Below are 227,445 nucleotides of genomic sequence, written 5' to 3'. Positions count from 1 at the left end.
GGTCATATGTGACCTTGACGTATCAATTCACAACAAAGATTGGGAGCAGCAGTGGATAAGCATAGCTGAATTTGTTACTATTAACTAGTGATGAGCGAACGTGCTCTGATAAGGTGTTATCTGAGCATGCTCGTGTGCTAACCGAGTGTCTTCGGCATTCTCGAAAAATTTGTTTGAGTCTCCGTGGCTGCATGTCTCGTCGTGACTGTTCGACATCCACAAAACTTGCAGGGATTGCATAGCAACTAAGAAATCCCTGTATGTGTTGCAGCTGTTGAACAGCCATGAGACATGCAGCTACCGGGACTCTAACATATTTTTCAATCACACCGAAGACACTCGGTTAGCACACGAGCATGCCCAGATAACATCTTATCCAAGCAGGTTAGGTTATCATTACTTTTAACCTTAGCAATTCACATCAGTAAAAAAAAAAATAGCTAAACAGGACGGCACCACTTACAATTATCAAGTCATACTTGGCTCCTTTAGTTTTTTTCAGAAAGGTTTTTTGATGTCTCTGAGAATTCTCGGCATAAAATGGCACAGATATTAATGTAATAGGAAAATAGACCCACAAACTGTGACCGAATTTTCCCAATTTTCATTTCAGAATAAAAGGAATAAATTAGCAAATGTAATGAAAGACCCAATTTTTGGGACACATAAAAAATTGGTAGTGAAATTAAGTGTATTTCCCCTATGTGAGCAATATATCTGTATACAGATGGCACAGAAATGAATCCCTGCCCACAAATAATGCATTACCAAATACCATGCGACTGGTCACTAAGGGAGAATGTTCCCATCATGAAGTGGTTAATGAGCAAGTAATGTTGTCTTTTCCAGGAGACACAATTCTCTATTCTGCGCTCTACGGGAACTTTCTTCTGAGTGCTAATAGCCTGACATATGTCATTCCACTGGATCCCATACAATATCACATCAGCCAGCAGGGTTTGCGTAAAACAGTTTTAATGTACTTCTATGTAGATTACATTACACTGGTAATCTCTTTACTCTTTATATATTTTCAGACTAACTTCCCCTCCCCCACCCACCCCCAAAAAAAATCAAAAACCAGCAGCAGCAAAGAACACAATGTTCATACATAGTAAGGACATTATCACTTGGCACCGGCCTCTGATGGGTGCCGGCAGACACACGGCCGCATGAAGCAAGGCACTACCAGCAATGTCACGGTCACTGGAGCGAAAGCCCACATCTAGGAAACACATTGCCGCAGATCAGCACCATTCTAGCATATAGAACAATGTACTATTTAGTCCGCGGCTCCTTATTCTCCACTCCGATGACGGTAAAACAGGATTATTTATGCAGCTGTGCAAAGTCAATAGCAAATGTATTCAATTTTGGCTTTGGTACCCAAACCACCTTTTTGGCGCATGCTGTTTAGCCTTCCATTGTGCATGGTATATAGGAATAGACTCTCACAATTAATTTAGAAAAATGCGTCCGTTTAGTATAACATATAAACATTGCCCTCTTTGTAATCCTTCCTGTGCGGATGTGAGTCTTGGCTTCCAATCATGTGGAAGCTACGATGTGCTCGATCTGTGATGAAGCTTGGGGATTCTCATTGACAAGATGGAGTTGAGAGTTCATATATGTCGTCTTTATGGCAAGAATATTGAGCCTATTCCTGAAATGAAAGGGTTATTTGCCTCCAAAAAGTTATCCCCTATCCGAGCTCTGGGACTCCAAGTTGCCCCACCATCAGGACTATGGGTCCCCATCCTAAATGGAGCTGAGGTGCACAGAGGAGGCCGGTTCAGCGTACAGCCATCTCGACCAACTCGTCTATACACAAGAACGCCAAGCGCTCCTTAGTTCTCTATGAGACGGCTGCTGCCAATCATCTCTAGTCTCTTAGAGAAGTAAGGAATCGGCAGTCCACAATCAGAGAGCCTAAATACTTATGTCCCCCAACGTTCTCTGCTGGCGCCCCCTTACACAGTCTGTCTACCAGACCTGTCAATATCGGCAGGTTTGGCTGACATTCGCCTTTACAGAACCATTGTAGGACACAGTAGCCCAGCACTCAGTAGGGATAGCTTCTAAACATTTTTCATCTATGGATCTACCTATGACTGTTATTTTAATCCATTGACTTGTTATTTTCATAGTAGATTAGCTGTGCTGTTCTAACCTCATCTCCCTTTGTCCAAGCTTAGAAACACCCGGGAGCATCACTAGTGAAAGACTAGCTCCGATATTATGTGCTATATACTATTGTGCATTGTTATTACTTTACACTTTAAATCTAACGGAAATGGCAAGAATATAGTTCTAGAGCAAGCTGCAGCCAAAACATTTTTCAAAATAGAGAAAAAAATGTATAGCGCTCATTATCTATAGCTTATGTCCTCAGCTGTATGTAGTAAAATTACCCCTGATGATCCAAAACCCTTTTACGGGACAATATAGTCACCATCTAGGTTTGCAGGAATGTACCCGATAGTCCAACACTTGTGCTCGTTAAGTGGGGCGTCACCATTTTTTTCTGTAATTCTCTAATGTGTTAATTAATAGTCCATCAATATAGATCCTATGGCCCTCTCATCGGGAAGCTGGATAGTTCAGGACAATGCACGGTATATAGGTCCAAGAGTTTCCAGATTTCCTGGAGGTTAGTGTGCTTAAGTCCTCTTTTTCTGGATGCGGCATCATGTTGTCCAAGCTGTACGATACAACTTCAGAAATGGAGACAGCGCCCCTATATCCTGCCTCGTGACTCCCCATATCCACTAACTTTATTAAGTGACACAGGCTTCCGTACTGAAATCTGGGGTATGCTAAAGAATTTGGACATGTGTGTTGCCTATTATGTAATTTATCAGAATTTCGGCTTCAATTCATCATTGCTGTTTTTCCTCTTTCCTGCCGTAAATTGCTCCTTTTTTAGTGGCTTTTGTATATGCACTTTTTTCTTTAGATGTTTTACTTTTTAAGTACTTTTTCTTTTTTTTTCAAAGAAGCACTCCACCTCCAATTAAAACTTGTATCCTCTTAATATATTACAGTCATCATATAGCACTGTGTACTTACAATTGCTCATTTTGCCTTTCTGCCCAGCTAATTCTTCTATTTTCCATTAGGTCTATGACATCCCGTGATTAAAAACGAACTAGCTGAACCCTTCTAAGCTCTATGTAGGAACAGGAGGTAAATTTTTCCTGAATGGGCTCATACTCACTTGCGCGAGACTCGGATGAGTCTCGCACGGCAATACCCGGCACTGCACCTAGCACAGAGGAGCGGAGCATGCGGCTGCATGTATTCCTATGCGGCCGCACGCTCCGATCTGAGTGCCGGCAGCACTCATCGGAGTCTCGTGCAAGTGAGTATGAGCCCTATAAATCATAATCACTGCAAAAATCAGTGATTTCTGCAGAACAAGACACTTTCTGCTCCTACATAGAGCAGAAGAAAAAGAGAAGAATTAGCTGAGTAGAAAAGCAAAATGAGCAATTGTAAGTGCACAGTGCTATATAATATGATGAAACTTTGATTGCAGCAGATGTGACTTTTTAAAAGATTGTATGACTTTTTAGCTAAAAAGTAATTAAAAAACAAACAAACTCAAAACAAAAATAAAGAGCATTGATTGTGCACAAAATTCATGAACCGCAATGCACCATTTTAAAGAATTTGGAGCAAAATACATCAGTGAATACCACGAGACTAAAAAAGAAAAGGGCAATCAATGAGTCACAAGTGATGAATCGGGGACTTCATAGTTGCATTACATATAGAGTAACAATGTTTTTCCATTCACGTACAATTGGTTGGTGTTAAATTCGGGCTGATGGTGCTTGGCCCATGGGTGGTTTACCACCGCACTGATGGATCAGATGAGCTGTAACGCTCCTGAGCTCCCACTATGCAGCTTTTGTTAATGTCCATATCGATTTGTGAAAATAAACTTGTGACATGTACATTGTAACTCTGCAGCTACACTTCCCTTAAAGGAATTGTCCAGCTTGATAAAATGTGTAAAGGGGAAAAAAGAATGAATCATACTAATATACTTGAATTAGGAATAGTGATGAGCGAGCATGCTCGGATAAGGCGTTAAACGAGTGTCTTAGGCATGCTCGAATAACATGCTCATGTCGTGCGGCTGTTCGACAGCAGGGATTGCCTGTTTGTCTGCCTTTGCTTCAACACCATAAAGCGTTTCCTCCCCTTCCGGCGTTGGTGACATGTATGAAGGGGGCTGGCTGACTGGCGCATTTTGGTAGCTTAGTCAGCCCCTTTCTCTGCAGAGATAGGGAAGGGGGCTGGCTGACTATCGCATTTCGGCAGCTAAGTCAGCCCCTTTCTCTGCAGAGATAGGGAAGGGGGCTGGCTTAGCTATTGCAATGAGCTAGACAACCAATTCATTTCATATTCATCACTGGTCACAAGCCAAAATGTGAAAGCTTCCTTTCGTGTACAAGCTCTGCTGATCATGAAGGTGCCTGGATCCAGGAGTCGCTCTGATAACTTGAGATCGGGGAAGACCCAGGTCCATCAAGTTCACCCTCTCCCCGTAAGTTATACATTCTCTATTACTAGATTATTTCTAACCCACAATGCCATTTGTTTTGAGACAAGCATCCAGCCCTTTTGTAAAAGCTGTTCTAGTGTCTGCCATTACTACCTCTTGGGGTCGGGCATTCCACGGTCTAACTGCTCTAACTGTAAAGAACCCTTTCCCTTTTAACTGTCGGAATGTCCTTTGCTCCACCCGTAATGAGTGCCCCTGGTCCAACTCGTATATCGACCACAAATGTATTTATAAATCATTTTCTTATTTTCCCCCTTTACGCACATGGTTTTGTCTTCCTGTGTGTCTACACTGCTGGATATTTGGTGGAACTAGATGGACTAATATCTTTCTTTCAATCTAACAACTCTTAGCATATTATATTATTACTAGCAGGTACAGACCCCTGTAATTATAACTTTCCAATGTCAATTTACAGTATCAATTAGTAAATATTGTGATTATTAACTTTTTCTAATGCTTTGTTTTACTTCCTGCATCCTTAGGGGTATGGACGCTTGTGGCTCAGCTATTCATGTGGTCATAAATCAAGTTAGAGGAGTTCAGGAGAATTAAGATAAGGCCTTACAAATCCTGCCTTAAAATGAGCTCGCTGAGGGTTTCTCTGTTAACTCATACTGCAACCAGTGATGTTCTTTGATAAATAGATGGCTTTAGAATCTAAACGGTTCAAAATATTTAATGAAACCTACTTTAAAAAAAAATTTTTAAAAATTATTTCTTGCCAAAAATTGCATGCATACAAGCAAAACAAAATAGGTTGACATATCCTATAAACATTCTTTTAATCCACACCGGAGAGAAACTATTGCAAAGTTTAGTGGGGGTTTTTTCTGGGGGCATTATGGGGAGGAGTGAATTCTGCAAATATATCTTCCTTTTTGTTGTTCTTGTTGTGTTTTAACCCCTTCGTGACAGCCAATTTTGTGCTTAACCCCTTTACCCCCAAGGGTGGTTTGCACGTTAATGACCAGGCCAATTTTTACAATTCTGACCACTGTCCCTTTATGAGGTTATAACTCCGAAACGCTTCAACGGATCCTGGTGATTCTGACATTGTTTTCTCGTGACATATTGTACTTCATGATAGTGGTAAAATTTCTTTGATAGTACCTGCGTTTATTTGTGAAAAAAACGGAAATTTGGCGAAAATTTTGAAAATTTCGCAATTTTCAAACTTTGAATTTTTATGCAATTAAATCACAGAGATATGTCACACAAAATACTTAATAAGTAACATTTCCCACATGTCTCCTTTACATCAGCATAATTTTGGAACCAATTTTTTTTTTTGTTAGGGAGTTATAAGGGTTAAAAGTTGACCAGCAATTTCTCATTTTTACAACACCATTTTTTTTTAGGGACCACGTCTCATTTGAAGTCATTTTGAGGGGTCTATATGATAGAAAATGCCCAAGTGTGACACCATTCTAAAAACTGCACCCCTCAAGGTGCTCAAAACCACATTCAAGAAGTTTATTAACCCTTCAGGTGTTTAATAGGAATTTTTGGAATGTTTAAATAAAAATGAACATTTAACTTTTTTACACAAAAAATTTACTTCAGCTCCAATTTGTTTTATTTTACCAAGGGTAACAGGAGAAATTGGACCCAAAAAGTTGTTGTCCAATTTGTCCTGAGTACGCTGATACCCCATATGTGGCAGTAAACCACTGTTTGGGCGCATGGGAGAGCTCGGAAGGGAAGGAGCGCTATTTGACTTTTCAATGCAAACTTGACAGGAATTGAGATGGGACGCCATGTTGCGTTTGGAGAGCCACTGATGTGCCTAAACATTGAAACCCCCCACAAGTGACACCATTTTGGAAAGTAGACCCCCTAAGGAACTTATCTAGAGGTGTGGTGAGCACTTTGACCCACCAAGTGCTTCACAGAAGTTTATAATGCAGAACCGTAAAAATAAAAAATCATATTTTTTCACAAAAATTATATTTTTGCCCCCAATTTTTTATTTTTCCAAGGGTAAGAGAAGAAATTGGACCTCAAAAGTTGTTGTCCAATTTGTCCCGAGTACGCTGATACCCCATATGTGGCAGTAAACCACTGTTTGGGCGCATGGGAGAGCTCGGAAGGGAAGGAGCGCCGTTTGACTTTTCAATGCAAAATTGACAGGAATTGAGATGGGACGCCATGTTGCGTTTGGAGAGCCACTGATGTGCCTAAACATTGAAACCCCCCACAAGTGACACCATTTTGGAAAGTAGACCCCCTAAGGAACTTATCTGGATGTGTGGTGAGCACTTTGACCCACCAAGGGCTTCACAGAAGTTTATAATGCAGAGCCATAAAAATAAAACAAAATTTTTTTCCCACAAAAATTATTTTTTAGCCCCCAGTTTTGTATTTTCCCTAGGGTAAGAGGAGAAATTGGACCACAAAAGTTGTTGTCCAATTTGTCCTGAGTACGCTGATACCCCATATGTGGGGGGGAACCACCGTTTGGGCGCATGGGAGGGTTCGGAAGGGAAGGAGCGCCATTTGGAATGCAGACTTAGATGGAATGGTCTGCAGGCGTCACATTGCGTTTGCAGAGCCCCTAATGTACCTAAACAGTAGAAACCCCCCACAAGTGACACCATTTTGGAAAGTAGACCCCCTAAGGAACTCATCTTGATGTGTTGTGAGAGCTTTGAACCCCCAAGTATTTCACTACAGTTTATAACGCAGAGCCATGCAAATAAAAAATATTTTTTTTTCCACAAAAATTATATTTTAGCCCCCAGTTTTGTATTTTTCCAAGGTTAGCAGGAGAAATTGGACCCTAAATGTTGTTGTCCAATTTGTCCTGAGTACGCTGATACCCGATATGTGGGGGGGAACCACCGTTTGGGCGCATGGGAGGGCTCGGAAGGGAAGGAGCATCATTTGGAATGCAGACTTAGATGGATTGGTCTGCAGGCGTCACATTGCGTTTGCAGAGCCCCTAATGTACCTAAACAGTAGAAACCCCCCACAAGTGACCCCATATTGGAAACTAGACCCCTCAATGAACTTATCTAGATGTGTTGTGAGAACTTTGAACCCCCAAGTGTTTCACTACAGTTTATAACGCAGAGCCGTGAAAATAAAAAATCTTTTTGTTTTCCCACAAAAATTATTTTTTAGCCCCCAGTTTTGTATTTTCCCAAGGGTAACAGGAGAAATTGGTCCACAAAAGTTGTTGTCCAATTTGTCCTGAGTACGCTGATACCCCATATGTTGGGGTAAACCCCTGTTTGGGCACACAGGAGAGCTCGGAAGGGAAGGAGCACTGTTTTACTTTTTCAACGCAGAATTGGCTGGAATTGAGATCGGACGCCATGTCGTGTTTGGAGAGCCCCTGATGTGCCGAAACAGTGGAAACCCCCCAATTATAACTGAAACCCTAATCTAAACACACCCCTAACCCTAATTCCAACGGTAACCCTAACCACACCTCTAACCCTGACACACCCCTAACCCTAATCCCAACCCTATTCCCAACTGTAAATGTAATCTAAACCCTAACCCTAACTTTAGCCCCAACCCTAACTGTAGCCCCAACCCTAACCCTAACCCTAATCCTAGCCCTAACCCTAGCCCTAACCCTAACCCTAGCCCTAACCCTAGCCCTAACCCTAGCCCTAACCCTAGCCCTAACCCTAGCCCTAGCCCTAACCCTAGCCCTAACCCTAGCCCTAACCCTAGCCCTAACCCTAGCCCTAACCCTAACCCTAACCCTAGCCCTAACCCTAGCCCTAACCCTAGCCCTAGCCCTAACCCTAGCCCTAACCCTAGCCCTAATGGGAAAATGGAAATAAATACATTTTTTTTTATTTTTCCCTAACTAAGGGGGTGATGAAGGGGGGTTTGATTTACTTTTATAGCGAGTTTTTTAGCGGATTTTTATGATTGGCAGCCGTCACACACTGAAAGACCCTTTTTATTGCAAAAAATATTTTTTGCAATACCACATTTTGAGAGCTATAATTTTTCCATATTTTGGTCCACAGAGTCATGTGAGGTCTTGTTTTTTGCGGGACGAGTTGACGTTTTTATTGAAAACATTTTTGGGCACGTGACATTTTTTTATCGCTTTTTATTCCGATTTTTGTGAGGAAGAATGACCAAAAGCCAGCTATTCATGAATTTCTATTGGGGGAGGCGTTTATACCGTTCCGCGTTTGGTAAAATTGATAAATCAGTTTTATTCTTCGGGTCAGTACGATTACAGCGATACCTCATTTATATCATTTTTTTATGGTTTGGTGCTTTTATACGATAAAAACTATTTTACAGAAAAAATAATTATTTTTGCATCGCTTTATTCTCAGGACTATAACTTTTTTATTTTTTTGCTGATGATGCTGTATGGCGGCTCTTTTTTTGCGGGACAATATGACGCTTTCAGCGGTACCATGGTTATTTATATCTGTCCTTTTGATCGCGTGTTATTCCACTTTTTGTTCGGCGGTATGATAATAAAGCGTTGTTTTTTGCCTCGTTTTTTTTTTTTTTTTCTTACGGTGTTTACTGAAGGGGTTAACTAGTGGGCCAGTTTTATAGGTCGGGCCGTTACGGACGCGGCGATACTAAATATGTGTACTTTTATTGGTTTTTTTTTTTTATTTAGATGAAGAAATGTATTTATGGGAATAATATTTTTTTTTTTTTTCATTATTTTGGAATATTTTTTTTTATTTTTTTTACACATTTGGAAATTTTTTTTTTTACTTTTTTACTTTGTCCCAGGGGGGGACATCACAGATCAGTGATCTGACAGTTTGCACAGCACTCTGTCAGATCACTGATCTGATAGGAGTGCAGGCTGCTTCACAGTGCCTGCTCTGAGCAGGCTCTGTGAAGCCACCTCCCTCCCTGCAGGACCCGGATCCGCGGCCATCTTGGATCCGGGGCTCGAGCAGGGAGGGAGGTGAGGAGACCCTCGCAGCAACGCGATCACATCGCGTTGCTGCGGGGGGCTCAGGGAAGCCCGCAGGGAGCCCCCTCCCTGCGCGGTGCTTCCCTGTACCGCCGGCACATCGCGATCATCTTTGATCGCGGTGTGCCAGGGGTTAATGTGCCGGGGGCGGTCCGTGACCGCTCCTGGCACATAGTGCCGGATGTCAGCTGCGATAAGCAGCTGACACCCGGCCGCGATCGGCCGCGCTCCCCCCGTGAGCGCGGCCGATCGGCTATGACGTACTATCCCGTCCAGGGTCAGATAAGCCCAGGGCACCTCGACGGGATAGTACGTCTAAGGTCACAGAGGGGTTAATGACCAGGCCAATTTTTGCAATTCTGACCACTGTCACTTTATGAGGTTACAGCTCTGGAACGCTTCAACGGATCCCGGTGATTCTGAGATTGTTTTTTCGTGACATATTGTACTTCATGTAGTGGTAAAATGTTTCAAACTTAATTTTTATGCCCTTAAATCAGAGAGTGATGTCACACAAAATAGATAATAAATAACATTTCCCACATGTCTACTTTACATCAGCACAATTTTGGAAACATAATTTTTTTCGTTAGGACTTTATAAGGGTTAAAAGTTGACCAGTGATTTCTCATTTTTCCAACAAAATTTGCAAAACCATTTTTTTAGGGACCATCTCACATTTCAATATGACAAAGATTACCCAAAAGTGACACCATTCTAAAAACTGTACCCCTCAAGGGGTGTGCAAAGCCACATTCAAGAAGTTTATTAACCCTTCAGGTGTTTTGCGAGAACTAAAGCAATGTGGAAGGAAAGCCACTATTTGGGCACATTGCAGGGCTCGGGAGGGAGGGAGTACCGTTTGACTTTTTGAACGCAAAATTGGCTGGAATAAATGGTGGGCGCCATGTAGCGTTTGAAGGCCCTCTGAGGTACCTAAAAAATGGAAACCCCAATTCTAACTCCAACCCTAATCCCAGTCATAACCCTAACCTCAACGCCACCCTAACCCAATCGCCACAATCCTAACCCTAGCTCTAGCCCCAACCCTAACCCCAACCCAATCCTAATAGAAAACCTAACCAAGGTGGTGATAAAGGGACGTTTGATTTACTTGTTTTTTTATTTTGATCACTGTGATGGGGTCTAGCACAGTGATCAAAATTAACCAATAGGAAAAATCTATTGTTGCCGGGTGCCGGCCGGCAGATCTCGGTTGCACTGCGCATGCGCCCGCCATTTTCTTCCCGGAAGAAGGGGTCGAGGGACATCAGCGGGGCGATGCAGGAGGTGCCAGAGTTACCAAGGGGGGCTCAGGGGACCCCATTTCTCTCTCCTCTGATATGCTAGATCATATCAGAGAAGAGAGAAATAAATAGGAAACTGGACTTTTTCTCTATCGCCTCTCATTGGGGGACACAGGAACCATGGGTGTATGCTGCTGCCACTAGGAGGCTGACACTATGCAAATAAAAAAGTTAGCTCCTCCTCTGCAGTATACACCCTACCTACAGGAAGTAGGATATTCAGTTTAGCTTAGTGTCAGTAGGAGGTGGACACGGGTCTTTCATTAGACCCTTATCTACCTCAATGTGCATCGTTTCTTTTCAGGTTTCCGGAGGGATACAGGGTGAGCAGTCACACCTGTATTCCCATTATGCGGACTATGAGTACGGCGTGTACTGCCACCCCGTATCCTCATAGATCCCTCTCCAGGACCAAGAGCCTAGCACACAAGCGTGCTTAGAAGTCCGGTCCTGGCTCCGTCCCCCACCCACTCGCCCACCAGAGCCTGTCGGTTGGAGGAGACGAGGACGTCCATCTCCAGCTCCACGGACGTCTAATACTTTCCACGCTTTAAGGTTAGTACCGGACGGCGTGGGATTTTAGGTGAGTATTTTTTTCCCCTAATCAGCTCTCCCACGGCGCCTTACAGGCAGTGGATTCCTTCCTTTTCTGCGGCTGCATCTTTACTGTGCGGTGCGGCGCCTTACAGGCAGCCTCGCTGCTATTTCTGCGGCCGCACTTCTATTACTGCGGGCACTTTTTCTGGCAGAACAGTCCTATCGTTTGCCCTGATGTCCGGCAGCTTCCCCTCGGTGGCCGCACTTTTACAGGCAGTCACACTGCCTTGTCTGCGGCTGCATCCTTTCACCCTGCGGCGCGGCTACCTGGGGGGGCCGTACCCTTTAGGAGCTTGCTCGCGGCCCGCCGTTCTCTCCAGCGGCCGCCGCCTTCTAATATAGACCCCAGCGGCAGCGCTCCCCTTTTTATGCGGCGGCTGCCGTGCCTCTTAGCCGGGCAGTGCCCGCTCCGCTGGTTACCTCCAGCGGCCGCCGGTTTCTAATCTAGGCCCCGGCTTTTCCGGGGCCTGCTTCCGGCGCCGGCGGCAGCGCTCCCCTTTCTATTCGGCGGCTGCCGCGCCTCTTAGCTGGGCTGCGCCCGCTCCGCTGGTTACCTCCAGCGGCCGCCGGCTTCTAATCTAGGCCCCGGCTTTTCCGGGGCCTGCTTCCGGCGCCGGCGGCAGTGCTCCCCTTTCTATGCGGCGGCTGCCGCGCCTCTTAGCCGGGCTGCGCCCGCACCGCTGGTTACTTCCGGCGGTCGCCGGCTTATAATTTAGGCCCCGGCGTTTCCCGGGGCCTACCTCCGGTGCCGCGCTCCGCCCACTTCCGTTTTAATCGGGCGGGCTTTCTCCCGCCCGACAATCTGTCCGGCGCCATCTCAGCTGACTCCTCCCCTTCCTCTACGCCGCTGCTCGGCATCTGGATTTTAACTCATCGCGCTCCGCATCTCATGGTCCCTCTGGCGTCGCCAGGGGTCGTCGCATCCAGCGGTGCATCTGTCTGCAGGACCTGCTCCTCTACAGCCTGGAAGCTACAGGACATCTGTTGTGAGTACCTCTTCACATCAGACTGACACTTCCCTCTGCCTCCGTCCCCTAACCCTCTGGCACTATGTCTAATTCTAAGGCAGAACTCTCCTGTCCTCCTGCTTCTTCTGCTATTTTGGTACGTCACATTGTATGTACGCCCTACATATGCAGATTTCCCTCCCTCTGTCAGGACTGTGATGGCTCCGCGGTGCCTATTGCCCTGGACACCCCTGCTGTCCGAGAGAGTGAGTCCCCTATCCCAGGGTGGGTCTCCTCTCTGTCCCAATCCCTGCGTTCTCACCCAAGTGTCTCAGACCCTAGTGTCTGTGCTGGATAGGTTGCCCCTGACGTCTTCTGCTGTGGCCAGCAGATCACAGGAGGCTCTGTCCGAGTCTACTAAGATTGGCTGCACCTTCGGAAGATGTGTTGAAGCTGGATTCTAACCAAATCACTAGCAGGGATATGGTTCAGAACCTCATTGCTGCAGTTAACCAGGCCTGTTGCATCAAAGACTCCGCTACGGAACCCGCAGATCAGGCGGTTTCGTTTAGACGGTCCAAACCACCTTCCAAAGTTTTCGCTCCTCATTCTGAGTTTGAGGAGCTGGTGGCCAGAGAAAGAGAGAATCCGGCCAGATGCTTTCAAGGAGGACAGCGCCTCGGCGTGTTATATCCTTTTCCCCGGAGCACCGCTAACTGGACAGCTCCTCCGTGGGCCCGCCAGTCTCCAGACTACACAGTCCGGCCTTTTTCCTGGTGCAGCATTTTTGAAGGAATCTAATGGTAGACATTTAGAATCCTTTGCGATGTCAGCCTTCAAAGCGGCTGCGTCCACTCTTTGCCCGACCTTTGCCTCCTCATGGGTTTCAAGGTCTGTGGCCAAATGAGCAAAGCAACTCCGTCAGGGCACTCTGACTGGGCCAAACCAGATCAGCTAGCGGAGCTTAGCAACCGAATTTCTCATGCGAGCGAGTATTTGGTCTCTGCCTCCCTGGATGCCGCGTCTCGTGCAGCTCAGGCATCCGGCAATGTTGTGGCCATCCGCCGGACAGTTTGGCTTAAGGCCTGGCAAGCGGACCTGTTTTTTTTTTCTAAGAGGGCACTTACCACTTGCCCTTTCAGGGATCACGTCTTTTGGTTCCAGACCGGTCCGAATTATTAAGGACACAACCGGGGGGGACAAGTTCCCTTCTCCCCCAATCCAAACCTCGCCGACCTCTTCCTCTACAGCAGAGGTCGCAAGCGCGCCAGGATAGGAAGAAGTTTTCCTTTAGGTCCACTTCTTCCTGGCTCATATGCTAGGAAGATCCACCCGGTCTACACCTGGAAGATGTACATCGGCATGATTCTCACTGAAATCCCGGCGCATCTCCCAAGCTAGGCGGTTGCCTTCCTCTCTTCAAAGACGTTTGGCTGGCTTATGGCGATGGAGGATGCATGGGTCAGGGAAGCGATATCCTCGGGATACAAAATTGATTTCGCTTCTCAGCCCTGGGATCGTTTCTTTGAATCTCACCCTCCAAAGACCCGACTTGATTCCGGGTTTCCTTGAAGCCATCACCTCTCTCCTCAGCGCGGAGGTAATTGTTCCCGTTCCAGAAAGAGAAGGATTCACAGGCTTCTACTCGAACCAATCCCGGTTCTTAAGTTACTAAATAAAAGGGGTTTGTCTGCGACCTTCGGAATGGAATCCTTTCGTTCAGTAATCACTTCCATTTCGGCATAGGAATTTCTTACTCCATAGATGTTCCGGATGCCTAATTTCATGTCCCTATATCCCCAGGACATCACAGATTCCTGCGCTTTGCGGTACATCAGGAGCATTCCCAGTTGGTCGCCCTGCTTTTCGGTCTCGCAACCGCTCTGTGTCTTCACAAAGATCGCGGCGGCGCTGATAGCCATCTTGAGGCTCCGTCCTTTTCTTAGGCTCATGAGAGCCCGTCCATCGTCCTCCACACTCTAGCCCATTTCAGGTGTCTTGTCAACAGGAAGTAATCCTGTCTTGTTCCCTCCCAGCGCCTCGTCTTTCTGGGCTTGCTCTTTGACACTCGTCAGACCAAAGTCTTCCTCCCCGAAGATAAGAGATCCATCCTTCGTCGGGACGTACGCTTGCTCCAGGTCCTCGGCTTCTCTCCGTTCAATCGGCCATGAAGGTTCTGGGGAGGATGGTGGCTACATTGGAAGCGATTCCCTTCGCCCAATTTCACTCTCAACCTCTTCAGCAGGCCATTCGGTCACAGTGGGACAGGTCTGTCTTCTCTCTGGATCGTCCGATTCTACTCTCTTCCCGGGTCAAGCGGTCCCTCAACTGGTGGCTGACGTCACCTCTCATCCCCCAGGGCAGGTCCTTCCTTCGAATTCTCTGGCGGGTGGTGATGACGGACGCCAGCCTGCTCGGCTGGGGCGCGGTGTCTCGCCACCTGACTGTTCGGGGTCGTTGGTCGGCGCAGGAGTCTTCTCTACCGATTAACGTCCTCGAGATTCAGGCCATCCTTCTCTCCCTTCGTCCCTGGGCAAGGATTCTCAGGGGTCTTCCTATCCGAATCCAGCGGACAATGCCACGGCGGTGGCATATGTCAACCTTCTAGGGGAGACTCGGAGCTCCTTGGCCGAGGTATCCAAGTTCCTCCTCTGGGCAGAGGCAATGGTTCCGGTGATATCCGCGGTGCATATTCCCGGCGTGGACAATTGGGCCGCCGGCTTCCTCAGCCACGAGGGTCTCGCGGCAGGGGAATGGCCCTGGCATCCCTAGGTTTTCCATCAGATTTGTCTTCGATGGGGGACAGGTACAGGAATGTTCCTCGGTTCGTCTCCAGGTCTCGCGACCCCCCCTCGCAGGTGGCGTCGATGCTTTGGCCATTCATTGGTTGCAGTCTGTGCTGCCCTATCTATTCCCACTCCTGCCCTTACTTCCCAAGATGTTGGAAAAGTTCAAAGCGGAAGGGGTGCCGGTTTTTTTCTGATTACCCCGGACTGGCCCAGGAGAGCTTGGCTTGCGGAGATCGTCAATTTTCTCGCGGACGCTCCTTGGCGCCTTCCAGACAGGCCCGATCTGCTCTCTCAGGGTACGATTTGCCACCCGAATTCTCGGTCGCTCAGTTTAACGGCGTGGCTGTTCATACCGCAGTTCTAAGAACGTCCGGCCTTTCGGACCGGGTGATTCACACCATGATCCAGGCTAGGAAGCCTTCGCCTTCCAGGATTTACTATCGTACCTGGAAGGCTTATTTCCGTTGGTGCGAGTCCAACTGCATTTTACATAAGTCCCTTTCCTTGCCTTCCATTTTGGTTTTCCTTCGGGCTGGTCTGGATTCGGGCCTTGCTCTTAGTTCCCTGAAGGGCAGGTTTCTGCGCTCTCCATCCTTTCCAGAAGACTGTATCTTCTCGGCCACAGGTGAAGACCTTCCTTCAAGGAGTGGCCCATGCTGTCCCTCCGTTCAGGGCCCCTGTGGATTCATGGGATATAAATCTGGTACTGGACTTTCTGAGGGTTTCCCCCTTTGAGCCTCTCAGGGAGGTTCCCCTGTCCCTTCTATTTTAGAAGGTGGCCTTTCTTGTGGCCATCACTTCTATCCGCTGCGTTTCCGAGTTGGCGGCCCTCTCTCGCCGACCTCCTTCCTTGGCCATCCACCAGGACAAGGTGGTCCTCAGGTCTCCGCCTTCCTTCCTTACTAAGGTGGTTACCACCTTCCACCTCAACTAGGGCATCGTTCTACTTTCCTTTTGCCCAGCTCCGACTCATCCTCTGGAGCGAACGTTGACCATGCTGGACCTCGTCAGGGCAGTGAGGATCTACCTGGATAGAACGTCCGCTTTCCGGAAGACAGATTCTCTTTTCGTCATTCCTGATGGCACGCGCAGAGGCCTGTCAGCTTCCAAGGCGACTATTGCTCGCTGGTTCAGAAAGGCAATTTTGGAGACCTACCGGGTCAAGAACAGAGTGCCCCTCCGGGGATAAGGGCTCACCCGACCTGGGTAGTCTGTGCCTCCTGGGCGGTGCACCACAGGGCTTCCGCCCTACGGCTCTGCAAAGCGGCAACCTGGTCTTCCATCCACACGTTCACCAAATTTTACAAGGTCCATACCTACGCTTTGGCGGATGCCAGCCAAGGCAGAAGGATCCTGCAGGCGGCAGTGGTGAGTCCTCGGACCTGATGGAAGTATGTTTTTCCCACCCCAGGGACTGCTTTGGGACGTCCCATGGTTCCTGTGTCCCCCAATGAGAGGCGATAGAGAAAACAGGATTTTTAGTTGCTTACCGTAAAATCTGTTTCTCTGAGCCTTCATTGGGGGACACAGCTCCCTCCCAAGTTGAACAGCTCTGTTTATTGTGTTATACTGTTAACATTCGAGTTCTTTGAACACTCTTTGAGTGTTTGAAACTGTTAAACTGTAAATCGCTGCGGAATTTGTTGGCGCGTTATACATAAAGATTATTATTATTATATTCTTTTACATGTTGCTTCTCCTACTGCTTTCTCACTAACTGAATATCCTACTTCCTGTAGGTAGGGTGTATACTGCAGAGGAGGAGCTAACTTTTTTATTTGCATAGTGTCAGCCTCCTAGTGGCAGCAGCATACACCCATGGTTCCTGTGTCCCCCAATGAAGGCTCAGAGAAACAGATTTTACGGTAAGCAACCAAAAATCCTGTGTTTTTTGCAGTCACCATTATTCCGTGAATAACCGTAAAAACTGACGTGAATCATCTCTCATGTCTCAGCTACCCCCGGTAGCCGAGACCCCAGAGAATTTCCAACGCTGGGGGGCGCTATAACCTTATTTATCTGCGCCGTTAAAAAGTGGTGCTGAGGAATAAGTACCCTTAACTACTACCGGTAAAAGGCATATCAACAGTCGTTAAGGGGTTAAGAAAGCTTGAAGGAAGGCAAATGCAAACTAGTTTTACCTGAATTCAGTGACATTTCCTTGTGCAGTTGTTTTGAAGGAACAACGTAATGATTTATGTAAAAATCAAAGTCCTTTTCTAAATGAAAACTATTTGCAATCTGTAAGGCTTTTTTTTCTTTGCAATATCAGAAAAACTTCACCATATTCCAAGTTTGTAAACAGAGTATCCAGTTCTATTGAGTTTCACATTTCGATTAAAATACCTGAACTTCTCTTGAGTTTTGTCATACATCTTCTTAAAGGGGTATTCAGGACCAAGTTTTTTTTACTATGAGCCAAAAAGCTAGTTAGCGATTCTGTTGCTGCACGTCAACAAAGCAGCTCTTTTTCTTCTGCTCTGCTCAGAGGGCGCGACTGCTGACGTCATGCTGATGGAGAGCCACCTCCCCACAATTTTACAGTGAGGAGCCAGCTGTCAATCAGCATAACATAAACAATCCCGCCTTGTCAACAGAGCAGAGCAAAAGAGAATTTGTCGGTGTGTTGCCCGCAGAATCGCCGGCAGGAGCAGTCAGTGACTGTGCTAGACAGAACAGCCAGGTAGGTAGTTATTAACTACCTATTTGTTAGTCTTAGGCCCACAGTAACAAAAAAATAATAGTCCTCTTTCACCAGGTTTTTGCTAACCCATCTGAGAGCAGCATTATAAAGACCCTGATTCCAGTGATGTGTCCTTTACTGGGCTGCTTGCTCCAGTTTTATCTGCTGCAGATCTACCAGATCTCTGAATGCTGAGCTTTGTATAACTCCGCCCACATCACTGATTGGCAGCTGTGTACACGTGCATAGGCAGAAAGCTGCCAACCAATGATGGTGGTGGACTTATATTGAGATCATGAAGATGGAGGACTACATGACAGCAGGTTTGCTAGTCCTCTCATGATTTCCTGCTGATAAAACAGTGATTTTATTGAAAGTACACTGAGCAGCCCAATAAGTGGCACATCACTGGTATCAGGATCTTTGCATCTACATTATGCTGCTCTCTTGATTGTGTCAAAAACCTGGTGACAGGTTTCCCTTAAACCTATTTTAAAGCATACACCCCAATGCTACATCCCCCCACAGGGGTTTCCTAAATTATGACATAATTTTCAGCAATTAGAATGGCTTAAAGCAGTTCACTACTCACTTTCTAATGAATAACTTCACCGTGTGCAATAAATAAATAAATAGTACAAGTATTTAATAGGAGCAGAAGACATGGCCTGCAGCTAAAAAGCTTTATCAGACCATGACATTTCATAAAAGGTAAAATATGGCTCTTCATCTCGTTCACCTAACGCGCCAAGCTCCTGATGCCTTGTTGCAAGGTGGGTCTCAGGGAAATCTTGACTTTCTTGTAAATATAAAATACATTGTAAAGGCTATGACCCTGAGATTTTGGGGTTTGTTTTTTGGTTCAGGAAACTTGGGTCAAAAAGTGCAAATTACTCTTGCCTTGACGTGTCCAATGAAGGCACAACTAGAAACCTAATAATCATTCTTCTGTCTCATGCCTTGGAAGTAGGCTTCAACAAAACCATCAAATGTTATCCTTTTCTGCATATGATCTGTGGATGTACTACTTCCAAGAGGCAAAAATATCCGTATTCTCCATATTGGAGACTTGAAGTTATAGAGGTTTCATGGTGGCATCTGTGAGGGCTTCCTGCAGATGCTGCCGAAAGGTGGCATATTTCTTCTGCACCTGCTGGACTTTCTCCTTTTCTTCTTTGTTCAAAATCAGCAAGAAGTTTTGTAGCTCTGGAACTGTGAAGGCTTCCCACTGTGGAAAGATAGCAGAAAACTGTAGGTATTTTGTAGGTCCATGTTCTCGCCCTTTTCTTGACTAGCTTAAATTTGGGTTACCCATGTTGCCAAAACTTTCTGCTCCTATAATGATTCTACTTGGTCTGTTATATATTAATGATACATCTAGGGGTCAATTCATTAAGGTGATTACACCAGAATTCTAGCGTAAAACACCTTAATAAGGCTGGTTTCACATTTGCGTTTTTTGCCGCTGCGTTTTAGTGCAAAAAAAGCATGCGTTTTTTTCCCTATACTTAACATTAATAATCTTAATAATAATAATCTTTATTTTTATATAGCGCTAACATATTCCGCAGCGCTTTACAGTTTGCACACACATTATCATCGCTGTCCCTGATGGGGCTCACAATCTAAATTTCCTATCAGTATGTCTTTGGAAATGTGGGAGGGAACCGGAGTGCCCGGAGGAAACCCACGCAAACACGGAGAGAACATACAAACTCTTTGCAGATGTTGTCCTGGGTGGGATTAGAACCCAGGACTCCAGCGCTGCAAGGCTGCTGTGCTAACCACTGCGCCACCGTGCTGCGTTTTTTGCATGCGTTTTGTCGCCGCATGCGTCTTTTGTATGCATGCGTTGTGTTGCAGAAATGCAACATGTATTAATTTTTAGCGGCGTTTTTTTGCCGCAAAAAAAACATATTGCTGTCTATGTAAACGCATGCGTTTTTAAGCACATGCGTTTGGTTGCGTTAAAAACGCATGCGTTTTTAAAAAAAACAAAAAAAAAAACAAGAAAACACACTGATAATCCACCCCACACCATAAAATTGATAAAGGGATCCTACCCCAACCCTAACCCTACCCCTAACCCTAACGGATCCTAACCCTACCACTAACCATCCTAACCCTAAGGGTTAGGGGTAGGGTTAGGATCCGTTAGGGGTAGGGTTAGGATCCGTTAGGGTTAGGATCTGTTAGGGTTAGGATCCGTTAGGGGTAGGGTTAGGAGTAGGGTTAGGATCCCTAGGGTTACTAGGGATCCTAACCCTAAGGGATCTTAACCCTAAAGGTACTGTCACACTAGACGATATCGCTAGCGATCCGTGACGTTGCAGCGTCCTCGCTAGCGATATCGTCCAGTGTGACAGGCAGCAGCGATCAGGATCCTGCTGGGAGATCGCTGGTCGGGGAAGAAAGTCCAGAACTTTATTTCGTCGCTGGACTCCCCGTAGACATCGCTGAATCGGCGTGTGTGACACCGATTTAGCGATGTCTTCGCTGGTAACCAGGGTAAACATCGGGTAACTAAGCGCAGGGCCGCGCTTAGTAACCCGATGTTTACCCTGGTTACCATCCTAAAAGTAAAAAAACAAACACTACATACTTACCTACAGCCGTCTGTCCTCCAGCGCTGCGCTCTGCTCTCCTCCTGCACTGGCTGTGAGCGTCGGTCAGCCGGAATGCAGAGCGGTGACGTCACCGCTCTGCTTTCTGGCTGCCCGGCGCTCACAGCCAGACCAGAGAAGCAGAGCACCGAGGACAGACGGCTGTAGGTAAGTATGTAGCGTTTGTTTTTTTTTACTTTTTAGGATGGTAACCAGGGTAAACATCGGGTTACTAAGCGCGGCCCTGCGCTTAGTTACCCGATGTTTACCCTGGTTACCGGGGACCTCGGGATCGTTGGTCGCTGGAGAGCTGTCTGTGTGACAGCTCTCCAGCGACCAAACAGCGACGCTGCAGCGATCCGGATCGTTGTCGGTATCGCTGCAGCGTCGCTATGTGTGACGGGGCCTTTACCCTAGCTATTTCTGTTTAATGTTGGTTTTTCTTGTTGATTTTGATGATTGGCAGCTGTCACACACTTCTCATCATGCGTTTAAAAAATGCAAACGCATGAAAAAACGCATGTAAACGCGTCAAAACGCCGCGTTTGTAATAAAACATGCAAAAACGCATGCGTCTAAAGAACGCAATACATGCGTTTTTTTTCACCACATGTGTTTGCGTTTAAAACGCTGCGTTTTTAAACGCAAATGTGAAACCAGCCTTAGTAAGAATATTCTTGCTCAGTTCAGAAGTTGAGCAAAAATATTGCAACATTTGGCAGTTATACAGCAGTTTCGGCCAGCTACACCAGTATGGTCAGCATAGGAACATGGTGTGGGTACGCCAAAAGTACCACCACTTTAGAGGTGTAACTTTCTCCAAAATTTTCCATTACTTGGCTGGAGTACATTTCTGGCAGCAGCGCTTGCCGTCTAACAAATGCACTTAATTCAGTAAAGGGTGTTTGCTGCCTAATGAATTAGGCACATTATTCCTCAGCGAGCTCCTTCATTAAGAGTTGTGTGCGCAACGCCTATCTTAATGAATCGGCCTCGTAGGCTAGACCTGAGATCAGCAGACCAGGCAACGCTGATGACAGTTGTAGTCAGCACACTTATTAAATAATTTTTTTAAAATGCTGCGGGGTCCCCCTTATTTTTTCCTAACCAGCTGAGGCAAAGCAGACAGCTGGGGTCTGTTGATATTAAACTCACCCTGCAAGCAGTGACGTCAATAAGGTTAAAGCAGTTCATAGACTGGGTCACACAGAGCTTGCCGTGAGAATCGCTGCTTGTAACCTTAATTACATCATCACTCGTCACTGCAACCATGTTATGACGCTCAGCTCAGTGTGTTCCGGCTGACGTTTGGAGCGGTCACGTTACTGATGTCACCGCTCACCACACCATCTGGATGTAGCAGAGTTGGGGATCGTTGTGGGACCTCATCATTATGGATTAATGGGGGACAGGTGAGGATTACTTAGATTTTTTATTTTTAGGTTAATAAATGGGTAGAAGCGGGTAATGGAGAGTTATTTGTCGGAGAGTGAATGAGGGTCGGGGAGTGATTTGCACAATTAAATTACTTTTCTCTGTGTCTCTGTATTAATTTTGACTACTGGTGTTAGTAGTGGGGGAGTCTAATAGACACCTCTCCATTACTAAAACCTGGGCTTGATGTCAGCAGACATAAAACAGCTGACATCAACCCCAAAACTATTACCTCACTTGTCAACGCACCAGGGCAAGTGGGAAGAGCCGAGGCTAAGTGCCAAATTGGCGCATCTAATGCATGCAAAATTTCTAGGGTGACTGAAGGCTATTAGTCTGGGAGGGGGCCAATATTAATGGGCTGGGATGGGCCATGGATATCAGCCCGCAGCTGTCAGTTTAGCCTTTGCTGGATAGTAGAAATAGTTGGGACCCCTTGTCATTTTTGGGGGGATCCCCCTTTTTTCTAACCAGTAAATGCTTATCAGACAGCTGTGAGCTGTAATTAATAGCCTGGGAACCTTCTTGGCTATTGGCCCCTTCCCACAATAATAACAGCCACAGCTGTCTGCTTTCCCTCAGCTGGTTAGGAAAAATAAGGGGGTTCCCACACCATTTTTTTAATTTCATACTTGCGATACACAGACGGCAGTGCTGACTACAACTGTCATTAGCGTCAACTGATCTTGCTGATCGCAGGGAGACCAGGAGACGATGATGACAGTTGGATTCGGCATCCAGCGCCTTGGAAAAGCATTAAGTGTACTCCTTTTTCCCAGACGCCGGTACGTGTCACACGAATAGCATTGGTACTGTTTTTTTCTACTACTGATAATATTAGGATGTGTGAAAGTTGCCTTAAATGGAACCTGTCAGCAGAATTTTGCTATTGAAGCAGAAGCCATGCTGCTGCAGGTAATTAAATACTAAACGTCATCATGGACATGCATGAAAGCTGTCCATATGGTCATCTTTCATCAGTTAATCGTGACTTGTATGATAATCAGTTACCCTGAGTCATTGGAGTGTTGCATCAGCATGACAAGTTATTGAAACACACCCAGGACAGAGTGATTGACATCTCCCAGCATAAATATAAACACCTATTCATACTGTGAGGATATCGCTGTGTACTGGGTATGTTTGCAGGTAGGACGTCTGTCACTATGTATGTGTCATGGTGACAGCTATCACACTTTCTCAGACATGCTGAATTAATGCCTGAATGACTTAACCCCTTCACCCCCGGAACTGTTTTCGTCTTTCGGTCCCCTCCTTCCCAGAGCCATAACTTTTTTATTTTTCCGTCAATATGGCCATGTGAGGGCTTATTTTTTGCGGAACGAGTTGTACTTTTGAACGACATCATTGGTTTTACCATGCCGTGTAACAGAAAACGGGAAAAAAAATTCCAAGTGTGATGAAATTGCAAAAAAAGTGCAATATCACACTTGTTTTTTGTTTGGCTTTTTTGCTAGGTTCACCAAATGCTAAAACTGACCTGCCATTATGATTCTCCAGGTCATTGCGAGTTCATAGACACGTAACATGTCTAGGTTCTTTTTTATCTAAGTGGTGAAAAAAAATTCCAAAGTTTGCTAAAAAAAAAAATTGCGCGATTTTCTGATACACGTAGCGTCTCCAATTTTCGTGATCTGGGGTCAGGTGAGGGCTTATTTTTTGCGTGCCGAGCTGATGTTTTTAACGATACCATTTTGGTGCAGATATGTTCTTTTGATCGCCCGTTATTGCATTTTAATGCAATGTTGCGGCGACCAAAAAAATGTAATTTTGTCGTTTTGATTTTTTTTTCGCTACGCCAATTAGCGATCAGGTTAATCCTTTGTTTTTATTGATAGATCGGGCGATTCTGAACGAGGCGATACCAATTATGTGTATTTTTAATTTTTTTTTATTGTTTTATTTTGATTGGGGCGAAAGGGGGGTGATTTGAACTTTTATTTATTTTTTATTTTTTTTATATTTTTAAACACTTTTTTTTTTAATTTTGGCATGCTTCAATAGCCTCCATAGGAGGCTAGAAGCATGCACTACACGATCGGCTCTGCTACATAGAGGTGAAGTACAGATCACCTCTATGTAGCAGAAAGGCAGGTGTACTTTGAACGCCGACCACAGGGTGGCGATCAAAGCAAACGGCCATCAACAACCATAGAGGTCTCAAGGAGACCTCTGGTTGTTATGGCGATCCACCGCTGACCCCCGATCATGTGACGGGGGTCAGCGGTGCGAGCACCTCTGGCCGCGCGGCCGGGAGCACTAGTGAAATGCCGCTGTCAGCGCTTGACGGCGGCATTTAACTAGTTAATGGGCGCGAGCGGATCGCGATTCCGCTTGCGCTCATTGCGCGCACATATCAGCTGTACAAAACAGCTGACATGTCGCGGCTTTGAAGTGGGTTCACCGCCGGAGCCCACCTCAAAGCGGGGGATCTGCCAGCTGATGTACTATTCCGTCAGCTGGCAGAAAGGGGTTAAAGAGGTTGTCCACTACTTTATCACTGATTACTTATTCTTTGGATAGGTCATCAATGGTTGAATGGCTTGAGTCAGACACTTGGCACTCCCCATCTATCATGGAAATGCTCAATTGCGGAGCTGCTCTGTCTTCTGATAGTGGCCGCGGCAGGGTACTGAACATGTGCCTCCTATTCCAATCAATAGGAGGCAGATGTGCAGTTCCCTGCAATGGCCACTATCAGAAGACAGAGCAGCTCCGCAATTGAGCATTTCCGCCCCCCCCCCCCCCCATAGAGAACAGCTGATTGGGGGGAGGGTGGAACGTGCTGACAAATTCGCTTTAAGGGCTTTTTTTCACTTGCGAGGAACATGTCCGTGTCTCGCATGTGGAAACGAAGCTCTGGCGCCAGCACTGTGGAGCGGAGCGTGCGGCCGCATAGCAACACATTTAGCCGCACGCTCCGCTCCACAGTGCCGGCGCCAGAGCTTCGTTTCCACATGCGAGACATGGACGTGTTCCTCGCAAGTGAAAACAAGCCCTAAAGGTAATTACCACCTAATATATGAGAGCAGCATAATGTAAAGAGACAGTCACTGATTCCAGTGATGTCACTTACTGAGCTGCTTGCTGTAGTTTTGATAGATTCAATGTTTTATCAGCAGGACCTTATCACTCGAGGACTAGTGAACCCTGCTGCCATTTAGTCCTCCATATTTATGATATCTGTATAGTCATGTCTTCACAGCTTTCTGCCTATGCACAGTTTACATAAAAATTTGCCAATCAGCGATGTGGGGGGTTATACAGAGCGCTGCATTCAGAAACCTGGTAAATCTTCAGCAGATAACATTGTGATTTTTGCAAAACTGCAGCAAGCAGCCCTATAGGTGATACATCACTGGTATTAGGATCTCTACATCATTATGCTCTTAGAAGGAGTAGCAAAAAATTGGTGGTCAATTACCTTTAAGCTCGCAGTCACTAAAAGAGAGGTTTTTATAGAAAATACTCACTTGAACTTCTCCTGTTTCATTTTCCTTTAGTACAAAGCTGAGCTTTTCAGTTTCTGGCCCAGCTAAAAGCCGCAAGTATAGCGGATGTTCTGTTAACGCAAGCTTCTGAAAAAGAACTGGAGAATTGCAAGTGTTAATGACCAGAATGCATGTTCTACCACTAAACAACAAGAACAAATATAAGCTTCTGTGATATTTTATCAAAGTTGGGTGTTTTCATTTGATACTTCATTAAGAAATGCAAAATTTTAAGACTTCACTTAGACAGCCATACCAGGGTCACATTATCACCAAAAGACCGAAACTCCCACGGTTCAAGTAAACAGAAGTCTTACGGCCATGAACTACTCCCAAAAATACAGCCGCATTCCGGCCATCTAGAGGAGATCTGTTGCACAGCTAAGATACTGCTGCCTCCTTCCTGCGACATTTATATCCTCTTCTTGGTCTCCTACTAAGGCCGGAGTCATACTAGACCGTAATACGGCCGAGTGTAATGCGATAAAAAAATCCCATAGCACCCGGCTCAATGTTAATCAATGAGGCAGCTCTTATCCGTTGTTTTCTCGGCCGTATTCAGGATCCGAGTGAAATCGTAGCATGCTGCGATTGTCAGCGTATCTCGGCCGAGAATCGCCAAAGAAAGTCTATGGGGGCGAGAAAAAATCATATTACACACGGACCATCAGTGTGACTTGCGAAAAATACGCAGCGGTGTTCTATAGAAAAGCCGGCAATTCAGTGCAGTGTACAGTAAAATCACACTGACAGAATAGAATAGGTAGAATAAATGTGTACACATAGTATAGGTATATATATATATATATATATATATATATATATATATATATACACACATATATATATGAAAACAGCTGAAAAACTAAAAAAAAAGTGGACTTTATTGCCCAAACGGCGTGGCAACGTTTCGGATATAGTATCCTTTCTCAAGGACCTTTTCAGAATATTTTCCCAGGCTCGAGTTTATATGAGTTCATCCAGCAGAGGGCGCATCACCGCGACTCGAGGTAACTACAGTACATTCCCCTGCATTCCATTCATTCACCAAGTTTTACAGGCCGGGGCAGCTGCATTAGCAGAGCTCCTGGGTGTAAAATGATTTAACCCCTTCAGATGAATTTACAGCGTGGGACAAAACTGTAACGACGGAAGGTATGGAATATTGTTGTTTGTTTTTTTTTTTACTTTGTTTCAGGTGACAATGGCCTTCAGGTGGATTAAGAGTATAATAAAATATAAAAACACCATGTGTCTTTATTTCATCAAAATACTTTTTAATAATGTGAGTGTGTTTTATTAACCATTTCGTATAGCATTACAATAGCAAGGTGACATTAACCCTTCATTACCCCATATCCCCCCGCTACAGGGAAGTGGGAAGAGAGAGGCTAAGTGCCAGAATAGGCGCATCTTACAGATGTGCCTTTTCTGGGGTGGCTGGGGGCAGATGTTTTTAGCCGGTGGTGGGGGGGGGGCAATAACCATGGTCCCTCTCGAGGCTATTAATATCTGCCCTCAGTCACTGGCTTTCCCACGCTGGCGGAGAAAATTGTGCGGGAGCCCATGCCAATTTTTTCCGGGATTTAACCCTTTAATTTAATAGCTAGAGACCCCAAAGTTGACACAAAGACACTTCTTACATTACTAAAGAGGAATATGTAATAAAATAAGGGATATGAGATGGTTTACTGTATGTAATCCATGTCTCATATCCTGTCGGGTTTGTGAAGGAGATAGGAAAAGCCGGCAATTGAATTACCGGCTTTTCTGCCATCTAGCGCTGTATGAAATATAAATATATGTATATATATATATGTCTCACTGACATATATATATATTTAGACTGTATATATGTTTTTAATAATTTTTGAGGCCATGGATCCATTCTACGTCTGTTTTGCAAGCCGGCGAGAAAATCTCGCCATACGGATGCCATACGGATGTCACACGGATAATTTGATGCGAGAAAATCGCATCCTCGCCCTGCACACGGATCACTGTTTTGTAAACATTTGTGCGATTCTCATCCGTGTAAAATGAACTGTATTTTTATACGTTGTGTGTGTCCCCGGCCTAATAATCACACTTGCAAATGTATACGTTACTGCAAGAATGAAATCACTCTCGCCATTCGAGAATTTTTTTTTCCACAAAACCAAAGGTTATAAAGAGCCAATATGCGGTTTTAAATAAGAGAGGGAAGCTGCTCATTATATAGTATAGTACACTCAAAACCAGGGGTTGTCAATTAATTATCCCTAGGGGCCACATTAGTGACCATAACTGCTGCGGATGGCCGAACCATACGTAGAAATTCTATTCAATATTAACAATAATGTATTATTACTGCTATTTTACATTAATATTCATTTTATTTCTTATTATTGAGATCAAAACCATATCATTTACTGATTTTTTTTTTATAACATTTATAAAAAGCAGTAAATCATACCGCTCCTATGATTCAGCCCTTTTAATATAATCAACAGTTCCCCCAAAAACAGTATGATGTTCCCACATCTCCCACACATATTATCATGGTCCCACAGTTCCCCACACAGTATACCGGACCCCACAGCCATCTACACACACAGTATGATGGCTTCTACAGCCATGCACGCAGTATTACACCCCCACAGCCTCCAAAAAAGGGTGTGATACTAAACACAGTACGATGGCCCTGATCACAGTATGATCTCCTGATGATGATATGATCTCCTGATGAAAGTATGACAGCTTTCCAACACACTATGATGGCACACTATGATAGCCCCTAATTTTTTTTATCCCACACACTGAGAAAGATGACACCCATGCAGTATGATCCTCTACCCTATATACATAATGATGACCCTCACAACAGCCCCCAATACACAGCTATCACAGCCCTCCAATACAGAATGATTAACATCACAGCCCCCCTACACTGAATGATGACCCCTTTAATGTGATCCCCACAGTTATGATCACTCGCAACCCACCAACACATGATGTCACCAACAAAGTATGATCCCACCACAGTCCCCAAATGGAGAATAATGCACTCCAAAGTATGATTCTCACATGCCCCAAACACGTAATGATGGCCTCACATATACCACCCACAAGTGAATAACAAAAAAAACAACACTACTTCACCTCACCCCCAGCGTGCTGCTCCAGTCTTTGTTATACACACTGAGGCTCCACAGCAGGCGCGATCAAATGGTGTAATCATGCCTGTTACGCTAAGACAGTCGCACAGGTTGATTGGTGGAAGACTGATCTGAATGCTCCCGCCATCATTATATTCACCAGTATCTGCAACCCGAGAATCTAGATACTGGTAAAGTCGAGACGTTGGATAGAAATGTGGAGCACAGCTGCAACTGTAGTTTGAACAGGTCTACTGTAAACCAATATATGACTATTTTAATGTTAGTCTGATTTTAGGTGATTGCAGTACCAGTACCTCAAGTTCTATTGAACAAGATTTCAGTTGGAAGATGGCCTAAAGAAGATCTTGCGCTAAGTTTTCCCTCTAAATGGAGGCCCAACATGCCTCCTTCTCTAAAATACATCATGCCTAAATGAGTTCCAGGTAAGGTCTCATTCTGACATCAATATTTTTCACTCACACAAAAAAAAATGGTATAAGTGTCATTGGGTCAACAGTTTCATCAACATGTCATTAATAATTTTCACATTTGGATACATAAATTACAATTATATAAGATGCCTCTCCATTACTAACCCCATAGTCAGATTGTAAATAAACACACAGCCAGAATAAAGTCCTTTATCTGAAATAAAAATACACACAATTTTACTTTTTTATTTAAGAAACAAAATTATACTCACCTTACGCCCATTCCATTGTTGCCCTTGTCCCTTGTAAAAAAAAATAAAAATAATGAAGAACAATAATACTTACCTAATGTTCATTCCATTGAAGCCCTGGTCTCCTGAAAAAACAAAAATAAAAGACAACCATATCCCTCACCTATCTGATATACTGTCCCACGCCGTAATCCATGTCACGTGACAATGAGCTACTGCGAGCGGCATTGTTAGTGACTAGCAGTGACGTAATTGAGGTTACCACAGATCACTGAGGCTGCGAGCTGGGCTGATGAACTGCGGTGACCTCTGTGAAATCACCGCTAGCAAAGTGAGACTTTCTAGCGCTCATCACACTGAGGTCACCGCAGTTCATCGGCCCAGCTCACAGCAAAGTGACCTGTGGTAACCTCACCACTAGTCACTGACTCTCCACAGCAGCTCATTCTCCCATGACATGGCGTGGGACAGTATGTCGGACAGGTGAGGGATATGGTTGTTTTTTATTTTTGTTTTTTTTTACAAGAGAACAGGGCTTAGGTGAGTATTGCTGTTTTTTTATTTCTTTTTTTTTTTTTACAGAGGACCGTGGAATGGGCATAAGGTGAGTATAGCTTTGTTTTCAGTTTTAAATAAAAAAGTAAAATGGTGTGTATTTTTATTTCAAATAAAGGACTTTATTCTTGCTACGTGTTTATTTCCAATCTGACTATAGGGTTAGTAATGGATATGCATCTTTTAGACATCTCTCCATTACTAACTTGTGGGCTTGATGTCAGCGGACATAAAACAGCTGACATCAACCCCACAAATATTAACCCAGCACCACATGATGGGAAGGTGGGAAGAGCCAGCCAAAGCGCCAGAATTGGCACATCTAATAGATGCGCCTTTTCTGTGGCAGCTGAAAGCTGCTATTTTCAGGCTTGGGTTCAATATCCATGGCCCCTTACCACCGTGAAAATACCACCCCCAGCTATCTGCTTTAGCTTGGCTGGGTGTAAAAAAAAATGGGGGGGATCCCACACAATTTTTTTAAATTATTTGTTTAACCCCTTCATGACCCAGCCTATTTTGACCTTAAAGACCTTGCCGTTTTTTGCAATTCTGACCAGTGTCCCTTCATGAGGTAATAACTCAGGAACGCTTCAATGGATCATAGCGGTTCTGAGATTGTTTTTTCGTGACATATTGGGCTTCATGTTAGTGGTAAATTTAGGTCAATAAATTCTGTGTTTATTTGTGATAAAAACGGAAATTTGGCGAAAATTTTGAAAATTTCGCAATTTTCACATTTTTAATTTTTATTCTGTTAAACCAGAGAGTTATGTGACACAAAATAGTTAATAAATAACATTTCCCACACGTCTACTTTACATCAGCACAATTTTGGAAACAAAATTTTTTTTTGCTAGGAAGTTATAAGGGTTAAAATTTGACCAGCGATTTCTCATTTTTACAACGAAATTTACAAAACCATTTTTTTTAGGGACCACCTCACATTTGAAGTCAGTTTGAGGGGTCTATATGGCTGAAAATACCCAAAAGTGACACCATTCTAAAAACTGCACCCCTCAAGGTGCACAAAACCACATTCAAGAAGTTTATTAACCCTTCAGGTGCTTCACAGCAGCAGAAGCAACATGGAAGGAAAAAATGAACATTTAACTTTTTAGTCACAAAAATGATTTTTCAGCAACAATTTTTTTATTTTCCCAATGGTAAAAGGAGAAACTGAACCACGTAAGTTGTTGTCCAATTTGTCCTGAGTACGCTGATACCTCATATGTGGGGGTAAACCACTGTTTGGGCGCACGGCAGGGCTTGGAAGGGAAGGAGCGCCATTTGACTTTTTGAATGAAAAATTGGCTGCACTCTTTAGCGGACACCATGTCACATTTGGAGAGCCCCCGTGTGCCTAAAAATTGGAGCTCCCCCACAAGTGACCCTATTTTGGAAACTAGACGCCCCAAGGAACTTATCTAGATGCATAGTGAGCCCTTTAAACCCCCAGGTGCTTCACAAATTGATCCGTAAAAATGAAAAAGTACTTTTTTTTCACAAAAAAATTCTTTTAGCCTCAATTTTTTCATTTTCACATGGACAACAGGATAAAATGGATCCTAAAATTTGTTTGGCAATTTCTCCTGAGTACACCGATACTTCACATGTGGGGGTAAACCACTGTTTGGGCACATGGTAAGGCTCGGAAGGGAAGGAGCACCATTTGACTTTTTGAATGAAAAATTATCTCCATCGTTAGCGGACACCATGTCGCGTTTGGAGAGACCCTGTGTGCTTAAACATTGGAGCTCCCCCACAAGTGACCCCATTTTGGAAACTGGACCCCCCAAGGAACTTATCTAGATGCCTAGTGAGCACTTTAAACCCTCAGGTGCTTCACAAATTGATCCGTAAAAATGAAAAAGTACTTTTTTTTCACAAAAAATTTATTTTCGCCTCAATTTTTTCATTTTCACATGGGCAATAGGATAAAATGGATCCTAAAATTTGTTGAGCAATTTCTCCCGAGTACGCCGATACCTCATATGTGGGGGTAAACCACTGTTTGGGCACACGGCAGGGCTCGGAAGGGAAGGCGCGCCTTTTAACTTTTTGAATGGAAAATTAGCTCCAATTGTTAGCGGACACCATGTCGCATTTGGAGAGCCCCTGTGTGCCTATGCAATGGAGGTCCCCCACAAGTGACCCCATTTTGGAAACTAGACCCCCCAAGGAACTTATCTAGATGCATACTGAGCACTTTAAACCCCCAGGTGCTTCACAGAAGTTTATAATGCAGAGCCATGAAAATAAAAAATAATTTTTCTTTTCTCAAAAATGATTTTTTAGCCTGGAATTTCCTATTTTGCCAATGGTAATAGGAGAAATTGGACCACAAATGTTGTTGTCCAGTTTGTCCTGAGTATGCAGATACCCCATATGTGGGGGTAAACCACTGTTTGGGCGCACGGCAGGGCTCAGAAGGGAAGGCACGCCATTTGGCTTTTTAAATGAAAAATTATCTCCAATCATTAGCGGACACCATGTCGCGTTTGGAGAGCCCCTGTGTGCCTAAACATTGGAGATCCCCCACAAATTACCCCATTTTGGAAACTAGACCCCCAAAGGAACTAATCTAGATGTGTAGTGAGCACTTTGAACCCTCAAGTGCTTCACAGAAGTTTATAACGCAGAGCCATGAAAATAAAAAAAAAAATTATTTTCTCAAAAATGAATTTTAGCCCGCAATTTTTTATTTTCCCAAGGGTAACAGGAGAAATTTGACCCCAAAAGTTGTTGTCCAGTTTCTCCTGAGTACGCTGATACCCCATATGTGGGGGTAAACCACTGTTTAGGCACATGCTGGGGCTCGGAAGTGAAGTAGTGACGTTTTGAAATGCAGACTTTGATGGAATGCTCTGTGGGCGTCACGTTGCGTTTGCAGAGCCCCTGATGTGGCTAAACAGTAGAAACCCCCCACAAGTGACCCCATTTTGGAAACTAGACCCCGAAAGGAACTTATCTAGATGTGAGGTGAGCACTTTGAACCCCCAAGTGCTTCACAGAAGTTCATAACAGAGCAGTGAAAATAATAAATACGTTTTCTTTCCTCAAAAATAATTTTTTAGCCCAGAATTTTTTATTTTCCCAAGGGTTACAGGAGAAATTGGACCACAAAAGTTGTTGTCCAGTTTCTCCTGAGTACGCTGATACCCCATGTGTGGGGGTAAACCACTGTTTGGGCACACGTGGGGGCTCAGAAGGGAAGTAGTGACTTTTGAAATGCAGACTTTGATGGAATGGTCTGCGGGCGTCACGTTGCGTTTGCAGAGCCCCTGGTGTGCCTAAACAGTAGAAACCCCCCACAAGTGACCCCATTTTGGAAACTAGACCCCCAAAGGAACTTATCTAGATGTGTGGTGAGCACTTTCAACCCCCAAGTGCTTTACAGAAGTTTATAACGCAGAGCCGTGAAAATAATAAATACGTTTTCTTTCCTCAAAAATAATTTTTTAGCCCAGAATTTTTTATTTTCCCAAGGGTTACAGGAGAAATTGGACCACAAAAGTTGTTGTCCAGTTTCTCCTGAGTACGCTGATGCCCCATGTGTGGGGGTAAACCACTGTTTGGGCACACGTGGGGGCTCAGAAGGGAAGTAGTGACTTTTGAAATGCAGACTTTGATGGAATGGTCTGCGGGCGTCACGTTGCGTTTGCAGAGCCCCTGGTGTGCCTAAACAGTAGAAACCCCCCACAAGTGACCCCATTTTGGAAACTAGACCCCCCAAGGAACTTATCTAGATATGTGGTGAGCACTTTGAACCCCCAAGTGCTTCACAGACGTTTACAACGCAGAGCCGTGAAAATAAAAAATCATTTTTCTTTCCTCAAAAATGATGTTTTAGCAAGCAATTTTTTATTTTCTCAAGGGTAACAGGAGAAATTGGACCCCAGTAATTGTTGCGCAGTTTGTCCTGAGTATGCTGGTACCCCATATGTGGGGGTAAACCACTGTTTGGGCACACGTCGGGGTTCGGAAGTGAGGGAGCACCATTTGAATTTTTGAATACAAGATTGGCTGGAATCAATGGTGGCGCCATGTTGCGTTTGGAGACCCCCTGAAGTGCCTAAACAGTGGAAACCCCTCAATTCTACCTCCAACACACCCCTAACCCTTATCCCAACTGTAGCCGTAACCCTAATCACAACCCTAACCCCAACACACCCCTAACCCTAACCACAACCCTAATTCCAACCCAACTCTAAGGCTATGTGCCAACGTTGCGGATTCGTATGAGATTTTTCAGCATCATTTTTGAAAAATCCGCGGGTAAAAGGCACTGCGTTTTACCTGTGGATTTACCGTGGATTTCCAGTGTTTTTTGTGCGGATTTCACCTGTGGATTCCTATTGAGGAACAGGTGTAAAACGCTGCGGAATCCGCACAAAGAATTGGCATGCTGCGGAAAATTCAACGCAGCGTTCCCGCGCGGTATTTTCTGCACCATGGGCACAGCGGATTTGGTTTTCCATATGTTTACATGGTACTGTAAACCTGATGGAACACTGCTGCGGATCCGCAGCGGCCAATCCGCACCGTGTGCACATAGCCTAATTCTAAAGGTATGTGCACACGCTGCGGAAAACGCTGCGGATCCGCAGCAGTTTCCCATGAGTTTACAGTTCAATGTGAACCTACGGGAACCAAAAATCGCTGTACACATGCTGCGGAAAAACTGCACGGAAACGCAGCGGTTTACATTCCGCAGCATGTCACTTCTTTCTGCGGATTCCGCAGCGGTTTTACAACTGCTCCAATAGAAAATCGCAGTTGTAAAACCGCAGTGAAATGCGCAGAAAAACCGCGGTAAATCCACGATAAATCGGCAGCGGTTTAGCACTGTGGATTTTTCAAATCCGCTGCGGAAAAATCCGCATAGGACCAGAATACGTGTGCACATACCGAAACCCTAACCCTAGCCCTAACCCTAACCCTAACCCTAACCCTACCCCTAACCCTACCCCTAACCCTACCCCTAACCCTAGTTCTTACCCCAACCTTAGTGAAAAAAAAAAAATTCTTTATTTTTTTTATTGTCCCTATCTATGGGGGTGACAAAGGGGGGGGGGGGTCATTTACTATTTTTTTTATTTTGATCACTGAGATAGGTTATATCTCAGTGATCAAAATTCACTCTGGAACGAATCTGCCGGCCGGCAGATTCGGCGGGCGCACTGCACATGCGCCCGCCATTTTGGAAGATGGCGGCGCCCAGGAAAGAAGACGGACGGACCTCGGGCGGCCAGGTAAGTATAAGGGGGGGGAGATCAGGGCACGGGGGGGGGGGCGTCGGAGCACGGGGGGTGGATCGGAGCATGGGGGGGGTGGATCGGAACACGGGAGGGAGGATTGGAGCACGGGGAAGGATTGGAGCACGGGGTGAGGGATCGCTGTGCGGGGGGGGTGGATCGGAGCACGGGGGGGGTCGCTGTGTGCGGGGGGGGGATCGGAGTGCGGGGGGGTTTGATTGGAGCGCGGGGGGTGTGATTGGTGCACGGGGAAGCGGACAGGAGGACGGGGGAGCGGAGCACAGGACGGAGGGGAGCAGACCACAGATCGGGGGGCTGGGGGGGCGATCGGAGGGGTGGGGTGGGTGCACATAAGTGTTTCCAGCCATGGCCGATGATATTGCAGCATCGGCCATGGCTGGATTGTAATATTTCACCAGTTTTTTAGGTGAAATATTACAAATCGCTCTGATTGGCAGTTTCACTTTCAACAGCCAATCAGAGCGATCGTAGCCACGAGGGGGTGAAGCCACCTTCCCTGGGCTAAACTACCACTCCCCCTGTCCCTGCAGATCGGGTGAAATGGGAGTTAACCCTTTCACCCGGCCTGCAGGGACGCGATCTTTCCATGACGCATATGCTGCGTCATGGGTCGGAATGGCACCGACTTTCATGACGCAGCGTATGCGTCAAAGGTCGGGAAGGGGTTAAAGAATTTTAAAAAATGGCATGGGGACTCCCCTATTCTTGATAACCAGCCATGATAAAGCTGACAGCTGAGGGTTGCAGCCCGCAGCTGTCAGTTTTGCCATGCTAGTTATCAAAAATAGAGGGGAACCCAAGCCAAATTTATAGTGCAGGTACTGGCTGCTGAATACAACCATCAGCTGCTGCTTGCTCTCGCTGTTATTAGCTGAAGCAGGCATAGCCTGATGCGAGTCATACTCTCATTTGCTGATGCTTACGGTATTGGAGATACCCTTTTACCTCCAATCATAGCTGCTGGCTCACACTGTCATCAGACAGCGTGTGTCACATCACTCTGACCGTTGGTAATAATCTTGCCTCCAATCAGAGCTGCCGTTGTTTTTCACGCTGTCATGCCGATTGCAACGTGGGAAACACCCAACCTACGGGGTGCCAAACCTGTACAGTAAAACGGACTTCCTAGAGAAGTTCGTGTTCTGGGTCTGTGCCCAAACAGTAGGTGTTAGGTATGGGCCCCGAACTTTACTGTTCGGGTTTACCCATTTCTAATTACAATGCTTTTCCTATTTATTACCATGTTAAACACCCGGACCCGTAGATTTGTATTTACACTTTTCATCCATACTACTGGAAAAACATGGACACGTGAATAGCCCCATAGGCTATAATGGGTACATGTTTTATCCGTGACAAACATGGATAGAATATGTACATGCAACATGGATGTCTGAATGAGATCTAAATGGAAGTTCCACTTGTCTTCTTTGTAACCCATCACATGATGAGGAAGAGCCCAGTATACTTATTTTAACTGGGCAATGTGATTATCCAATCATTTTTATTTGACATTTAAAATATATAAAAAAAACGCTCCTACTAAAGATGAAATGGATATGGAAAAGTAGCATCCCGTTAAGTTAAAAAAAAAATCTTGCGTTTCTCCCTTCCGGAATCCATTTTGGATCAATAATTTTAAATGCAATAAGTGAAGAATTGCCAACCAGCTAAATGAATCACTTGTTCCTATGTGACGGTGGTGCCGGCCTCCTGATGTTTGATCCTGTTGCTTGTACACTACAGTGCACCCACTCACTTATTTCTCTCTTCTATATTTCGCCCACACAGGTACAATTACTGTTCCTCTTCCGTGTTGTTCCTTTCTCTCCATTGACTTACCAGCACACGTAACGTTATATGACTAATGTATTCCAGTGTCTCAGCTTTGGCTGCCAAAATGATTGATCAAAGTAATGTACAAATTTCAGCATAAAAGCTGGTCACATTTTGGAACGGAAATTACTTTAATCTCAAATTGAGTTTTCACCTTAATGGTTTTATGGACTACCCAAAGCCGAGATCTGGATGATTTGTTCCAACTGCTCTGCACTTCTGGGGTGGCTGGGAGTGGAATGAAATAGCAAACAATTGGTGGATATTACCACTATTAGGACTTTAGCTGATACAAATCCTCTCATCCCTTGGCATCACAGACTTGGCCCTTTCCTGGATCTCGTCATATCTAACAGACCGAACATTCAGTGTCTCCCTCCCCCACACCACCTCCTCACTTCGCCCCTTGTCAGTCGGTGTTCCTCAAGGCTCTGTTCTAGGACCCCTACTCTTCTCCATCTACACTTTCGGCCTGGGACAGCTCATAGAATCCCACGGTATGCAGTGCCATCTCTACGCTGACGACACGCAGATCTACCTCTCCGGACCTGACCTCTCCTCCTTGCTTACCAAAATCCCGCACTGTCTGTCTGCCATTTCAGCCTTCTTTTCTGCTCGCTTTCTACAACTGAACATGGACAAAACAGAATTCATCATCTTTTCCCCATCTCACTCTACCCCTCCACCAGACCTATCCATCAATGTCAATGGCTGCTCACTATCCCCAGTCCCACTCGCCCGGTGCCTCGGGGTGATCCTCGACTCTGCCCTCTCTTTCAAGCCACATATCCAAGCCCTTGCCTCCTCCTGTTGTCTCAACCTCAAAAATATTTCCCGGATCCGTGCTTTCCTTGACCGCAACACTGCAAAAACGCTAGTGCATGCCCTTATCATCTCCCGCCTCGACTACTGCAACCTCCTACTCTCTGGACTCCCCTCTAGCACTCTGGCACCACTCCAATCCATCCTACACTCTGCTGCCCGACTAATCCACCTGTCCCCCCGCTATTCCCCAGCCTCTCCCCTGTGTCAAGCCCTTCACTGGCTTCCTATCGCCCAGAGACTCCAGTTCAAAACCCTCACACTGACATACAAAGCCATCCACAACCTGTCTCCTCCATACATCTGTGACATGGTCTCCCAGTACCTACCTACACGCGACCTCCGATCCTCCCAAGACCTCCTTCTCTACTCCCCTCTCATCTCTTCTTCCCATAACCGCATCCAAGACTTCTCCCGTGCTTCCCCCATACTCTGGAACTCTCTACCCCAACACATCAGACTTGCGCCTACCATAGAAACCTTCAAAAAGAACCTGAAGACTCATCTCTTCCGACAAGCCTACAGCCTGCAGTGATCCTCAACCTACTGAACAGCCGCACAGCCAGCTCTTCCCTCTCCTAGTGTATCCTCACCCACCCCCTGCAGACTGTGAGCCCTCGCGGGCAGGGTCCTCCCTCCTTATGTACTCGTGTGCCTTGTTATCTGCTCATGTTTAATGTATTTGTCTATATTTGCCCCGTATTCACATGTAAAGCGCCATGGAATAAATGGCGCTATAAAAATGTATAATAATAATAATAAAAATACCCAACCTGGTTCCAAATCTGCAGCCCACCGAAGTTGTTGGCTCACAGCGTGTTGCAAGCTACAATTAAAAAAGTTCCACACTTGAGATTAAAAATAAGTCTTTTCATTTCATCATGTTAAAAACTTGCTTTAAAAATTTCTATATAACATCTATTAAATGTCAAAGCGTTTTGACATGCGGTAGTTAGTAATTCTTGTTCACAAGAACTATTGCAGGTGTTATATGGAAGATTTTAACATAATGAAATAAAAAGATGAACTGGGAATTTCCCAGCGGTGAGATTCCGCTAGTCAGTATCTTGCCCTAGACAAATCCCAGAAACCCATTAACTAATATAGGGCATCCTCTAAGCAGCCATGATGTGTTAGGCTTTAGTAGGGCAGTGGCACTGAAGCTAGCCAGGATTAGTAATGCCATCTAGCTTTGGTGCAGTGCTTGCAAGCTCAATACAAAAGTGCTTGTGCAGCCTAGCAGCTATGGCCGGTCCCCTTGGCAATGAGCAGTAAACAAAAACTGCAAATATGAGAACAGAGGGCGGGTTTAAGTAACTGTAAATTACTAAAGTGCTTACCATATTTTTTACAAACACTATCCAACAATACCCATCAATGAAGATTTGCTGCTTGTTCGTTTCATTTTGGTTTATTCTTTCTTTATCTTTGAAAGCTCTTTTACCTGAATACTAAAATGATTAAATTGGATTCTAATGACTAAATTGTCTATGTCCTATTAAAGGAGTTTTTACAATATATTTTATTTTATAGTGTCATAGAGAACAATTAAAATCCATAAAGACCTCTCCGGAGAGGTTATATATCACCCTCACGTTGAACATATGAGAGTAATTATATCTGGGGAAGTGAGAGAGAGCTGACACTTCAACCTCAATTGAAGTAGGGACCACTTGATGTGGTTATTACAGTAGGCATCTACTCTGGGAACTAGCCACCAACACTGAGATTCGTTTAAACAGAGACAGAAAAGTACACTTCCAAGGCAAGAACTTCCTCTGTTCAAAGCACTGGTCCACGGCCTTTTTGGAGCCAGTAGTCAGTGATGAATATTGGGGTTTGCATCGATCCTATATTTATGGGAGATATATTTTTGGCGTCATAGTGAAGGGAGAAACAACGCACTCACATCACCGTAAGGTCGTTCTATACCTTCCAACATAATATTGGTGTTATGGTTGATGCTATCCATGCCATCTTTCATCTCTATAGAAAGGTAAAATCTTGATAGGACAAATGATGACCGTATCTACCACCTGGAACCTCCAGGGCGAAGATATCCTGAAAGTTACGGATCTCATAAAATTATAACACTTGTAGCACATCCCACAACCAGCCCTCATATGAGCTCACCAACGAGATGTATGTGGGCATAACTATGATCTAATAAAATGCAGAATTTAGGTTTTTGAATTTTGTCAGTCCTGGAAGGTACAGCTTGCTGTGAGTTCTGTCCATTTTCCTAAGGAGTATCTCCCTCTGCTAAGCCCTGAGTATTTCTGTGACATCATGTTCAGTAATTTCTTTTGTTATCCTCTTTATTTCATGTAATTATATATACCGTATGGTTTTGCTCCAATTTTATGTCTTTGTATATGTTTTTTTAAAAACACAGCCTTTAGGAAGTAAATATATAAAATTGAATTGCTCTGTTCCTCTTGTTCTATAAACCACACCCCTGAAGCCATATGTTGCCTGTAATGGGTGTCCAGTCAATCTGTATAAATGACTGTTCCTGACAGCTAGGAGTTCCTTTTGTTATTGTGGAATTGGCAGTGATTGTTTCAGGGTCTATATTGAAAGTGGCTTGTTACCTACTTTGTTACATCACAACTTGTGTTTAAAATATTTTTGTAATTCGATTTGTGTGTGATGCATCAGCACTAAATATTCTAAGATGGTAAAGTGAGAAAAATATAGGCATAACTTAAATTTATGATCAAATAACTAAAAATTTGCATATGTATATGTAGTCACCCTGTTTGCAATGAAGCCCCTAAAAATTTCTGGTGCAAGCAATTACTTTCATAAATCACATGCTTAGTGAAAGTTTGTCCACCAATGTGCAATTTAGGTGTTACGTGGTCTTTCAATATATACACACCTTTTCTGAAAGGCCACAGAGGCTGCAACACCATTCAGCAAGAGGCACCACTAACCAAACACCATGAAGACCAAGGAGATCTCAAAACAAGTCAGCGACTAAGTTTTTGAGAAGTAAAAGTCAGGGTTGGGTTCTAAATATATCCAATTCTCTGATGGTCCCCCGGACCACCTCAAATCCAGTATCATCAAATGGAAAGAATGTGGTGCCACAACAAACCTGCCAGGAGAGTGCCGCCAACCAAATCTCTCAGCTCAGGCAAGGAGGGCATTAATTAGAGATCCAAAGGTAACCCTGAAGAAACTGCTGGTTTCCCAAGTACAGTCTGGAGTACATGTCCATATATCCACAATAAGCTGTACGGTCCATAGAGGTGGCCTTTATGGAAGAGTGGGCAGAAAAAAGCCTCAACTTACACACAAACTCATTTTTGAGTTTGCGAAAAGACGTGGGGGACTCCCCAATGTATGGAGGAAGTACTGTGGTCAAATGAGACCAAACTTGAACTTTTTGCCAACCAAGGTAAACTCTATGTCAGGCACCAAACCAACACAGCTCATCACCTCAAGAACACCATCACCAGAGTGAAACATGGTGGCAGCATTATTCTGTGGGGATGTTTTTTGTCATCAGGGACAGTCTGAGTTGAGTCAAAGATGGATGATGCGAAATACAGGGATATTCTTAAGCAAAACCCATTTCAGTCTATGAGTGATTTGAAACTGGGACGGAGGTTCACCTTCCAACAAGATAATGACCCAAAACATTCTGTTAAAGCAAAAAAAGTGGTTTATGGGGAGACGTGTTTTTGTGTGACCTAGTCAAAGCTCAGATCTTAATCCAATTGAGAATCTGTGGTCAGACTTGAAGATTGCTGTTCACCCAGAGGAAACCATCTAGAGGTACCGTCACACTCAGCAACTTTGCAACGAGAACGACAACGATCCGTAACGTTGCAGTGTCCTGGATAGCGATCTCGTTGTGTTTGACACGCAGCAGCGATCTGGATCCCGCTGTGCCATCGCTGGTCGGAGCTAGAAGTCCAGAACTTTATTTCGTCCTCAGGTCGGCGTGTATCATCATGTTTGACAGCAAAAGCAACGATTCCAGCAACGTTTTACATGGAGCTAACAACCAGCGAGAACGATAAGTGAGTCGCTGTTACATCACTGGATCGCTCCTGCATCGTTTTGAAGTTGCTGTGTTTGGCGTCTCTACAGCGACCTAAACAGCGACGCTCCAGCGATCGGCTAGTTGTCTATATCGCTACAGCGTCGCTGAGTGTGACGGTACCTTAACTTGAAGAAGCTATAGCAGTTTTGGAGTGCGCATAATAATGTCTTTTAACCACTTACATTTTGTATAGCAGGTTTTGCTTCTACAGTGAGGAAAATAAGTATTTGATACAATGCTGAGTTTGCAAGTTTTCCCACATACGAAGAATGGAAAGGTCTGTAATGTTGTCGTAGGTACACTTCAACTGTGAGAGACAGAAATTAAAAATAAAAACCAGAAAATCACATTGTATGGTTTTTAAATAGTTAAGTTGCATTGTATTGCACGAAATAAGTATTCGATCACCTACCATCCAGCAAGAATTCTGGTTCTCATAGACCTGTTAGTTTTTCTTTAAGAAGCCCTCCTACTCTGCACTCATTACATGTATTAATTGCACCTGTTTGAACTCATTACCAGTGTAAAAGTCACCTGTACACACACTCAATCAAACTCCAACATCTCCACCATGGCGAAGACCAAAGAGCTGTCTAAGGGCACCAGGGACAAAATTTAAGACCTGCTCAAGGCTGGCATGGGCTACAGGACAATAGGCAGTCAGCTTTTTGAGAAGGCAACAACAGTTGGCACAATTATTAGAAAATGGAAGAAACACAAGATGACTGTCAATGACTGGGGCTCCTTGCAGGATCTCGCCTCGCGGGGTAAGGATGATTCTGAGAAAGGTCAGGAATCAGCCCAGAACTACACAGGTCAATGACCAAGAAAGAGCTGGGATCACAGTCTAAAACATTAGTAACACACTACACCATCATGGATGAAAATCCTGTAGGACATGCAAGGCCCCCCTGCTCACACCAGCACATGTCCAAGCCCATTCAAAGTTGGCTAATGACCATCTGGATAATCCAGAGGAGGCATGGGAGAAGGTCATGTTGTCAGATGAGACCAAAATAGAACTTTTTGATATCAACTTCACTCACCATGTTTGATGGAAGAAGGATGAGTACAACCCCAAGAACACCATCCCAAACGTGAAACATGGTGGGTGAAACATCATACTTTGACGGTGCTTTTCTCCAAAGAGAACAGGATGACTGCATCATATTGAAAGAAGGATAGATGAGGTCATGTATCGTAAGATTTTGCCCAACAACCTCCTTCCCTCAGCATGACAAAGACCCAAAACACACAGCCAGGGCAACTAAGGAATGGCTCTGTAAGAAGCATTTCAAGGTCCTGGAGTGTCCTATTCAGTCTCCAGACTTGAACCCAATAGAAAATCTTTGAAGGGAGCTGAAACTCAATGTTGCCCAGTGACAGCCATGAAACCTTAAAGATCTGTATGGAGGACTGGGCCACAATCCCTGCTGCAGTGTGTGCAAACTTGGTCAAGAGCTACAGGAGACGTCTGACCTCTGTAATTGCAAATAAAGGTTTCTGTACCAAATATTAAGTTCTGTTTTTCTATTGTATCAAATACTTATTTCATGCAATAAAATGCAAATTAATTATGTAAAAATCATACAATGTGATTTTCTGGATTTTATTTTAACCCCTTACCGGCATCGGACGTACTATACCGTCCGATGCCGGCTCCCCTGCTTTGATGCAGGGCTCCGCGGTGAGCCCGCACCAAAGCCGGGACATGTCAGCTGTTTTGAACAGCTGACATGTGCCCGTAATAGGCGCGGGCAGAATCGCGATCTGCCCGCACCTATTAACTAGTTAAATGCCGCTGTCAAACGCAGACAGCGGCATTTAACTACCGCTTCCGGCCGGGCGGCCGGAAATGACGTCATCGCCGACCCCCGTCACATGTCCGGGGGTCGGCGATGCGTCTCCATTGTAGCCATAGAGGTCCTTGAGACCTCTATGGTTACTGATTGCCCGTCGCTGTGAGCGCCACCCTGTGGTCGGCGCTCACAGCACACGTGCAATTCTGCTACATAGCAGCGATCAGCAGATCGCTGCTATGTAGCAGAGCCGATCGTGCTGTCCCTGCTTCTAGCCTCCCATGGAGGCTATTGAAGCATGGCAAAAGTTAAAAAAAAAAGTTTAAAAAAATGTGAAAAAAATAAAAAAAACATAAAAGTTTAAATCACCCCCCTTTCGCCCCAATCAAAATAAATCAATAAAAAAAATATCAAATCTACGCATATTTGGTATCGCCGCGCTCAGAATTGCCCGATCTATCAAATAAAAAAAAGTATTAACCTGATCGCTAAACAGCGTAGCGGGAAAAAAACTCGAAACGCCAGAATTACGTTTTTTTGGTCGCCGCGACATTGCATTAAAATGCAATAACGGGCGATCAAAAGAACGTATCTGCACCGAAATGCTATCATTAAAAACGTCATCTCGGCACGCAAAAAATAAGCCCTCAACCGACCCCAGATCACGAAAAATGGAGACGCTACGAGTATCGGAAAATGGCGCAATTTTTTTTTTTTTTTTTTTTTAGCAAAGTTTGGAAATTTTTTTCACCACTTAGATAAAAAATAACCTAGTCATGTTAGGTGTCTATGAACTCGTAATGACCTGGAGAATCATAATGGCAGGTCATTTTTAGCATTTAGTGAACCTAGCAAAAAAGCCAAACAAAAAACCAATGTGGGATTGCACTTTTTTTGCAATTTCACCGCACTTGGAATTTTTTTCCCGTTTTCTAGTACACGACGTGCTAAAACCAATGATGTCGTTCAAAAGTACAACTCGTCCCGCAAAAAATAAGCCCTCACATGGCCAAATTGACGGAAAAATAAAAAAGTTATGGCTCTGGGAAGGAGGGGAGCGAAAAACGAACACGGAAAAACGAAAAATCCCCTGGTCATGAAGGGGTTGAGATTGTCTCTCACAGTTGAATTGTACCTACGATAAACATTACAGACCTCTCCATTTGTAGGTGAGAAAAGTTGCAAAACTGCAGTGTATCAAATACTTGTATTCCCCACTGTATATAGCAGAATGGTCAGGAAGAGGTCTGTTTTGCAGGCTGCTCACAGCCATGTATCTGGAGACAAAGCTTCTGTAATGGTGCATTTCGATGAGTAGATAATCGCTGAATGAGATTTCGCCGGACATATGAGGATGCCGCAATACCAGACAAACGAGCAAAACACTTTTTCTTTGGGTGATTGAATTGTTTGTGCTGGCAAAAAAAATCATTGTTATCAGCAGCAGATTACTCCATGTAAACAATGGGACAGAAATGTCATATTAGCGATAGTTTTGTCCCCATCGTTATTCATCATCAGCCTGTGTAATCAAGTGCTAAATGATTTGAAAACAGTCTTTCAGCGCTCAATGAACAGCCATTAGTCTTCTGAATCCAGTAGGGGAGCCAGTGCTTGTGAATCATATTACAGTCTTTTCTGCAAGATATGGGAGCTGAGGAGACAGAGCAGACTGTGGAATGGACCAGGGACATCCATGCTGCTATTTAGAAGAAGAATCCGCTATTCAGTTAATATGGGATAACATTTATTGTGCACACCTCTGCACTGCACTAGTTTTTCTATATAATTGGAGGTACACTTTAATTTGTTATAACCATTTCTAATCTGTAATGCTGATTGGATTTTTTCTGAAATAATATCTTTAGCTATCATAAGAAAAACCCCATTGAAGACTGGTCACATACAGCTGACACCTGCACCCGATCGTCACGGCGCTCAGCGTGAGGCCGCGCGATCGGTGCGCCATACTAGTACTGCTGTTTGCGGGAATGCACCTCCCGCAGAGCATAACTAGTAGGGCGCATGTCGCGAAGGGGTTAAAGACTGATAAGTTATACCATTATTAATTAATCGAGTAAAAAGGGACAAACAACATACAGTAACATACACCATACAAAAGTGCAGACTACGTCCACCCTATAGATGATCCCTGACCTGTAGCCCATCTACCTGCGGAGGTTGGCACCCTATAAAGAATATACGTGAATGGTGCTCCCGCTCAACTATGGCTGACCCTTTCATGAAACCCGACCCGATCCCTGTGTGGGGTCGGCAATGCGGTACGCGACTTTCGCGCCAAAGTCGCGTTTCGTATGACGCGCTTGGCGCGATTTTTTTTCAGTCAATGAAGGAGCATGGGCAGAGTGATGACATAGGTCTTAGGGGCGTGGACGCCTATCGTCATCTTGTCGCTTGTGCGCTGTAGCGATTTGAAATGTGTAACACCAGCTTCTCTGTTCAGGGACGAGAGAGAGAGAGAGAGAGAGACTGACTCAAAGTCCTTTGCTTTCAAGTACCATTTATACTTTGATGACACGACACTCCTATCTACCTCTCTGGCCCAGACATCACCTCTCTGCTCTAGAATCTTGGAGTGTCTATCAGCCATATTCTCTTTCATCTCCTCTCACTTCCTAAAGCTCAACGTAGACAAAACTGAACTCATCATCTTTCCTCCATCTCTCCTATCTTCCCTACCTGATCTATCTATCACAATAAAGGACATCAAACTTTCCCCTGTACCCTACGTCTGGTGCTTCGGAGTGATCTTCAACTCTACCTCATCCTTCAAACCACACATCCAAGCTCTCGCCACCCCGTGCCTCCTCAAACTCAAAAATATTTCCAGAATCTGTTATTTCTTCAATCCTCAATCTACTACAATTATAGTGCATGCCCTGATCATCTCTTGTCTCGACTACTACAATATCCTCTTCAGTGGCCTTCCTGCTAGCACTTTCGCACCTCTCCAGTCTGTCCTTCACTCTACTGCCTGACTAATCCACCTCTCTCCTCACTTCTCCACTTCTCCCCTCTGCAAATTCTTTAATTGGTTCCCATTTCCCCAATGTATCCCATTCAAGCTACTAACACTGGCCTACAAAGCCATCTATAATCTGTCTCCTCCATAGATCTCTGAACTAATCTAACACTATGTAATCTCCGGTCCTCCCATGACCTCCTTCTCTCCGCCAGACTTGTACGTTCCTCACCCAATCACCTGCAAGGCTATTCCTGATTACCCTCCATCCTCTGGAATCCTGTAGTGCCCCAACACATCCGATTGTCCCCCACATTCGGAACATTCAAGCGGAACTTGAAAACCCATAATTTCAGAACAGCTTACAGCCTGCAATGACCCCGCTGCCCCCACACCAATACTACACCTCTTACCTCACCAACACCAGAGCTGATGAAACCCCAAACCTACTGTCTCCTTCTCAATTACCCTGTAGAATGTTAGCCTGCAAGGGCAGGGTCCTCTCCACTATGCATGTGTCTGACATTGTTAGTTTATTCATTATCAGTTCTATTTGTGCTTTGTATGTAACCCCTTCTCATGTACAACACCAGGAAGTCAATAGTGCACTAAAAATAAATATAATAATAATATGCAAACTTGAGAACACTGGAAGATGCAGTAAAGTCAACCTTATATTTATGATTATACTGTAATGGATCAATGTTCAGTCAAGTTCATGTATTCAGACATTGACTCAACTAATGATATTTCAGCTGTCTTGGAGTTGAAATTACATAATGATGATGAGATCAAAACACATTTTATAAGGATAAAAAATGCATTGTCAGTGTATAATATTACACTTTGTTCTGCATTGTTGTACCTGCATTGGATCATCTAACCAGTCGATTCTTGTAAGCAAAATGATGGAACCTTCTCTAATACAAAGAAATGGGATCACTCAGGCACTGCTTGAATCCATCATTTGGTGGATCTGTATAGCATCATCATGGCTTTTAATATATGACATCAAATTATCAAAATAAGAAAAAAGCAACACATCCGCACCGCTGTAATTCGTTAGACCCTCACAAGACTCCTTCACTGCACTGTGCTGCCGTAGATAGCCTCACATATAGCATCACATGCCGGGGTGCTCCTCTGGTAACAGTCCATATAAAATTCCACAAAAAATAAGAAGAAAAAGAAGAGAAAAGAGCGCACTCACCGGTAGTGAAACGTCAGGTTTATTCGGACATATACATAGAAAACGCAGGGAGGGAGGGTAGTGAATGCACCCGGACGACGGCCGTTTCGTGCTCAATACACTTCAACTGGTCCTGTGGCGTGAGGAAGTGGGGTGGATCTTATACACAGAACATCTCAGATCCCTCCCCCTCTTCCCTCACAGAGTCACGGTCGAGTGGCTACAATCACCAAACATATGTGAAATACTAATGAATAATAACAAACCACGATGAATCAATAAAAACACTAAAATATTACAAACCCCAGAGCACACATTGCAAACCTGGTATAACAAGAAGGATATAACTATATATTTACAAAAAAACAGACATATCGATTTTGTAATTGAAGCCTATTGGTCCCACTGCATCCGCACGTAGGATCCATCTGGCTTCATTTCTCAGCAAAATGCGATCAAGATTCCCCCCTTGGGGTGGTAAGGAAACCTTTTCTAAACCCGCAAAGCGGAGAACTTGTGCATTACCTGCATGTTGTTCTCTCACGTGTTTAATTAAACGGGGTACACCTTTACCTGTACGTATAGAGGAAAAATGTTCTCTGACCCGGATGAACAAAGGACGAATTGTCTTGCCTATGTAAAAAAATCTGCACGGACAAAACAATACGTAAACCACATGGGTTGTCCTGCAAGATATAAAATGACGTACCTGGTGAGAGATAGAACCAACTTGTAAGAAACTACCTGTAAGATGAAAACTGCAAAAATTGCAGTGACCGCACTTAAAGTTGCCTTTCGGTACCCCTGATTGTAACCAATTGTTGCGAGGTGAAACAATCCTATTCTGAACCAAACAGTCTCTCAGGTTTTTACTACGTTGACAAGCAAATAACGGACCCCTTTCTACTATCTCCTTCAAATCGGGGTCCTGGCTTAGAATCTGCCAATTTTTTCTAACCGCAGCTCTAATTTGGGTATCCATTGGACCATATTTAAAAGAAAAAACGAATTTTTTCTCCTTTCTCTTTATTACCGTTCTGTCAGGGACTATATTTGTGGCTTTTGTTAATGCCGCATTTAGAATGGAATGAGGATACCCCCTCTCTTCGAATCTCTTATATAAGTCTTGTGATTGCTTCGTAAAGCCAGCAGGACTACTATTAATTCTTTTGACCCTCAAAAACTGACTATAGGGTAATGCACGTTTGGTGTAATGAGGGTGAGCACTATCAAAATGCAAGAGGGAGTTGGATGCAGATGGTTTGCGGAATACCTCTGTCTGTATTCCCTGTGGAGTAATTTTCAAACCTACATCTAAAAAAACTAATTCACTACCCCCAAAATTAAAGGTGAATTTCATGTTCATGGTATTGGACTGGTCAAGGTACTGGACAAAACGAGCAAACTCCAGTTGATCCCCGTCCCATACCATGAACATGTCATCGACAAACCTAGCATAAAATTTAATGTGCTTCAAAAAAGGGTTATTCGAAGAGTAGATGTAACGATCCTCAAATACAGCCAGGAAAAGGTTAGCCAGGGTACATGCGACAGGGGTACCCATGGCTGTAACTTCTGTCTGTCTGTACCAAGCGTCATCAAACTTGAACGTATTATTTGACAGAATAAAAGAGAGTCCCTCACAAATGAATGAGATAGTACTGGTATCTGTAGGGGTATGACTTAGAACTTCTCTAATAGCTTCTGTTCCTAGGTCCTGTGGAATCCTAGTGTACAGGCTTTCTATATCTATAGAAGCCAAGGCGAAGCTCTCCTGCCAATCAAATCCCTTAATAGATCTTAAAAAGTCCTTTGTGTCTCTGACATATGAAGGAACATCTCGCAACAGGGGGCGTAAAAGCCAGTCTATGTATGCCGACAAGGGTTCCGTGACCGAGCCTACACCGGACACGATGGGGCGACCCGGTGGTTCCAACAGGGATTTATGAATTTTTGGTATGTGATACCAATGGGGTTTCTGATGGAACCACCGGGTCGCCCTTCATATGTCAGAGACACAAAGGACTTTTTAAGATCTATTAAGGGATTTGATTGGCAGGAGAGCTTCGCACACAGGACCTAGGAACAGAAGCTATTAGAGAAGTTCTAAGTCATACCCCTACAGATACCAGTACTATCTCATTCATTTGTGAGGGACTCTCTTTTATTCTGTCAAATAATACGTTCAAGTTTGATGACGCTTGGTACAGACAGACAGAAGGTACAGCCATGGGTACCCCTGTCGAATGTACCCTGGCTAACCTTTTCCTTGCTGTATTTGAGGATCGTTACATCTACTCTTCGAATAACCCTTTTTTGAAGCACATTAAATTTTATGCTAGGTTTGTCGATGACATGTTCATGGTATGGGACGGGGATCAACTGGAGTTTGCTCGTTTTGTCCAGTACCTTGACCAGTCCAATACCATGAACATGAAATTCACCTTTAATTTTGGGGGTAGTGAATTAGTTTTTTTAGATGTAGGTTTGAAAATTACTCCACAGGGAATACAGACAGAGGTATTCCGCAAACTATCTGCATCCAACTCCCTCTTGCATTTTGATAGTGCTCACCCTCATTACACCAAACGTGCATTACCCTATAGTCAGTTTTTGAGGGTCAAAAGAATTAATAGTAGCCCTGCTGGCTTTACGAAGCAATCACAAGACTTATATAAGAGATTCTAAGAGAGGGGGTATCCTCATTCCATTCTAAATGCGGCATTAACAAAAGCCACAAATATAGTCCCTGACAGAACGGTAATAAAGAGAAAGGAGAAAAAATTTGTTTTTTCTTTTAAATATGGTCCAATGGATACCCAAATTAGAGCTGCGGTTAGAAAAAATTGGCAGATTCTAAGCCAGGACCCCGATTTGAAGGAGATAGTAGAAAGGGGTCCGTTATTTGCTTGTCGACGTAGTAAAAACCTGAGAGACTGTTTGGTTCAGAATAAGATTGTTTCACCTCGCAACAATTGGTTACAATCACGGGGACCGAAAGGCAACTTTAAGTGCGGTCACTGCAATTTTTGCAGTTTTCATCTTACAGGTAGTTTCTTACAAGTTGGTTCTATCTCTCACCAGGTACGTCATTTTATATCTTGCAGGACAACCCATGTGGTTTACGTATTGTTTTGTCCGTGCAGATTTTTTTACATAGGCAAGACAATTCGTCCTTTGTTCATCCGGGTCAGAGAACATTTTTCCTCTATACGTACAGGTAAAGGTGTACCCCGTTTAATTAAACACGTGAGAGAACAACATGCAGGTAATGCACAAGTTCTCCGCTTTGCGGGTTTAGAAAAGGTTTCCTTACCACCCCAAGGGGGGAATCTTGATCGCATTTTGCTGAGAAATGAAGCCAGATGGATCCTACGTGCGGATGCAGTGGGACCAATAGGCTTCAATGACAAAATCGATATGTCTGTTTTTTTGTAAATATATAGTTATATCCTTCTTGTTATACCAGGTTTGCAATGTGTGCTCTGGGGTTTGTAATATTTTAGTGTTTTTATTGATTCATCGTGGTTTGTTATTATTCATTAGTATTTCACATATGTTTGGTGATTGTAGCCACTCGACCGTGACTCTGTGAGGGAAGAGGGGGAGGGATCTGAGATGTTCTGTGTATAAGATCCACCCCACTTCCTCACGCCACAGGACCAGTTGAAGTGTATTGAGCACGAAACGGCCGTCGTCCGGGTGCATTCACTACCCTCCCTCCCTGCGTTTTCTATGTATATGTCCGAATAAACCTGACGTTTCACTACCGGTGAGTGTGCTCTTTTCTCATCTTTTTCTTCTTATTTTTTGTGGAAAATTATCAAAATATTGCATACTGAGAGTGAAGACCTACAAACGTGAATACGATTTCACAAACTTTTTTTGCATTTCCAAGTCTACATTGCCTTATAGAAAAAAGTTTCATAAGAGAGTTCCAATGGTCTGAAGACAAAAATGACCAAAAGAGACAATTAAGTGGTCACTTATGCTACCGGTACACCTCCATGCAGGAAGTGTATATTCTAAGGAATCAGCTGCCTATTCTAAAGGGGCTTATGAGATGGTCAACAAATAATACTAGAATTTTGTTCCTGTATATCTACAGGAAATTCTGCATCATGACAGTATGAAATTCCAAAATGCATTGTGTTTGACTTGAAATGCATCTCCTTGAAAACAGCCACTGTCTTGATCACTGGCTCAGGCTCCTAGAAGTATTCACTGGCCATAAAATCCAATGCAGGTAAATGTAGAGTTACATGGTGACCATTCAAATGAATGTCCAACCATGTCAAATGTGGTGGGATTTGGAGCACCAAAACAGGTGTTGCTTTTACTGCCCCCCTTCATAAAAGGGAGGCCCTGAGCCCCATTATTTGTGGTATGAGACAAGAAATGATCCAACTTACCTTGTCCATCCTTTTGCATTTGCTTGAACAGTGCAAATCTGAGAGGATCGTCCACCACCTGAAACTTCTGTAGAAGACCCCTGATGACTTCACTGGCTGTTGTCAAACTGCTAATGTGAAGTTGTTTCACAGCATCCAGAGGCAGGTAGAAGGAAGTCTTTTTTTCTGCTGGACTACTTGATGACACAGGTGTCATGGTGATAATGGATGGAGATTCAAGTGTGTCCATTACAGTGACCGGACGTTGAAGCTTCAGATGTACCTTGATGAATCCAGTGTAAGTGCCATCCTCTGTCTGACCGAGCAAGAAAATGCAACACGGGTTATGACTTAGCAAGCCCAAAACCGGACAATACTTTTTATAGATAACATGAAGATAAACAAAATAAACATGAGGTCACAGCGGACAGTTATATTTTACAACTTAAGTTTTACCAAAAGTACATATTTCTAGGGGTCGTCCAGGCTTGAAACAGAAGTCTGGGGTCACTCTTTGTGACTGCAGACTGCTGAATCGTGACAGCGTGTGGTGCGCATGCTGTCATGATTCCCTGTTATTGAAGACACGCACCAACTAGACAAGTCTGGATTCTCTCAATTCATTTCATTAGAGAGAAGCTGAACACATCTGGTCGGCACATAACCGGGAAAATGTAAATCGCAAACTTGCAGTTAAGTGACCGCCCCGCGCTCAATATTGCACTTTGTTGTGATTCAGCAGTCTGCAGTCACATACAGCGACAGTAGACTTTTGTCCCAAAACTGAACAAACCCTTTATTGGTAAAATAGTTGGTAAAACTGATATGAAAAATAACTTAAGATATTAGTGAACAGTGGAATTAACTGTAGCAACCAATGTTAGACTGCTGCTTCCAAGTCAATTAAGATCATGACGTGCATCATTAGAATTATTCTCATAGTTTTACTTGACACAATACAGCTTGGAAGGGTTTAGAAGGAGAAGAAGGTAATACATTGAGGGGAATTTAGTTTCAAGAATAATTATCAAAATATGTGTGATCTACTAACTATGTATGAATGTATCAAAAGTGAAAACAGATCTGGTAATAATGTATTTATACCGAGGTATGGACTGTAATAAGGGGACATCCACTACTTCTATAGGAAAGAAAGGGTCCACATCAGCATAGACAGGGATTGTTTAGTGTAAGAGCAGTGACACTATGAAACTCTCTGCCACAGGAAGGCGTCAATGTTAATTTATTGAAGGAGGCCTGAAAAGAAATTATTACAATTTGGAGCCAGTTGGGAATTTTTCCCCCAGAAGATGAAGACAATGGCTTTTATCTCATGATGGTATCATTTTTCCTTTGAATAAAAAATTGCGAGCAAATAGATTGAATTACATAATAATAATAATTTAATTTCCATAGCGCCAACATATTCCGCAGCACTTTTACATTTTAGAGGGGACTTATACATACAATACAGGGTCAATGAAGGCGGTCTCAAGGGAGCGCTGAGGAAGCAGCCAAGAGGGAAGAAAGGGGGGGTGTCGAGCACCACCGCAGCTCCAGCCGAACACCTCCAGGGGAGGACAGAAGCAGATACCAGAAAAAAACTCGGTGACAGGAGTGCTGAAGAAGACTCAAACACCAGGTGACGTTTAACCACAACGCGTTTCGACGGAAACACAGTCTTCCTCAGGTGGGAGTTTATTGATAGAAAACAGGAAGGCAGTATTTAAATGATAAACAGCCAATCACAGAGCTGTTGACAGATTACAAATTTAAAAGACACATAACAAAGCGGACACAAGTAAAATTAATCGCAGATAATGCGGATAGAACAAACAAAACATTAAGATGATAAAAATATTTATAAAAATATTCATACATTTTTATAAGAAGGCATATATGTGTAAAAATAAAAATATAAAATTATAAACCAACACCCAAACAAACCAAAGGGCAAGTTATTCAATGATTGCTGTTCTTATCTGGCTACTTTCTCAATCATTAGGTTCAATCCCTCAGGGGTTAGTGTGCCCAGTTTAAAAATCCAAAAACGCTCTCTACTCACAAGGCTACTAAAGCGATCCGCCACAGTATTAGGTATGTGGTCAATAATGGCTAATTTTAACGTTTTTAAATTCTTATGGTGCACCGTTAGGAAATGTTTAGTGAAGCTATGTAAAAGGAAGCCGTTAAGGATGTTTTGGCGATGTTTATTACGCCTAGCGTGCATTGTTTGTATGGTTCGGGCTACATATTGCAGACCGCACCCACATTCTAGCAGATAATCCACATAAGTAGATTGACAATCTACATAAAAATTAATTTTATAAGAAGTGCCTGTGACATTGGATTTAAAATTGGTTACCCCATTTGAAATGGAGGTGCAGCAAAGACATTTCGGGGTTCTACATGAAAAACAACTTGGACTAAAGGATACTGGAAGAGAGGAAGAGGGACCTGGCTTTAAGGTAATATTACTAGGTGCAATAAGATACGTGTCCGATTCCTGCGGAATATCGTTCTGGGATGTAAGGGAATATATCTAGATAAAACTGGGTCTCCTTTGAGGATAAACCAGTATTTGGAAAGGAGCCTTTTGTTCACTCCATAAGACTGGTTATAGGTGGTAATCAAACTCCATCTACCAAATGTCACCTCATGTGAGGGTGAGGCTGCGTTCTCATTAATTCTGTTGATGAAATCCATTTGGGTAAGGGTTTTGGCCTTCAAAAATGTATCACAAACCAATTTCTTCTTTCTGCTGGAACCTCTGATCCAAGATCTTGGCCCCTTTAAAAAAATCAAAGTCCTGTGTGCAGTTCTTACGTATTCGCCAATACTGCCCATATGGAACGTTCTGGATCCACCTGGGAAGATGGCCGCTGTTAGGCCGGTTTCACACGTCAGTGGCTCCGGTACGTGAGGTGACAGTTTCCTCACGTACCGGAGACACTGACTCACGTAGACACATTAAAATCAATGTGTCTCTGCACAAGTCAGCGTGTTTTCTCGGACTGGGTGTCCATTTGGAAAACACGGAGACATGTCAGTGTTCCAGTGTAAATAGCTATATACGTCCACTTCCTTGAAGTGTGTCGTGGTAGGAAAAATGACCAAACTCATCAACGAGTACCATGAGATTCAAGAATTGGATGGACGTATTGAAATGTTGGCCGTGAAGCTTAAACCCCAGGGATTTTTATTAAGATCACAAATAAAATGAAGTGCCTCCCCCTCCGTGCCGGTCCAAATGATGAAGAGATCTTCAATAAAGTGTTGATAAAACGCTAATTTGCCAAGGGCCAGCAGGGATTGCACGATGAAGACAGACTAGATCTCTCCCATGAATAAATTAGCATAACTGGGGGCGAATCTCATGGCCTGTCATTCTGCCCTGATTCTCCATTAAATGTGTTCAACCTGTACCTTGATTTAAATGATTTTATACTGAGGCTCATGGTGCAGCGACATTTTTTGATTGAGAATGGTAAAGCTGTTGCGTACCCTACAGCAACTTCCTCTCCCGCTGAACCCGACTCTTTTTTTACATGTTGCTCCTAAGAACACTTATAGCCGATTTTACCCCGTTCACCACAAAGGGTCACACATAGAAACGTTTCAACAACTCATATTTAAGGAAATTAGATCTTTACCTTTCACTAAAAAATTGAGTACAAATTTGAGTAGTGGTAAAATAGCAGCCATCAAATCTTTACGGGAAAATACGGGGATTATAATAAAAAATGCTGATAAAGGGGGTGGGGTGGTTATAATGAATAGGGGATCGTATATTTGGGAAGCGCTCAGACTCCTAGGTGATTCTGAGTTTTACTCTAGATTGGAACAGGATAGCTCCATTAATATATTCACCGAATATACTGTGCTGATTAAGGTAGCCCATTCTTCAGGTATTTTGAACAAAAAAGAGTACAATTTTCTTAATATTTCAGGTTACAGAACCCCATTTTTTTATTTTTTACCAAAAATTCATAAAGATCCACTTAACCCCCCTGGTCGCCCTATCATTTCCGGTATTGGTTCAATCACTAGCAACCTCTCTCACTATGTAGATCTTTTTCTCCAGAAATATGTTATGAGTTTGGACTCGTATCTCAAGGACTCATCTCACCTTATAGATTCCCTTCTTAAGTTCCCGCTCACCCCCAATTGTTTTTTAATTACAATGGACGTTCATGCCCTCTATACAAACATCCCCCATGATAGGGGTATGGAGGCAGTACATCAATTTCTTGTAGGTGACCCCTTATTGCATTTTCTCCAAAAGGATTTCATATTAACTGCTATTCGATTTCTACTTTATAATAATGTATTTTCCTTCTAACACGTCTTTTATCGCCAGGTCAGGGGCTGCGCGATAGGGACGAGATTCGCCTCCAGTTATGCTAATTTATTCATGGGGACGTTCGAGTCCGTCTTCATCGCACAGTCCCTTGGCAAATTAGCATTTTATCAACGCTTTATTGATGATCTCTTCATCATTTGGACCGGCACGGAGGGGGAGGCACTTCATTTTATTTGTGATCTTAATAAAAATCCCTGGGGTTTAAGCTTCACGGCCAACATTTCCAATATGTCCATCCAATTCTTGGATCTCATGGTACTCGTTGATGAGTTTGGTCGTTTTTCTACCACGATACACTTCAAGTAAGTGGACGTGAATAGCTATTTAAACTTTAACAGCGGCCATCTTCCCAGGTGGATCCAAAGCGTTCCATATGGGCAGTATTGGCGAATATGTAAAAACTGCACACAGGACTCAGATTTTTTTAAAGGGGCCAAGATCTTGGATCAGAGGTTCCAGCAGAAAGGATATCCTAAGAAATTGGTTCGTGATGCATTTTTAAAGGCCAAAACCCTTTCCCAAATGGATTGTATCAACAGAATTAATGAGAATGCAGCCTCACCCTCCCATGAGGTGGCATTTGGTAGATGGAGTTTGATTACCACCTATAACCAGTCTTATGGAGTGATCAAAAGGCTCCTTTCCAAATACTGGTTTATCCTCAAAGGAGACCCGGTTTTATCAAGATATATTCCCTCACATCCCAGAACGATATTCCGCAGGAATCGTACATTGCGGAATCTTATTGCACCTAGTAATATTACCTTAAAGCGAGGTCCCTCTTCCTCTCTTCCAGTATCCCTTAGTCCGGGGTATTTTTCATGTAGAACCCCGAAATGTCTTTGCTGCACCTCCATTTCAAATGGGGTAACCAATTTTAAATCCAATGTCCCAGGCACTTCTTATAAAATTAATTTTTATGTAGATTGTCAGTCTACTTATGTAGTTTATCTGCTAGAATGTGGGTGCGGTCTGCAATATGTAGCCCGAACCATACAAACAATGCACGCTAGGCGTAATAAACATCGCCAAAACATCCGTAACGGTTTCCTTTTACATAGCCTCACAAAACATTTCCTAACGGTGCACCATAAGGATTTAAAACCGTTAAAATTAACCATTATTGACCACATACCTGATACTGTGGCGGATTGCTTTAGTAGCCTTGTGAATAGAGAGCGTTTTTGGATTTTTAAACTGGGCACACTAACCCCTGAGGGATTGAACCTAATGATTGAGAAAGTAGCCAGATAAGAACAGCAATCATTGAATAACTTGCCCTTTGGTTTGTTTGGGTGTTGGTTTATAATTTTATATTTTTATTTTTACACATATATGCCTTCTTATAAAAATTTATGAATATTTTTATAAATATTTTTATCATCTTAATGTTTTGTTTGTTCTAACCGCATTATCTGCGATTAATTTTACTTGTGTCCGCTTTGTTATGTGTCTTTTAAATTTGTAATCTGTCAACAGCGCTGTGATTGGCTGTTTATCATTTAAATACTGCCTTCCTGTTTTCTATCAATAAACTCCCACCTGAGGAAGACGGTGTTTCCGTCAAAACGCGTTGTGGTTAAACTTCACCTGGTGTTTGAGTCTCCTTCAGCGCTCCTGTCACCGAGTTTTTTTTTCTGGTATCTTATACATAAAATAGACATTACAGCATAACAATAACCACATAGATCAACAAATACCAAGAGGAATGAGGGCCCTGACTGTAAGATTACAAACTATGAGGAAAAGGGGAGACACGAAAGGTGGATGGTAACAATTGCTTTAGTTGTTCGGGGCAGCCAAAGTGTAATAAATCGGGTGTTCATGTAAAGCTGCATGAATCGGTTATCAGCCTAAGTATGTAACAGTTCAGACACAGAGGGCTATTAAATGCATAAAGCATATGAGAGCATGCACATATGTCTGTTTTCAATCATCCCCTGTTTCATATACTAATGTGGTACATACAGTGTCGGGCTGGAGCACCTTGGGCCCACCAGAGAAAATCATTCTTGGGGCCCACTGTGTAGCTACATATAAATAATTACAAGACCACCAATCATGTGGTAAAACACGTTAATATCAGTGTATAATACAAGGTAGTACAAGTCTTAATTATGTAGCAGGGGTTGAATCATAGAGGGGTAGCCCCCTCATAGAATATGATGTCGCCCCCTCATAGAATATGATGTAGCCTCCCTCATAGAATATAATGTAGCCCCCCTCATAAAATAATATAGCCCCCCTAATAAAATGTAATGCAGCCCCCTCTCATAGTATATAATTCAGCACCCCACAAAATATAATGCAACCCTCTCAGGTATAACGCAGTCCCCACCATAGAATATAATGTAGCACCCTCGTAGGGTATAATGCAGCCCCCCTCATATAGTATAATGCAGCTCACCACAGAATAAAATTCAGCCCCCCAATAGAGTATACTGTAGCCCCCTCATATAGTATGATGTAGCCCCCAGAATATAATGTAGTCCTCTGAGAGAATAATGCAGCCCCACCACAGAATATAATGCAGCCCCCCATAGAGTATACCGTAGCCCCCTCATATAGTAATATGTAGCCCCAGAATATAATGTAGTCCCCTGAGAGAATAATGCAGCCCCACCACAGAATATAATGCAGCCCCCAAAGAGTATACTGTAGCCCTCTCATATAGTATGATGTAGCCCCCAGAATATAATGTAGTCCCCTGAGACCCCCATAGAATATAATGTAGCCCCCTCATAAAGTATAATGCTGTCCCTCTCCACGCCCACCATTGTCTTCATCACCACCTCCATCATTGCCTTCTCCCCCACCACCCCTATCATTCTCCCCACCACCCCATCACTGCCCATTCAACCACCTCCATCATTGCCTCCTCCCCACCACTGTCATTGTCCATTTCATCAGCTCCATCATCACCTCCATCATTGCCTCCCCACCACCATCATTGCCCATTTCATCACCTCCATCATTGCCTCCCCCACCACCATCATTACCCATCACCTCCATCATTGCCTAATCATCTCTATCATTGCCTTCCCCACCATCATTGTCTATCATCTACATCATTGCCTCCCCCACCATCATTGCCTATCACCTCCATCATTGCCTGCCCCCACCATCATTGCCTATCACCACCATCATTGCCTCCCCACCATCATTGCCTATCACCTCCATAATTGCCTCCCCCCCATCATTACCCATCACCTCCATCATTACCTCCCCCACCATCATTGCCTATAACTTCCATCATTGCCTCCCCTCACCATCATTGCCCATCACCTCCATCATTTCCTCCCCCACCACCATAATTGCCCATCACCTCGATCATTGTCTCCCCCACCGTCATCATTGCACATCACCTGCATCATTGCCTCCACCCACTGATATCATTGTCCTTCCCCACCACCCCTCTCATACACAAAGCACCGCATCACACTCATACACAAAGTACCGCACCACATTCACACGTGCAGGCACACAGACACACAGCACAGCTCACCTCCCCACAGCAGCAGCAGCACATCCCGGAAGCCTCTTCCTCGCCGGCAGCTTTCTGTCTTAGACAGCGCACTGGATGATGACATCATCCAGCTGGGCTGTCTCAGAAAGGAAGCAAGACACCGGGATGTGCCGCGCTGTGTGCCTGTGTGTGTATGTGGTGCAGTGCTTTGTGTGTGTGCGTGTGTGTGTGTGGTTGGGCTTTACATGCGGGCAGTGTTAGCTGCAGCCAGCGGCTAATGCTGCACACTATTAAGGAGAAATGGTATTCATGCCTCTCCACGCCCTTAGGGGCGTGGGAAGCCTGAATATTAATTTTGTTTTAGCAGCAGGGACAGGATCCCGTCTCCAGCTGCTGCTACGCTGGCACAGGGTGGGCCCCCTTGACTCAGGGACCCCATAGCCACTGGCTGGGGGCCCCTGGAGCAGTGGGGGCCCTTGAAGCAGTGTGGGCCCTAGGCAGCTGCTGGCCAGTCTGCCGGCAGGTGTCAGTGCCTGGGCCTACCGGAGAATCCTCCGGTTCTCCGGTGGGCCAGTCCGAGCCTGGGTACATAATATTTATGATGGTGTAGGTCTTCTGTGTAGGAAGAGGAAGCGTTGAAGGATGCATCAGTATTGTGGACAGTTGGGTTGGTGGTAACATAGTAACATAGTAACATAGTTAGTAAGGCCGAAAAAAGACATTTGTCCATCCAGTTCAGCCTATATTCCATCATAATAAATCCCCAGATCTACGTCCTTCTACAGAACCTAATTGTATGATACAATATTGTTCTGCTCCAGGAAGACATCCAGGCCTCTCTTGAACCCCTCGACTGAGTTCGCCATCACCACCTCCTCAGGCAAGCAATTCCAGATTCTCACTGCCCTAACAGTAAAGAATCCTCTTCTATGTTGGTGGAAAAACCTTCTCTCCTCCAGACGCAAAGAATGCCCCCTTATAGTAACATAGTTAGTAGTTGGTAGAGTCTTTACATCCCTGGGTCCAACATTTCCCGGCCATTATCGTGTCCTACAAACTACAGTTTGCATTTGTGGTTGGATAACATTATACTGAATATCTGCAAGTCAATGATCATTTACCGACCATTTGCCTGACCCATGTGATATTGGTCCCATCATTATCTGGAGTATGAAGGAAAGTTACTTTTTCACATTATTGCCAAATGTTTAATATTAAAAAGCTTATTGTAGAAAACATCCGATTAGTGTAGATCACATCAAACTTTGTATTCATTGATGTCTTTAATGACCATTAATATTTTAGTGTAAAGCAACTTACCATCTTCATAATTAAGCCATTCTGAATCATCATATTAAAGGTTTCTATTCTCTGCCTTAACTCTTGGATACTGGGCTTTTTTTCTTCTTTCGGTTCATCTTGAACCTGTGGGTATCAAAAAAATCATTAATACAGAAAATAGAATGGAGCTGTGACTTTAGAATTTAGAAAGCATGAACTGTTAAGCCCAGTGATTGGCTACAGAGGTCATGTTTTCTCTAGTCATGATATCACCACTGCAGCCTGTATTCACTAAAACAGATATCTGATAGGTTTTCTTTAAAACTCGGGTCTTACCATACATTAACTGATAGCTCTGTTTTAGGGAAGAGTCAGAAGGCCGTATAACTCTGATACGGATACAGTCTTTAAATTAGGCAATCCACTTTGGAGGACCAGGTGTCATGAGGGTGTCATGTCCCCCTGGAAGACCTGAAGTTAGATGATCACATTGGGTAATGAATCGAATGGTCTTCTTTAGAGATGGTGTGATGTGTGTTCCATATTAAATGGATTTAGTTTCCTCTGGTGCTGAAGAAGTTAACCACCCTTTCTATGCTGGTCAGAAACATGGTCACTACCTCTTCCTATAAAAACTGGTCAGACCTTCTTGTCCCTGCCAGTGAAAAATTAGTCTTCCTTTGCTCTGTACGAAAGCTAAGTGGTTGGAGTAGAGTTATTGTAGTAGTGTTCTGTGGTTTGCTGTAGTACGTGTGTGTTTATCTCCTGTTCCCTGTTCCCATTTAGTTTACTTCTCCCTGTCCCAATTACCCTCCCTTTTGTTGGTTAATGCTTTTGTATGTTGAAGGTTTTCTGTTATCCTGGTTTTGTCTTTGTGTCTTGTTTACCTTACATTTCTGTCCAATGCCTCATGGGGTGAGGGAGGGGAAATATTAGGGTTTAACAGAAGCATAGTAAGGTCAGAGACTCAGGTGTCTCTACCTTCAAGAGTACTCCTGGGACAGGGATAGTTAGGGTCCCAGTTCCAGAGACAGTTTGAGGCCTCCCTTCCTTTCCAAGGACCATTACAACGTGAGACCAGGGAGAGTTTTGGTGTTTACCCTTTCAACCCTATACAGATATTTTGGTTTTGTAGAAAATGCCCCAGAATTGCGTCCACAGTGTTGCTGCTGGCCACTGTAGTGAATAGCAGTGGGATGGTTAGCAAGTTAGGCCAAAACCAGAGAGACAGAACCAATGACCGTATCAACAGAAACAAAGCCAACGACAGAATCAGTAGGCAAATGAAAGGTTAAACAATCCTAAATCAAACCTATGTGACCATTCAAGGGTTAAACAACAAGATAAAGGTTGAAATCAGTTATCAGGATGTTAATCAAGTATTTCACCAGGAATGGTATAAACACAACAACTAGCATTGGACATATGACTATTGGATATTTAAATATGATCAAATTTGCAGAAAATGATCTGAAACTGGCTGGGTAGCAGTCTCTCTGCCCAACAGAAGGCAATGGAGTGAGCGTTTAGGTAGCAACAGTGCCTCCAGAATGTGATGTACTAGTAATGAGCATTGCTGGGGAACGTGCACACCCACCACCGGCACAACACATTCTGGGTAGAACTCTCTCCAAAACTGGGAGATGACAAGCTGGGAAGTGAACATACCGCCCAGAGCGTTGGCACCGAACAGCGGAGGCCGCTGATGCCGGAACATAGAAAAGTGAATGTCAAGCTATGCTGATATCTGAGAACTAGTGAAGACTGCATTGTGCTGGACACACAAACCCCACAACTAACAAGTATCACTGCGGAGGACAAGCCTACAGTTACGAGCAAAATAATAGCAGTGCGTCTAAAATAACTGAGCAAAAGATGGATCCTCATAATAGCATTTATTTCCATACACACAAAGGCACTGGGAGCATTGCACATGCAATTCCAAATGAAAACATGAGCAAAATATCAATTTTTAAACTGAAAATAAAGAAAAATAGGCTGCTCAAAAAAACTGGAATATGTACAGTATAAACGAAAATGTGTATCCAGACTTAGCTTTTCTGTTAACTACTGAACTAATATTTAATTGTATAACCTTTATTTCTGATAGCTGCTTTGCATCTGTGTGGCATGGAGTCAACTAACAGATATTCCAGCCCAAGATGACTGGACTACATTCCACAGTTCTTTTGCATTCTTAGGTTTTGTATTAAATACAGCATTTGTCCGCTTTCTGATGTATTAGAGGTTGTTGTCCTGCTGAAACTCACATTTCAAGGGCATTTCTTCTTCAGCATAAGGCAACATGACCTTTTCCAGTATTTCAATATATTCAAGCTGGTCCATGGCACCTGGTATATGATAAATGGGTCCGACTCAAAAGTACATAGGAACATACCCAAACCATTAGTCTTGCACCTCCATTTTTTACAGTCTTCACAGTGTATTGTGGCTTGAATTCAGTGTTTGTGGGTCGTCAAACAAAATGTCTGTGGCCTGTAGACCCAATAAGATCAATCTTGCTGTCAAATGTCTATAGAATGTTGCACCACTTCTCTATGGACTGTCAATGTGTTCTTTGGCAAACTGTATCCTTTTCAACTCATGTCTTTTCTTCAGCATTTGCAGTTTACGAGCGTTTCTTGGAAATAGTTTAGCTTGATGTAGGCATCTTCTGATGGTTGCAAGACTCAAGGTAACTGAAAATCTTCTTTGATCTCTCTGGAGCTGATCATTGGCTGCTCGTTTTCCATTCTTCTTATCCTTTGATCCATGCGCATGGTAGTATTTATTTTCCTACCACGTTTAGGGCTTTGATTGCCTTTTTAAAGCACTGGAAATCTTTTTAGCTAGGCATTAGTGATGAGCAATCGTGCTCGGAAAACGTCTTACCCGAGCATACTCAGATGTTATCCGGGTATCTTGGGCGTGCTCGTATATTATGTTCGAGTCCCTGCAGCTGCATGATTCTTAGCTGTTACAGTCTCAACACATGTGGGAATTACCTGTTTGTCATGTGGTGAGGCTGTCTAATAGCCGCAAATCATGCAGCTGCAGGGACACGAACATAATATACGAGCACGCCCAATTATTTTCTGCACTTCTTTATATGTTTGCCCTCCTCTCCAATCAACTTCTTGATAAAACTTTCTTTCTGCAATGTCTAGAACGTCCCATTTTACTCACTGAGTAAGGGCTAAAACCAGCAGGTACAACATTTGTTGGACTCCTTCTTTAAAAAAGGGCTATAAGTGACACTTGTTTCTCCACAGAATGACCTCACTAATTGAACTCCTCACTGCTCTTAAGTTGAACACCCACCTTTCATTAGGCGAGAGCAGCATGCCTGTCATGACTGTTGATTCTTTTGGTTGTCCATTACTCGCCTACATCTAGTGATTAACCCCTCTGTGACCTTAGACGTACTATCCCGTCGAGGTGCCCTGGGCTTATCTGACCCTGGACGGGATAGTACGTCATAGCCGATCGGCCGCGCTCACGGGGGGAGCGCGGCCGATCGCGGCCGGGTGTCAGCTGCTTATCGCAGCTGACATCCGGCACTATGTGCCAGGAGCGGTCACGGACCGCCCCCGGCACATTAACCCCTGGCACACCGCGATCAAAGATGATCGCGATGTGCCGGCGGTGCAGGGAAGCACCGCGCAGGGAGGGGGCTCCCTGCGGGCTTCCCTGAGCCCCCCGCAGCAACGCGATGTGATCGCGTTGCTGCGAGGGTCTCCTCACCTCCCTCCCTGCTCGAGCCCCGGATCCAAGATGGCCGCGGATCCGGGTCCTGCAGGGAGGGAGGTGGCTTCACAGAGCCTGCTCAGAGCAGGCACTGTGAAGCAGCCTGCACTCCTATCAGATCAGTGATCTGACAGAGTGCTGTGCAAACTGTCAGATCACTGATCTGTGATGTCCCCCCCTGGGACAAAGTAAAAAAGTAAAAAAAAAATTTTCCAAATGTGTAAAAAAAATAAAAAAAAATATTCCAAAATAATGAAAAAAAAAAAAAAATATTATTCCCATAAATACATTTCTTCATCTAAATAAAAAAAAAAACCCAATAAAAGTACACATATTTAGTATCGCCGCGTCCGTAACGGCCCGACCTATAAAACTGGCCCACTAGTTAACCCCTTCAGTAAACACCGTAAGAAAAAAAAAAAAAAAAACGAGGCAAAAAACAACGCTTTATTATCATACCGCCGAACAAAAAGTGGAATAACACGCGATCAAAAGGACAGATATAAATAACCATGGTACCGCTGAAAGCGTCATATTGTCCCGCAAAAAAAGAGCCGCCATACAGCATCATCAGCAAAAAAATAAAAAAGTTATAGTCCTGAGAATAAAGCGATGCAAAAATAATTATTTTTTCTGTAAAATAGTTTTTATCGTATAAAAGCACCAAACCATAAAAAAATGATATAAATGAGGTATCGCTGTAATCGTACTGACCCGAAGAATAAAACTGATTTATCAATTTTACCAAACGCGGAACGGTATAAACGCCTCCCCCAATAGAAATTCATGAATAGCTGGCTTTTGGTCATTCTTCCTCACAAAAATCGGAATAAAAAGCGATAAAAAAATGTCACGTGCCCAAAAATGTTTTCAATAAAAACGTCAACTCGTCCCGCAAAAAACAAGACCTCACATGACTCTGTGGACCAAAATATGGAAAAATTATAGCTCTCAAAATGTGGTATTGCAAAAAATATTTTTTGCAATAAAAAGGGTCTTTCAGTGTGTGACGGCTGCCAATCATAAAAATCCGCTAAAAAACTCGCTATAAAAGTAAATCAAACCCCCCTTCATCACCCCCTTAGTTAGGGAAAAATAAAAAAAAATGTATTTATTTCCATTTTCCCATTAGGGCTAGGGTTAGGGCTAGGGTTAGGGCTAGGGCTAGGGTTAGGGCTAGGGTTAGGGCTAGGGTTAGGGCTAGGGCTAGGGTTAGGGCTAGGGTTAGGGCTAGGGTTAGGGCTAGGGTTAGGGCTAGGGTTAGGGCTAGGGTTAGGGCTAGGGCTAGGGTTAGGGCTAGGGTTAGGGCTAGGGTTAGGGCTAGGGTTAGGGCTAGGGTTAGGGCTAGGGTTAGGGTTAGGGTTAGGGCTAGGGTTAGGGTTAGGGCTAGGATTAGGGTTAGGGTTAGGGTTGGGGCTAAAGTTAGGGTTAGGGTTTAGATTACATTTACAGTTGGGAATAGGGTTGGGATTAGGGTTAGGGGTGTGTCAGGGTTAGAGGTGTGGTTAGGGTTACCGTTGGAATTAGGGTTAGGGGTGTGTTTAGATTAGGGTTTCAGTTATAATTGGGGGGTTTCCACTGTTTCGGCACATCAGGGGCTCTCCAAACACGACATGGCGTCCGATCTCAATTCCAGCCAATTCTGCGTTGAAAAAGTAAAACAGTGCTCCTTCCCTTCCGAGCTCTCCTGTGTGCCCAAACAGGGGTTTACCCCAACATATGGGGTATCAGCGTACTCAGGACAAATTGGACAACAACTTTTGTGGACCAATTTCTCCTGTTACCCTTGGGAAAATACAAAACTGGGGGCTAAAAAATAATTTTTGTGGGAAAACAAAAAGATTTTTTATTTTCACGGCTCTGCGTTATAAACTGTAGTGAAACACTTGGGGGTTCAAAGTTCTCACAACACATCTAGATAAGTTCATTGAGGGGTCTAGTTTCCAATATGGGGTCACTTGTGGGGGGTTTCTACTGTTTAGGTACATTAGGGGCTCTGCAAACGCAATGTGACGCCTGCAGACCATTCCATCTAAGTCTGCATTCCAAATGATGCTCCTTCCCTTCCGAGCCCTCCCATGCGCCCAAACGGTGGTTCCCCCCCACATATCGGGTATCAGCGTACTCAGGACAAATTGGACAACAACATTTAGGGTCCAATTTCTCCTGCTAACCTTGGAAAAATACAAAACTGGGGGCTAAAATATAATTTTTGTGGGAAAAAAAATATTTTTTATTTGCATGGCTCTGCGTTATAAACTGTAGTGAAATACTTGGGGGTTCAAAGCTCTCACAACACATCAAGATGAGTTCCTTAGGGGGTCTACTTTCCAAAATGGTGTCACTTGTGGGGGGTTTCTACTGTTTAGGTACATTAGGGGCTCTGCAAACGCAATGTGACGCCTGCAGACCATTCCATCTAAGTCTGCATTCCAAATGGCGCTCCTTCCCTTCCGAACCCTCCCATGCGCCCAAACGGTGGTTCCCCCCCACATATGGGGTATCAGCGTACTCAGGACAAATTGGACAACAACTTTTGTGGTCCAATTTCTCCTGTTACCCTAGGGAAAATACAAAACTGGGGGCTAAAAAATAATTTTTGTGGGAAAAAAATTTTGTTTTATTTTTATGGCTCTGCATTATAAACTTCTGTGAAGCCCTTGGTGGGTCAAAGTGCTCACCACACATCCAGATAAGTTCCTTAGGGGGTCTACTTTCCAAAATGGTGTCACTTGTGGGGGTTTTCAATGTTTAGGCACATCAGTGGCTCTCCAAACGCAACATGGCGTCCCATCTCAATTCCTGTCAATTTTGCATTGAAAAGTCAAACGGCGCTCCTTCCCTTCCGAGCTCTCCCATGCGCCCAAACAGTGGTTTACTGCCACATATGGGGTATCAGCGTACTCGGGACAAATTGGACAACAACTTTTGAGGTCCAATTTCTTCTCTTACCCTTGGAAAAATAAAAAATTGGGGGCAAAAATATAATTTTTGTGAAAAAATATGATTTTTTATTTTTACGGTTCTGCATTATAAACTTCTGTGAAGCACTTGGTGGGTCAAAGTGCTCACCACACCTCTAGATAAGTTCCTTAGGGGGTCTACTTTCCAAAATGGTGTCACTTGTGGGGGGTTTCAATGTTTAGGCACATCAGTGGCTCTCCAAACGCAACATGGCGTCCCATCTCAATTCCTGTCAATTTTGCATTGAAAAGTCAAATAGCGCTCCTTCCCTTCCGAGCTCTCCCATGCGCCCAAACAGTGGTTTACTGCCACATATGGGGTATCAGCGTACTCAGGACAAATTGGACAACAACTTTTTGGGTCCAATTTCTCCTGTTACCCTTGGTAAAATAAAACAAATTGGAGCTGAAGTAAATTTTTTGTGTAAAAAAGTTAAATGTTCATTTTTATTTAAACATTCCAAAAATTCCTATTAAACACCTGAAGGGTTAATAAACTTCTTGAATGTGGTTTTGAGCACCTTGAGGGGTGCAGTTTTTAGAATGGTGTCACACTTGGGCATTTTCTATCATATAGACCCCTCAAAATGACTTCAAATGAGACGTGGTCCCTAAAAAAAAATGGTGTTGTAAAAATGAGAAATTGCTGGTCAACTTTTAACCCTTATAACTCCCTAACAAAAAAAAAAATTGGTTCCAAAATTATGCTGATGTAAAGGAGACATGTGGGAAATGTTACTTATTAAGTATTTTGTGTGAAATATCTCTGTGATTTAATTGCATAAAAATTCAAAGTTTGAAAATTGCGAAATTTTCAAAATTTTCGCCAAATTTCCGTTTTTTTCACAAATAAACGCAGGTACTATCAAAGAAATTTTACCACTATCATGAAGTACAATATGTCACGAGAAAACAATGTCAGAATCACCAGGATCCGTTGAAGCGTTTCGGAGTTATAACCTCATAAAGGGACAGTGGTCAGAATTGTAAAAATTGGCCTGGTCATTAACGTGCAAACCACCCTTGGGGGTAAAGGGGTTAATTTTTTCCCATGTTGTATGATCTTTAATGCCAAAAACAGTAATTAAACACATTAGTGATGTTAGCCTGATGTTATTTTGCCCATACCTGTACATGAGAAATGCCCGATATTGGGAGCAGGCTGCATTTCATGGGGTCTTAAAGTGAATAAAGTAATGAAGACTGTAGACTTACGGCAACCATTGTATTTAAGGAACACCATTAGCATTTATAAAAAGAAAACATTTTGTCCTCATTAAAGGGATCCATGGCCTTTAAGTTTTTATCTAAATGGTCCAATATTACTTGAATGATGGCACAGAGCGGCCACATGGGAATCAGATGTCTTTGCAGCGACGCAGCCCATTATCCTACATCTCCTATGACTTGTGCTCCATCTTTGCTAAAAATCATTTGATCAAAGCGATGCTGCATTTATACTCTTCCCTAATAAGCTGCATTTTGTACAATATTTCCCACCATTAGTGGATATTACCTATATTTTAGATATCGAGAGACTGCATTGACAGTGGAAATGACCTCATACCGTTCTGTAGTCTGTCGTGAATCAATTCCAATGAAAAGCAGAAGCAATTTAACAAACGTGTCGCTGCTGCTTCCTGTGAGCAGACAGGATGCTAATGATCAGCCCGAACCACAGCCCCCAACAACCATCCAAAAAAGTAGGCGACACGCAAGGATAGTAAAGCCACCAACATGAGTATGATATCACAATGACAAGCAGATAACTAATACATTGTTGTTATTACTAGCTAGCTACTAGACTATGTTGCTGCATAGAATCACACAGTTCTTGCACAGCGAGTGCTAAAAGGGATCGTACATTTGGGGAAAATTCTTGTACATACACCCTTTATTTAGGGCTAAAAAACCTTTTTTGCTATTGGGTTTCATTACAAACTTTGCACCATTTTGCTTTTACAGGCTCTTTTCTTTCCCTGCACATTCCACTATCATGTAGTCTGTAGTCATTAAATTAGCTGAGAGCAGGTCTGAAAAAGACAGATAAAAGAGTGACAAGCTTTCCTTTCAGAACATTAGAATGAGCTCACTGACTAAGGCCGGAGTCACACTACAGCGAGATACGGCCGAGTCTCGCAGGTTACAACCAAGCTCTGGCACCGGCACTCCGGAGCGGAGCGTGCGGCTCCATGTATTGCTATGCGGCCGCACGCTCCGCTCTGGAGTGCCGGTGCCAGAGCTTGGTTGTAACTTGCGAGACTCGGCCGTATCTCGCTGTGTGTGATCCCGGCCTAATTCTCAGTTAACTCATTCTGCAGCCGGCATTAGGGCTATAGAAAGCAAACGGTGCAAAATTCGTAGTTACTCCAATTGCAAAAAAATTTTTTTTGCTCTAAATATGTACATTTAGGTAATATAAAGACGTGGCTTGATGAGTTTGGCATGAAGGAACTTAAGTAGCTGCACACAGATCTTTGGACCCTGCTGAGGACACTGAAACTCATCCCTGTTACTTCCTGTAGAGATGATGTAAGACTTTCTTATTAATTGTCTCTGCCCCTGCTTGCAGCAGGTTGGAGTGTACACAGTCTCTGACTTTCTGCCTTTTCCTGTGCTTTAGGCCATCTTCAAGCACCACGATTAACTGCACCCACGTCCCACGCACAAAACTATAGTGGGGCAAAGAGCCAATGGTTCCCTGCTCCACCATTTATAGTAAAATGCCAGATTATTAATACTGCGTAGGTCATTATTATCATCTAGATGGTGGCCCGATTCTAACGCATTGGCTATTATAGAATATGCATGTCCACATAGTATATTGCCCAGTCACGTAGTATATTGCCCAGTCACGTAGTATATTGCCCAGCCACATAGTATATTGCCCAACGACGTAGTATATTGCCCAGTAATGTAGTATATTGCCCAACTACGTAATATATTGGCCAGACACCTAGTATATTGCCTAGCTATGTAGTATATTGCCCAGTCACGTAGTATATTGCCCAGTCACGTAGTATATTGCCCAGTCACGTAGTATATTGCCCAGCCACGTAGTATATTGCCCAGCAACGTAATATATTGCCCAGCCATGTAGTATATTGCACAGCCACGTAGTATGTACTATATTAGTCAGCTACGTAGTATATTGCCCAGTCACGTAGTATGTAGTATATTGATCAGCCACGTAGTATATTGCCCAGTAATGTAGTATATTGGCCAGTGACATAAAATAAAAAATAAACATATACTCACCTTAGTCCTGGCTCCTGTGTACGGTGCACGCAGCAGCTTCCGGTGCCAGGGTTGGTATGACTATGAGCGCAGAGCCTGTGTAACGTCACGTTCACATGACCGTGACGTCATGGCAGGTCCTTCTCGTGCAGGCGCGCAGGACCTGTGATGAAGTTGTGGTCACATGACCGTGACGTCATGGCAGGTCCTTCTAGCGCAGGCGCACAGGACCTGTGATGAAGTCGCGGTCACATGACCGTGACGTCATGGCAGGTCCTTCTCGCGCAGGCACGCAGGACCTCTGATGACGTCGCGGTCACATGACCATCATGTCATGGCAGGTCCCTCTGCCATAGCATCCTTAGCACCGGAACCTGCCGGCGGACAGCACGCACGTCTGAGGGTGAGAATAACGTGTTTTTTTTTATTATTTGTAACATTAAATCGTTAGTAAAAACTTGGTCACACAGGGTTAATAGCTGCGAAACCGAAGTGCGTTACACCGCGCTCCGGTAACGCTGGCATTAACCCTGTGTGAGGGCTGACTGGATGACTGGAGGGGAGTATGGAGCGGGCACTGACTGCGGGGAGGAAAGAGCGGCCATATTGCCGCCGGATTGTGGCTGTCGCTGAATGGTCGTGGCAATGGTCGTGGGCGTTTTGCTACGACCAATCAGCGACTTGGATTCCATGTCAGACAGAGGCCGCGACCAATGAATATCTGTGACAGAAAGACAGACGGAAGTGACCCTTAGACAATTATATAGTAGATTAGGTTTCATGGATGGGAGTTTAGTGTAAAAGTGGGGAAGAGGTAGAGTTATGCTGTAAAATCGTGGCGCCAAAAATATATGTGTGCTGAATACTGCAGATACAAAGACAAAGGTTCTCCTGAAATGTGCCTTAAGAAAGGCAGATGCAAATATGAGTATGCGTTTTCTGTATTTCTCTCCAATGTACGAGTAAGGTGACGTTCACACAATGAGTTTTTGGTGAGTTTTTAATGTTGCAGATTTTCTGCCCCTTTTGGGTAAATTAGGTTACCGTACTTGTGCTTTTTTTGTTGTGTTTTTTTACGTAACGTTTTTACGCTGCAGCCTTTTTCTGTTTTTGGCATGTCATGATTTTAGTAAAGCTGCTTTGTTTTTTATACTTCCTGGTATTTGGCACTGACAAAACTTTACTGATACATTAATGTGCAGATTACAATACGCAGCATCAAAAACTCTATCATGGGAACTTAGGCTAACTCCTCCAGCACTTTATCATATATGCTGCAGCACTTTATATGGCACTGATGCTGTAAATCCGGAGTTCTAATTGGACATTCCTCACATTTTGTTGTTTCCTGTGACATTTGGACATTTGGCTATTTATATAATATACATTTTTTGGCACAATGTACATCTTTATAGTATCCCTCTGACCTTGCTGATGGCGCCATTTCTTTTAATTGTGGCAGTCTAAAGATTTACTTATTTTGGAAATTCCATAATGATTATATACTGTATATACAGGTGCTTTTCACAAAATTAGAATGTACTCAGAAGGTTATTTTATTTCAGTTCTTCAATACAAAAAGTGAAACTCATATATTATATAGAGTCATTACAAACAGAGTGATCTATTTCAAGTGTTTATTTCTGTTAATGTTAATGATTGTGGCTTACAGCCAATGAAAACCCAAACATCATTATCTCAGTTAATTGGAATAATTAACAAAAAACACCTGCAAAGGCTTCCTAAGCGTTTAAAAAGGTCCCTTAGTCTGCTTCAGTAGGCTCCACAATCATGGGGAAGACTGCTGACTTGACAGATGTCCAGAAGGCAGTCATTGACAAGTAGGGTAAGCCACAAAAGGTCATTGCTAAAGAAACTGGCTAGTCACAGAGTGCTGTTTCCAAGCATATTAATGGAAAGTTGAGTGGAAGGAAAAAGTGTGGTAGAAAAAGGTGCACAAGCAACTGGGATATCCATAGCCTCGAAAGGATTGTTAAAAAAAGGCCGTTTAAAAATTTGGGGGAGATTCACAAGAAGTCGACTGCTGCTGGAGTCATTGCTTCAAGAGCCTCCACACACAGACGTATCCAGGGCATTCGCTACAATTGTCTCATTCTTTGTGTCAAGCCACTCATGACCAATAGACAATGCTAGAAGCATCTAACCTGGGCCAAGGAGAAAAAGAACTGGACTGTTGTTCAGTGGTCCAAGGTGTTGTTTTCAGATGAAAGTAAATTTTGCATTTCATTTGGAAATCAAGGTCCCAGAGTATGGAGAAAGAGTAGAGAGGCACACAATCCAAGCTCCTTGAGGTTTAGTGTGAAGTTCCCACAATCAGTGATGGTTTGGGGGGCCATGTCATCTGCTGGTGTAGGTCCACTATGTTTTATCAAGACCAAAATCAGCGCAGCCATCTACCAGGACATTTTAGAGCACTTCCTGCTTCCCTCAAGCTGTTTGGAGATGGACATTTCATTATCCTGCAGGACTTGGCACCTGTCCACACTGCCAAAAGTACCAATATCTGGTTAAAAACAACAGTATCACTGTGCTTGATTGGCCAGCAAACTCGCCTAACTTTAACCCCATAGAGAATCTATGAGGTATTGTCAAGAGGAAGATGAGAAACACCAGACCCAACAATGCAGATGAGCTGAAGGCTGCTATCAAAGCAACCTGGGCTTCCATAACACCTCAGCAGTGCCAAAGGCTGATCGCCTCTATGCTACGCCGCATTGATGCAGTAATTGATGCAAAAGGAGTAAGGCTAAAACATGAAATATGAAAAATGAATTGCATAACTGCACTAGAAATATGAAAAATTGAGAATGCTTAGAGTATAAATTGGTTAATTCATGTGTATTCCTCTATAGAGATATAGACTTTGGTCTAAAGGTACCTTCACACTAAGCGACGCTGCAGCGATACCGACAACGATGTCGATCGCTGCAGCGTCGCTGTTTGGTCGCTGGAGAGCTGTCACACAGACAGCTCTCCAGCGACCAACGATCCGAAGCCCCGGGGTAACCAGGTTAAACATCGGGTTACTAAGTGCAGGGCCGCGCTTAGTAACCCGATGTTTACCCTGGTTACCAGCGAAGACATCGCTGAATCGGTGTCACACACGCCGATTCAGCGATGTCAGCGGGAGAGCCAGCAACCAAATAAAGTTCTGGCCTTCTAGCCCCAACCAACGACATCACAGCAGGATCCTGATCGCTGCTGCGTGTCAAACTGAACCATATCGCTAGCCAGGATGCTGCAACGTCACAGATCGCTAGCGATATCGTTTAGCGTGAAGGTACCTTAAGAGAAAATTCACATTAGGTTCCCATAGAGATTTAGACTTTAGTCTAAAGGTACCTTCACACTAAGCGACGCTGCAGCGATACCGACAACGATGTCGATCGCTGCAGCGTCGCTGTTTGGTCGCTGGAGAGCTGTCACACAGACAGCTCTCCAGCGACCACCGATCCGAAGCCCCGGGGTAACCAGGGTAAACATCGGGTTACTAAGTGCAGGGCCGCGCTTAGTAACCCGATGTTTACCCTGGTTACCAGCGAAGACATCGCTGAATCGGTGTCACACACGCCGATTCAGCGATGTCAGCGGGAGAGCCAGCAACTAAATAAAGTTCTGGCCTTCTAGCCCCAACCAACGACATCACAGCAGGATTCTGATCGCTGCTGCGTGTCAAACTGAACCATATCGCTAGCCAGGATGCTGCAATGTCACAGATCGCTAGCGATATCGTTTAGCGTGAAGGTACCTTAAGAGAAAATTCACATTAGGTTCCCATAGAGATTTAGACTTTAGTCTAAAGGTACCTTCACACTAAGCGACGCTGCAGCGATACCGACAACGATGTCGATCGCTGCAGCGTCGCTGTTTGGTCGCTGGAGAGCTGTCACACAGACAGCTCTCCAGCGACCAACGATCCGAAGCCCCGGGGTAACCAGGGTAAACATCGGGTTACTAAGTGCAGGGCCGCACTTAGTAACCCGATGTTTACCCTGGTTACCATCCTAAAAGTTAAAAAAACAAACACTTCATACTTACCTTCCGCTGTCTGTCCCCGGCACTCTGCTTCTCTGTACTGGCTGTGAGCACAGCGGCCGGAAAGCAGAGCGGTGACGTCACCGCTCTGCTTTCCGGCCGCTGTGCTCACAGTGAGTGCAGGAAAGCACAGCGCCGGAGGACAGACAGCGGAAGGTAAGTATGAAGCGTTTGTTTTTTTTACTTTTAGGATGGTAACCAGGGTAAACATCGGGTTACTAAGCGCAGCCCTGCGCTTAGTAACCCGATGTTTACCCTGGTTACCAGCGAAGACATCGCTGAATCGGTGTCACACACGCTGATTCAGCGATGTCAGCGGGAGAGCCAGCGACCAAATAAAGTTCTGGCCTTCTAGCCCCGACCAACGACATCACAGCAGGATTCTGATCGCTGCTGCGTGTCAAACTGAACGATATCGCTAGCCAGGACGCTGCAACGTCACAGATCGCTAGCGATATCGTTTAGTGTGAAGGTACCTTAAGAGAGGATTGGCATTAGGTCCTGGCAACGAGAATCACCTTATCGTGGCTGCCGGGTACACTTGAATTGGTCAATTTATACGCTAAGCATTCTCAATTTTTCATATTTCTAGTGCAGTTATGCAATTCACTTTTCATATTTCATGCTTTAGCATTACAGTGTGCTGCTTTTTGTTTGAAACTAACTCAATATCTGCTCTGTATTCGTCATATGAATGCAATATGCTGCCTAGAATACTATTAGTAAATATGGTATAATACATTATTCTACTATTCGCATTTTGCACTTTTGTGTTTGCTATAAAGATGAATGCTGGCAGATAGGAGGTCTAAGTCCAAAGTTTTCTAATATTGGTCTTCTTTTGCCTCATTTAAGTCAATGGCTGTGTTGTAGACACGTGTGAATCACATTTTGGGGGGATTCAGATAGAAACTCTACGGAATAGCAGGGAGACACAATCTCCCTGCACTGCCGCCAGTGACGGCAGGCCACGTATAGGGGCCTGTGAGCTGTGGGGACCGGATGTCAGCGCCGGGCCCACCCGTCATCACAAGTTCAACTTTTTCAACATTCTGGATGCCGATACAGTTGAATGTAATGATGAGAGAGGGAGCGTCAGCTGACGCTTCCTCTACCATCATTCCTCCTTGGCATCTGACGTCTCAATGCAGCTGGCGCGATGACATCAATACATGGCACCCGCTGCTCTGAGAGGTGCGGTACTTCAGAGGAAAGCTCCCTGCAGAGATCGAAGCAGCAATGGAACAAGGAGGAGAGTTGAGGGTTTTTTTTTGTTTATTTTGTTTCACACTTTGGTCAGCCATTGACTTGCTCAGGCATTGTTCAATCTTACACCTTGGTCAGCCACAGGCGTTGTTCAATCTCACATCTTTGTTGGCCAATGTTTACTTTCTACGCATCACTAATTTAATTATAGTGTATAAATCCAAACTGCCATCTTTATGTGACCAAGACAATAAACCTGGGAAAATCACAAAAATAAAATGGGTTTCATGTACTGCTGTATTTGCTTTTTTCAATAAAAGCAATGCAAAACCTGATGCCTGCACTTTTGCAGCATTTTGTCGGTGTTTTTTTCATCACACATTGCTTTAAATGGGTGAGAAAGGCTGGAAAAATGTTGAAAGTAGTGACATGCTCTATGTCCAAAAAACCATGCAAAGCACAAAATACTGATGACATTTTTACTTTTGACATTTACCGGTAGCTGCTGCATTTCCCAACCTAGGCTTATACTCGAGTCATTACGTTTTCCCAGTTTTTTGTGGCAAAATTAGAGGGGTCGGCTTATACTCGGGTCAGCTTATACTCGAGCATATACGGTATTTTAAAAGCCACCAGGGACCGTGTCACATGAGAGATTAGTATCTGCTGTCACTTTCCCTTTAAATATTATTGTCTGTTCTGCTTTAATACTTCCTTCTTATTAAAAAGAATCTCCAGAAAATAAGCTGTCACTTCTGAAATCCTTAGTAATCAGCTGAGAAGCCTAGCAGCAGATATTTTGTTTCCCTGCAGCGCCTCCGAAGGAAAAATCAAGCATTACACATTTATCATCTAAGTCCATACTGTCAGTGTAATTTTAGTCTGCTAGGCACGGAGAAAAAGGGGCTCATAGAAAAATTCAAAATGGATCATTCTGCTGATGCTGATGGGCTTTCCCTTGTTCTTCCTTCATTTTATTTTAACTTTTCAGGCCTAGAAAAGTAAATTTCCTGTTGCACAGGCACAATAGAAATAAAAATAATGATGGTCAGAACAGCATACTCATTGTAGTCCTAGTAGATTTACCTGCATATTTGGGCTATGATCACATATTGTGTTTTTGCAGTTTTTTTATTTGTTACTTTTTAATGCAAATTGAAAGCTGCTTTTTAAAGTACCAGGTATGAGAGTGCAGAAATCTCATACACAATTGTTTTTTTTCCTGACAGAATCAGAAAAAGTCTGCGCTTTTGAAAACTGCAGCATGTCACTTCTTTCAGCGTTTTTGCAGCATTTTCTCACCGTAGAAAGCAATGAGAAAATGCAAAAACCCTGCAAAAATGTAACCGTGCACTTTTGCTGTTTTTTTTGTTGATTAAAACTACTGTAACTTTATTAAAATGTACTATAGACAAATGAGAAATATAATCCCCACCAAAAAAAAGCTGCAAGAACACAGCATAATCTGATTTTTGTAAGCGGCTTCTTTACTACTAAGAGAACAGATTTTACCTCCAGAAAAAAAACACAACAAAAACACAATGTGTGAACATAGCCTTATCTAGCTTTGTGCAGACTGACTTGGTATTTATCTATTCTAAGCAGGTGTTCTGGTATAAAAAGTAATCTAACTAATGATTGTGATAGGAGAGATGTATTAAAACTAAAGGAAAAGTGGAGAAGATAGTTAAAGTAACCAATCGGAGCACCTGGGAGATAAGAACTGTAATCTTATTGGCTGTTATAGGATTTCATAAAACTATATGTCTTGCTATAAATTAGTCCGAAACACTACATGTGTAATGGATGCAAATGATATCATCTGTCATTACGTATGAAGTGCCCGCTAGGGCCGTGGAGAGTCCCTCTCTGGCCTGGTGTGGTGAGGTCTAGTATTGGGTGCTAGGGTTTGGGTACTGGGTAGTGCCCCCTCCTTACCCGAGAGCGGAGTACCACACCTCTGGCTGAGGTGTAGTACCTCTGTGGCGACTGGACCTTCAGGGGCGCCACACATAGGTGTGATGTGCCTCACTCTGAATTATTGTCATCATTATTAGGATATACATGTCACAATGTTACCCATGACCGTCCATAACACATTTTAAAGAATCTCATTATTTTCCATAAATTATTTAAATGATTTTAAAGAAAGGTCCACAGACATCAGTGTGGCTAAGAGGGCATTTTACTAATCACATCATACAATCAGCCAAAATTAGTGGGTGCAGGGGGGGTTCCAGTCTCAGGGGGTCCCAACAGATGCATGAAATTATCAATACTATTAAAGACCCTTGATAGTTGGGGGTTCGGTTGGAAATTTTGCATTGAGGCCCATAAGGTTCAAGTTCCGCCATTGCATACAATATATCGCTAAGTGGGCCTTACACAACAAACTTCCTTCTGTAGAAATGACATGGATCCAAGTGTCAGGGTCCACTCTCACCCTTTTCTTCTGGATGGGCATAAATGACATACACAGCAGCCACAAACAAGAGCAGTTCTCATTCTACACAAGCCACATGGACAGACATCACACTCACACCATGATGTATCATCCATTACCTTCACAGTTTTCCTTGATAGATTCTCTCTAGCAGTAAAGAAATAGTCTTCGATGTCCTCCTCCAGGCTACAGTACCCACTGCTCATACTTCCACTGACTGTCATTGGCACCTCAGAAGAACCAGCTACAAGGGGTTTGCAGATGTTGTGTTCACCATATCCCCCTTGTGTATAGTATTCGAGCCTTTTGCCCTTGGCACCCACAGTAGAGCGGTGAGGCTAGCACAGGTATCACACCGCTCCGGCCATTCTTGTGGTACCTACACGGCTGGCTGACACTGCAGCTGCTGCTAGGCTATCAGTCGGTAGAGACACAGCTCTGTAGTCCTCAGCCTCCCCTTCCTCTCCCCTCCCTCCTCCTCTAATGCAGTTTTTATTTCTGTTAAACCACTTCCCTTACGTCCCTTCTATCTACTGCGATTTCTAGGTGCTCTGATATTAGGTATATGGTGACACGGCCTCAGGCCTGATGAAGGTCCTCGTGTGTCACATTACCAGAATTCTACAATCCTCTCAAGCGGGATTTTTTCTTATCAGGGGGATTTAACGTACAAATCCAGCATCTGTTTTTCAGTTTACTCAGGAATTCCCTTAAACTTTCAGAGGGGATTTTGTATATACGTAATTAAAGAATTTCTCAGTGGTGTACGCCATGCATCGCAGGTTTTCGGCATCTGTACTAAAAATGTTATCATATTTTTATGCAAAAATATAGAATTGCTGTATAACAGGTTCTTTAAAATTTCATGTTGGGGCACAAAAGTAGGTATACAGTTGAATCAATGAAAATCCACAAGATTTTCTGGGTGTATGTATGTTTGTGTATATATATATATATATATATATATATATATATATATATATATATGTATGTATGTATATATACACACACAAACATACATACATACACTTACACAACTTACACACAATAAAAGTAGTTTCTCCCAAACCTTTGAACTTTTGGGTTAAGGAATAAGGTTTTTTCAGAGGAAGCAGCAGACAATGGTCAAAATTCAGAGACCTTGTAAGCATTTACAGACATTGAGACAATGATGTAGACTGGATTTTATGTCGTACTGTGTGGCACCGTGTACTAGATGGGTTTTGAGCAATGTTGTAATGTTGATAGAAGACATTGCCAGCATTTATGGAATGAAGTGGTGTTAAAAAAAAATGTAAATGTAATAAACAATGTAATAAAATGCAAATGACCTTCTTTTATTGTGTCAGTGTATTATCTCGCTCATATATTCTGTTGTGATCAACTTCATTCATTCGCCTTTTGGGCAACTCTGTATTTAGACAGAAATTAATTCAAGAGGATCCATCATTTCCCCAGCCATGTCTCATTGCTTTCGGTAAATACTTGTATTCCCCATACAAGAACAATTTGTGAGAATCGTTTCATATAACGTGAATAGCACTGTCAGCAGTGATCGGACAATGTCAATGAATATATGGACAAACTGGGACCATCCAATTATCAATTTTGACTGAATTTTCAGTAGGTCTTGCACATGGAAGAGATCGAAGAAGAGATGGTCCGGAAATAGTTCATGGAGGTCATGGGAAATACAAGTATTTAGTTGAATTGACATGTCAGGTGAGAATAGAGGTTCTCTTAACCAGCTACTTACTAGAACAGTCAACCACTTCCTTATAATGCTCATAATGGGAAGTGGCAGCCTGAAGCCTTAAAGGGAACCTGTCACCATGAAAATGCATTCCAATCTGCCAGCACCATGGTTAGAGCAAGAGGAGCTGAGTATATTAATATCTAGGTTTGTGAGAAAAGATTCAGGACAATGGTTCATTCAGACGTCAGTTTCTCATACGAGTTTTACCCATGTTTTTCACAGACATAATTGGTACATATCATAGTCTATAGAACTGTTCACATATCCATATATTTTTGCACCTCAAGTCATGGAAATGTCTGATTTTGATCCAAGTGTCGGCTCAAACGTGCCAACGTATGTCTATGGGTCTGTGAAAAAACAGGACATTACTCGGATGCCATCAGTGTGATGACTGTTTTTCATGGACTGTTTGATATGAGAAGCTTGAATAACTTCTTTCTGTTCATTTTTTCACCCAAGAAAAACTGATGAAACTTTGATGGTAAAAACGGATATAATGACCAAACTCTGATGACACTGACAAAAAGTACTGATGGAACTTGGCTGGGTATTTTATGTATGATAAACATCACTGATGTCTGAATGAACCTTAACCTGTGTTGTGTTTTCATCATTTAAACCTCTGCTCTTTATGGGATTTTTGGTCCAGGAGCAATTCTATCAATGCACACTTATACAAGAAAGTTGTCAATCACTGATAGGACCACCCACAGGACCTAAAATCCCCAAAACAGCAGAGGTTTGAATATTTAAAACTCAGGTTATACTGAATCTTTACTTACAAAATTAAATATCAATCTTCTCACTTCCCCCTGTTCTATAACATAAGGCCTGTAGGTTTTTCTCCATTTTCATGGTGACAGGTTTCTTTAAAGGGACTTTGTCAGCACAGAATTACTTTTTCGAAACTTTTTTGGTGCTTCATGGCGGGGCGAAACATTTAGATACACTTTCCCACCTGCTTGTTTTCCATCTATTTCCGCTCTTCTCTAGTTCTATGAAGCCAGAGCTGTCACTCAAAAAAGGAGTGGGTGGAGATAGGTTGAATTACATGGGAAGGTGTATATAAATGATTGACCCCGCCATGAAGCAATGAGCAGACTTAGTTTGAACAGTCATTCTGTGCTGACAGAATCCCTTTAAACCTTAGATTATGACGGTGCCTAATGCGAAACCTTGAGACTTTTAACTCCAGTTTTACAATATTTTATTCTGTAGATTTTATGTCAGAATCTCTTTGGGTTTTACATCAGACATTGTAGCTATTTTTTCTGGTGCTACCTTAGGTTCAAAATTCAAGCCTATTCGAACATTGTCAAATTTAGCTTTTAGGGGGTGAGACCAGGATAGCACCATAAAAATGAGCTTCAAAGGGGTTGTCCACTACTTGGACAATCCCTACTCATTCCCCATATTTGGCTCTGATAAAATGAAAACACTTATACTCACCTTCTGTGCAGGTGCCCTTCCAGTGGTGTTAGCCATCACATTCCCCAGCTGTCGCCATTTTGTCATGACATGTGAGCCCTTCGGCCAATCAGCGCTGGTGTCATTGTCTCCTCCTTTGGACGTATAAGTAACCAAAGGAAGTGGAAGCTGTGGCTGGCGGCTGGAACGGTGCCAGCATGGCTGGTGAGTATAAGTGTTTTTATTATATCGGGACCAATCATGATGAATGAGAAGGGGTTGTTTTATGGAATGCAACAAGTGTTCTAACTTGTACAGTATGTTTTGGGAAAGACTATTGGAAAGACATCCAGGACAAGAAGGCATTAATTGGGGTAGTTATAAATTATATTGGCCATTGTCATACACCTTACATCGCAAGGCCCTCATGGTGTGCACAGATGTTCCAGGACCTCATGGAAAGAAATAGCCTCACTAACCTCAAGATCAGCCAATGTGATGCAATCAAAGTAAATGAACCATAAAAACATGTGTCATGTTTTCCATCTAGTCAGTGAATTATAATTTATTCTTTGCGTTCTCATTGAGTTGTACTATTTCCTTAGGCTTTTTGCTGCCCTACATAAACATACATAAACCATGTTCTCATACGAGAAGTAAACTTTTCTGCACCTTTCCTAACTTCCTCTTGCAAAAACCAGCAGCAATGTTTCTACGTCGTACATCCGGAGAGGTTGCTAGCAATAAGGGTGACAACATTCTCACCCACAGAAGTGTGTTTCTTAAAGGTTAAAACGCTGCCTGTAGAGTATAATAGTCCATACAGGGGTGCCTAACATACAGTGAACTCAGAGCTAGTGTGCACCTTATTGCTTTCATTAGCTGAGGACCACATAGTCTTCTTCTAGAGACTCACTGCATTTAATCAAGGAACTTCTGCAATCCACTAGATTGCATACAATTTTCCTTTGAAATTCATCTGTAACTCGATAGTTATAATCCATCATCAGGGCTACAAAGAGTCTTTAGAAAAGGCCATTAATATTAGCAGAGTGGCCGTTAGACTCTGCGACTCCCGCCAATCAGTTTTTGAAGGAACCACAGTGTACCCTTATATTGGTTACTTGGTTCCATTTTGGTTCCTGGTATAACAATTGTATTGACTGAGTTACTCTTAGTTGTAATTCTAAGCTCAGTACAAAGCTATGCCCATTAAGTAAGGATGGGTCACTGTGCTAAGAATTGGCCATCAGTTTTTAAGAACCATATAAATTATATAACCATATAACCTTATTATAACCATATAATTATATAAAATATAAAAATTATATAAAAAAATAAAGATTATTATTATTATTAACCATAAAACCCCATTAAATAACATATTATCATTATATAGTAATATGTCACGGTTAATTGAAAAAAAAATATTATGTGGATATCCCTAAAAAGAAATTCAATAATATAATGTCAAGCCACAGTAGAATTCCATTAAAAGTCATGATGAGGGGTGGGTTAACATAGGGGGCCAGTAAGGGGAAGACCGGAAGTCACAATGTTTATTTTTGGATTGCTTAAAAAAAAAAAAAAAAACAAGAATAAAAAAAACATCAGATCAGCCTTAGATTTTGACCCCCTGAGTAAGGGGGAAGGAGGCACAAATGCTTTAAAAGTTGTCTTTGTATGAAGAACTGAATGCTGAGTCCAAGCCTCTGATGACATGGTGGGTAGTGGGATATACGTAAGGAGCCTCCACTTTCAGGAAAGAGTCTCCAATTTACCAGATACATATTGGATTATAGCCTATTTAGACGAGCCACTAAGCCAATAACTGAGAAACCAGAGTTTTTTAGGAATACTTATTCCTGACTGTCGTCCCATCTAAACAGGCTGGTAATCGCTTGATAAATAAGTAAAATGCTCTTCATTGGGTGCAATTAAATTGGCATAAGAGAAATAAAAGAAGAAGCTGTGGCCAATGTACTGACTGATACTTGGTAACCTAACGTGAATTTAGAAATGTGTGCACAGATAGGACATCTGGACACAGGAAATGCAGGAGGCAGAGAGGAAATTGGGCCAGGACCAAACATGGCCGTCTTCTCCCCGCACCGCTCCAGATGATTGACAGGTCTCTTGTAAGGAGGTTGCTTTCCCTGCACCTTACCTGGAACCACTTAGACAGCTGGGTTGTTGGGGGGAAGACTTTCTGCCCTGGACAGAAGGGACCATGTGACTTCTGGGGGCTGAGAGGATGAGAGAGGGGTGTGGTCAGAAAAGAGCGGGAGAGCAGAGCGTGCGGGACAGAGGGGACAGCGCGCCAGAGAGAGAGCAGGCTGCAGCGTCGCACTCCCCGAAAGAGAGTGCTCCCCGTGAGGGCACTGAGGTTGAGATACCAGCCTACGGCTGGATGTGAGAATGTGGTCTTGGAAGCCTCCGTAATCAGAGAAGACGTATCAACTTACAGTGACCAGAGCGCGCAGCCCCGGTGACCGCACCCACAAGCCAGGACCCCTGAGTGTGACAAAGTAAACTGCTCAGTGTGTGTGTAGAATTGCTGCTGCAGAGAGACTGCCAGCCTAATATACAGAGACTCGCAGCAGAGTGGCTGTGTTACTTCCTGCTTCCAGCTTCACTGGGAGAAAAGACTGCAAAGACTTAACCCCGGAGTCTCCAGTTCTCAGGAGACAGAGGAGAGACTTCAGGATCTTCAAGCGCTGCTGGTGACTGTACCCACGTTTGAATAAGGACCTTCCAGTCAGGACCGCTCTGGACTGATAAATTACAAGAACATTCATTAACCGCTTCAATTCCGCTTAACTGTTTACTGTTTGCTTTATCTCTATTAACCCCCTGTTTACTCCCTGCGAGGAGAATCTTACTCCTGTTAATAAATTCCCTTCAACAGTTGGTCTGTCTGTTCCGTGGTGACATACTCAACCCTGCACTCTATTACACTCTTCCATGTGTGTAAATAAGGAAAGACTTGTCAATCACCTGCAGTGACACGGGAAAAGGCAGACAAGTCAGGTCTCTTTATAGTCTCAGGCTTGATCTTCAAACTACGCAGTGACACGGGAAAAGGCAGACAAGTCAGGTCTCTTTATAGTCTCAGGCTTGCTCTTCAAACTACCCTATCTCAGAGACACCAAGACGTTGCAGAGAAAAATTAACCTGATTGCAAATATACAGCCCGGATCTGATAAATGCTGCCCATGATTTGGGCAGCATGAATCAGGTGACAGGTTCCCTCTAAGGAATTGCCTTTTTTCTGTGGTTGTTCTGCAGGTCACATAAAACACAGCCAAAGCGATTCTTATATTAACAATATAATAATCAATTTCCATTTATTCCCTGATCTATTATTTAAATTGGCTTTAAAGGTAAAGCAAATCTATGCAATCTACGTTTTCCTGTCACTTGGCCAGGAAATTGTGAGAATGTTGTTTCCAATCTTTACAACAGATGGACTACTTTTCCATTTTACTAGAAGTATGATAGACTGATCATAGGTTGTGCTGTAATCAGCTATAATATATCTAGGAGGAATCAAACATTAAGAGTCCAATTCATTAAGACTGGTGTGCACAGTGCTTCAGTCTAAAAGAGATTGTCCACTACTTCTACATCGATGCCCTATCGATAGGATAGGGTATCAAGGTCCGATCGGCTGGGGTCCGGCATACGGCACCCCCGACGATCAGCTGTCATCAGTAGCGGCTCCCGGCCGGAAGTACTTGTGGAGGTGGCCATCTACTTGTAGTGGTGCTGCGGGGTACTACACATCCACCTCCTACTCAATAGGAGGCGGACGTGCAGCAACAAGCCCCGGCCACTTTTCTCCTCATCTGAGAGAATCGGATCACTCCCTGGTCAAACTATGACCAGAGTATGATTTACATAATTGACGCAATTCCCTCAGATGAGAAGCTATATGCTGGTATGACTCTAGCCTAACTGGGAGACATTGGCATCTTATGGGTACATCTTATGTTTGGGAAGGGATTTAAAGTAATGTGTCAGCAAAACAAAAAATTGTGCAGATCACAGAAGCCTGGTGATTTGACTTTTGTGTTTTGAACACTGCAGCAGGGACAGTAATAGTGAGCATAGGCTGGGCAGCCTAATATTGTACTGCCAGTCTACTGGCCTGTTCTGGAAGAAGTCACGGCCGCAACCCCGGTCTCAGCGCTCTGAGCAGGGCTGTAACAGTAACTTATTCCAACAGAACAGGTTGGTAGCCTGGCATTAGCAGTACAATATCAGGTTGCCCACCGCTGCCCTGGACCTTCTGTCACCTCCGCTGCTCGGACCTCCTGACATCGCTCGCTGTTGAACACAGTGAGATATTGTAGATCAGAGCATAACACTTGGCTACAATAAAATGGCACATGGCTTCCCCCACAGATGTGAACTGGGCAACACTGGGGGCACCACTCACAACTGATGTGGCCACCGTATAGAGTGTGAACACCCACTGCAGTCTCATACGGTTGCTGTATTTGCAGTGTGTGTCGTGCTCAGACTATTACACACCAGCAAATAAAAATGGCACCACACAATGGCTTCAGGAAAAAAAATTGTTAAAACAACATATTTTAGTTTGTTTTAAAAATAAATGATTATAGAAAAAAAGAGCAACATATTCCCTTTAAAGAGGATATGAAAATTGACATCAAAATGAAATTTTTTCACCTGGCGTTCTGATTCAGGCAGTAGGAATCTTCTGTTTTGTTCCCTTTAAAGCAAAGTTCTATCTTTGGAACCTCTTAAAATAACACGTCAGGGAAGACATATATGGCATTTTCTTGGGCAACACCTTTATGGGAAACATAACTGTGCGTTTCTTTATTTTATCAGTTGGGTTTAAAATGCTGATAAGAAGTATAGGAACCATCATTATAAAACTTTTACAGCTTTCACCCCCAATAAAACCTGTCATCCTTCACATATGGCAGACCCTCTAATGCGGCTGCTTTCCATTTTTACAAGCTTTGAGTGTTGACTGCAGGGTCTTGAGGAGGATGCATTCAGGCCAGGACAAGCCGGGTGAGTGATTGTGATGGATGAGACGAGTACACGGCCTGAATGCTTAGCTTTGGGGTCATTAATAACGTGGAATATTGTGTCAAAATGAAGATAAAATGCAGCTGCTTTCATTCACTGCCCAGGAGCCTCTAAAGTGTATTTTCTAAGGCAACATTTTATTTAATTATCTAAGATTTTCTTTCTGCATTTCTCTAATCAAATATAAAGGTAAACCCATCTAAATGCTAATTAGATTTTCCTTCCAGCTTATTCCCATTTTTCTCTATTTTTAGGAAGAATGAATTAGAGAATACCAATGACCAGGCTTACTAAGTATCACCTATTAGCTTCATCATTGACCATGGTGAGAGTATTCATGTTTTCAGGATTACAATAATATAGGTGGGATTAATGCAGAAAAGGTGCAGAAACTCAATACAAGCTCATGTGCTGGTTTGCAAGGAAACAGGGACTTGCAGTTTGTGTCCCCTCCATACGATTTCAGTGATTCTTAGACTGAGTTCACATGCTGTGGCCTCACTGTGATTGAGCTGGACTCTTGATGTGGGCAAAAACTGAATTAATCTGCATATCAGTGTAAGGGTGGTGGACTGTGCCGTCGCGTTCCTACCAGATGGCTCTGTAAACTGTGGCCTCTGTTCCTCTGTTCACACAGGATGCATTTTAGTTAGCACTGGGCAGCCCGCCTCATCTAAGAGTATGGGGGTCATTAATAGGCTGTGAGCCAGACGCTCTGCATCTCCTGTGTGTGAATATTGCCGTATACAGACTTTATATTTTTGGGCACTGGTGTACCAAACGGCCAATCCCTCATTGTAGGCTGGCTGTCTCATCGGTATTACTGCACCTGTGTAGCCATCTTTAATTGGGTCCACTGCGCCCTGTTAGTGCATTTGTTTTGAGGCCTGGGCAGGTAAGTGTCTCTGTCTTTTTCTTAGTGTTTTTTACCATATAGATATGTAGATAGTTGGCTATAGGGTAAGAAAGAGTTAATGTTTTGGACTAACCTGTAGTGGGAGGGGTTGCTGCAAGGAAAAGGGACTGCTAATAAGGAAAGATAGGGTTTGGAGTGTGAAGTGAGCAGTTCGGCAATTAAAGGATGAGCCTGAGTGATCCTAAGGAAAAGTGACTGACAAGACAGAATGGCCTTCCGGAGAGGAGTCCTCAGGAAGGACATATAGCCACTAGTCCTAGAGCTTGTAACGCTTCTAACGGGCCCTAGCAGGATTGAAAGAAGGAGACTAATGAAGGGTCCCGAGCAGTAGGTTCAATAACTTTTTAATAACCAAATTTAATTATAGGGGCCATATGAACTGTTTAATTCATTTTCCTTGTCATTAACCATTGCACTACACCAGGTTCCAAATTATTATGCAAATTTGATTTAAGTGTGATAAAGATTTTATTGTTTTGTTTTTCAAATAAACTTGTGGATGGTATTGTGTTTCAGAGCTCAATGGATCACTGAAATCAATCTTAAACACATGTGAGAAATTAGTTTTCCAGGTGATTCTAATTAAAGTAAAACTACTTAAAAATGATGTTCCACATTATTAAGCAGGCCACAGGTTTCAAGTAATATGGGAAATAAAAAAGATCTCTCTGCTGCTGAAAAGCGTTAAGTATTGCAATGCCTTGGACAAGGTATGAAAACATTAGATATTTCTCGAAAAATTAAGAGTGATCATCATACTGTGAAGAGATTTGTGACTGAAACAGAGCGCAGAAAGAGTTTATGCAGATACAGGCATAATGAGGAAGGTTTCTGCCAGACAAATTTATTGGATTAAGAGAGCAGCTGCCAAAATACCATAACAAAGCAGCAAACAGTTATTTGAAGCTGCTGGTGCCTCTGGAGTCCCTCAAACCTCAAGGTGTAGGATCCTTCAAAGGCTTGCTGTGGTGCATAAACCTACTATTCAACCACCCCAAAACAGTGTTCACTAGCAGAAACGGTTGCAGTGGGCCCAGACATACATGAAGACTAATTTTCAAACACTCTTGTTTACTGATGAGTGTCGAGCAACCCTGGATGGTCCAGATGGATGGAGAAGTGGATGGTTGGTGGATGGCCACCATGTCCCAACAAGGCTGCGACGTCAGCAAGGAGGTGGAGGAGTCATGTTTTGGGGCGGAATCGTGAGGGAAACAGCCGGTAGGGCCCTTTAAGGTTCCTGAAGGTGTGAAATGACCTCTGCAACATATATAGAGTTTCTGACTGACAACTTTCTTCCATAGTATAAAAAGCAGAAATGTACCTTCAGGAGCAAAATCATCTTCATGCATGACAATGCACCATCTCATGCTGCAAAGAACACCTCTGAGTCATTGGCTGCTATGGGCATAAAAGGAGATAAACTCATGGTGTGGCCACCATCTTCCCCTGACCTTAACCCTATAGAGAACCTTTGGAGTATCATCAAGCAAAAGATCTATGAGGGTGGGAGGCAGTTCACATCAAAACAGCAGCTCTGGGAGGCTATTCTGACTTTATGCAAAGAAATACAAGCAGAAACTCTCCAAAAACTCACAAGTTCAATGGATGCAAGAATTGTGACGGTGATATCACAGAAGGGTTGGTTCCTATGTTAACATGTAACTTGGTCTGTTAGGATGTTTTGGAGTTAAATAGCTTTTTTGTTCAGTGAATGTGACCTCCTAATGCTGCAAATTCCACAAATAAGCATTTTCAGTTCTTTAAAACATATCAAATGTTTAGAAATTCTACTGTGCCTAATAATTTGGAACAATGCATTTTGAGTTTTTATTCATTTTGGAGATTATACTGATATCATTGGGAGGTTTCTTCAATAAAATTCAATGTATAATCTGACGGGTGATGACTTTTATTAGACTGACTGTCATTTGCATTGACCATTTAGGAAAATCCGAGAAAAATATCATTTGCATAATAATTTGTAACATGGTGTAGTTCATATCATTTTTGCAGTCTAACCAAACTTAAGTTTTTCTACTAGTCTCAGAACAAATCATCTGTGCTGTCCTATTTGCAGATGTACAGTAAATGACCCATGAACATACTGTAGGTCAGTATTTGCTATTTATTCCAGATCAAGAAACAAGTACACCTAGCAATATAGTATGTAAATGTATGTGACTGTAACAACTGAATTTAGAGTTCTTTAAGGGGTCATAAAGAAAAATTCACATTGAACATATGGGATTAATTATAACTGGAGGAATGAGAAAGAGCTGACACTTCAACCTCCATTGAAGTGGGGTCTTCTGCTGTGACAGGTAATTATTAAAAGGAATCTGATGAGAACCAGCCAAAAAGGATAGGATTTGTATACTTCCTTGGTTCAAAGGAGTTATCTCAGACTTTCTAGAGCCGGTGGTCAGTGATGAATATTGGGATTTGTATCAATCTAATATTTATTAGAGATATATTTTTAGCATCTTTGTAAAGGGACAAACTATAAAGCATTCTCTCACATCCCTGTAAGGCCATTCTAACATTTTCAAATTAAAATTGTTCAGATGGATGATACTATCCATGCCATGTTTCTTGTGTATAGAAAGGTAAAATTGTGATCGGAAATACGACAACAATATCTCCCGCCTGGCACCTACAAGGGCAAAGAATTTATGAATGTTGGGAATCTCATAAACTTGTAACAGATCTAGGACATCATATGACCAGACCCCATATGACCTAACAAAGGAGAGGTATGTGGGTGTAACCTTAATTTAATAAAAATCAGAGTTTGGGTTTTGTTCATTTGTCAGTCTTACTATGGTTCTGTCCATTTTCCTAAGGAGTATCTGCTAAGTTCTGAGACATTTTCATGACACAGGTGACGCAGGTGTAGTAATTTTCTTTTGTTGTATCTTCTACGTTATGTGATTGTATATACATCATTATTTTGTACCCATTTTATAGCATCTTTGTATATTTTTTTATAAACACTGCCTACCTTTCCTGATTAAGTATATAAAATCTAATATCTCTGTTCCTCTTGCTCTGTAAACCGCACCCCTGAAGCCATATGCTTGTAAGGGTGTCAAATCGGCCTGTATAAATACATGGGGACAACGTGTTAATGATCTTAAAGCAGCTAGGACCACAGTCACCAACAAAACCATTGGTAACACATTATGCCATAAAGCAGGGCCGGAGTGGGACTAAAATTCAGCCCTGGCATTTGAAGTTACACAGGCCCATATGTCACATGGTGACTGTATAATATCTTTGTACACTTGTAGGTTACAAGAAGTGAGGGGAGTGTAACACGACTATATAATATATAATTACAGCTGTATCCAGCATTACAGCTCAGTCCTATTTATTGCTTTTAGTTGTAGTACCAAGAAAAGCCGCTACTTTACCTACATAACAGGATCTCGTAGATAATGAATGGATGAGACGACCAAAGCCTATGGAACCTCATTCTGATGCTCCATAAACGTCGCCTACTGCCACTTTTGGTTCTGCTGTGCAGCACGAGACATGGTGACTCTGAAGAGCGGTGACATCAGTAACTCAGTAACGTCACCGCTCTTGAGATATTCCGAGTCTTGCACTGAGCTCAGCGACTGTGAAGAGCATTATTGTTACTACCGTCACTACTCTTCAGAGTCGTTGGATCTCACCAGGTCTGGGCTAGTACTGGGGGTGTCTGATTGACACCTCTCCATTACTTACACCAGGGATTGATAGCAGCTGACATGACGCAGCTGACATCAACCCTAAAATAATTACACATACCAGAATTAAATGCTTTGGCGGCAGGGAAAAGCAGTAGAGTTAGCGCTATTCCCAGGCGCCGGGTGCTAACTACAACTGTCATTATCCTTGCCTGGTCTCCCTGCGAAGCATTTCTGCTGTATTTACATGCGCTAATCTCAGGCCGCTAAACGAGTGTGATCAACAATACTGAAGTCGTCTGCTTGTTTCCTGGCCTCTTTACACCAACTGAGAAAGAATGAAGGGAACAGAACAATCACAATTAGATCAATCTGTCCCCATACAGTATCATGTTATCAGCAGCACATCTACAGTTTACACCGGCGATGTGCTGCTGAGAACAAGGATTTCTGTTTCCACATAAACAATGCAATCACTCGATGAATAGGTAGCATTTTGCTTGTTTAGTATAATACACCCCATAGTCCTCCATATATTATAATGTGCACCTCAGTCCTCCATATAGTATAACACACTCCTCAGTCCTCCATATAGTATAATATACTCCTCATAGTCCTCCATATAGTATAATACACTCCTCAGTCCTCCATATAGTATAATACACTCCTCATAGTCCTCCATATAGTATAATACACTCCTCAGTCCTCCACATAGTATAATACACTCCCCATAGTCCTCCATATAGTATAATACACTCCCCATAGTCCTCCATATATTAAAATACACTGCAATTCCTCCATATAGTATAATACACTCCTTAGTCCTCCATATAGTATAATGTACTGCCACAGTCCTCCATATAGTATAATACACTCCTCAGTCCTCCAGATAGTATAATACATTCCTTAGTGCTATATATAGTATATTGCCCCGCCATTGTCATCCATGTAGTACAATTCACTTCCCATAGTATAATGCACCCCATAGTTCTTCATATAGTATAATGTATTCCCCATAGTCCTCGATACAGTATAATGCAGCCCACATATAGTATAATGATGCCACCCCAGAGTATAATGCAGCCACTACACAGAATATATTGTAGCCCGAGTATAATGTAACCCCCTAGAGAATATAATGCAGCCCCCTCATATAGTATAATGCAGCTCCCCATAGAATATAATGTAGCCCCTCCATAGAATATAATACAGCAACCCATAGAATGTAATACAGCCCACCTCCCCATAGAATATAATACAGCCCCCATAGAATATAATGTAGCCCCCCATAGAATGTAATATAGCCCTCCCCCATAGAATGTAATGAAGCCCTCCCCCATAGAATGTAGTAGAGCCCACCCCATAGAATGTAATGCAGCCAGCCCCCATTGAATGTAATGCAGCACAGCCCCCATAGAATGTAATGCAGCCAGCCCCCATAAAATGTAATGCAGCCAGCCCCCATAGAATGTAATGCAGCAGAGCCCCCATAGAATGTAATGCAGCACAGCCTCCATAGAATGTAATGCAGCACAGCCCCCATAGAATGTAATGCAGCACTGCCCCCATAAAATGTAATGAAGTACAGCCCCCATAGAATGTAATGCAGCCCAGCCCCCAAAGAATGTAATGCAGCCCAGCCTCCACAGAATGTAATGCAGCCAGCCCCTCATAGAGTGTAATGCAGCACAGCCCCCATAGAATGTAATGCAGCCAGCCCCCATACAATGTAATGCAGCACAGCCCCCATAGAATGTAATGCAGCAGAGCCCCCATAAAATGTAATCCAGCACAGCCTCCATAGAATGTAATGCAGCCAGCCCCCATAGAATGTAATACAGCACAGCCCCCATAGACTGTAATGCAGCACAGCCCCCATAGAATGTAATGCAGCACTGCCCCCATAATATGTAATGCAGCACAGCCCCCATAGAATGTAATGCAGCCCAGCCCCCAAAGAATGTAATGCAGCACAGTCCCCACAGAATGTAATGCAGCCAGCCCCTCACAGAATGTAATGCAGCACAGCCCCCATAGAATGTAATGCAGCACAGCCCCCATACAATGTAATGCAGCACAGCCCCCATAGAATGTAAAGCAGCCAACCCCCATAGAATGTAATGCAGCCAGCCCCCATAGAATGTAATGCAGCACACTCCCCATAGAATGTAATGCAGCCAGCCCACATAGAATGTAATAAATCCCCCTCATAGATTGTAATTCAGTCCCCCAATAGCCCCACTCCTCCATCATTGCATTCAACTGTACCGGTGTCATAGACGCCGCCGCCAGTATAGTTGAATGCGGCGGCGCTGGCCGGGGGTGAGTCGGCAGCAGGATGGAGTTGGCGGCGGAGGGGGCAGTCGGCACTGTTGAGCGGCCCACAACTGCCACTGGACCTTCTGGCATTTGCCAAAAATGCCTGATGGCTAGTCCGACCCTGCCGTAAAGGTATACTGCAATATCGGGTATCGGCCGATATTTGCTGTATCAGAGTTCCGATACTGAGTTCCGATACTTTTACAATATCGAATACCGGAATCAGAAGTTCCCATAATGCAATGAGCCAGTTTTATTCTATTCAGTCAATGAGGATCCTAAGAAGTGTGGGCACATCCTGTTAGGCATGTTAGCCATGTTAACTAATGGCATGGCTGTGATTGGCTGCTCAAATGATGTCATGATGGAGTGAGTATGGTCGATGTGTGGGCGGAGACTGCGTGTCTGAGTGTGCAGGCGGGGTCTGTGCGTGACCGTCGGGGGTCTGTGCGGGCCTCCCGGGGGTCTGTACAGGCCTCTCGGGGGTCTGTACAGGCCTCTCGGGGGTCTGTACGGGACTCTCGGGGGTCTGTGCGGGCCTGCCGGGGGTCTCTATGGGCCTCTTGGGGGTCTGTGCGGGCCTGCCGGGGGTCTTTGTGTATGTGTGCAGGCATTGTCCGATGGGACTACAAGTCCCATCGGGCTATGCCTGCTACAATGACAGAATGTAAAAAAAAACAAAAACACAAATACAACATACTACAAACATACAACATACATACTACATACATACTACATACAACATGCTACATACATACTACATACATACAACATACTATATACATACAACATACATACTACATACAACATACTACATACATACTACATACATACAATATACTATATATTACATACATACTACATACATACATACATACAACATACTACATACATGCTACATACATATATACTACATACATACAACATACTGTACATACAACATACTACATACATACAACATACCATATACTACATACTACATACATACTACATACATACAACACACATACATACTACATACATACTACATACAATACATTCATACATTACATACAGTACAGACCAAAAGTTTGGACACACCTTCTCATTTAAAGATTTTTTCTGTATTTTCATGACTATGAAAATTGTACATTCACTCTGAAGGCATCAAAAGTATGAATTAACACATGTGGAAATATATACTTAACAAAAAGGTGTGAAACAACTGAAAATATGTCTTATATTCTAGGCTCTTCAAAGTAGCCACCTTTTGCGTTGATGACTGCTTTGCACACTCTTGGCATTCTCTTGATGAGCTTCAAGAGGTAGTCGCTGGGAATGGTCTTCCAACAATCTTGAAGGAGTTCCTAGAGATGCTTAGCACTTGTTGGCCCTTTTGTCTTCACTCTGCGGTCCAACTCACCCCAAACAATCTCGATTGGGTTCAGGTCTGGTGACTGTGGAAGCCAGGTCATCTGGCGTAGCATCCCATCACTCTCCTTCTTGGTCAAATAGCCCTTACACAGCCTGGAGGTGTGTTTGGGGTCATTGTCCTGTTGAAAAATAAATGATGGTCCAACTAAACGTAAACCAGATGGAATAGCATGCCGCTGCAAGATGCTGTGGTAGCCATGCTGGTTCAGTATGCCTTCAATTTTGAATAAATCCCCAAGAGTATCACCAGCAAAGCACCTCCACACCATCACACCTCCTCCTCCATGCTTCACGGTGGGAACCAGGCATGTAGAGTCCATCCGTTCACCTTTTCTCCGTCGCACAAAGACACGGTGGTTGGAACCAAAGATCTCAAATTTGTACTCATCAGACCAAAGCACAGATTTCCACTGGTCTAATGTCCATTCCTTGGGTTCTTTAGCCCAAACAAGTCTCTTCTGCTTGTTGCCTGTCCTTAGCGGTGGTTTCCTAGCAGCTATTTTACCATGAAGGCCTGCTGCACAAAGTCTCCTCTTAACAGTTGTTGTAGAGATGTGCCTGCTGCTAGAACTCTGTGTGGCATTGACCTGGTCTCTAATCTGAGCTGTTATTAACCTGCGATTTCTGAGGCTGGTAACTCGGATAAACTTATCCTCAGAAGCAGAGGTGACTCTTGGTTTTCCTTTCTTGGGGCTGTCCTCATGTGAGCCAGTTTCTTTGCAGCGCTTGATGGTTTTTACCACTAAATTTGGGGACACTTTCAAAGTTATCCCAATTTTTCGCACTGACTGACCTTCATTTCTTAAAGTAATGATGGCCACTAGGGTTGAGCGAAACGGATCGAACAAATTGAAAAATCGCCGACTTTCGGCAAAGTCGGGTTTCATGAAACCCGACCCGATCCTAGTGTGGGATCGGCCATGAGGTCGGCGATCTGCGCGCAAAAGTCGCGTTTCGTATGACGCTTTCAGCGCCATTTTTCAGCCAATGAAGGAGGACGCAGAGTGTGGGCAGCGTGATGACATAGGTCTCTGTCCCCACCATCTTAGAGAAGGGTATGACAGTGATTGGCTTGCTTTCTGCGGCGTCACAGGGGCTATAAAGGGGCGTGCACGCCGGCCGCCATCTTACTTCTGCCGATCTTTCAGAAGAAGGGATATAGTTAGGGAGGGAAGATTAGCCCCCAAACTGCTTGTGCTGTAGCGATTTCTGCTGTCCAACACCACCATTTTTTTGCAGGGACAGTGGAGGCTATATTTTTGTGCATCATCTCTGTAGCTTATTAGGCTGCCTTATAAGGCTCCCTGATAGCTGCATTGCTGTTTCCACGCTGCTGTGCAAACCAACTGCTTCTTTAACCCCTTCCCGACCCATGACGCCACGTAGGCGTCATGAAAGTCGGTGCCAATTCGACCCATGACGCCTATGTGGCGTCATGGAAAGATCGCATCCCTGCAGATCGGGTGAAAGGGTTAACTCCCATTTCACCCGATCTGCAGGGACAGAGGGAGTGGTAGTTTAGCCCAGGGGAGGTGGCTTCACCCCCTCGTGGCTACGATCGCTCTGATTGGCTGTTGAAAGTGAAACTGCCAATCAGAGCGATTTGTAATATTTCACCTATTATAACGGGTGAAATATTACAATCCAGCCATGGCCGATGCTGAAATATCATCGGCCATGGCTGGAAATACTAATGTGCCCCCACCCCACCCCACCGATCGCCCCCCCAGCCCCCCGATCTGGCCGGTACACTGCTCCGGCTCCCCTCCGTCCAGTGCTCCGCTCCCCCCCGTGCTCTTGTCCGCTCCCCCCATGCTCCAATCCCCCCCCCCGTGCTCCAATCACCCCCCTGCACTCCGATCCACCCCCCGTGCTCCGTTCCACCCCCCCGTGCTCCGTTCCAGCCCCCCCGTGCTCCGTTACACGCCCCCCGTGCTCCGTTCCACGCCTGCCGCGCTCCGATTCCCCCCCCCATGCTCCGATCCCCCCCCGTGCTCCCACCCACCCCATCATACTTACCGATCCTGCCGGGCTCCGTCCGTCTTCTCCCTGGGCGCCGCCATCTTCCAAAATGGCGGGCGCATGCGCAGTGCGCCCGCCGAATCTGCCAGCCGGCAGATTCGTTCCAAAGTGCATTTTGATCACTGAGATAGATTATATCTCAGTGATCAAAATAAAAAAAATAATAAATGACCCCCCCCCCCCTTTGTCACCCTCATAGGTAGGGACAATAAAAAAAAATAATATTTTTATTTTTCCACTAATGTTAGAATAGGGTTAGGGTTAGGGGTAGGGGTAGGGTTAGGGTTAGGGGTAGGGGTAGGGTTGGGGGTAGGGTTAGGGGTAGGGTTAGGGGTAGGGTTAGGGTTTCGGTATGTGCACACGTATTCTGGTCCTCTGCGGATTTTTCCGCTGCGGATTTGATAAATCCGCAGTGCTAAACCGCTGCGGATTTATGGCGGATTTACCGCGTTTTTTTTCTGTGCATTTCACTGCGGTTTTACAATTGCGATTTTCTATTGGAGCAGTTGTAAAACCGCTGCGGAATCCGCATAAAGAAGTGACATGCTGCGGAATGTAAACCGCTGCGTTTCCGTGCAGTTTTTCCGCAGCATGTGTACAGCGATTTTTGTTTCCCGTAGGTTTACATTGAACTGTAAACTCATGGGAAACTGCTGCGGATCCGCAGCGTTTTCCGCAGCGTGTGCACATACCTTTAGAATTAGGCTATGTGCACATGGTGCGGATTTGGCTGCGGATTCGCAGCAGTGTTCCATCAGGTTTACAGTACCATGTAAACATATGAAAAACCAAATCCGCTGTGCCCATGGTGCGGAAAATACCGCGCGGAAACGCTGCATTGTATTTTCCGCAGCATGTCAATTCTTTGTGCGGATTCCGCAGCGTTTTACACCTGTTCCTCAATAGGAATCCGCAGGTGAAATCCGCACAAAAAACACTGGAAATCCGCGGAAAATCCGCAGGTAAAACGCAGTGCCTTTTACCCGTGGATTTTTCAAAAATGATGCTGAAAAATCTCACACGAATCCGCAACGTGGGCACATGGCCTTAGGGTTAGGGTTGGAATTAGGGTTGTGGTTAGGGGTGTGATTAGGGTTATGGCTACAGTTGGGATTAGGGTTAGGGGTGTGTTGGGGTTAGGGTTGTGATTAGGGTTATGGCTACAGTTGGGATTAGGGTTAGGGGTGTGGGGGGGTTAGTGTTGGAGTTAGAATTGAGGGGTTTCCACTGTTTAGGCACATCAGGGGTCTCCAAACGCAACATGGCGCCACCATTGATTCCAGCCAATCTCGTATTCAAAAAGTCAAATGGTGCTCCCTCAATTCCGAGCCCCGATGTGTGCCCAAACAGTGGTTTACCCCCACATATGGGGTACCAGCATACTCAGGATAAACTGCGCAACAATTACTGGGGTCCAGTTTCTCCTGTTACCCTTGTGAAAATAAAGAAATGCTTGCTAAAACATCATTTTTGAGGAAAGAAAAATGATTTTTTATTTTCACGGCTCTGCGTTGTAAACGTCTGAGAAGCACTTGGGGGTCTAGTTTCTAAAATGGGGTCACTGGTGGGGGTTTTCTACTGTTTAGGCACACCAGGGGCTCTGCAAACGCAATGTGACGCCAGCAGACCATTCCATCAAAGTCTGCATTTCAAAAGTTACTACTTCCCTTCTGAGCCCCGACGTGTGCCCAAACAGTGGTTTACCCCCACACATGGGGTATCAGTGTACTCAGGAGAAACTGGACAACAACTTTTGGGGTCCAATTTCTCCTGTAACCCTTGGTAAAAAAAAAAATTCTGGGCTATATAATTATTTTTGAGGAAAGAAAACGTATTTATTATTTTCACGGCTCTGCATTATAAACTTCTATGAAGCACTTGGGGGTTCAAAGTGCTCACCACACATCTAGATAAGTTCCTTTCGGGGTCTAGTTTCCAAAATGGGGTCACTTGTGGGGGGTTTCTACTGTTAAGCCACATCAGGGGCTCTGCAAACGCAACGTGACGCCCTCAGAGCATTCCATCAAAGTCTGCATTTCAAAACGTCACTACTTCACTTCCGAGCCCTGGCATGTGCCCAAACAGTGGTTTACCCCCACATATGGGGTATCAGCGTACTCAGGAGAAACAGGACAACAACTTTTGGGGTCAAATTTCTCCTGTTACCCTTTGGAAAATAAAAAATTGCAGGCTAAAATATCATTTTTGAGAAAATATATATTTTTTTTTTTCATGGCTCTGCGTTATAAACTTCTGTGAAGCACTTGGGGGTTCAAAGTCCTCACCACACATCTAGATTAGTTCCTTTGGGGGTCTAGTTTCCAAAATGGGGTCATTTCTGGGGGATCTCCAATGTTTAGGCACACAGGGGCTCTCCAAACGTGACATGGTGTCCGCTAATGATTGGAGCTAATTTTCCATTTAAAAAGCCAAATGGCGTGCCATCCCTTCCGAGCCCTGCCGTGCGCCCAAACAGTGGTTTACCCCCACATATGGGGTATCAGCGTACTCAGGACAAACTGGACAACAATATTTGGGGTCCAATTTCTCCTATTATCCTTGGCAAAATAGGAAATTCCAGGCTAAAAAATCATTTTTGAGGAAAGAAAAATTATTTTTTATTTTCATGGCTCTGCGTTATAAACTTCTGTGAAGCACCTGGGGGTTTAAAGTGCTCAATATGCATCTAGATAAGTTCCTTGGGGGGTCTAGTTTCCAAAATGGGGTCACTTGTGGGGGAGCTCCAATGCATAGGCACACAGGGGCTCTCCAAACGCGACATGGTGTCCGCTAACAATTGGAGCTAATTTTCCATTCAAAAAGTCAAATGGCGCGCCTTCCCTTCCGAGCCCTGCCGTGTGCCCAAACAGTGGTTTACCCCCACATATGAGGTATCGGCGTACTCGGGAGAAATTGCCCAACAAATTTTATGATCCATTTTATCCTACTGCCCATGTGAAAATGAAAAAATTGAGGCGAAAAGAATTTTTTTGTGAAAAAAAAGTACTTTTTCATTTTTACAGATCAATTTGTGAAGCACCTGAGGGTTTAAAGTGCTCAGTCACTAGGCATCTAAATAAGTTCCTTGGGGGGTCTAGTTTCCAAAATGGGGTCACTTGTGGGGGAGCGCCAATGTTTAGGCACCCAGGAGCTCTCCAAACGCGACATGGTGTCCGCTAACGATGGAAATAATTTTTCATTCAAAAAGTCAAATGGCGCTCCTTCCCTTCCGAGCCTTACCATGTGCCCAAACAGTGGTTTACCCCCACATGTGAGGTATCGGTGTACTCAGGAGAAATTGCCCAACACATTTTAGGATCCATTTTATCCTGTTGCCCATGTGAAAATGAAAAAATTGAGGCTAAAAGAATTTTTTTGTGAAAAAAAGTACTTTTTCATTTTTACGGATCAATTTGTGAAGCACCTGGGGGTTCAAAGTGCTCACTATGCATCTAGATAAGTTCCTTGGGGCGTCTAGTTTCCAAAATGGGGTCACTTGTGGGGGAGCTCCAATTTTTAGGCACACGGGGGCTCTCCAAACGTGACATGGTGTCCGCTAAAGAGTGGAGCCAATTTTTGATTCAAAAAGTCAAATGGCGCTCCTTCCCTTCCAAGCCCTGCCGTGCGCCCAAACAGTGGTTTACCCCCACATATGAGGTATCAGTGTACTCAGGACAAATTGGACAACAACTTTCGTGGTTCAGTTTCTCCTTTTACCATTGGGAAAATAAAAAAATTGTTGCTAAAAGATAATTTTTGTGACTAAAAAGTTAAATGTTCATTTTTTCCTTCCATGTTGCTTCTGCTGCTGTGAAGCACCTGAAGGGTTAATAAACTTCTTGAATGTGGTTTTGAGTACCTTGAGCGGTGCAGTTTTTAGAATGGTGTCACTTTTGGGTATTTTCAGCCATATAGACCCCTCAAACTGACTTCAAATGTGAGGTGGTCCCTAAAAAAAATGGTTTTGTAAATTTCGTTGTAAAAATGACAAATCGCTGGTCAAATTTTAACCCTTATAACTTCCTAACAAAAAAAATTTTGTTTCCAAAATTGTACTGATGTAAAGTAAACATGTGGGAAATGTTATTTATTAACTATTTTGTGTCACATATCTCTCTGGTTTAACAGAATAAAAATTCAAAATGTGAAAATTGCGAAATTTTCAAAATTTTCGCCAAATTTCCGTTTTTATCACAAATAAACACAGAATTTATTGACCTAAATTTACCACTAACATGAAGCCCAATATGTCACGAAAATACAGTCTCAGAACCGCTAGGATCCGTTGAAGCGTTCCTGAGTTATTACCTCATAAAGGGACACTGGTCAGAATTGCAAAAAACGGCAAGGTCTTTAAGGTCAAAATAGGCTGGGTCATGAAGGGGTTAAAAGCAAAAGTCCTGTTGCTCCTTTCTGCACAGTTCTCTTGTTTATTTGTCCACACTTTTGTGTGCAGCAGTCCTTTTTATTGCTGCCATACTTTTCCTGAGATCATTGTAGGGAGATTGAAATTGTACTACAGTCCTTGTATTTTTTCATATATCTTCCAGCCACTTTCTGCTACTTACATTGTGTTGTTTTATGCACAGGTCCTGAGTTTTGGTTTAGTCTCCCCCAAAAAAAGTGAGATTCAAATTCTCACAAAGTGGATATACTTCAGTCCTGTTAGTTTGTTGTATGTCAGCCTGTCACTTTCTGCCAATTACATTGTGTTGTTTTATGCACTGGGCCTGAGTTTTGGTTCAGTCTCCCCCCCAAAAAAAGTGAGATTCAAATTCTCACAAAGTGGATATACTTCAGTCCTGTTTGTTGTATATCAGCCAGCCACTTTCTGCCACTTACATTGTGTTGTTTTATGCACAGGGCCTGAGTTTTGGTTCAGTTCAGTTAATGAAGGTCATTGCCCTTTGATTTCTGGGCATCTAAAATAGACACCTGGCCTGAATTGGCAGAATATGCATTACAGGAGCTCGCTTGCCCTGCTGCTAGTGTGCTATCAGAAAGAGTCTTCAGTGCTGCTGGTTCAATACTGACCAAAAAAAGGACATGTCTGGCTACCCAGAATGTTGATGATCTAACCTTCATTAAAATGAACCAATCATGGGTTTCAAATTATTTTGCCCCACCTTCCCCTGCTGAAACGTAGCTTGCCTGAAAAATGTCTTGCTTTTGGCCTCCTCTTACTGACTTCTCCAATTCCTCCATTTGCAGCTGCTGAATGTCCACCATAGGCCATTTTTTTACCTCCCCAAATGGGCTGACTCTCCCCACAGGGCCGTGGTCACCACTTGGCGCACGCACCCATGCGAGTGCCGTTTGCCTGGACAGGTGGGTGCACCCACTCTTGGGTGACGGCACTGGCACAGGGTCCCTCATAGTACAATGAAGTGTCTCTGACGGTGGTGGTGCACAACCAACGTCAGACACATCATCGTAATATGAGGGGCTCTGTGCCAGTACCGCTGCCCACGAGAGAGTGTTCCCCCCCAGCTCGAACAGTGCTCTACTACTTGCAATACTTACCTCTCCCTGCTCCACCACTGTGTAGTCTGTGCTGTTAAATCCTTCAATGGTACTGCCAATACAAATTTGTTGAAATGATAGATGATAGTTAAAATATACAGGGGCCCTGGCCTCCATTTTGACCAGTTAATACTTTGCGCCTACTACCACTGTCTGCTACTCAGCAGAGGAGCCCACCCCTGTACCTAGCTATGCCACCTGTTTATTTATGGACAAATTTTTGGCAGACATTTAGCTCACTTTATTATTTGAGCCTACTAACTGTGTCTACCACTCATTACAGTTTTCCTCCACTGAACAAAGCAATGCCGCCTTTTTAGTCCTGTTATCAATTTTGAACTGCATTTAGCCTACTTTATTATTTGGGCCTACTAACTGTGTCTGCCACTCATTACAGTTTTCCTCCACTGAACAAAGCAATGCTGCCTGTGTAGTCCTGTTACCAATTTTGAACTGCATTTAGCCTACTTTATTATTTGGGCCTACTAACTGTGTCTGCCACTCATTACAGTTTTCCTCCACTGAACAAGCAATGCTGCCTGGTTAGTCCTGTTACCAATTTTGAACTGCATTTAGCCTACTTTATTATTTGGGCCTACTAACTGTGTCTGCCACTCTTTACAGTTTTCCTCCACTGAACAAAGCAATGCTGCCTGTTTAGTCCTGTTACCAATTTTGAACTGCATTTAGCCTACTTTATTATTTGGGCCTACTAACTGTGTCTGCCACTCATTACAGTTTTCCTCCACTGAACAAGCAATGCCGCCTGGTTAGTCCTGTTACCAATTTTGAACTGCATTTAGCCTACTTTATTATTTGGGCCTATATCTGTGTTTCCTCTTCATCCTACCCATTGCCCAGCCACTACTAGATGAGTCTGCTGGTACACTGACCCAGACCACTACATTCCCCTGGCACTCTACACAGCCAGAATCTGACCCTGCTGAAAGTCAGGTTCCCCTTCCCGCATATTATACCACCTTACACAGGGACAAAGAGGAAGGTACAGATGAAAGTGCAGGTTCCTTCATCAGGTGGGGAAGGGGGCATACTCATTGGCGAAGTCACTGGCACAGCGCCCCTCATAGTACGCAAAAGTGTCTCTGCCAGTGAGAGGCGCCACCCGCCATCAAACACACCGCCGTACTATGAGGGGCCCTGTGCCAGTGCCAATGAGTGGGCCCCCCCTGCTTGATCAGGATCCCAGCAATTGCAAAGTTGAAATACTTACGTCTCCCTGCTCCACCGCCGTGACGTGTTCCGCGTTTCCTGGGCCCACGAAAATCTTGAGCCAGCCCTACCCCCCCTCCCCACAACTTTAGCAAAATGACCCCTAGTTTTCAATGCCTAACTATTATTATAAAGTAAATTAAGATTGACAAGCTTAAGTAATAAGAATTTATGTTTTTGGCATTAAAATGGGCACTGTAGGTGTTTTCCTGTCCTCCACTCACTGCTGACTTTGATTCCCCATTGACTTGCATTGGGTTTCGTGTTACAGTCGGCCCCCGACTTTTCGCAATAATCGGCCGATTTCACCTGACCCGACTTTTGACAATTGCAAGGTGACATTAAGCCGGGTAAATAATGGAGAGGCGTCAATAAGAGTAGCGAATAATAAGAGAGTAGTGAAAGGGTTAAAAACAAAATAAAGACACAGCCAGAAAAAAGTATTTTATTATTCTTAATTTACTTCAGCACCTGCAAAAAACGTAAAATAATAAACTGTATACTCCCTGTCTGACGCAGTCCAATTAATAACGAGTGCCCCACGATGATCTCCCCTATAGAACAATAACATCGGGTGATGTCACTGCTCTATAGGACCTTCAGTGACACACTGATGTTGTGAATTCTGTGGCTGAGTTCACTTCTGTGGTCACAAGTGGTATTGCAGTCTCTGGGCTTCCTCCCTCAGGTGTTTTGGTGAGCTCGTTGGCTGCCTTGCTATTTAGCTCCACCTGAGTCTGTCTTCCTTGCTCCTTGTCAATGTTCCAGTGTTGGATCTGAGCTACTGCATCTTTCCTTGGGCCTGCTGCTCTGCTAGATAAGTGCTTCTAGTTTGTTTTCTGTTTTTTCTGTCCAGCTTGTTATTATCTTTTGCTGGAAGCTCTGAGAAGCAAAGGGGTGCACCGCCGTGCTGTTAGTTCGGCACGGTGGGTCTTTTTTGCCCCTTTGCGTGGTTTTCGTTTTAGGGTTTTTTGTAGACTGCATAGTTCTCTTTGCTATCCTCGCTCTGTCTAGAATATCGGGCCTCACTTTGCTGAATCTATTTCATTCCTACGTTTGTCTTTTCATCTTGCTAACAGTCATTATATGTGGGGGCTGCCTATTCCTTTGGGGTATTTCTCTGAGGTAAGTCAGGCTTGTATTTCTATCTTCAGGCTAGTCAGCTCCTCAGGCAGTGCCGAGTTGCATAGGTAGTTGATAGGCGCAATCCACTGCTGCTTCCAGTTGTGTGAGGACAGTTCAGGTACTGCAGTCTACAGAGATTCCACGTCTCAGAGCTCGTCCTATTGTTTTGGGTTTTTGCCAGATCTCTGTATGTGCGCTGATTACTGCACGCTGTGTAGCCTGATTGCCAGCCATAACAGTACAAGGAGCCAATTCAATGATTTCCAATAGAGGGAAAAAAGAAATCCTGACATCATTTTTTTTTCTTAGCTCTGTCTTCAGTCTTTTTTTTCCCCTAGACATTAGAGTGCTTCAGGACACAGCTGTGGACATGGATATTCAGGCTCTGTGCTCCTCAATGGATAATCTCGTTGTAAATGTACAAAAGATTCAAGATACTATTGATCAGAAATCGATGCTAGAACCAAGAATTCCGATTCCTGATTTGTTTTTTGGTGACAGAACTAAGTTCCTGAGCTTCAGAAATAATTGTAAGCTATTTTTGGCCTTGAAACCTCATTCTTCTGGTAATCCTATTCAACAGGTTTTGATTATTATTTCTTTTTTGCGCGGCGACCCACAGGACTGGGCGTTTTCTCTTGCACCAGGAGATTCTGCATTGAGTAATATTGATGCATTTTTCCAGGCGCTGGGATTGCTTTACGATGAGCCTAATTCAGTGGATCAAGCTGAGAAAAATCTGCTGGCTTTATGCCAGGGTCAGGATGATGTAGAAGTATATTGTCAGAAATTTAGAAAATGGTCAGTACTCACTCTGTGGAATGAATCTGCACTAGCGGCTTTGTTCAGAAAGGGTCTCTCTGAAGCTCTTAAGGATGTAATGGTGGGATTTCCTATGCCTGCTGGTTTGAATGAGTCTATGTCCTTGGCCATTCAGATCGGTCGTCGCTTGCGCGAGCGTAAATCTGTGCACCATCTGGCGGTATTGTCTGAGAGTAAGCCTGAGCCTATGCAGTGCAACAGGACTATGACTAAAGTAGAACGGCACGAACACAGACGTCTGAACAGACTGTGTTTCTATTGTGGTGATTCTACTCATGCTATTTCTAATTGTCCTAAACGCACTAGGCGGTTCGATAGCTCTGCCGTTATTGGTACTGTACAGTCCAAATTCCTTTTGTCCATTACCTTAATGTGCTCTTTGTCATCATATTCTGTCATGGCGTTTGTGGATTCAGGCGCTGCCCTGAATCTGATGGATTTGGATTATGCTAAACGTTGTGGATTTTTCTTGGAGCCTTTGCGGTGTCCTATTCCGTTGAGAGGAATTGATGCTACACCTCTGGCCAAGAATAAGCCTCAGTACTGGGCCCAGCTGACCATGTGCATGGCTCCTGCACATCAGGAAGTTATTCGCTTTTTGGTACTGCATAATTTGCATGATGTGGTCGTGTTGGGGTTGCCATGGCTACAAACCCATAATCCAGTATTGGATTGGAACTCTATGTCGGTAACCAGCTGGGGTTGTCAGGGAGTACATGGTGATGTTCCATTTTTGTCTATTTCGTCATCCATTCCTTCTGACATCCCAGAGTTCTTGTCGGACTTTCAGGATGTATTTGAAGAGTCCAAGTCTGATGCCCTTCCTCCGCATAGGAATTGTGATTGTGCTATCGATTTGATTCCTGGTAGTAAATTCCCTAAGGGTCGTTTATTTAATTTGTCCGTACCTGAACACACCGCTATGCGCAGTTATGTGAAGGAGTCCCTGGAGAAGGGACATATTCGCCCATCGTCGTCACCATTGGGAGCAGGGTTCTTTTTTGTAGCCAAGAAGGATGGTTCGCTAAGACCGTGTATTGATTACCGCCTTCTTAATAAGATCACTGTTAAGTTTCAGTATCCCTTGCCATTGATTTCTGACTTGTTTGCTCGGATTAAGGGGGCTAGTTGGTTTACTAAGATTGATCTTCGTGGTGCGTATAATCTGGTGAGAATCAGGCAGGGAGATGAATGGAAAACGGCATTTAATACGCCCGAGGGTCATTTTGAGTATCTGGTGATGCCGTTCGGACTTGCCAATGCTCCATCTGTTTTTCAGTCTTTTATGCATGACATTTTTCGTGAGTATCTGGATAAATTCTTGATTGTTTACTTGGATGACATTTTGATCTTCTCAGATGATTGGGAGTCTCATGTAAAGCAAGTCAGAATGGTTTTCCAGGTACTGCGTGCTAATTCCTTGTTCGTGAAGGGATCAAAGTGTCTCTTCGGTGTGCAGAAAGTTTCATTTTTGGGGTTCATCTTTTCCCCTTCTACTATCGAGATGGATCCGGTTAAGGTTCAGGCCATTCAGGATTGGACTCAGCCGACATCTCTAAAAAGTTTGCAGAAATTCCTGGGCTTTGCTAATTTTTATCGTCGCTTCATCTGTAATTTTTCTAGCATTGCCAGACCATTGACCGATTTGACCAAGAAGGGTGCTGATTTGGTTAATTGGTCTTCTGCTGCCGTGGAAGCTTTTCAGGAGTTGAAGCGTCGTTTTTGCTGTGCCCCTGTGTTGTGTCAACCTGATGTTTCTCTTCCGTTCCAGGTCGAGGTTGATGCTTCTGAGATTGGTGCAGGGGCGGTTTTGTCACAGAGAGGTTCTGGTTGCTCAGTGTTCAAACCATGTGCTTTCTTTTCCAGGAAATTTTCTGCTGCTGAGCGTAATTATGATGTGGGCAACCGAGAGTTGCTGGCCATGAAGTGGGCATTCGAGGAGTGGCGTCATTGGCTTGAGGGTGCTAAGCATCGCGTGGTGGTTTTGACTGATCATAAGAACCTTACTTATCTTGAGTCTGCCAAGCGCTTGAATCCTAGACAGGCCCGTTGGTCGTTATTTTTTGCTCGTTTTGATTTTGTGATTTCATACCTTCCGGGCTCTAAAAATGTGAAGGCGGATGCTCTGTCTAGGAGTTTTGTGCCCGACTCTCCGGGGTTATCTGAGCCGGCGAGTATCCTCAAGGAAGGAGTCATTGTGTCTGCCATCTCCCCTGATTTGCGGAGAGTGTTGCAGAAATTTCAGGCTAATAAACCTGATCGTTGTCCGGCCGAGAAACTGTTCGTCCCTGATAGGTGGACTAGTAAAGTTATCTCTGAACTTCATTGTTCGGTGCTGGCCGGTCATCCAGGAATCTTTGGTACTAGGGAGTTGGTTGCTAGATCCTTCTGGTGGCCATCTCTGTCGCGGGATGTGCGTGCTTTTGTGCAGTCCTGTGGAATTTGTGCTAGGGCTAAGCCCTGCTGTTCACGTGCCAGTGGGTTGCTTTTGCCCTTGCCGGTCCCGAAGAGGCCTTGGACACATATTTCGATGGATTTCATTTCTGACCTTCCCGTTTCTCAAAAGATGTCTGTCATTTGGGTGGTCTGTGATCGCTTTTCTAAAATGGTCCATCTGGTGCCCTTGGTTAAATTGCCTTCCTCCTCTGATTTGGTGCCTTTGTTCTTCCAGCATGTGGTTCGTTTACATGGCATTCCTGAGAATATTGTTTCTGACAGAGGTTCCCAGTTTGTCTCAAGGTTCTGGCGAGCCTTTTGTGGTAGGATGGGCATTGACCTATCTTTTTCCTCGGCCTTCCATCCTCAGACTAATGGCCAGACCGAACGAACCAATCAGACCTTGGAAACATATCTGAGATGTTTTGTTTCCGCTGACCAGGATGATTGGGTGTCATTTTTGCCGTTGGCTGAGTTCGCCCTTAATAATCGGGCCAGCTCGGCTACCTTGGTCTCTCCATTTTTCTGCAATTCTGGGTTCCATCCTCGTTTCTCTTCAGGACAGGTTGAGTCTTCGGACTGTCCTGGTGTGGATTATGTGGTGGACAGGTTGCAGCAGATCTGGACTCAGGTAGTGGACAATTTGACCTTGTCCCAGGAGAAGGCTCAGCTTTTCGCTAATCGCAGACGCCGTGTGGGACCCCGACTTCGTGTTGGGGATCTGGTTTGGTTATCTTCTCGTCATATACCTATGAAGGTTTCCTCTCCTAAATTTAAACCTCGTTTTATTGGTCCGTATAGGATTTCTGAGATTCTCAATCCGGTGTCTTTTCGTCTGACCCTCCCAGACTCCTTTTCCATACATAATGTATTCCATAGGTCGTTGTTGAGGAGATACGTGGCACCTATGGTTCCATCTGTGGAGCCTCCTGCCCCTGTTTTGGTGGAGGGGGAATTGGAGTATATTGTGGAGAAGATTTTGGATTCTCGTGTCTCTAGACGGAAACTCCAGTATCTGGTCAAATGGAAGGGTTATGCTCAGGAAGATAATTCCTGGGTTTTTGCCTCTGATGTCCATGCCCCAGATCTTGTTCGTGCCTTTCATGTGGCTCATCCTGGTCGGCCTGGGGGTTCTGGTGAGGGTTCGGTGACCCCTCCTCAAGGGGGGGGTACTGTTGTGAATTCTGTGGCTGAGTTCACTTCTGTGGTCACAAGTGGTATTGCAGTCTCTGGGCTTCCTCCCTCAGGTGTTTTGGTGAGCTCGTTGGCTGCCTTGCTATTTAGCTCCACCTGAGTCTGTCTTCCTTGCTCCTTGTCAATGTTCCAGTGTTGGATCTGAGCTACTGCATCTTTCCTTGGGCCTGCTGCTCTGCTAGATAAGTGCTTCTAGTTTGTTTTCTGTTTTTTCTGTCCAGCTTGTTATTATCTTTTGCTGGAAGCTCTGAGAAGCAAAGGGGTGCACCGCCGTGCTGTTAGTTCGGCACGGTGGGTCTTTTTTGCCCCTTTGCGTGGTTTTCGTTTTAGGGTTTTTTGTAGACTGCATAGTTCTCTTTGCTATCCTCGCTCTGTCTAGAATATCGGGCCTCACTTTGCTGAATCTATTTCATTCCTACGTTTGTCTTTTCATCTTGCTAACAGTCATTATATGTGGGGGCTGCCTATTCCTTTGGGGTATTTCTCTGAGGTAAGTCAGGCTTGTATTTCTATCTTCAGGCTAGTCAGCTCCTCAGGCAGTGCCGAGTTGCATAGGTAGTTGATAGGCGCAATCCACTGCTGCTTCCAGTTGTGTGAGGACAGTTCAGGTACTGCAGTCTACAGAGATTCCACGTCTCAGAGCTCGTCCTATTGTTTTGGGTTTTTGCCAGATCTCTGTATGTGCGCTGATTACTGCACGCTGTGTAGCCTGATTGCCAGCCATAACACACTGACAGGAGATAATGGCTCCTGCAGTGCATCACTGAGAGGTTACTCTAGTTCACTGGTCTCACTTTATGGCAAAAGCTGCGTGGGAACTTTCTCACACAGCAATGCCAAAAGTGAGACTAGGGACTATTTTTTACAGTGGCGGAGGAATACAGTGCGGAAGGATACCTTCTTCCCGTCATTGCATTCCTGGAGCCCCTAGAGAGCGGTCGCATCAGCTGATGCTGCTGTTCTCCACGGGAGATCGTCGTGGGACACTCGTGGATTTCTGCGGATCAGGGAGTATATTGTTTGTTTGTTATTTTCATATTTTTTACAGATGACACTGGCTTCGGGGAACAAAGTGACAAGTGATGGTGAGTATGTACTCCATGTTATATGTACTGTATGTCTATATGTATGTATTATATGTAATGTATGAATGTATTGTATGTAGTATGTATGTATGTAGTATGTATGTAGTATGTATGTTGTATGTATATAGTATGTATGTATGTAGTATGTTGTATGCATGTAGTATGTTGTATGTATGTAGTATGTATGTTGTATGTATGTAGTATGTTGTATGTATGTAATATGTATGTTGTATGTATGTAGTATGTTGTATGTTGTATGCATGTGGTATGTTGCATGTATGTTGTATGTATGTATTATGTTGTATGTATGTAGTATGTATGTACTATGTTGTATGTATGTATGTAGTATGTATGTAGTATATAGTATGTTGTATGTATGTAGTATGTATGTAGTATGTATGTAGCATGTTGTATATATGTTGTATGTATGTGGTATGTTGCATGTATGTTGTATGTATGTAGTATGTTGGATGTATGTGATATGTTGGATGTATGTTGTATGCATGTAGTATGTTGTATGTATATTGTATGTATGTAGTATTTATGTAGTATGTTGTGTGTATGTATGTAGTATTTATGTAGCATATAGTATATTGTATGTATGTAGTATGTTGTATGTATGTAGTATGTTGTATGTAATATGTATGTTTGTGTTTTTTTTTTAATTTACATTCAACACATTAGCCGGATGATGGGACTACTACTGTCCCATCATTGGCTAATGTGTCAATTATTGTCATTGTAGCAGGCATAGCCCGATGGGACTTGCAGTCCCATCGGACGATGCCTGCACACAGACACAAAGACCCCCGAGAGGCCTGCACAGACCCCCGACAGCCCGCACAGACCCCCGAGAGGCCCGCACAGACCCACGAGAGGCTCGCACAGACCCACGGAAGGTCCGTACAGACTCCCGAGAGGCCCGTACAGACTCCCGGCAGGCCGGCACAGAACCCCCGAGAGGCCCATACAGGCCCCGGCAGGCCCGCACACATCCCTGGCAGCCCGCACAGACCCCCGAGAGGTCCGTACAGACTCCTGGCAGGCCTGCACAGACCCCCGAGAGGCCCGTACAGGCCCCAGCAGGCCCGCACAGACCCCTGAGAGGCCCGTACGGACCCCCAGCAGGCCCGCACAGACCCCCGGCAGGCCTGCAAAGACCCCCGAGAGGACCGTACAGGCCAGGGCAGGCCCGCACAGACCCCCAAAAGGCCTGTACAAACCCCCGAGAGGCCCGTAGAGACCCCGCACGCACACACAGACATGCACAGTCTCCGCCCACGCACCGCCTACACTCTTCCCCCCTCCCGAACTAGATGTGCAAGGAAAGAAAGGGTTTATTTTCATTCCGATATTTGTGTCCCATTGACTTGCATTGGTTTCCGGTATCGGAATCAGCGATACCCGATATTTTTTGGGTATCGGTCTGATCTGATATTTCCCGATATCGGAAGGTATCGCTCAACACTAGTCGTGGATGGGTCTTCCATTAAAACAATGACCTAAAACAAGGCAACAAAGGAGTGGCTCAAAAAGAAGCGCATTAAGGTCATGGTGTGGCCTAGCCAGTCTCCAGACCTTAATCCCATACAAAACTTATGGAGGGAGTTGAAGCTCCGAGTTGCCAAGCGACAGCCTCAGAATCTTAATGATTTAGAAATGATCTGCAAAGAAGAGTGGACCAAAATTCCTCCTGACATGTGCACAAACCTCATTGTCAACTACAAAAACGTCTGACTGCTGTGGTTGCCAACATGGGTTTGCCAAAGATATCAAGTACTTATTTCTCACTGCAAAATGCAAATAACTTTATATCATTAATACAATGGGATTTTCTGCATTTTATTTTTGATATTCTATCACTTAATGTTAAAATTAACCTACCCTTAAAATTATAGACTGTTCATGTCTTTGTCAGTGAGAAAACTTACAAAATCAGCAATGGATCAAATACTTATTTCCTCCACTGTATGCACATATATTCCAAGCATTGGAATCGGAGGTGTGTATACCATATGCTCACTGTGAGTTCTCAACTAACTGGCCTAGTAGTGGAAAGTTAACAGCCGCAATCTCGTCCATTACTCATTAGTCAATTGCGTAATTATCCTGATGATTGGAGGCAGCTGTGGGTCTACATGTTTTTTCCAGTGTTATCCTGCACTGCAGGTTATATTGATGCTTTTCTTTAGGAGGTGGTGCATGGTATGGGGATAATCTCTATTCCGTGTTGCTTGATTCTTTGTCCTACAATGCTCTGTCCCCTTTTTCACTGCACTAGCAAAAGGACAGTTTCACACGTCCTGATATTTCCGGTACCGGAAAAAACGTTACCGGAGATGACAGTGTCCGTTTGTCTGTGTATCCGTGTGTGTAATACTTCCTGCACACGTGTGGCAACCGTGTGCGGCTTCTCACAGTGATCTGCTGTGAACTCACTGAGCATGAACTGCGGTGAGTCGGTGACTTCATCACTTACTTTTTCCCATGGTGCTGAGGTCAATGCAGCACAGCCCTACTGGGAATGCAGCTTCACTGACCGGCAGTAACCTCGATGATGTCACCGCTGGTCAATGATGCTGCTCATTCCCCAGTGTTACGGAACTGTAACACAGAACTAGAATGGAAGGGGGGAAAACTGACCCTGCACTGAGACTAGGCTGATACCCTACGATGGAGTGGGCGACCCATTCCTTGTGAATAGACCAACCGACGATCCTAGGTTAAACTCAAGCGAAGACCTATAGATAGGGGCAGGGCCGGACTGGCCATCAGGCATTTCTGGCAAATGCCAGAAGGGCCGGTGGCAGTTGTGAGCCACTCGCCAGCGCCAACTCCCCCCATCGCTGCCGAATACACCCCCCCGCCGCCAACTCACCCCCTCACCAGCGTCGCCACATTCAACTATACCGGCGGTGGCGTCTATGACGCCGGTACAGTTGAATGCAATGATGGAGGAGAGAGCGTCTGCTGTCGCTCCCAGTCCCATCATTCCCTGCTCTGCCTCTGACACTGCGGGTGCGCGATGATGTCATAGCATTGCGCACCTGCTGTTTGTCAGGCGGGCAGACTGCAGCTGCTAAGACCGGAGCTGGGAGCAGCGCGGGCACAAGGAGAGGTGAAGGGAGTGTTTTTTTTTTTTTTTAAATATATCAAGGAGTGATAACTGGATTTGGGGGTTATTGGGGGGCTGTATTACATTCTATGGGGGGATTTATTACATTATATGTGGGCTGGCTGCATTACATTCTATGGGGGCTGTGTTGCATTACATTCTATGGGGGCTGGCTGCAGTACATTCTATGGGGCTGGCTGCATTACATTCTATGGGGGCTGTGCTGCATTACATTCTATGGGGCTGGTTACATTACATTCAATGGGGGCTGGCTGCATTACATTCTATGGGGCTGACTGCATTACATTCTATGGGGGCTGGATGCATTACATTCTATGGGGGCTGTGCTGCATTACATTCTATGGGGGGCTGGCTGGCTGCATTACATTCTATGGGGGCGGTGCTGCAATACATTTTATGGGGCTGCGCTGCATTACATTCTATGGGGGCTGTGCTGTATTACATTCTATGGGGGCTGTGCTGCATTACATTCTATGGGGGCTGTGCTGTATTATATTCTATGGGGGCTGTGCTGCATTACATTCTATGGGGGGCTGGCTGCATTACATTCTATGGGGCTGTGCTGCATTACATTCTATGGGGGGCAGGCTGCATTACATTCTTTGGGGGCTGTGCTGCATTACATTCTATGGGGCTGGCTGCATTACATTCTAAGGGGGCTGTGCTGCATTACATTCTATGAGGACTGGCTGCATTACATTCTATGGGGGCTGTGCTGAATTACATTCTATGGGGGCTGTGCTGCATTACATTCTATGAGGGGCTGGCTACATTACATTCTATGGGGGGCTGGCTGCATTACATGCTATGGGGGGCTGGCTGCATTACATTCTATGAGGGCTGTGCTGCATTACATGCTATGGGGGCTGTGCTGCATTACATTCTATTTGGGTTGTGCTGCATTACATTCTATGGAGGCTGTGCTGCATTACATTCTATGGGGGCTCTGCTGCATTACATTCTAATGGGGCTGGCTGCATTACATTCTATGGGGGCTGGCTGCATTACATTCTATGGGAGCTGGCTGCATTACATTCCATGGGGGCTGTGCTGCATTACATTCTATGGGGGGGCTCTACTACATTCTATGGGGAGGGCTGTATTACATTCTATGGGGGAGCGCTGTATTACATTCTTTGGGGGGGCTGTATTACATTCTATAGGGTGCTGTATTATATTCTATGGAGGGGCTACATTATATTCTATGGGGGGCTGCATTATGCTCTATGAGGGGGCTACCATATATTATATATGCAGGGGCTGCATTATACTATATGAGGGGGCTGCATTATATTCTCTAGGGGGTTACATTATACTTGGGGCTACAATATATTCTGTGGGGTGGCTGCATTATACTCTGAGGTGGCATCATTATACTATATGTGGGCTGCATTATACTGTATCAAGGACTATGGGGAATACATTATACTATATGAAGAACTATGGGGTGCATTATACTATGGGAAGTGAATTGTACTACATGGATGACAATGGCGGGGCATTATACTATATGGCGCACTAAGGAATGTATTATACTATTTGGAGGACTGAGAAGTGTATTATACTATATGGAGGACTGTGGCAGTACATTATACTATATGGAGGACTGAGGAGTGTATTATACTATATGGAGGACTATGGGGAGTGTATTATACCATATGGAGGACTGAGGAGTGTATTATACTATGTGGAGGACTGAGGAGTGTACAGTTATATGAAAAAGATTGGGCACCCCTATTAATCTTAAGCTTAATGTTTTTTAAAATTGGGTTTTTTGCAACAGCTATTTCAGTTTCATATATCTAATAACTGTTGGACACAGTAATGTTTCTGCCTTGAAATGAGGTTTATTGTACTAACAGAAAATGTGCAATCTGCATTCAAATAAAATTTGACAGGTGCATAAGTATGGGCACCCTTATCATTTTCTTGTTTTAAATACTCATAACAAAGCAAAAAAAGTGGAACTTAAAACATAACTTTTAATACTATAAAGTTAGTTAAAAATAGTCACCCAAGTGAACACATAAGACAAAGGGCCACGTCTCAACCATATATAATGGATATCAGAGACTGATGAGCCCTAGACAGGGGTAAAAAAGTTACCGACTGTAATTTCGGAACCCATATTTCTGAGGCAGGGTTCATGAAAGCTGTGTCAAAGCATCTAAGAGACAACAGCAATCCCCATACACTCAGATACGTATATCAACAATGGACAGTTAACAACAAGTACTACATAAAGTGCTAACTGTAACTTTAAGAAAAATAACAGGAACAGTCTGACCAATTCCATCAGGTGGGCACAGGAGCACCGGGTGTTTCTTAATCAGATGTACATCCGGAACAGAAGGAGATGACAATCCCTATGTCAATCCCTATGGGGCTACCGGTAAGCTATCCCCAAAGCTCCTCAGGGGACCTGCCCAGGCAGGACAGCATAGAGGGTGGCAGGACTTTTTGTCCCTCTTCTACTAGTACATAGCATTATCTCCTTATACAAGCAGGTCCCCTGATGACTTGAGCTTGGAAGAAACGCGTCGGGACGACAAGAGAGGGAGAGTGCAGGGCATATGTATACAGGGTTAGCTGTGGACTGCCCTTGTAAGGGCAGGAGCTTTGGGGATAGCTTACCGGTAGCCCCATAGGGATTGACATAGGGATTGTCATCTCCTTCTGTTCCGGATGTACATCTGATTAAGAAACACCCGGTGCTCCTGTGCCCACCTGATGGAATTGGTCAGACCGTTCCTGTTATTTTTCTTAAAGTTACAGTTAGCACTTTATGTAGTACTTGTTGTTAACTGTCCATTGTTGATATACGTATCTGAGTGTATGGGGATTGCTGTTGTCTCTTAGATGCTTTGACACAGCTTTCATGAACCCTGCCTCAGAAATATAGGTTCCGAAATTACGGTCGGTAACTTTTTTACCCTGTCGAGGGCTCATCAGTCTCTGATATCCATTATATATGGTTGATACGTGGCCCCTGTGTCTTATGTGTTCACTTGGGTGACTATTTTTAACTAACTTTATAGTATTAAAAGTTATGTTTTAACTTCCACTTTTTTTGCTTTGTTATGATTTATTATTAGTGGGATCATCTGTATGATTCACACTTAAATACAGATTCTTGATTTGTTAGGCTATGTGCACACGTCAGGTTATTTTCCTGACAAAATCCGGAGTTTTCTGGGAGAAATTTGCGTTTTTTTCCGCGCGGATTTTTCGCGGTTTTTGCGCGTTTTTTGCGCGGATTTTGCGCGGAATTTTTGCGGATTTTTTGCGTTTTTTTTTTTTTTCCTGAATGTCCTTTTATCAGGGAATCCGCAAAAAATCCGCAAAAAGAATGAGCATGTTCATTTTTTTTGCGGATTGCGTTTTTTTTGCGGAAAAAAACGCATCCATCTGCACAAAAATTCCGGAATGCATTCTAAATGATAGGATGCATATTTTTAGCGTTTTTGATGCGGAATTATAGCGTTTTTATGGCGAAATTCCGCAAAAAAAACGCTAAAAATCCGGACGTGTGCACATACCCTTACTGTTTTAAATACTCCTAATGATTTTTAGGGTTGATGTCAGCTGCTATCAATCCCTGGTGTAAGTAATGGAGAGGTGTCTATCAGACACCCCCACTACTAGCCAAGACCTGGTGAGATCCAGCGACTCTGAAGAGCGGTGACGGTAGTAACAATACCGCTCTTCACAGTCACTGAGCTCAGCGCAAGACCCAGAATATCTGAAGAGCGGTGACGTTACTGAGTTACTGATGTCACCGCTCTTCAGAGTCACCGGGTCTCGTGCTGCGCAGCGGAACCAAAAGTGGCTGTAGGCGACGTTTATGGAGCATCAGAATGAGGTTCCATAGCCTTTGGTCTTCTCATCCCTTCATTATCTACGAGATCCAGTTATGTAGGTAAAGTAGCAGCTTTTCTTTGTACTGCAGCTAAAAGCAATAAATAGGACTGAGCTCTAATGCTGGATACAGCTGTAATTATATATTATATAGTCGTGTTACACTCCCCTCACTTCTTGTAACCTACAAGTGTACAAAGATATTATACAGTCACCATATGGCAAGTGGGTCTGTGTAACTTCAAATGCCAGGGCTGAATTTTAGTCCCAGTCCGGCCCTGGATAGGGGGAAGGAGGTCCCTGAAAGATCTAAGGACTGGGTATAAAAACAGGTCACCTCCTAATAGAAAACACAGACGGTTGCAGAAACCAACTGAAAGCAGAAACTAAGGATAGCAGAACCAGACATCCCAGAACTGCACAATATCAAACACAGAAAGCTGTCTAAGCACCTAGCCAGAACTCTACCGGATTAACTCTGTTGTCCAGCAAGGAATGAGAGGCAGGTGCTGGGTAATAATGGGTGACACAATCACCTGACCTAAGACAACCCAGCACCAGGGGAAAAAGACCAGCAGCCAGAAAACCACAACAAGATGGTGGATGGTCAAAAACAAAACAGATTTGAACACCCAGTGGTTCTCAACCTAGACGATCGCATCTTGGCACCATCCAGATTGAAAAATATTTATCCCCCAGACATGGATTACGTCGTGGGACAGAACAACGGAGAGGTGTGGGATATTGTTATTTTTTATTTTAGTTTTATTACAGGAGGCTAGGGATTCAGCAGAATTAGGCGTTAGGTGAGTATAACTGTGCTTGTTAATTTTTAAATAAAAAAATGGAAAACTGTATTTTGTTTTATTTCTTATAAAAGACTTTATTCTGGCTGTGTCTTTATTTACCATATAACTATAGGATTAGAAATGGAAAGGTGCCTTATAGACACCTATCATTTACTAAGCCATGGGCTTGATGTCACCAGACAGTACAAAGGTGACACCAACCCCACAAATTTAAACCCCACTTGCCACCGCTACAGGGCAAAGTGCCAGAATTAGTGCATCTAATAGATGTGCCTTTTCTGGGCAGCTGTGGGCTGCTATTTTTAGGCAGAACCCCTATATATGACCCCATTTTACAAACCACACCTCAATAAATTCATCTAGGGATGCACTGAGCATATTGACACCACATGTGCCTTACAGAATGTTATACCATTGGGCAGGAAGGAAAGAAAAAAATGAATACATTTTTACCAATAAAATATTGTATTAGCCCTAAGTTTTTAATTTTTCAGGCACTCAGAAAGGAAGAAGCACCATATTGTATTGCTGATTTGGCTGTTGTGGTTTGCAGGTGCCATGACCCAGTGGATAAGCCCCTGAGGTCCCAGAACAGCAGAACTCAATGAATTCATCTAGGGGTGCAGTGATCATACTGACACCACATGTGTCACTGAATTTTATACCATTGGGCAGTAAAGAAAAAAACCTTTTTTGCCACAAATTTTATTTTAGCCTCAGATTTTAATTTTTCTGAATGGGAAATGAGTAATACTGGCAGCAAAATGTGTAACATAATTTCTGCTGAACATGGCAATACCCCATATGTTGCTATACAGGACTGTTTAGCCAAAGACTGGCGAGACTCATGAGGGAAGGAACACTATTTGACTCTTGGAGAGCAAATTACTGCACAATAGTTAGTGGACTCCATATACAGAATCCCCCTCAAGTTAACCCATTCTGGAAAATACACCCCTCTGGGAATTTATCTACAGGTGCAGTGACGATATTAAGTCCATGTGTGTTTTCCAGAAACAAGCAGCAGTGGATGTTGCTGAGTGAAAATTACAAATCTGCCATTGTAGTGCCCATATTTCCCAGTATGTTGTAGTTCCTACACATTTTAGTGCCCATACTTTGTGCTCAGTTCTTGCTTCTGGAAACATGGACCCCATAAATTAGGCAGGCTCTCATCGCTACAGAAATGCCAAACATTTGGTTGCTAAATGTGGTTTAAGCACACAGGGGCTCAGAAGCAAGAGCGGCATTTGGATGAAGGAGCGCAGAATTAGCATAATTTCTTTTGGGGGGCGAGGAGCCATAGCACTTTTTCCAAAGCATTTGTGCTACCAGTAATGTGGAAGCCACCAATATTTCATAGAATCATAGAATGATAGAGTTGAAAGGGACCTCCGGGGTCATCTTGCCCAACCCCCTGCTCAATGTAGGGTTCTCTAAACCATCTCAGACAGATGTCTGTCCAGCATCTGTTTGACGACTTCCATTAATTGAGAACTCACCACCTCTCGTGGCAGCCTGTTTCATTCATTGATCACTCTCACTGTCAAAAAGTTTTTCTAATATTTAATCTGTATCTTATCCCTTTCAGTTTCATTCCATTGCTTCTCATGTTTCCATGTGCAAATGAGAATAAGGATGATCCCTCTACACTGTGACATCCCTTCAGATATTTGTAGACAGCTATTAAGTCTTTTAGCCTTCTTTTTTGCAAGCTAAACATTCCCAGATCCTTTAACCATTTAACTTGCTCCAGTTTTTCAATGTCTTTTTTTAAATGTGGTGCCCAGAACTGGACACAGTATTGCAGATGAGCCCTGACCAAGGAGTAGTAGATGTTTATAATTACTTCACGTGATCTAGACTCTATATGCTTCTTTTGATACATCCCAGAACTGTTTGCCTTTTTTGCTGCTGCATCACATGGTTGACTCATATGCAGTCTGTGATCCATTAGTATACCTTTTTTCACACGTGCTGTTGATGAGTTCCATTCCTCCCATTCTGTAGATGTAATTTTCATTTTTCTTGCCGAGATGTAGAATCTTGCATTTCTCCCTGTTAAATACCATTATATTATTCATTGCTTATTGTTCAAGCTTATCTAAATCCTTCTGAATCCTTTGTCTTCTCTACTGTTAGCTATCCTTCCTAGCTTTGCATCCTCTGCAAATTGTATTAGTTTACCTTCAGTTCCCTTATCTAGATCATTTATAAAAATGATGAACAACACTGGGGCTAGGACAGAGACATGTGGTACCTCACTTGAAACATTCTTCCAACTGTATGTGCAACCATTTATCACCATTCTGAGTACAATCACTGAGCCAATTATGAATCCACTTAACCGTAGCTTTGTCAATCCTATGTATTTTTTTCAATAAGGCTAGTATGAGATAAATAAAGCATTTAATAAAGTATTTAATTGTTATACTTTGCTTGTATAGCGCTATCATATTCTGCAGCGCTTTACATTTTGCATACATTATCATCACTGGCATGACTTGTTTGCTACAAACCCATGCTGGCTCTGGTTAGTTAGTGTATTCTTATCTAAGTACTTACATACATGCTGTTTAATAATTTGTTCAAAGATTTTTCCTGTTATAGAAGTAAGGATCACTGGCCTGGAATTTCCTGGCTCCATCTTCTTTCCTTTTTGAAGATATGAACAATGTTTGCTCTTCTCCAATTTTCTGGGACTTCTCCTTTTCTCCAGGATTTTTCAAAGATTCTGGCTAGTGGTTCTGAAATTTCCTCTGCAAACTCTTTCAGTATGCCAATTGGCACTGTCCAGTCCGATGGGAGTCACAGGGCTGAGCTCAGGGTCTTTCTCCCTGCAATCGTCGGCTCTCCCTTTTGATGGACATGGATGAACTTTCCTACATCATCCAAACAGCGCTGCAATTTCAAGTCTATGCAGCTGAAGCACCGATCTGCACAAATACGCTTTGTTCTGCCCCCCTGAGGGTGCCAGTGACCCGGAAGTGAAGCTGGCACATGAACATTACAGGACTTTTGTCTGCCCTTAGGCATGGGAGGATTATAATGTTTTTTTATGGATCTGTGGTGCAGTGGGTGGTTTATACACATATTGCTAGAGTGATGTGTAAAAGGGCTTAACATTGGTGCTTTTATTTATATGGAGAAAACCTGATGACAGGCTTCCTTTAAGTCTTCATTTTGAATCAACCCATTGCAATCTGGGGGTCCAGGAAAATCACTTATAGTACAACCACTGGTGGTCACACACAGAAGAGGGCCTCTGTGCAAGAACAATTTATGGGCCGTTTGCGGTCCAATAGCTGATCATAATGCACAATTCCTTCTGCTCTAGAGGTGAAAGTGGGCCCCTTGACCTCTAGGGCCCCTGTGCAGCTGCACAGTTGCACAGTTTACACCAATTATGCATCCACCCCTGAGCACAATAATTTTGCCTATGAGACAGTCAATGATGGAAAAAAACAAACCACTGACCAAATACTGATGAAAATGACCTTCAAAACATGGCTGGAAATTGGTCAGTTTTTGCTTGCGAGAAAAGTCAATGTCGCTTGAATAAGGTCTAACCTGTCAGGTAAGTACAAGGAGTGAGCTGTATTGTTAAACCATAGATTGATACAACTCTAGAAAGGACTGTGCAGCAATCGCTTTTGTCACAACTGCCTTTCCATCAGGCCTCACCACCAATATATAAGTCAGTCTAAGGGCAGAGTCGCTGCCTGGTCTGGAGAAGGGTCTTCCAACCTCAATTTACAGCCTCGTATGTGTCTAAGAAGCTGTAAATTCAGGTTGGAAACCCATTGTCAGTCTAGGAATTGCTGTCCATATGTCCAAGCAGTATGGTTTTGTGAACCCAACCTAATTGAGATCCACTTTTTGTTAGCAGCTTTCCACTCTTACAAAGGCCTCGTTTAGATGTCAGTGATTTTTCTTGTATGCAAAAAAACAAACAAAACACAATGCTAAAAACAGTACACAGATTGAATAACAATGTGTGCTATCAGTGGTTTTCACAGAACCACAGACTTTTATAGGTAATTTTGATCCATGACTTGGATCAAATTCAGACATGTCTTCATGATTTTTTTGCAGGTATGTGGTCTGCAAAAAACAGATACCTGAACGGCTCCATAGATTATAATAGTTATGTGTTCTAAAAATGGACATCTAAATTAAAGAGTTATTCCATTCTCCAAGATCCTATTCCAATATGTAGTAAGTGTAAAAAAAACTCAGCAAATACCTACAATTAGAAATGTAGTATAGTTCTACTGATTTGCTATATTGCTTACCCTTGTAGGCCATTGCACTAGCTTATGCATACGACCACTCACATAGTGACAGTTAGTTAGCTGTTAGTGGCTGTAACCATGGATACCTAAGCAACTGCAATGCCATACATGGGGTCAGCGACACTGTGAATAAGAAGAACTATACTACATTTCTAATTGGAGGTATTTGCTAATATTTTTGTTACACCTACAATACATTGGGATAGAGTGACTAAATACTTTTAACAGTAGATCTGACAACCCCTTTAACCATCAGTAGCAACTGAGTTCAGGAAAGTTCATTATAGCTTTCGCTCCATTGTGCACTCCCATTCCCTTTCTGTATTCTAAAGGAATCCCAAGATACTAGTAATGTCTTTAAGAGACCAAGTAGGCTCTCTCAGATGTCTTCTGCCCCATTAGTGACGTCCTTTTCTCTGAATGACCTACATGTGCACAGTGAAAATGAGGGACTTGCTCATCAATTAGTCAGTGTTTTGTCGATGTACTCCTAGCAGAAGGAAATAACAAGGGTAATTATAAAAAATAACCCTGTGATATTAGATATGTCAATAAAAATTTCTGCGAGTGATGGGTTTATAAAAATGGCAACAAATCTCCCTGTGTGAATGGTTTAGAAATTCAGGATATGCTACTCACAACATCTCTTATGTAACGTATTTCATAAAATGTAATAAATGTCCCCAGCCCCCTTAGGAACCAGATTCTGAAACATTTATGAGATACTGAGTTATGAAGTTACAAATCGCTCTATTGCTTCCTATAGCGCATTTACACATGGCAGTAGGGAAGCTGCAGAAAGTCACATTGCTGGCACACTGGAAATAAACACAGTAAGTCTGTGTGCACACTGGGCGTTTTTGGTGCATTTTCGCAGCAGTTTTTACGTGTGGAAATGTGTGAATAACTCTAGGGAATCCGTATGCAAGCTAATTCACTGACGATTCTGAAGTTTTATGCACATGATCAGTAATTTCCTTTAAGTATCTGCAGTGCGTTTTTTCTGCAGCATGTCAATTCTTTGTGGCGATTTTCAGCGTTTTTCACCCATTGACTTCAATTCAGTCAATCAAATCCACAGCAAAAAGGCAGGTATGAAAATGTTTTCGGATTTCCTGAAGATTTGCTGAGTTTTTATGGTTTTCCTATAATGTTTCCCACACTGTCATCTGTGTGTCAGCGTGGGAAACACCGGCATGGCGGTTCTGATTGGTGATAACGTTACTGCCGGTAACCATTACCACCGACAGAGCGCTGCAGGGTCACTCTGTCAGATGTCAGCAGGACTGCGCAGAGATACTGTGACCTGTGGTAGAAAGCTTACCGCAGGTCATCAGGCGTCGGCTGATGAGAGACTACTACTTCCATCAGGCTGCGTCTGCTGTCAGTTATAACAGTAGCATGGCAGCTCAGCGCTACATACTGCAGGAGTGATTACACGATTCTATCAGTGTGTAGCGAGCTGTCCTTGAGAGCAGTCACATCAGTGGACAGGTGAGGAATATTATTGTTTATTATTATACAGTGCCTTGCGAAAGTATTCGGATCCCTGAAACTTTTCAACCTTTTCCCACATATCATGCTTCAAACATAAAGATACCAAATGTAAATGTAATAATATTCCTCACCTGTCCGCTGAGAAGATACAGGATACATTTAAAGGAGATGTTTGCTTCAGTGGATTGGGCGATGTCGTAAGTTTATTTTAATTTAGATTCAATATAGGAGTCTGCGTAATTAATTCAATTAAAGGACTTTATTCTGTGTGTGTGCTTTTTATATCCATATGAGGTTTGAAATTGGGGTGTCTTACAGATGCCCCTCCATTGCTAACCTCTGGGCTTGATGTCACCAGACAATACAAAGGTCACATCAACCCCCCAACTATCACCCCACTTGCCACCACACCAGGGCAAGTGGGAAGATCGAGGCTAAGCAAAGCGCCAGATATGCGCCTTTTCTGGGGCGAATGAGAGCTGATGTTTTGCAGGGCCCCAGAGTCCTGGTTCGTTGCAGTAATGTTGTTCTTCGACCAGGGGGAGTGATGTTACGTCTGAAGGCAATGAAGGAGATCTGCTGTCCAGGTATCACAGCCACACACACACTTCACACGCCAGTCCACCAGGGGGAGCTAAGGGTTCTATCTATTAGGCCACACCTCACATTAGGGTAAAACTGGGGGGTTGGTGAGGAAGTTAGTCAGTCAGAATGAGAACGAGAAGTCTGAGGAGAGTTCCTGGCTGGGGACCGACGAGGAAAGGTCTCCCGGTCGAGCTGGCTAGGGTGATCTCTAGTCAGATCCAGACTGAAGTCTGAGGAGGGAGAAGGACACGGAGCTGCTCTCCAACCCATGCAGCACCATCCTAAGAAAGGACATGAAAGGAATTGTGCTGTAGTGAGTGAGAAAAGAAGTCATAGCAACAGGAGTGAAACATCAGTGAGAGACCAGCTAGGAGCAAGCTGCCTTCATCTGAAGCACAGATCCGGTGGCCAGAATACCGAGGGAGTAAAGAGCTCTATGCCGTTACTTCAGAGACTGGCAGGACAGTTAATTCCAAGTTGGCTGTCCGACCTTTACACCTGAGAAGACACGGTGGCAACTTGTGGGGGTCGGGGCATCTCTAGGGTCCCTATAAACAAGCCTCAGGCCATCAGTCATATGGGTTTTGCCCTATCCGTACCATCTGGGGAACAGAGAGGAGTAACAACAGTGAGGACCTTATGGTAGCTTATGCAAGTAGGGACCTACTGAGTTACTGTGCGCTAGGGGAAGGCTATTGAATTCCTCCTGGATAAGGGGACTCTGGATATTGCCTTCAGACCGGCCGGACTCTGCCTACCCTGTGGTCTCTACCCTGGACTGTGGATGCTGAAGCCTTCAGTAAAGGTAAAGAGACTGCACCCCAGTGTCCTCGTTATTCACTGCGCCTTGCACCATCCACCATCTACACTCTGGGAAGGCCTGGGGACATACTTCACCTGTGGGAAGGTATACCATCTAGCTGCCATAACATCACCCCAGTGGACCCCTAAGCAGCGTCGGTCACCCTGACCGAATACCACAGGTGGCGTCACAAATACTATCCCTTTAAAGACCTTCCCCCCATTTCACCAACGGACCTCCCGAGGGCCACGGACCGAGTCAGCCACCGTGACATGCCTACTGAGAACAGAAGAGGGCCCGGTACCGAGTACCCCACGGCCCTACGGGGGCGATCCATTTTTAGTCTGGGAGGGTGCCAATATCTATGCCCCATTCCTAGGCTATTAATATCAGCCTGCAGCTGTCTGCCTCGCCTTTGCTGGTTAGATTTTATAGGGGGACCCTATGTCAATTTTTTTCTGGGGTCCCCCTGTAGACTAGCAGTAAAGGCTAAGCAAACAGCTGTGAGCTGATATTAATAGCTTGGGACGATTTAGGGTATGTTCCCATGGTCAGTAAACGCTGCGAGTTGGATGCTGCATACATTCGCAGCGTCCAACCAGCAGCGGCCAGATGTTACAGCATAGTGGATGGGATTTCAAGAAATCCCATGCCCACTATGTGTGCACGGTTGCCTCCGGCTTCCCTGTGGAGACGGACATGCGACACATCTTTCCAGACCGCAGCATGTCAATTTATGTAGCAGAAATGCTCAGTCTCCCCTGCATAAATTACCCATACACTTTCATTAGATGATGTGGTAAAACTACATCATCTTCATAGTTACATGCGTATTAAGTGCGGGAACACAGCTTACTACGCATGTGCACTAATTTAAATAATGGTGTACCTTGTGACACAGCCGGAAGTACACCTACACTGCAGTTCGCGAGAATTGCAGTGCACGTGACCGCTGGGGACCGAGTTATCTCCGGTGATCATCTTCAAGCTCCGCTGTGTTCTGGATGTTCTGTGTTCTGGATGTGTTCTGGATGCCACTGTTCAGCCAAAGGCATCCAGATGTAGCAGAGCTGGACTCGTCGTGGAATAGTATGTATAGCCTCTCAATGGACAGGTAATGATATTGTTGTTTTTTTATTTTAATTCTCTTCCAGGAGACGAGGGAGTCGGTGGAATAGGTGATGCAGTAAGTATGGTTTAATTAATATCTAATAAAGGAGTCTGTGTCATTATTTCAATTAAAAGACTTTATTCTGGCTGTGTCATTATTTACCAGATAATTATAGGATTAGTAATGGATAGGTGTCTTAGGCTACGTTCACATTTGCGGCTTTGGACTCAGCGGCGTCGCCGCAAAACAACGCACGCGTCATGTTTCCCTATCTTTAATATTGGGGACACATGTGCGTTCGTTTTCATGCGTTTCGGTGCGTTTTGCGACGCATGCGTCCTTTCGACGCACCTGGCAGTGCGTTGCAAACGCAACATGTTGCATTTTTTCTGCGTCCAAAATTTTTAAAAACGCTTGCGTCGCACTTGCATTGTATTTGCGTCGTTGAAATTTCAAATCCTCCATTGAAGTGTATTGGCAACGCAGAAGACGCAAGTACTTGCGTTGTTGTGCGTTGTAGGACGCATGCGTTCTTTACTTTAAAAATAGAGAAACTGAAAAGACCCTATATATTAAAAAAGGGTTGAACGCATGCGTCAAAAATGCATGCGTTCTACTTGCGTCTTTCGTGCGTCGTGCGTTGCGTCCACGACGCTGCGTCCAAAGCCGCAAATGTGAACGTAGCCTTATAGACGCCTCTCCATTACTAAGCCGTGGGTTTGACGTCACCTGACAACACAAACGGGACATTAACCCCACAAATATGAACCCTACTTGCCACTGCTACAGGGCAAGTGGGAGGAGCCGGGTAAAGTGCCACAATTGGCGCATCTTTGGATATGCCAATTGTGGGGTTGCTGTGGGCTGCTATTTTTAGGCTGGTGAAGGCCAAAATCCATGGGCCTCACCAGCCTGAAAATACCAGGCCGCAGCTGTCTGCTTTTTCCTTGGCTGGTTAAAAAAATAGGGAGACCTCACGCTATTTTTTTTTGGAGGGGATCCCACTATTTTTGCTAACCATTCAAGGTAAGCAGACTGCTGTGCCCTGGTATTATCAGGCTGTAAGGTTCATGGATATTGTATCCTTACAAGCCTGAAATACTAGTCCCAGTAGTCTGCTTTACTCTGGCTGGTTAACAAATATAGGGGGACCCAACGCTATCTTTTTTTAAATTATTATTTATTTATTAAAAAAGGAGGGAACTTCTCTCTGTGCTTTCCTCCTTTTCCTGTGCCATGTACTTTCGGCTGTGTCACAAGGTACACCATTATTTAAATTAGTATGCATGCGTAGTAAGTAGTGATGAGCGAGTATACTCGTTGCTCGGGTTTTCCCGAGCACGCTCGGGTGAGCTCCGAGTATTTGTTAGTGCTCGGAGATTCAGTTTTTGTTGATGCAGCTGCATGATTTAAGGCTTCTAGCAAGCCTGAGTATGAGTACATGTGGGGGTTGTCTGGTTGCTAGAGAATCCCCACATGTATTCAGCCTGTCTAGCAGCCATAAATCATGCAGCAGCGTCAACAAAAACTAAATCTCCGAACACTAACAAATACTCGGAGACCACCCGAGCATGCTCGGGAAAACCCGAGTGTACTCGCTCATCACTAGTAGTAAGCTACATAAATTGACATGCTGCGGTCTGGAAAGACACGCTGCATGTCCTTCTCTGCAGGAAAGCCAGAGGCATCCGTGCACGCATAGTGGGCATGGGATTTCTTGAAATCCCATTTACTATGCTTAACAGCTAGCTGCTGCAGGCTGGATGCTGCGAATGTACGCCGCGTGCAACCCACAGCGTTTACTGACCATGTGCATATACCCCCAATATATCTACAAACAGAAAATCACTTTTTATCCTTCCCGGAAGCCAACTCTCAATTAGCTTTATTTCAAGAGACAAAAAAAAGCATGCAATGAAAAACGCATCAAAAATGCATGCGGAAAAATGCATAAAAAACTCCTGCGGAAAAACGCTTAAAAAATGCTGGCGACCTGCCAGTGACCTTAGATGCAGATTTAGAGCAGAGTTCACCTGCGTCAAATCGTGAGGAAATACTGAGCCAATCCTGATCGTGTGCACATAATCTTATGGCTATTAGCTCCTTCCTAGAATATTAACATCAGTCCTCAGCCTTCGGCTTTCCCTCTGCTGACGCCCACGCATTTTTTTTTTCAATTTCTTGTAAAAATTAACAGGTATTGCTGTGCACACTGATTTCTGCCAGTTGTTGTTGGTTCCAGCCTATGTAGGTTCATTCTGTTAATGCTCATACATAGGCTGGTGTGTGTGTGTGTTGTGTTTATTTAACTCTATACTTAATAGTTTAGTAATGAGGATGTCTGGCTGACAGCTGTTGACACCAAGCCCTAATCCCATTACTCTCATGCCACTGCATCAGAATGAAAAAGAAGGGGTGGAACCAAGAAATGACATCACTAAATTTGTTTTAAAATATATTTATTTAGCTAAAAAAAATCATTCATTATTGTACAAAAATGCAAATTTTTGCCGCAGCGGTTTTGCTGCCAAGAGATGCAGAAACTTGCAGAAATTTCTGCAAGCAAATACTCAAGTGTGCACTTACCCTTAGGGTAGGTGCATGCGGCATCTTTTTCAGTTGGAGTTGCCCGCAGCTGTTAACCTCTTAAATCCCGCTGTGAAGCTCTTAGGCTATGTGCCCATGTTACGTTTTTTAAGCGACGTAAACGCTTAAAAAAAGCTAACAGTATGCATCCCATTAATTTTAATTGCATTCCGCAATTGCTGTGCCCATGTTGAGTATTTTTCTGCAGCGGAATCGCATTGTGGTAAAATATGCAGCATGTTCATTAATTTTGCGGAATCGCGGAGTTCCTCTGCAATACAGTGGTATAGGAAAACGCATCAAAATCCGCATACGTTTTCACCGGCAAGGGTGCGCGGCTTTGATGAAGAAAATCCTGCTTCTATTCTGCAACGTGGGCACATAGCCTTACAGTAGCATTTAAAACTTGCTGGCATGGGGGCGCGTTGTTCCATGCTCCCATCGGAGCACTCATGATGACATGATCGCGGGGCACCAACAGATTATCATGACAACCGGCGGGTCTGCTGATGACCCTGTGACTGTCATTAGGATCCTCCTGTGAGGAGCAGCATGGTGGCTCAGTGGCCATATATATCAAAACTGAAAACACTCCAGGACTCAGAAAATGGTGAAAGAATCAAAAACTTTTTCTGACAAATTTCCATTTTTTTCACCACTTAGGCTGGGTTCACATTGCGTTCAGTGACACCGTTAAACGGACTACGTTACACCGCGGCAGGGGCGGATTATCAGAGGGTCAATATGGGCAGTAGCCCAGGGCCCAGTGGTCTGGGGGGGCCCTGGGCTGCCGCACAGATTGACCCTCCACTAATCGTCTGTGAATCTGCCCACCGCCGGGCCGGCATGTATGTGCCCCCGGATCCGGTGGGCAGAGAGAGGGGGCCCGCATTGGGCCCCTTCTCCTCTGCTCACCGGGCCCCTTCCGGCGCTGCGGCGGTTTCCTATTGACGTGCGGGCACGCGCCCGCACATCAATAGTTAACAACAACAGCCGCCAGCCAATTGGAGGCTGACAGCTGATGTCGGCCGCAGCGCACACGTCGCTGGCGTCTGACGTCATTGTCAGTCGCCGGCGAGTGTGCGCTGCTGGAAGGAGCTCGCCGCCTGGAGCGCGGACAAGTGAGGAGACTTTTATTTTTGTTTTTTTGATAAGCTAACGGACACACTGGAGGGCAATGCTGGAGGACACACTGGGGCAATGCTGGAGAACACACTGGGGAGCAATGCTGGAGGACACACTGGGGCAATGCTGGAGGACACACTGGGGGCAATACTGGAGACACTGGGGCACATTGCTGGAGGACACACTGGGGGCAATACTGGAGACACTGGGGCACATTGCTGGAGGACACACTGGGGGCAATACTGGAGACACTGGGGCAGATTGCTGGAGGACACACTGGGGGCAATACTGGAGACACTGGGGCAGATTGCTGGAGGACACACTGGGGGCAATACTGGAGACACTGGGGCAGATTGCTGGAGGACACACTGGGGGCAATACTGGAGACACTGGGGCAGATTGCTGGAGGACACACTGGGGGCAATACTGGAGACACTGGGGCAGATTGCTGGAGGACACACTGGGGGCAATACTGGAGACACTGGGGCAGATTGCTGGACACACTGTCTGGGGGCAATGCTGGACACTGGGGCAGATTGCTGGACATTCTGGGGCAGATTGCTGGACACACTGGGGGTAATATGCTGGACACACTGGGGCAGATTGCTGGACACACTGGGGGCAGGACTGGAGGCATGGGCAGAATGTAGACACGTGGCATGATTGGAGACACGGGGCAGAATGAAAGACATGGGGCAGGATTGGATCATGGGGCAGGATGGATACGATGGAGACAGATGGGGCAGGATGGGGAGATCATATGGTGTAGAATGGATACTCATGAGGGCAGGATGGGAGAACATATGGCTGGAGCCAGGAATGAGACACACGGGGCCAGGGTGGGGAATATTATTACCATAGGGGCTAATTAAGGGATATTATTACTGCAGTGATGTATTTATTTTATTTTTTTGAGTATACTGCTTTAAATGGGGGGGCGGTCCTGTTACTGTGCAGAGTGACACTGTCGCCTTTTTTTCTTCGTGTTGTAATGTAGAAGTTGTGAAAAATTAAGTAATGTGTTCTGCAAGCGGAGCTCGAGATAACTGTGTTATTTCCTGCAGAAACGAGTCCTGGCTGGAAAAAATGATGGCGGTCTTTGCTGGATGAAAGATGAAGGACTTCACCTAGAGACGTCACTGGTGAGTCAGTGTTACCTATACACTGACACTATACACTGTATACTATATACAGAGCTCCTGTGTACTATGTCACCAGTGATCACTGTATTCCATATACATTATATACAGAGCTCCTGTGTATAATACCACCAGTGATCTCTGTATTACCTCTACACAGACACTGCATACTAAGTACAGATCTCCTGTGAATACTGGCACTTATAGTGATAGTATTGTGTTTGTTTGTTTTTTGTTTTTGTTTTTATTACTGATCAGTATTGTAGTATTCAGTCACTATGTGGTGGTAATATGTGGTCTGGAAATGGTGTTGTGGTATTTGTCCCTTGTATGTGCTATTTGGTCACCAAGTGGTAATATGTGGTCTTGACATGGTGCGGTGGTATTTGTTCCTTGTATGTGATATTATTCGATCACTGTGGTTGTAATTTGTGGTCTGGTCATGGTGCGGTGGTATTTGTTCCTTGTATGTGATATTATTGGTCAAAATATACCTAAATTGTATTGCAGATTTTAACAAATATTTAATAGGTTACAGTAGAGTAGGGCCCGGCCATTTTTCTGGAATAATCTGGCTCGGGTATGTCACATGACCCCCGTCACATGACCCCCGGGCCCCGTCACATGACCCGGGGGGCCCACAGTGTCTGAACAGCTCGGGGCCCTGGCTACCCTTAATCCCCCCCTGCACCGCGGCATAACGCGGTGTAACGTAGTCCGTTAACGCCGCCATTGAATGCAATGTCAGACGCATTGCTAGCGCACGCCCACAATGGGCGTGCGCTAGCGATGTGCCGTCATTTGAGTGATGGACCCGAGACGCGGGCTGCAGCGTTTCCGGGTCCGTCACTGCTAGCGCAGATGGAGCTAGCAGACGCTCCATCTGCGCTAGCGCTGGGCAAAGTCGGCACTTGCGTTAGCGCAGTCCGTTTAACGTATGCGTTGAACGGACTGCACTAACGCAATGTGAACCTAGCCAGGCTAGCCTTATATAGAAAAAACTATAAATGTTTGGTATCTCCATACTCGTTATGACCTGGAGAATTATATAGGCAGGTCAGTGTTACGATATGGTGAATATGATAAATAAATAAAAAATTGTGAAATTATGACGCAGATCAAAACGGACATATGGTCTGCAAAAAGAAGGCACATGTGAACATAGATTATAATAGGTACGAGTTCTCTCCATGAAAAACACAGAACACATAGGTGAGAAACTGATGTCTGAATGAGGCCCTGATGTTGTAATGTACAAACATCAGATGTAGATGTTTTTTTAAAAATAAAGTTTAAAAGTAAAATGGGGCTAAAAAAACATAGCAAACTCAAAACATATTCTTCCCTCTACCTGAACAAATTTAGCAGTGAAAGGGTTAATGTACAAAAAAAAAGGATGGCTTTTGGTAACTTCTGGATGACAAACAGAAGAGGCAACAGAAAAAATATACATTACTACCTAATTATGTAACTCTTTACAACTGAAAACTAGAAGTGTCAAACTAATGAATAAGAGTCTGTGCTAATTACTTCTTATAATTACTGGCACCACTTGGCATTTGAAGATACATTACTAATCTGTAAAGTCAGTGCAAATACTGCAATGCTGGAAAAAGAAGAAAAAATAGAAACTCCAGCACTTATTAAAGGGAATCTATCACCAGCCTTTTGCTACAGTATAATGTAGGGGCAGAGACCCTGATTTTAAGCAATGTGTCACTTACTGGGCTGGTTGTAGTTTTGATAAAATCACAGTTTTATCTGCTGCAGATCTATCTGTTCTGTGAATGCTTAGCTCTGTATAACCCCGCCCATACCACTGATTGGTAGCTCTCTGTGTACACTCTGCATAGGCAGAAAGTTGCCAAGCAGTGGTAGGGGCGGGGTTATAAAGAGCTCATGAAATATTAAGAACTACATGGCAGCAGGTTTACTTGTCCTCTAGTGATAATCTCCTGCTGATAAAACAGTAAGCAGCCAAAAAAGTGACGCATCCCTGGAATCAGGGGTTCTACCAAAAACAAATCTTATATAAATGTATGGAAATCATATAATAAATATATTAAAGTCATTGATCATCAAATTATTAATAAACACTTCCAAAACCTGAAAGTGCTTGAAATATATCACATAACTTCCAACCATAATAGAATACAGTCATCCCTGGGGGAGTGAGAGGATTGCTGCGTTCATATATGGCTGATGGGGGCATAAGTACCATAAAGGAAGAAGAGAGGGTTCAATTCTGGGTGGCACCTGTGAACTTGTGGAGGGCTCACTTTTCCAGGGGAAATGCACTTTGGCAGACAAGGGTTGGTGAATTGTCCCAAGGGTCATGAAAAGGATGTGGAAGAGGAAAAAAGCATCAGGTGTGACTATTTTGATGTTCGCTGCTATGTGCTCTTTTTTATACCGTACTGACTTATTAGGGGTTAAAGGGAATCTGTCAACATGTTGTTGATATGTAATCTGAGAGCAGCATGATTTAGAAAGAGATACCCTGATTCTGGTGATGTATCACTTACAGTAGTTTACTGAGTGCAACAGTTGTGATAGAATCATAGTTTTCTCTACTGCAGAGCTTGGAATGCTGAGCTCTGTATAACCCCGCCCACACCATTGATTGGCAGCTTTCTGTGTACACTGTATATAAAAAGAAAGCTGCCAATCAGTGGTGGTGGCATGGCCGGACCAAGAGACACAAGACACCTAGTCCTCTAGTGATAATCTCCTGATGATAAAACAATTCATTTAATTGAAGCAGTAAGCACATCCCAGTAAGTGACCCCAGTGGCGTATCTAGGGGGGGGGAGCAGCCGGGGCTTGTGACCCGGGCACAGCCGGCAGGGGGGTGCAGTCGGGCCGCCTAATTTGGCAGTCCGCAATGTCTCCCCCAGCGGCTGCATTCTGCCGCCCCCCGGATTGAGAGTCGGCTGTTCTCTGTGCCGACTGTCAAGCTGACAGCCGACACAGAGAAGCTACAGTGCGCCGGCTCCCAACATGTGCGGTTGCACCGGAGTCTGGCGGAGATGGAGGGGGGGTTCCTGCAGGGTGGTTGCGACGTGCAGGGAGAAATCCTTGCAGCTCCACTGCCTACAAGAGAAAATAGCAGCGGAGCTGCAGCGATCTGTCTTCCTGCCCACGCTTCCTCTCACGCAGGCAGCGCTGCTGGATGACGTCATCATTCAGCGGCCGGCTGTGTCAGAGGAAGGCGTGTGTGTGTGTGTGTGTATGGGGAGTAGAGGCAAGGGCAATGATGGGGCTGACGGGGAGAGGGCAATAATTGGGATGGAGGGGGAGGAGGAAATGATGGATGTGATGGAATGGGCAATGATGGAGGTGGCAATGATGGGGGTGGGGGAGGAAATGATGGAGGTGGTGGAATGGGCAATGATGGGGGTGGGGAGGCAATAATGGAGGTGGAAATTGGAATGGGCAATGATGGTGGTGGGGGAGAATGCAATGATGGTGGGGGAGGAGGAAATCATGGAGGTGGTGGATAGGGCAATAATGAGGGGGGAAAAATGATGGAGGTGGTAGAATGGACAAGGATGGTGGTGGTGGAAAGCACACTGATGATATTGGAGGGGGAGAAAATGATGGAGGTGGTGGAATGGGCAAGTATGGTGATGGCGGCGGAAAGGACAATGATGATGGTGGTGGAAAGGGCAATGATGGGGATGGTGGGGGAAGAGAAAATTATGGATGTGGTTGAAAAGGCAAAGGAGGAAATGATGGAGGTGGTGGATTGGGCAATGATGGGAGTGCTGGGGAAGGAGGAAATGATGGAGGTTGTGGAATGGGAAATTATGGGGTGGTGGGGAAGAAAGCAATGTTAGTGGCGGTAGAGAAGGCAAAGATGGAGTTGGTGATGAAAGCAATGATGGGGTGGGGTAGAGGAAAATAATGGACATATATGAGGAAGCAGTACAGGAGAATGGGGGCATGTATGAGGAAACAGTACAGGGGAATTGGGGGCAAGTATGAGGAAACAGTACTGGGGAATAGGGGGCATGTATGAGGAAACAGTATGGGGGATGGATGCAGACAGTATGAGGAAACAGTACTGGGGAATGGGGGGCATATCTGAGTAAACAGTATGGGGAATGGGTGCAGACAGTATGAGGATCGAATAGGGGAATGTATGTGGACACAGTATGAGTAGCGATGTGAAAAATGTATGTGGACAGAGTACGGGGAGTGAGGGTGATGGGATATGAGCAGGCACAGTATGGGGAGTCAGGTGAGCAGGCAGTGTAGAAAGTGAGGGGGTAAATATATGAGGAGACAGTATGGTGAACAGGGGGATGTAAGAGGAGACAGTATGAGGATGGAGGGGAATAGTGTGAGGAGACAGTATGGGGGGAGAAAAGTGATTGGGCACATAATAGAAACTGAGTAGTGGGGGCATAGCATAGAGGGACAATGTAAGTGCACAGCCAGGAAGGGACAGTATACCAAGGAGGGGGAGTGTGATGAGAGAGTGCAGTATAAATACTTGGCCCTATAGGGGGACACAATGTGAGAGGACAGTGTGAAGAGGGGGCCGGTATGGAAAGGAGAGGTCAGTGTGAAGAGCATGTACCATAAGAGGGACAATGTTGGGTCATATTTTGTGCAGACAATATAGTGAGGGGCAATTTTTTATTCAGGAGCATTTTATTGACACTTATATCTTTAAGGGTATCGTGTGGAGACAGGAGTGGATTAAGGGTAGCCAGGGCCCCGGGCTGTTCACACACTGTGGGCCCCCCCGGTCATGTGACGGGGGTCATGTGACGGGGGGTCATGTGACGGGGGTCATAAGACAGGGGTCATGAGACGGGGGTCATGAGACGGGGGTCATGATATACCCGAACCAGATTATTCCAGAAAAATGGCCGGGCCCTACTCTACTGTAACCTATTAAATATTTGTTAAAATCTGCAATACAATTTAGGTATATCTTGACCAATAATATCACATACAAGGAACAAATACAACCGCACCGTAACCAGACCACAAATTACAACCACAGTGATCGAATAATATCACATACAAGGAACAAATACCACCGCACCATGTCAAGACCACATATTACCACTTGGTGACCAAATAGCACATACAAGGGACAAATACCACAACACCATTTCCAGACCACATATTACCACCACATAGTGACTGAGTACCACAATACTGATCAGTAATAAAAAAACAAAAAACACAATACTATCACCATAAGTGCCAGTATTCACAGGAGATCTGTACTTAGTATGCAGTGTCTGTGTAGAGGTAATACAGTGATTACTGGTGACATTGTACATAGGATCTCTGTATATAGTATACAGTGTATAGTGTCAGTGTATAGGCAACACTGACTCACCAGTGACGTCTCTAGGTGAAGTCCTTCATCTTTCATCCAGCACAGACCGACATCATTTCTTCCAGCCAGGACTCGTTTCTGCAGGAAATAACACAGTTATCTCGAGCTCCACTTGCAGAACACATTACTTAATTTTTCACAACTTCTACATTACACCACATGAAGATAAAAAGGCGATATAGTGTCACTCTGCACAATAACAGGACCGCCCCCCCCATTTAAAACAGTATACTCAAAAAATAAAATAAATACATCACTGCAGTAATAATATCCCTTAATTAGCCCCTATGGTAATAATACTCCCCACCCTGGCTCCGTTTATCTCATTCCTGGCTCCAGCCATATGTTCTCCCATCCTGCACTCATGAGTATCCATTCTACACCATATGATCTCCCCATCCTGCCCCATCTGTCTCCATCGTATCCATCCTGCCCCATGATCCAATCCTGCCCCATGTCTCCAATCATGCCCCGTGTCTACATTCTGCCCATGCCTCCAGTCCTGCCCCCAGTGTGTCCAGCATATTACCCCCAGTGTGTCCAGCATATTACCCCCAGTGTGTCCAGCAATCTGCCCCAGTATGTCCAGCATATTGCCCCCAGACAGTGTGTCCAGCAATCTGCCCCAGTGTGTCCAGCATATTACCACCAGTGTGTCCAGCAATCTGGCCCAGTGTCTCCAGCATTGCCCCAGTGTGTCCAGCAATCTGCCCCAGTGTATCCAGCATTGCCCCAGTGTGTCCAGCAATCATCTGCCCCAGTGTCTCCAGCAATCTGCCCCAGTGTCTCCAGCAATCTGCCCCAGTGTCTCCAGCAATCTGCCCCAGTGTCTCCAGCAATCTGCCCCCAGTGTCTCCAGCAATCTGCCCCCAGTGTGTCCTCCAGCAATCTGCCCCAGTGTGTCCTCCAGCAATCTGCCCCCAGTGTGTCCTCCAGCAATCTGCCCCACTGTCTCCAGCAATCTGCCCCACTGTCTCCAGCAATCTGCCCCACTGTCTCCAGCATTGCCCCCAGTGTGTCCTCCAGCATTGCCCCCCAGTGTGTCCTACAGCAATCTGCCCCACTGTCTCCAGCATTGCCCCACTGTCTCCAGCATTGCCCCCAGTGTGTCCTCCAATCTGCCCCAGTGTCTCCAGCATTGCCCCCCAGTGTGTCCTCCAATCTGCCCCACTGTCTCCAGCATTGCCCCCAGTGTGTCCTCCAATCTGCCCCAGTGTCTCCAGCATTGCCCCCCCCAGTGTGTCCTCCAATCTGCCTCACTGTCTCCAGCAATCTGCCCCACTGTCTCCAGCAATCTGCCCCACTGTCTCCAGCAATCTGCCCCACTGTCTCCAGCATTGCCCCCCAGTGTGTCCTCCAGCAATCTGCCCCACTGTCTCCAGCATTGCCCCACTGTCTCCAGCATTGCCCCACTGTCTCCAACATTGCCCCCAGTGTGTCCTCCAATCTGCCCCAGTGTCTCCAGCATTGCCCCCAGTGTGTCCTCCAATCTGCCCCACTGTCTCAAGCATTGCCCCCAGTGTGTCCTCCAATCTGCCCCAGTGTCTCCAGCATTGCCCCCCCCTAGTGTGTCCTCCAATCTGCCTCACTGTCTCCAGCATTCTGCCCCACTGTCTCCAGCAATCTGCCCCACTGTCTCCAGCAATCTGCCCCACTGTCTCCAGCAATCTGCCCCACTGTGTCCTCCAGCATTACCCCCAGTGTCCTCCAATCTGCCTCACTGTCTCCAGCATTGCCCCCAGTGTGTCCTCCAATCTGCCCCAGTGTCTCCAGCATTACCCCCCAGTGTGTCCTCCAATCTGCCCCACTGTCTCCAGCATTGCCCCCAGTGTGTCCTCCAATCTGCCCCAGTGTCTCCAGCATTGCCCCCCAGTGTGTCCACCGATAACTGATCCAAAAAAAAAACAAAAAAAAACAAGCAGTCTCCTCACCTGTCCGCGCTCCAGGCGGCGAGCTCCCTGCAGCAGCGCACACTCGCCGGCGACTGACAATGACGTGTGCGCGCTGCGGCCGACATCAGCTGCCAGCCTCCAATTGGCTGGCGGCTGTTGTTAACTATTGACGTGCGGGCGCGCGCCCGCACATCAATAGGAAACCGCCGCAGCACCGGAAGGGGCCCGGTGAGCAGATGAGAAGGGGCCCAATGCGGGCCCCCTCTCTCTGCCCACCGGGTCCGGGGGCACACAAACGCCGCGGCGGGCAGTCACCTATGATTATCAGAGGGTCAATCTGCGGTAGCCCAGGGCCCCCCCAGACTACTGGGCCCTGGGCTACCGCCCATATTGACCCTCTGATAATCCGCCCCTGTGTGGAGATTTTCTGCAAAAGAGCGGAGAAGATGGAAGTCTGCAGCGACGAGCTGTGGATAAAAAAAACTCATCATGGGGTCTGGAGAAGATGAAGAAAAGAAGGAGAACGACTCCAGAGACAACGTCATCTATCAGGTACCTGGATGTAAATGTTATTTGTGATACTAACTAACTCATGTTTTTATTTATGTTAGGAGCATTAAAGCAGGGGTCCCCTACTCCGGTCCTCAAGGCCCACCAACATGTCATGTTTTCAGGATTTCCTAGTCTTGCCCAGGTAATAATTGCATCACCTGTGCAATGCAAAGGAAATCCTGAAAACATGACCTGTTGGTGGGCCTTGAGGACTGGAGTTGGGGACCCCTGCATTAAAGGGAATGTCCAGGTTTGTGATGAGTCTGCAGTCATTCTTTGTGACTTCAGACTTCTGACTTCTCAGAGTGCGCACTGCACGCTGTCAGGAATCTGTCATGCTGGTGATTTACATACATGCGGTCACGTGCTGACTAGATATGTGTGGCCTCACTCAATGAAAATGATCTGAGTGAGGCCGGGCACGTCTAGTCGGAATGTGGTCAGAAATATACAAATCACATGCTTGTGCTGACATGACCGTCAACCGGCAAGGGAGAATCCCCAAAGTGTGCAGTGCATTAGTTGTGAGAATTCAGAAGCTGTGATGTCAGGATTCAGCTCTGCAGGTTCCAGTAGTCGTCACATGGACACTTCACTCATATGCGATTTTCATACTTATGGTCCTGTGACGATGAGCTTCTCTCAGTTTTTCACTGAATATTGAGAGCATTAAGCAGAGAGGCTCGTCGGTACATGACTGTGTGCAAATCGCATATGTCCTGGGGGGTGCCAAAATGAATTCTTGCCCCGGGTGCCAGAAACCCTAGATACGCCTCTGAGTGACCCATCATTGTAATCAGGGTCTCTACATTATGCTGCTTTCATATTACATAACAAAAACCTGGTGACAGATTCCCTTTAAAGGGATAATATTACTTTGATATTATATATATCATGATACTGCCTGATTTGGGGGAGCTAGCAGAATCTGCCTGAATTATTAATCCTAGGTTACAAAAGGAAGTACGGTATGTTCACAATGAGACTTTTTGATGAGTTTTTGGAGTGGATATTGAACAGGTACTCCAAGTTTTTGAGAAATATTACATTTTAAGGAAGATTTGGAGAGTTTATTCTCAGTTTCTGCTCTTGAAACTTCACAAAAATCTCAGCGTGCACTTAGCCTCAGTTGTTCATTAGATCATTAGTCTCTGCATCATGCCTAATACATCAATAGGCATCATAGGGTAAGTGATTATTTTGTGAATTTGCCTTCTGCTATGGGTTGAATATATTCTTGAATGATATGTGTCTATATGCATTGCCTAGAAAAAAAGGCCTTTAGTAACCCTGTGATAGCCATAACCTCCTGTTCCTGCCCACGTTCAGCCACCCACGTACGAAATTTCTCGTTCAAAGGTGTATTAATATGACAATAGCCATGGCAACTGGTACATTGCATTAATCAAGATCCTTCTGTTTCTCTAACCTAAACATCTGTGTAACTGACTGCGGAAAGATAAAGAACACACTTTGCTAAATTACTGTTGTGTTATCCGCTGTCCCTTATCACCCAACTAATAAGACATATTTCACTTCGGCTAAAATCGCCATACTCCTGTAAATGGGTATATGGCATGTTATAGTCCTATTACAGGGAAATGATTTTTACAGTAGTCGCCCATACAATAAAAGGCAATATACTGTACATCAGACGCAGACTGAAATCCACTATATAATCTACATAACGTTGTGCCCTTGTAAAGACATGCTGGATAATCTTCATTTTCAAATGTCTTTTTTTTTTTTTTTGAAAGAGGCAGAAATAGACTCCTCATGACGTAGTTCGCTATAACCATCATAAAATATTATAGCATGATATGCTGGATGAAGTCTGATATCTTGGACCCCTTCAATCTGAAGAATAAGGGGCGTTTGGCGTTTCTCTTGAACAGCAATGCTTCCGGCTATCAGCTGTGACAGGAATTGCAGCACAGCCCCCTACAACGTGGCCCCTTCATTTAATGGATTGATGGGCACTCAAGAGTCAGACCCCGACTAATCAGTATATCCTAGTGATATGCAATCACTTACTGTTGTGGGGAGACCTTTTTAATTGGGAGAATAGTTATTTGTAGCTTAATTTTTTAGATAAGTCTGTACTTGTGACTAGTGATGAGCGAATGTGCTCAGGTAAGGTGTTATGCGAGCATGCGTGTGTGCTAAGCGAGTGTCTTCTGCGTGCTCCAATAATATGTTCGAGTCCCTACGGCTGTTTGACAGCCGCTACACATTCATGGATCGCCTAACAAACAGACAATACCTGCATGTGTTGCGACTGTCAAACAGCCGCAGAGACTCGGACATATTTTTCGAGCACGCAGAAGACACTTGCTTAGCACACACGCATGCTCGGATACCACCTTACCTGAGCACATTCACTCATCACTACGTGTGACCTCATGTGAAATGTGACAGTCGCAACAAATCAGGCTCGTGAGAATATACCTAAAGATGTTCAGACATTGCTTTCACACTTTTAAACGTAATATGTGAGTGAATTTATTACATATACAGAGCACTGATCCGACGCATACAAGATTGCTTTGCTTCCAGTCATGGAAACAGATGGTGTTGCTAGGAGAAGATGCTAGAAAACTGGTCTTTGTGGTGTATACTTAATCTGTGCACTGTTGAGACTAGTAATAAAGAGAAACACTATATTCTGCCTTTCTGCACCTGAATAATAAATCTTTCATAGATTCTTCTAAAAATAATACCTGAAAAGCGAAGCCGAAAATAGCCCCTGTATCTGGTAACAGTGATAAAACATGGAGTAGTAATGTTACCTTCTGCAGATGGAGGATGAATGTATTCTCTGGAGATTCTGGGTCAGTTCCATCGTTTTGCTCTAGATGTATGAGGCTTTGACATTCCCAGTGACGAGATAATTTATAATCTGTGTATAAGGATAAGTGCATGTCATCAATCAGAATTTACAGACTTGCAGTATCTCAGTGTGCGGACGCATCTTTATATACAGTTGTGCTCAAAAGTTTACATACCCCGGCAGAATTTCTGCTTTCTTGGCCTTTTTTCAGAGAATATGAATGATAACACCAAAACTTTTTCTCCACTCATGGTTAGTGGTTGAGTGAAGCTATTTATTGTCAAACTACTGTGCTTTCTTTTTTTAAATCATAATAACAACACAAAACATCCAAATGACCCTAATCAAAAGTTCATATACCCTGGTGATTTTGGCCTGATAACATGCACAGAAGTTGACACAAATGGGTTTAAATGGCTACTAATGGTAACATCCTCACCTGGCTGTGACCTGTTTGCTTGTAATCAGTATGTGCATAAAAGGTGAGAGAGTTTCTGGGATCCAGACAGACTCTTGCATCTTTCATCCAGCCATTGATATTTCTGGATTGTGAGTCATGGGGAAAGCAAAATAATTCTCAACGGATCTACAGGAAAAGGTAATTAAACTGTGTAAAACAGGAAAGGGATACAAAAAGATATCCATGGAATTGATAATGCCAGTCATCAGCGTTCAAACTGTGATTAACAAATGGAAAATCAGGGGCTCTGTAAAAACAAAACCACGGTCAGGTAGACCAATAAAAATGTAATCCACAACTGCCAGGAAAATTGGAAATTGGTCGGGATGCAAAGAAAAACTCACAAATAACATCAGCTGAAATACAGGACTCTCTGAAAACTAGCGGTGTGGCTGTTTCAAGATGCACAATAAGTAGGCACTTGAAGAAAAATAGGCTGCATGGTTGAGTCAACAGAAGAAAGCCATTACTGCACAAATGCCACAAAGTATCTCACATACAATACACAAAACAGCAAAGAGACAAGCCTCAAAACTTCTGGAACAAGGTAATTTGGAGTGATGAGATCAAGATTGAACTTTTTGGCCACAACCATAAACGTTACATTTGGGGAGAGGTCAACAAGGCCTATGAAAGGAACACCATTCCTACTGTAAAGCACGGTGATGGATCGCTGATGTTGTGGGGATGTGTGACCTACAAAGGCACGGGAAACTTGGTCAAAGTTGAAGGAAAGATGAATGCGGCACATTTTCAGCAAATACTGGAGGTAAATTTGCATTCATTTGCCCAGAAGCTGCACATGGGACGTACTTGAACGTTCCAACATGACAACAATCCAAAGCACAAGGCCAAGTCGACATGTCATTGGCTACAGCAGAAAAAAAGTGAAGGTTCAGGAGTGGTCATCTCAGTCACCTGACCTCAATATTATTGAGCCACTCTGGGGAGATCTCAAGCACGCAGTTCATGCTAGACAGCCCAGGAATTTACAGGAACTGAAGGCTTTTTGCCAAGAAGAGTGGGCAGCTTTACCATCTGAGAAAATAAAGAACCTCATCCACAACTACCACAAAAGACTTCAAGCTGTCATGGATGTTAGAGGGGGCAATACACGGTATTAAGAAATGAGGTATGTGAACTTTTATTCAGGGTCATTTGGATGTTTTGGGTTGTCATTAAGATTTAAAAAGAGAAAACACAGTAGTTTGATAATAAATGACTTCACCCAACCATGAGTGGAGAAAAAGTTTTGGTGGTGTTATTCATATTCTCTGAAAAAAGGCCAAGAAAGCAAAAATTCTGTTGGGGTATGTAAACTTTTGAGAACAACTGTACATGACACTTATTCAGAAAAACAGTAGATTGTCTAGGTTTAATGGCTATTAACACCTAGAGGATGCCAAAGTACTTTTTACTTATGCCAAAAATCACTTTAAGGCCGGGGTCACAGTTGCGAGTGCAATGCGAGAAACTCGCGCAAGTCTCTCGCCTCAATACTCGGGACCGGAGCGATCAGCTGCATAGAAATACATGCAGCCGCATGCTCCAGTCGTGAGTGCCGGATATTGAGGCGAGAGACTCCCATGAGTTTCTTGCATTGCACTTGTAAGTGTGACCCCAGCCTCAATTTGAAAATTTGCTGTATGTTTCAGGCTGCAAACTTCATCTGTGCTTGTTGGAGAACCAAGACATGTGGTTCTTGGCTGTTTGGCAGAAGGTCTCCGTGACCAGTACATCTATATGCACCTCAAATGTACCTGATACTAGTAGATTTCCAGCATGGGCCAATGCTATATTTTAAATAACTGCACAAACTGTAAGACATCTTGGCAATGTTCCTTTAGATTCCTTGTGGCACATTAAAATACATTTGTATTAAAGTGTTGTCCCGTCTTGTTTTTGGTTTTGATATTAACTTGCATGTGAATTCTCCTTGTCCACCTCCAAGAATTTGCCTTCTGCGCTTTCCTCCTAACCTGACAAAGGACCCAGTGTGCGTTTGAAACGTGTTGTTATATATCATGGATTAATGTTTTACGAAAAAATATCTTTTTTAAATAAATATTGGAATTTTATGAAGCTGGATTTTTCTATTTTTGCTTATTGTACAAGTGATCCCTTGGATACCATACTTCTGACACCTAGAGCTGGTTTTTCCTCTTTCTTGTTTTCCTCCTTCTAACCTAGACTGATACAGCCTATGTGATTTACCCCTCACCCTGCAGACTACTCTTCAAAACTCTTAACACAACCTGTTTGACTTTCCCTCCCTGAAGACTTGATTCCTTACCCTCTCTCCACTATCTTATCCACTGGTACAACCTTCTTTTACCACCTGCTCCAAAGACATACTGATAGGGAATTTAGATTGTGAGCCCCATCGGGGACAGGGATGATAATAATGTGTGCAAACTGTACAGCGCTGTGGAATATGTTAGTGCTATATAAAAACAAAGATTATTATTATTACTAGATGATGGCCCGATTCTAACACATCGGGTATTCTAGAATATGCATGTCCACGTAGTATATTGCCCAGCGACGTATTATATTGCCCAGTGACGTAGTATATTGCCCAGCCTCGTAGTATATTGCCCAGCCACGTAGTATATTGCCCAGCCACGTATTATATTGCCCAGCCTCGTAGTATATTGCCCAGCCACGTAGTATATTGCCCAGTCACGTAGTATATTACCCAGCCACGTAGTATATTGCCCAGCCACGTAGTATATTGCCCAGTCACGTAGTATATTGCCCAGTCACGTAGTATATTGCCCAGCCTCGTAGTATATTGCCCAGTCACGTAGTATATTGCCCAGCCTCGTAGTATATTGCCCAGCCTCGTAGTATATTGCCCAGTCACGTAGTATATTGCCCAGTCACGTAGTATATTGCCCAGCCACGTAGTATATTGCCCAGTCACGTAGTATATTGCCCAGTCACGTAGTATATTGCCCAGCCTCGTAGTATATTGCCCAGTCACGTAGTATATTGCCCAGCCTCGTAGTATATTGCCCAGCCACGTAGTATATTGCCCAGTCACGTAGTATATTGCCCAGTCACGTAGTATATTGCCCAGCCACGTAGTATATTGCCCAGTCACGTAGTATATTGCCCAGCCTCGTAGTATATTGCCCAGCCTCGTAGTATATTGCCCAGTCACGTAGTATATTGCCCAGCCTCGTAGTATATTGCCCAGCCACGTAGTATATTGCCCAGTCACGTAGTATATTGCCCAGCCACGTAGTATATTGCCCAGCCACGTAGTATATTGCCCAGCCACGTAGTATATTGCCCAGCCACGTAGTATATTGCCCAGTCACGTAGTATATTGCCCAGCCACGTAGTATATTGCCCAGCCACGTAGTATATTGCCCAGCCACGTAGTATATTGCCCAGTCACGTAGTATATTGCCCAGTCACGTAGTATATTGCCCAGTCACGTAGTATATTGCCCAGCCTCGTAGTATATTGCCCAGCCTCGTAGTATATTGCCCAGTCACGTAGTATATTGCCCAGCCTCGTAGTATATTGCCCAGCCACGTAGTATATTGCCCAGTCACGTAGTATATTGCCCAGTCACGTAGTATATTGCCCAGTCACGTAGTATATTGCCCAGCCTCGTAGTATATTGCCCAGCCTCGTAGTATATTGCCCAGTCACGTAGTATATTGCCCAGCCTCGTAGTATATTGCCCAGTCACGTAGTATATTGCCCAGCCACGTAGTATATTGCCCAGCCACGTAGTATATTGCCCAGTCACGTAGTATATTGCCCAGCCACGTAGTATATTGCCCAGCCACGTAGTATATTGCCCAGCCACGTAGTATATTGCCCAGTCACGTAGTATATTGCACAGTGACGGAGTATACAGCACAGAGCCACGTAGTATACAGGCATAAAATAAAAAATAAACCAATACTCACCCTCCTTAAGAAAAAGAAAAAAAATGCGGCAACACTCACCAGTCCTAGAGTGGTCTGAGTCCTTTATTGAAACATGTAAAACATCTTCACGGCTCGGGGGTGTGTAGATGAAAAGGAGGTGTGCAGGCAGGGGCTGACTGGCAAATTTTAGCCTGGGGGGCAAGCACACAGCAGCGGCCCGTGAGTAGCGGCCCATCCTTAAAGGGATTGTCGGATCTTAAGCTACATGTCTACAGTCACTATGTGTGAATCCTCATATCGCGCGCACTGTGGGCTGTGAGGATTCTCCGGTGCCTGCGCCGGGGACAGGTGGTCTTGTGACTGCAAGCATGCAAGATTATATATATATACATATATATACAGGTCCTTCTCAAAAAATTAGCATATAGTGTTAAATTTCATTATTTACCATAATGTAATGATTACAATTAAACTTTCATATATTATAGATTCATTATCCACCAACTGAAATTTGTCAGGTCTTTTATTGTTTTAATACTGATGATTTTGGCATACAACTCCTGATAACCCAAAAAACCTGTCTCAATAAATTAGCATATCAAGAAAAGGTTCTCTAAACGACCTATTACCCTAATCTTCTGAATCAACTAATTAACTCTAAACACATGCAAAAGATACCTGAGGCTTTTATAAACTCCCTGCCTGGTTCATTACTCAAAACCCCCATCATGGGTAAGACTAGCGACCTGACAGATGTCAAGAAGGCCATCATTGACACCCTCAAGCAAGAGGGTAAGACCCAGAAAGAAATTTCTCAACAAATAGGTTGTTCCCAGAGTGCTGTATCAAGGCACCTCAATGGTAAGTCTGTTGGAAGGAAACAATGTGGCAGAAAACGCAGTACAACGAGAAGAGGAGACCGGACCCTGAGGAAGATTGTGGAGAAGGACCGATTCCAGACCTTGGGGAACCTGAGGAAGCAGTGGACTGAGTCTGGTGTGGAAACATCCAGAGCCACCGTGCACAGGCGTGTGCAGGAAATGGGCTACAGGTGCCGCATTCCCCAGGTTAAGCCACTTTTGAGCTACAGAGAAGCAGCACTGGACTGTTGCTAAGTGGTCCCAAGTACTTTTTTCTGATGAAAGCAAATTTTGCATGTCATTCGGAAATCAAGGTGCCAGAGTCTGGAGGAAGACTGGGGAGAAGGAAATGCCAAAATGCCTGAAGTCCAGTGTCAAGTACCCACAGTCAGTGATGGTGTGGGGTGCCATGTCAGTTGCTGGTGTTGGTCCACTGTGTTTCATCAAGGGCAGGGTCAATGCAGCTAGCTATCAGGAGATTTTGGAGCACTTCATGCTTCCATCGGCTGAAATGCTTTATGGAGATGAAGATTTCATTTTTCAGCACGACCTGGCACCTGCTCACAGTGCCAAAACCACTGGTAAATGGTTTACTGACCATGGTATTACTGTGCTCAATTGGCCTGCCAACTCTCCTGACCTGAACCCCATAGAGAATCTGTGGGATATTGTGAAGAGAAAGTTGAGAGACGCAAGACCCAACACTCTGGATGAGCTTAAGGCCGCTATTGAAGCATCCTGGGCCTCCATAACATCTCAGCAGTGTCACAGGCTGATTGCCTCCATGCCACGCCGCATTGAAGCAGTCATTTCTGCCAAAGGATTCCCGACCAAGTATTGAGTGCATAACTGAACATTATTATTTGTTGGTTTTTTTGTTTGTTATTAAAAAACACTTTTATTTGATTGGATGGGTGAAATATGCTAATTTATTGAGACAGGTTTTTTGGGTTATCAGGAGTTGTATGCCAAAATCATCAGTATTAAAACAATAAAAGACCTGACAAATTTCAGTTGGTGGATAATGAATCTATAATATATGAAAGTTTAATTGTAATCATTACATTATGGTAAATAATGAAATTTAACACTATATGCTAATTTTTTGAGAAGGACCTGTACATATATATATATATATATATATATATATATATATATATATATTATGACACGCACAGGCACACAGTCCCACTATATAATCACTCACACACACACGGCTGGAAAGGGACAAAAAAGCACCCCTGCCACAAAAAACCCCACCAGTCCACATACTCAAACATTCCCCACCCCCAATCAGTGAATTTTGTTATACTTTGTCCTGCCCATCAACACTCCTCTTAAAGGCGTTATTTGAAGAGCTACATGTGAATGGCGCCGAAGTGCGCATGATCGACCACAGGTCCATTTACATGGTGCTCTTTAGAGCTCCAGCTCTCGGGATCATGGGGGTCTCAGCAGTTGGACCCCGGCGATTCTAAGTTCTCGGCATAGGAGATTACTTTGGATAATCCATTTAAATGGATTTTCCAATATTTTTTTTAATTTTCCCATAAAAAAACTGAAAATAATAAACCAGTATTGACCTTCCCAAAGACCAATGTCACCTCTCTGACAACAGAACAGGAGAAATGGTACCGTGCAGTGTATATATACAGGACAGGAGGAGTGGTACTGTGCAGTGTATATATACAGGACAGGAGGAGCGGTACTGTGCAGTGTATATATACAGCACAGGAGGAGTGGTACTGTGCAGTGTATATATACAGGACAGGAGGAGTGGTACTGTGCAGTGTATATATACAGGACAGGAGGAGTGGTACTGTGCAGTGTATATATACAGGACAGGAGGAGCGGTACTGTGCAGTGTATATATACAGCACAGGAGGAGTGGTACTGTGCAGTGTATATGTACAGGACAGGAGGAGCGGTACTGTGCAGTGTATATATACAGGACAGGAGGAGCGGTACTGTGCAGTGTATATATACAGGACAGGAGGAGCGGTACTGTGCAGTGTATATATACAGGACAGGATGAGTGGTACTGTGCAGTGTATATATACAGGACAGGATGAGTGGTACTGTGCAGTGTATATATACAGGACAGGAGGAGTGGTACTGTGCAGTGTATATATACAGGACAGGATGAGTGGTACTGTGCAGTGTATATATACAGGACAAGAGGAGTGGTACTGTGCAGTGTATATATACAGGACAGGAGGAGTGGTACTGTGCAGTGTATATATACAGGACAGGAGGAGTGGTACTGTGCAGTGTATATATACAGGACAGGAGGAGTGGTACTGTGCAGTGTATATATACAGGACAGGAGGAGTAGTATGTGCAGTGTATATATACAGGACAGGAGGAGCGGTACTGTGCAGTGTATATATACAGGACAGGAGGAGCGGTACTGTGCAGTGTATATATACAGGACAGGAGGAGCGGTACTGTGCAGTGTATATATACAGGACAGGAGGAGCGGTACTGTGCAGTGTATATATACAGGACAGGAGGAGCGGTACTGTGCAGTGTATATATACAGGACAGGAGGAGCGGTACTGTGCAGTGTATATATACAGGACAGGAGGAGTGGTACTGTGCAGTGTATATATACAGGACAGGAGGAGTGGTACTGTGCAGTGTATATATACAGGACAGGAGGAGCGGTACTGTGCAGTGTATATATACAGGACAGGAGGAGCAGTACTGTGCAGTGTATATATACAGGACAGGAGGAGCGGTACTGTGCAGTGTATATATACAGGACAGGAGGAGCGGTACTGTGCAGTGTATATATACAGGACAGGAGGAGCGGTACTGTGCAGTGTATATATACAGGACAGGAGGAGCGGTACTGTGCAGTGTATATATACAGGACAGGAGGAGCGGTACTGTGCAGTGTATATATACAGGACAGGAGGAGCGGTACTGTGCAGTGTATATATACAGGACAGGAGGAGCGGTACTGTGCAGTGTATATATACAGGACAGGAGGAGTGGTACTGTGCAGTGTATATATGCAGAATAAGGCCACGGTCACATGTTCAGTATTTGGTCAGTATTTTACATCAGTATTTGTAGCCAAAACCAGGAGTGGGCGATAAATACAGAAGTGGTGCATATGCTTCTATTAGACTTTTCCTCTAATTGTTCCACTCCTGGTTTTGGCTACAAATACTGATGTAAAATACTGACCAAATACTGATCATGCAAACGTGGGCTTAATACAGGTACTCATTAGGGTGGAATAACAGTAGAATATGGCATCAGATGTGAGAAGAAAATCATACCACTTTTGTGGAAGAAAATGGAACAGATTTTTTTTTATACTCTTTATTAGCCCATGTGGCAACATTTCACTTCCATATCAGAGAAATGTTCAGTTATGGATCCGAAATGCTGACACATGGACTAATAAAGAGTCTGCTAGTTTTCTCACAATTAATCGGAATGATAGCTAGATATATAGATACACACATACATAATAAGAATAGATACTGAGAATTACACCATTTATGCAGGACAGTAGAAGTATACACAGCTCCACAATATACCGTATATACTTGAGTATAAGCCGACCCGAGTATAAGCAGAGGCACCTAATTTGGCCACAAAAAACTGGGAAAACTTATTGACTCGAGTATAAGCCGGGTATACATTGTCCCCACATCCCCATGGCTCCCCTGTCCCTGTATCCATGGCTCCTTATCCCCGTCCTTGAATGCATGGATCCTTATCCCCGTCCTTGTATGCATGGCTTCTTATCCCCGTCCCTGTATGCATGGCTCCTTATACCTGTTCTTGTATGCATGGTTCTTATTAAAAAAAAACACATCCTACTTACCTTCCCTGCATGCCCTCGCAGCATCTCGTTCTGGTGCCAGCAGCTCCTATGGCTTGGCGATCACGTGTCCCCCGCTCATTAAGGTAATGAATATTTACCCACACCTATGGGAGTGGAGTGGGGTGAATACTCATTACCTTAATGAGTGGAGGACACGTGATCGCTGGCCCTGGAACGAGATTCAGCGAGGGCGCGCAGGGAAGGTAAGTAGGATGTGTGCTGGAAGCTGGCGGCTGTGTGCACTGTAAGAGAAATGAATAGTCACTGCCAGCGCAGTGAATATTCATTTCGCTTTAGCAGCGGCACACGCTTTAGCCTCAGCCACCGGCTCCTGCCTCTGTGACCCGCTGCTCCCTCTCCGTCTTTCTGTGACAATGACTCGTGTATAAGCCGAGGGGGGCGTTTTCAGCACAAAAAAAATATGCTGAAAGTCTCGGCTTTATACACTAGTATATACAGCATACTACAATCTATTATATACACAGCTGCATATTATATACCGTGTTAAGGAATATAGAGCGGTGTATATATTATATAGTGTAGAGATGTGGCAGCAGTGTATATATAGTGTGAATTCCACAATACATACATAGCGCCACATTATATAAACTTCTCTACACCATATAAACATCTCTACACTATATAAACATGTCATATATATATATATATATATATATGTATATATATATATATAACTAGATGGTGGCCCGATTCTAACGCATCGGGTATTCTAGAACACGCATGTCCACGTAGTATATTGCCCAACCACGTAGTATATTGCCCAGCTACGTAGTATATTGCCCAGTCACGTAGTATATTGCCCAGCTACGTAGTATATTGCCCAGCCACGTAGTATATTGCCCAGCTACGTAGTATATTGCCCAGCTACGTAGTATATTGCCCAGCTACGTAGTATATTGCCCAACTACGTAGTATATTGCCCAGCCACGTAGTATATTGTCCAGCCACGTAGTATATTGCCCAGTCACGTAGTATATTGCCCAGCCTCGTAGTATATTGTCCAGTGACGTAGTATATTGTCCAGCCACGTAGTATATTGTCCAGCCACATAGTATATTGTCCAGCCACATAGTATATTGCCCAGCCACATAGTATATTGCCCAGCCACATAGTATATTGGCAAGTCACGTAGTATATTGCCCAGCCACGTAGTATATTGCCCAGCCACGTAGTATATAGCAGAGCCACGTAGTATATTGCCCAACCACATAGTATATAGCAGAGCCACGTAGTATATTGCCCAGTCACGTAGTATATTGCCCAGCACAGAGCCACGTAGTATAGAGACTTAAAAAAAAACAAAAAAACATATACAGTACTCACCTTCCGAAGGCCCGTTGGAAGTCCTGCTATACTTACCATCCACCGCCTTTCTCGCTCCTCTCCACGCTCCCGGGACCGCTCAGCTTCCGCTCCCAGGGCTGGTGCGAGCAGGACCTATGATGACGTCGCGGCAGGTCCTTGTCGCACACCAGTGCTGGGACGGGAGCGGAAGCTGCCGCTTGCAATGGAGCGATCCCGGGAGCGTGGCGAGGAGCGATAAAGGCGGCGGAGGGTGAGTATAGCAGGTTGTTTTTTTAATTATTATTTTTAACATTATCTATTTTTACTATTGATGCTGCATAGGCAGCATCAATAGTAAATAGTTGGGGACACACAGGGCTAATAGCAGCGGTAACGGAGTACGTTACACCGCGGGCCGTTACCGCTGCCATTAACCCTGTGTGAGCGGTGAGTGGAGGGGATTATGGAGCGGGAGCCGGGCAGTGAGTGCAGGGGAGGAGGGGAGGGACTAATCGGACTGTGGCCGTCGCTAATTGGTCGCGGCAGCCATGACAGGCAGCTGCCGAGACCAATCAGCGAATGAATAACCGTGAAAGAAGGACAGACAGACGGAAATACCCCTTAGACAATTATGTATATAGATATATTACATATCTATGTGTGCGCAGCGTCCAATCTGCAGCAAATACGCCACGTGTGCACACAGCCTAATACACTACAGCGGCTCTCAGGTATTTAATTACACTCCATGCGGACATCACATATTGGATCTTTCTTTGGATGAGAGACAATGATGAATTCATTGTCCCAGGAGCAGATGGCCACTAACAGCACTCTACAGCAGTCTGGATAGGAGATGTATGGACGTGGTGATGGGCAGTCCGGCTCTTTTTGGTGATCTGGCTCACTCGGCTCTGCTCACCAAAAAGGCTTCATCACTGATTCACTCTCCCTGTGCTGAGTGACCCAGCACCAGCTAATATCTGCGGTCCCTTTAAGAAAGGATGTATAGCAAGTCAAGCACTGTAAACACTGCTCTAAGTTTCCTCTTCAACTCCTCCCAGCCCCCAGTCAGGTGGGAAGAGAAATCTAAGAAAACACCAGGAGAAAAAAAACAAAACAGCTCAGCTCCCAGTGGTGAGCCAGCTGCCGTCCTTCATATCATCTGGATCCTTCACAAAGGACACATCACTACTTCATTTACCTGCAGGGTGCAGGCACTGGGCAGCAGCCTGGGAATGTGGTAGACACTGGAGTGGACTGTGGGACGGGACCACTATATAGACTAGATCATCATTCAGCCTGCCTGTGTAAAAATGGCTGTGGCCTGTGGCTGCATGTCTTCCTGCTCAGCCTCAGGGGTCAGACAGGGTTCAGAGGCGTGCTTACGTAGCACGCTGTACACAACACGTCTCTCTGAACCCTGCGTGAACCCTGGCCTGCTCGCACATCCAATCCCAGCGGCGTGCCGGGTGCCATAGCAACGGGGTCTCAGCTTGCTCACTGTGTGAAGTGTCCAGACACAGCTGTGTGTGGCTGCAAGCAGATAGTCTTGAATAAACAGTTAACAATACATGCTGCACAGAGGAAGAGCGGCCCTGTCTGTTGATAATTAACGGCCCGGGGGGCAAATGCCTCTTTGCCACCTGGCCCAGTCCGCGCCTGTGTGCAGGGGTAGACGACGGCCGTTTTGCGCTAACGGCAGCGCTTCCACGGGTCAAGTTTGACACCTCCTTTTCATCTACACACCCCCGAGCCGTGAAGATGTTTTACATGTTTCAATAAAGAACTCAGACCACTCTAGGACTGGCGAGTGTTGTCGCATTTTTTTTCTTTTTCTTTATGCTGGTTTCATCTCATTTTTCATGCGAGCTCCTCCGTTACACTATCAGGTTATCCATTGCTCAGGTTATCCATTGCACCGCACATGGGCTACGGCCGGCTCCAGATCTACTTTTTTCTTTGTTGGTTCATATACTCACCCTCCGTTGAAGTCCTGGCCCTGTGTGCGGTGCACGCGGCAGCTTCCGGTCCCAGGGTTGGTATGGGTGCAGGAACTGTGATGACGTCGCAGTCACATGACCGTGACGTCATGGGAGGTCTTTCTCGCTGGACCTGTGATGACGTCGCGGTCAAATGACCGTGACGTCATGGCAGGTCCTTGTCTCATACCATCCTTGCCACCGGAACCTGCCGCTTGCATGAAGCAGTCACCGGAGCGTCGCGAGGAGCTGGAAAGGCACCGGAATGTGAGTATATGATGATTTTTTATTTTTTTTAGTATTTTTAACATTAGATCTTTTTACTATTGAGGCTGCATGGGCAGCATCAATAGTAAGAAAGTTGGTCACACAGGGTTAATAGCAGCGTTAATGGAGTGCGTTACACCGCGACATAACGCAGTCCATTAGCGCTGCCATTAACCCTGTGTGAGCGCTGACTGGAGGGGAGTAAGGAGCAGGCACTGACTGCGGGGAGGAAGGAGCGGCCATGTTGCCGCCGGACTGCGCCCGTCGCTGATTGGTCGTGGAAATGGCGACTTGTATTCCATGACAGACAGAGGCTGCGACCAATGAATATCCATGACAGACAGACAGAAGGACAGACAGAAAGACGGAAGTGACCCTTAGACAATTATATAGTAGATTACCTGCTGTTTTCTCTAAAACTCAGAGAAAGGCAGGAGTGTGGACAGAGAACCTATATAGCAGGAGCAATGTTCTGTAAATGACAGGAAAACCAGTTATGTGAAGGTGATGCAGAGTTTACAGCATCAAATTCTAGTAAATTTTAGATTAGGATTATTTATAAATGTGCTTAAAGCTCATCTATCAACTTGATATGCTCTTCTAGGGCAGTACATTACAGCTGCAGGTCTGTATTCCTAGCAGGGGTAGGCTGAGCTTACTTGGTTGGCATAGGATTATATGCCTCCCAGGCTGGTTCCCCATTAGCTGGTTAGGACTGCCCGAGCGTCTACTGTTTCAGTGACTATGGGTTGGTACTGTGTCTGTAAATGAGTGGGTGTGCCATCTTGGCCCTGTCACAATATTGCAGACATGGCCAAGCAGTACGCTATGTGTGGCAATGTCTTCTGAATGACATCATGCAGCACGTTTGGTGCTGCCTCTGCCCGCCAGCATGTGGGCCGGACAGGAGATGAGGTGCACAGTAGACTATAGGAGCTTTGTGGCTGATTTTAGGACCATTATACTCTGCATAGACAGGTTATTGGGCCATCATACTATGCGTAGGGGCTATGGAGTATTATACAGGGGGCTGCGGAACCATCATAATATGTATAGGAAGCTATGAGGCAATCATACTGTGTATAGGTGATGTGGGGCGATCATACAGTGTATATGGGGGTTATGGTCCATTACACTGCATATACAGGGACAATGGGGCAATCAGACTGTCTATAGCGGGCTATGGGGCCATAATACTGTGTATAGGGGGCAATGGAAGTTGAACCATCATGATGTGTATGGGTTACTAGTGGGCCATCATACTATATATAAGCGGCTGTGGGACCATCAAATTGTCTGCAGGGGGCTGTGGGGTCTTAATACTGTGTATAGAAGGGCTGTGGGGTCTTAATACTGTGTATAGGAGGGCTGTGGGGCCATCATCCTGCATACAGCGGGCTGTGGGTCCATCATAAGCATATATGAAGGGTGCAGGGTTATAGTTCTGCATATAGAGTGCTATGGAGCCTTCATACTTTGTATAAGGTGTATAAGGGGCTTTGGGGCTATCATGCTGCATCATACTGTGTGAGGGGTGCTGTGGGGCCTTCATGCGCAAGCATAATACTTTTCTGGGGTCATAATGTGCTTGTGGGGATTGCTATGGGGGCAATTCACTATGAGCGTGTCATTCTGTGCATGTAGTCCATTATGAAGTGACAATGACAGGGGTATCGTAGTAAGTGAAAGCACTAAAGGGCTTCAATACAGCACAATCTTGTGCCACAATATGCGTCTCTCCTTGTTTATAAAAGGTGGGAGTTATGCCTTTTTTGTGACAAGGCACATGTGGAGCGCCCCCATGGGGCCATGGGGTACTCGGTACCGGGTCCCTCAGTTCACAGGGGGATGTCACGGTGGCTGACCCGGTCCGTGGCCCTGGGACATCCGTGTAAAAGGGAAAGATCTTTAAAGGGAATGTTCGTGACGCCACCTGTGGTATTCGGTCAGGGTGACCGACACTGTTTTAAGTGGTCCGCTGGGGTGATGTTATGGCAGCTAGATTTTATACCTTCCCACAGGTGAAGTATATCCCCAGGGCTTCCCGGTGTGTAGATGGTGGATGGTGGGAGGCGCAGAGAAGAATGAGGACACAAGATTGCAGTCTCTTTACCTTTACTGAAGACTTCGGCATCCACAGTCTAGGGCACCAGATCACAGGGCAGGCAGAGTCCGGCCAGTTTGGAGGCAAGCCCAGAATCCCCTTGTCCAGGTGGAAATCAGTAGCCTTCCCTTGCGCTGCAGTGTTGTAGTTCCTTACTGCCTAAGGCTTTACATAAGGTTCTCACAGATGTAATGTCTTTCTCTCTCCTTCCCCATATGCGATAGGACAAACCTGTATGACTGGTGGCTTGAGGCTGTTTATAGGGACTTTAGCACACCCCGGCCTCCATGAGTTGCCACCGTGCCTCCTTGGTGTAAGTGCGGACAGGTAACTTACAATTAGCTGTCCTGCCAGTCTCTGGAGTAAAGCATAAAGGTCCTTACTCCCTTGGTGTTCCGGTTACCGGGCTTTTGCGCCTCAGAAGGAGGCAGCCTGTGCAGGGTCGGTCCCCTCCTGGTATCCTCTCCTTTGCTACGACTTCCTTCACGCTCGCTGCAATACAATTCTGCCTTCTGTGTGTCTCTTTCTGGGAGCTGCAGCTCTGAGGGCATGCACAGCTCCGTGTCCTTTCTCCGTTCACTGACAGGATCCCACCCCTGTCAGGGACCAACTAACTGAGCTGAGCTCAGCCAGCAACTAAGTAACTTTCCCTGCAGGCGACCAATTTTACCTATGTGGGGAGTGGCCTAATAAATAGGAGCAGGAGCTCCCCCTGGTGGCCTGGAGTGTGAAATGTGTTGCATGTTTGTGATACCTGGATGCAGTTATCCTTTTTTGCCTCCAAACGTAGCATCACTCTCCCCAAGAGGAAAGCAATACCACTGCAACGACCAGGACCCTGCGGCACCGCACATGCACTGTGACACAGTCATATATACAGTGGCATGTAAACATTTGGGCAGAACTGAAATACTCTTGACTGGCTACACAAAGCATTTACAAGCAATGATACTTTCAAAAGGGGGTGATACTAGGTGCTAACCATGCATGGTGCCCAAACTTTTGCATTGGCCTACTTTTCCTTTTTGTAATTTTAAAAATGTGAAAGTGAAAATATTGTTTTTTTTGGTGGTGTCAGAGTCCACCTTTAGAAATATATTGTATACATTACATAAATATATGCAGTATGCATAAATATATTTAGTTAGAAAATTGGTGATGTGTTCAATTCTTATTTCACCAGCTGTACATACAGTGGTGACCAAAAGCTTAGTACGGTATTTTTTTTAACGTGTGATTACTTCTGTCTGGTTGTTGTGATGCCAAGGCTAAGTACAGCATAGTCCTTGCAGATACTGTGCTGTGTGCACAGATCCAACAGTCCAGCAGTTTTTGTCCTTCCGCGTCTTTTATAAGAAAAGCAAGATGTTGAATAAGTTTGTTTATCCAGTGCCTCTGTAAGGTGCAGACATCCTACCACTGCCAGCACGGTGATTAGGAGAACCGTCTGCTGGTGGAAAGATCTTTTTGCAGTGACTGGCATGCATCCAGGTGGGCTGTCCCTCAAGTTTCCCTGAGGTGAATGTGGTCAGCTGGACTTTAGAATGGGCCGTCAAACCGTGGATCTAGGCTCCTTCTCACGTGTCTGTGTATGACCACCAATCACCTGGATTCAGCTGATATACGTCTGTGTATGACCACCAGTCACCTAGTGATGAATTGAGAGTACATGAAGTTGTCTTCATGCAAGACGTTTATTTTAACCAGAATACTTTAGAATACAGGTATCGTCATTTCATTAAAGAAAACTCACTGCCAAAAGTTTTGCGTATACTATTTATTGATCACAACACAGAGGGTAATTAATTGCTTACCATGTCATAACTGCTTTAATTACTGCACCACACCGACGGGGCATTGAAGTCACTTGGGTATTCAAGACATCCTGAGGGCTCTTGCTTTATTCCATTTGCAAATCTGCAATCAATTCATCTTTATTGCTATGAATATGGACCCTAACTTGTCGCCCTAAATCATCCCAATGGTGCTCTATAGTGTTTGATTGTCTTGGCCGTTGCAACAGGCGAACATTTTTATTTGCTTAACCAATTTTTAACTATATTTGATGCATGCTTAGGATCATTTTCTTGCTGGAATTTCCAGCACTGCCAACTTTTGGTTTTACCATGTGGCAACATTACGTTCTCCAGTATATATTTGTACATGATAGCATCCATATTTCTATCAATTCTGTACAGAGGGCCAATGGCAGATCAGGAAAAGCTGCCCCAAACCATGACATTGCCACCACCATGTTTCACTGTAGGTGTTTGGTGCCTTACATTTTCCAGATAGGCAGTATATATAGTGCTTGCCATCACTATCAAACAAATTGAACTTGGATTTATCTGACCACAACACCTTTGATCAATCTGTCTCTTTCCATTTTCTGTGTTCTTTGGCAAACTCAAGTCAGACCTTCCATTTCTTTGCAGGTATGAAATTCTTGACTGGAACTCGTGCATTTAACCCTGCTGCTCGCAGCCGTCCCCCCACAGTTTGGCGACTCACTTTGACCACATTTTCTTCACTCATTTTGTGCAAAATCTGTACAGCACATTTATGGACATTAGATACTGACTTTTTCTTAATAATGTGATCAACTTTGGAGGAAGTTTTCTGTGATCGTTCACTTCTAGGTTTGTCAGTTGTTCCCTAACCTTCTCTTTCTTTCTTTATTATACATGACACTTGACTCAGAGCAGTTGAATTCCATAGCTCCCTCTTTTTGGCCTTTGCCTGACTGCACTCTCAGAATAATAAGCTTCCTAACATCTGGTGATTAATTTGGCTTTATTTTTGCCAAGTTTTAACCAAAACACACACACAAAAAAATAGGCAAAATTTGACTATTTATGACAAAATGTGCCAAACATTTGGCCCAGTAAATGTTGAAAACTAATACAGGGATAGAAGAATGACAAACACAATTTTCATCCTTATAGCTGACAACCATTTGCTTCTGTTTTACTAAAATCACCAGGAAAATGGCATCACAACAACTTGATTGAAGTTCTCACACTTTATACAGTTCTCACACTGTATATACAGCTGGTGACATAAGTATTGAACTCATCACCAATCTTCAAACTAAATATATTTCTATTATAAATATATTTCTAAAGGTGTTATTGAGATGAAACTGTCGCCAGATGTGGATTACAACCCATCTAATATGCACAGGCAGAGAAATCAAACCATAGATGTTCAAAACGTAAGTTACGTGTAATAATGAGAAATGACACAGGGAAAACATATTGAACACACTTACTAAAATTTAATTTAATACTTCATAGAAAAGTGTGATATTGTTGGTGATGACAGCTTCCCCTCCGGTATTGGGAAACTAGTTGCATGCATTGCTCAGGTGTGATTTTAGCCCATTCTTCCATACAAAAGCTCCTAAATACATGAACTTTCTGTGGGCTCCTTCTATGAACTCTGAGCTCTTGTTCGTTCCATACATTTTCTATTGGATTAAGGTCAGGTGATTGGCTCAGCCATTCTAGAAGCTTTAATTTCTCTCTCTGAAACCAATTGAGTTTCCTTTGTTACATCTTTGGGATCATTGTCTTGCTGAAATGTCCACCCTTGTTTCATCTTCTTCATCCTGGCAGATGGCAGCAGATTTTTTTCAAAGATGCATGGGTGCATTTGGAGCACCCCCAGACACAGGGCCGCGGAGTACTCGGTTGTTATGATCTGGTGGCCTTGGAGCAGCATGAGACGTACTCTGGAGAAGGTGGTCCCTGTACTGACCGCAAACCCTGAACCTAGCAGCGCAACTAAAAGTAGCCGTGGGGGGTACCTAACGCTCCCTAGACCCCTCGACACAGCCTAAGATCTAACTACCCCTAAAGACAGAAACAGGAAACCTATCTTGCCTCAGAGAAAATCCCCAAAGGATAGATAGCCCCCCACAAATATTGACTGTGAGAGGAGAGGGAAATAACATATGTAGATGTGAAATCAGATTTTAGCATAGGAGGCCATACTAGCTAAAAAGAAAGAATAGAACAGAATACTATGCGGTCAGTATAAAAACACTAGACATGGGGGGTATATCTGCATCTCCAGAGAAATAGCTAGGCTGCAAAAAATCCTTCACAGACCAAGCTGGACAAGACAAAAACATGAAAATGCACAGAACTATAAGGTCCACTGCAGGTGGACAGCAAAAACAAAGCCAGGACTTATCTTTGTAGAAAAACACAGCAAACTGGAGAGACCAGCAGGGAAGTGAATCCTTCAAAAACAATGGACAACTGGCACTGACTAAAGGATCCAGCAAAGCCATATACCCCAGTCAGTTTTGCAATCAGTAGATACACCTGTCCACTCCTGCGGTCCAGGCACAACTGCACTACCCTCTACAACTACCGGAGGGAGCCCAAAAGCTGAATTCACAACAGTACCCCCCCTTGAGGAGGGGTCACCGAACCCTCACCAGAGCCCCCAGGCCGATCAGGATGAGCCCGATGAAAGGCATGAACCAAATCAACGGCATGGACATCAGAGGCAGAAACCCAATAATTATCCTAATGGCCATAACCCTTCCACTTGACAAGGTACTGAAGCTTCCGCCTTGAAAAACGGGAATCCAAAATCTTCTCAACAACATATTCCAACTCCCCATCGACCAATACAGGGGCCGGAGGATCAACAGAGGGAACAACGGGCTCCACATATTTCCGCAACAAAGATCTATAGAAGACATTATGAATAGCAAAAGAGGCCGGAAGCGCCAGGCGAAAGGACACCGGATTAATAATCTCAGAAATCCTATAAGGACCAATAAATCGAGGCTTAAACTTAGAGGAAGAAACCTTCATAGGAACATGACGGGAAGATAACCAAACCAGATCACCAACCCGAAGCCGGGAACCAACACACCGACGACGGTTAGCAAAACGCTGAGCCTCCTCCTGAGACAGCACTAAATTGTCCACCACACAAGCCCAAATCTGCTGCAACCTGTCGACCACAGAATCCACACCAGGAAGGTCAGAAGGCTCAACCTGCCCAGAAGAAAAACGAGGATGAAAACCAAAATTACAAAAAAAGGCGAAACCAAAGTAGCCGAACTAGCCCGATTATTAAGGGCAAACTCGGCCAATGGCAAAAAAGCAACCCAATCATCCTGATCAGCAGACACAAAGCATCTCAAATAGGTCTCCAAGGTCTGATTAGTTCGCTCAGTCTGGCCATTTGTCTGAGGATGAAATGCAGAGGAAAAAGACAAATCAATGCCCAGCTTGGCACAAAAGGCCCGCCAAAACCTGGAAACAAACTGGGAACCTCTGTCGGACACAATCAGGGGCGGATTATCAGAGGGTCAATATGGGCGGTAGCCCAGGGCCCAGTGGTCTGGGGGGGCCCTGGGCTACCGCACAGATTGACCTTCCGCTAATCATCTGGGAATGCCCGCCGGCATGTATGTGACCCCGGACCCGGTGGGCAGAGAGAGGGGGCCCGCATCGGGCCCCTTCTCATCTGCTCACGGGCCCCTTCCGGCGCTGCGGCGGTTTCCTATTGACGTGCGGGCTTGCGCCCGCACGTCAATAGTTAACAACAACCGCCGCCAGCCAATTGGAGGCTGGCAGCTGAAGTCGGCCGCAGCGCACGCGTCGCCGGCGTCTGACGCCATTGTCATTTGCCGGCGAGTGTGCGCTGCTGAAGGGAGCTCGCCGCCTGGAGCGCGGACAGGTGAGGAGACTGACAGTTTTTTTGTTTTTTTTTGATCAGTTAACGGTGGACACACTGGGGGGCAATGCTGGAGGACACACTGGGGCAATGCTGGAGGACACTGGGGCAATGCTGGAGGACACACTGGGGGCAATGCTGGAGACAGTGGGGCAATGCTGGAGACAGTGGGGCAATGCTGGAGACAGTGGGACAATGCTGGAGACAGAGGGGCAATGCTGGAGACACTGGGGCAGATTGCTGGAGTACACACTGGGGGCAATGCTGGAGACAGTGGGGCAGATTGCTGGAGACAGGGGGGCAGATTGCTGGAGACAGTGGGGCAGATTGCTGGAGACAGTGGGGCAGATTGCTGGAGACAGTGGGGCAATGCTGGAGACAGTGGGGCAATGCTGGAGACAGTGGGGCAATGCTGGAGACACTTGGGCAGATTGCTGGAGGAAACACTGGGGCAGATTGCTGGAGACACTGGGGCAGATTGCTGGAGACAGTGGGGCAATGCTGGAGACACTGGGGCAGATTGCTGGAGGACACACTGGGGGCAATGCTGGAGGACACACTGAGGGCAATGCTGGAGACACTGGGGCAGATTGGAGGACACACTGGGGGCAATGCTGGAGACAGTGGGGCAGATTGCTGGAGACAGTGGGGCAGATTGCTGGAGACAGTGGGGCAGATTGCTGGAGACACTGGGCCAGATTGCTGGACACACTGGTGATAATATGCTGGACACACTGGGGCAGATGATTGCTGGAGACACTGGGGCAGATTACTGGACACACTGGGGGTAATATGCTGGACACACTGAGGGTAATATGCTGGACACACTGGGGGTAATATGCTGGACACACTGGGGCAGATTGCTGGACACACTGGGGGCAGGACTTGAGGCATGGGCAGAATGTAGATACGGGGCATGATTGGAGACACGGGGTAGAATGAAAGACATGGCGCAGGATTGGATCATGGGGCAGGATGGATACGATGGAGACTGATGGGGCAGGATGGGGAGATCATATGGTGTAGAATGGATACTCATGAGGGCAGGATGGGAGAACATATGGCTGGAGCCAGGAATGAGACACACGGGGCCAGGATGGGGAATATTATTACCATAGGGGCTAATTAAGGGATATTATTACTGCAGTGATATATTTATTTTATTTTTTGAGTATACTGTTTTAAATGGGGGGGGGTCCTGTGATATATTTATTTTATTTCTTGAGTATACTGTTTTAAATGGGGGGGGGGGGTCCTGTTACTGTGTAGAGTGATACTATGTCGCCTTTTTTGTTCATGTGGTGTAATGTAGAAGTTGGAAAAAATTAAGTAATGTGTTCTGCAAGCGGAGCTCGAGATAACTATTATTTCCTGCAGAAACGAGTCCTGGCTGGAAGAAATGATGGCGGTCTGTGCTGGATGAAAAATGAAGGACTTCACCTAGAGACGTCTGTTATGACCTGGTGGTCAGGACAATAATGGACCTGGTGGTTAAGAGCACACGGAATGACCTGATAGTTACTGATAATAAAGGACGAGCTCTGGGACGTGGGAACTCTGCTGACCGCAATCCCTGATCCTATCACACACACTAGAAATAGCCGTGGATTGCTCCTAACGCTCCCTATGCAACTCGGCACAGCCTAAGGAACTAGCTAGTCCTGAAGATAGAAAAATAAAGCCTACGTTGCCTCAGAGAAATTCCCCAAAGGAAAAGGCAGCCCCCCACATATAATGACTGTGAGTAAAGATGAAAATACAAACACAGAGATGAAATAGATTTAGCAAAGTGAGGCCCGACTTACTGAACAGACTGAGGATAGGAAAGGTTGCTTTGCGGTCAGTACAAAAACCTACAAAAAGACCACGCAGAGGGCGCAAAAAGACCCTCCGCACCGACTCACGGTGCGGAGGTGCTCCCTCTGCGTCCCAGAGCTTCCAGCAAGCAAGACAACAATAAAAATAGCAAGCTGGACAGAAAAATAGCAAACCAAAGAAAATACAAGCAGGAACTTAGCTTCTGCTGGGAAGACAGGTCACAAGAACGATCCAGAACGAACTAGATCAATACTGGAACATTGACAGGTGGCATGGAGCAATGATCTAAGTGGAGTGAAATAGAGCAGCCAGCTAACGAATTAACCTCGTCACCTGTGGAAGGAAAAACAGAAACACCCACCAGAGGAAGTCCATGGACAGAACCAGCCGAAGTACCATTCATGACCACAGGAGGGAGCCCGACAACAGAATTCACAACAGTACCCCCCCCCCCCTTGAGGAGGGGTCACCGAACCCTCACCAGAGCCCCCAGGCCGACCAGGATGAGCCAAATGAAAGGCACGAACCAGATCGGCAGCATGAACATCAGAGGCAAAAACCCAGGAATTATCTTCCTGACCATAACCCTTCCACTTGACCAGGTACTGGAGTTTCCGTCTCGAAATACGAGAATCCAAAATCTTCTCCACCATATACTCCAACTCCCCCTCAACCAACACCGGGGCAGGAGGATCAACGGATGGAACCACAGGCACCACGTATCTCCGCAATAACGACCTATGGAACACATTATGGATGGCAAAAGAAGCAGGAAGGGCCAAACGAAATGACACAGGATTGATAACCTCAGAAATCTTATACGGACCAATGAAACGAGGCTTAAACTTAGGAGAGGAAACCTTCATAGGAACATAACGAGACGACAACCAAACCAAATCCCCAACACGAAGTCGGGGACCCACACAGCACCGGCGGTTAGCGAAACGTTGAGCCTTCTCCTGGGACAATGTCAAATTGTCCACCACATGAGTCCAAATCTGCTGCAACCTATCCACCACAGTATCTACACCAGGACAGTCCGAAGACTCAACCTGCCCTGAAGAGAAACGAGGATGGAAACCAGAATTGCAGAAAAACGGTGAAACCAAAGTAGCCGAGCTGGCCCGATTATTAAGGGCGAACTCAGCCAACGGCAAAAAGGACACCCAATCATCCTGATCAGCAGAAACAAAGCATCTCAGATATGTTTCCAAAGTTTGATTAGTTCGTTCAGTTTGGCCATTTGTCTGAGGATGAAAAGCCGAGGAAAAAGACAAATCAATGCCCATCCTAGCACAAAAGGATCACCAAAACCTCGAAACAAACTGGGAACCTCTGTCAGAAACGATGTTCTTCGGGATACCATGTAAACGAACCACATGCTGGAAAAATAATGGCACCAAATCAGAGGAGGAAGGCAATTTAGACAAAGGTACCAAATGGACCATCTTAGAAAAGCGATCACAAACCACCCAAATGACCGACATCTTTTGAGAGACGGGGAGATCCGAAATAAAATCCATAGAAATATGCGTCCAGGGCCTCTTCGGGACCGGCAAGGGCAAAAGCAACCCACTGGCACGAGAACAGCAGGGCTTAGCCCGAGCACAAGTCCCACAGGACTGCACAAAAGAACGCACATCCCGTGACAAAGACGGCCACCAAAAGGATCTAGCCACCAAATCTCTGGTACCAAACATTCCAGGATGCCCAGCCAACACTGAACAATGAATCTCAGAGATAACTCTACTAGTCCATCTATCAGGGACAAACAGTTTCTCCGCTGGGCAACGGTCAGGTCTATCAGCCTGAAATTTTTGCAGCACCCGCCGCAAATCAGGGGAGATGGCAGACAAAATTACCCCCTCTTTGAGAATACCCGCCGGCTCAGGAACACCCGGAGAGTCAGGCACAAAACTCCTTGACAGGGCATCAGCCTTCACATTCTTAGAGCCCGGAAGGTACGAAACCACAAAATCAAAACGGGAGAAAAATAACGACCATCGAGCCTGTCTCGGATTCAACCGTTTGGCAGACTCAAGATAAGTCAAATTCTTGTGATCTGTCAAGACCACCACGCGATGCTTGGCTCCTTCAAGCCAATGACGCCACTCCTCGAATGCCCACTTCATGGCCAACAACTCTCGATTACCAACATCATAATTACGCTCAGCAGGCGAAAACTTTCTAGAAAAGAAAGCACATGGCTTCATCACCGAGCCATCAGAACTTCTTTGCGACTAAACAGCCCCTGCTCCAATCTCAGAAGCATCAACCTCAACCTGAAACGGGAGCGAAACATCTGGCTGGCACAACACAGGGGCAGAAGAAAAACGACGCTTCAACTTCTGAAAAGCCTCTACAGCTGCAGAAGACCAATTGACCACATCAGCACCCTTCTTGGTCAAATCAGTCAACGGTTTAGCAACACTAGAAAAATTAGCGATGAAGCGCCGATAAAAATTAGCAAAGCCCAGGAACTTTTGCAGGCTCTTCACAGATGTCGGCTGAGTCCAATCGTAAATGGCCTGGACTTTAAAAGGGTCCATCTCAATAGTATAAGGGGAAAAAATGAACCCCAAAAATGAAACCTTCTGAACTCCAAAGAGACACTTTGACCCCTTCACAAACAAGGAATTCGCACGAAGAACCTGGAACACCATTCTGACCTGCTTCACATGAGACTCCCAATCATCCGAAAAGACCAAAATATCATCCAAATACACAATCAGGAATTTATCCAGGTACTCTCGGAAGATGTCATGCATAAAGGACTGAAATACTGATGGAGCATTGGAAAGCCCGAATGGCATAACCAGGTACTCAAAATGGCCCTCGGGAGTATTAAATGCTGTTTTCCATTCATCGCCTTGTTTAATACGCACAAGATTATATGCCCCTCGCAGATCTATCTTGGTGAACCAACTAGCTCCTTTAATACGAGCAAACAAATCAGACAGCAACGGCAAAGGATACTGAAATTTGACTGTAATTTTATTAAGAAGGCGGTAATCAATACAAGGTCTCAAAGAACCATCCTTCTTGGCCACAAAAAAGAACCCTGCTCCTAATGGTGACGACGACGGGCGAATATGGCCTTTCTCCAAGGATTCCTTTATATAACTCCGCATAGCGGCGTTTTCTGGCACAGATAAATGGAACAATCGGCCCTTAGGAAACTTACTACCAGGAATCAAATTAATTGCACAATCGCAATCCCTATGAGGAGGTAGGGCACTGGCTTTGGGCTCATCAAATACATCCCGATAATCCGACAAAAACTCTGGAACTTCAGAAGGAGTGGAAGACGAAATAGACAAAAATGGAACATCACCATGTACCCCCTGGCAACCCCAGCTGGACACAGACATAGATTTCCAGTCCAATACTGGATTATGAACCTGTAGCCATGGCAACCCCAAAACGACCACATCATGCAGATTATGCAACACCAGAAAGCGGATATCCTCCTGATGTGCAGGAGCCATGCACATGGTCAATTGGGTCCAGTACTGAGGCTTATTCTTGGCCAAAGGCGTAGCATCAATTCCTCTCAATGGAATAGGATACTGCAAGGGCTCCAAGAAAAAAACACAGCGCCTAGCATACTCCAAGTCCATCAAATTCAGGGCAGCGCCTGAATCCACAAATGCCATAACAGAATAGGATGACAAAGAGCAAATCAGAGTAACGGACAATAGAAATTTAGACTGTACCGTACTAATGGTGGCAGACCTAGCGAACCGCTTAGTGCGCTTAGGACAATCGGAGATAACATGAGTGGAATCACCACAGTAAAAACATAGCCCATTCCGACGTCTGTGTTCTTGCCGTTCAGCTCTGGTCAAAGTCACATTGCATAGGCTCAGGCCCATGCTCAGATAGTACCGCCAAATGGTGCACAGCTTTACGCTCACGCAAGCGTCGATCGATCTGAATGGCCAAAGACATAGACTCATTCAGACCAGCAGGCATGGGAAATCCCACCATGACATCCTTAAGGGCTTCAGAGAGACCCTTTCTGAAGATTGCTGCCAGGGCACATTCATTCCACTGAGTGAGCACAGACCACTTTCTAAACTTCTGACAATATATCTCCGCTTCATCCTGACCCTGACACAGAGCCAGCAAGATTTTCTCTGCCTGATCCACTGAATTAGGTTCGTCATAAAGCAATCCAAGCGCCAGGAAAAACACATCAACATCACGCAATGCCGGATCTCCTGGCGCATGGGAAAATGCCCAGTCTTGAGGGTCACCACGTAACAAAGAAATAATGATCTTTACTTGTTGAACAGGGTCACCTGAGGAGCGAGGTTTCAAGGCAAGAAACAATTTACAATTATTTTTTAAATTCAAGAACTTAGATCTATCACCAAAAAACAAATCAGGAATTGGAATCCTAGGCTCTGACATCGGATTCTGAACCACAAAATCTTGAATGTTTTGTACCCTTGTAGTGAGATTATCCATCCAAGAGGACAGACCTTGAATGTCCATGTTTACACCTGTGTCCTGAACCACCCAGAGGTAAAGGGGAAAAGAGAGACAAAACACACTGCAAAGAAAAAAAAATGGTCTCAGAACTTCTCTTATCCCTCTATTGAGATGCATTAGTACTTTGGGCCACCTGTACTGTTATGACCTGGTGGTCAGGACAATAATGGACCTGGTGGTTAAGAGCACACGGAATGACCTGATAGTTACTGATAATAAAGGACGAGCTCTGGGACGTGGGAACTCTGCTGACCGCAATCCCTAATCCTATCACACACACTAGAAATAGTCGTGGATTGCTCCTAACGCTCCCTATGCAACTCGGCACAGCCTAAGGAACTAGCTAGCCCTGAAGATAGAAAAATAAAGCCTACCTTGCCTCAGAGAAATTCCCCAAAGAAAAAGGCAGCCCCCCACATATAATGACTGTGAGTAAAGATGAAAATACAAACACAGAGATGAAATAGATTTAGCAAAGTGAGGCCCGACTTACTGAACAGACTGAGGATAGGAAAGGTTGCTTTGCAGTCAGCACAAAAACCTACAAAAAGACCACGCAGAGGGCGCAAAAAGACCCTCCGCACCGACTCACGGTGCGGAGGCGCTCCCTCTGCGTCCCAGAGCTTCCAGCAAGCAAGACAACAATAAAAATAGCAAGCTGGACAGAAAAATAGCAAACCAAAGAAAATACAAGCAGGAACTTAGCTTCTGCTGGGAAGACAGGTCACAAGAACGATCCAGGAGTGAACTAGACCAATACTGGAACATTGACAGGTGGCATGGAGCAATGATCTAAGTGGAGTTAAATAGAGCAGCCAGCTAACGAATTAACCTCGTCATCTGTGGAAGGAAACTCAGAAACACCCACCAGAGGAAGTCCATGGACAGAACCAGCCGAAGTACCATTCATGACCACAGGAGGGAGCCCGACAACAGAATTCACAACAGACGTCACTGGTAAGTCAGTGTTACCTATACACTGACTATATACAGGGTCAGACTGGGGCACCGGGACACCGGACAATCCTCCGGTGGGCCCCGCCCCCAGCTCCTGCCTCCTTCATTTGTGCCTGCCCGGCCCCTGCATCATGCTCATAGTGTAAACCCAGCCAGCACCGCATTGTATAGACGGCACCGCAGCAGCTGGCAGACTGCACAGGTGATGGGAAGTGCAGGAGCAGCTCCTTCACATCACCTGCTGCCGCTGCCATTCCTCTGCCAGGAGAGCTGTGTGTGCAGAGTGCCGACCCTCAATACAGCCAGCAGTCAGAGGAACAGCTGACTGTGAGGCTGAGAGCAGACAGCACACAGCTCACCCGCAGTCACCTGTTTCCTGTGCTCCACGGCTCTGCTCCTCTTCAAAAATGCCCTGGGCAGCAGTGTAAACGCTGATTGGCTGCATTTCAGCCAATCAGCGTTAGTTTTCTTTGTGTGAGCTCACAGCACAGCTCAGGCAAGGAGCTGTGCTGTGATTGGTCAGAAGTCCTACCCAAGCATGCAGCATACAGCATGGCAGTGGAGCAGAGGGAGTCTGATGGCTGCAGTCAGTGTGACTGTAAGTAATAACTACATGATGCCGGCACCCTGAGTAGATCTCCGGCCACAGAGGCAGTTAGGGGAGGGGGCCCCATGCATCCTATAGGTGACACAGGGGAGGGGGCCCACAGTGATATTCTAATTTTCTTGTGGGCCCCCTCCCCTACCTCTATTTTAGGATATGTTCACACGTATTCTGGGTCCACTGCGGATTTTTCTGCGGCGGATTTGATAAATCCGCAGTGGAAAACCGCTGCGGATTCACCGCGGTTTTTCTGCATTTTCCACTACGGTTTTACAACTGCGGTTTTCCGTAAGGGCAGTTGTAAAACCGCTGCGGAAAACGCAGAAAGAAGTAACATGCTGCGGAATGTAAACCGCTGCGTTTCTACGCGTTTTTTTCCACAGCATGGGCACAGCGTTTTCTGTTTCCTATAGGTTTACATGGTACTGTAAACGCATGGGAAACTGCTGTGGATCCGCAGCTGCGGAAATACTGCGGATCCGCAGCAAAATCTGCATCGTCTTACTGTGGCTTCCCTTTCACTCTCTGAGCAGGCCCACAGGAAAATAGAGGTGAAACAGTGGGGGAGGAGGATATTGGGTGACACAGTGGGGGAGGGGGCCCATAGGAAATTAGAGGTGAAACAGTGGGGGAGGGGGCCCATATGATACTGGGTGACACAGTGGTGAAGGGGGTCCTCAGGTGATTAACACCCTTACGGCATCTGCCTTACATGTATGGCGCGTGTTAAATGCCAGTGTCAATCTCTGACTGCAGCATATAACACATGCCAGCATGCGTGCGTATCATTCTCTCACCCATTGGTGCCCATGAGGTGATCGTGGGTCGCCGATGGGTTTTAATGACAGCCAGGGGTCTTCTTTCTGTGGCCGAGCTTTAAAGGAGACCATAATTTCTTCTATATACAGGGATGCTGTGGCATCACTGTATATAATAGCACGTGATCGGATGATCGCATCTTCATGTCCTCGAAGGCTATGTGCACACGTTGCGGATTAGGCTTAGGAATATATGGTACGTATTCAGCCTCTCCTGGCAGAAAACGCACCTGCGGATTTGTCGCATTTTTTTGTGCAATTCCGCAGCGTTTTTTGTGCGTTTTTGCTGCGGTTTTCTTTCGGATTTGCTGCGTTTTTTACCCCTGCGGTTTTCTATAATGGAATGGGTACAAAAACGCTGCAGTTTCACAAAAAAGAGGTGACATGCTACTTCTTTTAAACCGCAGCGTTTCCGCAGCGGATTTTCCACAAAGTGTGCACAGCATTTTTTTTCTCATTGATTTACATTGTACTGTAAATCAATTGCGGATCTGCAGCGTTTCTGCACCGCAAAAAATGCTGCGGATCCGCAGAGAATCTGCAACGTGTGCACATAGCCTAAGGGGGCTAACTGTACCAGTGAAAGGTAAAAGGAAAATAAAAAAAATCCTAAAAGTTCAAATCACCCTTTTTATCCCATTGAAAATAAATATATTTTAAAAATAAAAAACAAAAAATATTTGGTATTGCTGGGTTCAGAAAAGTCCGATCGATAAAACTATAAAAAAACAATTAACTTGATCAGAAAACACCGTAAAAAGAAACAAATACCAAATGTCCTTTTTTCTGTTCACCACAATTCCACAAAAAAAGCTATAACAAATGATGAAAACATTACATCTATCCCAAAATCATACTAACAAAAACAATGTCTCTCCCCCAACAGAAAACTTCCCTGTGTGTAATAAAATACGCAGCAGTCGCCGTCTTCTGCTGCTGTGTCGTTGCTTGTTTCTTCATTGCAGTGGAATATGGCCACCGGTAAGTATTTTACTACACATACTGGACCTACATTACTGCTCTCCTGTGTAATGTAGTATATAGAGGATCCGTCAGCTCTCCTGTGTGGTGTAGCATATAGAGGATCCGTCAGCTCTCCTGTGTGGTGTAGTATATAGAGGATCTGTCAGCTCTCCCGTGTGGTGTAGCATATAGAGAATCTGTCAGCTCTCCTGTGTGGTGTAGTATATAGAGGATCTGTCAGCTCTCCTGTGTGGTGTAGTATATAGAGGATCTGTCAGCTCTCCTGTGTGGTGTAGCATATAGAGGATCTGTCAGCTCTCCTGTGTGGTGTAGTATATAGAGGATCTGTCAGCTCTCCTGTGTGGTGTAGTATATAGAGGATCTGTCAGCTCTCCTGTGTGGTGTAGTATATAGAGGATATCAGCTCTCCTGTGTGGTGTAGTATATAGAGGATGTGTCAGCTCTCCCGTGTGGTGTAATATATAGAGGATCTGTCAGCTCTCCTGTGTGGTGTAGTGTATAGAGGATCTGTCAGCTCTCCTGTGTGGTGTAGTATATAGAGGATCTGTCAGCTCTCCTGTGTGGTGTAGTATATAGAGGATCTGTCAGCTCTCCTGTGTGGTGTAGTATATAGAGGATCTGTTAGCTCTCCTGTGTGGTGTAGTATATAGTGGATCTGTCAGCTTTCCTGTGTGGTGTAGTATATAGAGGATCTGTCAGCTCTCCTGTGTGGTGTAGTATATAGAGGATCTGTCAGCTTTCCTGTGTGGTGTAGTATATAGAGGATCTGTCAGCTCTCCTGTGTGGTGTAGTATATAGAGGATCCGTCAGCTCTCCTGTGTGGTGTAGTATATAGAGGATCTGTCAGCTCTCCTGTGTGGTGTAGTATATAGAGGATCTGTCAGCTCTCCCGTGTGGTGTAGTATATAGAGGATCTGTCAGCTCTCCTGTGTGGTGTAGTATATAGAGGATCTGTCAGCTCTCCTGTGTGGTGTAGTATATAGAGGATCTGTCAGCTCTCCCGTGTGGTGTAGTATATAGAGGATCTGTCAGCTCTCCCGTGTGGTGTAGTATATAGAAGATCTGTCAGCTCTCCCGTGTGGTGTAGTATATAGAGGATCTGTCAGTTCTCCTGTGTGGTGTAGTATATAGAGGATCTGTCAGCTCTCGTGTGTGGTGTAGTATATAGAGGATTTGTCCTGTGTGGTGTAGTATATAGAGGATCTGTCAGCTCTTCTATGTGGTGTAGTATATAGAGGATCTGTCAGCTCTCCCGTGTGGTGTAGTATACAGAGGATCTGTCAGCTCTCCCGTGTGGTGTAGTATATAGAGAATCTGTCAGCTCTCCCGTGTGGTGTAGTATATAGAGGATCTGTCAGCTCTCCCGTGTGGTGTAGTATATAGAGGATCTGTCAGCTCTCCTGTGTGGTGTAGTATATAGAGTATCTGTCAGCTCTCCTGTGTGGTGTAGTATATAGAGGATCTGTCAGCTCTCTGCTGTGTGGTGTAGTATATAGAGGATCTGTCAGCTCTCCCGTGTGGTGTAGTATATAGAGGATCTGTCAGCTCTCTCGTGTGGTGTAGTATATAGAGGATCTGTCAGCTCTCCCGTGTGGTGTAGTATATAGAGGATCTGTCAGCTCTCCTGTGTGGAGTAGTATATAGAGGATCTGTCAGCTCTCCTGTGTGGTGTAGTATATAGAGAATCTGTCAGCTCTCCTGTGTGGTGTAGTATATAGAGGATCTGTCAGCTCTCCTGTGTGGTGTAGTATATAGAGGATCTGTCAGCTCTCCTGTGTGGTGTAGTATATAGAGGATCTGTCAGCTCTCCTGTGTGGTGTAGTATATAGAGGATCTGTCAGCTCTCTTGTGTGGTGTAGTATATAGAGGATCTGTCAGCTCTCCTGTGTGGTGTAGTATATAGAGGATCTGTCAGCTCTCCTGTGTGGTGTAGTATATAGAGGATCTGTCAGCTCTCCTGTGTGGTGTAGTATATAGAGAATCTGTCAGCTCTCCTGTGTGGTGTAGTATATAGAGGATCTGTCAGCTCTCCTGTGTGGTGTAGTATATAGAGGATCTGTCAGCTCTCCTGTGTGGTGTAGTATATAGAGGATCTGTCAGCTCTCCTGTGTGGTGTAGTATATAGAGGATCTGTCAGCTCTCCTGTGTGGTGTAGTATATAGAGGATCTGTCAGCTCTCCTGTGTGGTGTAGTATATAGAGGATCTGTCAGCTCTCCTGTGTGGTGTAGTATATAGAGGATCTGTCAGCTGTTCTGTGTGGTGTAGTATATAGAGGATCTGTCAGCTCTCCTGTGTGGTGTAGTATATAGAGGATCTGTCAGCTCTCCCGTGTGGTGTAGTATATAGAGGATCTGTCAGCTCTCCCGTGTGGTGTAGTATATAGAGGATCTGTCAGCTCTCCCGTGTGGTGTAGTATATAGAGGATCTGTCAGCTCTCCTGTGTGGTGTAGTATATAGAGGATGTGTCAGCTCTCCCGTGTGGTGTAGTATATAGAGGATCTGTCAGCTCTCCCGTGTGGTGTAGTATATAGAGGATCTGTCAGCTCTCCCGTGTGGTGTAGTATATAGAGGATCTGTCAGCTCTCCCGTGTGGTGTAGTATATAGAGAATCTGTCAGCTCTCCTGTGTGGTGTAGTATATAGAGGATCTGTCAGCTCTCCTGTGTGGTGTAGTATATAGAGGATCTGTCAGCTCTCCTGTGTGGTGTAGTATATAGAGGATCTATCAGCTCTCTTGTGTGGTGTAGTATATAGAGGATCTGTCAGCTCTCCTGTGTGGTGTAGTATATAGAGGATCTGTTAGCTCTCCTGTGTGGTGTAGTATATAGAGGATCTGTCAGCTCTCCTGTGTGGTGTAGTATATAGAGGATCTGTCAGCTCTCCGGTGTGGTGTAGTATATAGAGGATCTGTCAGCTCTCCCGTGTGGTGTAGTATATAGAGGATCTGTCAGCTCTCCCGTGTGGTGTAGTATATAGAGGATCTGTCAGCTCTCCCGTGTGGTGTAGTATATAGAGGATCTGTCAGCTCTCCCGTGTGGTGTAGTATATAGAGGATGTGTCAGCTCTCCCGTGTGGTGTAGTATATAGAGGATCTGTCAGCTCTCCCGTGTGGTGTAGTATATAGAAGATGTGTCAGCTCTCCCGTGTGGTGTAGTATATAGAGGATCTGTCAGCTCTCCTGTGTGGTGTAGTGTATAGAGGATCTGTCAGCTCTCCTGTGTGGTGTGTATACAGAAGATCTGTCAGCTCTCCTGTGTAGTGTAGTATATAGAGGATCTGTCAGCTCTCCTGTGTGGTGTAGTATATAGAGGATCTGTCAGCTCTCGTGTGTGGTGTAGTATATAGAGGATCTGTCAGCTCTCCTGTGTGGTGTAATATATAGAGGATCTGTCAGCTCTCCTGTGTGGTGTAGTATATAGAGGATCTGTCAGCTCTCCTGTGTGGTGTAGTATATAGAGGATCTGTTAGCTCTCCTGTGTGGTGTAGTATATAGAGGATCTGTCAGCTCTCCTGTGTGGTGTAGTATATAGAGGATCTGTCAGCTCTCCCGTGTGGTGTAGTATATAGAGGATCTGTCAGCTCTCCCGTGTGGTGTAGTATATAGAGGATCTGTCAGCTCTCCCGTGTGGTGTAGTATATAGAGGATGTGTCAGCTCTCCTGTGTGGTGTAGTATATAGAGGATCTGTCAGCTCTCCCGTGTGGTGTAGTATATAGAGGATGTATCAGCTCTCCTGTGTGGTGTAGTATATAGAGGATCTGTCAGCTCTCCCGTGTGGTGTAGTATATAGAGGATGTGTCAGCTCTCCCGTGTGGTGTAGTATATAGAGGATCTGTCAGCTCTCCCGTGTGGTGTAGTATATAGAGGATGTGTCAGCTCTCCTGTGTGGTGTAGTATATAGAGGATCTGTCAGCTCTCCCGTGTGGTGTAATATATAGAGGATCTGTCAGCTCTCCTGTGTGGTGTAGTATATAGAGGATCTGTCAGCTCTCCCGTGTGGTGTAGTATATAGAGGATCTGTCAGCTCTCGTGTGTGGTGTGGTACATAGGATCTATCCTGGGTGGTATTTTTAAACTGCGTGGTGGGCCCCAAGAATGATTTTTCTCTGGTGGGCCCAAGGTACTCCAGTCCGACGCTGACAATATACACTGTATACTATATACAGAGGTCCTGTGTACAATGTCACCAGTGATCACTGTATTAGGCTACGTTCACATTAGCGTTGCGCCGCCGTGCGTCGGCGACGCAACGCGCGACGCACGCTAAAACGCGCGCAAACGCGCGCAAAAACGCGCGCGTTTTGCGACGCGTGCGTCGTTTTCGGACGCACAGAAAATGCTACATGTAGCGTTTTCTTGCGTCCGACGCTAGCGTCGGAAACGACGCACGTGGCGAAAAACGCCACCAAAACGACGCACGCGTCCCCTATGTTAAACATAGGGGCGCGTCGCCGCTGCGTCGCCGGCGCAACAGCGACGCACATTGGCGGAACGCCAATGTGAACGTAGCCTTACCTATACATTATATAAAGAGCTCCTGTGTACAATGTCACCAGTGATCACTGTATTACCTCTACACAGACACTGCATACTAAGTACAGATCTCCTGTGAATACTGGCACTTATGGCGATAGTATTGTGTTTTTTGTTTTTTTTATTACTGATCAGTATTGTAGTATTCAGTCACTATGTGGTGTAATATGTAGTCTGGAAATGGTGTTGTGGTATTTGTCCCTTGTATGTGCTATTTGGTCACCAAGTGGTAATATGTGGTCTGGTCATGGTGCGGTGGTATTTGTTCCTTGTATGTGATATTATTCGATCACTGTGGTTGTAATTTGTGGTCTGGTCATGGTGTAGTGGTATTTGTTCCTTGTATGTGATATTATTGGTCAAGATATACCTAAATTGTATTGCAGATTTTAACAAATATTTAAAGGGAACCTGTCACCCCGGTTTTTCAGTACGAGATAAAAATACTGTTAAATTGGGCCTGAGCTGTGTGTTACTATAGTGTATTTTGTGTACCCTGATTCTACCCCTAAGCTGCCGTAATAACTTACCAAAGTCGCCGTTTTCGCCAGTCAATCAGGCTGGTCAGGTCAGATGGGCGTGGCGACATCGCTGTATCTTCCCCCCGATCTTGCATATATTTCCGTTGGTGGCGTAGTGGTTTGCGCATGCCCATCTTCTGAATCCCCTGGGCAGGAGAAGAAAAAACGTGTGATCGGCGCTATTTCCCTGGTGATCTGTGGGGGCGGCCATCTTCCTGAGGCCGCGCGTGCGCATATGGAGTCCTCTGCTGCCCGGGGCTTCAGGAAAATGGCCACGGGATGCCGCGCGTGCGCAGATGGAGATCGCAGTGGCCATTTTCCTGAAGTTGAGATGCGAACTCAGCTTCAGGAAAATGGCCGCCGCGATCTCGATCTGCGCACGCGCGGCATCCCGCGGCCATTTTCCTGAAGCCCCGGGCAGCATAGGACTCCATATGCGCACGCGCGGCCTCAGGAAGATCGCCGCCCCCACAGATCACCAGGGAAATAGCGCCGATCGCGCATTTTTTCTTCTCCTGCCCAGTGGATTCAGAAGATGGGCATGCGCAAACCACTACGCCACCAACGGAAATATATGGAAGATCTGGGGAAGATACAGCGATGTCGCCACGCCCATCTGACCTGACCAGCCTGATTGACAGGCGAAAACGGCGACTTTGGTAAGTTATTTCGGACCACATGCTGAAAAAACAACGGAACCAAATCAGAAGAAGAAGGCAATTTAGGCAAAGGCACCAAATGAACCATCTTAGAAAATCGGTCACAGACAACCCAGATAACCGACATTCTTTGGGAAACAGGAAGATCGGAAATAAAAACCATAGAAATATGCGTCCAAGGTCTCTCAGGGACCGGCAATGGCAAAAGCAACCCACTAGCGCGGGAACAGCAAGGCTTAGCCCGCGCACAAATCCCACAGGACTGCACAAAAGAACGCACATCCCGTGACAAAGAAGGCCACCAAAAGGACCTACCAACCAAATCTCTGGTACCAAAAATCCCAGGATGGCCAGCCAACACAGAACAATGAACTTCAGAAATCACTTTACTAGTCCATCTATCAGGAACAAACAGTTTCCCCACAGGACAACGGTCAGGCTTATCAGCCTGAAATTCCAGAAGAACCCGTCGCAAATCAGGGGAGATGGCAGAAAGAATCACCCCTTCCTTCAAAATGCCGACCGGCTCAAGAACCCCAGGGGAATCAGGAAAAAAACTCCTAGAGAGGGCATCCGCCTTAACATTCTTAGTACCAGGAATGTACGATACCACAAAATCAAAACGGGAGAAAAACAGGGACCATCGAGCCTGTCTAGGATTCAGCCGTTTGGCAGACTCGAGGTAAATCAGATTCTTATGATCGGTCAGGACCACAATACGGTGCTTGGCCCCCTCAAGCCAATGTCGCCACTCCTCAAATGCCCACTTCATAGCCAACAACTCCCGATTGCCGACATCATAATTGCGTTCCGCAGGCGAAAACTTCCGAGAAAAGAAGGCACACGGTTTCATCAAGGAACCATCAGAATTCCTCTGAGACAAAACGGCCCCTGCCCCAATCTCAGACGCGTCAACCTCAACCTGAAATGGAAGAGAAACATCTGGCTGACGCAACACAGGGGCAGAAGTAAATCGGCGTTTAAGCTCCTGAAAGGCAGAAACAGCGGCGGAGGACCAATTCGTCACATCAGCGCCTTTCTTGGTCAAATCGGTTAGAGGTTTAACCACACTGGAGAAGTTGGCAATGAAACGACGCTAAAAATTAGCAAAGCCCAAGAATTTCTGAAGGCTCTTCACAGATGTGGGCTGAATCCAATCATGAATGGCCTGAACCTTAACCGGATCCATTTCTATAGATGAGGGAGAAAAAATTAAACCCAAAAAAGAAACCTTCTGCATTCCAAAGAGGCACTTTGACCCCTTCACAAACAAAGCATTATTACGGAGGATCTGAAATACCATCCTGACCTGTTTCACATGAGACTCCCAATCATTGGAAAAAATCAAAATATCATCCAAATATACAACCATGAATTTATCAAGATAACTCCGAAAGATATCATGCATGAAGGATTGGAACACAGATGGGGCATTAGAGAGTCCGAATGGCATCACAAGGTATTCAAAATGGCCTTCGGGCGTATTAAATGCAGTTTTCCATTCGTCACCCTGCTTGATACGAATAAGATTATATGCCTCTTGAAGGTCAATCTTAGTAAACCAGCTACCCCCTTAATCCTAGCAAACAAATCAGTAAGCAAAGGTAAGGGGTATTGAAATTTAACCGTGATCTTATTTAAGAGGCGATAATCAATACAGGGTCTCAAGGAGCCATCCTTCTTGGCAACAAAAAAGAACCCCGCTCCCAACGGTGAAGAAGATGGCCGAATATGCCCTTTCTCCAAAGACTCCTTAATATAGCTCCGCATGGCGGTATGTTCAGGCACAGACAGGTTGAAAAGTCAGCCCTTAGGGAACTTACAACCTGGAATCAAATCAATAGCACAATCACAGTCCCTATGCGGTGGAAGGGAACTGGATTTGGGCTCATCGAATACATCCTGGAAGTCAGACAAAAACTCAGGAACTTCAGAAGAGGAGGAAGAGGAGATTGACATCAAAGGAACCTGATCATAAACCCCCTGACAACCCCAACTAGTCACAGACATGGATTTCCAATCTAACACCGGATTATGTAGCTGCAACCATGGAAAACCCAGCACAATATCATCATGCAAATTATGCAACACCAGAAAACGACAATCTTCCTGATGGGCTGGCGCCATGCGCATGGTCAGCTGTGTCCAAAACTGAGGTTTATTTTTAGCCAACGGTGTAGCATCAATGCCCCTCAAAGGAATAGGGTTCTGCAAAGGCTGCAAGGGAAAACCACAACGTCTGGCAAATTCTAAGTCCATTAAGTTCAGAGCGGCGCCTGAATCCACAAATGCCATGACAGAAAATGATGATAATGAGCAGATCAAGGTCACAGATAACAGAAATTTAGGTTATATAGTACTGATGGCAACAGAACTAGCGATTCTCTTAGTACGCTTAGGGCAATCAGAAATAACATGAGCAGAATCGCCGCAGTAAAAACACAACCTATTCTGACGCCTGAATGTTTGACGTTCAGCTCTAGACAAAATCCTATCACACTGCATAGGCTCAGGGCTCCGCTCAGAGGACAACGCCACAGTGTGCACAATTCTGCGCTCACGCAAGCGCCGATCAATCTGAATGGCCAGAAACATAGAATCACTCAGACCAGCAGGCGTGGGGAACCCCACCATAACATCTTTAACGGATTCAGAAAGACCCTTTCTGAAAATTGCCGCCAAGGCATCCTCATTCCATTTAGTCAGTACAGACCATTTTCTAAATTTCTGGCAATACAATTCTGCCGCTTCAAGATTTTCTCAGCCTGATCCACAGAATTAGGCTCATCATACAACAACCCCAATGCCTGAAAGAACGAATCAACATTAAGCAAAGCAGGATTGCCAGATTCCAGGGAAAATGCCCAATCCTGTGGGTCACCACGCAGCAGAGATATGATGATTTTAACCTGCTGAATAGGATCACCAGAAGACCAGGGTCTTAATGCAAAAAACAGTTTACAGTTATTTTTGAAACTCAAAAATTTGGATCTGTCACCAAAGAATAAATCAGGAGTGGGAATCTTAGGCTCTAAGGCAGGAGTCTGAACAATGAAATCTGAAATACCCTGTACCCTAGCAGCAAGCTGATCCACCCGAGAAACTAACTCCTGAACATTCATGTTAATACTAGACTCCGTAGCCACCCAGAGGTAAAGAGGGAGGAACAGACCAAACAGGCTAAGGGAAAAAAAATGGCTCAAAATCTTTCCACCCTTCTTCTGAGATGCAATTAACTTATTGTTGGCCAGTTGTACTGTTATGATCTGGTGGCCTTGGAGCAGCATGAGACGTACTCTGGAGAAGGTGGTCCCTGTACTGACCGCAAACCCTGAACCTAGCAGCGCAACTAAAAGTAGCCGTGGGGGGTACCTAACGCTCCCTAGACCCCTCGACACAGCCTAAGATCTAACTACCCCTAAAGACAGAAACAGGAAACCTATCTTGCCTCAGAGAAAATCCCCAAAGGATAGATAGCCCCCCACAAATATTGACTGTGAGAGGAGAGGGAAATAACATACGTAGATATGAAATCAGATTTTAGCATAGGAGGCCATACTAGCTAATAAGAAAGAATAGAACAGAATACTATGCGGTCAGTATAAAAACACTAGAAAATATCCACCGCAGAAAATACGGATCACCACATCTGACTAAAGACATGGGGGGTATATCTGCATCTCCAGAGAAATAGCTAGGCTGCATAAAATCCTTCACAGACCAAGCTGGACAAGACAAAAACATGAAAATGCACAGAACTATAAGATCCACTGCAGGTGGACAGCAAAAACAAAGCCAGGACTTATCTTTGTAGAAAAACACAGCAAACTGGAAAGACCAGCAGGGAAGTGAATCCTTCAAAAACAATGGACAACTGGCACTGACTAAAGGATCCAGCAAAGCTATATACCCCAGTCAGTTTTGCAATCAGTAGATACACCTGTCCACTCCTGCGGTCCAGGCACAACTGCACTACCCTCTACAACCACCGGAGGGAGCCCAAAAGCTGAATTCACAACACTCGGTACCGGTACTGGTCCTCTATGTCTCGGTGCTGGGGTTGTCACGGTGGCTGGACCCGGTCCGTGACCCTGCTAAGGGGCGTCCAATAAAAGGGGTGATGTAAGTTTGTCAAGGGTTCGTGACGCCACCTGTGGTATTCGGTCAGGGTGACCGATGCTGCTTAGGGGTCCGCTGGGGTGATGGAATGGCAGCTAGATGGTATACCTTCCCACAGCTGAAGTATATCCCCAGGGCTTCCCAGTAGTGTAGGTGGCGATGGTGTGAGGTGCAGTTAAAAATGAGGACACAGGGTTGCAGTCTCTTTACCTTTTTACTGAAGACTTCGGGATCCGCAATCCAGAGCACTGCTAACAAGGCTGGCTGAGTCCAGCCGGTCCGAAGGCACATCCAGAGTTCCCTTTGCAGGTGTAAATCAGTGCCTACCAAATAGCGCCTGTGTGTTGTAGTCCTTCCCTGCTGAGCATTCGGGATAGTCCTCACAACTTTCGTATCTGTTCTTTCTCTTTCTCTCCGTCCCCCAAGTTATTGTCTGGATAGGACGCACCTGTTTGACGGGAAGGCTCGGAGCTATTCTGGATCCCTAGAGACACCCCTCTCCAACTTTGCCCCCTATGTCTGCTTAGGTGATGTAAGGTAGATAGCCAACCTAAAATCAACTGTCCTGCCGCTGTTTGAAGTAATGCTTGGAGTCTGTTACTTCCTCGGCGTTTCGGCCATCGGCTACGCGCCTCAGTAGGATGTTGCCGTTCTCGGGGCACGACTCCTACTGGATATCTCCTTGTGCTGCGATTTCGTTTCTCCCTTCTCCACAATATCCTTCACTTCGTGTCCTTCCTTAGGATGCCACCGCAAGGTAGTGCAGGCACGGCAAGGTACGTTCTGTCCTTTCTGCTAGGTACCTGCCAGGAACCCACCCCTGACAGGTCCTCCCTGGAGCTCTCCCAGGCTGCGTTCTCCTCTAACTTCCTATCCAACCCCCAGTTTTACCAGTGTGAGGAGTGGCCTAATACATAGTGCCTTTTGCTCCCCCTGGTGGCTGGAGTGTGAAGTGTAGTGTGTGACTGTGATACCTGGTCAGGTGAACTCCTTTAGTGCAATCAGACATAACATCACTCCCCTTAGTGGCAGAGCGACATTACTGCAACGACCAGGACTCTGGGGCGCTGCACATTTCTCCACTCATCCTTCCTTCAGTTATATAAAATTTGCCATTGCTGTATGCTGAAAAGCAGCCTCATACCATGAAATTCCCACATCCTAACTTGACTGCTGGTATGTTGTTTTTAGAGTGATAAGCAGTGCCTTTTGGTCTCCAGAATGTGTATTACAGCATCCAAGCAGTTCAATTTTGGTCTCAACTGACCAGACTATATTCTCCCAATATTTCACAGACTTGTCTAAATGTTCTTGAGTAAGCGTTAAATGCACTTTAACATGTGTCACACTGGTGGATCGTGGACCCACTGCACCACAAGCTGGGCTTAACCTCGGGGGCCGTTAGTAAATGGCTACCTGTTTTCACTTGAACCCCTGAGGGTCAAGTAAGGCTTGAGATGTAGGTTGCTTCCAGGTACCACTAAAAGGCAGTCCCCAGTACTGCGGCATCTGATGTCAATGGTCAGGATAGCAGTCACAAACTCTGAGTCACTTGCAGAAGAGACTTCGGATAACTAGTAGAACAGATAGCGAAGCTTATTCAGACAGGACATGATCGAGCTTGGACAGAACAGGATGTTCAGTTGGAACGGACTCTGGGTTTAGGCAAGACAGGTTTTGGAACACTGGTAGAGGCTATATGTGCAGGCTCAGACAAGATAGGTTCAGAACTTAGGATCAGGTTCTGGCAGGACTGGTTTAGGAATGGGTTCAGGTTTAGACAGGACAGGCTTAGGAATAGGTATGGTTCAGACTTGGCAGGTTCAGGGACAGGGACCTGACAACAGACTAGTGGGTATATACACTAACTAGAACTTATGTTGCGTAGGCACCTCACTACAGGGGAGGGTGACTTAAATATTTAATGCCTCCCAGCTATTGGCTGGGGGAATCTCCAGAAGTGTGCCTGCTGCCCCATTAATAAGTGGGAAGCTGCAGGAGAATGTGATGCGGCCGTGGCGGTGAGCATGCTGGGAGGAGTGAAAGGGACCATGCAGAGTCCATGGACCTTGCTCCAGCGAACACCAGGTAGCCGCTTAGCTACACCCCTTCCTAGGCAGGTCCAGCCCTGTGGCACAGTGGGTCCACAAACCCAGATGCACTACCTATGGGCATGACAGTTTGCTCAGGGCATGGATTCCATTGATCCCAAAATCCCCTGACCTCAGACATGTACCAAGAACTCCCCTGTCAGTGTGATCAGTAAGAAAATTTTTTGTCATAGTTGAGGACTGTAAATACCCGGATGGATTCTCTAATTAAGGCCGCTTCTTCCGCTTCAGCTCAAGGTGCCACAGCTACAGGCAAGCCTACTCTGCCTGTGACCTATACCCTAGGAGCTAATCTCCGCTTATCGGCTCCTCCACAATTCAGCGGAAATCCCAAGCAGTGCTTAGATTCTTGAACCAGTGCACCCAGCATTCTGAACTTTTGACCCATCAGTTCTGACTGATCGTGTTAAAGTGGGATTCCTGATGTTCCACCTTGCAGGACAAGCCCTAGAATAGATTAACCCCTTGTGGTAGAGAGGGTATCCTGTGACCATGGACCTACAAGCCTTCCTGGTGTCCTTCCGTAAGGTCTTTGACAAACCTTGTAGTGCTTTATCTACTGCATCTCCCTGCTCAGACTGTGCCAGAGAGAATTATCCGTCAGCCAGTATGCCATCCAATATCTCACCTTGTCTTCCGCTCTTGGATGGAATGACGAAGCTTTGGTAGCCACTTTCTGGAAGGGATTATCTAGAAGAATCAAGGATGAGTTGGCTAGATGTGATATCCCAGCCTCTCTAGATGAACTAATCCCTCTGGCAATCCGGATAAACCTCAGGTTTCAAGAACGGACCAAAGAGGTAACACGCGAAAGGAAACTATCACGTCTGACTCTGTCTTTCCAAAGACTGCTCATTCCTCAGCCTCCAGAAACAGTCATCCTTATGGAACCCATGCAGGTCAATCCTGTTTTGCTGGCAGAGTGGCAACAAGAAAGTAGTTTTGCAAAGGGAGTGTGCTTCAGCTGCTGTAGCGCGGAGCTCTTTAATTGTGACTATCCTAAGAGGTCTAAACTCCTAAATCAGGGGCCTTTGGGTGAATCTTTCCTAAGTGAGAGAGGAGACTCTCCATCAATAACTTTGAACATTTCTGTGTCCTATAGCGGAATTCAGTTCAACAAAAAAGCCTTTCTTGACTCCAGTTCGGCAGGAAATTTTGTACAACAGGCCATGGTGCAACGGTATCAAATTCCCGCTCAAAGCATTCAGAATTTGCTGAGAGTGTCATCTGATGAAGGGAAGGACCTACCTATAGTCTTTCAAGTCGTCACAGAACCTGATGAGCTCCATATAGGAGCACTCCATTCAGAGAAAACTGCTTTCTATATGCTGGCTTTTTCACCCCCTTCTCTTAGGTCTTCCATGGAGGAGCTCTCATGAGCCTGTGTTAGATTGGAATTCCGGTGACGTGCTTCGATGTGGGGAATCGAGTCACATGGGGTGTTTGGTTTCTGTGCTTCCAGCTGAGTTGCCAGTGTTGCCATCCTCTCCAAGAGGCAATGGTTCTAATGGCCTGTTTCCTGAAAATCTTCTGCCCAACGAATGTATCTTGAGTGAGACCAATGTGAAAATCGACCATAGGAAGGTATCTTCTAGTTCCAAGTGGTCTCAGGATGACAATGTAATGGCGGAAGCATCTTCCGAGTCTCTAATGTCCACAGACCAAGAGGTGGAGTCCCAATCCATCTTTGTTTATTCCAAGGAGACAGCTATTTCTGCCTAACTAAAAGAGAGACTATGCAAGTTATGGTCCCTGTTTCCAAATCCGCTCAGAGTATGTCCAACCGGTGAGAGGCATCATGGACATGAAGAAGTTGGGAGATATAGTCTTTCTTCTAGTGGCTTGGAGAGATCGTGGAGATCGAGAGAGGTTGTAGGAGTTCAGAAAGAAGAATCTAGCTCCACTTTCTCTGCAAGAACTCCTTAGGGACCTGAAGTAGAGGGGGCGTAAAGGGGGGCTACTGTAACATTTGCTAGCACCTCCGCATGGTTCTCCTCCTCCCAACATGTGGGGACATCAGGTTATTCAACGCCACGGCAGCAACAGCGTCTAAGTCAGCTTCCTCCTCCCCTGTGTGTTCTTGCGATGCGCCTAGTAAAATCGCATGGTAAAATGCCCCCTACTAACAGCTGGGAGGCATTTAGTAATCACCTGCAAGGTGTCTCCCAGCCAATAGCTGGAAGGCATTTTGTATAAAAGGCACCCTCTCAAATAGGGAGGTGTCTGACCAACCCCTATAGTTTCCTCTTAGTGGTGTTGGTGTGTACAACTACATGTTGCCAGGGCACCTGTGCTTAGTCTGTGTAAGTTATTCCTGTATCTCGTATTCCAGAAAACCTAGTATAGTTTGTCCTTGTTCCTGTGGTCACTTCAGCGGTATCCTAATCCTGAAACCGCATCTGCGGTACCTATAGCTGGTCTCCTGATCCTGGTGTGACCAGTCCTGTGTCTGTTGTCCCTGGTCCTAGTGCCTCCAGCTCCAGAACTGTTTCTTGATACAGGTGCTTCTCACAAAATAAGAATATCATCAAAAAGTTAATTTATTTCAGTTCTTCAATACAAAAAGTGAAACTCATATATTATATAGAGTCATTACAAACAGAGTGATCTATTTCAAGTGTTTATACCTGTTAATGTTGATGATTATGGCTTATAGCCAACAAAAACCCAAAAGTCATTCTCTCAGTAAATTAGAATACTTTATAACACCAGCTTGAAAAATTATTTTAAAGTCCCAAATGTTGGCCTACTGGAATGTATGTTCAGTAAATGCACTCAATACTTGGTCAGGGCTCCTTTTGCATCAATTACTGCATCAATGTGGTGTGGCATGGAGGCGATCAGCCTGTGGCACTGCTGAGGTGTTATGGAAGCCCAGGTTGCTTTGATAGCAGCCTTCAGCTCGTCTGCATTGTTGGGTCTGGTGTTCCTCTTGACAATACAAGGTCAGGCGAGTTTGTTGGCCAATCAAGCACAGTGATACTGTTGTTTTTAAACCAGGTATTGGTACTTTTGGCTGTATGGACAGGTGCCAAGTCCTGCTGGAGAATGACATTTCCATCTCCAAAAAGCTTGTCGGCAGAGGGAAGCATGAAGTGCTCTAAAATTTCCTGGTAGATGGCTGCTCTGACTTTGGTCTTAATAAAACACAGTGGACCTTCACCAGCAGATGACATGGCTCCCCAAACCATCACTGATTGTGGAAACTTCACACTAGACCTCAAGCAGCTTGGATTGTGGCCTCTCCACTCTTCCTCCAGACTCTAGGACCTTGATTTCCAAATGAAATGCAAAATTTACTTTCATCTAAAAACTACACCTTGAACCACTGAGCAACAGTCCAGTTCTTTTTCTCCTTGGTCCAGGTAAGATGCTTCTGGCGTTGTCTATTGGTCATGAGTGGCTTGACACAAGGAATGCGACACTTGTAGCCCATGTCCTGGATATGACTGTGTGTGGTGGCTCTTGAAGCAATGATTCCAGCAGCAGTCCACTCCTTGTGAATATTCCCCAAATTTTTGAATGACCCTTTCTTAACAATCTTTTCAAGGCTGCGGTTATGCCGGTTGCTTGTGCACCTTTTTCTACCACAATTTTTCCTTCCACTCAACTTTTCATTAATATGCTTGGATACAGCACCCTTGAAGAGTCAGCTTCTTTAGCAATGACCTTTTGTGGCTTACCCTACTTGTGGAGTGTGTCAATTACTGCCTTCTGGACATAATCCATTACCATTGTCCAGAGCCATTAACCTTTTCAGATCCATACTCATAGCTATGCACACCTGACTACATCCAGTCCAAAGAGAAAGGCAGAGAGGCAGGAGGAGAAGACTAAATTTAGATTGCAATGTATGAGCTCTTGCAGAGAGTTGTTCTTCTTAATAGCTCCTTACCCAAGTGCAGGGGCTGGTATGTACTAGGCACATAAACTACACCAATAAGAAGTCATTTAACTATTAAGAGTCCAATGATATTAGCTGAAAACGCTCCTTATTAAAGAGGAACCCAAGAAGAAAACTAGGTAAAAAAGGGTTATAAAATTAAAACACTGACAATATATTTCTCGTATTACTGGGTTTAGTGATTCTTTTGACTTCTTACTACCAATTAAGGGGGTCACAGCCCTGAGACCTGACATGGCTCGCTTTTGAAAGCAGCTAATTTTATGAAGCCATTGGGAGAAATAAACTAGTAATTACAACCTACATGCTTCTGTGAAATGAAAATAAAAGGCACTAATTAGTACTTAATTACCAACATTTCCATGCTTACGTAAGTAAAGTCTCCTTTTTTCCCATTTTCCTTTTTAGCAGAAGGAAAAAATGGAAGCAGGAAACATTTTAAAGGGACGCTGTGCTAAAACCATATTAGATCTCTTAAAGGGGTTATCAGAAGTTGAGAACCTTGTCTATTATCCCTTTTGGAATATACAGATAGTGTGTGAGGGCCTGGGGGGCCCTTTAATAACCTCTATTTTAAGACTGACTGGAGAGCTGCTTCTGTATGAGCCATTTCCATTCAGCAGACTCAAGTCGTGCATGTATGATTTTTCCAGCAGCAACCATAGCTGGTAGCAGGGCCTGCCTGTTAATAGCTTCCACCAGCAGGATCAGCTTTTTGCAGGGCATGACAAGCATGGGACCTTTGTGAGAGGAGTTGTGTATGATATCTTTGACAAAGCATGTTCTTTAAAGTGGATCTGTTTCTCAATCCAAGCTGCAAAAATTATTGAATATTCTTCTTAGACCTGATACAGCAGATGTACTTACTATGAAAATCCATGTCAAAATGGCTGCTTAATCCTAATATTAAATATTAAAATGCTTCTTTTAATAATAGGCAGAGAAAATTTTCACAGAAGAATAAACAACCATTCAAATATAGATATTCATAGTATGTATACCAGCCTCATGAGTTCTAAAACTTTTATATGCTAATGTATAGGTTTATATTGGGAAAACACCTTAAAAAATGATTTTCATATTTGTTTTCACGACTTATTCAAATTTGCCACTGGACATAAATAGAGATCTGTTGATTTCTCTAGGGATAGTTGTTCCTCTCGCAGAAGCTCTTTTGTCAGTGTATCTATGCTCTGCTTTGCGATGGCTGCTGGGGTCCTGAATATGGCTTTTAGATCAGCTAGAGGCACTGGCTAAGTTTCACAATAGAAGGCAATAACGTTTTAAACACTTCATATACCAAAGCAATTATGTAACCAATTATCCTATAGTCACTTAGAGGACCAAGAAATAATAAAATAAAAAGCCCATTCCAAAAAAAGAAAAAAATCAAGAACTCAACAGACCCCATTAAAAGACAGCAGGGTATGTCAGTCGTTTCCTGTGTCCTTCATGTGACAAATCCAGCACTGTGTTGAGTTTTCCTTTTGGAACAGAACGTTATGGCGCCATTGTCCAATCATACATTGTCAGACTGCAGAGACAAGTCCACGCCACCCGCACGAGACACTGGACTTAGGCTAGGTTCACATTGCGTTAGGGCAATCCGTTAAGCGCACAGCGCTAGCGGATTGCGCTAATGCAATGTTTCTTTAGGGTCAGCGTTCGCCGTTCACGCTAGGGCAGATCCCCAATCTGCGCTAGTGAGGAACGGACCTCGGACCGAGGTCCGTCACAAAAGAACGGCACATCGCTAACGCGTGCCAAAAATGGCATGCGCTAGCGATGTGCTACAAAGAAAAATCACATTGCTGTCAATGGGTACGCTAACGGACCCGTTGCACGGTGTTAATTGCGACATTTTCGCCGTGCAACGCAGTCCGTTAGCGTTAACCCATTAACGCAATGTGAACCTAGCCTTAGGTTTCTCACCTTACACATCATAGAGATGTTACTCATGAGGTAATCCTCACCGTGGCAAAATCCCTGTAGATAGCCAAGAATAATCAGCTGAGACAAGGCCAGCAAATTGCTATATCATGTCCACTATACCATGTGAAACATAACTCTCTTTCCCCTTTCAATGTCTTAAATTATAGAAATGTTCCCCAACTTTCTAGATGCTGTAGTATTAATCACAGCATTGGGCTTTCCATCCCTTTCTCTGCTGCTGGAACATCTCCACTGAAGACACATCCTCCTGTGGTACAACATGACCATTCCTTTAGCTAAAATAAAGCATGGCTTGTCTCCCGAAGTCCTGTCTAGGTCAATATGGTGGCTGTGCATCATATGCAAAACACACGTTACTCCTGGCCTGATTAAATTAGCGCTGACTCTGTTGCCACATCTCGGGTGTTTTTCACAAAGATGCAGTGGACACTCAGGGACTGATTCATCATTTGTGGGGTTTTTGTCACTATATTTTATCTTGTGGGATTTGTGAATGTTTTTTGGGAGAAAGTCATCGAAATGACACACACGGCTTATTATGTCCCACGACTTGGGAATCATACAGTATTGTATTGATTCCACAGGATTGCTATGCAATAAGGTTTGCCCTTTAGTAGCATGACCTCCTTTTTTCTCGGTCTGCCTCCCTAACTCTGATGCCAGTAAAGCCTCCCTTCTTCTTGCTCATTCTCTGTAAGTCTGCCATCTTAGAACCTCATATCATACAGCTCTGGTTCAGAATAGTCTTTTTTTACCTAGTGCAGCTGTTACAGCTACTACTACTGTAATTCAGCATAACTACAAGAATTCAGCTGGAAAATATACCTTCTGGAATCTTCCTACGTGCTTCCTGCAGTTGAATCAAACTATCTGATGAAATCTGTTTGTGTGAGTAATGGTACATAGAGACATCCATAGAATGATGTCTCAAGCGCCCTATACTCAGCCTAATTATGGAGTCAGAATACAGCACATGAATTTTACACAAAGTTCAAAAAATATTTTGTTTTTCCTAACCATTTTTGTGACTTTTTAAAGCACAAAGTAAAAAAAAAAAAATTTTGTGCATAAAATCATTGCACAGGGGGAGTTGAAGTACATTTGTGAGAAATTTTGTAGCTTTTGAAAAGTTGCAAATGATATACCAGGCAAAAACATCTGGAAATCCTCAACCCCATCTACAGGGGTAAACTAAAAAAGAGAGAGGCAAGCACATACAGTTAGGTCCATATATATTTGGACAGAGACAACATTTTTCTAATTTTGGTTATAGATATTACCACAATGAATTTTAGACAAAACAATTCAGATACAGTTGAAGTTCAGTCTTTCAGCTTTCATTTGAGGGTATCCACATTAAAATTGGATGAAGGGTTTAGGAGTTTCAGCTCCTTAACATGTGCCACCCTGTTTTTAAAGGGACCAAAAGTAATTGGACAGATTCAATAATTTTAACTAAAATGTTCATTTTTAGTACTTGGTTGAAAACCCTTTGTTGGCAATGACTGCCTGAAGTCTTGAACTCATGGACATCACCAGACGCTGTGTTTCCTCCTTTTTGATGCTCTGCCAGGCCTTCACTGCGGTGGTTTTCAGTTGCTCTTTGTTTGTGGGCCTTTCTGTCTGAAGTTTAGTCTTTAACAAGTGAAATGCATGCTCAATTGGGTTGAGATCAGGTGACTGACTTGGCCATTCAAGAATATTCCACTTCTTTGCTTTAACAAACTCCTGGGTTGCTTTGGCTTTACGTTTTGGGTCATTGTCCATCTGTAGTATGAAATGACGACCAATCCGTTTTGCTGCATTTGGCTGGATCTGAGCACGCAGTATGGCTCTGAATACCTCAGAACTCATTCAGCTGCTTCTGTCCTGTGTCACATCATCAATAAACACTAGTGACCCAGTGCCACTGGCAGCCAGGCATGCCCAAGCCATCACACTGCCAACGCTGTGTTTTACAGATGAAGTGGTATGTTTTGGATCAAGAGCTGTACCACGCCTTCGCCATACTTTTCTCTTTCCATCATTCTGGTAGAGGTTGATCTTGGTTTCATCTGTCCAAAGAATGTTCTTCCAGAACTGTGCTGGCATTTTTAGATGTTTTTTAGCATAGTCCAGTCTAGCCTTTCTATTCTTGATGCTTATGAGTGGCTTGCACCATGCAGTGAACCCTCTGTATTTACTTTCATGCAGTCTTCTCTTTATGGTAGATTTGGATATTGATACGCCGACCTCCTGGAGAGTGTTGGTCACTTGGTTGGCTGTTGTGAAGGGGTTTCTCTTCGCCATGGAGAATATTCTGCGATCATCCACCACTGTTGTCTTCCGTGGGCGCCCAGGTCTTTTTGCATTAATGAGTTCACCAGTGCTTTCTTTCTTTCTCAGGATGTACCAAACTGTAGATTTTGCCACTCCTAATATTGTAGCAATTTCTCGGATGTTTTTTTTTCTGTTTTTGCAGCTTAAGGATGGCTTGTTTCACCTGTATGGAGAGCTCCTTTGACCGCATGTTTACTTCACAGCAAAACCTTCCAAATGCAAGCACCACACCTCAAATCAACTCCAGGCCTTTTATCTGCTTAATTGAGAATGATATAATGAAGGGATTGCCCACACCTGTCCATGAAATAGCCTTGGAGTCAATTGTCCAATTACTTATGGTCCCTTTAAAAACAGGGTGGCACATGTTAATTAAGGAGCTGAAAATCCTAAACCCTTCATCCAATTTTAATGTGGATACCCTCAAATGAAAGCCAAGAGTCTGAACTTCAACTGCATCTAAATTGTTTTGTTTAAAACTCATTGTGGTAATGTCTGTAACTGAAATTAGAAAAATGTTGTCTTTGTCCAAATATATATGGACCTAACTGTATAAAATAGATGTGAAAAAAGACGCTATTGGAAAGATACAATTGATGCAAACAAAAAAGTGTATTGTGCGCAGAGACTGGATTACAAACTTTTCTTCTCACTATGCTCTGTGGAGACACTGAACAAGCATGCTGTGCATTGGGATTTGAGCTAAGCAACCTGTAGAATTGTGACTGCAGCTCTATTTGTACATGGACATATGACTACTTGTCGCTACGGGTGAGGGGATCCGTGGAGGTTCGGGTTCTGGTATCCGACCCAAACTTTATTCCAAAGTTCTGTTTCGGTACCAGAACTGTATCCAAACTTGAAGCAGAACCTAAACCCCTTTGAAAGCAATTGCGACCCGAATATTTTGATATGGAAAATTCACTCTTTCCTCAAAGACTGCCCCCAGAATTCCGAACATTGCAACAGATGTTCAGAAGAAGACCATGCTCTGCATTTAGCAGTGGACACTAACTGTCCGGTACGAACCACGCTCATCTCTACTTGTAGCCAGTCCCTGACCAGAGTGGTGATGCATCGCCCACAGTGATGTCATCACCGCAATGAGTGATTGGCCATCTGTCTGAGAATTTATGTGATAGATAAGAGGATTGTAGAATTCCTACAGAAAATTTTTGCGGCATATTACAAGAAAAACATAACTCTTTACTGGAGCAATAACTCCTTAGCCTACTGAGCTTCCGAGGAGTTAATTCCTGTGTGAGAAGAATCTATTACTGCCTCAATATCTGGCATAGCTCACCCTATATAAATGTTTCCATCTATATGGCTGGCATGTTGCCATAGTAACATTGGGCATAAAAGCCTTTCCAGGAGCACCCAAGATTTCCTGCTGCAATGATGGCAGTGTTGCTAAGTTGCTATGGCAACACTGGATCATCGTTACTAATGAGATCTTAATGTTTAAATGTGCTATTAATACCGTACAAATTCTGTACTAAAAATATTAATATAACGAGACAATGAGATTATGCAGAATGTTATGAAGATCACAGAAAAGATTATTAAGATAGCATAGGAAAAAATATCGGATCTGTATCTTTAAATGGACACCGTCTGATTCATCGATCTTCAGCTCTGTCTTCTTACTAGTTTCTCCATCTGTAACTGAGCTCACACGGGATCCTGTGACCTTTCTTCTGGTGTTACACCAGTCATTGATTATCCCAGCTCCTGGAAGGAGAGTTACTAATGTGTGGCTCCTTCTATAAACCTAACACTGCAGTGGAAGCTGTGTATAACATGATACTACCACCACCCGATAGTCATCGTATGCCATGGTGCCGCCAACGTGCGTATTTCTGCTGTGATGTGGCACTACGAGCAAAGGCGAATATATTTAGGGCACCCCATGCATCTGTTATAGAGCCCATGAGAGCGTGGAGCCATCTCTCTAGGCTAGTCATCGACCTGTGACCCTCCAGAAATAGAGGTCCACGCAGATTGTTCTTGTGAGATTAAACTGAAAAAAGTTTAACTATAGTGAAGAATGTAAAGAAATAACAAGTAACATTGAAGGAATTTTCCTCTTTTAGCAATCATCTGCCTCCAGTCTCCGGTGTAAGAAAGCAAACTGTGTTTTGGTTACGTTCCCTGGGTTCAGTGATGTGCCTCTGCTACTGCCCCAGTCTCTTTTGTTTGGCTGCAGTGGTGATAGCATGTCAACAGCACTTGTATCTACATCTGAAAAGCTGCTGAGCTCAGTGATTAGATGCAGCTCTCATGTCACAGCCCCAGATGAAGCAATAAATGTGAAACCCTCTTTGGGGGAGAATAGCAGCCTGCCTGAACTTTAGGGCTCTCTCTTCTAACATTAATGTTTTGTTTCTCTTAATGTTTGGTATATTTGCACTGTATACTGTATTGGGGATACTTCATTACTTTTTTGGGGACTTATTTTACAGGCATCAAGATACTTACATTTACACTATATCCTCCACATTCTCTCTTTTTTCTCTTCTGGATATTCTCTGAAACAACCTATTTTGTATCTTGTGTATGTTCATTATCAAAATTTCTTTATGATCTTTCAAAAAATGACTAATAAAAGTATGATTTTATTATTATGAATCTTGAATAGAGTGGAGCGAATTTGTTTGGGTTCCCTCTTATTCGGCAAGCTATAGCGCTTACCGAATACACTGCAGAGGGAACCCGGCTTCCGGGATCGCGCCGGCTGATCAGCTGATCGGCGCCGCAGCTGCATATGTCGCGGCTGTGTCACTGTCACATGACATGCATGGAGAGCCTGTTTGGCCGGTGATCCAGCCCGGTTCACTTTGCAGCTTATTCGGTAAGCGCTATAGCTTGCCGAATAAGAGGCAACCAGAACAAATTTGCTCAACTCAATTAGAAAAGGGACAACTCCAGTAATAAGAGAGCCAAAAAAGTTTACTTGCAGATTAAAGTTTGGGGCTGAATTATGGATTCATTGGTATATTCACCTATCTACAACTGACTGTACATCAAACAAAATCTATTTTTATAAAGAAAACTTCATTCGTTTTCATTGGCATCACTTACAGGTTTTCTTCAAGACCGCATCACGTGTTTTCAACACTACCATAAATACTGACATACATATCTAGGCTGGCAGCTCTTTTTATAACATTGACTGCCATTTTATGTTTTAGGCTCAATGTCAACTTGTAGAAAAGTAACATATGAATAAATGTTTTTTGTCAGTGCTCTAAATAGCATCTATCCCATTACACCAGTCCCTAACCTACGAAGACTCAATATCTAATTCTGTATATCAGGAATGCATAGGTTAGGACCAAAATCCTAAAAAGATAATTACCCTAAAGTAGCCTTTTTAGAATATCAATTTACAAGCTATTGAACCCGTTCTACGTCGGAGTGGCGAGCATTTTTATTGGTACATTTATACAGTGTCTTCAATAAAATTGGCTCGGAGATCGCGGTATGCGAACGCGCTGACTCTGGCTACATTTTATTGAAGCAATGTACTAGAATGTCAAGAAAACAGTGTGCATGAGCAAGCCATAGGAATAATGGCGTTGGCCGGCACATACGCACTGCTATGTTGAAATTGTAGAATTCTTTGATTAAAAAGGGACAGAGTCATCACATGTGCATACCATGCTGTCCAGTGCCATTTTTTAAGACACTATGTCTGCGAATTTGCACAGTGTCTTCAATAAAATGGCGCCGTAGTGCGGCTTACGCTGACTCCGGAGCCACATTGTACAGTCATCAAAGCAGTGCACACACACCAGTCATAGGGATAGGGATAATGACTATGGCCAGCATGTGTGGACTGCTATGTTGACGTTGCAGTATAATTCTTCAATAAAATGATGACGGAGTCAACGTGTGCACATCCAGCATAAATTTGCATATGAGTCGCCCCAGGGCAGTGGGGTACTCGGTACCGGGTCCGGTTGACTATTAAAGGCGATGTCACGGTGGCTGTGACCCGGTCTGTGGCCCTGGGCCTCAACGTTAAAGGGGAAAATGTTCAAAGTTTGTTGTGACGCCACCTGTGGAGTTCGGTCAATAGTAGGACCAATGCTGCATTAAAGGGGTCCACTGGAGGATGTTGAGGCAGCACGGGTGTTACACTTCCCACAGGTGAAGCGGGGTCCCCAGGGGTCCTATAGTGTGTGGCAGAGATGATGGTATGTTGATGAATAAATGGAGGAGACAGTTGTAAGTCTTTACCTGGTTTACTGCAGGTTGCTGGCCACAGTCTGGGATACCAGGCAAGGGTGATGGTGGTCCAGTCGGTTCAGAGGCAATAGAGGGTTCCCTTCTCCAGTAGAGGTCTGTGAGCCTCTCCAACTTGCGCCATTAAAGGTGAGGTCTCTGCTGCCTGAAGCTTCCTACAGGGTCCTCCAGTTTCCCCCTGTCCTGGGACAGGCACCTGCACGACGGGCAGCTTGAGCCTTTTTACAGGGACTCTAACATGCCCCGGGCTCCTCAGGTGCTGCTGCGTCTCAGGCGTGGTGCGGGCAGGTAATGTGTAGTGTCTTGCCCTCCGGTTCTGCTCTGTGTTGTAGAGTCCCAGAGTCCCACAAAAGCATTGGGCTCCCGGTTCCCGGCTACTGCGCTTCAGCTCTGAGGGTGCCCTGCCACAGTTCCCCTCTGAGCTCTGTTCCTCTCCTGTGCTCCTTCCCTTCCGGCTGCTCCACATTCAACCCCTCAGGTCTTCCTCCTTCCAGAGGCTACAGCTCCCTAGCTTCTACTCCAGGTCAGGACACAAAGCCTAGGGAAGCTCCCCTGAATCCGGGTGCTGATCTCCCCCTTCTGGCCTGGATTCAGAATGTGTTGCATGTGTGTGCCTTACCTGGTGAAGAGAACTGCATTGCCTCTGAGCATGATATTACCCTCCCCGAAGGAAAAGCAACATCACTGCAGCAACCGGCCACCTGGGATGCTGCACATACAGTGTCTTCAATAAAATGGCACCGAAGTGTGGCATGCGCATGCGCTCACTCAGATGCCGCACTGCGCAGGTGCCGCCCATCCCAGCTTCAGACAGAAGGATGCATACACCGTTATATATAAGATATTGCGTATAATATCGCACTTGGGCTTTCCTTCACCTTGGGCAAAGATTCAGATCACTTTTTAAGCCCTGTATCTAAATCCAGTGGCCAAGACAGAATACCTAACTGGTACCCCCTCCTAAAACTCAATACCTGAGGCCTCTTCCCAGTTGTGTGTTAGGAGGTTCAAATAGACTTGCACCTCTTCCATTCCACACAGTAATCTACCTGTACGAACATACTTCATATATAATAATATCTTTTTAAACTTTTTATGCAAATGAAAACTCTTTGGAAACTTTCTCATCTGGCATGTGGACATCACGGACATAACTAGGACAATATAGACAAGTACGTTTCATAGCTCCATCCATACATAAACATACCTCTCACGATCAGTAGCTCATGGCTGGGTGTTGGGAGAAGCTGGAAACCTTCCGACCATGATTTTGACTTTGGGAAGTGCCGGAAAAGGCTGCGGATTTTCTTTGTCACAACTCCAAAACATGCTGCAGTTGTCTCCGTCCTCCGCCGTGCCATTCCCGTTTTCAGTCTCGCTCATTGAGGTCAGACTCCATAGGAATACTGAGAACGGCAAATGATCTCTCTCTGCACGTCACCATTATGATGCTCTAATGGAAGAATCAATTGACAATCCACAAAAGGAAACAGCGAGACAATTATAAGGAAGTATTTTCCAAAGAAAGTAGAAGGCGACTATCAAGGCAGAAAACACAGATCTTTCATCTAGAAATAAAAGTGCTGCTTTCCATCATGCTACAGAGGAACAGTTTTCAATGAAGGAGTTTTGTTACTCCGTGTCGCCATAGCGGATAGGTAAATAGGAATGAAATTCAGGGTGACAACGGCTTCTGGGCTGCACTGGCATATAGACAGATTTCTCCGCCAAGACTCGCATCCGTCTGTCGTCTGTGTACCAGCTCTTGGAGAAAAAAACTTTCTATTCCTGTAAGATAAGATATAAAGCTGGAGGGCTGTAACCTAAAACCCTGCAGTGTTACACAGGGACCAATGTGCAGACTCTGCTCTCCTCTTTCCTGCTGTCAAATATCTTTAGTCTTTCAATCAGTCCAACCCTGTAACCCTTACCGGTATGACGAGCCCGTCAGTCAAATCCAGTGCCACCCACGGCACCAGGGCAAGTGTTCCAGAAGGACTTGAGCAATATTGAAAGATCTTCATATCTAAATGTTCTTGCTGGATTTCTTAGAAAAAGATATAAATAAAATAGACTGGCGCTTAAATTATACATAATGACTCTGTGTGTTGCTTTTCAGAAGCTTTTAACAGAACCTTTATATAGGAGTCTTTATTAACTTACATCAGTGGAGTGGGAGGATTGGCACCTGTGTATAGTAGTCAGCAGCTTGGAAATATTAACCTTCACATTTAGCACCTAATTCTCTGTTATGTATTTCTGAATTCTGAAAATAAATTCATGAAATTCGGATTAGGAGAAGAAATAAATTCACTGCTAAAAATTTTTTTAAAGTGGACTTAAGTGGAGCGCCCGCCAGGGCCGTGGGGTACTCGGGCCGGGTCGGACAGTTCTTAAGGGGAATGTGTCACAGCAGCAGTGACCCAGTCCATGGCCCTGGGTGTCCAATAAAAGTGAAATAAAGGGGAAATAAAGTTTATAGGGGATAGTTCGTGACGCCACCTGTGGTATTCGGCAAGGGATAGCTGACGCTGCTTAAAGAGACCGCTGGGGCTGATGGTGATGCAGCAGAGTTGGTACAGCTCTCCACAGGTAGAGCTAAGTCCCAGGGCACTTATGATGTGAAAGATAGTAGTGATGATTGTAGTGCAGAGTAGATGGTGTAGTAAATATCTCTGAGGACATAGCAGGGTGCAGTCTTCACACTTTTACTTATGGTTTGTGGTGCAGTCCATGGCACTGATTACAGATGATAATGGAGATCCAAGCAGCCTGAAAGCAATTTGGGATCCACCTAACCAGGTGAGTTCAGAGTAGGCCTCCCTATTGCGCTGTATTTTGAGGTCCTTGCTGCCTAAAGCTGTGCTCAGTCCTCTGCTCCTTCTTGTTCCTTAGTCTTTGTCTGTATGGCAGGCAGCTTGAGCCTATTGCAGGTGTCACTCCTTCGTGGTGGCTCCAGGCTCTCATTTGCTGCTGTGCCTTCAGATGTTGTGACGGGCCAGGAGACCTGCAGTCCCCTGCCCTCTGGATTTAGTTGCCGGGACTTCGGTACCTGCACAACCACAGACTCCGGCGTCCAGTCTCGAGCCTATGGCTGCCCGACACCAAATTAACATTTCACTCCTCAGGGGTACAGCAACGAGGAATGGATCATTCACTGTGACACTCACTGCCGACTTCTCCGCCAGACAGCTCTACCTGTTGTCTCTGCATCAGTGCTTTGATCTCCTTTTGTAGGACTCTCTGCTGACTGGAACTGGCGGTCTCAGCTACCTGTTGCAACAAAACAATAATTTCTCCAAGACAATGTTCTATTACATTGGTGCCTAAAGTAATCATAGGACGGCATTTTCGTTTGTCAATATCAATTATAATCAAACCTTGTGACTGCAATTCTACTCGGCCAATCTTAATGGTGACCTCTTTATACCCTACATGTGGCAAAGGCTGACCATTGCTGGCGACTATTGTCAGCTCATTATCTGGGCCGCGGGTAATATCAGAGTCAGCCCAGTACCGTTTGTAAAGAATATATGGCATAGTCGTCACCTGGCAGCCGGTGTCCAGTAAAGTGTTCATCAGGATGCCATCAATCACGACGGGTAGGACCGGCCATCCGTCCACGTACTTGTCTCACCAGCTTTGTGGTACTGGTCATCTTATTCCTGGGGGTTGGCCCTCTGCCCAAGGGGTCGCTCGTTTAAATTGCAGAATCTTGCGATGTGCCCCACCTTGTTGCAGCGGCGACAGATTTGTCATCCGTCCTCGTCGTAGCGATCGCTGTCTGTCCCTCTTGTCGGTGGAATCCTTCTCGGCCGTCGCCACGGGACATCATCTGGACAGGAGGCCAGATGAATCTTCATTGGGGCCTCTTGCATGGACTGCATCGTTTTAGTTAATGGAGCCACACTTTTGGTCAGCTCTTGGACCTGGAAACGTAGGTCTGTAGAAGAATCTTTATCTTGGGATGGCGTGTCTGCCCCCACGGGGGTCCGGGGAAAGGATGCTGTCTCCTGCTGATATGTAATTGCTGGGCGCCTAGGGGTCACTGTGTCGCTAAGATTTGGTTCACGCAGCACCCGGATGGCCCTATCCTTAAAGTGTGCAAAGTCCAGTTCAGGATTTTGTAGGGCTATTATGCACAGCTGTGTCATTTGATTGTTAGACAGGAGTGCTTCTATAAACTGCTCAGTAAGCAACCTATCTTCATCTTGCACGCTGTCAGGATCAACCTACTTTACAGCCCGTAGCGCTTCCTGAAGGTTAAGAGCATAGTCCCGTATACTGTCCTGTACCCTTTGTTTGCACCCAAAGAATCTTATTTTTATTTCTGCTGCAGTGCGGGTGTCAAAGGTGTCCTTCAGCCTGGCCAAGATTTGTTTGACAGTCCCTTTTACCAGTGCCCGGCCATGACTTTACTTCCCTCTGGGCCGCACCAGTCAACTGGCCAGTGAGAATGCTGACTTTTTGACTCTCAGACAGGGGGTACACTTTAAACAAACTACATAGTCTCTCCTTGAAATCACTCAAGGTGTGTGTGACTCCCCTGAGTACTGCGGTAACCAGGCTGCTCCCGGTCTGTACGGCATCGATAGCGGCATTATGGGAGCTGCGGCTGCCGCTGGATCCAGATGGTTTATGGGGGCTGTGGCCGCTGCTGGATCTGGTTGTACCATGGGGGCTGCAGTCACCGCTGGATCTGGTCGCATCACGGAAGCTGCGTCTGCTGCCGCCGCTGGGTCTGGCTGCATCATGGGGGCTGCCGCTGAATCTGGCTGCAGCATGGGGGCTGCGGCCATGGCCGAATCTCCACTCGGATTGGACATTTTCTCCCCCCAGTGAACCTCAACCAGGCCATGCGCGTGTTACCATTGAAAGCAGTTGCTCCGCAGGTGGTCTCAATGGTGCTCCTTCCGGTCTTTCCAGACGGGGCTTCCTGATTTTTGCCGCTGATCACCGAGCGCGGCCCGTGCTTTATCCTTCGTGTGTCTTCTTTTTGGATCCACCCATGATGACACGCCCCTTTCTTCCAGCGCGCTGTGCGGCACAGTGATGGCAGGAGTTTCACAGTTCACTTAAGTCACTGGCACACAATACCCAGCTATGGAATGTGTCATGGCAGCAATGAGCCGGTCCATTGCCCTGGGCATCCAATAAAAGGGAAATAAAAGGGAAATAAAGTTTATGGGGGATCGTTCGTGATGCCACCTGTGGTATTCGGCAAGTGATAGCCGATGCTGCTTAAAGAGACCGCTGGGGCTGATGGTGATGCAGCAAAGTTGGTACAGCTCTCCACAGGCAGGCTTCACACTTTCACTCACGGTTTGTGGTGTAGTCCATGGCATAAATTACAGATAGAAATGGAGATCCAGGCAGCCTGGAAGCAATTTGGGATCCACCTAACCAGTTGAGTTCAGAGTAGGCCTCCCTATTGCGCTGCATTTTGAGGTCCTTGCTGCTTAAAGCTGTGCTCAGTCCTCTGCTCCTTCTTGTTCCCCGAAACAGCTGTCTGTGGATGGATACCATGCTTGGCATAGGTGGCTTTCCTTCATAGGATGCTGCCCTTCCCGTGGTTGTTCCTTCCCGGGGAAAGGCCTGGCTATTCACTGCTTGCGTCGAGAAACACGTGATGGTGTCTCCGCAGCTTCTTTACATGCATCTGCATATTTCCCATAAGGGATGGGGGCAGTGTTCTGGAATCACTGCGTTGAGAAACACGTGATGGTGTCTCCGCGGTGTTGGATGTTTTGGTCTCCCCGAGGCCAATCATCTGTGCCTTTATAGCCTTTTTACTAGGCACTGCTCCTAATAGCCAGATTCCTACTCCACACTGATGAGGGGCAAAAACCCCGAAACAGCTGTCTGTGGATGGATACCATGCTTGGCATAGGTGGCTTTCCTTCATAGGATGCTGCCCTTCCCGTGGTTGTTCCTTCCCGGGGAAAGGCCTGGCTATTCACTGCTTGCGTCGAGAAACACGTGATGGTGTCTCCGCAGCTTCTTTACATGCATCTGCATATTTCCCATAAGGGATGGGGGCAGTGTTCTGGAATCACTGCGTTGAGAAACACGTGATGGTGTCTCCGCGGTGTTGGATGTTTTGGTCTCCCCGAGGCCAATCATCTGTGCCTTTATAGCCTTTTTACTAGGCACTGCTCCTAATAGCCAGATTCCTACTCCACACTGATGAGGGGCAAAAACTCGAAACAGCTGTCTGTGGATGGATACCATGCTTGGCATAGGTGGCTTTCCTTCATAGGATGCTGCCCTTCCCGTGGTTGTTCCTTCCCGAGGAAAGGCCTGGCTATTCACTGCTTGCGTCGAGAAACACGTGATGGTGTCTCCGCAGCTTCTTTACATGCATCTGCATATTTCCCATAAGGGATGGGGGCAGTGTTCTGGAATCACTGCGTTGAGAAACACGTGATGGTGTCTCCGCGGTGTTGGATGTTTTGGTCTCCCCGAGGCCAATCATCTGTGCCTTTTTTAGCCTTTTTACTAGGCACTGCTCCTAATAGCCAGATTCCTACTCCACACTGATGAGGGGCAAACACCCCGAAACAGCTGTCTGGAGTGAGGTTTTCTGGAGCAATCCAGACCCTTTTGCAGAGAATTCTGTTTTTTTCTGTGGTCGTTTGTACCGACAGCTTTGAAGATGAGTTATGTGAAGAACACCATCCGAGTGACGTTGGAGCCATCTATCCGGGCAAGGAACAGCGTGGTCTTTATTGTACGTGACCTTATTGAGGAAAAGGCTGGAGGAAAGCGGGAGAACATCTATAGCATCAATGAGTTCCCTAATCAAGGTAACTACGATGTTACTTTTATGTCGGAGCATTATTGCCTGAATGTCTATGAGTGGTTTCGGAATCATGCCGGAGATCCCTGTTTGAAGGGAGTCAAATGTGAACCACTGTTTGGTCTTCAGGAAAGGCAGGTGACTATCACTGTCTATAACCCCTTTACTGAACCTGCATTGTTGGAGAGCTTCCTCTCACAGTATTGTGACTTTGTTTCAAAGGGAGAGAAGCAAGTGAACTGTTTAGGAATCTTCAATTGTCGATACAAATATCGTGTAAGGTTCAGAAGAGATCCTGGCAGTGTGGGTGGGTTCAGACACCCTCCGGCGAACTTCTCTGTGGCAGGGCATAGGGGTTTCCTCACGTACCCTGGGCAGCCTCTGTTTTGCAGGAGATGTTTCTCTTTTGGACATGTCCAGGCAGACTGCCAGAAGGGGCAGTGTTGCCGAAACTGCAAGAAGGAGGGGCATATGGCTGGTGATTGCCCGATGGCTAAGACCTGTGACGTGTGTGGTAGTAGTGACCACATGTATAAGGATTGTCCGTGGAGGGCGCCTAGACGCTCAGAGAGTGAATGGAGAGAGGAGGAGGAGAGAAGGAGGAGGTTGGCGACTATCAGGAAGGAAACTGAAAGAATGGAGAGAGAGGAAAGGAGGGAGAGGGAGAAGGAAAGACGCTCTGTGACTCCAGATGACATTGTGCTAGCACCCCGTGGTGCTATGAGTGATGCACAGAAGGAAGATAAGGAGTTTTGGATGGCGGCAAAAAAAGTAGAGAAGGGGTTTAATAAGGAAGATCAGGAAGAAGATGAGGAAGAAGATGATGACTCTACTGTGCCTGAAATGTTTTCTCTTGAGGAAGCAATGGATGCAACGGAGGAAGACGTGCGTATTTCTGAAGCTGAGAGCCCTGTGCACCCCTCAGATCCTCAGAATATTAGAGGGCTTTCTTCAGATCAGGACAGGGGTGCGAATAAGTGTCAGAGGGAGGAGGATGGGGAAAGTGATGAGGCATGCAGTAGTATGCCTAAGAGGAAAATTGGGCCAGCTAAAAAAAAATGGAGTGAGCACGAAGGGGTTAGTGGTTCAGAGACTTGCTGTTCAGTCCAAATGGTAGAGGAGGACAATGGTGATACTGGGTAAAATGAAAGCTCAGTGGATCTGTTGTTTTTTTTTTCTCTCTCCTTTCTGTGAGTCTTGACCTTTGTCAAGGGCTTTTTGTGTAATGTGTGTAGTTTTGTGGTAATTTTTGCATTGTTTTTTGTTTTTATAGTATGGGTTTTTCTATAGTTTCTCAAAATGTGAGAGTTTTTAAGAAAGCGAGGAGGAGAGCAGCAATTTTGGATTTTTTAGCTATGCAGAGTGCATCTATTTTTTGTTTGCAAGAATGTGGGATTGTGGATGGTGTGAAAGGGGATGAGTGGTCTTATGGTGCGTCTGTGTGGTCTGGTAGTGCAAATAATAGAAATGATGGTGTGGGTATTTTAGTTAAGGGGCAGGAGGTTGTTTTGAATAATTATTTGGTGGTGGAGGTGGGGAGGTGTATCTTAGCAAATTTTGAATATAAAAATGCTAAGTTTTGTGTTACCAATATTTATGCGCCAGTAGAAAAAAATGAGCGTAAGTTATTATTTGAAAAAGTGAAGCTTTTTGTTCCAGGAAGAGTGCCTGTGGTGATTGTGGGTGATATGAATTGTGATGTGGGGGGAGTGAATGTGGATGTGTCTGGAAAAGTTTTGCTGGAGTTAGTTACTGACTTTGATTTGAGTGATATGCAGCGTGTGTGTAAGGTTAACCCTTTGTTAGATACCTTTTTTTCTGATAGTGGAAGAGCACAGTCCAGGTTGGATTATTGTTTTATTTCTAAAAATATTATTCCTGTTGGATATAAGCAGGATAGGGTCGTTTTTTCGGACCATGTTTGTGTGTTGTGCGAGTTAGATATTAATGTTAGTGGTGTGTTTGGAAAGGGTTTGTGGAAATTAAATGTGAAATTGTTGGAAAATGAAGCTGTGAGGAAGGAGTATGTGAGAAAGTATCGATATGTAATCACTGCACTCGTACTCCGAAGCTTGCTTTGATGCAGGTGAAAAAGTTTATTGAAACAATTGTGGCAAAAAGGTAAAATGGTGTAGCGATAGGCATAAACGACGTTTCGGCCAGCTCGTGGCCTTGATCACGCTATTGCAAATAAAAAAAGACAATAAATAACTATTGAATAAACTAGTGAAAATGGGCAGGACAAATAAATATTGAGTACTGGTGAAGGAATCGGGGGGTATGGATCTTACCGTCTAGATAGTGCGCACGGTAGAGGCTATAAGTGCAGTGGGTCAGTTCGCCTAGGAAAAACAAGGTATACTCATGTTAGCCAATCAATTTCACGATTTAATCCCCTTGGGTGGAGGGTATCCAAAGTGTAGATCCAATATGTCTCCCTCTGTTTTAAAAGTTGGATGTGATTGCCTCCCCTTCTCGGGCGTGGTACTCTCTCGACTATTTGGAACCTAAGCTGGGCAATATTATGTCTCGCCTCCTTGAAATGCGCTGGCAGGGGTAGCCATAATTTCTCGCGTCGGATCGTAGATTTGTGGCTGGATATGCGATCCCTTATTGCCTGCGTGGTCTCCCCCACGTACAATAACCCACAAGGGCACTTAATAATGTAAACTACAAAGCTTGTTGCACAGGTGTAAAACTCTCTAATGGGATATGATTTCCCGGTTCGTGGGTGGACTACTTCATGCCCTTTGATAATGTTCGAGCAACACATGCAACTCAAGCAGGGAAAGGTGCCCGTCCTTTTTTGGTCAGTGAGGGTCCTAGTGAGCGATGATTTATGTGACCCTAAGTCGGCTCTTACCACCCTATCTCGTATATTTTTGGCTCGTCTAGTGCACATTAGTGGGGGATCTTTGAAGATAGGTATGTTGGGATAGGCCTTGTGGAGGAGGGGCCAATGTCCCCGGATGAGGTTATGTATTTTGTGCATAGTGGGGTGGTGATTATGTACAAAAGGGAGCCACGGGTTCTTTTGTGTACTCACTGTCCCGTCGTTAAGATCACTAATAGCTCGAGAGGATTCTATCTCAAGGAGATTGGTTGGATAGTTGCGGGCTTCAAATTTTTGTGCCATCTCCTGTATTCTGGTCTCCCTGGTTAGGGGGTCGGAAACAATTCTAGTAACCCTTTTAAATTGTGATCTGGGAAGGCTGTTTTTGATGGATTTGGGATGACAGCTGTTGTATAACAGCAGGCTGTTGCAATCAGTTGGTTTCGTATAGATATCTGTGGTGAGATGGCCATTGATATCTTTGAGTACTCTAGTGTCCAAAAATGTGACCTCATTGTCGTGGTGTACCAGTGTAAAGGACAGCTCTGATCTAACTGCGTTAATGTTAGCGTGAAATTTTAAAAGGCTAGTTAGGTCCCCTTGCCATATACAAAAAATATCGTCTATGTATCTATACCAGGTACGTGCGTGTAGTTGGAAGATAGGGTCTGCGTACACGTGTTCTTTCTCAAAACGATCCATATATAGATTAGCATAGGCTGGGGCCACATTTGACCCCATGGCGGTATCACATGTCTGTACGAAAAAATCATCTCCGAATAGGAAGTAATTTTCTCTAAGTACTAGATTTAATAGATCCAAGCATAGTTCCTGGATGCCCCTGTCTACGTTGGCCTCATTTAATGTTAAGGATACCGCCTCGATACCCTTATCATGAGTAATTGATGTGTACAAGCTGTTTACATCGAATGTACATAGGATACTGTTATGTGGAATGATGTCAATATTACGGATTTTCTTAAGGAAATCTCCAGTGTCCAATATGAATGATTTAGTGAGTTTGGTATGTGGCGTGAGGAGTTTCTCTAGGAACATGGATAATGGGTTCAATATTGAGTCGGTTGAGGCCACTATAGGGCGGCCAGGGGGGTTTTGAAGGTTTTTATGGATCTTGGGTAGAATGTAAATTACAGGGGTCACCGGGTGATTATTGGTGAGGTACACTTTTGTTTTATTGTCGATGGTATTCAATTGTAGGTGTTTATCGAGTACCCTCCTAATCTTTTGTTGTATAGAGTAAGTTGGGTCGGTCTGTAACATTTTATATGTTGACGTGTCCGAAAGTTGTCTCCTTACTTCGGTCATATAGAAACTCCTATCCATGACAACGATCGCTCCCCCCTTGTCCGCTGGTTTTATGACGATATTTTTGTTCTCACTAAGTGAGTCCAGAGCCTGTTTCTCGAGAGGGTCAAGGTTATGGCGGACAGGGAGGAAGCCTAATCGCTGGTCATGGAGAGTCCTTTTAACGTCCCTGTCGAGTAAATTGACAAAGGTCTCCACAGCGTGACTTGATTTAGGTGGAATGAAGGTGCTGCGATTACGTAGACCTAATTGATCAATTGTGAGGATTGATCCCTCAGTTTGGGCTGGTGTAGAGACTGGTCTAAAGGAATTAGTGGACTCCTCAAAATATACTTTGAGTCTAATATTCCTGTAGAATTGCTGTAGATCCCTCTCTAATTGGAAGGAATCCCATTTGGGGGTTGGGCAGAATGATAGACCCATATTCAGAACTTTCAATTCTAAAGGAGAGAGAGTGTAGTTAGAAATATTGATTACAGAGTTTGGACCCCTACCTGAGATCTGAGTGTCATGTGACGATCCACGTCCTTTCTTCCTGGACCTCTGGGTTGGCGTGCATTTTGGCCTAAAAAACGAGGTCCCGATGTGTGAGCCCCACCAGTCTCGCTGCCGGATCCTGCAGAGGAGCCCCCGGCAGGTGAGGAGCCCCCTGAGTGGTAATTCCCGCCTGGGGTGCGGCGATATCTGGGCCTTGGACGTTTGGGGAAGGAGTCCTCCCATTTGTACACGTTGTTGGTTAGGTAATCCTCAATGTCTCTTTGAAATTTTGTACGTTTTCTCTCTTCCAAAGTCTTTTGATGTATGGTTAGAATAGAGTCCACTTTACCTTTTAATGTAGTGAATTCGGTGCTGCTCAAGGTGGAGGTTAACTGTGTCTCGATGCTCTCTATTTTTTCTTCAGTAGTTTTAATGGCCTCTTGGAGGTACTCGATAGTAAGCAGTATGATATCGAATGAGCATTTGTTTAAGATTTTTTGAAAAGTTGCGCAATACTTTTCATTCTCTGAAAATAAGGTTGGGCGAAGATTGCAGCGTAGTCCCCTGGGTATTTTTCCTTGACGATGATACTCTCCCAAGGTGGCACAATGCAGATCGTAGCCGATGAGTCTCTTTCTCTCTTTTTCCCAATCCCTCGATTTGGCGTCCTTGCTGGGTAAATGTAAAAAATCTGTCTTTGTTTTTATCTTGGACAGGATAGTAGAACCCGTTGCATCATCGTAGACATAGGTTTCAGTAGACAATAATACCCGTATGATGAACCGTTAATCGCCGTGTAGTGGAATACACATGTGGAAATAGCTGTAGGGACATACGGTAATACGTTATCTGTTAAGTTCTTGATAGGTAAATAGTGAGTGAGACAGATTACAGTATACTTGCCAGTATATTGTTCTTACTACAGACAGTGTAGCAGGCCAGTCGTCGTGATACGAAACGTACGTGCAGATATGGCTAGAGAAATACATAGATATGGGAGTAAATTTGTCTGTTCAGTCCATATCAACCTGTAATACACTGGATGTCCCCAATATGTGGAAAGGGTACATAGAAGTAACTGTGGGAATAGATATCTAGGGTAAGTGGGTTATAGGGGCGGCTCGTGGTATGAGATTATATAGTAGGTGTACTACCTGCCGGTATGTATGCCCAGTCCCGGTCCACTACACGGCGATCAACGGTTCATCATACGGGTATTATTGGCAAATTAGAAGTACGTTGTAGCATATTTCTTTGTGCTCCTTACTATAAGACAGTACCATGGTCAGTTGATAGTATTCCTTTTTTCATTTGGCTCTCCATCATTCTCTCCAGGCCCCTTTATTTTTGGCTGGCACCCTCAGCAACACTGCAGTACAGCCATACATTAGGAATCTCCCACCGGGGTATGCTACTATCCTATTATCTTACTCTTACGCACGATATATGTGTCTCCTTGCCTCCCTATGCCTCTATTTGTCGTCCGGATATTATATGTGCCCTGTGTACAAGCATTGGCTACTTGTGTTTGACTTTTACATTGGTTTTGACATGTTTTCCAGATCTGTATATATGTAAATAATCTTGTAGATAGTCATTTATTGCATTGTATATAGTTATTTATTGTCTTTTTTTATTTGCAATAGCGTGATCAAGGCCACGAGCTGGCCGAAATGTCGTTTATGCCTATCGCTACACAATTTTACCTTTTTGCCACAATTGTTTCAATAAACTTTTTCACCTGCATCAAAGCAAGCTTCGGAGTACGAGTGCAGTGATTACATATCGATACAACCATGGACTCTGCCATCCAGTCTCTAGCACTTGACCCTGAAGTGAGCTTTTTTACAGCTCCACTCCTCAGGTTCTTCCTTGACTTCCCCTCTTCTTTTTGTCTCCCTCAGACTAACTATCTCCGCCTCCAGGCCAGGACTTCTCAGGGAAGCTCCCCCGAAATCTAATGGTTGAGCTCCCGCTTCTGGTCGGGAGTAGGAAAGGTGTTGTATGTAAGTGTTACCTGATAAGGGAATCCGTCCTTGCTTCCAGGCATGCCATCACCCCCTGTGAGGGAGTCAATGCCACTGTGGGAGCCAGACTCCTGGGGTGTCACCTAAGCATCACAGGATTAGGGATCATACCCATACGCGAGAAACAAAATGTTCCGATATCAGGACCGAAAAAACGGACGAGTGCCATGCGAGTTCCATGCGATTTTTAAATGCAACATTTTTATGACATGCGTATGCAATCCGTGTGAAATGCGATTTTAACATGAGCTTTTACATACAGTGGTTCTCTGTCATATACACATCGTTTTAAAACAAAATATTCTTCAAAGCACACACACAAGTTTTGTAAAAAAAAATAATTTAAAAAAAAAATGTTTTTGAGAAGTATAATCTATCTTGATTGTTTTTAATGTTTTTCTGTGTTTTCACATGGTCTAGATTCATGCACATGTGCTGCTGTGTTCTTTTTTGTCTATATAATACAGTTTTGCAGCGTGCATGTTGTTTTTTTTTGTCTATTTAATTATTGGATACTGGCTGCCTCCAGACTGATCTTGCATTCCTTCCATTGACCTTGCAGGTGGCCGTAATCAGCTCTACTTGCCCATAAATTGTAGGCTTAGCTCGAGAGTGACATGTTTTGTCCACAGTTGTAGGCTGGTGGCCCAAAAGTGGCATGTACAGTAGAGTAGGACCCATCAGAGGGAGATCACCTTGCCATGGTTGATGGGCATACATGAATAGGCCAATTTATGAGCTAAGAACCTTCATTTTCATCTATTACTGTAAGTTTTGTAAAAAAAAAAAAATTAATTTTTTTTTTAAAATATGTTGTTGAGAAGTATAATCTATTTTGAATGTTTTTAATGTTTTCTGTGTTTTCACATGGCCTAGATTCATGCACATGTGCTGCTGTGTTCTTTTTTGTCTATTTAATACAGTTTTGCAGCGTGTACGTGTTCACAGAAGTGCTGGTTGTTTTTTTTTTTGTCTATTTAGTTATTGGATGTTGGCTGCCTCCAGACTGATCTTGCAATCCTCCCATTGACCTTTCAGGTGGCCATAATCGGCTCTACCTGCCCATAAATTGTAGGCTTAGCCCGAGAGTGACATGTTTTGTCCATAGTTGTAGGCTGGTGGCCCAAAAGTGGCATGTAGAGTAGAGTAGGACCCATCAGAGGGAGGTCACCTTGCATGGTTGATGGACATACATGAATTGGCCAAGTTATGTGCTAAGAACCTTCATTTTCATCTATTACTGTAAGTTTTGTAAAAAAAAATTAAAAACATATTTTATTTTTTTTAAAATGTTGTTGAGAAGTATAATCTATTTTTAATGATTTTAATGTTTTTCTGTGTTTTCACATGGCCTAGATTAATGCACATGTGCTGCTGTGTTCTTTTTTGTCTATACAGTATATTAGATAGATAGATTAAAAGCCGTCAAATGATCTGCCGCGTACATTATAATCACAGAGTGACAGGTTAGAATAGAATAGTAAGAACAATTATATACACAGAGAATACATACAGTTAGGTCCATATATATTTGGACAGAGACAACATTTTTCTAATTTTGGTTATAGACATTACCACAATGAATTTTAAACAAAACAATTCAGATGCAGTTGAAGTTCAATCTTTCAGCTTTCATTTGAGGGTATCCACATTAAAATTGGATGAAGGATTTAGGAGTTTCAGCTCCTTAACATGTGCCACCCTGTTTTTAAAGGGACCAAAAGTAATTGGACAATTGACTCCAAGGCTATTTCATGGACACGTGTGGGCAATCCCTTTGTTATGTCATTCTCAATTAAGCAGATAAAAGGCCTGGAGTTGATTTGAGGTGTGGTGCTTGCATTTGGAAGGTTTTGCTGTGAAGTAAACATGCGGTCAAAAGAGCTCTCCATGCAGGTGAAACAAGCCATCCTTAAGCTTCAAAAACAGAAAAAAACCATCTGAGAAATTGCTACAATATTAGGAGCGACAAAATCTACAGTTTGGTACATCCTGAGAAAGAAAGAAAGCACTGGTGAACTCATCAATGCAAAAAGACCTGGGTGCCCACGGAAGACAACAGTGGTGGATGATCGCAGAATAATCTCCATGGTGAAGAGAAACCCCTTCACAACAGCCAACCAAGTGAACAACACTCTCCAGGAGGTTGGCGTATCAATATCCAAATCTACCATAAAGAGAAGACTACATGAAAGTAAATACAGAGGGTTCACCGCACGGTGCAAGTCACTCATAAGCATCAAGAATAAATAGGCTAGGCTGGACTTCGCTAAAAAACATCTAAAAAAGCCAGCACAGTTCTGGAAGAACATTCTTTGGACAGATTTAAACAAGATCAACCTCTACCAGACCAGAATGATGGAAAGAGAAAAGTATGGTGAAGGCGTGGAACAGCTCATGATCCAAAGCATACCACGGCGAAGGCAGTGTGATGGCTTGAGCATGTATGGCTGCCAGTGGCACTGCGTCACTAGTGTTTATTGATGATGTGACACAGGACAGAAGCAGCCACATGAATTCTGAGGTATTCAGAGCCATACTGTGCTCAGATCTAGCCAAATGCAGCCAAACTGATTGGTCGTCGTTTCATACTACAGATGGACAATGACCCAAAACAGCCAAAGCAACCCAGTTTATTAAAGCAATGAAGTGGAATATTCTTGAATGGCCAAGTCAGTCACCTGATCTCAACCCAATTGAGCATGTATTTCACTTGTTAAAGACTAAACTTCAGACAGAAAGGCCCACAAACAAACAGCAACTGAAAACCACCACAGTGAAGGCCTGGCAGAGCATCAAAAAGGAGGAAACACGGCGTCTGGTGATGTCCATGTGTTCAAGACTTCAGGCAGTCATTGCCAACAAAGGGTTTTCCACCAAGTACTAGAAATGAACATTTTATTTAAAATTATTTGAATCTGTCCAATTACTTTTGGTCCTTTTAAAAACAGGGTGGCACATGTTAAGGAGCTGAAACTCTTAAACCCTTCATCCAATTTTAATGTGGATACCCCCAAATGAAAGCTGAAAGTCTGAACTTCAACTGCATATGATTTCTTTTGTTTAAAATTCATTGTGGTGATGTCTATAACCAAAATTAGAAAAATGTTGTCTCTGTCCAAATATATATGGACCTAACTGTATATATATATATATATATATATATATATGTACTAGCTGTACTACCCGGCTTCGCCCGGGTTAATAACTGCAAAATAGAATGTGTTAACAAAGCACCTCTTGTTTTCATGTCTGCAAGCCTCGCTTCCCTCTCCTCAGAAAGTTCATTGGCCCTTGAGGAAGCAGCTCTTGTTTTCATGTCTGGAAGCCTCGCTTCCCTCTGCTCAAAAAGTTCATTGGTTTTTGAGGAAGCAGCTGCTGTTCTCATGTGTGTCAGCCTTGTTTCTCGGTCTTCACATTTTTCATTGACCCGTAATGCAGCTTTTCTTTTCGCATCAGCTGACATTCGTGCCGTGGAATTCCTTTTCTTATGAGGCATTATTGGGTAATGTGACTGACATCAGCCTTTCCACCAACACACCCTAACTGACATGCTATTACCTTACACAAGCTTTGTTATACTGAGAATGTCCTTTGTTGCCTATATTAACCAATCAGAGCTCAGATTAATTAACTGTAGCAAAATAGAAGCTGAGCTGTGATTGGTTGCTATTGGCAGCCTGATAAATCCCCAGCCAACAGGAAGCCCTCCCCCCTGGCAGTATATATTAGCTCACACATACACATAATAGACAAGTCATGTGACTGACAGCGGCCGTATTTCTTATATGGCACATTTGTTGCTCTTGAAGTTTGTCTGCTTATTAATCAGATTTTTATTTTTGAAGGATAATACCAGACTTGTGTGTGTTTTAGGTCGAGTTTCATGTGTCAAGTTGTGTGTGTTGAGTTGCATGTGGCGACATGCATGTAGCGACTTTTGTGAGATGAGTTTTGTGTGGCGACATGCGTGTAGCAACTTTTTGTGTGTCGAGTTGCATGTGACAGGTTAATGTAGCAATTGTGTGCAGCAAGTTTTGCGCATGGTGAGTTTTGCGCGTGGACAGTTTTATGTGTGGTGCGTTTTGAGAATGTGCAAGTTTTGTGTGAGGCAACTTTTGCATGTGTTGCAACTTTTGTGCATTTGGCAATTTTTCCGCGTGTGCAAGTTTTTAATGTGGCGAGTTTTCCATGAGGAGAGTTTTGCATGTGTGGCGAGTTGTGCGTGAGCCTAGTTTTGCATGTGACGAGTTTTGCATGTGGCGAATTTTGCGCGTGGCGAGTTTTGAGTGGTGACTTTTTTGTTTCGACTTTTATGTGGCGAGGTTGGTGTATGTGTGGTGAAATGTATGCTGAGGGTGGTATATGTGTTCAAGCACATGGTAGTGTGTGATCATATCCCTGTGTGTGGTGAGTATCCCATGTCAGGGCTCCACCTTAGCAACTGTACGGTACATACTCTTTGGCGCCATCGCTCTCATTCTTTAAGTCCCCCTTGTTCACGTCTGGCAGCTGTCAATTTGCCTCCAACACTTTTCCATTCACTTTTTCCCCATTATGTAGACAGGGGCAAAATTGTTTGGTGAATTGGAACGTGCGGGGTTAAAATTTCGCCTCACAACATAGCCTATAACGCTCTCGGGGTCCAGACGTGTGACTGTGCAAAATTTTGTGGCTGAAGGTGCGAAGGTGCAGATGCTAATCCCAGACATACACACATACTGTACATACATACATACATACATACATACATACATACATACACACAAACACACACACACATTCAGATTTATATATTAGATTTATATTGCATAGATAGAGAAATAGATAGAAGAATAGCCGGTTCATTTGTCGGGTTCTGTATAATCACAGCAGGAGCCAACAGGATAGAAAAGATGGATTACATACAGTAAATACATACAGAATAGGTAGATATATACAGTCATGGCCAAAAGTATTGACACCCCTGCAATTCTGTCAGATAATACTCATTTTCTTCCTGAAAATGATTGTAAAAACAAATTATTTGGTATTATTATCTTCATTTAATTTGTCTTAAATGAAAAAACACAAAAGAGAATGAAGCAAAATGCAAAACATTGATCATTTCACACAAAACTCCAAAAATGGGCCAGACAAAAGTATTGGCACCCTCAGCCTAATACTTGGTTGCACAACCTTTAGCCAAAATAACTGCGACCAATCGCTTCCAGTAACCATCAATGAGTTTCTTACAATGCTCTGCTGGAATTGTAGACCATTCTTCTTTGGCAAACTGCTCCAGGTCCCTGATATTTGAAGGGTGCCTTCTCCAAACTGCCATTTTTAGATCTCTCCACTGGTGTTCTATGGGATTCAGGTCTGGACTCATTGCTGGCCACCTTAGAAGTCTCCAGTGCTTTCTCTCAAACCATTTTCTAGTGCTTTTTGAAGTGTGTTTTGGGTCATTGTCCTGCTGGAAGACCCATGACCTCTTAGGGAGCCCCAGCTTTCTCACACTGGGCCCTACATTATGCTGCAAAATTTGTTGGTAGTCTTCAGACTTCATAATGCCACGCACACGGTCAAGCAGTCCAGTGCCAGAGGCAGCAAAGCAACCCCAAAACATCAGGAAACCTCCGCCATGTTTGACTATAGGGATCGTGTTCTTTTCTTTGAATGCCTCTTTTTTTCTCCTGCAAACTCTATGTTGATGCCTTTGCCCAAAAAGCTCTACTTTTGTCTCATCTGACCAGAGAACATTCTTCCAAAACGTTTTAGGCTTTTTCAGGTAAGTTTTGGCAAACTTCAGCCTGGCTTTTTTATGTCTTGGGGTAAGAAGTGGGGTCTTCCTGGGTCTCCTACCATACAGTCCCTTTTCATTCAGATGCAGATGGATAGTACGGGTTGACACTGCTGTACCCTCGAACTGCAGGGCAGCTTGAACTTGTTTGGATGTTAGTCGAGGTTCTTTATCCAACATCCGCACAATCTTGCGTTGAAATCTCTTGTCAATTTTTCTTTTCCATCCTCATCTAGGAAGGTTAGCCACAGTGCCATGGGTTTGAAACTTCTTGATGACACTGCGCACGGTAGACACAGGAACATTCAGGTCTTTGGAGATGGACTTGTAGCCTTGAGATTGCTCATGCTTCCTCACAATTTGGTTTCTCAAGTCCTCAGAGGGTTCTTTGGTCTTCTTTCTTTTCTCCATGCTCAATGTGATACACACAAGGACACAGGACAGAGGTTGAGTCAACTTTAATCCATGTCAACTGGCTGCAAATGTGATTTAGTTATTGCCAACACCTGTTAGGTGCCACAGGTAAGTTACAGGTACTGTTAATTACACAAATTAGAGAAGCATCACATGATTTTTTGAACAGTGCCAATACTTTTGTCCACCCCCTTTTTATGTTTGGTGTGGAATTATATCCAATTTGGCTTTAGGACAATTCTTTTTGTGTTTTTGCATTTAAGACAAATTAAATGAAGATAATAATACCAAATAATTTGTGTTTGCAATCATTTTCAGTAAGAAAATGAGTATTATCTGACAGAATTGCAGGGGTATCAATACTTTTGGCCATGACTGTAGATGTGTGTGACAAATACAATTAGTAAAGCATGTGTGCAAATTACAGGACATGTATTTAATTAACAAAATATTATTTTGGCGAAAAAAAAGGACGTGGGCTCCAGCACAATTTTCAAAACCAGCAGAGGGAAAGTCAGCACTTGGGGCAGATGTTTATAGCCTGGAAAGGGGGTAATACCCATGGAGCTTCCCAGGCTATTAATATAAGTGCACAGCTGTATACTTAGCCTTTACTGGCTATTAAAATAGGGGACCCCCCAAAAAAAATGATATGGGGTCCCCCTATAATAACCAGCAAAGGCTATGCATACAGCTGCAGGCTGATATTAGTAGCCTAGGAAGGGACCATGGATATTGGCCCCCCCAGCTAAAAGCATCAGCACTCAGCCGCCCCAGAAAAGATGCGTCTCTAAGATGTGCCAAGTCTGGCACTTAGCCTCGCTCTTCCCACTTGCCCTGTAGCGGTGGCAAGTGAGGTAATAGTTGTGGGGTTAATGTCACCTTTGTATTGCAAGGTAATATCAAGCCTGGCTTAGTAATGGAGAGGGGTCAATAAGACACATGTAATTTATTTCTTCTATCCTGTCAGCTCCTGCAGTGATTTTACAGAAGCCGGAAGATGAATTACTGGCTTTTCTTCTATCTAGATTTCAGTTCTATATATATATATATATATATATATATATATATATATATATATATATATATATATATATATATATATATATATATATATATATAGACACACAGTACCTTGCGAAAGTATTCAGCCCCCTGGAACTTTTCCACCTTTTCCCACATATCATGCTTCAAACATAAAGATACCAAATGTAAATTTTTGGTGAAGAATCAGCAACAAGTGGAAGACAATTGTAGAGTTGAATGAAATTTATTGGTTATTTTAAATTTTTGTGGAAATTCAAAAACTGAAAAGTGGGGCGTGCAATATTATTCGGCCCCTTTAACTTAATACTTTGTTGCGCCACCTTTTGCTCCGATTACAGTTGCAAGACGCTTGGGGTATGTCTCTATCAGTTTTGAACATCGAGACACTGAAATTCTTGCCCATTCTTCCTTGGTAAACAGCTCGAGCTCAGTGAGGTTTGATGGAGATTGTTTGTGAACAGCAGTTTTCAGCTCTTTCCACAGAATGTCGATTGGATTGAGGTCTGGACTTTGACTTGGCCATTCTAACACCTGGATACCTTTATTTGTGAACCATTCCATTGTAGATTTTGCTTTATGTTTGGGATCATTATCTTATTGGAAGACAAATCTCTGTCCAGTCTCAGGTCTTTTGCAGATTCCAACAGGTTTTCTTCAAGAATGGTCCTGTATTTGGCTCTATCCATCTTCCCATCAATTTTAACCATCTTCCCTGTCCCTGCTGAAGAAAAGCAGGTGTAAACTATGATGCTGCCACCACCATGTTTGACAGTGAGGATGGTGTGTTCAGGGTGATGAGCTGTGTTGCCTTTACGCCAAACATCGTTTGGCATTGTTGCCAAAAAGTTCGATTTTGGTTTCATCTGACCAGAGCACCTTATTCCACATGTTTGGTGCGTCTCCCAGGTGGCTTGTTGCAAACTTTAAACAACACTTTTTATGGATATCTTTGAGAAATGGCTTTCTTCTTGCCACTCTTCCATAAAGGCCAGATTTGTGCAGTGTACGACTGATTGTTGTCCTATGGACAGACTGTCCCACCTCAGCTGTAGATCTCTGCAGCTCATCCAGAGTGATCATGGGCTTCTTGGCTACATCTCTGATCAGTCTTCTCCATGTTTGAGATGAAAATTTAGAGGGACAGCCGGGTCTTGGTAGATTTGCAGTGGTATGATACTGCTTCCATTTCAATATGATTGCTTGCACAGTGCTCCTTGGGATGTTTAAAGTTTTGGAAATCATTTTGTATCCAAATCCGGCTTTAAACTTCTCCTCAACAGTATCACAGACCTGCCTGTTGTGTTCCTTGATCTTCGTGATGCTCTCTGTGCTTCAAACAGAACCCTGAGACTATTACACAGCAGGTGCATTTATACGGAGACTTGATTACACACAGGTGGATTATATATATCATCATTAGGCATTTAAGAGAACATTGGATAATTCAGAGATCCACAATGAACTTCTGCACTGAAAGTGTGTTACTGACATGTATGTATACATGTATACAAGTGCAGCGCCCCAGAGACCTGGTCGTTGCAGTATGGCGCTCTGCCGCTAAGGGGAGCAGCGGTACGTCTGATGGCACTAAGGAGTTCTCCTGACCAGGTATCACCAGAACACATTACACTTCACACTCCGGCCACTAGGGGGAGCAAAAGGCTTTATTTATTGGGCCACTCCTCACACTGGTAAAACTAGGGGCTGGGGAGGAAGTTAGTCAGAACCTGACTGGGTTGGATCCAGGCAACATCCTGTGGCTGGGGGTGTTGCAGGGAGAAGGCACAGGGGGGGCCCTGTCAGGCGTGGGAACCTGGCAGGTGCCTAGCGAACAGAACAGAACGTTACGGAACCGCGCCTGCACACCCTGTGGCGGTATCCTAAGAAAGAGACACGAAGGGAAGGATATTGTGGAACCGTGTAAACGAGATCAAGCACAAAGGAGAGCCAGTAAGAGTCGTGCCGAGAGAGAGAGAGGCAACATCTTACTGAGGCGCGTAGTCGGTGGCCGATACACCGTAGGAGTAACTGACTTCAGGCCTTACTTCAAACTCCACTGGACAGTTAATCATAGGTTGGCTGTCTACCTTACTACACCTACGAAGACATAGGGGGCAACATTGGGAGAGGGGCGTCGCTAGGGTCCCGGAAGACCTCCAAGCCTTCCTGTCATACGGGTGGCGTCCTAGCCATAACATACCTGGGGACATTAGAAACTAGTAACATCTGGAACCAAAGAACGAGAGAGAGCTGTAGAGAATGAACGAACGAGAACAGAAGTTGTGAGGACTATTCCGAATGCTCAGCAGGGTAGGACTACAACACACAGGCGCTAGTGGTAGGCAACGATTTCCATCTGCAAAGGAGACTCTGGATGTGCCTATCGGACCGGCCGGTCTCTGAGAGCCCTGTTAAACATACTCTGAATTGAGGATCCTGAAGCCTTCAGTAAAGAGGTAAAGAGACTGCAACCTTGTGTCCTCGTTATTGACTGTACCTCACACCATCACCATCCACCTTACTGGGAAGCCCTGGGGACATACTTCACCTGTGAGAAGGTATACCATCCAGCTGCCATTCCATCACCCCAGTGGACCCCATAGCAGCGTCGGTCACCCTGACCGAACACCACAGGTGGCATCACGAACCCCTGACAGACTGCTTTACTACTTTCATTGGACGCCCCTTAGCAGGGTCGCGGACCGGGTCTAGCCACCATGACAGCCTCAGAACTGAACCAGAGAGGCCCGGTACCGAAACGCGTGGCCCTGTGTCTGGGGGCGCTCCACATATATATGTATTCTATGTGTATATATCTGTTCTATCTATTCTATTCCAACCTGTGAGTGTGATTTTACTGTACACCGCACATGAATTACCGGCTTTTCAAAGGACACCGGTGCGTAAAAAATAGACAGCACTCGCATGGTGCGAGTGCTGTGAGTTTTTTTCTCGCACCCATTGACTTGCATTGGTGAGTCTCGTCCGAGATACGCAGCAAATCGCAGCATGCTGCGATTTTTTTCTCAGTCCGATTTCATCTGAGAATAAAATCGCAGATGACATGTAACCCATAGAATAACATTGGTCAGAGTACAATCCGATTTTTTATTGGATTGCAATCATCCGATTTGATCGCATACGGTTATGAGCCCGAACGAAGGCTCATTCACACAACTAACTTTAGATAAGGAACATTTTTTTTCACTTATGCAGGCTGAAGAGCAGGATACAATGAGCTGTGGCAAACGCAGCTACAGTGACGAGATCAGCGCAAGCAGAAGACAATGATGAGGGTGCAAGGGAACAGCATGAGCTGTACCGCTTCTTCCGTGGCACCGGTACTTATCATGCTGATGACACAAGGATGTCATCTGTGTGTCATAGGTGTGCACATGTGCAGCACACATTTTGTCTGTGCTGCGCTAAAAAAAGAAAAAACGTCCAGCTTCACCGAATCCGTGAAAAAAGTTTTCTTTATTCATAAACTTAAACATAGAGGATACAAACTCCAGCACAAACCATATGGGTAAGAATCTCAACGCGTTTCTGGAGACTAAGCTTCCTTAATCATGACCATTTGGATTCTACATGCCTGGACACAGTGGGTCCATGCTCCCGAAACTCAGCTTATGCATCACGGGTGAGCTGGTTTATATTCCTGCTCTAAAAAAACCTGACATCTTTGCAGGTTTTCACACGGACAAATGGTCCGTGTGAAAAAACTGACATATGCGCACCACCATTGAATACAATGGGCGTGCGCATGTCCGTACTTGCATTCCTTAAAAAAACAGACCTACAAAATGGACTTGTGAAAAAGGCTTAACAGAGTTGAACCTTGACTCATTACCATAGCTCTTACCCATCCCACCTTCAGCAGGACTGTCCCGGCACTTAATACTCACCTCTCTGTGACATCTTCATCGCTCCGTAGCAACTCTTCCTTGGGGGCAGGGCCACATCACTTCTCTCAGTGCATAAATTAAGTTATAATATTCACACTTCTCCTGTGATCGGGTCTCTCCAGGACTCAAACTCACTCTCCATGTACACAGGCAGCAGCTCTAGCTAGGAGTCACAACCCATAATGATGAACAAGAATAAACAAGAATTTGGTAATCTTGAGATGTATTGCAGGCTCTATGGATTTAAATGCACTAACCACCCTGTCCTGGTGTTTCCTCTAACCATCTACTTATAAGGCATCAAGCACTTTACTTTTTATGTATTTAGCAGTATTAGGAGGTCACACGGGTCATGGTCTATGTTGCTTTCCTCGCTGAACATGTAAGAATTGTGTTGATTTACTATTTCTAATGTAATTTTTTCCTTTTGATATAGTATGTAATAAACGTAAATCTCTTTACACTACTTTGGATATGTACGCCATTTTTTCTCTGGGTATGATTAATGTAGGAGGGGTTATCTGCAGTTAGAGAGGGAACATTTTCTGATTCAGGGGAGAAGGTTCCGGGAGCCCAGACAGTCCACATGTGCTTAAGTGCCCAGGACATTAGCAGCTACCACGCAAAGTTATTTGACTAAGAGGAGAGAGCCCAGCCATCCACAGGATCAGGCCAGAAAAGCGGAGGCCAGCACAGCAGTAGGAAAGAAGGAAAGAAGACAGTACACGGGCACAGGTAGCCCTAGAAAGTGGCAGCTTATAGCCTGGGCAGATGTCCCCAGTACCGGGGTGAAACGGTGGCTGAGGCAGAGCCCAGAAGCAGTGAGATGGGAGCAGGACAGCGCCGGGACATCACAGAGCACAATACTAAAGGGCAGGTAACTCGCCAGGTGGCAACTAGCTTCGGAGGTGGAAACTCTCTTGTCTGTTGTGAGGCCTATCTGTTGCAGAGCTGGATTGGGAGGACACTGAGGACCCGTGCAGCATGGTCCGATCCTGGTATGTGTTATGTGAAAGGAAGGAAGGTGCAAGAGAGAAGAGGAAATGTGTAATGCTGATCCTGTTGTAATTGCTGTGAAGAGTCTGGATGTGCTGCGTAAAGCTTACAGTAAAGTTGTTGATTTGAAAGTGGAAAAGGACTGTGTCTCAATCTTTTTTATGCCAGCTGATGGGGACCGACAGCGAAACAGAGGCGACCCTGACAGTGCAGAGAATGGAGCCACAGGTACACAAAGTGATGGACAATGTTTTCATGTAATGGGACCAGAGCATAGATACACCAGAGTGTTCGGCCGTGACTACTGCCCTGCCCTGCCCAGCCTCTTTCATTGTCGCCATCTTTACTATACAGGTTTGCAGCATCTTGATAGTGCATTAGTTCTGAGACTTGGGCAGGTAAATCCTTTTTTTTTCTGTGTTAACACCTACAAAAGGCCAATATATTTGTGTAGCATGTCTGGATGTAAAATTTGATTAATAAAACAGATATGTAAAAAAAAATGTCTGTGATATACACACACTTTGTGAGGTAGACTGTCACATTTAAATTCATGGACTTCAGGGAATTTTTTTTTTTTTTTTTAACAATCATTCCACCGTTCACATTCAAATTGCATAAGAAATTAAAAACAAAACAAAAAACACTATAGTTACTTGTAAGAAGAAAACAAACCATCTCTGCCGAAGGCCGGGGTCACATTTGCGAGTTCAATGTGAGAAATTCATGCGAGTCTCTCGCATCAAGTCTCGGCACTGCCGCCGGCTCTCAGGAATGGAGCGTTCAGATGCATAGAAATACATTCAACCGCCCGCTCCGGTCCAGAGTACTGGGACTTGTTGCGAGAGACTCACGCAAGTTTCTCGCATTGAACTCGCAAGTGTGACCCTGGCCTAAAAGTTTATTTCTGTGGCTTGCTGTTTTCTAGTGCAGTAAGAATGCATTTATTATGCTTGTATGGGGGATTTGGGTGGAGTGGGAACATTCCTCGTGTTTCCTACAAAGAGCACCTAGTTTACCCTCAAAAATCTTGGAGTGGAGGTTGTCTCTCAGTTGCTATTCCTGCCACTGTGATATCTTTATTCTCCTTTAGACTGATTATTATTCCACTGTGTGTTTTTGACATCATTATTCTGATGCATTACGCTGTTATACAGACGTAAAACCATTTTCCTGTTTGAAAAAGTGACTATTCAGTTGCATTAGCAAGGTGAATTACTATTAGTAATGACACAGTGCCATCCAGTTATAAAACTAGAAATTACCACAGTTCTAATCGCAAAAGGTTTATTGTAAAAATAGTAATAAAACAAATAGTTGTATCAAACGATTTTCCTATTATAGAGGAGTTGATAATAATTGCAGTTGCAATGACAGTTGTGTGTCACAAATGGATGCCAAAAATAGGCTCCTGGTTGCAGCATTTGTGATATATTATATGAACAGTAAACATCTAGACCCGAAATACAAATTACATAGTTTATGATATGAAAAAAACAAACATGACAAAAATGTGTCAAATTAACATATAAAATAAGGACAGAAACAATACAACAAATAAATGGGTAAAATGCATGAAGAAGTAAAAAAGTACATAATTAGCAATAGAAAAAGAGGTACAAATATGAGACTCTCCCTAATAAATGTCTGGTCGGTGTGAATCTAGTTCTATGTGCACTTGATGGTTTCCCATCCATTTTACTGTACTCCCGTTAACTCCTACTCATGTCAGTGAGGAGTAACCAGGGATGCATAACCCTCCACCCCAATAATAGACGTAACTATACATTTCTAATGTATATTCACTATCCCATATGGCCTCTTCTTTGATGATGCTCCTTCTGTCTCAGAGATCAGTGCCCCGTTTTCTTCATACATAACACGCCTACAGTAGAGGAATGGTGAAAGTCTGACCCTAGTCTCCCCTGCTTCTCCTTTGGTGCAAGATGGACCTGGGCTGATGACGAAGGGATGTGTCCATCCGCAAGCATAGAACAGGTTAGGTGATCATAGCTCAGACTTTCCTTCCGAGACCTCTGCAGTGGTCATTTTGTATTCAACAGGCCTCTGCCTATAAGCCTCAGAGGTTTGGAAGCAGTGAGGTTTACATTCCTACTTACAATGGCAGTTTATTATCACTAAGGCAATACTTCAAGTTTAAAAACAAGTTTAAAAAAAATTAGAGACGTAATAAATATTTAGTAAGATATTCTGTAACCATGCTAGTTAGGCTGAGATTAAGGCACCAAGGTTAGTTCCCACATACGCGTTAACAGTGAAAATCAAACCGTAATTACATTTGCATACATTGTGTCATTTCCAGTGTCATACATTTTTCCCAAGAAATATTTATTGATATATAGAGATTTATTTCATATTTACTTTCAAAATTAATCCACAGAAACAGCACCTGCAGATGTTCTAGGGCAGAGGTGTCAAACTGCATTCCTCAAGGGCTGCAGACAGGTCATGTTTTCAGGATTTCCTTGTACTGCACAGGTGATAATTTAATCACCTACACACATAATGATTCCAGCACCTTGTGCAAAGCTAAGGAAATCTTGAAAACCCGCATGGTTTGCGGCCCTCGAGGAATGCAGTTTGACACCCCTGTTCTAAGGGATCTCTGGGGTGCAAAAGCCCCACAAATTTTGTCCTGATCCTCATAAAATAAGGTTGACAATGTAAACTACCTTTACTTCCTCTTTTAAGATTCCATTTACTATAAACAATTCCTATCTTGTCCTTGTTAAAGAGGACCAGTCACTTGCTAAAAAAAAAAGTTGCAGATCTAAAATATCCCTGAGCATCCCTGATTCTGCCACTCTTTTACATTTTTGTGCTGCATCATTCTATTGCAGAGATGTTCACATTTGTTGCTCTTGGACCTCACTATGTGAAATCTCGGTTTGCAGACCAACTGGACATTTCTTCAGAGTCTTGTCTGGGGGTGCGTACTTATACCCCTCCCTCCCAGATTCTGTCAATCACAGCTCACTCAGTCAAATCAAATCTCCCTTCCAGCTGTGATTGCCAGCACCTGAGAGGGGTAAAAACACATGCTGTCATTGAAGACTGAAGAAAACATCTAGTTGGCTTGCAAGGCAGAGATTTCAAATACTGCGCTCCAGAAAAAACATATGTGAATGTCTCTGCAATGAAGCGGCACAGCACAAAACGGAAAAGCGCTGCAGAATCAGGGGAGCTCTATAATTTTTTACAGGGTATTTAACTCCATTTTATTAGCAAGTTACAGCTTCTCATTAAGTAGAGTTTTAACGTAAATATCATATTTTTCAGATTATATAACGTACAACATGCAAGATTCACTTAAGTTAAGACAAAAAACAACATGGGGAAACAATTCAAACTTTCTTCTAGAGCAGAGGTAGTGGAGCGGTGACATATATCTTTGGTAATATATGGAAGGGTTTCTTTGGTGTTGAGGAGTGCATGTATTGACATTTTAACATCACCGTCATTAGTGGTCAAGGTGGAGATGGAGTTATAGTTTGATTTCCCATTTGTCTAGCATAAGGACTTTTCCTTGGTTACTTAGCATGCAAGGGAGATTACACCTGTACAACTGTTGTGCAATATTATAAAAAAAAAACACTATCTAAATGCCGGAAAGGCAAAAGGCAATTCAGGCATCTAAATGTGAAAGGATTCCTTATAGTTAGAGCCGTCAGACTGTGGAATGACCTACCAAAAGAGGTGGTAATGGCTATATATATATATATATATATATTCACACAGTACTGACCAAAAGTTTGGAAACACCTTCTCATTTAAAGATTTTTTCTGTGTTTTCATGACTATGAAAATTGTACATTCACACTGAAGGCATCAAAACTATGAATTAACACATATGGAGTTATATACTTAACAAAAAAGTGTGAAACTGAAATTATGTCTTATATTCTAGGTTCTTCAAAGTATCCACCTTTTGCTTTGATGACGGCTTTGCACACTCTTGGCATTCTCTTGATGAGCTGGTAGTCACTGGGAATGGTTTTCACTTCACAGGTGTGCCCTAACAGGTTTAATAAGTGGGATTTCTGGCCTTATAAATGGTGTTGGGACCATCAGTTGTGTTGTGCAGAAGTCTGGTGGATACACAGCTGATAGTCCTACTGAATAGACTGTTAGAATTTGTATTATGGCAAGAAAAAAGCAGCTAAGTAAAGAAAAACAAATGGCCATCATTACTTAAATAAATGAAGGTCAGTCAGTCTGAAAAATTGGCAAAACTTTGAAAGTGTCCCCAAGTGCAGTGGCAAAAACCATCAAGCGCTACAAAGAAACTGGTTCACACGAGGACCGCTCCAGGAAAGGAAGACCAAGAGTCACCTCTGCTTCTGAGGATAAGTTTATCCGAGTCACCAGCCTCAGAAATTGCAGGTTAATAGCAGCTCAGATTAGAGACCAGGTCAATGCCACACAGAGTTCTAGCAGCAGACAATCTCTACAACACCTGTTAAGAGGAGACTTTGTGCAGCAGGCCTTCATGGTAAAATAGCTGCTAGGAAACCACTGCTAAGGACAGGCAACAAGCAGAAGAGACTTGTTTGAACTAAAGAACACAAGGAATGGATATTAAACCAGTGGAAATCTGTGCTTTGGTTTGATGAGTACAAATTTGAGATCTTTGGTTCCAACCACCGTGTCTTTGTGCGACGCAGAAACTGTGAACGGATGGACTCTACATGCCTGGTTCCCACCGTGAAGCATAGAGGAGGAGGTGTGATGGTGTGGGGTTACTTTGCTGGTGATACTGTTGGGGATTTATTCAAAATTGAAGGCCTGCTGAACCAGCATGGCTACCACAGCATCTTGCAGCGCATGCTATTCCATCCGGTTTGCGTTTAGTTGGACCATCATTTATTTTTCAATAGGACAATGACCCCAAACACACCTCCAGGCTGTGTAAGGGCTGTTT

At 44.4% G+C, this 227,445-nt stretch overlaps 1 protein-coding gene across 2 annotated transcripts; it reads right to left on the bottom strand.

The window, feature by feature from the left end:
• Positions 1-16,979: 16,979 nt before the first annotated feature.
• On the bottom strand, positions 16,980-198,788 carry RASSF5 (Ras association domain family member 5). Of its 2 annotated transcripts, XM_069756263.1 has the most exons (6): positions 198,102-198,788; positions 142,392-142,501; positions 61,249-61,353; positions 52,121-52,415; positions 25,349-25,464; positions 16,980-19,045 (listed from the first exon to the last, which is right to left on the bottom strand). In XM_069756263.1, the coding sequence occupies exons 1-6, from the start codon at positions 198,253-198,255 to the stop codon at positions 18,893-18,895; spliced, it is 933 nt and encodes a 310-aa protein (XP_069612364.1). In that variant the 5' UTR covers positions 198,256-198,788; the 3' UTR covers positions 16,980-18,892. The 2 variants fall into 2 exon arrangements, with proteins under 2 accessions (XP_069612364.1, XP_069612365.1); XM_069756264.1 differs by lacking the exons at positions 142,392-142,501; positions 198,102-198,788 and adding an exon at positions 78,981-79,295.
• Between the last annotated feature and the right edge of the window lie 28,657 nt (positions 198,789-227,445).

The sequence above is a fragment of the Ranitomeya imitator genome, chromosome 3 (genome assembly GCF_032444005.1).
Source record: "Ranitomeya imitator isolate aRanImi1 chromosome 3, aRanImi1.pri, whole genome shotgun sequence".
Classification (NCBI taxonomy): domain Eukaryota; kingdom Metazoa; phylum Chordata; class Amphibia; order Anura; family Dendrobatidae; genus Ranitomeya; species Ranitomeya imitator.
The sequence above is the reverse complement of the archived record's forward strand: the minus strand, read 5'-3'. Positions and strand labels throughout refer to the sequence as shown.

Coding starts and splice junctions, on each gene's coding strand:
- RASSF5 (XM_069756263.1), bottom strand. CDS start 198,255: ATGGCACGGCGGAGGACGGAGACAACTGCAGCATGTTTTGGAGTTGTG. Junction 142,502..198,101: donor TGAGCTACTGATCGTGAGAG/GTATGTTTATGT, acceptor CCTTATACACAG/ATTATAAATTATCTCGTCAC. Junction 25,465..52,120: donor AATGCAAAAGGATGGACAAG/GTAAGTTGGATC, acceptor GCAATTCTCCAG/TTCTTTTTCAGAAGCTTGCG.